Genomic DNA, 285,089 nt, shown 5'->3' with positions numbered 1-285,089 from the left:
TTTAATTTCCTCCAGATTTAATGTTTGGGTGGTTTTATTGTGCTTTTTGTATCTCAGTTGCCACTGAAACATACTCTTTTCAGCACTGTTACTTTTACATCTTGACTCTATTAGGTCAACTGCACACTAAAGCACATTCATTAGACTCACATTACATTGCATCAACATTACAATCGAAGATATATTCTGAAGAAGCAGGAAAACATTCAACTATTTTTTGGCTCACAAATGGCAAAATGACCCCTCGACTCCAAGCAAAACTCCCTGTTGGATTTCTGCACGAGGTAGGTCGCATCATTCCCCCTCATCCTCTATCTCATATTTTCCTCTTGTACTCGGTGTACTTTCACTCCTTACAAAACACTGCTTCAATATCTTCTTTGTCTGTCCATTTTTCCCAGCATTTCTTTCAGCTGGGGTCACAGGAGCATCACATGGGCACATTGACATCTTCCAGCCACCTTTCACGTCTGCAGGATGTGACCACTTCCTATTCAAAACATGAATTTTGGATGGAATATCACTTTAAACTGAGGTTGGCAGACGTATTGGATCCTGCGACACTCCAGCGCTTCAACAGCTCATTAGATGAGCGATCTCTGGCAGCTGTTCACACGCAGTCAGGTTGCAGGATGTGATTTAAAATTTCCACAAGTTCACAAGCAGTCACACAAATGTTAGAATCACATCTTAGTTGTCCTCTTCTTTTTTTATTTGCTGAAACCCTTGAAAATACACGTGCTTGGATGTACCAAATGTTGCCAGAAATTTTAGACTGGAAATCAGCAAAATTATGGTACGACTAGCAGGGAAGCCGTTTAGACTACTTAAGTCCAATACAGTTTCAAGAGTCTAAATGGGGCTCAAGAACAAGGAATTAAACTAGCGTCAATTCAGTACTCTTCATACTATTTTCTTACTGTTGATCATCATGAGAGTCAGCTGTGATAAAACTTCCTTCACTCACTGATTTGGATTTAGAAAAGTCTGAAACAAAAGTAAAACAAACAATTCTTTCAAAAGGTTGCAACAAGCTAACAATGAAGTGTATCTTTCCACATATTTGTGTATTAATCTACGAGTCAGAAAATACAATATTTGGTTGTCACATGGCACACTATGGAAATTAAGGATTACATTACAAATTTTACATGTTTATGGGGGACTGACAAGGGACTGACAATGACAGCAGCCCTCTCCTGTGAAGTTAACCGACTCAGCCAAGACCAAAGACAGCAATAGGTGAGACCAAGAGCCGACCAACAAGACCAAAATAAGTCCACGATAATAGGCTGTCCGACTGGTCTTGAGTACTAGTCTAGTCTAGTGCCAGTGGATTTTTTTTTAATGAACATTCATGCTGCAAAAACACTGTTCCCACTGGTGTTCTCAAGTTGTAAACTAATTTTATGTGCATTTCACGAATGGAGACATTATGCTCCCTGAGACGGCTTGAACATATACCTCAGTCAATGTCAATACACTGTTCATGAACTTTAAATTTCAACTAGAGCAAACAAGTGTCTGCAATAGAAATGCAGTTTTCAACAAGAAAGGTGAAAGGTTGATGAAAGGTTTATAAAGATACAGAAGTGCTCAGATTAGAACTACTACCACTGCAGTTTCCATGTGATGACACAGCAGCGCTGAGGCTATACTTAGTTAATTCTTAGTCTTACTCAATTAGAGAGCGTGGTCCGGATGTAACAGCAGCATTTTGTGTCCTGGCAGAACAGTTTACAGGCCTTGTATTTGTCTGATCTAAGCCTGAGTCTGTCTCTCTTTATTTTCCCAGCAGCCCCTACAATTTCCACAACTACCCCATGTCTGACTCACTTGCTATCTAAAGATCTTTGGATTTCACAATCTCTTCACTTCTGGAGAAACGAGTGTTTTCCATGTGACATCCTGAAAACACTCTGCAGAGAAAGCACTCTCACACAACGCATGCGTTACCTGTCCAGGCCTGTGGCAAGGAGGACATTTCATCATCTTAAAACAAAGCACACCCACACACACACACACACACACACACACACACACACACACACACATTCACAGCCAAGTAAGACATCTGAAAAGTGCCAGGATTAAAGTATCACACATTCTCCTCCCAGATACCAATTGTGTAAGAGTAAAGCAAAGGCATTACAGTCTGTATAAAGTATGTTCTCAGCACTTGAAATGCACTGTAATGTGACAACACGGAGCCACACAGGGTAAAGGCTATTTACTATTGTCTTTCATAGCCAAAAACCAGTCAGATGAGTTTGTCACACCCTGTTTTCTGCTGTCACATTAACACACAGGTAGTGAGCTGTGCTTAAGCACCATTAGCTCAAATAAAATATGTTGCTGGCTCATCAATTGGCTAGAGTAAGTTCATAAAATCACTTTCCTATCATTACCTGTGGAACGGCTCCAGGCTGTACATCAGTCTGACTTCTTGGCTCTTTGGTTTTTCATTTTGCCAAAGAGATGTTAATGCTGATTAATGCTGAGTGGACTACTCTGAGAGCAAACTGGTGATTCAGTTCGCAAATGCCTATTTTTATCGTGCAGCAGAGAGAACAGAAATTAGATTTTTATGATCCACCCTGTCTTCTGCAGACACCACTGATGTCAACCCAACAATTACATCCATATTGAAGCTGCTACGGCCTGATTAACTTGTCAGGAGACCGACTTGAAAAACAGCAAAATATTTTACTGGGACTTTTGGGAAGAATGTGGAAGCATTTTGGGTCCAACCCACTGGAATGTCCTCTTGCGTAGCCAAGTGAAGTGTTAGAGACCTGCCTGGCTTTGGATCGGTACTGAGTGTTTTTGGCATCTGTTAATATGAACCTGAGATGGACAGTTTTATCCAAAGGGCCTTTCAGGACCATCGGATCAGTCACTGTACTGGATACTATGTGGTTGTGGGAATTGAAGTTTAATTCAAATTATTATTTGTATTATTTAATTGGTAAAAGTTAAATTATAAGAAGTATGTGCTGCTCAAGGACACTGACACTGCCTGGGTGAAAGTCCCATTTCCAATGGCTTCAAAGCATGTTTTCACTTGTGACATGTGGTATGGGTGGCATGGCTGCAACTCCAATCTGAAATTCCTACTGGGCAGAAGAAAGCTGCCTGATGTGCTCTTTGCTGATGGGTCTGGGCAGTAAGCTGCATCTGGAACCAGTCAGTCTGAAGTCTAGACCATCCCTCCCCCTTATCAATAAAACAGAAAGGAGGTCAAAAAGACAGGGAGGTGAAGGAGGGCAGACACAGAGACAGGAAGACCAAACCAAAGATAGGAACACATTGATGTAAAAGAAAGTGTGGTTGCTTTACTCCAGTAATTACACAGTGCCATGAGCCAGGAAGTCTATCTGTTTGTTAGTGTGGTAGTTTTATTCACGTTTTGTTTAGCTTGATTTAAGGTCCAGCTTTATTATTATTATTATTATATGTTATATGTATATGTTGTGTTTTCATTAGCGTATAATCACCGGAAAAAAAGATTAGTAACTTCATTATCTTAAAAAGAGCTCCTTGTGTCCACCTTGTGTCCGCCATATGCACCGCCATGTTTCTACAGCAGCCCAGAACGGACAAACTACATCGTGCTTTGAGAGGCGACTTCTGCGTTTTTCGCGTATTTTCGCGGCCACCGTAGGGGAGAGTGCGAGTGCATAGTAAATTGTTGCATTCTTCAATGCCCCCCTAGATGTCTCTAGTCTATACACGGGCCATCCATAACCAATTCATTGGCTTTCTTTCTTTATTAGCAACCATTTTGCAGTAGTTTTGGTGATCCTAACTTTTCATCCAACTCTATCATCAGGTCAAACTTTTACAGCCTCGGCTTACCAAATGGTAGAATGCTAAAAGCACAGCCTTTCAAAGCTACTAGCATGGCTCCACCCCCATGTCTAACAATGTTTACACTCTTTCTTTATAGTCATGTAACTGTGACTGAGTTAGCTAACTCCTCTGCAAATCATTTCTATATGTTTCAGAAATACATCTGTATTGTAGCCCTACTCACACCAGTTTCAAATCTCTCCTCTGTATACTTGTCATCTATAAATAGACTATTAGCTGTCTTGTCAAACACACTACATCTCTGTGTACTGTTGATTTACTAATGGCTTTCAGTCAGGATCAAGAATGAATGTTGAAGAACAGACATGACTTATCATTTCCCCAGGTGTCAGTCTATAACATCTGTTGACATTTTCTGGAGCAAATTTGCTTCACAGATAGCACATCAGCATTTTACAGGAGTTATTATATCAATATACTAAAATATATTGCATGATAAGTTAAAATATTGGGTGATGATTACCTCCGAGGACTTGAAGTGCCAGGATTCCTCTCCCAAACTAAGTCAATGGAGCCAGTTTGAATGTTGGCTTTTGGCCCTGCTGTGACGTTGGCCCCAGCAGCAAGCAGCAGCAGGAGGAGGAGTGATAACCAACCATGTGTGTTCATTTGGCCATCTGTTGCCTTTGTTTCCCTCAGATGCTCGGGGAGGAGGAAGCTGTAATCCTCTGCACCGTGGAGGTCAAGTCCATGTCAGTCAAGTCAGTTCAAGAGTGAGACAACAATCCTGTCTGGTCAACCATGAAAGTGATAGCAACAAAAAAAGTCACAAGTCAAGAACCCCTTTTACTGCGCTATATACAGACTGCATACTTACAAATGACTGGGAAATTTGAAATTTAAAACTTTGAAGCTTGACATGTTTGAAAAAGTCATGTGTGATTTATGTCTGCAGTCAAACTGCTACTGGGCTCCAGAGCTCAGACTGATTTTTCATTAAGGGAAACAAATGAGGACTCTGAGTACATCGTGTCCTCTGAGGTATCCTGCCGAAGGGCTGGAGGTGCAGTTTTCCTCCCCAGACTATGCAGACAAGAAACTGCTCCTTCCCTTCACTCAGCATCTTGTTTTTTTTTTTTCTTTTATAGACATCTGCTGGCACTTTGGGCCGTAACGCTTTTACCATGTGCCCCTGCAGCAGCGCTGCAGACCTGAAAGAGATCCACGCTTTCCCCTTTAGATGAGCCAAGTGAGTTGCTCTGGAAGTTTAGGGCATGAAAATAAGTTAAGAATGTGCTAAGCAATTATGTGTCTTGCAGAATGACACTCAAGCATGACCAGACCAGTAGCAACAGGTACATGACTGTGTGATAACTGACATGCTGCTCTCCAGACATTTTGATGACACAACTTCCACTTAAGCACCGCACTGGAGCCGTTTCAATAACTGTTCCCTTCTCCTGGCAGAGAGGTATTTAACTCATCCAGGCTTCAGCTGTGTCTGATGGAAAATGCCTAAAAGAAGGCAAAGTTGACCGGTTTTCACCCCCCCACCCCACTTCCACACTCCCACAAATTGGGTTGCTGTAAAGAAGGAACTTTTTCCAAGGTGTCGTTTTACTGCCATTGAGGCCTTTTTGCTTCACTAATATTCTGTGGTGTACATCATAGAAGTGTGTGGCAGGCAGGCTTGATTATTCAGAAATACCCTCTAAACTTGCTTTCACCACTCTAATTAGTGTGGAGATTTATGCCTCAAATGTAGATTTCCTTTCCTCTGTCAGTCTCAGGTTTTTGTGTGAACTTGTGATGTCTCCTCTGGCACATATCATGAAGGTGACATCATCCTGTCGCTCCAGTTGCATACCAAAAGCTGAGAGAGCCTGAAACACCAGACCCAGGCATAGAAACATCTGGATTTTCTGAAGTTGATTGCAAGTCTTCAAGTGCATCTGTAACACACAGTCAGGACACGAGAGCATTTGTGATCCTTCAGCATCACGATAAGTCAATGCAAAGGAACTGTTACTATAAAGGTGCAATAGTATTGCTAAAACACCTGTTGTCAGGGTTAAAACAGAAGAGGAAGCTCAATATTCATAAGGTACTAATTCAGTTTAACAACAGAGCTGTTGATTTGTGGCGTCCAAATGAGATGTTTGCTTCCGAAACATCTGGAACGCATTAAAGACATAGGCCTGGGTTTCACTTTAACACATTGAATAAGGCTATAGTTTGCCATTCATCAGCTGTCTCCAAGAATTAACCCAGCAGGAGGGCCTCACTCATATCAGGAAACTTTCACTAAAATGCTCTTATACTAAACGTTTACACCAGGGTGGAGGGTTTTCCTCCAGGTCCATAGCCAAAGCACAGGTCTCATACGTTTAAATAACTATAATTAAACAAGAATAAATATGACACAAGAATACAGCTGTGATGGTGGCTCTGCGAGGGTGCACTGAGCTGCAGAAGTTCGTTTGCTAAAATGTTCAGTGTTTTTGTTAGCATACTAACTTTTGCTAGAACAGCTGAGGGAAATTAGCTTTGGAGATATTTGCAAGTAAATATAAATGTTTGACCAGATCATCTGTTCCAGATCATTGACCTACAGACTGCATTCTCCAGTCTAAGCCTTGAATAAAAAAGTAAAACTGTTCTATTGCAAATTCTGGCAAGATGCTCACATTTTTCTTTGTCTCATTTACTTGGCTGTTATGTCACAGTGACAGTATGTTTACATGTACACAGAAATTTGGAAACCAGCTCCTGGCTGTCCATGTTTTGGTTATATTGAGGACAAACTGTTTGTATGTGTCATCACATCCTGCTCAGATATATGCTGATGTCCTGAGTATGGATAGAAAAACAAGTAAGAATATGACAGCAACGGCGACTGAAAACAAAGGCTCATGGGATAAAGTGAATGCAAGCTCCAGGTTTTCATCAGTGCGTCTCTGGAAGATTGTTTGTGCTTGTTTACACTTGAGATATGGGTCACTGTAAATGCAATATGACTCTCACATGCGCCTAGAATAAAACTTGAATAGTCTAGATTTAATGTATGCATGGAAAAAATCTCACAACGCTGGCTGAATATCACATGGTTCAAATGATTACTGATTGGTATTCCAGTTATACAAATCCACAAAAAGGAGAAAGACAGTAAGAAATCACCATCATTACTTTTATTAAGCTTTTTAGGTCCCCTTCCCTTTAATCAAGTGACAGATTGCTTACTGAAAATCACCATCTGTTATTTCAGGGACTGAAACTAAAGCACAGAGTTCCTGCAGCTCACGAGGTCACACATCCATGTTAAGAAACAGTTACTTGTGTGAAATGTCTGGCATTTAACTTATCATGCAGCTCTGGAACATGAGAGGAGAGTGTCATTAAGAAACCCGATTAGGGCCGCGAGCACTTCTTTGAATGGTTTTTCACTTTTGCACCTTGTGTCTTCCTCTTGCCCAAAAACTGTCTTTGCCTTTGGTGTCCTTTATAGTTTATTTCTGGAATGTTTCTTTACTTTTTCCAAACGCTCTCTTCACATTTTCCTCAAGTAGAAAAGATTACAAAACCAGCAAGCACTTTTCACTACAACCAAACGGAGTAAAAAAGGAAGCCCAGCAGAAAATGTCCGACTTCTTTGGTCTTGGAGAAACTGCAATGCAAATAAAAAAAAGCAGAAGTATGAAAAGCAAAAGGTTTTTTCCAAAATAAACAAACACCACATGTAGACAACAAAGAGTTAAAGCTGCAGATGTGGACTGAACAGTACCAGTAACTGATACAACACCCATATCTGAGTCACACACACACACACACACACACACACACACACACACACACACACACACACACACACACACACACACACACACACACACACACACACACACACACACACACACACACACACAGGGACCATTTGTTTGCACTCTGAATCAGCACTTCTTTGTTATCGGAGAACAATAATAAGACCTAACTTCACATTCTGAAACGCCACGCAGAGACGCCACAGAAACACTTTTCATCCAAACGCACCACTGACAGATCAAACCCTCTTGCGTCAGAGCGGAAAGAGTCACAGCTGACAAATGAACACTGGAGGCTGCGTGAGGAGAGCGGTGTCAAGCTCGAAAAGCATTCCCGACACGTTTTGAGGTAATGCTTATAATTACAACGCAGACGCCACATAAACCTCGAAGGTTAATGCGACGCTGAAGACTTTTTCTCCCGTTAAACAGGATGAGTAATGCTACTGGAACAACTCTTATTTAGTAATAAACACACTCAAACAGTGAAGAATGGGACCTGAATCCTCGTGGTCACTCAAATCTCATTCAGTGGGGAAAAATTTGTTCATTAAATGTGAAAAACAAAATATAAAAGGTGACCCTTCACAGCTGGAATAAGAGAAATACGTATTATTATTATTGAAGGAGTAGTTTGGGGAATATATTCGCTCTCTTGCTGTGAGTTAGATAAGACTGATATCACACTCATGTCTGCAGGATAAATTTAATTTAAATTAAATTTTACCAGCGCTGCCAAAGCTCACTAATTAGCACTTTATACGCTGCTTGTTTAATCCTTATGAAAACCAAAGTGTAAGAATGGTTTTACAGGAGGTCATGGCTGAACTATTTAATGAATGGGTGCAGTGTCATAACACGTAAAATGACAAGCTGATGTTTTTACACTGGTTTTTGTCCAGATTCTAACATTTATTAAATGCTATTTAATAGAACATTTTTAATTAGTGAGAATTAGATGAGCCAGACTACCTTTGCAGACAGACATGAGATGTCATGAGACATGCGACGTGAGCGTGGTATCGATCTTCTCATCCGGCGTATTTCAAAAAATGTCAAACTATTTCTTGAAGTTGGGTACAGTATAGAGATAATCTGATTGCTATAATGTGGTTTTATCTGTGCATTAGATGTTTTAATAATATATGATATGTGATGATATGAGCATCAAATCGTGCTGTTTTTTTGACCCGGGCTACACTAAACACAAAACTCTGGCTTTAGAAAGAATTTGGTATTGCCAACAAAATGATTTAATGTGAATATTGAAATAACAAGTTCATGTTCTGCCAGCTAATCCATTTCACCTGCATGACTTCTTTTCATTCTGGCTGGCTGAATAAACTTGCTGCCACATGCAAAGATACTGTCTAATTTTTTTGGATTTCCACTGTGGGAAAGGGAACTGATCAGCACAGTAGTTGACTCATTTCACTCGCTCACCCACACATAAACACATGCCACACACAATGACCCAATATTATATAAAAACATGTGCAAACTTGTTTTCTAAATACTATTCATTCCTGAAAATGTCCCCTGTAAAACACAAGCCATGCTACAGACAAATGGTCCATTTGTCAAACGCCTCAGATCCTTTAAGGCACTTGCTGCATGAAGACAGTCAGAAAAGGACATTGCTAAACTGAATTACATGATATCAGTGAGTCTTCCACACGGTGCAAAGTTAAGACAGACATTTGTTACTTGTGCTAAGAGACGCCAGAGAAACTCACTAAGACGATGGTGAAATTTCACTTCAGTATGCACTGCACTTATTTGGCCAGATATGCTACTCTTTCATGGTCTGCTGAGAGAAATCGGTGACTTCAATCAAATTCTAAAATGCTGCATTAAAAAACAACTGGAATGTTAATCAGATGGTGAAATTTACATACCGGAAGTCACAATCAGTCCCAGGAGAAGCCAAAGTGCATGATGGAGAGAAGGGGACAGTTTCAAAACCCGTTTCATGGCGTGCGTTACACTATACGATCAACTACAGATCCGCTATGAATTTCAAACCTATATTCTTATTTTAATGTTACAAACATCTTAAATTATGTAAAATAAACAATATGCTGTGACACTGCCTATGTGATGTGTATTTTGGAAATAAAAGGTACAGTAGGTCTTTAAAAACAAACAAATAAAAAGTGACTTTGAATCCATCAAAGCAAAAGACTGACTGGCTTTATACGTCTTTCCAGTAACTACCGCTTCACTAATCTGCAAGTCTTTCATGACTAACATAAAACACCTTCATAAAAAGTCCAGACTTGAATCCTCCTCCGTTTATGTTCTGGGGTTTTTTGGGGGTTTTTTGGCGTCTTGAACTGGGCAGCAGTTCGGCGTCTTTACAGACAGTCGTACATGCGCAGGGTGCGCTCCAGTTGCTGGACAACACGTTGGTAAAAGGCTATCTGCTCCCTGAGGTAGGCCTGCATCATGTCTTTGAAGTCCACCTCTCGCTGCTGATGGAAGTGGCTCATCTCTGCCTGGAGGGCAAACCCAACCGTCCGGCAGCGTTTCCTAATGCCGTCGGCCTCGTCCTGGTCCATCTTGCCTTCATCGCTCATCCGCTGGCTCTCCTTCACCTTGGCAAAGGCACCTGGGTTAACACAAAAGGTTGAATCATTTTAAAAACAGAAGGCTGGTTAGAAAACAAACACAACACCAGGATCAGTAAAGCTTCTTGTTTGCCTCGAGTGGTATGTGGTTATGCACATAACCAGTTTTTGAGATATCCATCTCTGAGGTTTTTGCCTCCACCCGAACACGACAAAAACATATTTAATCACTCACACATAGTCTGTGTGCGCCTTGTCAAAGCCATGCAGATAGTTTTGGTTTTATTTCTCAGGTTTTGGGGATTTCCTCTCTTACGATATCTGCCTCCATCCCAGTTGTTTGTTTGTCTGTGCGACTTACAGCATTGAAAAAACCATCTAAAAACTTAGCAGCAAACATAAAGCACTTCTGGATAATCCACAGAACGCACTCTCCTACTTTATACCAAAATACAGTCACTAAGAAAGGAGGATTACGCCAAGCAACCGGAACACAGATTCTTGCTGCCGATTGCTGTTTAATCTTTTAATGTCTTATTTTTTCTGTGAGCACCACAGACAAATTTCCATGGAGGAGGAATAAGTCTCAAATTGACTTATGTGCAAATGCAGCCATTCATTGGCATCTGAATGTCAGACACAACTGCAGGTAAGTGAGATACTCAGTCAATGTAAAAATCCCGAGGCACTGAAAGGCTGTAAAAAGTGTTTCCAATTAAAGGATAAAAATAAAAACCCAAATGAAAAGTTGTAATAAAGTTAAATATAGTCTAAAAAAAACAGTCTCAGACTTTTATTGTTCTTTGGGTGGGTCTGTATTACTTACTATATGTTGTGATATATCAAAAATCTGCTAGAGTAATGTGGCAATATCTCAGCAGCAAAGACCAACATCGTAACTTTCCCCCCAGAAATTAACTACTGCAAAGCTGCACACTTTATAGGTAAAGCAAGGAACACACCGCACAATTACTTTTTGTTTAACTGCATACCAAACGTCTAGCTTCAGATGACGCGGACAAGTAGCAACCGCATTCACCCAGATTTCCATGGCGTCACTTTCCAAGTGAAAAACATGGCAGCCTAATGGCATGCCGCCACGCTGCATTTCCCATCAGATCAGTGAGCCTGCTCAGTCTGAAAGTGAGCTCGCAACCGGGAAGAAGACTGATCATCATGCAGATAAGCTAGCTAGCAGGACTAGTTTGGACAAGTCAGTTGTTCTGTCTTTAATGTATCCGCTGCAGTGTACAGGTTTTATCCATTAACTCTATCTGTGAGTTCATGCCGCCCTGGATTTTGTGTGGAATTCCTGGCAGAAGTCTGGGAAAGCATGAACAGCACTTCCAGTCTGTTCCAGCGAGGAGGCGTGTGGACTACAGTCTGTGGTGCTGACCTACATTCATGTATTCTGTTTTCCACATGAGAGGAGAATGTGCATCACCAGATATGTCTGTGGGACATAAAGGAGAGGCATGTATGTGTGTGGAGCAGGGAAGAATGGGACGGGTTGAACCAACATTTTTGGATCAGCTAATGCAAAATCTCATCACAAAGAAAGCTCTGATGCCATCTTCCTTGCAGCTAAACGTGCTCTCTGGACTGATGCAAACTATACGAGTACAGCCACAAAACGAAAATGTGACTGAATTAAAAAAAAACGAGGCTGTTTAAGTTTCCACTTTCAACATTGAATCAGCTGATGCACAAAGTTTGATATGTTCTTAATCGCAGCTAAATCTGCAAAGCATGCTGGTTTCTGGAAACCAATCCCTCCTCCCCACTCTTTGCCTTCTGCCTCTTTTTCCCCTGATAACAAACGCTCTGTGATACATGGCCAGCAGTCTGGAAAGTCACCAGATTTCTTTATCTCACCCAACCAGACTGGCTACTGCGTGTTTTACGGCTGTGGCCAAAGAAAGGACTGAACTATTTCACATGTGACAGCTTCATGGGTCTGTGCTGGGCAGATATTAGTACTCTGATGGGGACAAAGAAGGGGTGAGAGGAGAGGACAGAAAAGGAAAGGCACAACACTGTGTGGAGGAGGAAGAACACAAATAAGACAAACCAGCCTTACCAGGGTTTCTGTAGAGTTGATCAAGTTGATTCAATTTAAGCCTTTTTAAGAACACATAAAATGCCATTTAACATACTTTTCATCATTATACCTGAAACTGCAATGAGTTTTAGCCTCAATCAGCATTTCCCCATAATGCCACGATAAGCTTTCTAGCTACTGCAGCTAGCCTTAGCTCCTGTTAGCTACAGGTCTGATATTGCTGACTGAAACGACACAAAAAAGGATTTAACAGCCTCCTGCACAGGCACTCCACTACTGCAATAATCCCACTTTAAGACGACACTGTGAGAGTGTAGCGTCTCCTGATAAGAAAGCTTTTTAAGATTTTTAAGACCTGCAGATACTCAGTCTGGTTTAATAAGACATACAGTATGTGGAATGAGGACGGTCGAGATTGACTCTGACCTCAACCCTCTGGCTGACTGAACTCAGGCATCTGCTAAATTCCCCATTCCCACAGCCTTCCCCGGGCGCGGGGTCACTGCAGGATGGATTCAGGAGGCGCAGCCACTTCGTCTCGGCATCTACATCACTGCGCTATCCGCTCGACAAACACAGGCAATTTGTGAAAGGAAGCCCCCTTTAACATTTTTGTATTTGTTTACAGCATGGGGTGCTTGTGTGCTTGTATTTGGTGATGATATTTCCCAGTTTCCTATGACTGAGCTCCTTTTCAGCAAAGCCAGCATTATTTTTCCCCACAGACGGCAGATTCTTTTAAGATCCGAGCATAAGCACACAGTAGTTTTAAGACAAGTGTGTCTAATTTTAACTCCTTCTCATGCGGAACATGGTTTCCAGTCACAGCTAATTAAATCAATCTTCCTGTTTAATCATAAAGTGGAGGCATCATTAAACTGGAGTGGAGGCTCTTTAGTTGAGGCCACTTTGTATAAGTAAGCTGACCCTTGTAATGTATAATTGGTCAACATAACGGGCTGCTTGGTGGTGTGCTACTATCAACTGTTTGACAAGGGATTTTCCTGTAATGAGCGTCTTTAAGAAGCCATATGTAACATGACACAAAATGTTTTTTCCATATTAAAAAACTACTTGCCAATTATTTTTCTTTCACATTAATTAGCCTTTTAAATTCTTCTGCCGCTAATAATTATACTGCCAAAACGAACTCATTAGGAAACCGTTATTTGGGATGAACTGAAATGACCCCATCATTACAAATCAAGATATGCTCTTTCAAAAGTTGCACATTCCCTTTGAGCGTTCAGTTAAATACAGTCTCCAATTATGAAAAACATTGCTTCACAATCCTCTCAAGCTGTGTGTGTGTGTGTGTGTGTGTGTGTGTGTGTGTGTGTGTGTGTGTGTGTGTGTGTGTGAGAGAGAGAGAGAGGAGTGAAACGGTAATGGGCTAATATGTGAAAGTACAGCCACTAGTATGTGATTACTTCACTGCTGCAATGCAAACCACAAAACACATAACACCCCCATTTTTCCGTTAGGACTTGGAACTGGGCTAAATTTCTCTATTGAAAAGTAAAAGGAAGAAATACTTGGCAGGTAAAGGCATGACGTTTTCAAATCCAAGATAATGGGTTATGGTTTGTTGAGCCAGTGACTGAACCGGCCATTACTCATGTACTTAAAACACAGAATTACACTTCAGTTAAAATACTGTAAGTCTGAAAAGCCTCACACTGTAACTTTAACGTCCAAGTACTGACAAGAAAACGTGGGGTAGTATTCCATTTCGAATTTGCGTAATCAGAGTGACTCAGTGCACTGTAAAATAAACAAATCTGTGAATTCGGTTCAGAAACTTCAAAACAGGAAGGACTAACGTGACTGAGTAAGATTAGGGGATGTTATTCGCATTGAACTGACAAGTAAACAGAAACATTTTTTAACTGGGGACAAATGAGGCTTGTCACCACAAAACACTGACCTTTAGTAAAGGGCTGTGTGTGTGTGTGTGTGTGTGTGTGTGTGTGTGTGTGTGTGTGTGTGTGTGTGTGTGTGTGTGTGTGTGGTGGGGTTGACGTCTGTGTCAAGCACTGCAGTGAACTGATGAGATGGGCCAGTTTGAAAAAAATGCACTCAAAATTTACCCATGAGTCTATGTGAAATAAGCATGGCTGGAGGCTTCTAGAGCTGCAATGGTTAGCTGATATGTTGTGAAAAATTAAATTAACTATTTCGTTAATTGATTAGTTGGTTTGAGTAATTTTTTAAACAAAACTGTCAAAATTCTCTGATTGCAGCTTCTTAAATCTGAGTATTTCCTGGTTTCTTCACTCCTCTTTAACAGTAAACTGAATATCTTTGGGTCGTGGACAAAAGACGCCATTTAAGGACATCACCTTGAGCTTTGGGAATCACTGATTGGTGTTCTTCACCATCATCTGATATCTGAAATCTGATTTGATAGACCAAACAACTAATCAATTAATCAAGAAAATAATCAACAGATTAATTGATAATGAAAATAATTGTTAGTTGTAGCTCTACAGGCTTACAAACAAAGCGGGGAACTGATAGGGTTAATAGTTGGTGAGCAAGTGAGCCAACAGCTAATACCCTAGCCCAACAACATGTTAGCCCTTGCCAGTCACAGTAGCTTTCTGGGCTCTTTTCTACTTTCTCTGTGCGGTGCCACCATTTTCTTCTCATGATTGTAAAAAAAAGTAATTCAATAATAAATTAAAGAAGAGGGGGAAAAGCTTAGCTAGGAGAGCTAGTTAGCTGACGATTAGTTTGCTACCTAGCTAGCTGATTGAATTAACAGTTTGAGCTTACTGTTCCATTAGAGACTGAGCTAACAAGCTTGCTGAGTTAGCAGAGCTTGTTAGCTCAGTCTCTAATGGAAAAATAAGTTCACACAGTTAATTCAAAAGACATATTTGTATCACTGAATCCTGTCTCCTAACTGTCAGTAACTATTCCTCATTTATGGAAGAATTTATAGTCTGACAGATGAAGGTTAAATAAAAGTGGATGTAGAAACACAGCTAATAAGCTAGCTTCCTCCATTTTGGACTCGGTTCTGTTCCCTCAAAAGGTCAGTAATGTCAAGGCTCAAAGTTAACCATACATCTCCCCTGCAAATTTTGCCATTTTAAATGATAGTATGATCGGACATTTAGATGATAATGAGAGAGATTAAGGTAAATACTGATGTTTAATCTTGATGGAGGGGAAGAGAGGCAAGGAGAAAAGGAAAGGATGGAAGAAGATAGGGCAGGAACAACATGTAGGCTACAGAGGAGCTGAAAATAGGGAAGAAAGGGAGGTTTTACAAGAGAAGAAAGACTTAAGACATGACTTCAAGACTGCCTGACAGGGTCAAAAGTACTCTGTCATATCTGCTAGTGTTTGAAGTGGGCCTTAAAAGCCTTGAGGACACACAAACATGAAAAACCCCAGAGCTGAGTAAGCTAACAGTAATAGTGTTTACAGCAGCCAATCAGATGAGACAGACAGAAACAGAAATGTAGTTTATGTCTTGAGCTGGAGACTTATTTCAGCCGTCTTAAATATCCTTTGTCCATTTATCTTCATGGCAGATTTTTACTCTGGAGGGTGCCAATGCTCAAACAAATATTTCCTATTCTTTGATTTTTTAATAACTCAGGGATGAGGAATGTTCAAAACAGAATCACTCTGCAGCCTGCAAGCAACTGCTCCTGCACGTTCAATGTTATTTTCTGTGCATCCGCATGACTGCAACTCTTAAACTTGCAGATATAATATATGGAGCTTGCAATAGCTCCAAAGCTCAAACTGCAGTTCTTAATTCAAACCATGCAAAAAGATGTTCAACAGATGTCCTTTTTGTTTTAGCATGAGACGATCAGATCTGAAATCATTATATACATGACTTTCATACAGATGGTGTTATAAATCTACGCTCGTGTCAGACATGACACGATCAAGATGTACAGTATTTGTTTATTGGGAGGGATATACTCCGCACTGATCTTAAAGGGAAATAATTCATTACCATTGCAAATAACCCCGTGTTTGTCTCACAGGAGTCCTCTGCAAAAGATTTAATTCATCCCTTTTCAGATCAGGTTTCCTTCGTTTGTATGGAAAAAGGGTGTCACAGTGAAATCAAAAGTTGGACTGGATTTGGACAAAAATATTTGGGTTTCCAGCTGCCATTTAGGACCAAAATGACCAGCTTTATGATGACCTTGGCCTCACAAAGTTCAGGCCTTTAAAAACTCTGTTATGTCATCACACTTCAAGTAAAACAAACGACCAGAGTCAATGTTAACTGTGATATCATACTTCCTTCATATAGCTCAGCAGCTTTGTGAGACTAGACTCAAATCCCTCCAGGTCTTAAGGCTTTCTGCTGTGCTTCTAATCATAACATTAATTTAATTTATAACAGTTTGTGCTCCTTTGTTATGGAACAGATGTATTATTTGCTCTGTGCATTTGTTCTGTAGTTTTTGCCTAATGAGAAGTGTTGCAATGCCTTGAGGGAGGCAGCACAAGTAGAAAAATGCAAGACGTCCCTATGATGAAAGACGTCTGCCTGATCAGAACGTTAGTTGTCCTCTAAACAATGCAGATGTCAAACCTCAACTGGCCCATCCTTCCAATTGACAGGATTTTCCAGCATCCTATAGCTTTTATGATGGCATGCTCACACAACAAGATCATGACACGAGAGGAGACCAGAGCACACAAAGCAAACAATGCTCTCCTCTGAGGGATGGCGTCTCCAGGCCAACCACAAGCATCGCGTCAGTGTTGCCATGACTACAGCTACATTGGCAGGCACCCAGTATCAGCGTCATTCAACTTAACACAACTTTAGCGAGACAAAGGCAAAGGAAATGAAGTTCTAGGTTTGGGTTATATTAGCTGAGCCGGAGCTCAACGGACAGAGCCAGAAAAACCATTAATCTGTGAGCTAACTAGTGAACGTGTTGCCAAAGGAGCTGATCAAAACATGAACAAATACAGATGGCAATGACTTCTATTTTCCATTTAATCACGATAATGTTAGCATTTGGAGATTCAACCTCCGAAGCCACTTTTCCTGCTAAGGGTCAATGGGAAGTGAAGTCTATCCCAGCATGCAGTGAGCATGAGGCTGGGTACGCCCTGGACAGGGTGCCAGTCTACCACCACAAGGTTAAACATATAGACAGAGAAACACATTCACATTCACAGACAAGGTTTACAGTTAACCCAAGCTGCATTTCTTTGGGCCACAGAGATCAAGCAAACTCCACACAGAGAGCTGCCAGCTGGTGTGGTCAGCTCCAGCTGTGAGGTCACAGCATGACTAAGCAACCATGTCTGACTTAGCATTCATTTGGGCTGGAAATAGAATTGCACTTGAGCAGCATTAATTATATTTTTGGCCACTAAAATCTGCCAAATATAACCTTATAAAAGCAAACATCTCAGTAGACAGCTGCTGATTCACACATCCAGCAGACACGGAGCATAATTAGCATGCATCTGGAGTCGTGTTTTAGCTCTGTTGTGGTCTCCACCAACTTCTCAGGAATAACATCTGGCTTTTTAACCACTATCCTCACTATTACTTCATTATGCTCTTTATCAAGAGCAGCTGCCTGCCTCACCTGGAAACAGCACTAATGTGAGGAGGGAGCAAGAAACAGTACAGCTGCAGGTCGTGAAACCAAAAACAATGTGCTGAAGGACACTAAAATGCCCCCAGTCCTTCCAGGATTGAACACTTACATGCAGCTTTATGAGTGCCAAATGACGCTGCGTTGTTTGCATGAACACAGCCTTAATAGCTAAAAACCAGTACGCCTGGTTTAACCTTGAGACGTCAGCTAGACTAGCAAGCTATCACTGATGCTACTTGAATTACAGAATCACTGTGAATCTTAATGTTCAGTTCTGTTGACACAGTGTCAGAGAGGTTCAGCTCTGTTGTAACTGAGGTTATAGGTAGAGGTGGTGTTGTATTAGAACGCATCGTACTCTGAGAGGCACAAGGTTGCAGTTATCACAAAAATTACAGGGGGTCTTTTCATTATAAGCTGACTCCTCTCTCACTTAATGCCTTTTTCAGTCAAATGCCACAAAATTTGTGGTCCTTTGAGAGGAAGAGGGAGGCGGCGGTGGTAAAGACTGAGTTCTTGGAGACATCTGTAATCTCCTTCAGTGTGAAACAACAGTGCGCTGGGCCAACACAGACAGGAATGCAGAAGCATGAGGATAGACAGTGTGTGTGAAGACGAGGGCCGAGCCTTTGTCGAGATTTATGAGTAAGCAACCAGGAGAGAGAAAACATTTGCTCTCCATAGTCACCACAGTCAGCAAAGGGGGATGCAGCCAACAGAATAACATGCAATGGACGTTCAAAAGGTTCCCTGACTGGGCCACTGCACGCTCCTGAAACCCAAGCCTGGTTTCACAGATTGAGGTTTGTCTACCTGCTGACAGTGCGGTATTTTCTTGTGTGTTGTAACCAGTGCATGGAATGTTAATCCGTAACATGTTTGTCACGCAATATAAACACGCCATGAGCTCCTGGGCAGCACTTACAAAATTTAAACAATACTGTTCCGACAAAACACACAAGGACACTCATCTCTGCATGCGGGCACAAACCCAAAACCCGAGGTTAGACATTTCCTCAGAACTGGCAACTCAGTATCTTTTCCTTTAAAGTGATAGTGCCTGCATGTGGTTTGTGTAAATGTGTTGCCATATGGAAGACAACTAACCTCTTGTCCAGATTAAAAGTCTGGCTGGAGACGTCCCAGGGGAGCTGGCTGAAGCTGAATAGTGCTTTGCTCTAGTGTGGATCACAGATGGTTTTATCCCACTATCAGCAAGGGTGGCAGACAAACGCTTGCTTTACTATAGAGCAATCTAAACGGCAAATAAGTCACAGTAAAAGGAGATCCGCTTCAGTCTGGTACGTTTTATTTTGAAAAATACCCCAACATTTGTCATGACTTTTGCTTTGGTTTTATGTCAGTTTTAAACTTGTACTTCAGGAATTTAATCTGCAATTATTCCAGTGTGGCCTTCTCTCTCTAAACCCACAACTTGAAGCTCTCAGTTCAATGTAGAAATCCATCATTGTTTTGGTTTATCCACAAGAATTGAACAGAAATTGTTGCCTTACTTTGCACAACATGCCATTGTAGGGACAGTGGTGATGCAGAACCAGAGCTCAGGCAGCGCCTCAGATTTCATCTTACACAACATGTGATCAGATCAGACTGGACAGATACCCACGCAGCGGGTGGGTTGGTTTCACTCTATTGTGCAGCCTTTTGTGTTTTGTCAAAGCTTTAACAGGTGGCTGCATCTCAGATGAGTGCATCAGATGCCGAACACAAAATCTGTAGAACACGATATCCACTTTACTCTCATAAACAGATGAAACAATTACTGCCAATGTTACCTTGCATCTACAGATTACACATTTAACAGAATATGTAAGACCAGATTGATGCCAGACCAGCATTGGCCACTTTATGATTATGTACAATAATTCAAAATAAGCAGTACTCATGCAATAGAAGACAGTACAATGAATTTCAGAGACCAGGATCAACAACAAATAATTGTAGCTGGCAGTGCTCACATCTGCCTTTCACACAGAGGCCACGGGGGTCCTTTATTCTTTAGCAATGCAATGCAATTAACCCTTCAGATCAAGATTTGAAATTGTATTCAAATGAGATCAAGGTCTGACTACGGGATTAGTTTTGGCAGAGGTTCAAAGCCCGGCAGTTAGGAGTCCCAGCTTCTGACCAGACTAAATTTACTTTGTCTATTATTGAAACCAGGCTGCTGCCCAGACAGAAAATCCTGATTTGGGTGTCTTTAGTGGGAAACAGGAGGAAAAAGATGAAAAGAAGAAGAGAGACGTGAAGAGGATAATGGAGGTGAAACTTCTGTGACAGACTGAGCTGCTGATTGAGCAACAGCAGAGACCAAAAGAGCCTCAAAGATCTGTTGAGTAAAAGCCAAAACAGGACAGAGAAAATGGGAGAAAGACATGCATGGAGCACACCCTGACATTTTTCTGACATTACCCAAAACCTTCTCCTCCCTCGATCCATTTTATCAAGGCCACATGCAGTTACTGCCCAACACCACATCTCAGAGACAGTCAACATTCCTGCTGTTCACATGCTCTCCAGGATCACAGCTAAAAAACAGCTCCCATAGACCTCAGCGAAGGGGAAAGTCAGACAGGAAAGACGCAACGAGCAGATGAACAGGGGGAGGATACGCCGGAAAAGGTTGACCTCAGTTCTGTGTGTTCTGAGTGTTGCCACAGCTGTATCTGGTTCAGCAGAACACAAGTCACATCGAGGCGAGTTATCTAGACCGGCAGGGAAGACTCGGCACAGGGAAAAACTCTGCTGCACAACCTCCTCCTCTACACTATTTGTTTTCTCTTGGCTATTAAATTCTATTGTAAACAACTGGATTTTAGTACCGTTATCAAAATTACACCTGGCAAACTGACAATGATAACAGGAAGTGCATGCAGCCCAAAAATAGTCCACCACATAATATTACTAATTCTCATTTTCACATTTTTTTCTATGGTTTAAACAAACAACATGGTATAACGTAGTAATGAGTGAGCTTTCAACGTGCTGTGAGGCAGATTATGTTACTTTTGAACAGAGCCACGTTTCCCCCTGCTTCCAGTCTTTGTGCTAAGCTAAGCTAAGCTAAGCTAACAGCATCCTGGCCCAAGGATCAAAGTTATCATACACATGTGAAAGTGGTATCAATCTTCTCATGTAGCTTTTGAACTATTCATTAAACAAAATCAGAAATGTTCATGAATGAGATCAAGTATCACAGTTTAATTCACATTATTTTTAGTCTCGTTTGCTGTAGTCCATCCTCACTGATGCATCATCTGGTGTTTCTCATGTCGCCATTGACAGGTGACCAAATGAAACGCACCTTGAATAAAATTACAGATTTCTCAGGGTTTTACCATTGTTGGAAACATTTGGGATAAAGTGAGTGCACAAGTCAACTAAATATATAACATGGGTATAGTCATTTTTAGACATTTTAAGGCAGAAATGTTCCGTATTGTGTGCTTAAATGAGGAACATCCACACTATAATTTTCAATCCTCTTTACTAAAGACATGTCAGTCAGAATCAAACACAAAAGTTGGCCTCAGATTCCAACAAAGTATTTGATACACTGTCCTATTGTATGGTCAAAATAGAGAAAAGCTAAGTATCAAAAACAAAAAATGGAGCAAAACCTGAGGCCTGTACCATAAAGCTGGATTACGGCTTAGCGAGATAACTTCAGGCTTAACCCTGGCTTTTCGGTACCATAAAGGTGGCTTACTTTCTATCGGGCTACGTTGCCGTGGTAACCTATGCTGAACACCTAACCTGCTCCGGAGCAGGATAAGTTCAGGATAAGAGCTCAGCAGGTATAAAAGCCCCACCTACTGACCAATCAGTTCTCTTGGAAAATGGCCTGTCCGTTTTATGAGAACCCGGTGGATCTTGGTGCACAGCTTGTGTGCAAGCGCGAGAGAATATTTAGAGATCGCTGTAATCCGTTCGAATTGTCTAATCAATCACTGTACGAAAGGTACAGGTTTTCGGGAGAGGGGTTACAATACATCTGTCAGCTGCTGGAGCCTTACATCAGTAATGTAACGCACGGCAACCACGCGCTGACAGTCCCGCAGACAGTGTGCATTGCACTGAGGTTTTTTGCCACAGGTAATATATTTCTTAGTGATGTTTGTAATTCTTATGATGTCTTTAAATCCCTCGTTGGATGGGTTACAAGCAAGCCACAGATAAAATGCCATTAATCAATTATTTGTTTAAGTAAATCATGGATTGGTTCATTCATTCATAGGTACTTTTATGTATTCTGTTGGCGATGCCGAAAACCTCGGGAAAAGCACAGTATGTAGAGCTATTCATAAAGTCGCGGGGGCCCTGACTGAGCTTGTCGATGCATTCATGGTGTTTCCCGGCCCCCTGCCCACGCAATGCATCAAAGAGGGCTTTTATGACATCGCAGGTAAGCAAGGTTGATGTGTAATTTGCATAATGTAGACTAAGCCCTGGGATGTTTGCCGTTGTATATTGTATTGTATATAGCCTACATATACATATGCTACATGTATAAGATATAGCAAGCGTACTGACCACTTTGAAGTATATTTTTATACTTCTGTTTGATTTGCTCCCATGTTCTCTTTGCTCCACTCGGGTTGCATCTGAAATAATAAGGCTACAATCACATGCCATAACGAAAAATTTCATACACACATACATTTATGGAACACACAAATGTTACGCAGTGCAGTCATAGTGGGGAAGTAATATTATAATGGCACTAACTTACGCATTGACACAGTCGGTGATTTTTTGCCAGCAATCCTTGCGCCGTTTGGCAGCTGCAACTGTGTTGCTTTTTGCCTGGATTACTGATTTGTATTCCTCGTATTTATTAATTATTATTGTTTGCGCCTCCGTAGTGAAATATGCGGCTCGGGCTGATTTTTCCATGTTTGCGATTGGTCGCATGCAGCAAACTCCGCCCTTTTTATGTGAGCGCGCACAGATCTAGATTGGACAAGCCTGAATTGAATTAGTGAGTTGATAGCCGGCTTTATGGTACCGAAAATCTGGAGGGCGGATGTCTCGTTAAGTGAAGCCCGATAAGTAAGAGGAAGCCCGGCTAAGTTAATCCAGCTTTATGGTACAGGCCTCAGATGTGGTAAAATGTATGTTGACAACATTTTCCACAAGAAACCCAAGGTTGTTAAACTTAAGGTCAGTTGTCTTTATTTTGGCTTTAAAGCACACGTTTAGCCTGTACACGAATATATCAAATCATCTTCTGTGATTCTACAAAAATCTAACACATCAATCAAATAAAATCTACTCAAGTCCTAAAAAGTGATTTCATTATTATTTGAAGGCAAAACAAATCACTTTGTGTTGATAAAAACATGACTGCCACAAACACAGCACTGAAGTGTTTCTATACGTTCTCTCTGTTCCTTTGCTCCAGTGTCGATCATGCTGCCTTTAATGACACTGTGTAGGCTTGACTGTATTGACCAGGAGTGTGTGTTATTGCTTCAGAGCTGAACTTTCCATTTGTAAGAGGAATAACATTTTATTTCTTCTTCAAAGTGTTGCTATCAAGGCTCAGTTCCCAAAATTACACAGAGCTGTATTTCCTACTTCCCCCGCGTGGCGCTCCAAGCATTTAAAAATGACGTTTCATGGCCAGAAACTTCAGCGTGACCTGACACCACCAGGGTTCAATAATGGTTTTCATTTCTGGTGATCTAATATCATTCAGATGGCTTTGCTTTTCTCATTTACTCCTGGGTGGAGTGACTAAATGTAACTAGTGGAATTATATCTCGAATGACCTCTGCGATAATGATCACCAGCTGTTTGGGGATAATAACTCACTGGTAGCGGCCCTTTCCTTCCTCCTGAACTAACTCCAATCAACTGTTACAGTTTTTGGTTTAAAGGCTGATTCAGACTACTGGTATGACAGTGTCTTATACCAAAATCTAAGCAAAATTAATATTTCACTGGGGGGGTTATGATAATCAGCCATCACAAACACAAGCCAAGCAGAGTATTCAAATCAGGACGTCACAGGACAATGGCATGCTTTATGATGTTAGGGCCATTCATTTCCAGCTGTGAGCCCTGATAACTGCAAACCAGCTCAACCTCCTCTTGAAAATGAATGTCCTATGATTCTGTTACACCACTTTTATTTGTGAGGTGTGATTCTTAAAAAAGGTTTTCACTTCTGATAATCTTGAAGGATCTACTAGAAGAAGGATAAAGATATCAACAAACTGTTAAAAAGCTGCAGGAATGACTGCTGAGCCTAAGGGTGTCCCCAGAAATAGTCTTTGAAAGGGGATTACCTTTGAGAGGGTTACTACCTTGTTGGCTGTTGTAATATCACACTACAACAAAGCTCTCGTCTATTTGTCTCATCAAACTTTAAACAGAACCCAAAAGGAGGTGAACTACCACAACACAAACACCCCATTTTAAACATAATGGTAATGGTAGTTTCGTTATATCTCTGGCTAGACAGAGAGTTGGACTATTTTCAGTCTTGACAGTTATATTGTACACAAAGTTTATATAATATAATAATATATAATATATAAGAGCTTTGATATTTAAAAAGTGAGCTCCTTCACACATACACAGTTTGAGTTCTATATCCTTAGGAGACATTAAGCTGTGGTATAGTGGAGTATGTATACTGTATATCTTCAATTATTTGAAAAGCAAGCACATTTGAGAAGCGAAACCAGAGAGTGTTTGTCATTTTTGCTGGAAAGATAACAATAAAGGGAATAATCTGAGCAGGATCTCGGGTAAAATGATTTTTGTAATACTCTACCACCTTCTCTTCAACGACCTATCTGCTCAGGTTGTCAAAGTCCATCAGGCTTATCAGAGGAAACCGAGGGAATGTGGTAAGATGTGGGTGTGTGCAGGCAAACACTCTGACCTAATGCTCACAGACTGACACATGAAACATACAAATGCTATGTGGGATCAGATGGGCTGTGTGTGTGTGTGCCTGTGTGTGTGTGTGCGCGCGCGTATGTAGCAAGGGGAGGGGAGATGCTGGAAGCTAAACCTGACCTCATCTGTCATCCATGACGAGATGAATAGCACAGATTGAGAAATAAAACTTGATCACGGGCCATCAGATCATGGGAGTTTGCTCCCATTAGCAGACGCTCTGTGTGTTATTCTTAACTGTTGCGGAAGTGTTTGCAGCACTTTCCCACTGTAGCTGCTGCTGCTGACAAGCTGATACAGAATTTCACAAGTTATTATTGGCGGTTAAGTATTCACCTGCTAGAGGACAACTTCTCAACCTCACACATTAGGTCTTAAGGACTCAGCAGTGTTGGAGTCCCTAAGACCCTGGACTCAGAGACTTATTTCATGCCCAGTGGGATTGCCTGGTGATCCAAGACTTTTGGAAGCAACTCCATGGACACGTTATAGAAATTATGAAGGAGAATTCATATCAAAGCTGTGTGTATGTATGTACTGGGTGACCCTCTACAAGGTGGCCACAGTAGTGCTTGTGATTGGATTTCAGTAAGCATCTTGGTGGATTGACAGGTTTTAATGGGGGGGTGGAAGACACCAGGAAGCCCATGCTATCAGGACTTGGTGAAGTAGCATCTTGTTAGCAAATGTCTTATAGAAGAGGGGGCAAATAAATTGAAAAATAGGATAGATATATCGTAACGCTGAGTTCAGGTAACAGGGACTGACCCCTGCTTGTGGTTTGGAATGTATTACTTTGACATTCTGGTATACTAATATCACAAAAGACCTGTGGCCCCACTTTTTAGTTATTTTGTTCATATAATTTATTTCATTAATTACTTTAAATATATTTCAAATGTATCTTTGTCTTTTTTAAGAGCTTCTTGATGTTTGTTTTTCACATTTTTGTCGATCTTATGTTGAAACATTTGAAAACCTTAATGAAACATAAATCGTGAAAACCATCTGCTGGAACCTTGCAGAGTCTTCTCAGTTCAACACAAACATAATGTTTGAGAAATTCTATCTGTGAAAATCCCAAAATGTGGCCTGATGACTAGAAGAATGTATCTTGTAATTTGAAACAGGGAGCTGCACTTAAACTTTGAGTTAAAAACGTACAAACCTGCAGGAATGCAGGACGGATACATTCAAACATCTGTGTTGATTATGGATGTAATCATCATTAACATTCTTAACTGTTGCTCCATTTGTGATTTCCCTTTAATGGAGTTTGCATGCAGAACAACATCAGAAAAATATCTGACACATTGAAATAATTCATGGATTACCTTTCTGCAGATGAATGATGTCAGGGAAGTTGGCGAGCAGGCCCTGGTAGAGAGACAGCTTGTCCAGCATAAGGAAGAGGTCATACTTTGGTTGCTCTGCAAACATCTCTCCAATGTTCTCATAGGTACGGCCTGTATGGGAGATGGCGTTGTTGAAGGTCTCTGAGCAGTGGGGGGGGTCCAGCATGAACGCCTGGCTGATAGACTGGAAGGCATTTCCCAGTCGCTGGAACTCCTTCCTGAACCCACCCAGGTGCTTACGCACCAGCTCCGAGGCAACATGCGTGAGCTGCATCACGCTGTCATCCATTTTCTTAGCGAAGGCCTTGAAGGAGTCGACCCGCTCCTCTACATCCTGAAGGTCCTGGTGCTCGTTAGGGATCTGGAGGGTCAGCATGAAGTGTGCACCCACCATCTCGTCCTTCTCCGCCCGTCTCTTGCCCAGTTTCCACTGCTTGTCATCAGCACACATCAGAAAGTGCTCGAAGCCTTCATACTGGGAGAGGACTGGGTGACTGGTCATGTGGTTCATCCACAGTATCAGTCGCCTCTTGCGCTTCTCGATGAAGTCTTCCTCAAATCGCCCCGTGGCCTGCTTCTCAGGCAGGTGAGGCACAGAGATCACAGTGAACTTGTGCAGTAAGCGGTTGTACAGCCAGTCAAAGTGTTTGTAGCGCCTGTAGACAGGATGCGCAGTGTGGCTCGGCGTGACCCGGTACGATATGTACGTCTTGATGCCCTTGAACTTTGTTTGTTTAGTGGGGTCTTCAATGGAACAGGAGAAAGGCTGTGGGCTCTCCTTCCACCGGGGCCCTAAGGGACCCATATCGATGGTGTATGACTCAGCTATCTTTGCCATCATGGGTACATCACCCAAAACAAACGCTTCGACCCCCGAGCGGACAAAGCTGGAAAATCTGTTCAAGTTCCTGCCCACCATGCTGCCTTTCCTCGAGCTGGAGATGCTGTCCTGTCTCTCCATGTGTGGTTTGGACCGGTAGTGCACATTGGGGTTGTTGGACAGTGGGCTCTGATGGGCATGTCCATTGGCCCCGGGGCTCCTGGTGTGGTCAGCATCGTCCACCACTGTCGATCTGTCGTCCCAGTCATCCCAGTCATCATCATCGTCGTCGTAGTAACTCTGCTGCAAATGCAGAGGTGTGTTTGGGGTTGAGGGGAAATAGGAGGAGTCGTTTCCTAAAGATCCTGCCGGGCTTATGGAGCAGTCCGTCACGTTGGAGTTTGAGCGGGTGCGAATAATTTCTACATAGGATGCAGGGAAGAGACCCCTCTCCCCTCGGCTGTTCTCCCCCTGAAACCAGCCGTCCACTGAATTCTCATCAAAGATAACCAGTTCCTCATTCTCCTGGATGCTAATCTCCTCTTTGTTTTCACTAAGAAAAGTGTAGAGTGCTTTGGCTTTCACTGACATCTTGAAACTCCAGTGGGTCCTAAAAGCAACAAAGTCTACATGCACATTGTGCCTAGATTATGTTGATGCTGCTGTCTTGATGCATGCTGTGCTGGAAACATCTGACACTAGCTCACTGTAATATTTAAACTCATCTCGAATTACATGGCAGCTGTGGGATCAGGTGTGCGACAGCACAGGATGTAAGTTTAATGATATGACACTTAGTAAACACACAGTTGCGTAAAGCTATTATTTGTATCCGCCTAAAAAAGTCTAAAATATGCCTGCTGTGAGCACTGGTATCCTCAGCCCATTGAGGCGATCGCTCTGTTGTCTTATTATCTATTCTGCCTAAAGGTCTAACAATAACTTCAGGCTATAAGGAATCCATAACACATCAACTCTCTCATTACTGACTGTGGCTCCTTTCACATCACAAACACAACAGGTTGAAAAACAAAGCTGGTTTCACCACAGAGCTCCTCCGAAAGCGCCGACGGTGCTTTTAATCCTCACAAACTGGACTTCAAGCTCGCGTTGTTCACTTATCGGACTTTCAATTCTCATTACGGAGCCTAAAAATGATGCTCGACGGAAGTATTTCCAAGACAAAGTGGCCTGGCGTGAAGAAAAGCAGAGGGATGAGTAATGGTATCCGTGCGCAGTCTGAGCCTGCTCCGCATTCCCTCACACTGAAACTTGCTGCGTTTTCCTTGTAAACAGGTCCCTGCACATCTTCAGTCGATCCTAACAAAAAAAAAAAGCACACTCAGCATCCGAACAGTGTCCTTCTACAGAGCATCAGCGCACCTCACGGCTCAGTGTTTCCTCTCCGGGTTTATTCCTGTGCGCGCTGCAACAAAGTAACTCTTTCCATGACGTGAGGCTCGGACAATTGAAGGCAAGTTCGCCTTTTTTTCATCTGCTCCTTTATAGTCCTGAAAAAGGAGGAACCGACTCAACACCGCCTCCAACAGGAGAAACACAGTATGACCCACAACACGGATGACAACATCCAGAGGACACTTTAAGTAATCAGGCTTCAGATGATGAGGATCAAATAGGTAGAGAGGAAAGTATTATTATTAGCATTTTTTTGTAGTAGTAGTAGTAGTGATGTTAGTAGTAGTGGATTGTAACTACAATTACTCAAGTATTGTACTTAAGTTCAAATTTGAGGTGCCTGCACTTCCATTACTTCGACTCCACTGCATTTCAGGGGTAGATACTTTTTACTGCACTACGTTTATTTGACAGCTTTAGTTTTGCTGCTTTTTCTTTCAGTAATTTAACTTATATTAGACTTTTGGTTGGACAAAACAAGCATTGTAAAGTTGTCATTTTGGGCTCAGGGTAATGGTAGCGGTATTTCTCGCTATTTTCTTCGTGTTAACTAACAAAACAATCGATTGATTAGTCGATTATATTTTTTACTGCACTATATTTATTCAATAATTCCTGGTTAAGTGTTTTACTCACAAAACAAATGAGAAGTTTGTAATCATTGTTATTAATAATAATTGTATGTATTGTTATGGATTAAACTATGCAACACGATATATCGTATATCGTAACGTAGCTCAATTCATCAGAAATAATAATCTAATAGTGTATTAACTTACAGTTGTCATACCGCATAATGAGCAGTTTATTTCTGATACTTCAAGTCTTGAAGTATCTTTAAGTTCAAGATGATTTAGTTGATCATAATTATGTAGGCCTACTTTAAAGGCAGAGTTTATAGTGTGGTATTGCCTCCTTTACTTAATGATCTCAACGCTTCTTCCAGTACTGCAAATATGTATTTAAACACATGCCTACAGATGCAACAAGCGCGCTTAGTTAAAGGAAACTGGTTTTATAGAGATCCAGAGGGTCGAGTGTGCAGCAGGAACACAGTATTTCTATGAAGGGCAAAAGTTTCCTGTGTGAAACTCCGGGATAGTTCGCTGTATTTAACCGGCCAACCAAAAGTCGCCACCGGTGGGAAAGATGACAGCGTGACTTTCGGGCAGCACCCTCTTTTCATGTCCCGGGTATGTATTCAGCTATTGTTATTAAGTATTATCTGACCAAACGCTCTGTTCAGTATTTAGTTTAGACCTGATGTGTGTAGGAAGTAGGAAATTAAAGCGATAACGTTCTGCGCCGCTCGGCCCACATGATGCTAACAGGTTTAGCACGATGCTAGCTGCTAGCCTAACTGACTGGCTAGTCTGTTATACAGGAGTCCCCTGGCTTTTTCATGTCGTGAAATTCAGTTAAAACCCCCACTAGTTGAGGGTTTATCTCCCGCCACAGAAGACGTCTGTCGTCTGGGGTTATTTCATGTGTGAAAATGTCAGTGATGTGGTTAAAACGTCCTGTCAAATACATCAGCGTTACTCTCTGTCCTAACGGTACTAGCTTAATGTGCAGTTTTTGTAGCTTTGAAATTAACTAACCAAGTGAAGCCCTCTGTACTTCTTCTGTGGTGGCTGAACTCTGTTTGGAGAACCTCTGTTTGGGGATTCAGACTGGCACAAATAAGTCACATGAGCACATATTCAGATGTTGACAATGACCGGTGAATTGTGTGTTTACATGGTGACCATGGCTGGGCTGGGACACTGTGTTATGATGGTATTACACTGCAGACTGCCTCAGACACACAGACATCTATTGCTTACAACACGAGCAACATGAAGGTGTCACTTTGAGCTCTTTACCCTGTTTTCTGATCGTTTATAGACTGAACGAATTTGGAAAATCCTTCCAAAATGACATTGTTAGTTACAGCCCTAATCTATACATTAAGGACATGTGTCTAAACATGCACCTACTGTAAAAGGACAAAATTATCTTTCAGTAATCAGTATGCACTTATATTCTGTGTATGCTCTGCATTTTTACAGGTTTTCAGTTTTTCTCAGAGGTTTAAAGACCGTTGACATAAATCCCTTTATGAAGAGTCTGGGCAACACACAATGCACAATGAACATGTCTGCTGTGATGAAGATGTCAGACAGATGTTACCTGGCAGAGGTGAACTGCCAGAATACACAAAATGTCTGCAGTAAATGATGGACACACATTTGCCTCAGAATCACAAAAGATCTGCCCCACTATTATAGTACAAAACCCCACTTGCACAGCATTCGTCTGCGTGTGCAAGTGTTGCAGCAAACAGAAATAGAGTCAATCCTGGATGCTGTTGTACCTGTTGCACTAGTGTTGGCACTGTTTTAATTTTCTGCCTTGCATATGTTCATTATTCATGCATCATTAACCGCATGTCCTTCCAATATAGGCATCTGCAGGAAATGGGATGGTCAATGTCTAAGAGAAAGGACATATATAAAACGTCTATAAACACGGTTGTATTGGTTTAACAGAGTCCCCATGGATGACCTGACCAAAGCCCTCTCGGCCAGCTTCGCTGTGTCCAAGGAGCCCAACAGTACTGCCGCCCCCCACCCTCGTCTGGCGCAGTACAAGAGCAAGTACAGTGTGCTCGAGCAGAGCGAGAGACGCCGGCGCTTCCTTGACCTGCAGAAAAGGTAAATGTCTTCACCCTGGAGTTTTTAACTGAAGAATGGGCATAATGAATCTTATTTTAGCACATAATGGATATCTAGAACAATGGCAGATGACGCTTTTCTGTCCCTTTTACTTCTGTGTTGCAACATGAGCACATTTTCACCAGTGAGGGCTCAGTACGGCTATATGTTGAAAGCTAACCGCTGTATTTACTGAATGCAGCTGCATACTTATAACTGCCATTGTCAGCTACATCCGAAACATGATAATAAGGGTATGCAGATGTTGCTGCACTCAGCTGCACTTCACTAGCAACCCTGCAACTCTGTATTGTGTGTAGAGCAAGGACTGGGAGGCCTGTTTGTCTTTGTATGCCGCCATTTATTGTCTGAACAGGAACACAACATGTACTGATCAGTCATACAGGTGGCTCTCACACAGCACACTACAAAATAAGTTATTTTACCACAGAGGCCAACTAGCTAGCTTAGAAAGTGCAATATGTTGTTACTGGATATTAGCAGTTAAATAGCAACACACTCATAACTCTTCAGTGCACATATATGTTCACAAGGTGTGCATATGGACATTAATACTCAATTCCTCATATGTGTAAAATCGTACTTGGCAATAAAGCTTTTTCTGATTCTGATTCTGATATTTGTACATGGTGCAGTGCTCAGCAACTCACCTCAGACACCTCTCTCAAAGCTGCCAGTGGCATTTACTGCTAGCTCTTTGAGAGGGCGCCCTTGAGCCAGTACATCCATGTACATGTACAGGTACATATATATAATTATGGCAAGTGGGATTCCATATTGGCTGCACGGTGGCGCAGCAGGTAGTGCGTGTGCCTCACAGCAAGAAGGTCGCAGGTTCTCTCCTTCCTCCCACAGACCAAAAACATGCTCATTAGGTTAATTGGTGACTCTAAATTGCCCCTAGGTGTGAGTGTGAATGTTGTGTGTATGTGCCCTGCGATCGGCTGGCGACCGGTCCAGGGTGTACCCCGCCTATCGCCCGTAGACAGCCGGCCCCCCGCGACCCCGAAAGGGATAAGCGGCATAGAAAATGGATGGATGGATGGGATTCCATATTATACAAACACAGATTCACTGATTTCAGTTCAGGCTGCAATTAATGTGCATGTTTTAATGTTCTGAATATCTAATAAGTCTTGTCTTCAGGTAACTTACATGTTTTCGTCTTTTTAAAATAACACCACACTGTCAGTATGTGAATGTGCCTTTTCTCTCCATCACTAATTTCAGTAAAAGGTTAAACTACGTCAACCATGCACGGCGTCTGGCTGATGGGGACTGGACAGGGGCAGACAGCGATGGAGAGGAGGACATGGAGAAACAAGACGAGGGGGAACGGGAGCAAGATGGCAACGCAGAGGAAGAGGGGATGGAGGTGGAGAGGAGGAGGCTGCCAAAACATTATGCAAACCAGGTCAGCACTGGATGTGTTAATACCCAGAGATGTTATTCCTGTTCATGTGTGAAGGGCAGCACATTACGACATGTGCTCCCTTGTTGCAATTGTCATCTTGGCCAGCAGAGGGTGCATGAGTTTCTAGAATGACAGCCCAGCCAGCTTGTTGAATTCCAACAGATTTGACAGTAAAATGTCTGGACTCTTGAACACAGCATTGATGAAGATGAGTGTGCTAACAGAGTTGCTCTTCCTCCTCAGCTCATGCTGTCAGAATGGATGGTGGATGTGCCATCAGAACTGGACACTGATTGGCTGATGGTGGTCTGTCCTGTGGGGAAAAGATCCCTCATTGTCGCCTCCAAGGTAAGAGGCTGTCACTGCTCCTCTGTTGTTTGACTCGATCTGCTGCTGCTGCTGAAGTCAGATCGTTATTTCAAAGCACCGCACTGATAATTCAGCACATAGCAAACTGTCAGTCAAATGCAGTCGAGATTCTGTGAGCTGCTTCTTACCGGCCTTTGAAGTAGTTTCCATCTCTGCTGTTTTTGATGTGTCATCCTCCAGCCCAGATCCAAAGACTTACCATCATCAAACTTTGATTAACATGAACAGCAGCAGTTTGGAGCTTCTCTAATTTGAATGCAGCGTCACAGCTGTACTGAGTCAATAGTTTGACAGGATTATTGTACTTTGCCGTTACTTCTTCTAAATACAAAAGTGCATTCCTGGTAAATCTGAGAATGAGGTGAGATGTGTGAGTAACATAAGCCAACTAGTCTGGGCAACCCTAAACAAAATGAATAATGTGGGTGAACAGTTCGGGAGAATTTTCTTCAACCTGTGACGCAGAAATCAGTAAGCATGGAGTGATTTCATCATGATACTGTAAATATGTTGATTTGTGTGTATAAGGTGCAAAATGAATACCCTATGATTCATAAAATTAGCATAGTGTTGAGTCTTAATGTGAAGCAGATTTATTAACATAAAATATGGAGCTGCATACAGCCACTGCCATATAACTGCTTTAAACACTTAAGCACAGAAGTGTGCTTATGTTTGGCCTTGACACCAAAGAAGTGTTGAGAAAACTGAAGCACCCAGAGCAACTTGTGCCAACACACAGGCTGCACATATTCTCTAATGACTGTACATGTTGTACTGAGCCACGCTGTGTCTCGTCATTCATTCGGAAATAAGAGAAGTTGTCATTGTGCTGATTTAAATGTTAATTATGCCATTAGGTTGTAATACAGGAGCAAAAAGAGATGAGCTGGTTCCCAAACCCAGGGTTGTGGACTGGTACCAGGCCTCAGTGCATTTGCAGCTAGGCCTCGAGGAAACTCTGATTTGGTTTAAAATCTGAATGATGATTTATAAAGTATTTGCTCAATCATTTCTTTAAAGTCTGTCTGTTCTGCAGCTAATTATTTCCTTGATTACTCGACGAAAAGTGGGTCAAGGCCCCCTTATTGTGAATGTTAATAACAAAAGAGATGGAACCTCTTAAATTTACACTTTAAATCTAAGTTTGGGACATGAGTAGGATCCTAGGAATGAGTGTCAGTGCTGAATCATGACCTGTCAAATGAAACAATCCCCTCTAAAAGTAAAAGTAGCCCTCAGCAACTTCTGATGAAAAAATAAAGAACTTTGTCAGAAATTTGGGGTTTTCCAACTGACTTTCTTAGAACATGATGTGAGTTTTTCTCTGGTAGTGTTGAATGTAACACTGGCTCATTTACCTCATGTTGTGTCACTTCTGTGGTGTGTGAGTAGAGAGAAGAGGCTTATCAGCATTGCATGCACATTAGTGGGAACTCTGGTACAGCATGGCTGTCATCTCATTTTGGCTCGAGATGACAGTTTATCTCTGTTGCTCCACACATACTGTTGTATTAGTGTCACTCCACACCCTGTGATGTCACATCATAATGACAGTCATCTGGTTACTCATTCATTATTTCAAACTTTGACGTCACTGACGACCGTGAAACACAGCGGCACAGCACTCTGTACAAAAGGAGAGTTTCTGTTGCTTGAGGAAACCTTGTTTATTTGTGACACTTTAAGCTTTTTATCTCAGTGGGTCTAATGTATGTTGAGACCACCTACACCAGGGGTGGGCAACCTGTTCCACAAAGGGCCGCTGTGGCTGCAGGTATTCTTTCCAACCAAGCAAGAGCTCACAGTTTGACCAATCAGCTGTCTGAAGAGTGAGATCAGTTGATTGAATGAGGCAAGTCTGGTGTGCTGCTGCTTGGTTGGTTGGTTGGCAGCCACAGCGGCCCTTTGTGGAACAGGTTGCCCAACCCTGACCTACACCATCAGTTTCTCTGATCAGTGATCACATTTTAAATCCCCCTTATTCTGCTGACCCCAGCACTGACAAACATCCAGCCGTCTTGTAAATTTAAGTATGTTGCACTTTCCTATTTTAGGTGCATGTCGGGAGCTCCAGATAGAATATGAGCATGAATTATGATGGATTTCAAACAGGGCAGTAATAATTCAGGGGTAATAATCAAGTAATCAACCCATTATCTCAGCTCTGGCGACACCATGATCATATTGTGGTTTTACTTGATTATAGTGTTTAAATAATAATTCTAACTCAACTCGATGAGTTGTTACAGTTTTTTGTTTTATAAGTATGAAGAGTTTGTGATGTATAATAGTGGAAGACTGAACCTCAAGTGAAATTTGCTAATAATCAGCATATTGTAATATATCAGTACATATATCATACATCTACAGATCAGCTCCAGTTTTTTTTTTTTCTTTTGATTCATCAGTATCGTCAGTGGTATTAGTTTTATGTCAGTGCTCTCATGTCTGTCTGTCTGTGGTCACGTTTAGCTAAATTACTACTTGAGGCAGCTTTTAAAAGCATGTGTCACAATGCTGCTTAGACACAGATGCCTTTTCAAGTATGTGGAAATTAAGGCCAGCTTGTGGAAGAAGCCAAATTATTAAACATTATTATTAGTAGTCGTAAACAGCCAGCAGTATAAACAGAAGGAAGTAGACGTCTCGGTCTCAGCTGAAGTTGACATGACAGCGCTCTTGGAGTAGCTGTTGTGGTTCCAGTCGCCTCTTCCCTCATGTTTCATCTCTGTTTTTGACTTTTTCTCCTGAAGGGTTCCACTGCAGCGTACACTAAAAGCGGCTACTGTGTGAACCGTTTCCCGTCCCTGCTGCCCGGTGGGAACCGACACAACTCAGCCATGGGAAAAGGTAGGTGGGCCCGTTGTAGGTGGAGTGCCGTGGTCTATTATAGTGATCCACCAGCATCACCTGAGAGCTTTTTTCCATTTCAGCTTACATAGAAATAATTTCCAACTTTTGAATGTTAAAAAAATGGATGTTAAGGGAGCCAGTTAGAGCAGAGATCCAAAAAAAACACAGTGAAGAGTTGATATTGTTACTGTCGGTATCAGAGTCACTGTCGCTAGCAACCTACAAGCCAAAAATGTAATCAGACAGGCCTGCTTGGTTTTCTCAGGGGATTTTTGTAAAGATTTACAAAGAACATGCACAGATTTATCCACTTTAATGCCGGAACTGACCTTTGTACATGCAAAAGTTCCACCAAACCAGCGTTTTTTACTGTTAGTTTAGCGGTAAAAAGAAGTGTGAAGGTGATCTGGCAGCGCTGGTTGTGGTGTTGGGTGGGGGTTGATTAGAGTTTCTTGAAATCCTTCTGGCTAATTCTTGTTTCAAAGCATCACACAGGACCAAAAAGTGACCACATATATCAAAACTTTTAACTTCTGCTGCCATAAACAAATAGACCTTTCAAACCAAAGTGATTATGGGTAAGTTTTATGCTAATGTATGCTGTATGTGCTCTGTGCAGACTACACTATCCTGGACTGCATTTACAGTGAGGTGGACAGAACATACTACATCCTGGATGTCATGTGCTGGAGAGGCCACCCGGTCTACGACTGCCCGGTAAGACTAGCTTCTAATCCTCCAGCGATCCAGGAATGCTTGTCTAATTGCTCGAGTAGCTGGGCCTGGGCCACAGATGTGCTTTTTTGCCACGTTGCCCATCTCGTTGGCTCAGGATTCAAAAGGGAGTTTTCTTGTTTACAGTGCTTGTTTTCTCATCAACAGACCGAGTTCCGTTTCTACTGGCTCCAGTCCAAAGTCCAGGAGGCGGACGGCCTATCAGAAATCGCCAAACGTAACCCTGTGAGTAGCAGCAGCAGGAATAGAGCGTCTTCACTTCATGTCCCATTTGTCCTTCCTAGTTTTCAGTCCTTGGTGTTGTTATTTGAGACTTTGGAACATGTTTATTCGATCTTTGGTTCGCAGCATTTTGTGTTTGTTGTGATTTATGCCTTGCTGCACCTTATTTCCACATATGGGATAAATAAAGGCCCGAACTTGAACTGAAACCTCCTGAGGGGGAAATGAGACAAAGGAAAAAACTTCATCTTCAATTTTGAGTGTGCTCTAAAATGATTATTCCACACAAATCTTGCAGATTAGAGTGCTTTTTGGAAGTCTCAATGAACTTTGAGCTCAAGTTCCACCTCTAAATCTTCAGTGTTTGTGTGCCGCTGCCCAGTAGGCGCTAAATCAGGCTTAGTCCTTGTAGAGTAAACTCACCATTGGAAAGCAATTTCTCACATTTGACAAGAAGACAAATTGTGTTTGAACTAACAGCGTGGTGCTCTGGTTTTGTTTGGTCCAACAGTTCCGGTTTGTGAGCCTCCAAAGCACTGACTGCACAGCAGAGCTGATTCAGAAAGCCCTGGCAGCTGAGTACAGCTTCAGCGTAAGAAACGCTCTCTTGTCCTTCTGCAAACACATTCCTGCTGCACAGTGATCGAGTCAGAAGGTGTAATGATGCATTTGGGAGATTACTCATTATCTTTTTATGAAACACATTTTTGTAAGTGTCTCATCAGGCTTTGATTAGTTTAATTCTGAATTTCCTGCTGCAGGTGGATGGTCTCCTCTTCTACCACCGCCAGACCCACTACACCCCCGGCAGCACCCCTCTGGTGGGCTGGCTTCGCCCCTACATGGTCACCGACATCCTGGGCATAGAGGTCCCTGTTGGGCCCCTCACCGCCAAGCCCGGGTACGCTAGCCACCAGCTGCAGCAGATCCTGGAACACAAAAAAACATCCAGCGAAGTCCGCCCGGCCAACAGAAGCGGAGGCTATGAGTTAGAGTATCTGTCCACCCCAAGCCCGGACGGTGGGGACACTCTGAACTTTTTGAATCAGAAGCCAATAAGGGAAGCACACATGGAGCTCTGAGGCTTAACGAGATGCAAATTGCTAAGTGTTTCTGAGTGGCGGCGGCCCACATATGGCTCTTTAGAATGCCTGTTGAATGGTGTTGAGGATCTGACCAATTGCGAAGCGTGACTAATTCTAATCCGACACTGCTCATGACACCCTCAGAGTGCAGATTAGTCGAGCTATGCTATACACGTGTTTTTATATGGCTAAAAACTCAAGTCTGCCATTTACATCTTCTCTTTTACCTGCTGCAGAACTCTGAAACGGATTAATTTCCCTGAGAATAGTTGCGTAATGTTTAGCCACTATAATTACCAGTCAGCGTCTCTTATGCAGATCCCTTTCCCAACACCACACGTAGTTGCATACCATCCAAAAAAAAGAGAATGAGGTTTCTTATGTGGGATCTGCTCTTGCACTTGAAAGGGACCTCGCATAAGAAACATCTTAACTGTTGTTTGCAGGGTCGATACAGCTACCACTGATGCTTACTCATCAAAAAACACTGAATGTTTGAGTAGATCAGTGGCTCGAGCAGCAGTTTGTAGGACGCTGTCAGTGTTTTGGACGGTGAGGCGTTGATTGGTCCGACCCTGTGAGTTGTCATGCTGAGCAGCAGCAGCAACAATGACTTTTACAATTTAATGTTAAATTTAAAGTTGTTTTAAAGTGTTTCTAAATAAATGTTTTTTATTGCCCTGCACTGCATTCCCACAGGTTGGATTTTTTTCTACATATACATATTTAACGGTTTCTGATTCAGTTCAATGCTGTGGGAGAGGCATTTAAAGATCCAGTGTGGAAGATTTATGGGGATCTATTGGTAAGTTGGTTGCAATCTGTAACCTCACCAATAGATGTCACTAAATGCTGCACACTGGCTCTCTAATATATAATTGATAACACAATTCTAAGGTTACAAATCATATACTTGAATATTGCTTAAACTGTCTCATGATGATTTAATGCACCAGTTAATGGAGGATGTGTCATGAATTCCTGTTTCCATTAATAAATGGATTAATCGAGTCACTGTGGCTATATCTGATGAGCTGACACTGAATTGATTATTAGTTAACGAATGTGAATTCACACAACATGACGTAGTGCATTAATTGAACATTGTTTTGGGGCTTAGTTTGGCATTTACAATAGATGGCCAAAAGTCAGTGGACATCTGACCATCACACCTATGTGAGCAACCCATTGTGAAACCATTGGCATTAATAAGGAGCAGTTTCAGTTAAAACAGCCGCCACTCTTCTGGGAAGACTTTCCACAAGATTGTGTGTCTGTGGGAGTTTGTGCCCATTCAACCAAAGGAGTATTTGTGAGGTCAGGCACTGATGTCGGACAAAAAGGACTGACTTACAATCTGTGTCCTAATCCCTCCCAGGGGTGTTCAGTGGGGTTAAGGTCAGGGCCAATCAAGTTCCTCCACACCGAGCTCCTCTAACCACGTCTTTATGGACCTGGCTTTGTGCACAGGGGCACAGTCATGGCGGAACCATCAAGGGCCTTCCCCAAACTGTTGCCACAAAGTTGGAGGCGCCCAAATGGCTAAAATGTCTTCATGTCCTCTGTGTGGTCCACCACTTCGTGACTGAGCTGTTGCTCCAGCGCTCACATTTGACCAGGGCAGAAGTTTTGCAAGCTGACTTGTGGCAAAGGTGACGTCCTATGACAGCGCCCCATTTACAGTCCCTGAGCTCATTTGAAATTCTGAATGTTTGATGATGGAGATGTCATGGCTGGATTTTATGCACCTGCCTGCATTGAGTGTGGCTGAAGTACCTGAACTCAGTCAGCGCGTCCACTGACTTCTGGCCATATAGCGTATAGATTGTGTTCAAATTACAGATAACAAGACATTTCAGGATACATTGCTATCAGTGGTTTCACATTTTAAGCTAACAGCAATATTTAGCCCTTAGACCAGTTGTCCTCAGCCTCACTAAAACTGAAGCTAAAAGCCAAAAGACGTGTTGTGTCTTGTTGACAAGTTTGTGCCACTACTTGCTTTTTTCTACAGCAGAAAAAAAAATCGTTTCCTCCTTTTCTTGCTGGTATTGCTATTGCTTGCTCCCGCCACCCCCACGGAACATCGCCAGGTGAAATTAACACGTTCACAACCTCACAACCTTCACTCTGTGGAGATAGTTATGACTCATTCTGGGAAACATGAGATCACAGACCGAAGTGGAAGAAGGTGCACGATGCAGCTGAGGGAAACTCTGTACACCGCAATTACAATATCTCAGCACGCGATGACTCCTGGAAAGCATCAAACATCGCAGATTGACAATCTGTAACAATGAGAGTAGATAACAGTATTTGGTAGCAGCCAGTTCTGATCATTTTTTGGTTTTGAGATTTCAATTCTACCGAAATGTAGACAAGGAAAAATGATGTGTTGATGTGGTTTGTGATAAATCAGATTTAAAGCAGTTGAATTTCCTGTGGATGATACTCCAGAAAACACAAGCTGAGCGATGTTTCCATGTGGTTTCAGATTACATCCCCCATTCTTTTAATTGCATCTGCGGTCAAAACGTGCACATACATTAAGTGTTCGACCCTTCAAGACTTAGAGAACAAGATGTTTGTTCATCAAGTACAGTCAGATGTTTTTTCTCTCACTTTGAGTCACCCCTAAACTGAGAGCCCTGTCAAAGAGAGCAAAGCCAGGCGTGTGGTCGCTGCAAGAATTCAGGTATTAGTCAGCGACACCAATCACTTTCCAGGAACTGAGCACCTGTGAGTCTACAGTTGCACTTTTCTCAGCATCTCCCACACACACGCACAAGTTGGTTGCTTTCAGCCTCTCTGATCTCTATGAAAAACCTGACACTAGACTTCTGAGGAGGGAAGCAGATTTGTGTATCTTCTGCAACTCTCCAGCACCTGTCAGACGTATGATGTTTAGCTTGCGTGGTTGGTAAACTCATCTGGTATTAATGCCTGAAAAAATAAAAATAAAAAGATGTGAGATGCATGCTGAGTTTAGGGTCCACACACGGTTGTAGCTGCTCCATCCTCTGTAGAATTTTGGACTATTCATCCCAGTTTCTGAATCTTTAAACTGTGATTTAATAGTGATTAAAATGACTTTCATGTCTGTGTAGTAAGCTACAGCTAGCAGCCAGTTAGCCGCTTAGCACAAAGATTGCTAGCATAGCAGCTAGCAAAATTGGCCCACCAGCACCTCTGAAGCTCACTAATTAGTATCTTATGCAGACATGAGAGCTGTGTTGATCTTTTCATGTAACTCCAGGTAAACAAGTGCACTTCCTGAAATGTTGACCCATAAACTTAACTGTTCAGTAATATTTTCTGTAAATATTATCTGCCTAAATGTCACTTCAAAGCTTTTTCACACCGCCGCAATATAATCAGAGGGGAGACGTCCTTCGTTTAAAGCAAACTTTGGCATCAACCTTCACCATGAATAATGTAACTGGTAATGCGTAACTGTAGGATGCAAATTCCTCAAAGTCTGTAAATCCCCTAAATTCTCAGACACTGAGGACACTGCTGCCTTGTCCTTAACGATGTGGCTCTGAGGTTACAATGTTGTGCTCAGTGACTCTTAGAAAACCCAGTTAAATTTAATTTTCATGCATTTTTTCATCACTTTAGACATATTATATGGGGCCTGGAGTGAACCATGTTGAACGACAGGTTTCCACACACTGAACACTGGAGATGTTTTTTGGAAACTGTAAATAATTTTATGTCTCTCCAGCTTTCACAATCAGTTATGCACAGCCTTCATCTCTTAAATGTTTGATGCAAGAACTTTTTTTGTCAGGGTCAACATTACGTGGGCAGGGCTACAGCTTCACCAATCACATGTTCCCAAATGACATGATGTCAGCTGGTTTGACAGGAAGTCTATTGTTGCCCACTCCCTTTTCCCTTCGGTTTTCAAGTCAGACGTTCTCACGCCTCATTATTTACAGTTCGCCCATTGTGGGGTCTTGCTTTTTGTGGAAAAAAAATACACACAGCATGTGAATGTACCTTTAATTTCCGACCTTTTCCGACATAAACACTCAAAGAAAGAGGCCAAGTGTGTGAAAGGTATAACAAGATGATATGAAGGTTAACCCAAGCATTGAAAAACGTTACCAATGTCTCAGACACACTCTGCCTGTTTTGCATCAGATTACTTTTATAGCCTCATTTAAAACACATCAAGGTATGAATTAAAGGCCATCAATGGTCTTACAGGAAATGCAATCTCCTGACTGCACTTGAACTAACCTCCCTGCTGAAATCTATCTGCAGCCTGTAATATTCCTGTGGAGACCTGCAGAGTGTCTGCGGGTCATATTACAGTGACTTTATCGTCCTGTCGGGTATTTTCTGTTTCCTGTGATGTCATGCTATTCCTGTAAAGTGTTCTGGATTATAATGTAGCCTGGGGGATGCATGGGTCGAGTGTTTCACTAATTAAATTGCTATTCTTGCAGCCAACTATTACGGTAGACTTGCTCCCATTATTAGTTATTTCCGCTCACTTTATTTCAGGCATTAGTATGTGTATGCTAGTTTGGAGAGGGCTGTTGTTATGTAAGCTTACAGCTAATAAAAAAAAGATGTGCATGAAACAGAATTAAACTATGGACTACAGTGGAAGATGAGTGATGATTAAAGCTGCAGTAGGTAAGATCAAGAAGAGAGCAGACTAAGCCTGAAAATTTGAACCAACACAAGTTCCACGTCACTCCCAGTGGCGTTGCTAGGGTCTCTTGGGGCTCCAAGCAAGAAATCCCTGGGGCCCCCACCCCACCCGTGCACACCACAAAAATTCGGTTTTCGCACACATAAATGCTGAATTTCTGGGACATTTGAGATGAACACTGAAAAAATAGATTAGTGGTTCTCAAAGTGGGGTCCAGGGACCAACAGAGGTCCTTGAAAGCCCAGGCCTTTCAATAATCATTGTTGTAAATAAGTGGCCGGGGCACCCCTAGTGGCCAGGGGCGCCAAGCAACTGCCTGGCTTGCCTGTCCATAAGCCCTGCCCCTGGCCACTCCCCCTCCCTCTCCACTGCACTCATGGCCTGCCTCCAAGCCCCTCCTCCCTGCAGCATCTGCACTGTCGTGACAACCAGTAACGTTAGCCTTAGCATCGGAAACAAGCTAACTCTGCCCAGCCGCTACATCACAGTCACTAACATACCGTACGCGCTGCGGAGAGTTACTGTAACAATCACCGTATTAGCTTTATGGTTATTTGTTGTCTTAGCCGTATATGCTGTTGTTGGCAGCGGCGGTATGGGCAGTTTCTCCTTTGCGGGTGGCTGTTGCTCCCCATAGCTTTCACTAGACTCCTGTTGCTGCTCACAGAGTGAGCAGTGAGTGGAGGGAGGGGGCGGTTCGTAGTGTGTGTGAGTAGTGATTGACAGATGTCAGACACTCCCTCAGACGCTGCTCTGGCTCTGATTGGTTGTTTGGTGTCAGGCTTGCAAATCGCAGTAGGAGCAGTAGGTGGGACCAATGGAGCGTTTTTTTTTTTTCACAGATGACATGTTTCATGTGCTGCTGTCTGGGCATCGGGACAGTCTTTTATACAAGTTACCTACTGCAGCTTTAAAGATCCCTTTCAGAAATGATTGTATGTTTTGTTTTTTAAAGCACTTACAAATTCTTAAAATCATGCCTCACACACCACTCCCTCATTAAAGTACAGAATCCGTGAATATATGTGGAAATACTTCAGTTTGTTTTAATTGCCATTTCCTCACTGGATGCTTCAACTTTCTGCACTGTGTAATTTGCATATTTTGGCTTTGATGTCACAGAATCATGCTTGTAAACAGGGGTGTACACTCAGGGTGTCACTACACGACCTGAACAGTGCATGAGCGCATTGCATCCGCCATCTTGGACAGCCAGGTATGGCAACACCAGGTGGATAAACCACAGGCAGAACTGCAGTAAAAACTTCAATTCGTTAAGTGTCATGGTTCCATTTATTAGCACCAAAGTTAAAATAAACTGAGCCTCAAAGCATTAGCTACACTTTTTTGGAAATATGCCTGCTTTTTAAAGTACGATCAATCTTCTCATCTATGCAGGAGCTACTGTGTAAAAGTCAACACTTGGGAAGAAAGCCAGTAAAGATACTTCTCAAAATGTTAAACTGTTGCTTTAAGCTTTCAATTTAAAAACTGGCCTCTTGAGTCAAACCCTGCACAGTAAAAGACAAAAACCCACATGAAGGACTAACAAAACTCAGCAGATCGCATTCAGTGTGGAAGGAGGCTTCATATTTGCTGTGAGTTCTGCTCTTTTTCACATTCAAACTGCCTCCACCTCATGCAAACTGACACTCAAAATGGTGATTTTCCTGTTTGGTTTCCTCTTTTTATGAATGAAGGCGGGGGTCATGAGCTTTAGTCGTTTTCTGCTCTTAACCACCAGGGGGTAGAGCGACATGCGGAAAGAATAGCCTCCGATCTCTTTACCCGGTCAGGGCTGTGTGTGTGTGAGAGAGAGAGAGTGTGTGTGTGTGTGTGTGTGTGTGTGTGTGTGTGTGTGTGTGTGTGTGTGTGTGTGTGTGTGTGTGTGAGAGAGAGAGAGAGAGAGAGAGAGAGAGAGAGAGAGTGTGTGTGTGTGTGTGTGTGTGTGTGTTCGTGTCCCCTCACAACATAAAGGCGACGTTCAGGGCGAAAAACTTGCGATTCATGGCATGGAGGAGACCGCGGGCGGCCGCAGCCCTCCGATCAGTGTCAGCTTGGGCGGATGAGGAGCAGATGATGGTCTGAACCCGCGTCTCATCGAGCCGAAGCACAGCCTCTTCTCGCGGCTCGAGTGTCCTCTTTTTTCTTCCCTGTCTTCTTTTTCTTGTCCTCGGTGAAATCTGACACAACACCCGCGGGTTTTCTCTCCGGTTCGGATGGCTGATCGAGGCTAACTGTCCCGCTTGCGTAGAGGAGGAACATTCGTCTCTGATGCCTTCAACTTTGGGCGAGAGGGACAATTCCTGAGCCCCGTTTTTACGCGAGGAGACAGACACAGACATCTCCGTCATCTCCCACTTTCATGAGAAGGACTCGGCGCGGCGAAAGGTGATCAGAGAGCAGACGGGGACCATGGCAGCTCCTCTGTCGGCGGAGGAAGAACAGGTAGGCCTGAAGGACTCTCTCTGTGCTACACGGCCCTGAGTGTTCCAGCCTCGGCCTCACCTGGAGCTATTTTGGCTATGCGCGTTGCGTGCGCGCACCGAGGCGAGCGGCGACGCATTTGTTGCGAAACGCTCCGAAAGCAGAGCGGAAACATTGTATCGATCTCTGGCGCTTTATTGCTTTCGTTGCATCACCGTCGGTTCCTTTCCAGCGGCGGAGCTGAAGCGTTGCGAAACAGGCCGAATGCGTCAGTCGCCACGGGGGTAAAACGTCCATGTCCGCCCGTGGGTACGGACCGAAAACGAGCCTGCGGCCAGGGGAGGATTTGGGGGAGAGTTGGTAATGCTGACTGGTTCCACATTTGGCCCATTCAGGAATGTACGCAGTGTAAACTTGGTTCATTCTGTCGTGCTCGTAATGTGGCTCTGAAAAACTGGCTAAACTGTAGCATCAAAGTGCTATGACGAGACATACAGTCAAACATTTAAACTGTTGTCAAGGACAGGATCATTTTACTTCGTTCTGGATGAGTTTCAGCCTACTTCTTATAATGTGAAATATTTCTATGAACCTAAAAAAATGTAAAATTAGTTTGGATAAGTTGATCTTTTGTTACATCACTGCATAGATTATAAAGATTTGGGTATAAAAGCTGAAAACTGGTCAAAATTAAACTTTTCTGTTTAAAAAATAGCCAAGTCATCACCTCACTCATATCATGTGTGTAGATATGGTTTTGCATGATATAGTGAGGAAGTTGATAATCTCTCACAAATCTTTCATCTGCCGATTAGGTTCTCAATTTATTATTGATCTAAAAAATAAAAGTCAATAGTAAAACAAAAAATCTGACTTAACAGCCACAAGTTATTCAGTTCACCTAAACTTAATTTGAGAAAACCAGCAAATATTCACATTTGAGAAAGAGGAACTAGAGATTTATCAGCATTTTTTTCTTTAAAAAAGTGACCAAAATGATTACTGGATTGTTAGAATAGCTGGAAATCGATTGATTTCTGTCCATCGACTGACTGACTAATCGTTTCAGTTGTAGTTTTGCAGTACGTGCCTTTATTTTGAAGGATTTGCTTAGCTTACTTTTTAGATTCAAAGATTCAAATCTGAATCTTTCCAGGTAAACGTGTTTTTTACTGAACTCATATTTATTAGTATTCTCTAAATATACAAAGTGCTAAGTTAATGAAGTCCATGTAGATAAAGTAATGCAGTGTAACACAGCAGTCCTTCAATAAATGCTGTACACTGCAGCCTTCATGAAGGGATAGTCCACTACAGAACATTAGCTTTAGCTATTGGTACCTAATAAACTGGCAACTGAGTGTACATCAGAGCATTTGTCTTTGTTTGCAGGTTAACTGTAACCAGTCAAAGCTATAGTGGCATAAACTGTAACAAACCGAAGGAGAGTCGTTGGAGCTTGTACGCTGTTCATTTTGTGCTCGGTTTGTACAGTTTCTTTCCAGCCTCCCTCTTAAGTGCTGGTCATGCTCGTGCCTTCTCTTCCCTCTGACTCCTCTCATCATCTGGCCAGCAGAAAGCCTTATCTGGCTACTCCATTTCCTGTGTGAGCCAGGGCCCCCGCTAGGGTACCGGACGCCCTCATTACATCCACAGCCTTGTGGGGGGTGTTTGGTGTGTGTGTGTGTGTGTGTGTGTGTGTGTGTGTGTGTGTGTGTGTGTGTGTGTGTGTGTGTGTGTGTGTGTGTGTGTGTGTGTGTGTGTGTGTGTGTGTGTGTGTGTGTGTGTGTGTGTGTGTGTGGCAGGGAGGCTCTCTTGGGAGCATGCACGGGTGTAGTGGAACTTCATTCTAAAGGCAGCTGTTAAAAGCATTTCCACTAGACTCGGGGGAAGGGGGGAGTTTATGAGTTGCAGCGTGTGTGTGTGTGTGTGTGTGTGTGTGTGTGTGTGTGTGTGTGTGTGTGTGTGTGTGTGTGTGTGTGTGTGTGTGTGTGTGTGTGTGTGTGTGTGTGTGTGTGTGTGTGTGTTGAGTCTACTCCCAGGAAGCAGTGCAGTGAGAGAAATTGGGGAATAGGGAGAGTGACGTTATTGACTTCCTGTTTTGGTATCGACTCGTGCCAAATGGAACTTGCTGAAGTGAAGAGAAAGCCGATTGGCAGCAGCGTTCATATATTTGTAAATAGATTAGCATAGCATCTGTAATCAAATAGGCTCTGGAAAGACAATGTCAAGGGCAGCCATGAATCCTCTTAAAACCTGATAATAAAGAGAAGTGTCAGCCCCGTCTGGGGGATCGAGGTGTAATCGTGCTGCTGCCACCGTCTCTCATAACCCTTCAACTGAATTTCTTTCTTTGTCACCATGTACAGTGTGACTCCCTCTGGCTGGTATGTGAATACAACAGACAGCATGTCAATATTGAGACATTAAAGTGTCCAACAGCTGACTTATCTCTGTTGTCTTATATATATCATGATATGGCCCAGCTGTAAATCAAACATTATGATAACTCTTACTTTCAGAATCAGAAACACTTCCTGCAGCACTCAACATACCACTGTGAACAGTGAATTTAAAACTATAGTCATTTTAGCAGTGTGAGGCAACAACAGATAAATCTCATCATTTTCCAGGAGTCTTTGCACCCATACTGTGAGTTGTTTTTACATAAAAAGCCTGAATAGAATATGGTGGGATGTAGCACAGTGTCAAGGCTGTAGGTGGCACAGATCCCAAAATGTACACGGAGGGTCCATATGATGAGAGCAGATAAAGATGACCCTTCGATAAGCCAGAGTGAAAATCTGTGAGCAAGTTATGATTTTAAGGAGTTATGTGTGCTTCACAGAGTGGAAGGCTATGAGAAAACAAAGGCAGCTCCTGCATGTTTACTCCATGACAGAGGATTGATGACAAAATGATGGTGATTGATTAGTGTCTGAAATCTCACTACAAAGTAAAATACTGAATGTCATTCGTACCCTTTAGCAGCAAGTACTCTGGGTAGGGTCAACGTTTTTGGACCGGTGGACTCAGTGTTAGGGCTGTTTGGCCAGGAACCAACCACAACTTCAGCCACTAAGTCACTGCAGAGCAGGTTCCCACCTCAGCGAACCTAATCAATTAGTCATCGACTGTCAACACCACCAATGGACAACCCCTGACAACTAACAGGATTATGTAATGTCAGAAAGCGCTTGCTCAGAATGTCCCACTCAGCATTTCAGAGCAACAAACTGAGGGCATAAAGCCAGCAGAAGCAGTAAAGACTTGTGATCAGATATTGACCAATTCTGTACTTACACCAACCTCTCAGTTTATTAAGGTTAATGTCAGGCAGCGTGAGCCAGAATTAAGTCCTTTAAAATTTGTAATCAAGAACTTCGAGGAAAAAAAATCTCCTCCCGTATCAGAACTGGAGCAAGTCAAGCAAATATTTATGCATCCTCCAGGAACTGAATAAGTCACTCCTCCGCAGCGAGTCTTCCAACGCAGTCTGGTGTGCTATCATGAAAACAAACTGGCTCATCCTCAAATTCCACTCTGGCGGATATGGCCCCTAGTGCAGAAAAACCAAACAAGACTGGCTTCTCCAGGAACAGAGGGTCACTGCCTGGAGTTGGCAGGCTCTCCTTAAAAGGCTAAGAGAGAGAGAGCAGCTGTCAGACCATTGAAATCTTGGAAACCCGAGTGTACCTGACAGCAATCTGACAGGAAGTTGTCTTTGGCCAACACCGAAGGATTAAGGCTTCGCAGTGCAACAACAAAGAGCAGACAGCCCACGTTCAACAGCACTTTTGGGCTTCATGTTAAAAGTACAAAAGTTCTTTGTCTGGTAAAGTCCAAAACATTTCCTGACAGTGATTGGGATGCTGTCTTTGTAGATCCACAGAAAGCATGGAAACAAAATACGCGTTCTTTAACCGGTCTGTTGCACAGAACCATCTGGGAAGATGTCCTTGGAAAGTGTTTGGAGAAGAGCAGGCAAAAAAACACTTGGCATGTGATTGGCTGAACCTTGCACAGGCTAACCAATCGGATCAACGACACATGATGTTGTAGTAGGACTCTCGCTGAAGCCATTCAGGAGACGAGTGAAAACATCTTTTCCTGTTCTTTGTTCTTCCTTCAATGAAGAAATACCCTCCAGTTCTGAGGGAACTGATTCTAGAGCAGCTTCTATGCTACCCTCTTCAGGTGCTGCTGCTGCTGCTGTTGTTGCTGTTGAACGTTAAGTTGCTTCTCTCACAGTTGTAACACCTAAACCACCCCCACAGCTGTCAGTAGTTCCTCATTGGATGGTGATTGGTCCAAAATGACTGCTGCTCATCCACAAACATGTAACCTGAAGCCTGTTAAGATGGATTATTGCAACAAATCCAGCAGCCTCACAGGGTAAAGCATTCTTACCCCCCCTCCCCCCCAAAAAAACCTTGTTAACCTTCTCACCAAATACATTTTGTGAAGCAGCTCCAGATATTATGTTCTGTTAATATCACATATCAGTCTCACTGAGCTTTTACTAACTCATTTCAGTCAGGCAAATGATTCCTCTGCGTGCATACAGAGTCCTCCATCTTTGTCTCGTTTAGTAAGTTGACAGTTTGATTTTGCAGCAGTCCAGTTTGAACCAGCTTGAACCAAACCCACTTTTAAAGGATTGGAGATTTAAGTCAGTAAGTCAGCCATGGTCAGCAATTACCTGAAGCCCTGAGTCTTCACCTTCTCTGTGATTTTCCAACCAGACCAATGGCGCCAACTGATTGCACACCAGCTAAATTCACTGCATAATGGAAGAACAGTAGTGAGCACACCAGTGACCCAAAAACACATGTTGCTTTGCATTTACGTTTGCAGATTTTCTGTAAATTTGGTGAATATTTGCTCTAATGTTAGAAATGCTGCATCAAATAGAGATTTAGGTGTGTTTCCATCAACCTGACCCAAAGGTTCCAATGTTTCAGCTCATATGAGACCATATTATGATGTATGTGTATTATTAAAGTATGAGGCTGATCCTACCGTCATGGCATATAATCAACAGAAAAAGACAATAAAATTGGCATCACAGTTATTTGTATGACAGTTAATTGTCAGCTAAAACGTCATAATCGCAGTAGCCTTATTTAGGAGTGTCATTCAGTTAGTCAGTTTGTTTGAATATAATATATATTTTAGGCCACTATTGTAGAATCTGCCTGAAATGTTCAGAGACCCGTTCCCAAGCTCGGAAAGCAGAATAACACCCCTCCACACTTTTCCCCATGAGAATCGGATATGAAGCCACGTCAGTCCTGTCAGGTGCAATCATCCCTCATCCCTTGCATGTTAAGACATCTGAACAGAGCAGAAGCTGCCGGCCCTCCAGTCTGTGAAAGCGCTGGCTTTCCTGAGGAGAGACAGTGGCATCCTGTCTTTAGGCTCGGGGCTTGTCAGTGATCGTTTTGTATTCCCCAAGAGCCGCGGACTCCCAGAACTTGACTTCCTGTCTCCCATGCTCACCCCACCGCCGCTGCGCCTCACCAGAGAAGCGGAACCCTGTGTTTAAAGTGGGAGCTTTCACTGCCTCCTCTGTCGCCTTTTGACGATTCACCGGGTGCTGACTCGCTAACTCTGCGGGTGCTGAGGGTGGTGGGGGTGGGCTCCTGGGGGAGTGTATAAGAAGAGCAGAGGGGAGGACAGGAAACCCCTGAAAGACTGCTGGCTAAATACATAAGTTGTTCACAAGATGGGTGGAAGGCCTTCATGGTAAACACATTTTCAGAAAGCAGCATGTGATATGAATTTAGATTTGAGCAAGTACCTTACTTGTATTTGATTAAAAAAAGCATTAAAACTAATTACCTTAACTCCGCAGCCGCCCCCCTCAACTCTCAGAGCTTTTTAGTCTTTAAGTTCATTGTTTTGCCTCCACAGGCTGCAGCTTTACTCTTTTTGTTCAGTCTCACTGCTCTCATAGTGTCGATTTTGGCCTCAGGACAGACACAGTTAGCCACTAGCTGGTGAACACTGAGGCACATTTAGTAGCTAAACTGCTAGATTTGTGACTTAGTGGAGATGAAAACAGAGCTAACCAGCTGACCAGAAACTAAATGAATGCTAATGTTTTTCTGTAAATAAGCAACTGTTTGCCTAAACTGATATTTTATCAACTTATCTGCTGCCCCTAAGTGGTCAAAGAATCAGTTGTTGCAGCTTTAATACATATTATACTTGAATACTTGGTGCACGCTTAAAAAAGACCTTTTTTTATTTGTGTTTTACACAACTTTTTTGGAATCAGGGTTGCACTTCAGTTTCACTAAGACTTGATATGAAGCCAGATACTAAAAAACAAGCACTCAGTTCTTTTGCTGTTGAAAAAATGTTATAGGGCTCTAATTAATGCCACGTGATCTCCAGTAATCCATCATAACGCCAGTCTTGTTTTTAGCTCTTTTGCACTTGAGGTTCTTTCCTGTGGCTGCAGCCAGATTTCACAAGAAGCTAATTAGCATCTTCATCCTGAAACACGTAAGATGCACATGTGTGAGCTTTACCATCACAGAGTTTGATGGTCAATTAATCACTTTAATCACCGCACATCGCTTGTTTTGTTCCAGTGAAGAACGGCCCTGTTAGCTGATATCTCAGCATCTGACTGGCTTTACTGCAGAGAACTATAAAAGTCTGAGGATGTTAGTGGCCATTATTGCTGCTTCATGTCATAAACACCAGTGCAGCAGGATTCCATCTTCTTCTCCTCTCATGCTCCAAACTGGATGTTTTCTGTTACTGAACTAAATGTTCCTCTACGTGCTCCTCATGGCTTCCACAAAGTGCCAAAACCTGCCCCAAAATAGCTGTGTGTATGCATTCTTCAGTGAGCGGGGCTCCGATCATCCTTCAGACTATACAACAGCACATGAAACACTATCTTAGACGTCTCACCAGGCCAGAAAATTGTCAAATACTCTGTGAGGCTGTAGATAGCACTTCCTCTGAGGATGTATCAAGTTTAAAGCCAGTTTCACTTCCTTCCTGTTTGACCCTTCGATTATGGGCGTACGAAGTGTGTGACCACATCTGTGTCTGTTTCAGGCTACCAGGCAGTTTCTGGAGGAAATCAACAAGTGGACCAGTCAGCATGGAGTGTCACCGTTGTCCAGGGAATTGGCCGTCAAGTTCCTCATGGCTCGCAAGTTCGACGTCCTGCGAGCCATCGAGCTATTCCACAGCTACAGGGTAAGAAGAGATGAGGCTCATGGAGTCTGAGCATGTTAGTGCTGGATTCAACTGCTAATATTTAGTGTTTAAAGCAATATTTGTTTACACATTTTATACACGTTTTCACTCTTTTGTTATGTAGTAGAATGTGCAGAGCTCCTCAATGCATCGGTGTTAAATAAAGAACATCAGTATTCAGGTCCTTTACTTCAGTAAAAGTACTAATAACACACTGTGAAAACACTCCACTCTGAGTAAAAGTCCTGCATTCAAGACCTTACTTCAACAAAAGTATCTGAGTTTTAGCAGAAATATTTACTCAAAGTTCTAAAAGTGCTCATTGTGTAGTAAAATTGTTCCTGTCAATGTATTATTATTATTATATATAATGTTTTTGCATTAATGAGTATATTACATTGTACTGCTTTAGATGTTTCAGGTATTTTTAGCTGCTTTATATACTCTTTGGCAGTTTAATCTACAGCAATGCATCGTATTCTGTCCCGTGAGAACCACAGATCTCTAAAAAGTTTCATGAGGTCAGAAAAATGGCCTGTTTTCAGCTTTGTGACGATACATTTTCAGGCTTATTTATCTCTCTGGGAGAATTTTCTCAACACATAAAGGAGCACTTAATCCTTCAGTTTATCAGAAAAATTCAAAATCAACAAGTGTGGAAATACGTGGTTTTCACTGGACAGGAAGAGTGTGAAAATTGTAATCTGTAAAGTGACTAAAGCTGTCAGACAAATAGAGTGGAGTAAAAAGTACGATAATAGTCTCTGAGATGTAGTGAACCAGAATTATGAAGCTGCATAAAATGTAATGTAAAGTACAAGCACATCAAAATAGTACTTAAGTACCACTCAAGAAAGTGGTAGAGAGCAGAAAAGTGGGGGAGCGTATGGAGTAAATGTACTTAGCTGCATCCCACCACTGACCAACTCTGTCTCCATACAAGACTCTTAAGTTCAACAGTTTATCTGATCAAAGAGTAAGTAAACAAGCCTGACCATTCAATGTGGACTTTTTTTTAACTTTATTTTCATTGAATTATTTGTTTTACAATAAAACAGAACATTTAAATACCAAAAAATACACAGATGATCAAGTGGAAGCGGGCAAGGGATACATGAGTCACAATTCTAGCAGTTACTGTCTGTAGGGACAAGAGGTAGATCCAGGGTCATTTAGTTCCAGCTCATGTGGACTTTAAATACCCAATATTACAAACACAGTTTGGTTGGGCTCTGCGAGTGTTAAGGTTTGACACTCAGCGCTGTTACACTAAAGTTGTGAGTGCTGCTTGGCCAGAAAAAGAGACACGTTAGCCTTTCTCATCACTCTGTGCAAAGACGTTTACCTTTATCTCGCTCATGAGTGTGTGGAGGGAAACCTCAGTGACAGTGATGCTCATGCCATCTGGTTCAGCCTGAACCCAGAGCTGCTTCCTGTAACATCCAGTTAGAGAGAGGAGGAGGAGGAGGAGGAGGAGGAGGAGGAGGAGGAGGAGGAGGAGGAGGAGGAGGAGGCGAAGGCGAAGGCGAAGGCGGCGAAGGCGGCAACAACAAGTGTCATTAGGTGAACTAACTGTTTTACATGAGCTGACTCATCTCAACCTCTAACTCAGGTTGTTTTGGATGAAAATGGTTTCCAGTTTTCTGTAACCTAAACTTAGAATCATTAGTCATTAGTCTTTCTGTTTCAGTGTTATCGAAATAATCTACACCCACACTGGAACAGTCTTTCTTTTCTTGCTCAATAGACTGCTTATCTGCCGTTATTTCCACTAATTGTATAACATTAGCCTCTTGTTGGGGTGACGATGATGACACAACTGCAAAGTCTGAAACGAGTTGTTTCTGAGACATAACTGCAGTTTACCACCGTGTGGATTACTTCATATGGACAGAAATAACTGGTGACCTATTACAAACGGATAATGAAGAAAATCAGCACGACATATGATGCTACTGCAGCGCCTGGTTCTATCTGGTGCATTTGAAATCTGTCTGCACCAAATGCAAATGTTTGAAAGCATAGGGTGGCAGTGAAACAACAGATGCAGGCTGACCGGGAGGCAGAAAGGTGGAGCATCTGCACCGCACCCACAGCACAGTAACACAAGGCCTGTTTCATTGAACAAACGTTCTCAGAAGCCAAGCGAGAGATCGCCTGAACAGATGCACCAAAAACCTGAGGCCAGACACACACACACACACACACACACACACACACACACACACACACACACACACACACACACACACTCAGGCACACACACATACACAGAATTATACACCAGGGGGATATTTCAAGAAGCAGCATGCAGCCTTATTCAGCTTTCCACTGAATTCAAAGCTTATCACAAAATAAGCGCTCGTTGGTTGTTTCAGCTGAGGTGCTGAGTTATGAGGTCAGAGCAAATGAGGAACATGGTTGTGGGTATGTTGGCCTGCATGCAAACTAACGGCAAACATAATGATAGAGTTATGTCCGATAAGAGGGCTGGGATGCGGATTCTCTGTACATCCGCTCCTTTGTTTCTGGGATCCTTTGCAGCTTTATTGAAGCATTAGGGGCACAACAGCTGTGCATCTGCACTGAACATCGATGATCTTCTCCTTTTCATTTCCTGTTTGTGTGTCACGCTCCTCACCACCTCCCCGAGGAGAGCCGTAAATTGAAACACAAGTTTAAAGCGTGTACAGCAGCATCCTTTATTGGGGCGTCGACAGGCCACCTGACTGTGCGCCACAGCTGAGCACAAGATGAGCAGAGCTGGAGGATTCACTGACGGCAGAATATAATCGAATGTAGCAGAGAGAAGATGTCTGTTCCCCGCGTATCACTGAAATAGCAGTTGGCGACCTTGGTGATATTATTACCATCAAACCGGAAAATGACGATCAAGATGAAACCTGGAGGGCAGGGCCTGCGGATCAGACTGCGGGTCTCATTTACTTTATGACCTCAAAATAACATCGAGATAATAACATAATCAAGACCTTCTCCTCCGAGCCATGTAATAACTACCAGGGAGTTGAGGATAATGTCTCATTTTGTCCCTAAATGGTCTATACAGCTGTAAATAGCATTCTGGCCAAATTTGAACATGCAAAATGGGATTTATCTGCTCAGATCTGCTCCGGTTTATCCACTGCAGCAAACGGAAAGTTCCCAGACGTCTCGCGTAGACTCTAATGACCTGAATAGCTTCAAGACGTGGCAGGATTTTACCACCTACCTTTTAGTAAAGTCGCTTCAATCACCAAGGTGGGTTTTTATTTCTGCAATGAATAGCTGGCCTGCATAAACGCAACTCATTTATGAAAGCCTCGAATGTGACTTTGAGAGGGATTAGTCTCCCCTGCCACGCCACAGTTCATTTAACTCGGTTTAATGCTGCGTCAGCACCAGGAACAGAGGCTGGGTACAAGTAATTTTGTCAGAACAGACCAAGGGGGAAAGTTTCCAGGGAAGTGCTTGTTTGGTGGTGGGGGACGTGCAGACAGGCCAAGCTGGCACTCACACTGAGGTGGTTGGTAATGCGAATAGAGCCTGACATGAAAAATCAGTGTTTTTGTATTGTACCGTGTACTGTTACTGCTGCACGAGTACTTTCAGCTGAGACTTCAGCTGTATTTTAATGAATCACAGCTCTTAGATAAGCCTTCAAGAGCCGCATATACAAAAAAAAGTTGGCGGTCTTACATAAGTATGTGTATATTTATTAAAAAATCACAAATTCACTTCTCTTGAAATCGGCACCATTTTAATCCTCTACAGAACTGATTTCAGACCAAAAAGCTCTTTGAAGAACATAATATAACACGCAAACAGTGAAAAAAGTAATTCTTCCCAAAAAGGGGGAAATATAGGTTTGGCTATTATTTATTTATTATTTCAGTCCAAATTTTGTTTTTCATTTAATCTCAGGGGGAAATGTCATTCATATGTGTGTAATGGATTATCCCGCTATTGTAACGCCACAAAGTTCCATCTTTGAAAGAGTCAAACCACTTTATGGTTCTTTGCTCTGGTGGTTAAGAGCATGCAGGACAAACAGGAAACAAAAAGGAGATCAGCTACCTTCATGTTACTCGCCTGATATACTTAAAGGAGTAGTTTTGGGAAATATGGTTAATTTTTTTTTTTTTTTGTTTGTTTTTTTTGTTTTTTTTGCCAAGAACTAGATGAGAAGATTGAAGCCACTCTTGTTAGCCGCTTAGCTTAGCTTAGCAAATAGACTGGAAACAGCTCACCTGACTCTGACAACCTCAAAAACTCACTGTGTTGGAGATGCTGTTTCAACGTGTTGTATCTGTGTTTTGTTCTATCCATACAAAAGCTTCGTGTAAAAACGACACTGGATTCAATATATCATCATTTTAACCAGTCATCATCAAACATTTGCCTTTGATACAGCGTCATCAGTCATTCTGTACACAGAACGTGTTGCAGTAAAACATAAAGTCTATCTGCAGAGCTCATTGCTTGGATCATGGCTGCCCTCCAGAGTGATAAATCCATTATGTTTTTTTGAACTGCTTATATCCATACATGTTAGTCTTTCTTTCATATTTGTCTTCCACTACCAGTATCACATGATTAATTAAAAAGAGCAAAGAATAGAAGAGCTGCAGTAACTGTGAGATCAGTCGATCAATCTTCCTGATCAAAAAGCCTCCTTGAAACAGGTAGGTTAGGTCATGGTGAATTCTATTTGTATACCGCTTAAACACAGTTAAAGAAAGGAACTGTAAATATAACAGTAAATGGAAATGCTTGGCTCACAGAATGAGTTCAAGAAACTCCCACACAGCCTCCTTGTGGGGGGGGGTGGAAACCTTTCAGAGAGGGATCCTCCTGGCAGGAAAGTCAGGCGTGTAATTCTCTATTGTTCACAGAGAGGAATTCACCTCAGAGTTGACGGCCTGTTATAGTCAACTCCACAGCCTGACTTCACCTGCTGTGATCTGTTTTCTTCAGGAAACACGTCTTAAAGAAGGAATCGTCAGACTTCAGCCTCAGGAAGAACCTCTGCGCTCGGAGCTGCTCAGTGGAAAGTTCACTGTGTTGGTAAGAGTCTCCCAGAAATCTGCTGTACATGTGGCATCCCTTTAATGGAAAAAGCCCAGTCTGACGTCACGTTATAGAACAATTAAAGGATAAGGCAGGCGATATTCTAAAATTTCCTTCTTATAAACAAACCAAAACCGACACTGAAATAATCCTACCGACAGATATTAACGTGTGTATCTAAAGCCTGATATACTGTCCCTTATTCCTCTGTCCCATAGTCCTCCATTGTTGTACAGAAACTATTAACAAACACTTGACGAGTGAGAGAGATTTCATCCCTAACAAACGCTGTTGAGTGGCATGTGCTAAAAACCACAGTGCCCACCTCTTTCAGAAAACTACGTAGCCGTTTTTAAAGCTGAAACTGAACAGGCAGTTATCTGTTTTTACCTCTTCACATCTTCAGCACTTTAAAGATTGTTTGTGTATCAGGATGCGTTACCTTTCATACATTTAGGTCCTTCTGGCCTTGTCAGGGAAGCAGCTTGGTTTGAGGATCAATCGATCAGTATCTGACACTTCAAAGGTCCTGACCTGCTTACGTAATGAGCTCACTTTTCCTTGTCAAGAAGGTTTAGGGCACAAATTCTAAAAGCAAGTTCTCATTGTCAGGAATTCAGGGTCTTTATGGGGTGTGAGGTATTGATTGACTGATGTGCCAAGTGGATATCCTGTGCCAGATAAATTTAGCCTTTTGTCAGCCAAATCACAACCATAAAAGATGCCCCCCCTTCTAGCACACACTCCCCCCCGCCGCGTTTCCCCTCTTCCTTCCCCATTGACGTGCCACAGTGGCATTGATGCTGCACATCCTCTTGTCTGACGTCGGAGTTCTCCAGCCTCAGCAGCGGGCTTCATATCCTGTCTGTGGTATTTTTAGCCCCGTGCCCAAGAACACAGGCTTATTTGCTTACAAAGGACGGTGCTGTAGTATCTTTGGTCGGTGGCTTCATTCAAGTGAAGAGCCTTTGGTTCTTTTGACACCAGCAGCCTGAACGCTGATCAGATTTGACATGAAAAACATGTTCTGTGTCCCTCTCAAGGAGAAAAAAACGAGCTGTAAGACCTGCCGTATCATTATTGACAAGAATTGTTCCTCCTGCTGAATTGTTGACAGCCCTTTTTGGCAGCGTGCCAGTAACCAGCATATGAACTGAAGTGCCCCCCTGTGGTCATTGAGCATCCTTCGTCTTTGCACAGCCTCCATTTGGCTGCCTTGTTGACACACTTTAAACCAGCCCCAGTTAACTCCTTCAGGTGGTTTAAAAGTACTCCATGATTTCTATGAACAGCACATATAGTTGGAAGTGAAATGCTGGTATAACCTGTTGGCTTGGTGTATTTCAGAGTGTACGGGACCCCTCGGGAGCCTCCATTGCCTTGTACACAGCCAAACTTCATCACCCAAACAAGACAGGTAACCATGTGGTGCTTCAGGCCCTCTTCTACCTCCTGGATCGGGCCGTGGAGAGGTGAGGACAGTGGTTTTAGGTGGATAGTCTGAATAGAAAAGAAGCTGTGATTTTTGTTTGAAATCATTGGTGAAAGATTATCTAACCAACACTGAGCATCCAGTTTTTCTTAGAATAATATATCTTGCTTTAGCATTGGGGTCTTGTGCAGCATTTTACTTAAGGTACCTATCATCCTCATTTCATGATTCACAGATCAGAAAAAAAAAAAAAAACACTTTACAGCTTCATTCATGGATTTTTGGTGAAACTGGATGATATTTCATGGAGGAAATAACTTGATGATTTATGGACTTCATTGATGGACAGATAGCTTTATTTGTTGCTTAGCGTGTTAGGCCTTGATTCACTGTGGCATGCAGCTAGTTAGCTCAGTTAGCCATGCAGCTAATTAGATCAGTTGGATTGCAGCTAGCAGTCATGTCAGCTGACTCAGCTTGGACTGGGAGATCTGTCCATCAGGAAAATCACAATCAGGCAGAGCAGCCACAGGACATCAGATGGAAAACCAGGAAATATTTTCTCCATAAAATATGATCCAGATCACAGTCCTGGTTGGAGCTGCTGTAAATCACCTCAGTACAAACAGACTGGCTGAGGGGGTGGACGGGCACGTCCCTGCACTTCTGCTGAAGCACATGACCAGTAAACAAGCTGGCGACAAGCTGATGACAGATCGTGACAAAAACAGAAAAAACTGAGTATTCAGAGCAGTCTGAAGCCTAAGTTATTTGCTCACTGGAATTACTTTCACATACATATACCTTATTATTGTATGATTGTACACATTATACTGTGAATATGAGGGAAAACATTATCGGCCCCCTTTAAACTAGAAACCAAATACATTACCCTGCTGATTTCTGAGTAGGTTAACAAATGTGACTATTAGAGCTTGGACCCTCTTCCATGGCAACTATACTATCATTTCAACATGCGCATTTACCTGCATGAGTTAGTCGTTACCTGACCTATTTGTTAAGATATCTGAAACATTATGGCAGAACTCTGCACTTCTGTTTGCCCCCAGCTTTGAGACCCAGAGGAATGGCTTGGTGTTCATCTACGACATGGCAGGGTCCAACTACACAAACTTTGAGCTGGACCTGAGCAAGAAGATCCTCAACCTGCTCAAGGTTGGAATTACAGCGCTGCATCTTAACATATACGCCTTGAATGTTTTTATACATGTACAGCAAATGCCAAATAAAGGCAAATATCTGAGAAAATGAGGTGCATCCTCCTGAGAATACTATACTTAAAGAGGCAGGCTGAAAACGATTCACTCCTTTCCAGGGTCTGGTTAATACTTAACAGGTGAGTTATGTCCTTCATCCTGTGATGAAGCAGATTGATTAAATCAGGGTTAGTGTCTTCCAGGAATTTAGCCCCCGTCCGCTGGGCAAAATGAATGGCTCACCAGATGGTTTGACAAGCACAAGAATGATTTAATCCATACACCGTCGCTGTGTGATACTCAAGGGTTGTGCTTATTTTGGCAAGTATGCCTACATCTGAGTGATTTGTGCTCTAAGGATCTAACAGTATGTCAGTCTGGAGTAAGTAATACAGACACTTCAGTGGCCACAACAGCTTCAATGGCATGTATTTTATGCCCCCCTCAACAAAAGAGCACATTATGGTCTAAATCAGGACTTTTATAGAAGAATGATGTAAATTCAGTTGAATGTGTGATGTCAGTTGTGGTTTGCTCTACATTGTGCTGTGCTCTGTCCACCAGGGGGCATTCCCCGCCAGGCTGAAGAAGGTGCTGATTGTTGGAGCCCCTGTTTGGTTTCGAGTGCCCTACAATCTGCTCAGCCTGCTTCTCAAGGAGAAACTTAGAGAGAGGGTAAACGGAGAGGCTTTCTATACTTCTTCCATGTTTATGATAACACATTATTAAGAGCTTTGAATATTTCTGTTTAGTTTATCTGGACTGGTATACAACGAGTGAGCAGGCAAAACAGTGTCATTGATTGTTTGAAGTGACCATTTGATTAGGAGGTTCTCTCCAACCACTCATTCAGCCTGCTGCTGCACACGTCCCTGGGATGTTAATGCCTTAGTCAGTGGGTTGATCATCCAACCACATTACTGTCCTCGAAGAATTTCATTTGTATGGATTTCTTAAGAGACTGAAGACAAAGAAACACTGTTGGACATGAAAAAAGGAAAACCACATAAAAATACTAAACAACCAGATGATTCCAGAGCTGACGGAAGTTTTTACCATGTGAACGTATTCACGTCATATTTGATTGTTGCATGCTGAGCACAGATTTGCCCTCACAGAGTCCTGGCCTCCACTTTCTCTTCTAACTCCAGGTTCAGATGGTGAAAATGGCCGAGCTGCGTCAGCACCTCCCCAGAGACTGCCTCCCCCAGCACCTTGGTGGCCTGCTGCCTCTCGACGCCTACAGCTGGAACCAGCAGCTACTGGCGGGCCAGAATGGGCGGGTAGACCCAGTGGACGAGCTGGTGGGCATCCCAGTGGAAGAAGCTTCCATTCACGTCCCCGGACCAGAGTCCATGCGCCCACAGGAGCTGCTGGTGCACCTTGGCCGGCTTCAGCGCTCAGGCATCCATCAAGAGTATGAGGAGCTGCGCAAAGAGCCACCGCCTGGAACCTTTCACTGTGCACAGTGAGTTCACAATGGCAGCAAAATATGTCAGCTAAAGGTTTCAGGGCTAACATTCAGAGCTCTGGGTTTTTATTACTGACATCAGACTCTTATTACTTTCTGTAAAAGGCAATGAATCTGTTTACTTTTTCTCAGGGAACTTTTACACACAATTAGTGAACAATTAGAGACACTCTAGAACTGTCCTTGTTTAGGCTGCTTGTGTTCATTGAGTGAATAATTATTGTGGACCTGAGCTCGCACAGGCAGACTAAATGGTATGAGCTAAAATGATCACTTAATTGATGAATTGATAAACATAAAGTTCATCTAATTTGATGGTTCCAGTAAGTTAAACGTAAGCCTTTCAAGTCTGTCTTTGTTTTTTATGATAGTACATTGAATATATTTGGATTTTGGATTGCTGGCCACATAAAACAAGCAATTTTAATATGCTGCCTTGGCTTGGAAGTATTGGCTTCAGCAGTAAGTTTCATTGGTCATTTTTGGTCTCACCTGTCTACAGAGCAGCCTACAATCAGGAGAAGAATCGCTACGGAGATGTGCTGTGCCTTGATCAAACAAGAGTTCGCTTGAAAGCCAGAAGGAATGAGGTTGGTGTGTTTTAATACGCTACGTGTGTCAGTGTGTCATATCAAAAGGAAAAAACTGCCAGTTCCATTCATGGTCATTCTCAGCTGCCAAGAAATCGTCAGCATTTTGAAAGGCTGCCACGCTGCCAGTGTTCTGCTGTGAGCGAGCTGGTATCTGTCCAGCCTCACAAACCAAAGTATTTTCATCCTGTTATATTTACTCCTCTAAGATCATTTAATAGTCTATCAGCCCCATGTGGGCTTCTTGAGCTAACATATTACTTCAGATTTTGTGAGGGTTACTGCCATCTTTGTAGCAAAGCTTTGTTGTTCCCACAGAGATCAGACTACATCAATGCGAGCTTCATGGACGGCTACAAACAGAGGAGTGCGTACATTGGTACTCAAGGTATGACACCTGTCACATGTTTTTAGTTAATGCTCTCTGGATACTTAAATATTAATTTGTGTTTTTACACGAATGGTTACATGGATCTTTTTGCCAAGAAAATCAGTAATTTTGCAAACAAAATGTCAAGTTCCTGTTGTAACTAGGCCAAAAAGATATATAGGGATGTGGGTTCGGGTGTCTGGACAACTGCTATATCTGCACAACATTTAACCAAGAAAATTGTCAATAGCAGTGGCCCGAGCACCAAACCTTGTGGCTCACCGATGTTAATTTAAAGGAACAGTGTTCAGGATTTAGTGGTATTGAGTGATGAAGTTGAGGATGAAACCAACTGAATACCCTAGTTCACCCTCTCTAAAGCTCTCTAGAGCCAGTGTTTGGTTTGTCTGTCCTGGGCCACTGTAGAAACATGGTGGTTTTGCCCATAGATCCCCCTGAATCCTGCACACTGGACCTTTAAGAGCATTCAGAGTTGATTTGTGGAACCTAGAAAACCATAAATTGTGAGTGTGGTCCTGTAAATGACAGTGTTTTAGGCAAGATGTCAGTTTTGTGGCAAGTACTAATTTTCTTAAGATGTCTTGGGAGAATTTCTCAAATGGACACAATAAGCTGGTGAACCCACAGGTGCTGGATAAACATACAACGTTATACACTGAGGTCAATCTGAGAACAGAGAAGGGTCTCATGTCAAAAAGAAAAGACTTTCTTTGTTCGTGTTTGGTACTAGTTTAGCTCATCAGGCTGCTGTTCCATACAATCTAATGAACATGTCATTTTAATGTGCTTTCAATGTCTATTCAAATGTGCAGGACCACTGGAAAAGACCTACGGTGACTTCTGGAGAATGGTCTGGGAACAAAACGTGCTCATAATCGTCATGACAACCAGGTAATGTTGAGTCAAAAAAAGTGCCGGTTTCTCCCTTTTTTTTAAGGTTAGTCAGAATTCAAGCTGTGACTTAAATGTATTTAATGGAACGTGTCTCTGTGCTGCAGGACAGAAGAGGGCAGTCGGAGGAAGTGTGGACAGTACTGGCCTCTGGAGGAAGGGGGGCAGGAGGTCTATGGCCATATGGCAGTGGTTAACCAAAGGGTTGACCACCACACCCACTACAACCATACCACCCTCGAACTGCACAACACTGAGGTACAGCCATCTACCACTGCAATGAATATGTCCTACAGCAGGACAGAGCGCATCAGGGAGGTTGTTCATGTGGCAACAATATTCAGTTTGTCAATGAACGACTTGGGGAAAATAAAAAACACACACCAGGCACATAAGCAAGCAGAGTAGAATCAAAGATATTTTTCAGTGGAAGTTCTGGCCATCAAATTGCGAGTGAGATCCATTTTCCTCTCGTTATCTGGGTCAGATGGAAGCAGGATAAGTAATGTAGCCCAGACGTCCTTTTCATACCGGAACCCTGCTGGAACTATTTCTTGGCGCGGTGCAGTGACTTCAACATGACTCGTCATCACCGTGACGTTGCCAGTACCAGCAAAGACTCCAGGAAGTCCTGCTTCAGGCCAAGGAGTGGTTCCAACACATAAGCTCCCGTAAAACCACGTTGTTTTTTACATTTCTGTCTGTCTACGGATTGAACAAATGAGATGCATCGTTGAGTGAGTAAAATTTAGAGGTGTTATTTTTTTTTAACTTTGCACTTTCAGATACTTTACTTGAGTAAGAGTAGTAATACCACACTGTGAAAATACTCCACTACAAATAAAAGCCTGCACTAAAAACTTTACTTAAGTAAAAGGTGCAAGTAATGTAAAAAAAAAAAAAAAAGTTTGAAACAATTTTTTTCTTTTATCCATTCAGACATGTGAACAGAGACAAGTGAGTCATTTCCAGTACCTCAGCTGGCCCGACTACGGCGTTCCCACCTCAGCAGTGACTCTCATCGACTTCCTGGGAGCCGTGAAGAGACAACAGAGGAAAATGGTGAAGGCTCTGGGGCCTCAGTGGACGGGCCACCCACAGGGACCCCCGATGGTGGTCCACTGCAGTGCAGGGATTGGGAGAACAGGTGAGATCCTGAGATTGTATCTTTCAGAAGCTTGACGTCTGACTATTAGCGCACCACAAGAGTCAGGCTGCCTAAATTGTCCCCGCAAAGCTCAAGTGGAGATCAGAGTAAGCGCTCTGCAGAAACAAGCATCATCCACGAATGTCTTTTCATGTAAAGTGTAATCGGTATCACCAGTGTTGTCGTGGGTTTTTTAACCAGTGGGAAAATGTCCACATCGTGGAATCCCCAGTGTTAACACTTCAGTAATCCTTCCTTTAAAAGTGTCCCACTAACGAGCCCTGTTGTTGGCAGGTACTTTCTGCGCCCTGGACATCTGTCTGTCCCAGCTACAGGACGTAGGCTCACTAAATGTTTGCCAGACGGTGCGACGCATGAGAACACAGAGGGCCTTCAGCATTCAAACCCCGGACCAGTACTACTTCTGCTACAATGCCATTCTGGAGCACGCCCAAAGGCAGGGCCTCCTCCCAGCCAATCAGTGAGCTTCGGCCCTGACCTCCCAAACCAGTCCATAGTCTGTTAACCCCAAGCCGTGTTGTGTGACCAATTAGTGAGGCCAGGAAAGTTAACTTCCTTGCAGAAGCTGTCTTTTAAACTAGGCCATTCATCATTTGCAAGCCAGAGCGAGACCAGACAGTGACACGAAAAGGCTTGAGCGCTGACGTGACGGCGCTGTAGTGTGATAACACTCTCGCTTCCAACTGTGTGACATTTTGTTTCTTGCTGAACAGATCTGAAAGAATGAGGTAGCGTGAACAAGCTGCTCTCGTGTTATGCAGTCTTGTGGTCTGTGGTCAGGCACGTTGGCCGAAGCGATCGAGATAATGCTCATTAACCTTTTTGTTTATTGATCTGACACTTTAAATCAGTGGTTTAGGGGACCTTAAAGGAGTAGATCACCCCAAAATAAAGATTCAGTCATTATCCGCTCGTCCCATAGCATTTGAAACTCTACTAAAGTTTGGAAGACTGCAAAACTGAATGAATTTCAATGGCATTTCAGTCAAATTCTCCTTAAATCCTAAAGTTAACATGGATATTGTGCACCTTCAACTGCTGTATAAACGTTTTTTGTGGACGCCCCATATGCACAAATACTGTACACAGACGATATCTCAATTAAATGCATGAAGTAAGCACTAAAGTTCATTTTAAAAGAGCTGAGATGGAACCACAGTGGCTAACTTTTATGCTTTTTATTCACAAATTGTGTTTATGGGAGTTTCAAGTGATGTGAGACGAAAGTAACTGACACAACTTTTAATTTTGAGGTGAACTGATCCTTTCACAAAATGTTTTTATTCCATCTTGAAGTCCACTGTTATGCAACAATAATAAGTTTTACTTTTTTCTTAGGTAAGTTTTTACACCTCCTGTGTACAGGTTGCTGTAGTGCATTTTTAGCACATGGTATGCCACCTTGATGGTACGAGCTAGTTCTGCATGGTCTCAGGAGGTGAAACTGCCCGACTCATTGCCAAAAAGAAGCCAAGAAGTTGTTGGGTTGTGTTCCTTTGAGGTTGCATGATGCATTCTCCTCTGCCTCGGTAAAAAACCCCAGACTGCAGTAAAGAGGAGCAAAGCATCCAAAGAGATCAGGCCGTAAACTCCCCCCTGTGATCGCTCATTGAATTGCTGAATTCCTCTTTAGTTTTTTGTTGTTTTTCCAAATGCATCCACTGAAACCTTCCATCTCTCCTGAGTTCTGAGATTTCCTGACTTGCAGCACAGACAGGGACCAGCGTCCAGACCGCCTTTGCTCACTAGCAGTGCCATCATGCTTTAGTGACAGTGGGAATGTATCACCAAGCGCCCGCACACATGCACACGCACGCATTTAGAGTCTGCAGTGATGATGTCATCGAAGCGTACATCTGTGGAATTCATCGGTTAAGACCTCACGAGTAGTGCAATACTTTTTTCTTTTTTACACACAAATCATGTCTTAGCACTTTTAAACAACTATTCCCAATGTGCTCTGAGATTAGTCACCATCGCAATAGAATGGGATGACAAGTAAAACTTAATAGTAAATCCATAAGTCTACATGTGATGCTGGGACAACTTGATTGTTATTAAATTTAGTAACGCTTAAAACATTTAGCGACATTTTGGACTTCACTGTAAACATCTGCATAGAGCTTTATTGGGACAAATCAAGAGGATTTTACAGCGAAAGCAGAAATTAGTGACTGAATGGCTGAGTAAGCATGCACAGATCTGTGCCTACACCCTATAAAGTCCTTCTTGGGTGCTTGAGAGTCAGAACTTTTGTCTGAAGTATATTTTCATTATTAATGTGTTAGTTTAAGTTCTACAGACTGTGGTTGTAATCAGTGCTTTCATCTGGTCCCAGTATCTTGCCATTATTGTAGAGTACATGTACAAAAACTGAGTGTCTGTGTCATATGTTGCATTGTGTTGTTGCCGGGTGGAAAAAAAACAAAATGTGTTCTTTACTACAGAATTCATATTGAATTTGCTTGTAGTGAAGCCTTTTTAAGTCTGCCATCCTCATGCACTCTGATTTTCAAATTATTTTTCCTTTCAATGATGGACGCAAAATGTGCCCTGTTTTATTTTTCTATTGTATTCAACAACTGTTTTCATACGATTACCCAGGATATACAGTTATCTACATTAATTTTATATTTGTTTTATTATAACCTGTTTCTTTATCATTCGTATGACTATTGAATCAAGCTATACTGTATTAAATACAAACTATGTCAACATAAACGTTTGTAAAGGTGTGTGTTTTGTTGCATGCTAAGCTGAATTAGTAGAACCAAATTAGTAGAAAACTTGACTCACTTTTCAGCAAAGCATCAAAAAGAGCATGTAAGCCTGTAAAGAGCAGAAAATCTAAAGAAAAGATGCTCATGAATGGAGAGATAAGACGTTAAGTCAGATCTAATGTCACTAAGAAGAAAGGGGCTCGATGAACAATGTGTGACTTTGCAGTTCCACTAAGTAGCAGCACAGCGTTTTAGAGTCTTTTAGCTGGTTGTTTTGCTGCACTCAGCCTCATTTCCAGTTGCAGCAGGCCACTGCTCTCAGCAAATATTAAACCCACTGAACACTCTCTGCCCAGCTCCAAATGGTGGACAGGCAGTGCTCGTGATTAGCTTGTGAACATTGGGGAGCAATTAGCTTCTAGGAGGCTGCATATTTCACTCAAGAGTTGGTGGAGACCAAAATAGAGCAAAAAGAAGGGTGAATATTGGACTTAAAGCACATCTGTCGAGTATTCAGAGACATGACTTCAGGCAACAGGCAACTCTCTGTGCAGATGTTTGCCACGATGGCCTTATGAAGTGATAATGTGTTAATGCTGAGTTTACAGCTTGTTCCTCTGTTCCTAAGCAGCAAATGAAGTCAGTTAGCACAGGTTTAAAGAATTAGGGATCTTTAAGTCATCCCTGTGTAGTAACCTGAACTGTGATAAATGAAGGGGAGACCAAACAAAAAGAGATGCTTCCGAACAAGAGGAGTCACAGATTAGTGTGAAAATTATGTTATTTAAGTCACATGCTAATCACATGTAATTAAAAGCCTATCAAAACACTAAAGGATGGAATATATGTTGGAGGAATGAACTCTTTTTCCACTCATATTTGTCACTCTTGGTCTCCATAATCCAGAACAGGCTATGTATGCAGTAGATGAGACGATGGATTTGCAGCTTTCAACGCTTCCTACATTGAATCTGACCTAAACCAACAGCTCTCATTACAAGGCTTGGTAACGATTACTAGTCATTTCAGCTGACAGCTGAAGGTCCAAACATCACTTTTATCTTAAAATACAGAGCTGGTGGTTGCAGTACCACTCCTACACTGCTGCGTACTCCCAACAAATGCAGTGAATTGAGTTAGACTGTGGGGTTTACCACCAGCCAAAGTGAGCAGAGCAGGCAACAGTATTGAGAAGGGAATACCCACAAAGTGATGCGTACTCCCAGTATGCTGAAGCACTGCCGCCATGAAGCATGCTGGGAGCTGAGTTCAGCAGAGTGTGGGTACTTCTCTCTCAACAATGCTTATTTTTGGGTGTGGTATGATGTCCTCAGGGCAAATTATTGCTCTCTATAATGCAGCAGCAAAGCCTACTGAGAACAAGATCTCATTGTCTGCATATTTCTTCCATTTTAATATTAGTCTCATTTTCCCCTGAAGCTGAAGCTGAGAGAATGTTTCTTTGACTTGTAAACACTGTTTTCTCTCTTTAGAAACATTCAAGTGTGAAATTGCTATAAACCTTTTTATCAGATAGTTTCCTCTCAGTTGAGGCTATCATCCGTCCCCAGTCGGATAACAGTCTTAATGGAGCTCCTTTAAAAGGACAGCTTTCAAACATATTCGTCGTTAAAGGACTTGCCAATATTCCTGCATTACACGTGTCACTGCGTCAAATCCTACACCTGATGATATGATCACAGACTTAGCGATAACAGAATGATTCATTTGAGATCCATTCCCTCAATCTTCATCTGCATGCATCAAACAAGGATGTTGACATCAAGACAACAAACTTTGAATCAAGAGTTATGAAGAAACTTTACATTTTACAGTATGTAAACAGTAGTTTTTTTTTAACTTTAAAGTCTCATTAATACTTGTGAATTTGTAATAGGACAGAAATATCTCAATTCAAGATGTACAAGACTCCCTCCATAAAGCAGCATCCTCAAAGGATTGTGGGTGAGTTTTCCGGCACTGTGGAGTGTAAATGCTCAAAACGCGTGCTCAAGATCACACAGTGAGCCTCATACATGAATGACGCCGCTCTATCAAGTATGAAATTAGAGTCCTGGGGCTGGATTTAATTATTTTTCATTTAAATTTAAGGTGCATGTCTGGCCAGAGGGGGGAGATGAAAAGAAATAATCCCTCGAGGGTTTCAGATTTTCTCCTCATACCTTTGTTGGCAACAATTTGGGCAAACACAAACACATGGTTGGAGTAACAAGGTGCTTTATTCGACAAGTGTAATAAATGTACAGAAAAGTATCAAATGTAAAAGTAATTATAATACATGTCTAATTTCAAAGTGTTGTATTACCTTGAATCACTAAATATTATATTAAATGTCTATATTCATGCAGGCAAACACTACATGTCATTAATCATATATGTACAGTAAGTCCGGTGTATGCTGTTTACAGTTTATATACTTGACTTTTACCTTGTAATTATGTCTTTAATTGCTCTTGTATTTCTTCTCTTCTTATTTCAGCCTTATATAGCCTGCCTCTTATTATTCATTCCTTACTTTTTCTATTTATCTGCACTTGTTTCTGCCCTTGTGCTGCTGCAACAACCAAATTTCTCCTCTGGGGACCAGTAAAGCCTCGTTTAAGCTGATCTTTTTCTCCTTATCTGCTTGGATTTTTTCAGATCCATTAACATGGATCAGGTGGAGGTGGAGCTAATTGGAAGGTTTAATTATAACAATGCATCACGCTTTATTTGTTAAGCATGGCTATGAGTAACTGGTAACTAAAGCAGTAAAAAAAATGTAGTGGAGTAAAAAGTAGAATAAAGGCCAGAGCTCGAGTAAATGTACTTGATTACTTTCCACCACTCTTCCAAATCACTGTCTTCCACCGTAAAGGGCTTGAGTTTTGCTGATAATCGCGCAGTTTGGATCAAACGGAGACACTGCCGCTGCTCCTCTGATGCCTCCACGGTTTTAGCGGGTCATATTCAAAATAAAATGACGTGGATTGTAGTATGCGCCAATGCCAACGGAGGGGGGCGTCTCCAACTATTTTGTTACAAACACGAATCCGGAGTAAGGAGTCTTTTTCCTGGGTATGTAACAGCTGGTTAAACTAAATTATATTTACAGTATTGCTGCTTTAATGAGTGAACGATGTTTATTTCGAAGCGGAGTGCGTCTGGCGGCCGGTCGCGCCTTTTGCGCGTTTAAATGAATTGACGGGGGGCTTTTTATGGTCGTAAACGGCTCCAGAATCGCCAGAAATCTAACGTGGTGCGCGGCCAGATCTGCAGGACGTCATTTTGTCGGCTAGTAAACAATCTCCCCCGGGCTGTGTGGTGGTAATCTGAGGCATCCCGCTGTCTGGAAGTCGAAACATTTCGTCTGCAGCGTTGTGGGAGCATGTAACGCCAATGGATCTGTAGGGGGAGGGAGTTGTTGTGGTGAGACAGGTTAGACATTTTACTCCCGACTATTGAAGTAAACAAAGAATATGATTTGTTAAGAGCGCGGTCGTCCTCTCTGCAGGGAAAAAATGGGGCTGCTCGGTTGCGTTTTTGTGCTGGGGAGGGGAAGAGGAGGAGGAGGAGGAGGGGGACGCGGAGAATGGCGTGGCTCCGCCGTGCCGATGTTTCCATAAAGCGACGCCGTAGTTCCCGTTTCGTTTGACTTTGGCATTGTTTAGTAAGGGCAACCGGATCCGCTCCTGCCGCCTGGGAAAGGGTGCAGCGTTCGGGCCTACTTTGCCGAACCCCGCCAGCGCTCATGCTGAGCGTCAATCGGCAGATGATGCGTTTTAGTGCCGTGAACCTTTTGTTTGGCGAGCGCAGCCTGCGGATACCCGCGTCGACCGAGGCTGAGTGCACGAGCTGGCTGACCCTGCAGCTCGGTGTGGATGAGCCCCGCCGCCTGCACTGCGTTGTCCTGCATGCTTTTGCACAAATTTGAACAAATAAATATTTGTTACGCTGCAGAAACATTCATATATTGTACGCTTAAGAGCAGTCAAACCAAACGTATTGTTTGTCAAATGTTGGTTTCTGTCTTGAGTAATACTGGTCTGAGCATAGCTTTTGCAAGGCGGCACGCAATTACGTGGGGAAAACCAGTCGGGGTAGTGAGTGCTGTGTGTGTATGTGTGTGTGCTGCAGCCTACGGTCGCTGCTGAATCCTCTGCCCGGGCTGGAAGAAGGAATCCCGGGCTGGTGTAGCAGCTCCGCCTGTCGTGGGCGATGGTTTATTTTGGAAGTTCCACCTTTTTGGGATTTGTAATGACGGTCGCATGCAACGATTGGCTGAGATGTCCACAAAGAGGAGGGACACGAGTGCAAAGGCAGAGTCCCTCCTACCAGGTCACGTGTTTGCAAACTCCAGGAAGTAGATCGCAATGTAGATAGATCCAAATACATCCAGTAGATAGGACACTCAAACTTTAAATAAATCCAGTGGGAATCCGCTGTATCCTGCGTGGTTGGTACGAGTTCAGTCGACGTTGTGTGTCTTCTTGTGTTTGCATGGCAGGGTGCTTTGTTGAGGAGATGAGAGATATACGAGATTCAATACAGTGAATCTCGTATATATACACAGGTATAGAAGGCTGGATTACCAAATGGACAAAGTCAGCAGCTGCTCTCGGGCCCCAAAAAGTCCCAGGTGTGCACTGTGTCTGTCCATAAAATTTTGTGAAATTACACCACTAAAGTGCATTATTACACAATCTTGTGAGGCTTGTTTTGAAGAGAAACCCTGTGTAACATTTAATTCCAGATTTACCTGCATTAGTTGTTATGGTCACAGAGAGCTCTTTTTTTCTGAATGAAATTGTGTTTCATCAAGTTACTTCAAAATAACCGACATACAGAAAACCTGGGGACATGTAATACTAGTATACTACTGTACACTACTTAGTTGTTTTAGGAATCTGCTAAATATTATGAAGCAGCTGTCTGTGGTGAACTGTCTGCACTGTTCTGCATGGAAACTTGAAGGGAATGGGGCCCAACTATATTTTTGTCCAAAGGTCCCCAAATAGGCTAATCAGGCCATGAATATACAGGTGCATACCCAACATAATATACACAAAATCGCTATTGTGGCTATGGTTTTGCAGGCAGACAGTACTTATTCAGTATTCACTACTGAATGAACAGAGATACACATATAATGAAAGTCACAGAATGTACATTCATGTGAACAGTTTGTCTTTATTTAGGGAGATTTGTTTGAAAAAAAAAAAAAAGCCTGTCACAATGATAAGTCGCCTTACTACAATTATTAGCGTTACTATTACTATGGTGAGCGTGTTTGTATTAAAGGAATAGGCACAAAGTGTATTTTTCCAGGCAAGTTTTGAAGTGTGCATTAAATGTACACATTTCACTTTTGCTCATCATACATAATCTAAACTTTCATTATTTTATGTGTCATTTGTGAATGAGTCTTGTAGGAACTGTGCAGGTTTTGTGCACGATAACTGAAAAGTCCTGCCAGGCTCGTTAAAAATGAATGTACGGACAAAGAGAAGTGTCAATTCTTGGACAGTCATAACTTAATAAGTATGGTTTTAAGACATTTACAGCACGATCATACAAATGCCTAAAACGTATCACCGGTCATACATGCAGTTATACAAGCGGGTCTCTTCTCTGCTTGCATTGTCGCGCTTCAAGTCAAAATGGGCGTGCTTGGTTGCTGTGCGATAAATCCTTGATTGATAGTTCAGATTCACAACCCGAGTCCTTCGCCCCGCCCCATCGTGGATCCTCTGAACGAATTGGCCAATAGCGCCAGCCAAGAGGCGGGACTACATCTGAAAACTCCGCCTCCCCCCACAGCTAACCGATCGGAGATTGTTTTCCTCTCTAGGGGAGATTTTCACTTTGCAGCCCACAGCTTGAATTGTTTATTTTAAATCGCACGCCACTGATAAGTTGCTTTTAGCACATACGCCACTTTGGTATCTTTCCAAACCAGAGGTGTAGCGGTTAACCCACAAAAAAACGGATTATCAAAGCATCATTGGGATCTTCAGCTTGCTATTTAGGAGAGGGGTGAGTTCAGCTGAATTCATTCAGCAAGCTAACACAGCTAGCTACAGTTAGCAGACGTTTTAAGTAAACCGCACGGGGAATCGACGTCTCTTTGCTTGTCACTCACTCTTAACTAGACCTGAAATGATTACTCTAATAAATCTATAGCTAATGTTTGCTTCAGAAAGCATGTTTCGGCAACAGCGAACCAATTCGCTAAAATCGTTAGCTGCATGTGCTTCCCTTAACGGAGCTCGGTGTCGGGCTACTCATGTTGTTTACATTAGCTAGCAGCAAACTGGCAGCTCACAGCCCCTGACGACAAAACAAGTTCTCGCGCAGTGAATAGAAAAAAAACGATTTGTTATGCTTTTAAGGTGAATAGGCAGTGAGACGGCGAGCAAGTTAGCTACTTTTCGTGCTTACCTGCTTGAAATGGAGTGTGATTTGGTGCACTCCTGCGCCACGCTCTAAATGGCGGGCGTGGGTAAAGCGTCGTGCTGTAACTCGAGGTCGGTGCTTGTGTTGGCAGGCCATAAAGGGGATGGTGAACCGCTGTTGTCGGCTAACGGCTGTTAGCATGTAGCGGACATAACCGTAGTTGCCTCTGCGTGACTATAACGTCGCTACACCGAGCGAAGTTGAGGTATCTATAAATACTGCAGCCTCGCTTTCTTTGGACGCGGCTGTTGGGGTTTTGTTGCTTAGCTAGCAGCTCGGTACAGCTCCACTGTGGGAGCGTTAGCAGCACTCTAGGCGCTTCAGTTTGACTGTCACTGTGTCACTTTTGCTCCATATTCGGGGTTTTGAAACGTCATTTATTCCCTCCCGTCGAGTTTCAAGCTTTGTTTTTCTACCGCGCCATTCATTCAGACGTTTAGGAGTTGTTGCTGTGTTGAGGAAGTTGTGAATGGCAGACGGACTCCCACATTCCCACAGCACCTGTTTGTTGCATCGGTGACGTAGGCTGTCTGCATTTCATTGGCTACGGAGACCGCGAGCTTTACATTCAGTACATGTTAACATTCAGATGCGTTTAAGATGTGCCTCGCATCACCTAGTAACCTCACTCCCTTAACAGTATAAGAAAGGCATTGCGGGACAATCGTAGCCTTTTCATGTTAGTGCAGCATTGAGCATTCTACTGTCACTCTTCATCTTATATAAACATCAAACTGTTGGTAGGGTATTCACTTACTACAGGTTATGTAGTTTCAGATTGCTGAGATTTGATTAATCTTAAGGCAGAAAACAAGTCTTCAGTGAATTAAACTTTAGAATCAGGAGCGTGAAATGTATGGGAGGTAATAGCCCCATGCTCATTTATCAGAGTTTTCCCCCAAAAAATCACAAAATACAGCAGCAAACGGCAGCAAGTTTAAACTGAACTGTAATAAGACAGTTGAAGTCGGTCTGCAATGATGCGCACTGTGCACAGACTTAACCTTCTTTTGTGGTAACTTTGCTCTGATTCTCCAAAAAAAAGTATAACACAAAGTAAAACTGATATACTGACATGTGCTCACAGGCTAGTAAATCAATACAAGTCTGGACCTCTGTAACCCCTCAGATGCCTTTGTGTTCACTAAAAGCATTGGGTGTTTGATTGGCTGTATGGTCAGACCATGCAATAATTTTCTTCCTACGTCAAAGATCAGAAGTGGCTCGCTGGCACTGTGTGTATCCATAAATTCATAGCTGAAGTAAAAAAAATGATTGCCATATGTTCCTCAGCAAATGATTGAATGAAACCAAGAGGCTCATTTAATGGAGTCTGATAACTTGACAGAGATCTGCCAGTGTGAAATAAGGCCCATATGCTCTTTATTCCCAGGTCTCTCAGCTCTTACGAGTATGAGTTCATAATGAAGCGCCGACTGGAGGATCAGGAAACGGTTTTTGTGCCCCAGCAGCGGCGCCTCGCTGGCAACGCAGAGGCTTTCCAGCATCGTGTCCTGGCCCCTGCTCCAGCCCCAGCTGTGTATGAGGCCGTGTCTGACAACATGCAGCCCACAGCAGGCGTCCAGTACTCCGTCCCCCAGGGATACCAGGTATACTCTGCTGTTCCACTGCAGATTTGTTTTAGAGTTCAAAGTAAGTCAAATATAGCAGTCTTAAGTCACCTGTCACTCATCGCCCAAGCTGTCGTTTTAGCCCCTGTCAATTTGTGGTGCCTGCCGGATTTAAGGACTGAACCTCGTTCTGTAATCCGTCCGCATGTCTCACTTTCTCTGAAGCTAAATTGTTGTGTGGTGATTTCAGTCAGGGGTGAGCGATATCATATCATTCACGATAATATAGCACCATTTTTAATAAAAGACAGTTCATATTATGCTAATGGCAGTATTTTGACTAACCGCAACAACAAGCACAGCTGACAGCAAAAGTAACGCTGCTACTGGTCCCACAGTGGAGGAGTCATTTCCAAAAAGGGAGTGACTTCAGTAGTGTGGAAGTGGTTTGGTTACAAAAGATCAGATGTCCAACAAACTACAAAGTAAAATGCAAGGAGACTGTAACAACTAAAGGGGGCAACACATCAAACTTATTTGACCAACTCAAGCGGAAGCAGCCAGTTGAGTATGAGGAGAGCCCACTGGCGATTCTAAAACCAAAACTAAAGGACAGAGAGATCATTTTTCTTTAGATTTTACTGAGATTTTAAGGCAAACATTTATAGACAAGAATGTCATTGTTGAAGAAATGCCCTGAAGCATGGTGATGTTATTTTAGGGCCATGTCAGCCACCCCAATTTAAATCATTCTTCATTTTACGACAAGGTCACAGTGTTAGCCATCAGATATCATTCCTCTTGAGTTTACTATTTGCCATTTGTCATTGTCTCTGCTTTCTCAGGTTCCCGCCGTGGCCCAGAACAGTGGCGGGCATGGGCACACTCCGAGCCCAGCCGTCCATGGCGGGTCCCACCACCACAGCCCGGCAGTCCAGTCCCATGGGCCCTCAGGGATGTCAGGGCACAGCCATACGGCTGCTCCTCAAGCCTCTGCTCAGGGCCAGCAGCAGTTCCAGAGGCTCAAGGTCAGTCTGCAGGTTTTATTTTGACAGCTCCTCTCTGTGGAAAACAACTCTGAGGTTCTTACTGCTGTCAAATCCCCTCTAAACCCTGCAAATGTCCAAGAGTTTTCATGCCCAAGAAGTTAGTGAAAATAAATATACACACATTATTAGAGGTTTTACTGAATTGTGTGCATTTTTAGCCCACTGGCTGTTTAGTTGTTGGTAGTTTGAGCACATTTTCTGGTTAATTAAATTGCCAGTTCACTCAGATTAAAAAAAAAAAACAAAACAAAACATCAAATTCCCCCTTTTAACCTCAGTTGTATCTAGCCATTGTTCATCGTGGTTCACAGAGACGCATTTGATCAAAAGTATGCTGACGAAGAGAACTTTTAATTAAGATTTTAAGACCTGGGTTAAATTTGATGATGGGGTAAATGGCCGTTGTTAATGTCTAAGTTATTGTTCCTGTTTGGTGTTTGTTGTTGGAATCAGGACAGTGCTGCCAAAAGTGACTGCAGAAGAAAAACAGATTGGCAGATTGATGAAATTGACTTTCCTCTTTTTTGTCCCAAAGGTGGAAGATGCTTTGTCCTACTTGGACCAAGTGAAACTGCAGTTTGGTAACCAGCCTCAGGTCTACAATGACTTTCTGGACATAATGAAAGAGTTTAAGTCTCAAAGGTGAGGCCACTGTTTGTTTTTACGTAAAGATATTTAGTTCAAAATGTACATTGTGTGAGTTCTTTGTCTTTCAGTGATGCGTTGAACTAGTGTCACAGTACAAATAGCACAATGCAGAACAATCTAAATGGGAGGAGCTGCTCTTTGGTAAAACTCTTAATGCCTCACAGTGTTTTCAGCTTTTGAACGCAGTCTGAAGGACCTCCCAGGTGCAGCAGGGTGACGCTGTAGTTACATTTGTCAGGTTGGGGAGATGTACGATGGTGAAATTATGACTAAACTATAGAGATACAACCATGAAGTGTAAATTTATTTATTCTTCAAGTGGAAGCAGAAGTTAGATTGAGCTGATAGTTCAGTTTTACTAAAACACTTCACATTAAAGCACAAGTTGCTCCTCCACTCACAGTTCGTCAGAGCAGTTTTGTTCCTCAGTTATTCAGCAGCTAATAGTATTGTCTTTTTGTGAATGCATTTATCCGTTGTATTGTTTTTCTCAGACAGCATGATCATTAAAAGATGTACACAGGTTTGTACAAGTTTTGAGAATTTCATCCAATTTTTAGTCATCTTCATAGTGATTGCACATTTAAGCAATGAAATCAAGGTTCCATCCATTCACCCGCCTGATTTTATTTTATGTATTCTTTTACTGTGGTCCGCGTCCTATCTGCTAACATGGATGTGGTTGGGTTCGTGACCTATACTGCAGCCAACCACCAGGGGGCGAGTGAGATGTTTTGGCTTGATTTTTGGGAGCTTTTATGTCGTCCATCTTTGCATACAGTCAATAGGTCCCACCATAGCAGACATAGCTGATTTGAGATTTGTCGGGCTGGAAGGTTGGATTCATGGCTCCAGTTGTTTTCCCACTTGTACAATGCAGTAATCAAGTTTGGTGCAGTATGTAAGTGAACAGAATATATATATGGCAGTACTATGACAGTTAACTGTGGGCATGAGTGCACCTTGTTTTATCTTTTAAGTAATGATCCTGACTTGGTTACTGGTGTTCATATAACTACTGTTGTCGTAGTAGTGAGAGGGTTTTCTCAATTGCTTCCTATGTTTTGTTTAATGCAAATTACAGCAGTGATTGACAAGACAACAGCAGGGAGGATTTGAACTGTCTGTTTTTGTTTTGCCAGTATTGACACCCCGGGGGTCATCAGCAGAGTCTCACAGCTCTTCAAAGGTCACCCCGACCTCATCATGGGCTTCAACACCTTCCTGCCACCCGGCTACAAGATCGAAGTCCAGACCAACGACCTGGTCAACGTGACCACACCCGGTCAGATCCACCACATCACCCCGCATGGCATTTCAGTCCAGAACATCCCCATAACTGGAGCAGCTACCCAGCATCCGGCCCAGCTCCCTCCTGCTGCAACCACCACCGCTCCGCCCCTCCTGACACAGCCAACCCCCGCCAAGATGAGCAAGGTGATTAAATCAGAGTGGGAAGTGACCGACTGACACCCACAGAGTTGTACGAACAAAAATAAAGTGTTCTGTGATGCAGCATCTCATTAAAACCTTAAACGTTGTTGGTCCCCAGCCTCTTCAACCCCAGGCGTTGACACCGAGCAGTCAGAGCAATCCGTCCATCCCTGCCTACACCTCTCCTCGCTCCCCGCCCATGCAGCTCCACCCACCACTCAGCGGGACCCCTGCTGGGCCACCCATTCAGAACAACCAGCCTGTGGAGTTCAACCACGCCATCAACTACGTCAACAAAATCAAGAACCGCTTCCAGGGCCAGCCCGACATCTACAAAGCCTTCCTGGAGATCCTCCACACATACCAGGTCAGTGTTGCTTTGCTAATATAGCAGTGCTAACCAGCCTTGACCTCCTAGAGGCTCTGCTGGTGATTGTTTCTGTGGGGGAGTGTTTATCAGTTGTCTTGTTAAGCTCTGAATCCATAGCAGTTCTGGGCACGCCCGTGTTGCGTTTACTGCCACTGAAGAGAACTACAACACGATGACTTGACAGTACACTTGTATTTTCGTCCACTACAGAAGGAGCAGCGTAACGCTAAAGAGGCTGGTGGGAACTATACACCGGCTCTGACAGAGCAGGAGGTGTACGCTCAGGTGGCGAGACTCTTCAAGAACCAAGAGGACCTGCTCTCAGAGTTTGGACAATTTCTCCCTGACGCCAACAGTTCAGTGGTGAGTCGTAATATTGAGTTAATCCTCCTCTTTGCTTGAAGTATGGAGTAAAAGTACTTTCTCAAAGTACTAGCATCACCAGTTAAACAGTCCATGTTGTTCCTAACAGTGACCTGCTGGAATGGTACCTTTGTGTCTGTAGCTCTGGAGGGGTGTGTTCATGTAATCTCGTCTTAATCAGTGTTGTGTCTCCCCCATAGCTGTTAAGTAAGACCACAGCTGAGAAGGCAGAGTCTGTACGGAATGACCACGGCGGCACTGCCAAGAAGCTGCAGCTCAACAACAAACAGAGGCCCAATCAGAACGGCTGCCAGATCCGTCGTCATCCAACTCCAGGGGCCACGCCCCCTGTGAAGGTACACGCACGCACCTGTTTGCTCATCGTGTTTGTTTCACGTCTGTCGTTGTTGTATCATTTTGTAATTGTCGTATCTGTGTCTTCTCATTGTTTGTCGGTAATGCTGCAGAAGAAGCCCAAGTTACTGAATTTGAAAGATTCCTCTGTGGCAGAAGCCAGCAAGCATGGAGTCGGGACAGAATCTCTGTTCTTTGAGAAGGTGAGTTTTTAGTGTGCTACGTTTTATCTTTGTGTTAATGTGAAAAGCAAACAGGCATTAAATGAAAGGATGTGAACACAGAAAACAAAGGAACAGAAGGAATCACTGAGTTTGAACTCAACCTCTGACAGATTTGCTGTTTCAATGTATATATTATTGAGTATATTACAGTACATACGGAAGAAAACCAATCTCTATTTTTAACCTGTAAACTGAAAATACTGAAATAGTGAAACATCTAACTTTCCAATATGATTAAAGATAACTACAACCGAGTTACGCTAAAGTCTTTTGGTCAGTGTAGATTAAAGCTGAATGTGTCACCTGAGCTTAAATGAATAAGAAATTAGAAAGTCTGTCACGCTCAGTTCTAACATTTATTTCTCCCCACAGGTGCGCAAAGCCTTGCGAAGTGCAGAGGCTTATGACAACTTCCTGCGGTGTCTGGTTATCTTTAACCAGGAGGTGATCTCCAGGGCTGAGCTGGTGCAGCTGGTGCTTCCCTTTCTGGGGTGAGTCCTCAGTCGTCTCACCTGGCCAACGATATCAGTGTGTTTCTTAAAGGTACATTGTCAATATCATACGTATTTTGTCGTTTAATTTTGTCGTACAGAAAATTCCCCGAGCTGTTCAATTGGTTTAAAAACTTCCTGGGATATCGGGAAATGTCCCACATCGAAACATACCCAAAGGAACGGGCCACCGAGGGCATCGCCATGGAGATTGATTATGCTTCCTGTAAGAGGTTAGGCTCCAGTTACAGAGCCCTGCCCAAAAGCTACCAGCAGCCCAAGTGCACCGGCAGAACTCCACTTTGTAAAGAGGTGAGAGGGGAAAGGGTTAAGAGGAGAGACCAAAAAGATGTGGAAAATGTCATAAACTGCATCATCGTTTGAGCGTTTTTGTCTTTAAAGTTTCTGATTACTGAAAATCTGAAAGTTACTTCATATATTGTAGATCGGTTACTGTGTGGAAAAATGAGATTTTCAACATCACAACAGACTGATTTTATGCTTTTTAGATCAATAAGTGCTTAAATCTACCAGTCAGTGTCTCATATTGATTGACATCACTAAAACTGTGGACTTAAAGATGACGCAGCGTTTGTTTCTGCGGTGTCCAGGTCTTAAATGACACCTGGGTCTCCTTCCCCTCCTGGTCTGAGGACTCCACGTTTGTCAGCTCCAAGAAGACACAGTACGAGGAGCATATCTACAGATGTGAGGACGAGCGCTTTGAGGTGAGCAGGAACCGTTAACGGCATGTCTGTGGAGGTCACCACCAGGCCAATGTGCCAGGATGAGAAGTTATTTTGTTCAAGTAGATGTTACATTTTTCCTCTTCTAAAACATCTCTGAAGAAAGACCTCTGAATCTGTCGTTCGGTGGTGATCAGTAGAAGATGAGGATACTTCTAAATCATGAAACGCCATGAGCGTTTTAACTGAAAATAAAGGGCATGCACACACAGCAGCTGATATTAAAAACTCTGTGTTTTCTTGCCCACAGCTGGATGTAGTGCTGGAGACCAACCTGGCCACCATCAGAGTCCTGGAGACGGTACAGCGGAAGTTGTCCCGCATGTCTGCGGAGGAGCAGGCTAAGTTCCGTTTGGACAACACGCTGGGCGGCTCCTCAGAGGTCGTACACCGCAAGGCCATCCAGAGGATATATGGAGACAAGGCGCCCGACATCATCGATGGCCTGAAGAAAAACCCTGCTGTCTCTGTCCCCATCGTGTTAAAGAGGTGGGAGTCCAACCCGCTTCTGAATGATGTTATCTGTTTCCTCTCACGTGTTTTCCTTTTTAATCAGTCCATCTCTGTATTTAGAAGTAGAAGCTGTTTTTTAGATAAGAGATTTATCTTTGACTACAGGGTTTCTGGTTTGAAGATGTAGTTTTCTCAGTAAGGTGCATGTAGACTGAAACACAAATGTGTGGCATTCACAGGCTCTCTGTTGACACAGTGCAGTAAGTGTGTTGACACCAGTGTCTTCAGGGCCCAGACTGAAGTTATGAACCACTTCTTATAAACTGTAATCCATACAGGGGAGGAAGAGGTGGACGTGATGGGGGTTGTTTGAGTCTTATGATGATGCAAAGTAACAAAAGTTGTAGTTTAAGTGTGAAAGTTGCAGATTTTAGTTTAAAATGTCATCCTAGAGGTTGTGCGTGTGTGTTCCTGCATTTCTTGACTTTTGCCTTGTTTTATCACCAGGTTAAAGACCAAGGAGGAGGAGTGGCGGGAAGCCCAACGAGGCTTCAACAAGATCTGGAGGGAGCAGAACGAGAAGTATTACCTCAAGTCTCTCGACCATCAAGGCATCAACTTCAAACAGAACGACACCAAAGTGCTTCGATCCAAGTCCCTGCTGAACGAAATTGAAAGCATTTATGATGAGGTACATTTCCTCAACACAAAACACCACGTCCTCCGTGTCTGTGCGCCCAGAATGCTGACATTGAATTGTTCTTGTTTGCAGCGCCAGGAGCAGGCGTCTGAGGAGAATGCCACCCCACCCACAGGCCCCCACCTGACGCTGGCGTACGAGGACAGCCAGATCCTGGAGGACGCAGCGGCGCTCATCATCCACCACGTCAAGCGGCAGACCAGCATCCAGAAGGAGGACAAGTACAAGATCAAGCAGATCATCTACCACTTCATCCCCGACATGTTGTTCTCTCAGCGCGGCGAGCTGTCGGACGTGGAGGAGGAGGAGGAGGAAGAGGAGATGGATCTGGAGGAAGGCGCTTCCAAAAAGCACAACGGCGTTCCCGGCAGCGGGAGCCCCTCCAAGTCCAAGCTGCTGTTCAGCAACACAGCGGCGCAGAAGCTGCGCGGCTGCGACGACGCCTACAACCTCTTCTATGTCAACAACAACTGGTACATCTTCCTGCGGCTGCACCAGACGCTGTGCTCGCGCCTGCTGCGGCTGTACGGGCAGGCGGAGAGGCAGATGGAAGAAGAGGTCCGAGAGCGAGACTGGGAGAGGGAAGTCCTGGGACTGAAGAAGGAGAAGAACGACAACCCCGCCATCCAGCTGAGACTGAAGGAGCCCAGTGAGTAACAGACAGAGACATGTTTCCTGTGTTGTTCGTTAAACCACACTGTGTTGCTTGTTTCTCGCTGTGAACCATAAATCCTGTTTCTGTGACTTTTGTGCCACGTTCCTGCTCTCTGACGCATGATTCGCATTCCTCTTTTTCCTAGAGAGACTCTGAAAAGTTTTTAAAAATGTTTGTAGGCTTGTTGCAGACGATGGCAGAAGAAGAGCTTGAATGTTTTTAAATGCACAGAAACAGACAAAAGACAAAGCGAGTGACAGAAGCTAAAAGTGGATGAAAGTACAAACACTCTGTGTATTGAACCAGGGATTCACTCACTTCACCTTTGGACAACGAACCTGCTGCCAGAATGAGCTCGGCTTGCCAAAGATGATTGATTTGAAACGCGGCCAGCCTTTCTGTCGTGCGCTGATCCGCTCAGCCGTCTGATGTTTGATCTCATTTCTTCTCTCCAGTGGACATCGAGGTGGAGGATTACTACTCCGCCTTCCTGGAGATGGTCAGGAATTTGCTGGATGGAAACATGGAGGCATCTCAGTACGAGGACTCGCTGAGGGAAATGTTCACCATCCACGCTTACATTGCCTTCACGATGGACAAGCTCATCCAAAGCATCGTCCGGCAGGTGAGCGCCTCTTGTTCTCTCACCTGCAGCCTTCTGGCAGCCGCTTTACGAGTAATTCTGACACAACAAACAGTTGTTTTCCGCTTTAACACAGTTCTCTCTCTCCATGCAGCTCCAGCACATCGTCAGTGATGAGATCTGTGTGCAAGTAACGGACCTCTACCTCTCAGAGAGCGCCAGCAGCGCCAGCGGAGGGACCATGTCCACCCAGTCTGCACGGAGCTCTGCAGAGTCCACCTACCAGCGGAAAGCCGAGCAGCTCATGTCTGACGAGAACTGCTTCAAGGTAAATACACGATTTCCTGCACTCAACCCTCAACCCTCCATAACCCTGGAGGTGGTGGATTATGGGAGATGAAATATGGAAGTTTTGAAAGGAGTTCATTGAAGGAGAAGTTCTTAAAATGACTAATTTTCCTGGAGGCTGCAGGAGTGGTTCCTGTAATTAATCCAGATGTGGAAGTTTCTGCAGAGAGGAGCATCCCACCCTTACCAGCTGAGACCAAGATTTCTCATATTGTTTTTTATTTAAATTCTGTTCTCGGGTGTGTTCACAACTAATAAATCTTCCCCACGCTCCTCCACTTTCCAGTGAAGTATGAGTGAAATGCGAGCAAGCGGTGCGTAGTACGGTGTCAGGAAAAAGCTGTGCTCTCCCAGGTTCCTCCTGGGTTTTGTTTGGAGTCAAAGGTGGCAAAGAACGTGCATCACCTGCACAGTTTGAGCCATGAAAAAAATCAGGCTTCGTTTGCAAACACACGTTCATCTGCTTCACGAATGACCGCAGCGCATCGCTTACCTTCATCTTGCAGAAATCGTGCATGTGTCATTCTCCTGCTGCCTCCGCACTCGACTGCCACATGTGACATGACACCAAGCACAACGTGTGCACAAAGTGTAAGCGCATCAAAGCAGGTGCTAATAGAAGGCGCAACGGGTTTGGTGTGAAAAAAAAGAGCGTTCAACAATGATGGCAGCCAGCAAAATGAAAGCATCCTGCCTCTGAGTTTGATAGACAGGAAATCTCTGTCCCGAGTGTCAGATCAAGACGAAATTGAGATGTGAAAGTTTAGACATCAGCCCGTCAGCAGCTTTCAATTTTTCAGTGTGTACCACAGCTCAAGGCCACCTGCCAACCACAGCAGAGCTTCTCTTTGACCTACTTTGAAAGTTACATTTTACAGCTGATTACACGCTCAGTTCACACAAACGTCTCCAGCTTTGTCAAACAAAACACTTTGGAAAAGCAAAGTGAGACCTTTTCACCAGATACAGCTTCCAAAGCTGACATGTCTTTATGTTTTTCTACATGATCTCACAGTGAATTTTCTCACCGCGCTCTGTCGCCCTCTCAGGTGATGTTTCTGAGGAACAGAGGGCAGGTGCAGCTCACAGTGGAGCTGCTCGACACAGAGGAGGAGAACTCGGACGAGCCCATGGAGGCCGAGGTAGGAAACGGTTAAAGTTTGGCCTGTGAGCAAAGAGTGTGGACAAACGCAGGAGAATAAGTTTTGATTCACAGGTCAGCTGGGATTTTTAAAGTGAAGCTCCTGTGATAGTTGGAAGCTGCCAAAGTTAGTCTAAAACTCCCGCACTGACGCTGAGCGGCAGCGGAAATGTTCACTTTCACTTGTTTCTTTGGCTGTATTTGTGCAATAATACAAAAGCCACTGTGTTTTATTATCCATATCTTACTCATGTGCAATCCAAACTTTTCCATGAAACTGTCCCTCACAAGACAATATTATTTCTCTTTTTGTATATAATGTACATGTATATAGTTGACTTTATTTTTTGTATTTTTTATCCTTGTTACTGTCTGTTTCTTCTTCCTTTTTATTCTTATTGTGTGTTTGAACTACATTTCCACAGTGTGGCATCAATAAAGTTGTATTTTCTCTCATATGAAGATGAATAGTTTTGAGTATTATCTTGTTATTATATGAGAGAACTCAGTATTTAAATTACATTTCTTTCAGTAAGAGTCCACTTTTCCAGCTGACCTTTTGTCAGCCTTTTGGAAACGCTGGTGTTTGAAGTAATCTTTATAATCTGTGTGTTAAAATGACTTGTTACCTTGCTTTTTGTTTGCAGCGTTGGTCTGATTATGTTGGACGCTACTTAAACCCAGATTCCACCACACCTGAGCTGAGGGAGCACCTCGCACAGAAGCCAGTTTTTCTTCCCAGGTGAGTCGTCACTTTTGCACATTTTTGAATTGTGAGCGAGTTTCATTTTGTTTTTCTCAGATAGAAATAGTTTGAGCGAGCATCTCGTTCACTGATGTCTTCCTATGAAAGTCAGATAAGTTGTCCTTTGACTGAATGAACTCTAATCGATTCCTGCCGCTGCTCGTCCCTCATCACGCTCGTCTTTGCTCTCGTAACCAGGAATCTGAGACGCATCAGGAAGTACCAGAAAGGCCGAGAGCAGCTTGACAAAGAGGCCTGCGAGGGCGGCAAGAAATCTCTGGAAAAAGAGAAAATGGAGTGCATGTTCAAACTCAACTCTTACAAGATGGTTTATGTCTTTAAGTCTGAGGATTACATGTACCGACGCACTGCCCTGCTGCGAGCTCACCAGGTACCCACTGCTCCCTGCTGTTATTATGACGCCTGTTACCTGCTTCCACAGGGTTTACTCAGTTACTATTACGTAGAAATTTCTTCTTTGCCTTCTTACTCTGTTTAAGGTGTTGGAGGAACAGTTACATCTGAGAGTTTATGTGAAAATTCCAACTCAATTCACAGTTCAAAATGCATTCAGCAAAGCGTTTGAAAGGAGAAAAACTGATGTGTGCAGTATGTAGTTTTTTTTATGCAACGTTAGGCAAAAGTTTTTTGACTTTGAAAGATGGAAACTCAAATATAAATCAAGCATTAAACCTGCATGTCGCAGTGCTTCAGGGGAAGACATTTACTGCAAAATCTTTACAATTTTTTGATTAATAAACGTGAGATGGCTTCGCTGATTAAAATCATTTCCTTCAGTTTGAAGAATTTAAGACTTTTCAGTTCAGTTTCCTGTTCAAGCTGTTTTTTTAAAGGAATTATTTGTGTGCTTTCTTGCTGAGAATCAGATGAGAGGATTGATACAGCTGTCAAATTTATTGGTTGATAATTATGCAGCTGGAGCCAGCTGCTGGTTAGCTTAGCTTAGCATGAAGACTGAAAACAGGGAAAAGGGCCACCTTCAGCTCAGTCCAAACTGTATAGATAAGCAAGTGACATCGATCTTTTCATCTAATTTTTGACAAGAAAGCAGTTTTTCCCAAAAAGTGAGATTATTCCTTGAAATTCAGAACAAACGAGACCTTTAAAAGCAGCGTTTGTTGGGCTGATCAAGCTGTATCGAGGGGCGTAAAGTTTTGTTTATCAGTTGATTGTTGGGGTTTAGTGTCACTGTCACAGAGTCATATTTACTCTCGTGCTTCTCACAGCTCAGTGATCAATGCTGTCGTTTTTTCCTCAGTCACACGAGAGGGTGAGCACACGGCTGCACAAGCGCTTCCAGGCCTGGGTGGACGCGTGGGTGAAGGAGCACGTCACCCGCGACATGAGCGCAGACACCAACAAGTGGCTGATGGGTGAAGGACGTGACGGCCTGTTGCCCTGCAGCACCACCCGCCAGCCAGAGGTCCTTCACTTCATGAACATCAACAAGTACCGAGTCAAATACGGCTCGCCCAGCAAGGCGCCATAGCCGAGGAGAACCGGGAGAGAGACTGATTCTGGGGGTGTTTGGTCTGAAGTCAAACAGGTCAGGAGTAGAGGTAGGGACGAGGGCTTATTAATGGAGTTTTTAAGGCCGACATGGGAGCACAATTAAGCTAGCTACCGTGTGTGTTGCACCCGGGGCGGCAGGATCACTGATTTTACCAGCGTTTTTAGCTGGGCCCATTTTTTCACAGGGCCTCCGGTGCCAAAACTTAGGAATCGTCATGATCCAGTCACAGACCCGAGCTCCCCTCCCCACCCCCTCACCTCGGAGCCACTTCCCAAACAAACTTTCCCGAGCCTTTTCGACGGGGCTCAGCGACAGAAACGGCAAGCCTGTGAGAGATAAGAGTGGTGCTTTTTGTACTTTATCACAGCAGAGCTTCGGTTCAGCTTTTGACCGTTTCGAGTCTGAGCTCCATCGAAAGCAGTCGCACAGGGATTCCTTTATGATAGTGTTACCCTGCAGTATCCATGGAGAACAATACGGAGGACAAGTGCACTTATTTAGCAAAAGGAAATGTCATTTCTAAAGTTTTGTTTCCCCAGATTGAAGGTTTGGAGGGAGCACAAACGACGTCTGAGGGATCTGGTTCAGACATTCCTGCGTTAAGGCCAAATCAAGATCATGTTCCTATCACTAGAAGAGGGTCGCGTTTCCTTTTCCAAAACACATGGCAGCATTATTAGAAACTGTGCCTGAGCCCCAAACAGTATTGTCGGGTTAACATCGAAAAGCACTGTTGCGTTTATGTAAAAAAAAAAGAAAAACAGAAGTAGCCTCACAACACTGTTTGGTCTCAGACTGTAAAATTGTATAGCTTGTGAATGTCAGATACTGACATGAATTCCAGTGTATGTGTTGTGTATATATATTATATATAGTTCTATTAACACAAATGATCCTCGCCGCCCTGGAAGTCAACCTTTTTTAAACTGCCCTCCGCCAATACACCAGCTTCCATCACACACACATACACACACACACACACACACACACACACACACTCACTCACACACATACTCGTCTCATTCTGGGAGGACTGTCCACATGCCGCTCACCTTGTAAATACACTGTATATAGTCTCAGACTTTTTATGACAGATCTGTGTTGTTGTGCTAGTAATACTTTCCAAGCTTACTGTGGACTTTAGTGATAAATGGCTAAAGTTAGTATGTATATGAAAAAGACAAATGCAAGACCATTTATTACAGTTTTTACCAAAGGGAGTTGATTATAAAATTAGCTGTTTTCCCCCCTTTGTGTGTTCCTTTCTGTCTTTTCTTTTTAATTTCTGTAGTAAAACCATGTGGAAAAGTAGAAATGTATCCAGGTCTTTCAGTTTTTATATATGACAAATAACTTTCTTTTTTTTCTGAATGTGACATTTGGTTGGTTAAAAATCACTGCCCCCCCTTTTGACAAGCGACACCGTCCGTGGTGATGGTGGGACTCATTTCAAAGTTTGGTCTTCAGACGAATGGACGCCACAACGGTCTCACCTTGTGATGCACGCTTCCCTCCCTGGATAGATTTCTGCTGCAAACATCACCCCCACACAATATGTATTTTTGATAATGGAAGAAGTCACACGAGCATGTCTTTAGTCCCTTTATTTAGACATTATTTAAAGTAATAATAAAAACATTTGTAGCCTACGGAGCCCTTTGTTGAGTCGTTGAGTCCTTTATTTTTCCCGCACTTTTCATCTGTTAGCTTCAGTCATTCATACACAATAAACACGCAGATTAGTCCTGGTTTTCTCATCAGATACAGTTTTTTAATTGTATTTCATGGTGTTTAAGACTTTCAAGAAGTAAACAGGCCTAAGTCACATCTTTACTGCTGAGGACCACTGAAAAAAAAGTGATTTAATATTAAATCTTATTGTCCCCACTAGTTTTCCATCACACTTTAGTACTTTGGCCCTTTAGGACTATGAAACTAGTACAAAATTGCATCATATCTGGTATTAAATCAAAACTTCTTCAAATTTTTAAATTCTAGTTTTTTGTGTATACACCTCCATAGAAACGCCTCCATGAAATGATCTATTCCCTTCAAATCCTGCAGAGGGCGCTCTCTAACTGTCCACCATCATCAGGAGCTCCATGTGTTCAGCACACCAACATCAAGTTTCCCTGAAGATGAGTGGATGCACTCAAGAACCTGACTCCATTACAGCTTTATGGTGGACTGACACTAATTTCTATTTTCATACTTATTTATTAAAAATGTGAAGCTGTGCGTTACAAATTACACAGAGACCAAGTTAAACTCCACACAGCTCACACTGGCCGACGGTCCAACCACATTCACAGAAAGGCAGAAAATCACCACATTTAAGTGATGATTATTGTCATTTTGTCATTTATTGAAGATTTCCTGCTTAGATTTTGATGAATGACAACAGATGAAATTAGCTTCTGAACAGTTTTTACAAATGCAGTCCAGGACCAGGACTGCAAATATGATGACTGATCAATGATTTCTTATAGAGCCACGTGACTAAAAAATGAGCCCTTTATCCTCTTCTTGCCTGCATCCATAGTTTCACTGGTTAATAAACTGGTAGCACTGGTTAACATCTTAACATTATCCATCTGTCAATAATAAATGAATGAAAAAGGCTCATGTTTCCATTGGCCTGAGCGGTGACACCTGAAGCCGTGTAGTGACTGCTGCTGTGACATCTTTTGACAGATTTGTGAATTTCACAACTGATGGGGGTCAAACACTGTGAATTCCACTGTCCACACTCCACCCGGCCTGTGCCATGTGACAGACTTCACCTGACCGACACTACCTGCAGCATTCAGACCCTGAACACAACACTCCCCCTCACACCCTTCACCCACTTGGCGCTGCAGCGTTGAGGCCCTGACGAGGACCAGGGCCGACACATGCCAGCGGAGCCCTCCACGCCTCCCACTGGCAGCGCTAACAATGAGTTCCTCAAAGGCAGCACCAGCTGAGGGGGAGTTGAGGGCTTTTTCTTTTTGTCTCAAAGCTCTTCTGCGTGATTTCTTCCTTGGAGTGCACACTCCTGAACTTTCAACAGCTTTCAGCTCCCTAATGCCGGCGCTTCCGCAACTTCTGACTCAGAGAGCAGAGCCATTGTCACAGCTACAGAGCTGGCATTGTCCTTCAAGCTTGGAGGCCTTGGCACTCACAATGCAGAGCAATTAACTCACTGAGAGTGACCACGTAGATTTCTGCTCTTTATTCTTGTGTTGGGGGGGGGGGGTTACAGTGTTTGCTTTATGTCAAAATTCAACAGGCACTTTCACTTTTGCAGGCTTTTACCTCTAAGTACTGTACAGACGATCTTGGCAATGAAGTTTACAGCATTTCGGATGACGGCAGGTTTTCACTCTGCATGCACAAAGACATCAAGAGCATCTCTGAATAAGGGCAGATTATCCAAAACTATGATGTATTTTTGGAAAGGGTTATAAGGTTTGAAGACAGAAGCATGAATTGGAGCAGCTATTAATACCACAAAGCACCCGTCAGTTTTTTCACAGCTCGTCTGTCTCACAGCTCCGTGGGTGATTTCTGCATCCAGAGGCCGTTTTCATCAAGTGAGAGGATCTTTCTGTCCGCTGGTGGATGCACAGCCCAGCTGATATGTCTGCTTTACAGGCCGATTACCCTGCAGGCTCCTCTCTTCTATAAAAGGATTAGTGAAGTCTGGCACTCTTACATAACTGCTGCAAGCTCCTGTGCCGAACGATCAAGTTTGCACGCTCAGCTCCAGCAACTTTGATGAGAAAAAAGTCCCTCCACCAGCCGTTTTAACCTTTTAAAGGTCGTTTTACAGCAGAGGTGTGCAACACAAGGTTCACAACACATCTTTACCGAGCTGCAGACCACATGCTGCACTGCTGGAGAATAGAAAACACTACGCAGCTCACACCTGCTGCAGGCATTTTGGTTGTAGCTCTTCAGGTGGCCATGACAGTGTTGGTCCATCACTTTGGTCCAGACTGAAATATCTCAACTGCTGCATGGATTGTCATGGAATTTTGTGCAGACATTCATGAAACCTGATGATGATCCTCTGACATTTTTAGAGCGACCAGAAGCCATTTTCATTCACTTATCCTGTAAAACATCTCTACATCTACCAGATGCACTGGAACAGAATTTTATAGAGACCTTTGTGATTCCCAGACGATGAATCCTCAGGACTTTGGTGATCCTCTGACTTTTCCTCTCGTGCCACCACAAGGTTCACTTTTATGGTTCTGAGTGAAATGTTGGAAGCAGCTTTTGGATGGATATTCATGAAACTTGGTACGTACGTTCCAGCCCGGTCTCACTAAATGACAGATGAATAACACCTTTGTCTTCAGTCATTTTGCATGTTACTCAACACATTTTTAGCTTCTCGTTTGAAATGTTCTGAAAAGTGACATGCTATTTATATGCCATCCCATAATGAGATCATGTTGCACATTCATGGCCATCACAGGAAAACCTGGAACAATTTCTCAAGTTGTACAATGGCTGCAAAACCAAACTAAAAACCATCAGCCTCAGCTGTACTTTATGTTAATGCTAATAGTGGCTGCATGCTAACATGCTAAGATGGTACGCATGGTAAACATACCTGCTGAACTTCAGCATGTTAGCACTGTCTTTTGAGCATGTTAGCATGCTGGAGTTAGCATTTATCTCACCGCTGGGCCAAAGTACAGCCTCACACAGCATGAGCACTTTTAGACTTTTGTTCTTGAATTATTAATTCGACAGCAGAGCGCATTAAAACGCTGCATTCAATACCCCAGAATCGACTGACGTTTATGTCCATCAGAATGGACTAATGGACACTAGCAGCAATCTGGACGTCTCCACTTGCATTCAGACTTTGAGAATTTCAACTGTATTGTTGGTGACTTATGACTCAGCTGTGAGTGTAATTTCGAAATTACTGTCAACTTTATTTTTCCCTCACAGGATGAAAATTTTCTCATCTCATAAACATCACCAACGGGACATGTTTTAAATCACATTAAAACTCTAACTAGTGACTCATGTTTAGATTTATTGACAGAGCTGTTTTTTACTGTGACTCTGCCCAAAACTGTTTATAAAGTTTATCAGAAGACTAACAGCCACACACAGAGCAAATCACTGACATGTAGATCAAAATTGTGTGTTTTCTACAAATAATAATTGTCAACAAGCAACAGCATCTGTTTTTGCGCTGTGTGCTGCTGTGTCTGGTTTAGTGGAAATCAATGATGTTCCAGTTCCTCAAAACAGCAGATAATGAAAACAGTGAAATGCCAGTGGAAAAGCCACTTACACCATGTTTGTCCTGCATGGCTAGAATCCCTTAAAATTCTGGGTGGACGAAACCTTAAAAAATGCAGGCTTATAACATGAAATATTGGCAGTTTGAATGCTGGGTGGACAGAAGATATGTGGTTGGAAAAGTGAGAAAGTTTCAAATAAAGCATTTTGCAGTGTCCTTGAATTCACCACCATGGAAGAACTGTCAAAACAGTCAGTGCCTGCATGCAAAGTAACTCCAGTATGATGCAATGAAATGTGAAAAATTATTATTCAAAGCAAGTGTCTGCAGGTCGGTCGTCATTCCCTGCTGGAATCAGGAATCAGGAGGTAAGCCAGGAAATCGGACTGAAAACCAAGGGAAATGTGGTCCCTGCATTTAGAATATTTGTCACAGAGATGAGAAAGATGATCGGCAGTAATCTGAAGTATGAGAAAATAACAGCGAATGGGCTAAAACATGCACAGCTGCTATTACAGGCTGCTATACACACTGCAAAGTTGCTCTTTGTACAAATATCATCATCATGCTTGTTCCTATCCTTCTTCTTCTTCTTCTTCTTCTTCTTCTTCTTCTTCCTTGGAGTGAACATTCATGGCGAGCTGCGGCTGTCTGAGTGCTCTAAATATGTGCACATTCCCTCCTGAGAAAGCCATTTATTGAGACTTAAGCGTGACTAAATATATCACAAGATGAAAGTCATTGGGGATGTCAAAGGCACAAAGCACGCTGGGTAATTTAATGTGACAGCAACCCCCTTCACACTCACACTCACACTCACTCACTCACACACACACACACACACACACACACACACACACACACACACACACACACACACACACTTGGCTGAACTTGACCTTTTCCATTCTCCCTTGGTGTTCATATCCAGTACATGTAAGTTAATGTGCTGCATGTTGCACCTTCTCCAGGGTTAGTCAGCGCCATCTGCCAGGGTTAAAGAAAAGTGCATTGATTAGCATTTTCTGACACTTTTCAGGCCTGTGCTGATTAACTGCAGCAGCGTCATGACAGTCCACAGTTAGCATCACTGCTCTCTAATAAGGCATCCTTTAAACAAGCGCAAATGCAACCTCATGCTGCAATGCAGATGATGTTCTTCTCTTTATTCTATTGCAGCCAAATGAAAATGGCAGGTTATTATGACTTTGGTCTTATTTTTATTAAACCAAAGTTTTTATTTATTATTATCAATATGAATGGTGGCAAAAAATGAAAAAAATAAAATAAAATTAAAAAAATAAAGGGAAATTAAGTGCCAGGATGCTTGAAACTGGAATTTCCCTTCAGATATTTACTAATTGGTCTTATTGTGCAGGAAAGGTCCCAATGGGCCTTTTCAGCTGTATCCAAACTCCAAAACCCACTCAAGCTTTAGGAGGAGTTTGAGTTGGACACTAAGTGGAGAAGAGGAGGGAAACTTTTGTTTTTCTTTCCTAAGGAAGCAGCGTTGTACTCCACTGTCCTCACAGAGGCTCCACTGTTTGGTGCCCAGAAGAGAGCAGTAAGACAGGCGGAGGGGCCCCTTCCCTACAAAGTGGAGCAAAAACACAACAATCCCTTTATTCAGCTGTTTGGACCTGCCATCTGAACAGCAGCTTGTCATTAAATTAACATCACAGCAGGCGCGCGCCCTGGCCCTTGCTTCCCGGAGCATTGTGGTGCACTGAGGAGGAAACTCATTCTTTCAGGGGATACCAGGTCAAAAAGCAGGGGTGGTATAGACTCGTCCCAGCAGCCTTGGCGTTGAGGAATGGGAACGGTCGCCGTGCCACTGTGTTGGTCCTCGCAAGGCTGAGTGTTGAAAGGACAACCTTTTAATCCCTGGCAGCCGTGAAGGACAGAGACAGATTTGCTTTTTGTTTTTGATGTTGTGCCACTTTCTCGCCATATCCACCCCGAGGACAGGACTGTAGTCCACGCCAAGGCCTCTGACCACTGCTGTGCCCGCTACACTTTTCACTGCAGCGAGGCTGTGTTGGCCCGGATCAGAGATTCATGAGCTGTGCACCTGCTCCGAGGAAGTGTCTCGAATGAGTTCCCCAATGGTTTTCTAATAGAAAGATTTGTATGGTGGTAGTGCACTGCCTGGCTCCTGCACCAAAACAGTGATTTGGCTCCTGAGCAGCACTGAAACACCATTTAAATAAAACAAAAGCTAAATTATTTGATTTCTTAGAAAATGGAATACAATCACTTACCTTCCTCATACTTGAAAATTAATAGACTTGGACTCCAGCCTGTGTGAAAGGGTTCACTGAATTCAGACAATTCTCGTCAACTCATAAAAAAAATGTTCTGACAAAAACAAAACAAACAAAACAGCCCCAGCGCCACAGAGGAAGTAAAGAGAGAATTCCAGCTATAAGCAAATTAAGAGAGTTTAAACACCAGTGACGGATAACAATATTCACATTTATTTTGGAAAAAAGATACGAGTGTGCCTCAGGACTTTGATGCTTGTACTGAAACTCAACATGGTACCATGGACACTAAATTAAATATCCAAAAATGAATCATTTTGAGACATTGCTAGAAATGTTTGTGCTGTTGCTTCAAGTTTCCATTATTCACCCATAATGGAAATGGAGCCATATTAATGGAGCCATATTAATACCCACATTGCTCGAGGCAGCGGCAGAGGAGGTGGAGTTGCAGCCATTTTTGACTCAAGCCTTTTGATCAACCCTAAACCTAAACTCGACTACAACTCATTTGAAAGCCTTGTTCTCACTCTTTCTCATGAGAAATGGAAAACAGTGCAGCCACTTTTATTTGTTGTAGTATACCGCTCTCCTGGTCCTTACTCCGAATTTATAGCTGAGTTCTCAGAGTTTCTATCAAGTTTAGTCCTTGAAGCAGATAAAGTAATTATTGTAGGTGACTTTAGTGTACATGTCGACGTTGATAATGACAGCCTTAGCACTGCGTTTATCTCAGTATTAGACTCAGTTGGCTTCCGCCAGAATGTACATGAACCGACTCACTGTTTTAACCACACCCTCGACCTTGTTCTGACATATGGCATTGAAATCGAAGACTTAATAGTCTCCTCACAGAATCCTCTTTTATCAGACCATCATTTAATAACTTTCGAATTCATATTACCAGACTACCAGCCAGTAGGCAAAAATTCTTATACCAGACTCCTGTCTGATAGTGCTGTAGCTAAATTTAAGGATATGATCCCATCAGCATTTAATTCAATGCCATGTCTCAATACAACAGAGGAGTCTTATGCTAACCTTAGTCCCTCCCAGATTGACTACCTGGTTGATAGTGCTACAGGATCGTTGCGTATGACACTTGACTCTGTTGCTCCTCTAAAAAAGAAGAAAATTAAACAGAGGAGGTTAGCTCCATGGTATACTCCTCAAACCCGCAAATTAAAGCAAACTTCACGGAAAATAGAAAGGAAATGGAGTTCTACCAATTTGGAAGAATTTCGGTCCGCCTGGCAAGACAGTCTTAAAATATACAGGAAAGCCCTCTGCAGTGCCAGGGCAGCCTATTATTCTGCATTAATAGAGGAAAATAAGAACAATCCCAGGTTTCTCTTCAGCACTGTAGCCAGACTGACAGAGAGCCATAATTCTGTTGAACCATGTATTCCTTTAGCTCTGAACAGTAATGACTTCGTGAGCTTCTTTAATGATAAAATTCTAACTATTAGAGACAGAATTCATCGACTCCTGCCGTTAACAGGTACTGTTTTGTCTTCAAACACAGAAACCGTAGAAACTCTTACTCAGTCTGTCGCAGTTTTAGACTGTTTTACTCCTGTTGACCTTCACCAACTAATTTCAGTAATTTCATCATCAAAATCATCTACCTGTATTTTAGATCCTATCCCGACTAAGCTGTTTAAAGAAGTATTACCTCTAATTGACTCTTCAGTATTAGACATGATCAATCTCTCTTTATCAACAGGCTACGTACCACAGTCCTTTAAAGTAGCTGTGATAAAACCGCTACTGAAAAAGCCTACTCTTGATCCAGGGGTTTTAGCCAACTATAGACCGATATCCAACCTTCCCTTTCTCTCAAAAACCCTTGAGAAAGCAGTTGCCAATCAGCTGTGCGACTTTCTAAACAATAATAGTTTATTCGAGGATTTCCAGTCGGGATTTAGAGTACATCATAGCACAGAGACAGCACTGGTTAAAGTTACAAATGACCTTCTAATTGCATCTGATAAAGGATTTGTCTCTGTACTAGTCTTATTGGATCTTAGTGCTGCATTTGACACCATTGACCATGGCATCCTATTGCAGACACTGGAACATTTCATTGGCATTAAGGGAACTGCACTAAGCTGGTTTAAATCCTACTTGTCAGATCGCTCTCAGTTTGTACGGGTTAATGATGACTCCTCTGTGCTCGCTAAAGTCAGCTATGGAGTTCCGCAGGGTTCTGTGCTTGGACCAATTCTATTCACCTTATATATGCTTCCTTTAGGTAAAATTATCAGGAAGCACTCAATAAATTTTCATTGCTATGCAGATGATACCCAGCTATATTTATCAATGAAGCCGGAAGAAACCAGTCAGTTAACTAGACTACAAGCATGTCTTCATGACATAAAGACCTGGATGACCTGCAATTTTCTGATGCTAAACTCGGACAAAACTGAAGTTATAATAGTAGGCCCTAAACATCTTAGAAAGTCACTTTCTGATGACATAGCAGTTATGGATGGCATTGCGCTGGCCTCCAGCACCACTGTAAAGAATCTGGGAGTCATCTTTGACCAAGACATGTCCTTTCACTCCCATGTAAAACAAATTTCAAGGACTGCCTTTTTTCACCTACGTAATATTGCAAAAATCAGGCATATTTTGTCTCAAAATGATGCAGAAAAACTAGTCCATGCATTCGTAACTTCCAGGCTGGATCATTGCAATTCCTTACTATCAGGCTGCCCAAATTCGTTGCTGAATATTCTCCAGTTGCTCCAGAACGCTGCAGCACGTGTTCTGACAAAAACCAGGAAGAGAGATCATATTTCTCCAACACTCGCCACTTTGCACTGGCTCCCTGTAAAGTTTAGAATAGAGTTTAAAATTCTCCTCCTTACTTACAAAGCCATAAATGGCCAGGCACCTTCTTATCTTAAAGAGCTCATAGTACCTTATTGCCCCACTCGAACACTGCGTTCCCAGAATGCATTTCTACTTATGGTTCCTAAAGTCTCAAAAAGCAGAACGGGAGTCAGAGCATTTAGCTATCAAGCTCCTCTCCTGTGGAACCATCTTCCAGTCTTTGTCCGGGAGGCAGACACTGTCTCTACATTTAAGAGTAGGCTTAAAACTTTCCTTTTTGATAAAGCTTATAGTTAGGGCTGGCTCAGGCTTGTCCTGGACCAGCCCCTAGTTATGCTGCTATAGGATTAGACTGTCGGGGGACATCCAAAGATACAGCGAGCTCCTCTGTCCTTCTGTCCCTCTCCATCCGCACGCTCTCATGTCCTACCACGGCGTGTTACTAACTTATCTCCTTCCCCGGAGTCTCTGTGCTTTGTCGTCTTGCAGGTTCCCATGGACAGTGGCTGAATCTGGATTGTGGATTTCAGCTGCATCTCCTGCCTTGGCCCTGCCTGACATCCACTGCAACTGCTACTGCTATTATTACATCCACTGTCACTGTTACTGTGTCTGTCTGTCTGTCTGTCTGTCTGTCTGTCTGTCTGTCTGTCTGTCTGTCTGTCTGTCTGTCTCACTCTCCCTCTCTTGCTCTTCCTCTCTCACCCAACCGGTCGAGGCAGATGGCCGCCCACCCAGAGCCTGGTTCTGCTCGAGGTTTCTGCCTGTTAAAAGGAAGTTTTTCCTTGCCACTGTCGCCAAGTGCTTGCTCATGGGGGAATTGTTGGTTTCTTTGTAGATAAAAGAGCTCGGTCTGTACCAGCTCTATATGGAAAGTGTCCTGAGACAACTTCTGTTGTGATTTGACGCTATACAAATAAAATTGAATTGAATTGAATTGAATTTCTTCTGTTTTACCATCTACGTGTCCACCCACTCGTCCTTCCAGTCCCACAGTCCTCGACGTTTTCCCCAGCAAATACCTGCAGCTCTTCCTGAGATTCCCTCACACTTCCAGGCCAGCTTGCATCGTGAGCCCTGGGTCTTTGCCTTGATCATACCTTCAGATGTGAGGCACAGGTGCTGCATCCTTATCAGGTGCCTGAATCAGTTCAACTGGCTTCATGAGCACCACCTTCACACTGAGATCCTAATTGTTGGCTGAAATCCTGTTATTGTAGCATAAAGTCTGCTTTGCATGAATATCTTGTGTGGAGTCCACCTTAAATGACCAAAAACAGGTGCAAACACAGGTGCTGTGTTTGGTGCTCCATCACGTCCTAAAAATACATTTCAGCTATAGACCCCTATCACGTCATCACCTCCTCGCGTTCCCCACGTTTCATATCGTTCTCTGCAGTCAGCTGTTAAAATAATGTGCCAATGCTTCATCTTCACTGGAGCATCTGAGCTTTCCATTGTACTGTAGAAATCTGTATTAAAGTGATATAATGAGCTCTTATACTTTTTGCAAACAGTCTGCAGATGGAGATCTTTGTGCCTCTGCTGTGTATCATCCCATATTCCTGATAATATCCCAGATATAATAACACTGATACCACATGTGCCATATTTTTTAACACTGTCATGGCCCGTCTCGTCTCTCTCTGACCACCTTGTTGGTAAAACAAGGGGCAGCATAGACCACTGGGCAATCAGGTTAGAAAGGCCAGTGAAGCGAAAGAGGTCAGATAGACGAAGTGACCACAACGCTACTGTGTCTGCTTGTTCCAGTAACGTGGGCTGCACATGACAGACCCTGAAGGGAAAGGCACACGAGGACAACTTTCCTCGTTTCTCTGCTTCTCTTTGAATTCCAAAATACTTCACGCAAAAATAACAAATATCTCCACATGCTCCTCTGAATTTATAAACCCGGTGTGAAGAATGAAAGCTCTTATGTTGTCTGTCACCGTGAATAGACGACTCATGTAAATGTGCAACCGTGGCATTAGTCACACAGCAATGACAGGGCCCTGCTTGGAGGCTTTGACTGTATTTGCTCCCGTCTGTCTGGTCTTATCTTGCCGCCCCACTCTGTCTTTAATCTTGTTGCCTCGGAGCTGCATCAGACACAAAGAAGCGTCTCGCGGGAGTGTCTGGGAAGAAGCAGAGCAAGTGACGAATGGCAGCGAGGAGTGGGAAGCTGGAGCATGACTGGACGTGGGGTTTTCAACTCAAAGCTCTTTCAATGGGCACTTTAGGGTCTTTTAGAAGTGTGTCTGAGTGCATCAGAAGCTCCAAACATGCCTGCACCAGTTGATTTGTCCGCAGGCTTGTTACAGTATGTGAAGGCTGGTGGGAGTCAGAGTGGCTGTAATGTTTGCATAGAGGACACATTCAAAATCATTGTTTTTAACTCGATATATGCCAACTAAATAACTGTTTACAGCCTGATCTGTAACTGAGGACACATCTGTTCCCACAGCAAAACACTTGTGAAGACCTGAGCTGGTGCAACAGAGACAGCCCAAGACGTTTTTGGTCCCAAGCAGAAGTTGACCTTCCACCCACCACCTATATTTAGGCCGATCTATTTGCAGAATATAGAGGAAATGGAATTTAATATTCGAGAGTAGGTTTTCAATAGTGGGAAACCTCACAGTCCACACAAGATTTTGGAAGGACAAACTCACCTTCACCAGCCTTTCAACCAATAGGCTGAAAAGTCTAAGCCTACGTTTACACGTAGCAGGGTATTTTGGAAAACGGATGTTTTCGCCCCTCCGTTTTCAAAAATAACATTTTGCACACAACATCGTTTTCTAAAATGTTGTCGTCTACTTGAACACGGATAAATACGCCATCGAGCGGCATCCTAACTGTGCCACACCTATGGGCGCGAGTGTAAACATAGGTCGCTCACATGGCGTTAAGTGTTTTCAGTCGCATGTTGTGACGTTTCGGAACCTAAAACGTAAAAGTAAAAGTTTTACACGCTGACAAATAACAGCCGTTTTCAGAAATCTCCACTTTGGCCGGAGTTTTTAAAAATGATCGTTTTCCATGAACTCTGTTTGCGTGTAAACTAGAGGCCAAACCACATGAAAACATATGTGTTTTCCCTAAGTGTAAACGTAGCCTTAGTCTGTTGAACGCACCATCACAGGAGGCCGTGGCCAGGTGTGATCTGATTTGTTTCTGATCACACCCAGCTGTGATGTAGTGAGGTACTATAGTGCCACACTGCTTCCCTGCTGCACAGGAGCGAGCCAGGTCATTAGACTGGGTGTGAAAGTGGAAAATCCTTTCTATGACCACTGGAGAAACTGTTTGCTGATGAAGATCATGTGATTTGATGAACAGCTCACACAGCTCAGAGGTGACACTCTTTTGTCAACTCTTGTTTTGAAGGTAAAGACAGACTTTTGAACCTTTATAGATCCTGTGTGGCGTTTTTTGTAGTAATGTGGACCAGTGCTTCAGTGAGCAGGTTATGAGCACTTATTTTTTTTTACAAATTCTTGCTACCTGCAGAAAGCGTGAATGCAAAAGCATAAAGGAGGCAAGCCATGATATTCCACTGAATGATAGCTGGTGGTAGTAATGATTCAAGAAATACAGCAACATACCAACAAAAGGAGGCAAAGAAGAAGACTGGATTTAAACATAAATACGTTTGTTCACACACTTCCTTTAAAAGAAAAAGGCTCTGATACTGTTTGTTCCATTTTTTATTGTTTCCTGTCATTGAACATGAATACTTAATCAATGCAACTGATGAGTAAATCCTACGTTAACAGCCGACACCAGGGTTGCAGATATGGACACTGAGATATCCACCTACTGTACTGCAGATACAATACTCACTACAAATAGTTACAGAGACATTGCTACTGTTTGTGGAGACTATGCAGACCGATGCTGAGAAATTACACTGGATAATTTGCACATGTGTTAGCGTGTTAGTGTGACAGAGTGTTGTTGGGTTTAAACAAGCTGTGGTCCAGTTGGGTTTCTGCCTTGTTCTGATGAAGGTTGCTGAGCTTCATTCCCGCACGTAAATCCGTGTGCACACGACGTCATCTGCCCCAAAAGTCTGCAGGAAACAAAAAGATGATGCGTTTTAGAAAGCTGATAGTGATTGGCCCTTACAGTCAGCTGACCAAAAATATGTTCAATTAGCTTTAAAGCTGTTTGCAGTTTCACACCTGGGACAGTTAGCCTGTTAGGTTTCAGTTTGCTTTGGGATGACAAGAAAACAGTTGAACCAGGCTCAACAGTCATCCAGCAATGTGCTGCACTGGTCAGTCAAATACATGTAAGCATGTGTGGTGAAGTACTTTTTAAAGTAGATGCTGTATTTCTACTCTTAATCTCATGATTGTTGCAATGAAAGATGAAAAAATAGCGACAATGGGATTTTTATTTTCCATTTAAAAACATCGTCGGGAAGGTTTTCCAGCAGGTTGGGAGAAAGTGGCTGAAAGTAGCATCACCGAATGTTTTTGTTCTGTGTTGTGGAGCTAAAAGAAAAACCAGAGCATCTGATCTGAAACCAAAAGCATTTCTGAGAGGGAGTCTGGTGCAAGACCAGATCTGGTGCAACAGGTCTCATAAACTAATAAAAGAAACAGTTCAGGATCGGCGTAATGATCTCTCTCTCTTTTTGGGTACTTCACCAGCTGGGCAGCAGAATTTTCAATGAATTGTCGCTGATTTATTGTGTTTTTGGGTAAACCACAGACGAGCATTACAACAGTCTAGCCTGCTAGTTATAAAAGCGTCAGCCTCTCTGTGCGGCTCAGACAGAGGAATGGCCTCACTTTGGAGACGCACCAAGAACACAATGAATGCCTTCAAGCAGAGGCTGTTCAGTGTGCACCCTCATCCTAATTGTACCAATTATCATTCGAAGACTACAAAGATGCATAAAAAGACTTTTTGGAGAGAGATTAAGGATGCGTGCAGTGTGTGTGTGTGTGTGTGTGTGTGTGTGTGTGTGTGTGTGTGTGTGTGTGTGTGTGTGTGTGTGTGTGTGTGTGTGTGTGTGTGTGTGTGTGGCCATTGATAACAGGTAAAAACACACTAACGGATAAGTCTCTACTGTTGTCTGTTCCTCTCAAAACCCTTTAAAAAGTACTCTTTGCGTTAGCTGTTGAACAAAGCGTGCTTAAAGACTGTTGAGATTGATTAGCACATTGTTTTCAGGATGAGGGAAATAAAATTGGTGGGCCTAAAGCTAAATCTCAAAGTGTCAAGGAATTCCTATTAAACAATGATGCATCACAGCTGAAATGCTGGCCATCAATCTGAGCCGTACTGCAAACTGTTGATGATGAAACCAAAAGAAACTGCTCAACTGACACGTCCTTTGAACTCACAAGCTTGAAGTGATCGAGTCCTGATGTCATTTCTCGATTTTATATCGGGCTGACGTAACTGGAGAAGGTCCACACCACTTTGCCCTTAAAGCGTTTTGAGACTAAACCAATTAAACGGATCATGCAAATTGTATGGAAATGTGCCCCACTTACAGTGTGAACTGCCACAGACAATCAGTCTAATCAGACCACTGCTTTATGATCTCTGGCCCCTTTGAGTCTCCAGCTGAAGCTCTGGTCGTCTGTGCGTCTGGGGGCTTTTTTTGGAAGCAGATAGATATGATTCAGATTCAGATGGTGTTTATTTTGGTTTTTCCAGGTGCTCCTCCCAATAGAAGGAGGCTGCCTGGGTGCAAAAATGACTCATGTCTCTTTTTCTCTTAAGAAGAAGAATCGGAGGGACAATCCCCTCTATTAGTCACACAACAACTACATCACACACACGCCATGCAGATTTTGGTGAAATTTGTCCTCTGCCTTCATCCCATCCTGGTCACCTTCCTCCACGGCAGACCAGGAGCAGTGGGTTGCCATCCGACCGGCACCCCGGGACCCAATCTCTTTCGTCACCATTGGTCAGGTGGTGATCTTCTTGCATGTTTTTAGTGGGGTTATTTTAGGGAGGATACCTCAGGTGAACACAGGGAGAATATGCAAACTCCACACAGAAAGGACCCTTTCCTCAAGCAGCAGGCACCAAAGGCATGGTGGAGGACACGCCCCCCAGCGAGATTCGGACCCAGGACCTTCTAGCTGTGAGGCGACAGCGTTACCACTGCCCCACCGCGCCACTTGAGGTGATCAAAATCTCGCAGGATTTTAGCGATACAGTATTTATTTAATCAGCATCTTTTTGCATTTGCTAACTCTAATAGGCATGCAAGTTTATGAGCAGGTGCTTTTAGCTATGCTTTTGGTTTGAACATCTAGCAGAGGACTTAATATGTGACTCACAGTCAAATATTGCTGAAAAATATTAGATGTGTTGCAGTTTAGATGACAACTCTGCTGCTGCTGTAAAGAGACTCTAAATACTGTGAGACTGGACCAAATCTCACTGTGAAACATGAACAGTCACCTTCTGATTTTGAGAAAACACTCACAGCAAGGTGCAGACTATTTTGGGCTTCAGTGCAAGTCCATCAAAATTAAGCAAGTCACACAGCCCCAATAAACCTTTATTCCCTGAAAGCTTTTTGTTTTCTTGCCTTCATCAGGAGATGCTCTGAATAAAGCCAGAAATGTTATTGCCAAAGAAAACAGGGTTGATAAACATACAAGACAGGGTCACACACTATATTTTGCTATTGTGAAATTGCAGTGTGTACTTGCATAAGGGTTGTTTATAAGTGAGCTTTCAGAGGTATTCTTTTCATATTTAAAGTACAAATATTTAATATATGGTGCTAATATTCAATGTTCCTACAACTAACTTCTTCCAGGCCAAATCATGTTAAGAAATTAATAAACCCAGGAAACTACAAATTGATTGACCTGTCAGTGAGGCCGGCACTGAAGGTTTTATTTATATACAGCACAGGATAACTAGCTTTCAACACTGAGGCTACGTTTACACGTAGCAGGGTATTTTGGAAAACAGATATTTTGACCCCTTCGTTTTCAAAAATAAAATCGTGCACACAACATTGTTTTCAAAAATGTTGTTGTTGACATGAACCTGGATAAATATGCCGTTGAGCGCCATCATAACTATGCCAAACCTACGGGCGCGAGTGTAAACATAGGTCGCTCGCGCAGCTTTTGATAATTATTTTAACCACGATTTAATGTTTATGTGTGTTTGTTAAGGAGGGTTTGTTTTACCAGTGGGAGCTCAGTATACTGAGTATTTGACTGAAATTTCTTCCTATATTTATTTATACATACTATTTTGCAACAGCAAGTATGTACTGCCAGACAGATCACAGTGCCATTAACATAAGGAAGAAAAGTTGTTACCATATCTGATGCAAAAATGTTGACGTTGAACATGACAGTGAAATGTTCACATTTTCAGTTTCATTTTCAGTTTCCTCCAAAATAATAATGGTAGCAGAAACTGCATTATTAAAATATTATATAATATTAATATTATGTGTAGGCACTGGCAGCACTTGGTTCAGGTTAGGGAAAGATCTCAGTCTTGGTTTGGTGACTGAACCAAACCTCATATGGGACTGAGGATGCAAACAATGATGTCAAAGTCCTGCAGCTGGTACACCTTCCATCCATCCTGACCCCCTCCCTGTGACACCGGTGCCCTTAATTCACTCAAAAATAACGTAAAAAACACGTTGCCTCTGAACATAATCCATATTTGCCACCACAGTATAATTTTGAAAACTATTTAGTAATATATAAATATCCTTTTTAGGAGACAGGGTTTCAAACTCTCAGTTCATTTCACTTTCTGTCTGCCCCTTTCTTCATCATTATCATCACTGTCAATCTGCTGTGGCAGCAGAACTAGGGCAGTTGTCTCAGGTGAATGATGACAAGATGTACCTGTTAGTGTTACCATGGTAACAAATCAAAGCTGCACGCACTGAAAACCAGCTTCATACTATTTACTGATGTGTAAAGTCGAAGTCATGGTGGAAGAGAGCTGGTTAGAAAAGGTCAGAAGTAGGACTCTGCACTGTAAACATGGTCTGTCTGCTGCTTGTACGATGGTGTGACGGCAGGGAGGAAAGAGGTGAGAAGAGCAGCAGAGAAGCACAGAATCAATCTCCATTAGTACAACAACGCTGCAGCCTCTCCAGGGCAGCCGAGCCAAAGTGTCACCAGAGTGGCATCTCTGCTTTTATCACCCAAACACTGGAAAAGATTTCACATGTCCTGCCTCGTGCTCAGTCTGAACAATGAGGAGCTTCTCGTGGAACACTGAGATCTCATTTAAGCACTGAAGGCCTGACTGAAGCTGCTCTTCTTCCCACTTCTTGCTGCCATCCCATGATATAAAGCTGCTCAAACATCCTGTGATTACTTTCTCAGCATCTAAACTTTCTATATTGTTGTTTCGAGCTTTTGCCTTTTGGACATTCATCTTAGAAGTACTCGAGGAACAACAAAGCCGAGCGTGGGAGCGCCGAAACAGGAAAGCTGTTGATTCCCTGAGAACTGCTTGTCCGGTCCATTGGTCTTGGACTGCTCCCCTGCACATCGTTGGAGGGGCTTTAGACCCATTGACTTCTGCCCATATTAATCTGGCTAAATACAGGGGTATTACTGCGATGTCAGCGTAGCAGCTCCCCTTGTTCTCCTTTCACATCTCTCCGCGGGGTGGATGAAAGCTCGGCTCCTTGGGAAACGGCCTCTCTCATTTCCTTTACAGATGAATCTCCAGGGTGACTTCATACACTCTCTGCCTGGTTTCATTAAGCACTTCTCAAACACAGTACACTAGCTGCTTGAAAATCCCGTCTCAATTCATCTAAGGGTCTCTATGAGAACAAGCCACGCAGCAGACAAACCATACAGATCAGCTGCCCATCAGATCTGACTCTCTCTACCAAGAATAACATTTTGGAAATAATTTTTTTGCCTTCTCTTTGTTGAGCCAAGCACAGACCTCAGTCTGAAATGAGAGTCCATTCATCTACTGAACTTCAGAGCTTTTGTCTTAGCAAAGAGGGCATTTTTCTCTTTCCTAAGCAGTAATCTATTAAGAGGCTTTCAGTGAGATGATGAGTCACTGCTCACCAGTATGAGCTCATCGCCATTCAGCTCCCGGGTCCAGTAGGTTTTGGGGCCTTCACCATCCACCAGAGTTTGCTGACAATGGATCTTGTTCTCGGATTCCCAGGTGGCGAGGCTCTGCAAGGGAAGGGACAAGGAGGTGGGAAGGTCAGCATGATGGAACAAAATATTAGCAAGATGTACCTTTTAAAGGGTCACTTAATACCAAGCATAACACTTCTCTGCGCCGTCAGAAATGTCACATTCATAACCACACCCACCAGCTTCCATCTATATGGTAATACTAATACTAATAATAGCGGCTGGCCTCACTGCTGGAACAAATATCTGCAGGCAGGACCTGAAATCTGCTGGAAAACCCCTCCAAATGACTGAAGACTGTTTGAGCAGCTTATAAACATGCATAGATGTGTGCAATGTCCACAAACTTTTGGCCATGTATTTCAGAGGCTACTTAAAATCTGTCCAGTGCTTATTCATCCATGGCCAGACCTCAGTGAACAAAGCAGCATCATATTATAAATCAGTGGCATGAGCCCTTTGCAGACTGAGTCAAAAATAATCCACATTGGTCAGTCGGGCTAATTCACTTCAATAATATTTCAAATGACTTCAACAGGATTAGTCAGAGTCTGACTTCAGGCTGTTTCTCCTCCAGTAATTGGCCCAAATTGCCTATCAGAGACTTAAGAATTCATGAAAGATCAGGAGAAAGGTGACCCCGTGGTGCTAATTTGTGTTACAGGAGAGGATTTATCTCTTTGGTCAGCTGAAGGCTCCATTAGCTGCACTCATATTTCATTACCTCGACTGTCCACTGTCACAAAAGCTCTTCTTTTAGGGGTGCAGTTTGACATTTTTGGACATTATTAACTTTCTCACTCAGGATGAGATAAGGAGTTTGATGCTACTCTCATATTGGTCTGATTTAAAGTTGAAGCCAGGAGACTAGTGTAGCATAATCACCAGAAACAGGGTGAATTAGCTTTATCTTGTTTGTTTAATATATGCAAAAACCGAAGTGTTAAAGCAAATTAATTGGGTGCTGGTAGCAGATTTTCTTAACTGGGGACAGAGCAAGGATAGCTGTTTCCTCCTGTTTCCGGTATTTATGCTAAGCTAGGTTAACCAGGCTGCAGCTTCGTATTTAAAGGAAGAATTAGACATTTTGTGAGAAGCACCTATTTGCTTTCTTGCCAAGGGTTAGACGAATAAATCATGTCTGTCCAAATATGAAGATGGACCTAGGGGACAGAAGCTAACTGGACATGAGGAAATAGCTAGCTTGACTCTGCTAGCATTGCACGACTGTCTAAAGCTAATTCAATATCCACCAGCATCTCTAAAGATCACCATTTAACATGTTATATTTTCTTAGTTTAATCTGCGCAAAAAGCGAAGTGTAGAAATGATTTAGTGAGCGTTAATGGTGTACAGACAGGCTAGCTGTTTCCCCCTTTTTCCGATTGTTATGCTAAGCTATCCTAACTCTACTGAATGTAGCTTTAGGCTAATGGACAAATGTGACAGTTCTGCCAATCTTCTCAGCTAAAACTGCGAGAAATTTAATGTGTTTCTCCCCAAATGTACATTATCGTCCATAAATGGCTATTTTAGGGTTAACCTTCTAAAGTCTGTAAAGATTATCTTATTATTCACATGTTCTCATAAGTGTTGGCTTCATGTTGCTATCTGACTCTGATTATATTTTCCCACATTGCTGAATTTTTTTTTTCCTCTCAATGAAGCCAGCTGCATTTTCCTTTTCAACGTTTCAACGTGGCGTCTTAAGCTAATGATCCCACTCCAAAGCCTGGAACCGATCAAAGCAGCCAATGCTTCATCTAACTCCAACAAAATGAAAATCTGGACCGACCAGCACGAACGCCCATGTTTGTTCAATCATGGTAGCATAATTGCAGTGTTGCTCATAGACAATTTGTTTGACAATTTGTACGATTTAGTATCCAAAGCACCGCTGCTCAGTGTTGGACGAGGCAGCAGCCTGGGTTTCTCAGAGGCGAAAGTTAATCACCATATCAAAGGTAAGGAAAGCCATCATGGATCGCTGCGGGCTGCCGTCCACCAACTTTGCCAAGCCGAACAACAGCAGGGCTTTTCTACAGCGACAGCTCTCCCTCTGGTTTTTCTCATCTAATAAAGCCAGAGCCCAGAGAGTCGATTAGCCACGGCTCCATTTTAACATTATCATCAGTCTTAGCCTCTGACTTGGATGGATTTTCTCTCATTCTCTCCATTGCACATTAACTCCCAGACAAATTCTCACACAGTCTCTCTCCTCCAAATGGCAAAGCAGAGCTTCTGCTGACACATTTGAGACCAAGACAAACTCATCCAGCTTTTCCTCTCAGCGTCTTACTTATCACAACATCTGCTGCCTTTGGCTTTGGTTCAGCCTCTCACAGACTTCAGTGTATCCGTCGCTTATCAGACACAAACAGTGTGTCGTGAAGTGGGAGAGCATCTCATTTCCTGTTTGGTTTAAAGTTTTTCACGTTGGATTTTACAACATTTCTCTCAGAGCCTGAAATAACACGCTCGCTCCCTCTACGACTCCTCGCTTCCCACAGTTTGATCACATTATCCCTCTTGTGTCAGTGTTTGCTCATCGCTTTTCCCACTCTCAATAGCTCATTCCTTACTCTTGGGACAAAAATGTGCAGTTTCTCTTTATCAAATCAACTCATGGTTTACCAAGCGACAAAAGCAATGAAGACATGCAGAAGTGCCTTAAGCTGCATTTTCTCCCATAACCAAATGGGAAAATCCAGTATTTTCCTGTGTACTGTGGAGAGGTGTGGGGCTTTGGTTCCTGTATGTCCTTTTTTGGCAGAGGCTGGGCGTGGTTCTCCAGGTGGCTCTAACACAGCTGGGACTCATCACAATCAAGCACAGCATTAGGACTGTGGACTGCAGGGACTCATCATCTCGTTGAGTGTTTCTGCTGCTTAGTGCACTGATTTCCAGCTCCAGCATCTCTGCCACCACACTGCCTCCACCTGCCTCGAGCCTCTAGTCCACAACAATCACCACCTAGTTTCACCTGTGCTTCTACCACCACATGCCTTCAACACTCTGTTCACACCACCTGAGCTCTGTGTGCTCCAGCGTATCTAGTAGTAGTATCTAGTTCCCTGCATACCTGGAGTCTGCCTTCATTATCCATTCAAGAAATTCCTATATTACTCTGTCTGCATGTCTGCTTTTGGGTCCAAATCCTGCCGCAACACAACACTGACCTCTTGAATTATGGATTTCTAAGGAGCTATGGTCCTAATTGGTCATCAATTTCTTATATGTGTGTGAGTAAAAGTATTTTCATGTGATCATAGATTTTAATTTCTAATTATTCTGGTGGTTTTGGTTTGCAGAGAGCCGAGATAATTTCAGTAAAAATTGGTGTAGTCTGTGTTGCTATACGGTCATTCGTGAGTGTAATTATTGAAACTGTCACTTGGAGTTGCCAAAGTCATAAAGTCTCAAGTCTTACAGATGAGGATTTTTATTGTTAAGCTTTTCATAGCGAAACCAATTTTTGATGCACATTTTTTTGGCAATAGCCATTCATTGTGGTTACATTCTGTTATTAAACCTAAACAGTGTCACTGCAGCACTGCTTCACTGCAGGCCTGCTGCTGCCTCTCCATGCTAAATGCCATTGTCAGCCACACAGGGATCTACGTAAGTGTCCTGGAAACACAATCCTACTTTTATCCATTTACCCCAAACCTGTACAAGGCTGCTGAGCTTCACAGATGAGAATCACCTGCATTATCACATCATACGATCGCCTGTCAGGGGTATGTAGTTTGGAAATACATATGTCTGTCCTTCCTTTTATCGCTCTGGCAATCAACTTTTGATCAGACAACATCTTAGCATCTCCATGTAGCCCCATGGCAAGTGACTGATGATAAAAGTCTGTCTCTATAGCAACCAGCTGGGTTAAAAGACTCCATTTGTCCAAGTCTATTTGCCCAGAGGCGACATGCTTTGTTGCACAAAGCGACATGAAGCTAATGTGTTCAGATGAAAATGTTGCTGCACCAAAGAGGCTGCTTTATTTCTCAAAACTCAACTTATGATGCTGCAAAAGTCAACCTCAGCAGCACAGGGCAGGAAAAACTCCTCATTTCATGTTTTCAACACCTCCATCCATCAGAGCAGGTACATCATCACCTCATTATGACCTCCACTCTGCACTAAAGCCCAGCTGGTGTCTCTGAGACTGACAGGAAGCACCTTATCACTTTCTCCACCTGGAAGTGAAAAGATTCAGTCTGATCCCACTGCACTCACGCAGATTAACTGGAGCTTTTTAACCTTGTGGCGGTGTTAATCAGCCCTCTGCTCTTCGCCAGCCACAGATCAGCGTGTAATCCGTTTAACCACAGGGGCAGACGGCCTCAGCCAAAACCCACTTAGGGCTCTGCTGCCAACCACTACCTGAGAGTCCGCCAACACCCGATGCTGCCCCCCTCGCCCCTCGGGCACATGCGCCAGAGTCAGTGGGCGCTGCCTCCCGCAGGTTTAGCTCCACTCTTGCGTATGATTGCCACACAAGATCACAATGTGTTTGTTGCTGAGCCACCTCCCTGATTTCTTCTTGGTACAACAATAGGCTAAATATACTGTACAGTCAAACATTATCAGGCCAGAGATCGTTTTTCTTTTTGTGTTGGTTTGAAATGAAATGATGACTGTGTGACACTCAACTCTGAGCAGTGTAAGAAATGTAGCTTGTTCAACAAAGTCTCCAAATTGTAGGGGTCAAAACATAATTGGATGAATTAACATAAACTTAAAAATTGCACCAACATTTGAGTATATATCACGTGAACAGGGCAGCTAGCAACAAAACCCACAAAAAAAATATCACCCGACTGCAGTTTCTTTTAACGCTACGTAGCATTTTAGCTTCTTTTAGCTTCAGGTTTTGGCTTTCATTCTCACAACTTTTAGTTTCTTGTTTAAAACCCACTATAACTTTTGAAATCAACGTTGAAAAATCGTCACCTTTTAAGTTCATATTGTGAACTTGTTAGCAAACAGTTGCTTCTTCACACATCCAGCAGTTACGGAGCAACATTAGTGTTCATACGGACTCATGTTTGTTGTCAACACCTGGAGAATTAAAGTCCGATCTTCACTTTCTTTAAGCTCTGAATTTGGTCTCCACCAAATCCTGAGGAAAATATCTGACTTTTGTGCTCAGAAAACAGCACAGCAGTGAGAATGAATCATAACAGTAAATTTACAGAGTGGAGAGCTAAGCACTGAGCTTAAAGTCCCTATAAAGCTCTGTAAAGCCAAGTGGAGCCGTAGATTCAAGTAATAATTCTCTTTACATCACTAAATTCAACTGCCTTTAAAGGTTCATTACTCCAACAAACTTGTTGTTTTCTGTTTGTTTTTCATTAATTTCAGCAACTTTGTACTGCATGGACAAACAGTGTGTCTTCATCAGGCCTGTGCATTAATTAGGAGATGCAATCATAACATCTAATCAAAAAGCTATACTGTCCTTAAATTTCATATGAATAAAAATATCCACCTAATATGGATGGAGAGCAGCTAAAAACCACTTTAGCCTCATTCTCATTCTCCAAATGTAAATCCAGTGCACTGCAGTGAAGAGACACAACAATGAAAATCACTTCCTGTCAGTATCGTGACACCTTCTGACTGGGCTGTACCAAAAAAATCCTTTTTTCAGGCTTTGACGCTGATGCTCTAACCCAAACAAGTGGATGTGGCAAATGGTTGATGACAACTCGACCTGTCAGCATCGTAGCAGAGAGGCGTCATGTGGCCAAAAGCCACACTGAGAGCCGTCTAGCCCTGCCCAGTACTCAGCATGCCCCAGGGCACAGACAGAAGGAGCCACGCTGTCTCCTGGGATCTGAAATAGGTCATGTCTGCTCTCCTGACTGCAACACGTAGTTTTTACCATGAAATAAAAGTCAAATCCAAAAATCCATACTTCAGATTTCAGCTGTTAAAGCATCTAGTTTACACAGAGCAAACCCTTAATGAATTCTGTACAGTGCATACCCAGAAGGACACTGTGGTTTCCATAAAATACATATCTCCAATTTCTCAGGCTTTCAGCAAGCAATTATGCATTTTTCCCATTCCATGTGCAATATTACCTCTCCACAAACATGAATATCACTGTTTTCTGTTGCCCAGAATTTTTGGTGGTGGCAGTGAATTTCTGTTTTACATTTGAGAACTTAATCTAAAACTGTTCAGACCTTTTGGAGGAGAAGCCTTGGAAAAATATGAAGTTTATATATTTAAAGAGGAGCAGCCTTGCAACAGAAGAGATAAAATGCTTTCCTTAAGTCATTCCTGACAGGTCAAATTCCTTTAATGATCAGAATTACACTCTCCTGTGATTTCACCTGTGATTTAAACTCTGCTGTTACATATATACATATGCTCATGTATATCACATTTGCAATATATAATCAATGCATTTGCAGATACAGTTTTCAAATGTCAGACCATACTCAGCTGTAAAATAAGGCTTTTGTAAATGGTTAGTGAACGAGTAAAAAAAGGTATTGCAAAATTCAACATCCACATAAATATTTGTTAAATTTTTTCGATGTTTAAGATTTTGGAGTAAAATCATATGACTGTAGGAAGTCGGTACCATCCCCCTTGTTAGCTGAATGACCAAACTGCATCCCCCTTGTTAACCTGCCACCCCCCTGTCCGTCCTCTCGTAGCAGAGTTGAGCCTGACTGAGGTTAGTTGAGGTTGGACTCTATAGCCTCGACCGCGGCTCTGGAATATCAGTAGTCTAACTGTGTATTGATGAATGCATGCTGCTGTCCAGGGTGCTGAAGTAGCAGATTGATTTGTAAGTTTGCCATGTTCTCTCAGTCTCGCCCTAGTTACTTTTGTCATGGATCTACAATATTATATGTATTATATACTATAATACTTAATTCTATATTGTATTGTAGTCGGCTCTATAGAGTAGTGTGACCTTCATGATCAAAGCAGCAACATGTGGTGACAAAAGAGGATCATAGAGACACACTGCTGCCTGTACTATTCCTATAATAGTCCTTTAATATTTCTGTAATCATTCAGTAGTATCTGTGCTAAATACACCTGTAGTTTAAACAGTGGAGTGGAGCAGGGAATGAGGAAATTAAGCTGCGCTGACCACACCATGTTACATAATTTGAGCTAAAGTTTCTACTTACAAAACAGGGTTTTGTGTTCAAAATAAACAAATCACTGACTTATTGTAGAGATCAGTAGTAATGCTGATATGAACATTTAATGCGCATGGATTGCTTTCTTTTCCTTAAAGAGAAGTGGTTTCATAACCTTGACAGATAATAAAACCCCAAATTCATCGTGCAGTTGTTGAAACTTGATGAGCTGCACTGCTACAGCCAGCAGCCTGGTCTTTGTGGAAAGTGAGTGAAAGATGGAGAGCATATTGCAGCACCACACTCACGTATTTCTTTTTTTTTTAAGGGTGTTACCTACACCTGTGAATATTAGGATGACACACTAATGTGAGAGACTGTCCTGCTAATGTGTCCTTTAGCAAGACCCTCAATCCCTTCTAGCTCCAGGATTTTATGTTTACATAATTAAAGTAATTACAGTATAATAACCCAGTCATAATGCTCAGTTTCTTCAAATAGACCTACTGCCTTGAACTTTATTCAGTTTAAGCCGATGATCCATAGTTTGCGTCACAAATTCTCTCTCAATACGCCACACAGTGAGCTTATTCTACGGTAATGGGAGAGCTGTAGCACAGTGCTTAGCACAGTAATTTGTTAATATCGTCTCCTCATCTGTCCATCTGAGAGGATAACGGGATTACACGTTAACGTTGTTTACACACTGTGTCCTCTCAGGTTGCCAGGCAGCGGGTGATAAGCAGATGTCAGCCTCTGGACCATTAATGCCAGATTGTTCTTACTTAAAGCGCCTTCCTGTTTTTGCCATGTCTCTGAATTCTTCAACTTCGGCGCTCTGACCGCTGTCATTGTGTGAGTACAATTCAGCTGCAGGGTGAACTGAGCGCTTGTTCCAATAAACAAAATCAGCAGCACAAATATCACGTGGAAAAGCTCTCTGGAAAAGTTTTGCAATTTATATGCTAAAAATGATTGATTGACACAGATGATGTAAACATCTCATTGTTGAGATCATATCAGTCGTCTCTAAGAAACCAATTTCTTCTTATTACATGTAACGGGACGCGACCTTTACATCAGGGCTTTTTCTTTAGTTTAAAAGCAGAGTGTGCTGTGAGTTCCAGGAACTTAAAGACCTTGATGTTCCTGAAAAATAAAAAATTTAAAGCATATATGTCTCTGGCTGCTTGCCAAACCTGTGTAGGAGCTCTGACAGTGGATGAGGATGTGAGAATCCCCCCTCAGGGACTGAAGAGGTTCAGAGAGAAACTCTCCCAACTCTAGATGCCCTTAATCCGGCTGCACAGACGTGAGGATGATACCAATGGATGAAACTGCAAGGAGGTATTAATTTTTCATACGACCCTCAACAACAATGGCATTCAGATAGCTTTGAAGACCTTCGATACACTCGTAGAGCCACAGAGAATACCCCAAAAATCCAAATGCGATAAAGCTTATCTGTTAGGATTAAAGTGCTGCTCCCTTTGTGAATGCAGAAGCAGATTCAATCACTTTAACATCAACCAAGTGTTCCAGTGAGACAGACGTGTGGCTCCTGGAAAGAAAAGTCTTGAATGATATCACCGTGTTTATATTTCATGATGTCTCTGCTTGACAAAAACCTTTAAAATACGAAGGTTGCAGTGAATCTGAGACGTGTTCACACAGAAATTGGCATGTTTTTGTCTCTTGTGCAGACATCGTATTGATCTGCATCAGTTTCCTGGAAGTCTATCTTAACTTTAGCCATAATAACTGCATCTCATATTCCAATCTCAACCCCAAACATAATCTTGATCTTGATCTTGATCAAAAACCAGTTTTTTGTCACCAGATGTGGGTTGGGTGTGAACATATAATCACTATATTAAGTCATCTTACAGTAAACTATATTGCAACGCAACAATAACTGAACATTGACGATAATGACTGCAGCTTTGATGTTCTCTGTGATGGTTTACAGAGCGCAGACAGTGTATAAAAAATACATAAAAAATACATAGAAAATCTTAAACTGTCAAACTGTGTATTAAAAATTGCCATTAAAATGTTCAGGAAACATGATTTGATGTCAAAGAGCTAAAACACAAAGATCCTTTAAACTGCAAGTTTTACTCCATTTCTACATTAACAGCAACTTCATAGTGTTTCATATTTCAGACATCTGATTTCTGCAGTCCTCCTTTACCTTGCACTTTCGTCCGTCCACCGTCTCCTCGTTGAATTCTTCACCAATGTGGAAGTTGATCTCGGTGGTGCGCACGCTGGTGGATGTCTTGATGTAGAACTGCTCCCCGTCCTGACGGATCTCCACGTGGGGGTTGGAGGCTGCTGCCACGGCCACCTTCCTCAGCATGGTGTTCACTCCTGGACCGGGAAGAACCCAGACCAGATCAACGAGAGGGAGAAACGAGGGTCAGCTTCACCATTTTAACAAGATTCATTTTGTTTTTAAAGGGGCAATTAGACGGAAGTATAAAATATCCTTGTGGAGGTTTTACGGTTGTTGATCATGACCCATGACTCAATAATTACAACATGCTGACTTTTCTGGTGCTTTGCTGCTTTTTTTAAACTGACTCTGAGATTAAAAATGAGCCAAGCAGACATTATCATAATTACAGTAATGTGCATTATAATATTTTCCCATTTTGTCAGAAATGCAGGCTCAAAGCTATTGTAACTGGTTAGTTAACACAGAATATATGATTTTGTGTTCATTAGAGGCCACCATTAACTGAGTTTACTACCCATCAGACAGACAACGAGAGTCAATTCTCACTAAACCCCATGAAATCAACTTTAATCCTGAGAGGCAGATGTAGAAGGTTGATCTCTGCAATGCACTGAAAAGCTGAGGCAAGCAAGAGAAAATGACACAAATCCTCACAAAAAGGACAAAGAGACAGATGAGGCCGCTGCCATTTGTTGACTAAGAGCTGCAATTTGCACCCAAACATCTTCCAGTGTGATCTGTTGTCTTCCTCCTCTGCCTCACCCTCGACCCCACCCAGATTTTAGACCTCTCCTGGCCCTCGTGCCAGCTTCTATCAGACTCTGGACCTTAAATACAGGAGCACACGCTGGCTGCATGTCTCCTCGTATTTCAGTGTCTGCTGGACATCAGCATCTCCTTAAGCTTAAATTTTAACCGACGACGACCAAAATTTTGATGTTTCTGAGTAAAAACACATTAGATGTTCTGACAGAAACCTCAACTATTTCTCGAAACTGAGAGAAATCTGTGGAATTTTGGCACCGAAGTTTGTGTGAGGGCTTATTTGACCGTGCTGAAAGGAAAAAAGTCTTCAGATGTCAGAGACGGCCGGCGCTGGCTGTCCTTTTGTCTGGTCTGTAAGAGTGATCCTGCATGTGGCACCGTCCAGGCTTGTGGCAACACTTTGGCACGCCTGGTTTGACGCTGCAAGGCCATCTGGCTTCATGTGCTGCCAGAGTCCTGGATCTTTTATTTCATTGCCCTCTCCTAGAATAACACAATATATCAAAAGCTAATGTCTTTGCAAATGAGATCAAGTCTTCAATTTTGCAAAGGTTTTGTAGATCTTCCAAAAAAATTCAGTCTTAATTAGTTTTGTGAGAGATCCTCCTCATCCCAAAACCACTGTGGTGTCGCCAGGTCAACACCCAGGCATAAAAACATATTAATTTGACAGCTTACACTCGACCCCACCCATGATCTGAGCGGATCACGCCATGTGTTTTTATAGCATCAAATATGTATGAGCATCAGCGAGCCAAACAGTCTGTGCCTGTTTCTGAAAAAAAAAAAAAAAAAAAAAAAAACATGTCCAGAATTTAGTTTGCTTACATTTTAGATATTAGAGGCATTAATGCATCATGAACAGTCTGTCCAGAGCAGAGGTAAGAGGACACAAAGCTGCAGGTTCTGGACCACCATAATTACAAGGAGCCAGTAGGAAGGAGCACTTAGAGAAGAAGGACGCGGTGGAGAAAGGTCACTAAATGTCCTAATGATCGAGTGTTTTCTACTAATCCCAGTGATCAAATTTCATCAGGTTGTCAATGATTTCGCATTTTTTGACTTGAGTCCACATCAAGTCTTAAAAAAATCCACATTTTGGCTCAACAGTAAAACTGCGTTTTCATCGTCTTTGATCGAATGCAGACACACATGCCTGCTTTCAATTAGCAAACTGTGAGTCTGATCAGTTCATACAGCTCTGTTCGCTCAGCATGTTCCTCTGCGGTCTGCACCCTGCATTTAACAACCTCCTCCGACTGAAGGGAAGCTCAGACTCAACAGATAATTATGAAGATGTTGATGGTGAGTGGCGGCACTGGAATCCACAGTAGCTGCCCATCGCAGCTCTCCATTGACCGAAGCCTTCTGCGAGAGCGAGCGAGTGATCTCCTCCAGCAGATGTGGTGAATGTGTTCATGAATGGATGAAGTGCTAAACAGAGAAAGTGACTGAATTCTCCCAGACTCACAGTCTAGCTGGGGAGATTGTTGCCTTATGGACCATCAAAATAAAAGACAGGAAGGGCTTTTGAAAAGGTGTTGAATCAAAAGTGAATTTAACAGCTTCGAGTTGACTCGTTTTTTCTGGCTTTCAGAGTAAATTTGTTTTAGGGTGGTTTTGGGGAAAACTACAGTTTAAAGGATAAGGTTGATATAAATCTGTATTTTTCATATTGTCAACAAATCCAGTAAAAACACCAAAACAACACTGCGTGGTCTCTGTCTCTCAACACTCTCCAACTTCTGCACTCTGTACTGCTCTGCACTCAAGACCATTCATCCCGACAGAATAAATCTTTAACAACAGGTCACAAATATATCCCTGAATTTTTAAAAAAAATGTTCTGTCATTTACAGTTTTTTTCAGTTTTGTAACTCAAACTGGAGTAAATAGTGCATTTGCTTGGGACTATTTTCAGCTGCGGATTAATACACATTTGGTCTTTACAGCAGCAGGACAGTGTGTCTGGGATTTGATTCATCATAAAGCTCTCATCTAAGCTATAACACATCAGGATACAAAGACAATGCTTTGTATTTTTGTAAATTTGCAGCTGGTTTTGGTTCTTTCATTGGATTTATTGATTGATTTGTTGATCTAGAATATAGCCACTTAAAGTATGAAACTGCAATGCATTTTAGCAGGCATTCAAAGGGAGATTGCAGCCACAAAGAGGAAGCTTTCAGGGTGAAATAAGTGCTCAGATACTCTTTCATGTTCACCATTTAAGTGCTGCACTCATGCACAACCAACTAAACTGTTTCAGCTTTTCAAGGTACCAAACTGTTTCAACCCAACTTTCACACTAAAACAGAGCCATTCATGTCTAAAAAGTTGTAATTGTAATTCAGTTTGGCGTCAGCAGCTCGAGGAGCGTCGTTGCAGCGGCTCGGTGGGACTTCTCCCTAAAGATTTCCACATTATTCTAAAGACGCTCAGCCTTTTGCTGTGTCCTGTCTGTTTCAGTGGCCCCGGCGTGACGAAAACACTGCAACACAATTGAATGACCCAGTTCAACTGCTCCAGATCTAAAGCATCACAATCATCAGTTAAGACTAAGAAGGGTGAAAAAGAATGAAAAAAGATAGGACACAAGAGAATAGCGCTGGGCTCCACAGACCTCCCCTGGCAATGCTAATGCATGCCCTACTTAAATGCTTAACATGAATAATGTTGTGCCCCCCTCCTCTCTTCATGTAACAATACCACGTCTGTTTCGGCTGGAATTCAGCATCCAGTGTTTCATATCTCCTGTAAAGCTGAGGGATTTCCCTCCAGCAGCATCTCCCCGTAGATCTCTGCCTTCTTTTCCCAGGGAGCTCCTCCAAACAATACGATGTTGTTGGAAGTCAGGCGTGCCATTCCCAACGAACAAGAAAAGCCTTTTTCTATATGGACATGATGGATAGTCAACCTCATGCAGGGATGTGGTTCTGGCTGGGGGGGGGGGGGGGGGGGGGCAGGAGAGGGCTTACCCAGGGCTTTGAGAAGTTCATCAAAATTCTCACTCCTCTTCATCTTCCAGGTGCCGGCAAAGTTAGGCATGTCTGCTGAGGCTGAGTGCTGCCGAAAGAACCTGTTCCACGCTCTGATGCCTCTCTCCCTCTCTGTCCTCCTCCCTCTGTCTCTCTTTGACTCTTTCTCACCCTCCTCCTCCTTCCCTGCGCTCCTGCCTCCTCTGCTCTGGGCTCAGCCTCACGTTCACACTGCTACACCCGAGTGTTTCTCCGGGTTTCTTTCCTCTTCACGCTCTCTGGCTTCGTCTGTGTGCTGGCTGCAATCTTGTCTTCAGCTCTTTTATAGCTACTGTCCTTAATGGGAGTCAGAGGAGGTCCCTCCCCCTGGAAGCTCTGTCCCATTAAGACACCACAGCACGGAGTGACGTGTCTGCTTTCTGTGGGAGAAAACCGACTAAATGCATAGAGCACATTTATAATGCTTCAGTTTGTCAAAAACTTGATTATCTCTTAAATGTGGAGGTCAGTTTTCATTATTGTTGATTATCTATAAAAAAAAAACAAAAACAACCAAAACCAACCAAACCATCACGTTACTGTGTTCACAATTAGTAGTTAAGGGAATAAAGTTTGTTCTACTTTGGTAACTGCAAGAAAACATATATTTGTATTCTCCTTCAAGCTAACCAAACTGATATTAGAGGTATTTAATACCCAGCTTCTTCAACTAAACAAATGAAAACTCTGAGTAAATTACCCCAAAACTAATCCTGAACCACAAACACGGATCAAAGAGCTGCTTTATTGCACCAACAGTAATCATCTCCATGTTTCCTTGTAGAATCCCTGTGGACATTAACAGAGAATTGTGTATTTATTACATACGCAGTTGTTTTGTACTGTATTGCACTGTATTAATTATGTATTGTTATGGAAAGTGTGATCCCCCTCTGACCTCGCAGCAAACATCCAACTACGGCGCTCACACTGTTTCTGTTATTGTTCTTGGATCTCTGTGGATTTTCTGGTGTGACTCACTCTGATTTGTTCTGCATTGTTGACTAAATAGTTGCGAGATATTACAGCAAAACTTTGAACAAATTGGCCTCCAACCAATCCTACATCACAAACATGGATCAAAGAGATGGCTCATCGTGTATCCTGCGCCAAGATTTAACCAGGAATTATGTATTTATTTTGCATGGATTGTACTGTATTATATTAATTATGTATTAGTATGCATTTTTATGTAAATTGACTCCAGTTTGATCACTTAAAATGTTTCCTTCTGCTGAGCTTTGGAATAACTTTGCATCGTGCCTGCCTGCCTGTTGGGCTGTAATCTGACACAGCGTCTCTCTGCATAGATTCAAAATAGTACTTCATACTACTGGGACATGGACTTTAGAGTCAATGAAAATTTGCTTTTTTGACTAATTCTGGCTCATTTTAGGGGTTGTTTTTCCCTGTTGATCGAAGAAAAGTGTCCAAATAAAATAAGAACACTGTACATGTAAATGGACATTTTAATGGATTACATTTGGTCGAGACAGTATTAGACTATCCAGAAGTTGCGACATTATCAGTGATGATATAAGATCTTAGATCAGATCTTAACAATTGCAAAGTATTTTGGGACATTGTAATCAATGTGTTGCAGATTATGTATAAATACTGTAAATGTACTTGTTTTTCAGTGCAGATTCGTTGAAAAGCAGATCGCTAAATGAAGACACATATTCTGTCTCTGTGTTTGAATTCATTGTCTCTGTCCTTGATTCATCTTTTTGTCCACATAGGAGCTAAAGATGACTTTGATAGGAGGCCACATATTCTGAACATCAACTCTCAAACACAGATGTTAATGGTCAGACGTTTCAAAGTGCACTCACATGCATTTCACATTCAATCTTTAAGCAGGGTGTTGGATCAAAAATAGCTTCAAAAGGAGGGATTTAAATGTCTCCAGACCTCTTAGAAACGGACACCTCAGCTTAAAAGTTTCTCCTTTTTTTGGATTAGTCACTTTTATTTCCATTGACACACAATCTGCCAAGACCAGATCCCATAATCAGGCTGGAGTGATCATTTAAAAGCCCAAAAGAGGAAGATGGTGATTATATAAGCAGCTGACACTGTTAAAGACCTCTCACTGTCATACTCCATGTTGGTGTCAAGCTGTGCTTAAATGACAGAGTCACAGCAGCTCTTCTGTGCAAGATTATTAGAAAGATGAAACATCTCCCAAAGTTCGTTTGTGTAGGACAAAGCTTTGATCCTGACTCATTTGTCTAATTAGCAGTTGAACTTTATGAGTATTTATTATCTTACTCCACGTTTTCAGTCAAAAAGAAGCATTTAAAGTTTTTTTCTTGAAGCAAAAATAGAAAAATCTGCTCCTCACCTACAAACAGCGTGATTACAAAATTAGATAGATAGATGTTTGGATGTTTTATATCATTCTGCTCTCAAAGCGCTTCATTTTGTCATATCAAAGATAATGACAACAGACGTCCTGCTCTCCTTTCAGCACGCTGCAGCTGATGCCATTGCATGAGGTTCATTACCCACCATTATTATTGCCCTGGAAATACGAATAAATCACTTGGCTGAAAATAGCAGCACTGTGATCGTTACTGCCTGCAGGACCAACAAAAGGAAAAATGCAAGAGCCTGAAGAAGAAATTAAAGGTTCCAGTCCAGACTGGAAGAACAGATCCAGATTTCAGACGTCAAATTCTACATGAAAAGTCCAGACGGGAGAAGATAACCTGATGTTTTCAGTGCTCATGCAGCTAAAAGGTTTTCATGCATGTCTGCAGATCTTCAGGTGGTTCATGTGTTTGTAAATAGGAAGAAGAAAAGACCTCAGTGCACTCATTATAATCAGGAAAATACTCACTCATGTACACACACATGCACAAGCAACAATATACAAATATATCAAGCTTTTTTCTTCTTCTTTTTTTTGTTTTTACCATATATATATGGAAGTTCCTCATGCAACAGCTACTTAAAACCAGCATGTCCAATCAGCAGCTGTTTATTCACCAGTTACAGATGCTTCATGGAAGAATCATTAACGACGACAGTAATAAACACTTAAAAAAATCTCCATACATCAGTTTACAATTACAACATAGTGTATTTTAGTGAACTACTGATTAATTATTAGAATCCAGCATATAAATGAAATAATAGCAATTCAGTGTTTATTGGTGAGGAAGAGGAGGAAATTGTTAAACTGGGGGTCAAAATTTTCATAGTAGTAAGAGTCTCTCCAACAGTACATGAGATTAATTTATTCTTTTCATCTATTACAACTTTGAGTTTGTTCAAGGAAAATCCTTTTTATTGAATTCAGTTTTTGAAAAGATTGTGTATACTTGACACTGATCAGAGGGGATGGGTCAAATGTAAACATGGTACATGCTTATTTTCATGGGGTTCAATGGAGGATTTGGGCATCTTGTGATGCATTTACTGCTATTTTAAACAGTTTCTGATTTTTTTGTGTGAAAATGATTATATTGTGAGGTATTTGTATCAGCAAAAAATACAGTATCTGAGTCAAGGTCTCTCTCTCTCTCTCTCTCTCTCTCTCTCTCTCACACACACACACACACACACACACACACACACACACACACACACACACACACACACACACACACACACACTGTTCTAAAAAGGACAGCTCTCATCTTCCTCACTCAGGCTGTCAGGAGATTCACACTCATGTCCTTTATAACCCAACTGCCCATTTCAGCTTTACTTTAGTGATTTAAAACACAGCGACTGTATCTGCAGCTTTATTTTAACTGCAGTGTTTCGAGTGTGTGGAGCTCAGACTGCTGCTGCAGCAGCTGTCAGAATATAACAGTATTTTTCTGCTCACTCTTCAGGCTCAGGTTTGTCTCAGGGCATCTTAAATGAGGCTACCAAAATGTGTTTTTCTAAAATCTCCTCTCTGCACACAAGCTGTAAGTGTGAACAAAAAATATGTGTGTGTGTGTGTGTGTGTGTGTGTGTGTGTGTGTGTGTGTGTGTGTGTGTGTGTGTGTGTGTGTGTGTGTATAACATTAGTAAGTGAAAGTGAATGCAAACTAGGCTATCAATGAAACACTTCAAAAAACTATTTGTTTTCGTAGGGAAATTGACACCAATTCCACCGAGTACTTATCAATCTTTCCATTCACAAATATATGTTTCTTACAGTTGTTTATTTTTTTTAATTATCTATACTTTTTGACAGGATGTTTCCCTGTCATTAAGTTTTGTCACCATGCCCGTGTCAATTCTAGCTCACTCCCATTTAACTGGCTTATTCTGTATATTTACCTGAATCATTGTTCATCTTTATCCGCTTTATTATTTCAAACGTCTATTAAATGAATGAATCATTTTGCCAGTGTTTTTTTAAGATTACATGAATCGTTTCAAATATATTCTCTCCATTAGTAATCGCTGTAGGAACGCTTTGCCCCCACAGTTCCGCTGGTGGCGATAGTGAGCTTCCGGCCCTATTCGCCACCTGTAATGTAACAAACGAAGAAGACGAAAGCGGAAGTTACGCCGATGTTGTCATGGCTTCTCACATGTAAATCATCGAGTTCCAGAAATTGATTAAAACATCTATTAACGAAATTTGAAGGTACGTGGGCGCATATTATGTCATATAATAACTTATCTATCGTCTACGTAGACATTCTATTAAACAGGGCGACCACCGGACATTCTGGTAACCGTTAAAACAGCAAAGCGCACTTTGTTGCCAACTGGACGCAGCGCTAACCTGCTATGATAACCGCTGCAAGTCACTGCTAGCTTCTGTTAGCCATAGCATTTTACCAGTTTTTAATTTGTGCAGCTGCACAGATGTGTTGCTGCTAAACTTGAGTTTCATTTATTGGTCGTTTTTGTGGTAATCAACTGTGGAAAGTCTCGAAATGTAATCTCTTGTCCATAAGGTATGTTCCTGTTGGCATCCAAAGTGGAGGAAGTAACGTTACTGATATCTTTTAAAAGCACAGTACTAATGCCAAACTGTAACCAAATAAATAAATAAATAAATAAATACTCTGTTACAAGTGAAAGTCCTTCACTGAAAATGCTGCTTAAGCATAATCAGGAAAATGTACTTGAAGTATCAAAAGCACTCAATGTAAATAAATTGCCCCTGTGGCTATTATGATACTATATATGATATAATTGAACTATTATTACTAATTAATGTAAAAGCATTGTTTTACTCTTATAGCTGAATGAATTGGAGCTAATTCTAACTAGTCTGTTAAAGGAATACAACTGTTTTTATTATGGGTTAATATGCTGGTTATTTTCTACATTAACCAGTTGATTGATTAGTTTGTAAAAATCCAATAAATGCTGTCACAGTTATCCAGAGTCCAAAGTGACACTTTCACAAAGCTTATTTTGTGCAGCTAATAGTCCAATCCTAAAAATTCATTAAACACAATTAGTAAAAGGAAAAGCAGAAACGATTATTAAAACACCTCAAATCTGTACTCAAATACAGTGCTTGAGTAAATGTACTTAGTTACATTCCACCACTGTAAACAAGCAAGTGACAGTTACATTTTTGTTTAATGAGCACGTCCTGCTTTGTCAAATCTAACACAGCTTACTGTTGATTTCAGGTTAAAGTCATCTAACTGGCTCTCCGACTCCCAATACTGAAAAATGAGCACACAAGTAAGCAACGAGTCCAAATAACTTAATATTTCCAACATTTCCTCACTTTGTTTTCTGTGTGGAAGATTAACTGTAAGCTTGTGCTTTGATTTCAGTACAGCATTCTATTCAAGCAAGAGCACGGTGAGTCACATGGTGGACAAATGGATCGCCTTTCTTTTTTAATGGAATTGAAATTGAATTGACATTTATTTTAGTCTTCAGTTGTGTATTCTGAAAGTGTGTATTCAAACAGAGAAGTTGTTACTCATATGCACGGTTGAAAACAATACAAAATAGAGATTTCTGTGCTACACACTGAGGGTCAGAAAGTATTCAGACACATTATCATTGACAATAACAATAGATAGAATATTATTAGATTTGATCTTTTAAATGCTTTTCCCATCAGCCCTGTTAGGTTCAGGTGTGAACCGCTGCTTGTACTCACACTGTACTCAGAGTTTTAACCCGTGTTTGTTTCCTCTCAGCACATGATGATGCTATCTGGACGGCAGCGTGGGGGAAAAGTGAGGCGGATGGGACGGAAACTATTGTCACTGGTTCCCTAGATGATATGGTGAAAGTCTGGAAATGGTCAGTGTTTCATTTTAACACTACTCCTCATTTCCACAGTTAATTAAAATCAACAGTGTGACTGACAAAACAAAAACAATAAAACTGATTACAGTGAGACAGTGAATTGATTAAGACCATATATGGAGACGGCAAGAGCATGCTTGTTTATGTCCTCTCTAGCACTTTTATGGCTGTAGAGGACAGATATTGTCTGGGCAGACTGACCAACGTGACTTTAGACACTCGCCTTGAGGCACGTCTGTAACAATCGAGCTGTGCGTCAGATCCGGAAAGTTTAATTCCAGGTTGCAGTCAGGAATACAAGTCTACGGTAGCGATATCATTATTGTTTTTGTTTTCTTTCTTTTCTCTGACCCAGTGTGTCATAAATCTTTGTTGGATGTGCTATGTGAAATGAACTTGAACAAAAACAATTAATCAAATGTTGCCCTCAGTTCCTGTGCTGCACTTTGTTTCACAGTGACGCTCTCCTTTTGTCTTGTGTTATAAATCCAGCGCACCCTTTCCTTTTCAGCTGTAAAAGTAGATAATCCTGATCTCAAACTGACCAAAATAATGATGCTCATGATTTTTGCCACAATAGCATTTTAGAGCTTTTGATGGCTTGATATTCACCAGCAGATGGACTTTGCCCTCTTGTCATGGGATGTTTGAATCTCTTTATTCTGAGAACTTCTCGCCCATGTGGCCTTAAAGGTTGACTTTATTGGACTCGACGTGACGGAATAATCTCTGCGCCACGCTCCTCCTGCAGGTCAGACGAGAAGCTGGAGCTGCAGTGGACTCTGGAGGGACACCAGCTGGGCGTGGTGTCAGTGGACATCAGTCACAACGGAGCGATTGCTGCCTCCAGCTCCCTCGACGCTCACATCCGCCTCTGGGACCTGGAGTCTGGAAAACAGATCAAGTCCATGGACGCCGGTCCAGGTGAGACGGGGCCTCGGACGAGCACTGACTTTATTTCATTGATTGGTTTGCACTGGGATGTTTTGTTGAATAGAGAGATCTCGCTTCCCTTTGCACTTTGACTTACATCCATTAACTTAGCAGATGAATTATTGATCTCTCAAGCTGATCAATGACTGTAACAGCCCCACTTACACACACCGTGTATTTCTTGTCTACTGAACTTTCTGTCTGGAGTTGAAACAATTAGTTCATTAGCTGATGGACAGAATGATTCTAGATTAATAGTTTTCAAGCAAAGATGCAGAATGATTTGATGGTTTCAGCTTCTCACTGTCGGTCGGGCAAAACAGATTATTTAATGACATTTTAAGACTATTTTCTGACTTTTGATGGAAACCTTTTTTATTCTATTATTGAGAAAATAATCATCAGAATAGTTAAAAATGATCATTTCCTGCAGCCTTTGTACTTTTTTATTATTATCAATCATTTCTGAGACTCCAGTACCTGTAAGTAAACTCCTTTTAAATAACCCGCCTAAACATCGTTTATTTGACCTCGTTCATGCGGTTCATTTAGGATTTTTTTTTTTTTTTATACTGTCTGGCAGTGGAATGAGGTCACTGCAAACGAAGTGGTCACCCAGTTTAGGATTAAAACAAACCTGCAGGGGGATGACAGCTTGTCTGCTCTGCCGTGTAGCACAGTGAGCTCGTTTTGTTTTTTCCACTCTCACCTTTCAGAAACCCCACACCCAGAATGTGTGTTGAATCAGACTGTGCTTCATCTAAATGCCATGTCATCTTCCATTAGTGACACTTGCTTTCACTCAGTGGTTGGTCTGGGTCAGTGGATTAAACACCCTTTTTCCCCCCTCTTTGGACATACTGTATTTTGGTGTATTTGGGTTCGTCAGGAGTCCCATTTGTTTTCTTTTTGTGGATTTAGGCCAGAATGTTTAGCTTATAAATAGAGCAGAAAGTAGATTTGATGTCTTGTTCTTGTTCAAATCAGCTCGATGTGGTCATCCTCTGTCTTTCTGCTCTCCTCTCTAGTCGATGCGTGGTCAGTCGCCTTCTCCCCGGACTCTAAGCACATCGCCACAGGAAGCCATCTGGGCAAGGTCAACATCTTCGGTGTGGAAAGCGGCAAGAAGGAATATTCTCTGGACACTCGAGGGAAATTCATCCTGAGTATAGCTTACGTAAGGGACCGTAAATCGTCCGTCTGATTGGCTGGGTGGTGTCGTCTCTGAGGGCTGAGGCCTCGCCGTCATGGCTGTTTTTAAAGGCTTTTAGGACTCGCTATAGCTCACATTTGTCTTAATAAACTGTAGCTTGTTTTTTTTTATTCTCTTTTGCCCCTCAGAGCCCTGATGGGAAATATTTGGCCAGCGGAGCCATCGATGGAATCATCAACATCTTTGACATTGCCACTGGAAAGCTGCTCCACACGCTGGAAGGTGGGTTCAAATATTCATATTCATCAGGGAGGCAATGAGTGAGTGTTTCATTAGAAGTATTCTTTAAGTTGTGTTTTTGATTCATGATTTTGATCATTAAATGTGAGGAAATACTGAAAGATGCTCACTCCATGGTCACAATGGCGTCTTCAGAGCGCTTGTTTTGTTCAACTAACATCTAATTAAATTTAGGATGATGTAAAGCAGAGGAAGCAGCAACAATAAGATGTTTAGCTTTTGCCTGCTAAATTCCCTGAATCACTTCACCTTTCAACAGTTTCATGTATGAAAAATGCTTAAATTTAACAGCTTTTTGAATATGCCTCAGTTCAGATATACTTTCAACATAATCTGGTGTTTAATCTTCACAATCTCACATGTAAACCAAAAATCTTTGGATATTTGAAATGAAACGATCCGATGAAAGGACATATTTGTTTGTTTTCTCCTTGTGTTGATATAGAGGCTTTCTCCAATTTTTTTATTCTTCACAGTTTCATTTATAGTAACAACTTAGATATAATGATAAAGGCTTTTTGGTTTATGTTCCTTGAAAAATGCTTGAACTTTACTGTTAAAAAGCTTCACGAACCCTGTAAACGAATGTCTTCTTTCATTCGACTCATCAGTTCAGTTTTTAGCACGGGGTTGATCTGACAGTTAAAACTTTCAGGGAAGAAGTGACTCCACGTGAGATCAAGACTAAAGTACAAACAGTACAAAATTTCAATTTGCCTCGAGCATGTGCTGGCATGTGAAGAAGTATATTGTTGTAGACTTTAGTCAGTAGAAGAAAATTTTGCACATTTTGAATGATTTTAGTAAATGCATACATCACACATGTCATTTAGACACGTTCATGCACAAAGTGTTTTAGCAGTAGGGATGAAAAAGAGCCAGACTGTTTGAACCTTTGCCCACAGCAGAGCTCACCGTCACCTCAGGACTCAGTGAGGGAGCTAACTGAGCGACTGTGTCCTCTCTCCTCAGGTCACGCCATGCCCATCAGATCCCTCACGTTCTCCCCCGACTCCCAGCTACTCGTCACAGCCTCCGACGATGGCTACATCAAAATCTATGATGTGTGAGTTTTGGCTGTTTCTGTGCCAAAGACACTCAAAACATAATGAAAATGAAAGCGCACAAAAAAAAGGGAAGGGATGGGATGTTACTGCATTACAGATGTTACAAATTACAAGCACAGAAATGAACAGAATAGAAGGAGAAAAGGAGCATTTGTTTGCTCTGATAAAATTTGTTTTACAGGCAACATGCCAACCTGGCCGGCACTCTGAGTGGACATGGATCCTGGGTTCTTAACGTCGCCTTCTCCCCAGACGACACACATTTTGTCTCAAGGTAAAATGAAACTTCAGAACAGCCTCAGGGGTAAAGTCACCTGAAGATGAAGAAGTGTTTTTCAGCTCACAGACGATGACGATTGTTTCTCAGAAGAGCTGTAAAACCTGTCAAATGTTCTCTGTCCTCTGTCCCTCTCAGCTCGTCTGACAAGAGTGTGAAGGTTTGGGACGCCGGCTCCAGAGCGTGTATCAACACTTTCTTCGACCATCAAGACCAGGTGACGCAGATAACCCTGTATCTCCTCAGCCAGTGTCTTATAATCAAATTCAGAGTGAGCAAATATGTCCGCTGTAGGTGCTGACGTGTTGGGAAGTCAATATGACCAACGTCACGGAGCGGACCCTTGCTTGACCCTTCTCTGATGCTGCTGCTCAGGCAAAACCAATAATCCCAGCTGGCATTAGATCCCTGTTTGCAGACGCCTGTGGGGAGGTCCATCTGTGCTCCAGCAAAGCCTCTAATTGAAAGAGCACAGCTCCTCAGAGAGGAGATTGGAGGCGGTCGACTCTGCCACATTGTTTTGTTTGTGTCATTGTGAAATGACTGCAGAGCCAGTAAACCCACAGCGCAGAGCTCAGCTTTGCTTTGTTTTCTGTATTCAGAGCATTCTTTGAGCCCTGGTCTGTCGAGGTCTCTGCTCTGCAAGGTCTCTCATCAGATTAACGTCGTTTGCTTGCATTTTTGACACAGTTACAAGAAGATCAAAGAATAGCATCTGTGACCACTTTGTCACTTTTGTCAGTAAACAGCGTGTTAATAATTGATTGTTTTTAATGTTTTACACAGCGTCCTAACTTCTTTGGCACCAGGGTTGTAATTAAAACATGTAGTGAATCCTGTCTATTCAAAGGGTCCATGGTCGTATGTCAGACAGCTCCACTGCTGTCCGTCTTTTCATTCGTCTGTCTTTTTTTCTAAATTGTGACGATGGCTTATTCGTGTGTTACTCAAATCCCCTGTCCTTTCTGTCCCTGTCGTGTCCAGGTGTGGAGTGTTAAGTACAACAGCACCGGCTCAAAGATCATCTCGGCCGGAGACGACCGAGCCATCCACATCTACGACTGCCCCATGTGATGGACGCCGTCCAGCAGGGGCTACAAGAGGAGGGGACGTCTAGAGCTGTTTACTCAAAGCAGCTGAAGCTGATAACTGTGGGAGTGGGGGGGTGGGGGACAAGCTGTAAATGAAATACTTTTTTTTTTTTGCACTGGCCCACTGTGGTCAAATTAAAGGGTTGCTTTTGTACTTTTGTTTCTGTAGTGTTTTTTGAAGCAGTTATTGATCATTTTTATGCCAATGATCTCATCTGAGAACAGCATTTGTAAACTAAACATCTTTCATCACTAGATAATACTGTTAGTTAAATCATTGAAATTGGGTGTAAAAATAGATATAAAGCTTTATACTTCTTTAATCTTCAGTTGGTTCAACGAGAACGTTTTACTTTATCTCTCATTCACTCATTTAACTTTTCTAGTACTTGGTTTTTACATCCTCACTCCACTGAGGAATTACAGCTTCAGAGGGGTCTTTTCAGCAGCAGCATGCAGATTAAATATGTAGTGCTCCATCCAGTGGCCGAGTGGGTGTACTACAGCCTGAAGACATCCTGATGTTAAAGAGCATTTAAGTGCACAGATCATAAAACTTACTATTTACTGCAGTGATTCAGACTTCTTTATTACTTTCCATCAAAGATCCACAAGTTCTGCATGTTTAAAACACATCAAACTGTACCTTTAACAATTCTTGGATATTACACAAACAGCGGGTAGATGGCAAATATAATAGTAGCACTTCTTCCATATTGGGAAACAGTCCATTAATTTTGCTCATGTACTTGTGTCATTGTGTTGTACAGAGAGGAAGGTGCTGCTTTCCATCAAATACAAAAACATTTCCCAGTTTATAAAAGAAAGAAACCTCACAGATGTTTTCTGGCAGTCAGTCACTTGTAACCATGGCGGCACCTGCATGATCATTTCTAACAGTAATCATGTTGACATACCTAACACATTGAGTGACACCTGAAGGCAACTGTGGAGTTTTAGGTGCGTCTGCTGCTGCTGTCATGTGTGTTAACCAAACAGCAGATTTGGCTTGCAGGTTTGATCCTGTGTCATCCTGAACAGTGTAAATAACACACAGCGCAATTCAGAATTAGTGGTCACTGTGGAAAACGCTGGATTTCCACCCTTTTGACGTGGCCTGTAATGTTACGTTAGCACGTCTCCTGCTGCATCCCCGCTTTTCTCATCTCTGCAGTCAAGCTTCACTTTGTGTACAGTTTGATTACACGAAAAGAAGAAACACCTGCCTGTTTGGCCCAATCAACTCATCTATACGTAGAATTCATCATGACACCTGCACCACTGACTTGACAGGAAAATAAATAACAGGACACATCGACAGAAAGGCTTTAGGTTGAACTACACAAACCTGGGCCAGATTTCAAAAAGACCTCGAGATAAAATATTTCTTGTCCTGTGAGTGAACAGAACATCGAACAGGTTTTAAATACATGACTGGAAGCTTAATCATTACACTGAAGACACACTCATTTCTTCTGTACAGTTTCACAACATTGCTATAATATCAAATCTAATCTCTTCATTTAGACCAAAACACAACGTTTCACACCTCTGCGTGAAGTTTTGGATTCACTGGAATGCATGCAGATGTCAAACTGTTCTGCTCCTTATCTGCTCAGTGGGACAAACGGCATTTGTGTCTCCAGACTTTGGCACATTGAAATCGTTACACTGGCCTCGTCACAAAGTCTCTTAAAATACACAGTTTGCTGCAGAGTAGCTCCTGCTTTTAAAAACTGAACGCAGCCAATGTGACTTCAGAAGGTGTGCAAAGTGTTCACAAGCTTAGGCTCCCTCTGTGGAGTTAGAGCATGACACAGTAAAAAAGCACAACAAAACAAAACCCCTGTACCGCTGCATGTCCAGGCATGGAAAACACACCGCTTCAGTCGTTCCACATTGTTAAAAAATACAGTACAGGCAGTCCTAATCAAAAAGGGACTTGACTGACCTGCTGTCCTTGAGACTTCTCAGTCATTGTCCAGAATTTAAAGATCTGTCATGTTTTCTGTTTTTAAATGGGGGAACTGTAGAACATTATATTCACATATACCTTAATGTTGTACAGTAACAGTTAAACCAAAAAAAGAAAGAAAAAAACAGCAGAAATGGGTCTGAGAAACAGAAAAGGGCTAAGTCGTAACACCTGTAGCTCCCAAATGTACGTCAAGACAAACTTGCACTCTGTTGCATCATACCTGCATTAAAACAACACAGATCTAAAGGCATGTGGAAGCAGCTGAGCAGAGACTGGCCACAGGTTTGGGTCATTATCTCCTTTCCTGCCCGTCTGTGTTGAGGGGAAGTCTGGCCCCTCTGGCCTTTCACCAGTGTCTGGACTCTATCAGATCAGCTCGCAGGCTCAGTCTCTTCAGAGTCTCGTATCCAACCACGATGAGCACCGACGTGGGCAGGGAGGAAATGATGCGGGCCGATAGCCCCTTGGTCAGCCCCCAGACGCCCTCCTCCGCCAGCAGCTGCTTGAAGGTCTCAATAACCGATGATCGTCCCTCCACCTGTAACAGACAGGAGAGGGTTAAATCATCTACAGAACAGCTGCGAAATGGACCTCATGGCGAGATTACTTTGTCAACTTCTGTTTCCAAAAGTCAAAAATGAATTTCTCATCTGAACTTTTACAAAAACATGGACGAAAAGTCTTTATAGTGAACCACAGTGAACATCTGCTGAGGAAGAGCGCGCTATACGATCAAAAGCTCCAGAGCAGCGACTAAACTCTTACATCAACTAATTTTAAGAAATATAGTTTCAAGGCAAGATCTAATTTATGTCAACGTTCAGCTCTGTGGTCTTTGTTATGAAGTACTAGATCAAATGAAGTGATGAAAGGAAGAAAGGGAAACTAATTAAACCTGCAGAGTCTACAAAAACATAAGAGGAACATGCGTGTCCAGCGCGCGCGCACAAGCACACGCGCACACACACACACACACACACACACACACACACACACACACACACACACACACACACACACACACACACACACACACACACACACACACACACACACACACACACACACACACACACACACACACTTCTACCAGCCTGTCCAATCAGCTTAATGCTGCACTGCAACCAAGAGCAAGTTGAGAAACAACCGAGTAATGTTTGGAAACTGGAAGTGTAGCCGCAGAGAAAAGCAGCTGACTCCAGCTGTACTTGGTGTTGACAGATCTCTGCACTGAGGGTCTGATTCTGTGGAAAATCTGTTGCAAGGTGCCAATTCAATATTGAAAGAGAGGTGACATTTATTTAGTGTAATCTGTTGATTTACGGACTAATAGACTGATGCTCTCTACACAAACCAGTAGGTGTGGAGAGCATCTGACATTTATTCAATGTTATCTGCTGATTTATGGACTAACAGACTGACGCTCTTTACACCAACCGTTGTTGGCTTGCACACATGAAGGTTCACCCCAGCTGCTTGACAAGCTTGTGTTCATTCATGCTTTCTCCTCTCTATCAAACCTTTGTGTGAGTTAAGTCAAATGCTCCTGGAAAGTAAATGATGAACATTTACTGGCTTTTTTTTTACTACCTTAACTCTAAATACGAATTAAAGGGCAGCTTAAGTGCGGTGTACAGAGGTGGCTTTCAGTGTTTACCTGTACTCTTGCTCGAACAACATCCATGGGGTTGGTGATGGTGGAGGCGGTTGCTGCTGCCATTGGTCCTGCCAAAGCCTGCAGAATCAGATGGGGGCACTCACTTGGTGCCACCAAGGACAGCTGCTCTGTAAATGCAAAGAATATAAAAAACAGTCAAAGGCCAATAAATTTAATTAAAAATTAAATTATAATATTTAAATTTGAGAGCAATTGCTGAAGTAGAGCTGTGACTAAACTGAACTGCAACAGAAACATACTCTCACAGGCTCTCTACCATGCATGTGACAGCTAAGAACACCTACTATAAACCAGTGTTGTCTTACCTGCATAAAAATGATAAAAAGGCCACCAGAGTGCACTGTTTGGGATGTACGTGAGTAGCGACGCCACGTAGCCCCTGTAAAATCCCCTGAAACCATCGGCTGCAAATATTTGCACCGTTATGTCACGAGTTTGCCCGAAAGTCAGTCTGCGTTTGGTTGCCGCAAGCATCATTTTGGGTTTGGCTTTGAAGCGAGTCAGGTGTTCCCCCTGTCCTTGCATCATCAGCTGCTGAGACACAACGTCTATGGGCACAGTGATGGTCTGGGCCACCAGGGATGCTGCCCCTCCAGCCACCACTGACTTCACAGTGTTACTGGGTGAGTACTGGGACACATACTTTCTCGCCAGTTCATAGGTAGTGATATAAGCTTGTCCTGAGATCAGGGTGAACGTATTGACCAAAAAGCCACGGTAGAGGCCTTGCACGCCCTCAGCTCGCAGGATCTTGCAGAAAGCATCGAAGGTGCCGGAGTAGAGGGCCTTCCCCTTCTGCACCTGGAGTCGAGTGCGAATAAGGCTGGCCGGGTAGACAGTCGCCCTGGTGGTCAAGGTCATGAACACACCCAGGGAGTAGAACTTCCTCTTGTCCAGGTCCTCCCATTCGATAATTTGTATCGCACCTTTCTGCTGCATGATGCTGGCGAGGGAAGTACTGCACCCCTAAAGCCACATATCTGCAGTCGTCAGCCCTCAGACTGCCATTACATCTGTAATTGAGAACATTGAGCTTTAGTAAATCTCTGTGATCAAATGAAAGAACCTGCTTCACCCAAATATTCAGTAATTCCGAATTTGGACTGTTTGATCCCTGGATGACTCCCAACAGAATTACAGACTAAATCATAACTATATGTGTAATAATGTGGGGCTGCATCATAGAGCATCAATACAAGGTGCTCAATTAAAATCTTGAGTAAGAATGCAACTAAAAATAAAAATGCATGTCAAATGCAAAATACAAAAGCTTATGTCTGAAAATTGCTTGTTTGTCTGTGTAGCAGTACAAAATCCAAGACATGACAAAACTGATTAATCAATTGTCAAACTTGTTTGAGTCCACAGTAAGTTTCAAAACGGTTACGTATTGAACCTTGAATTTCGTGAATCATTACAATAACCAGGGTAATTTCTCCTCTTCACAGTCCTTACCTAGGCAGGCTGATCTGCAACTGGCCAGTATTACCTTGAGTTATGCAATTACTATTCATTATGGAAATACATAAAACATGGTATTCAAAAATCAGGAACTTGGTAGCTGAGCAGACCGAAGAGGCACTGCATGAAGTCTTAGTCCATTAAAGCATCCAATAAATATGTGGAGAATGAATGAATTGACCCACTGATGTATTAAATTTGGGTAGTTACTGGTGTGTGTGTGTGTGTGTGTGTGTGTGTGTGTGTGTGTGTGTGTGTGTGTGTGTGTGTGTGTGTAAGTCACGTTAAGAAACAGCTGTTGTAGCAACACTTTAATGGACAAGTCACAACCTGGTTGACCTGACAGACTTGTCACAGCTACTTGTTATCAGCAAAACAAATCTCATCCACAGAGAAGAATGCAGAGGCTGAACTAGCATGCTACATTACAGAATACATATCTAACACGCTACTAGCATGCTAATGAAATGAACCGCACGGGGAAGGAAAACCAGTACAGCTGTTGTCTAAAGCAGTGAATGTCAGCATGATCGACAGCGACACAAACACTTCATTTGTTCTTATCTCCATCTTTGACCACACATTAGCAGTTTTCAAACACCACCATGCTAAAGTCTAATCGGCTAATCTCACATTCGTATTGTTGTCTAACAGCGGCGGTGGAAGCACGTGCAATGTCACGGCGTGTAACTCGCTCGCGCTGTGTGCTGGCTAGCTAACAACAGGAGTGACACTTTAGATGCGTTAAAAAGTCCGAGATTTAGTGTCGACGCACCAAGTAAACTCACCTGTTAGGGGGTCATGTAGCTTGGGTTCACCTCCCACCTCCACAGTCAATGTTGCGAAACGGAGCTGCTTTGTTAAACTCATACGGCCTGCTCTGCTCCGAGGTGGGTCATGTCTTCCGTCCATTACTGCTGCGGGCAAACATTGTCAAAGGTGAAAGGTCAGAGGTTGTGTTTTAGTGCAGCGTGCTGTTTGTGTCATCACAGACTTTCCCGAGACAAATATAGGAGCTCTGAAAATGGTTTTCCCCTCCACATGACCGTTGTAACGGTAATGTTTACTCAGCTAAGGGTTTGTTTAACTAATTTGATGACGCTGTGCGTTCATGGCCTAATACACATGTGAGAGTTTCAAAAACTTGTATAACGAATGAACAAACAAAGCTTGTAAGAAATTCTCAGATCATTTACTGAAGTAAAAGTAGTAAAACCAAGATATAAAAACACTCCATTACTAGTAAAAGCCCTACTTAAGTAAAAGTACAACATACTATCAGCAAATGTGTATCAAAATATCGAAGTACTCACGCAGCAGAATGGTCCTCATCACTATTATATTACCACAGTATTATTTTGTTATTAGTGTTAGTGTTCTATAACCATACATTATATATTATAAACTGATAATAAGTTTTATGTTTTAACCTGCATAGTATCTACAACGGTCAAATAAATGTAGTTTAGTTGCAAATATTTCTCTCTAAAATGTTTGCCACTTGGAAATCGGAGGTGCCCTGAAGGCAGCGCAAGAGTCTCGTCTGCGCTGTCACGTGAGACGTTTGGGACCGCACTTTTAAAGTCACAGTCACACAGACACGTTCAGGCACTTTCACAAATCAACTCGTGCGTGTTTACACACGATGGCAGACGTTTTGATTAATGAATAACTGGGAACTATGACTCCTATTGGTCATTTACAGTATGGCTTTCTTTGTTGACACCCCATCATTTTTTTTATTTATTTCATAAGCATGTCACATGTATTATTTTTTACTATTTTCTGGAGGATGTAAATTCTTATCTGTATAAAAGATGTTTTCAGTCATATTGGTACCAATGGACTGACTCCAATTTTAAGGCTGCAGCAATTTTTTTGCGAAATGCGTTGTATTTGTACATATGTTGTATGTAGAACTGTGCTCTCTCTAAAGAGGAAAAAAATCTCTTCTGTATTCAACCATCCAATATTCAATAAAGAGTCCAACAGCTGTGTAACTATAACCTTTATGCAAAGCAAAACGATCACTAAGATTAATTAATGGCCCTGATTAGTTTTGCGCTGTATTTACTTTTTAAAGTTTCGATTTCATAAAATGCCAGCATCTTTGTTTCAGTGCTAAATGCGTGCGTATTCGTTATCTTAACACCGACCCAATAAACGAGTGAACCCGTTTTATATGTCAAACTACTGTTTCCAGCGTTAGGAATGAACTCTCAGGCACCTGCAGCTCGCAGTAGTGATGGGGGTATGAACTCAACAAAATTCTTGCTCAGCAACACATGAGTTCAAAGTTGTAGAACCACTCTGATTTCCTGTAAGATAAGCTCGTTACAAAACGATCGTACAGGATTGTAAAGGGACTTCAGTTTAAAGATTTACTGTTTTTAGCTGGTTTTAGTCTTATTTGTGAGTGGGCGTGGCCGCAGGACTCTGTGTTCGGATTGGTCGGCTCAGTGTTGCCAGAGCAGTCGTGAGAAAGGGTCGTGTTGATTTCAGAAGTCATCATGGCGCTCACTTCCCCAGTCAAAGGTAAAGCGGTGTCTTCTGCTAACCTTACTAGGAAGCCGACATCCGATCAGCCTTTCACCCTTAAAGACTGGAATCGATTAAGAAATACTCCATTCTCCTGAAAATTACCGTTGTTAGCTTTAATTTAACGTTACATAAAAGTGTACCGGCGTCAAACTGGGGGGAGATATAACAGCTAACATTAGCTAGCTTACCAGCGTTCGCTCTACAACTGAGCAAGAGCTGTTAAATTAGCTAATGCCGCAACCTAAATGTGGCTTTGCTCTGCACTAAATATCACAATTTTTGCCCAGTTTCTAGCTAAACTTATATAGTCGGCTAATTGCTTTGTCTTATCTCCTCAAGACGTTCAGCAGTCGCACGATAAGTAGTTAGTTAGCCAGAGTGTGCTCCCCGATAAGGACCAGTGTTAGCAAGCTGAGCCTTAGCTAGCTTTGGAGCTGTCTTCCATACTTTGTCATCGGGACACATGCAGAGATGGTTTGATCTAAGATGATGTGAACGGACAGTATTGTAGTCGCCACTTTAACAATGTTTGAACCACGTCAGCTTGTCATTACAATGTGTGATTTTGCAGTTGTATTATTCGCAAGGGTCGTGCTCAACAAGACATGGATTGCTCTTTCTTTGAACACCTAATGGGTCTGGTCAAAGTTGGATTATAGGCCACCGTGGAAAGGACGCTATGTGATAAAGGAGACACCCAAATGATGGTGTAGCATAGAGTCAGTTCTGTTACATTTTTCTTTTAAACTGTAAGACTGCCATATAATTACAGACAGGTTCCCATAAGGAGTTATCTCCATAAGATCTCACTAGTGAGCAGCCAGTGTTACATTTCAAGTAGTATGTTAGTAATAGTATGTTATGCATGTTTTCCATTCTGCCTGCTTTGCATTAAGTCAGATAATGGCTTTTGGTTTTTGCATGTAGTTATGTAAAAGCACGCTAGCTGACAAAAGTCATCTCAATGCAACAGAAAAATTTAAGCTTGAGCAAAACGTGGGAGCAATCTGCAAGAAGCTGTTTTTGAATTATCTGACCATAATGATTTTAAGTCCACATACAATGTTAAATGTATCATTTGACATGGTTGGATGCATGAGTGGATACAGTATATGTTTTGAAGATGAACTCATGCACTCATTTTGCTGCTAAATGTGTTGTGGTGGAGTCAAGAGCACAAACACTGTTCTTATGTCAGTATTCAGTGGTGATAAAAGCTTTGTTTCAAAGCTTGTTTATGCCTGCTTAGTTAAATTGAGCTAAATTACAGCACTTTGCTGATGTGTCGCCTTCAGTAGCAGTGATCACGCTCTTGCTGCGGTGCCCCACCGTTAGTGAAACACTGTTTAGAGGAAATACTGCAGATGAAGAAGATACGAACCCCCCAGTGTGTCGTTCATATTGGTTTATTTTAAGATTGTAGGAATTAGACCAAACCAGTTCTGTGACATGTGTGCCTACATCTTTTCAAAGTGTGTGGGTCTTGACTCTCACCTCTGCACGATTGCATGATTGTCCTTCCTTTTTGTTTTTGTTCAATTACATATTTGGGATTTTGCAAGTCAGAACTACAGTGCATGCATTCAAAACAGCAGCACGTAATGATGTCAAAAGCAAGCTAGCTGGGTAAGTCTAGTGTGCTCTGCAGTTTTGGTTATAACAGTCACAGAAATGATGTTTTCAAAGCTAGGAACCTGAGAGCCAACGTTACAGCACGATGTCCTGTTGTGAGACCAGTGAGTTGTGCTGTGCCAAGATTCAAAAGAGGGCTCAGCACTTGTTTAGCTTCATTTTACACCGAGAAGAATATCCCCAACATTAAACAGCTACAGCTTAAATTGACCAGTATTTGTCTATTGGCCCAAACCTGAGTCTATCTCAAACTGAAACTCCCTGACAGTACAGTTTCATTATCCTCAAAGCAAAAGACAGGACAGTTCTTAAGCCAAAGATATTTTGCAGGGCTGCAGCAGTCTTAATTTTATAACATTTTGGTTATGCTAACCACATCCTGCATGAACTCATTTTTCTACACTTAAAAGCCACAGAGGCAGGAGTAGGAGCAGAAAGATCATTTTCATTTCTCCTTTATCTGCATTTTTATTCTGCTAATTGTTACATCATCATAGAAATTTATTTACACTTCAGTCTAATTGAAAATTCAACTTTTCAACGGCTCAGTGGCCAGTAACCACAAAAAGGAACATGGTATGGAATAAGTCATTGTATTGAAAAAAATGGAGGCCTCCTGCCAGTTTCTTAGACATGTTCCTCCTTTGAGGAAATCCCCACTGGATAAATGTTAGAAAGGTTTGGCTGGTAAAATCAAGCTCAAAAAAAAAAAGATTTGAGGAGATTTCATCTGGAAATTTTCTGTACTCATAACACGCTGGCTAAAATGAGGATAAATGTTTGTTTTCCCTCTGCAGAGCACCCATATAGCCATCTAATCGACACTCTGAAAGATGGAAGGATCAAGTTCTTCAACCCACAGAAATTAAATGATCCAAGATATGGTGAGTTCAGCCTTAAAGAAAAAGCACAGTGGTTTTAAACACAGATGTTGTGTTTGCAGGTCGCTTTTATTTAACTCAGATCTGCACAATGTGGAAGTAGTAGGACATTGTACAGTAGAAATCTATCAGCACATTGTGCAGTTCAGGCTACATAATAAGGTTGTGTTTACCAATGGTGTTTCCTAGGATCGCAGCATATGCTTGTGAAAGTTCTTAAAGAGCATGGAGATAGACGTCTTAAAAACATTGAAATGAAGGTCATTTTTGAATTCACATTTTAGAGCCTGCATTTATTTGCATCTTTATGGTCCTAACAAGTCCAGTTGATAATTGTGTATCAAGGACAGTGAATGGTTAATAAATGATTACATTTAATGACACATTGTTTGCTGTGGGAAATTAAACCAACGTTTTTTTGTTTGCTCTGTGTAGACAAGCTGCCTCTGTCCATCCGTGTCTTACTGGAAGCAGCACTTCGTAACTGCGATGGCTTTTACACAAAAGAGGAGGACGTCCAGAACATTCTGGACTGGCAGCAGCAGCAGAACCAAGCCGAGGTGCCGTTCTCTCCAGCGCGAGTCCTTCTCCAGGACTTCACGTGAGTACAACAGATGATCCAGAGGGAGTTTGCATGTGAGACCCTCTGTCATCATGATCTCTCTTTGTGCTGCCTGACACCACCAAGAAAATGAAAATCAACTGTGCCTTGTACAAGCTGAGTATTCCTGCAAAGCCCTGAAGGAAGGTTAGGTTTGATTGTCTCTCCTCTCCTGGTTTCGTTTTACAGTGGTATTCCTGCCATGGTGGACCTGGCAGCCATGAGGGACACTGTGGCCAAACATGGCATGGACCCCGGCCTGGTCAACCCTAAATGCCCCACAGACCTCATCGTAGATTACTCGTTACAGATTGATTATAGCAAATGGTGTGTTTGCATTTATATTTTCCCTTAACGTGTTGACAGTGAGCTAAAGTAAGTGAGAACATAGAGCTCAAAGACGGATGCAGAACTGACTTCTGATCAGTGGATCATTTTATTTCATAGAAAGCTGGATTATTAGAAGTCACTTGTTTTGTTACTGCTCTACTTGATATATTTTGTTATTTAATACTTAGAGCTTTTCTCTCTCTGTCCACAGTGCCATACAGAATACTCCAAACCCAGGTGGAGGGGACGGCCCAAACCAGAGCCAGGGTCCTTCCCGATCCACACCCTCCAGACCTCTGTCCAGAGGGGGCTCACACTGTGGGGGCCAGCGGGGCTCTTGTAGTAAAGCTGCCTGTAGTGACCCTCCAGCCTCACCAGGTCGACCTCCAGCGTCTGTCCAGCAGATTGAGAATACTCCTCTCCTCTGCCCTTTCCACCTGAAGCCTGTGTCTGAGTGAGTTTAACACCTAACTGTTTATATGGCTTCACATAGCAGTGAAAAATCAGTCTGTAACATACATTTCTCATGTCACTAGATTCTATCAAATGATTGAAATGTGAGATGAAAGGATGGAAACTACACTGCTGTTTGTCAAAGTGTCACATTTTATATCTCCAAGCTCTCAATAGAACTTGAAGAATCACATGGAAGCAGTGAAACGTTGCGACCTTGTTTCAGCCCTTTTAAAAGGTTGAATGTGTGGACGTGTTTTCACTGACTGAGTTCCTCTTTAGCATGTTTATTGTTCTTTTTCCGCAGAACTGAAACAGCTCTGAAGAATCAGGAAATGGAACTGATCAGAAACAAAGAAAGACTTCAGTTCTTTAAGGTACAGCAAAGAGCAAATATATGTTTTATCGTATATCAGACAATCAGAGGGAGAGACGTATTAAAAGAAAACTTTGACATTCATGGAAAGTTTGATATAACTTCCATGTCTGTCCCCGAGATAAAGAGCTACCGCCAGCAGCCAGCTCACTTAGCTTAGCATAAAGACTGGAAACAAGGGGAAACAGTTAGCCTGACTGTCCAAAGTAGCAAAATCTGCCTCCCAGCACTTCTGAAGGCCACTAATTAATATATTGTATCTGGTTTGTCTGGTCCTAAGAAAAAGCAAAGCTAGGCTTTAGCTTCATGTTTACTGTACAGGCCTGAGAGTGGTATCGACCTTCAGGTGTAACTCTAAGAAAGAAAGAGAATCAGTATATTTCACAATGTGTCAGAACAAATACTTCATACACAATGTATTGTTTTACACTTTTCTAGCAGGTTTGTAGCTTTTATTTGTCAAAAAAAGTTAAAGTCTACATTTTGGCTTTTTCCCCTTTAGAGACCAGAACAAAGCCAAGTTTGTACCTTTTTCTCACTGTTGCTCTGTTCCTCTCTGCCCATTACACAGTGGTGTTCTAAAGCATTTAAGAACGTGAACGTGGTTCCTCCAGACGTTGGTACAGTCCACCAGGTCAACCTGGAGTATCTGTCCAGAGTGGTCCAGGTCAGCGACGGTCTCATCTACCCTGACAGTGTGGTGGGAACCGATTCACACACCACCATGGTCAATGGCCTGGGCATCCTGGGCTGGGGTAAAGCATTTAAAAACTTTCCTCCCCACTTGTTCGTGTATTTGTTGTAAACTTGGTCAAGTAAGCTCAAGTTGCTCAAGAACTAGAATTTTTAAACATGGACTCTGAAATCTTTGTTCTTTAAAAATGTCTCTAAGATTTGGTCTGTGATGTTTCCCTCCACCAGGTGTTGGGGGGATCGAGTCAGAAGCCGTGATGCTGGGCCAGCCGGTGTCTCTGACCCTTCCTCAGGTGGTGGGCTGTAAACTGGTGGGCTCCATCAACCCCCTGACCACCTCCATAGACATCGTCCTCGGCATCACAAAGGTAACAGTGCTCGGCTGTACTTCATGTGTTATCCGGACTTTATTTCTGCAGTGAGACGCACAGATCACACGTCACGAGTGGAGGACAGTAGAATTTAAAAACAGTCCTTCACATCAGAATACAGTCAGGAATAGTTTGAGTTGTGATGAATCAAAACTGAATGTGCTACAAAAATCTACATTTCCTACATTCACTGTTCCAGGAAGCAGCATGCGGCACTGTTTAAAGGGAAACCACTTAACCTTGCCTTCCAGTGTGTGCTGATGTATTATGTTCATTGATTTTCAAGCACTTACGGCAAGCTGGGATCGCTGGGAAGTTTGTAGAGTTTTTTGGACCCGGTGTCTCCCAGCTGTCAGCTCCCGACCGGACCACCATCGCCAACATGTGCCCAGAGTACAGCGCTACTGTCAGCTTCTTCCCCGTCGACCAGGTCACACTCAAGCACTTTAAAAAGACAAGTGAGTCACCCGAGTGACACTGATTATTAATAACAGCTGCAAAGCGGTTCAGTGGTTTATCCAGTCTGTTGAGTTTTTCTTGGATTTATTCCTGCCTTTCTAATTTGGATGCACAGGGAATTCACTGCTCTGTTATGTGTCCATGTTTAGAGCTTTAGAGCGCTAACACGTCATAATTGTCCTTTCAGATTTTACCCAGGAAAAACTTGAACTGCTGGAGTCTTACATGAAAGCTGTAAAACTTTTCCGAAGCTATGAAGACCCCTCAGAAGACCCCCAGTATTCTGAGGTAATGTGTCAAACCTTGGCGTGAACCATCAGAGGATTAATAATGAATAGATGAATGCTTGGAGGTGCCTCACAGTACCTGTATTTGCAAAAAATTGAGCCACGGGTGCAGCAGAAGAAATGGTTCTCGTAGTAAAGTGAAATTCATCTTTGTGCAGGTGATTGAGATCAACCTGGGCTCCATGGTGCCCTATGTGAGCGGGCCGAAGAGGCCTCAGGACAGAGTGGCAGTCAGCAGCATGAAAGAAGACTTCCAGAGTTGTCTTGATGAGAAGGTAACGTACAAATAAAGCCCGTTAAAACTTTCATGCCAATGTCTGCATCTTTACTCTGCCAGTCCTCAGACTAATAAGTGTGATTCAGTCAGATATTTGGGTTACAGACCAGTTGTTTATTGTCACTGGTTTCCCTGCAGGTTGGCTTCAAAGGCTTCCACATCTCTAAGGAGAAGCAGGACATGCGGGTTCCTTTCCTGCACTGCGGTCAGGAGTATCAGCTGGTCCACGGCTCGGTGGTCATCGCTGCTGTCATCAGCTGCACCAACAACTGCAACCCGGCTGTCATGCTGACTGCAGGTGAAGCACTGAGTCAAAAGAGGATTTTGGCTGAGAATATTCCCAGCTGTCATCTGTGTATGAGCCCGTAGATTTGTTGAAAGCAGAGTCTTTTTGTATTAGCATGTCTGCTTTTCTTCTCTCTGTTAATATTCTGCTTTGTGATGCTCCCGTTCTCTCTGTGGCTGCTTACCACAGACACGTTTGCATAACGCAGCTGCTCTTTGTTATTCACAGGTCTACTGGCTAAGAAGGCTGTGGAGGCCGGGCTCGTTGTCAAACCCTATATTCAGACCAGCCTGGCTCCTGGAAGTGGCATGGTCACTCACTACCTCAATACCAGTGGAGTCCTGCCTTATTTTAGTCAACTGGGGTAAAGGAGTGCACAGCAACCCCACACACATGCACAGACACACAAATTGACCTTGGACAAACCTGCATGTGCAGTTCAAAGACAACCTGACTGAGGGTTACCACAGCTCGAAACGAAGAAGTTTCTAATTTCTAATCTGTAAATCTCCACTCATCAAACACATTCTGAATTCGGCCCCTGAGTCTCAGAAATATCTGAACAGCGTTTTTATTTCAGTGATCAAGGAGTAACCTGTAACAGCACAGCGATCTGATGAAGTGTGACTGACCGTGTGTTAATAATCTTCTGTCATAATTCGGGTTTTCATGTGACAGCTGTGTCAGAATCAGATTTATAAACATAGTGAGAGAAGAGACAAAGAAACAAATACCAGACACAAAGGAGTTCTGAATGATTACATTTCTTTGTCTTCACGTCACAGCTTTGAGGTGATTGGTTACGGCTGTGCCACCTGTGTAGGGAACACGGCTCCTTTACCAGAAGCCGTCGTGGATGCCATCAAACAGGTAAGACCTCCACATCAAGCTGTTTCTGCAGATCTTTAAGAAGCACTGCAGTCAGATCATGATGAGCTGCTGTGTTTTAGGGGGACCTGGTGGCCTGCGGCGTTTTATCTGGAAACAGGCACTTTGAAGGCCGCCTGTGTGACTGCGTGCGTGCCAACTACCTGGCCTCCCCTCCCCTGGTGGTGGCTTACGCTCTGGCGGGCACTGTGGGAATCGACTTTGAGAAAGAACCTCTGGGTAAGGAAGGCGCATGTCAGCTGCTCCTCTAAAACCTGAGGTTCATGAGGGGATTGTAGGAATTTGGCTGATTACAGTGAACGTTGGTTTGGTGTCTTGTGCAGACATGCATCAGCCGCAGAGCAGGTGGCAGAGGAGCAGTGTGAGCAGTCTAAACAACTGTGGTGTCTGATTTTAATATAAAATCAGTTCCGTTTGTATGTCTGAATATATTAAGCTCTCCTGGTTTCTGTTTGTGAAAGAGCAAAATGAAAACATTCTTCAGACTCAGCTGACTTTATGTTGCTACCGTCAATCCTGTCGGTGCAGGTGTGACTTCAGAGGGGAAGGAGGTTTACCTCTGTGACATCTGGCCGTCCAGGGAGGAGATCCGACAGACCGAAGAGGACACAGTCATCTCCTCCATTTTTAAGGATCTCAGGGGAAGGATGGAGGTGAGGACAGCTTTCTTTCTTCCTGTTTGTTTAATGTCTTTTCATTGAACTCCATTGAATTAATGATGATACAAATAAAAATGTTGTTCCCGCTGTGCTCTCTCTCCAGCAAGGGAACGCATTTTGGAAGAACATTGAATGTCCAGACTCGGTGGTTTTCCCCTGGGATCACAAGTCCACATATATCCGTTCACCATCTTTCTTCAGCAAGTTGGTAAGTCGTTGTGCTAATCATTATTTTGCTGTGTCTCCTGACTTGACGTGTTGAAGTAAGTACAACCGCAGCTAAGACAATAAGTGCCTCCTCTGCCTCTGCTTGCCCTTTGTCTCAGAGTAAAGAGGTTCCACCGCCTCAGTCGATAGAGAACGCTCATGTCTTACTGTTCCTTGGAGACAGAGTGACAACAGACCACATCTCACCAGCCGGCAGCATCGCCAGGGTCAGCGCGGCTGCCAAGTACCTGCTGAGCAAACGGTCAGTTTCAGATCAGACGCCAGGAAGAGCAGATTTACTGACTACAGTAATGTCACCACAAGGCCCTTTCACTGAAAGATCACAGCACAGTGATTTGGTGGTGAGAGTCATGATGGACTATGAGAAGCCCAGACTGGAGAATATCAGACTGTGATGGACCAGAGGATCCACATTGTTTTCAGATTACTACATGGTGTGGACACAGTGTCCTCATCACCGTCCTAAATCAAACAAGACTGTTTATTTTGGCTGTTGCCAGGCTACAGACTGTCCTACAAGCTGTAATAGTAAAGTTTATTATTTATTTAAACATTGTGATGAAGCTCTCCGCTGTAAGTGAAGACCTTCAGAGTCGTCACTTCATATACTATGAGTCAGCACAGATGTGGATGTGAACTGTGATTTGATTTGTTGTCGGAGGCGCACTACCACAAGATGGTGTTTTGTCGCAGCACAAATTCAAATTTATTGACCTCTCACTTTGAATGTTTCCCTCAGCCTGACACCGCGGGAGTTTAACTCATATGGTGCTCGCAGAGGGAACGACGCAGTGATGACCAGAGGCACGTTCGCCAGCATCAAGCTCCAGAATCGATTCATCGGCAAACCAGGCCCCAAGACTTTGCACATTCCCTCAGGCCAGACGGTGAGTGCAGAGTTTAGACCAGCAGCTCAGAGGAGGATTCATTAGGAAACTCAAATGCAGTTTTTTCCACTTTTTGACAGATTCTGTGTAGTTCTTTACCTGTCGGCTAACACAAACACCAAGCTGGCTGTTACAGTGTTCAGACTTCTGACCTTCCTGTGTGTCTGATCAGCTGGATGTCTTCGAGGCAGCTGAGCGCTATCAGAGAGACGGCTTTCCCCTCATCATCCTGGCAGGGAAAGACTACGGCTCTGGAAACTCCCGGGACTGGGTAGCCAAAGGACCATACTTGCTGGTAAGCTGTAGCACACACGAACCACACTTTCCTCTGACCAAGCCACATGGCAGGAAACAAGTTACAGTCTCCACTTTCCCTTCATTCAACACGGTGCACTCACATCACATTAGCCGAGCTCGTTTTGTCCGTTCACCTGCTTCTCTGTGGTCGACAGGGGGTACGCGCAGTCATCGCTGAGAGCTTTGAGAAGCTGCACAAGAACCAGCTGGTGGGAATGGGCATCATGCCGCTGCAGTTCCTGCCCGGCCAGAGCGCAGACTCACTGGAGCTCAGCGGGAAAGAGAGGTTCACCATCGCTCTGCCAGACAGCCTGAGTCCGAGGCAGCAGCTCACCGTCAAGGTAGGAAACAGGCAGCCGGCCGTGAGCTGCAGGAACTGTCAGTCAAACAGTCAGAAAGTGATTCTTTCATGTTTTATTGTTTGTTTTGTACCCAGGACTCTCTGGAAAGCAGAGTTGATACTGAGTGGATTATCCTGGGAAAGTAAAATTTATCAAACTGACAATTAAATCAGTCAAATCAGTTCAAGTCAATGAATTCCAAAGAATATTTAACAAATTTAAAGCTACGTTGTTTGATTTTGTTGCCACTAAGGGGCACAGCCTTTACATATTGTGGCCATGATAAAGCTCTTATGAGTAATGTGTTATATCCTAAATCCAGTGCAGCTGCATGTTAATAAAAGCACTTATAAAATGAACTCTTTAGTGAAAGTCATCTCTGTTCTCTTACAGACGAGCCAAGGAAAGTCCTTCTTTGTCACCGCGCTGTTTGACACAGAGATGGACATTATCTTTTTCCGGCACGGAGGGCTCCTTCGATACGTTGCTCGGACTTTTCTCTGAAAGGGCCGGCGTCCCAGTCCCCAGCCGGCCGATCGCGCCCAAGGTTCATGAACAGCAGCCCTCATTTCACTAGATTGTCTTCAGCATTGACAAAAGCCAGCGACATGAAGGCTGATGATTTGTCCGTCTGAGCTGGACGAACGTCTCCAGACTTTTGGGAGTCATGAAACGTCAGTTTTCAGACCTGAACTGCTTCCCCATCCCAACTTGTGGACAGAGGCGGCGGCCTTCACTCAATAAGGGACGACCTTCGGACATCTTTTTGTGATTCATTGTTGCCACAAACAGACGAAGTTGCAGAGTGCTGAGGGGACATTTCTTTCATCAGGACTTGAGCCGAGACGAAATGAATCCTGTCTGCTTCTGTTGTCATTTAGCTAATAAATACAAAACAGTCCTGCCTTTAAAGGCTGACATGGTGCTAGGTACTACAGCATGAATACATACATTATCTGGGTGCAGTATATCCTTTTTCTCCCAACATCCAAGTAAATGGTCTAATTTTGTGAATTGCAGAAATTTGCAGAATTGATGTCAGTTGCCCACATTTCTCTGTGGGGCCAAACGATCTTGTAAAGTTCTGTTAATATTTCTTTCATCAAAATGCCTTTTGCAGAAAGTACAGTTGCCTCCTCACACTTAACTTTTATTATGTGGAAAATGTGAAATCCCTCTTTTCGCTGTTGCTTGTATCACGAAGCTCTCTACATAAACATGTCACCAACAACAACTGACAGTCCTACGCATCACATTAAAGTTAAATTATCAAAGTCTTTCGGCCTCAGGAATCCATTGATATGCAGCTGCTGCTTCCAACAGTCTGATCAATCTTGAGCACCATTTGTCATTTTGATGTAGTTTATTTTAGGTCTGATTTCGTGAGATCACACGTCTGAATGGATTTTATGTACCGTACGAATCTCCAGAGACCCAGTCCAGTTAAATCTCCCTCTGCAGGCTGAGACCTCGACGACCCCCTGCAGGGTTCAACATTATTAGTACGTTGCACCTAATAGTACTGCACAGATTATACACGCTGAAGACTGTTTACAGGCCTTCAGGAGTTCTACTGCATATATTAAACAAAGTTTAAAAAGCCTTTCGTGGCTCCAGACACAGCTGCATGAAATCTGATAAAATACCTCAGGTGATGTCACTTGAGTCAGCGTTGTTTGGGGCTGAAGTTGACGAGTTTGAAGATGAAAGAAAAACCTGATAAAGTTAAGACAGAAGTGAGCTGACCAGACCTCTGCTCCAGACCACGTTAGCCACTATGAGCGTAACACACCTGGCTGAATTGTTGCCCCCTGCATTGCATTGTGGGAAATGTAGGCGCCAGGTTTTGACAAGAGACAAATGCTGCAATGGAAAAGAAGATGGTTCTGCTAAATTGATTTTGACCCTGTTTTTTTTTTTTTAAACTGTCCAGTCAAAGCTATTCAGCTTTTCATTCATAACAGGAAGAATGTGTTATTTCTCCATTGAAAGTAATACTTCAACTTCTCTGACAGTTAAATGAGAAGATCAATACCACTATCAACACCTTAAAGCTCACTAATTAACATAATATAGCTTGATGGTTTAATCAGTGAGCTTTAGAGGTGCTGAATACGTCTTTACATCATCCCTCTTTAGCAACCAGACCAGTTTTTGATATCTGGTCCTGTTTCCTGAAATCGATTTGGCACCATGTGACGTAAAAAATAAAAGAGCATGGAGTGTAACCGTATCCTCATGAAGGTGTGCAACGATGGACGAAGACCAACAGGTGACAGTGACATTAGGAAAGTAAGCCTGTTAAATCCATCCCGGTGAAAAATGACTGATAATCAAAGCATTTGTAATTTGCCAGCTGATCCTGCAGCTTGAACTGAGTGAAGTGAATCTTAAAGGAGCAGACACCGGCCTCACCTGTAGCACAGGTGTTCCTTATAATCCATTACAGACGACGTGCTTCGAGGTGCTGGACCCGCTCTTTTTGTGTCTGCTCTGTATGATTTAACGTTTGTGCGTGTTCAGAACATTTTATTTGGAGAGCCTGATGTTGTGCTGGCTGTGTTTCATAGATGTTATTTATTGATGACAGCTGCCTGGAGCTGTGTCGCTGTTTTTGGTCATTTTCAGAGCAGCAGACGTTGTTTTGCTTTGTCCAATTGCCAAAAACAAGCTGAAGCAAGCAGCAGGCCGTCATGCGATGAGAAGATCTCCCACCGTTTCGACACTGCTTCATGTTACAGGACATGGAGGGACCTGGAGCTCCTCGGTCAGGCCAGTCACAGCTTGCCTTTTGCGTTTGGGCGGTTTGTCAGCAGTGAAGTGAAGCCTGCAGCTAAGAGAAAACTTTGTGGCGTCACCATGTGCAGCAGCCTGGTCCACTGCTGCTGCTGCTGCTGCTGCTGCTGCTCCTTCCCATCATCTCAGTTTGGGAAGCAGAGCATGCAAACACATGCTAGTGCATGGCTGCGCCTGGAAAAGGTGTCTGTAATCATACTGTACATAGTTTTTAATAAATGGTAAAGCAGAGCTCGTGCTGTGGATGAAGTGTCAGGGTGCTGCTCATGGGGAGCACCACTCAGCCTGTGAAAACAGGTGGTGTACTGTCTCCTGGTGGAGTTTGGTCAAGTCTGATAAAATAATCCTACTGGGTTGATGAGAGGGAGTTCGAAAGATGATCATTTACAAAACAGGAAGGGTCTGACCAAAGAAGTTGCATTATGGAAACTGTATCTATATCTACTACTGTATCTATTCATGCTCATCAAACAAACCAGTGGAAGAGGAATCAAACTGTCTTGATGTAATAACCTGACAGATTCTGGACTTTTAAAACAACCACTAGCAAATATTAACGTCATTTGCATCGACAATTATTTTTATAATAATATCTTAAATGTGGTTATTGAAGAATTTGGCCTTGATAGGTACTGAACTTATTTATCTGACATTCTTGTACTTAAATTTCGTAGCAACATACCTATTATAAGTTAGTAAAATTCAGGCTTTTGGTGTAATTTGACTGCAATCTGGACTAAATGAGGTTGATGTAAAACCTTAAATAATGTCTCAGAGGTCAGTCTAAGATGCAAAAACTGCAACAACAGCGTAATCCTACAAGTCCACTTACATAGAGCAGAGTGTGTTTCAGCTAGATGGATCAGCAGTGTGTGCGTGTGTGTGTGTATTTGGCAGTGTTTGGTCTCGTTCACATTAATCAGGCTGCAGATTCCAGCTGACCTGCTAACCTGCACCGCATGCATGTAGAAAGTAAGAGCAGCAGATGGTGCGTTTGCTTCTCAATGGCAACATTTACTAGTTTTTTTTACCTCATTCAGGAGCATGCTCCTGCTTTTAGCCCAAACAGACTGCAGCTCTACAGATGGCGTTAACAGAAGCACCCAATGTGAAGCCAAGAAAACAACTCAAGTGGACAAATAAGACGCTGAAGTCTGAAGTTCTTAATGAAATTTCCAGGTGTAAACAGTGCAACTTTTATTGATTTGTTTAAAAGAAATTTCTTTTACACAGTGCACGTTGCTGACATTGCTCTGCACATTGACTAGTGATGACAGACGGTATGGGGCTGCGCTAATAACCAGTTTGAGTGCTGTCTAACAACAGGGGAGAGTAAGCATGCCTGTCAAAAAAAGACAAAAAACAACAGTGCAAAGAAATATCTGAAAGTTACATGATGACAACAAATGATTCAGAGCAGCTCAACGCAGCACTGCGTCAATGTAAGTGTGTCCGAAGGTGAAATTAAAGCTGTAATCAAAGATGGCTGCCCTGCCACAAACAGCTGTGACACGGGTTTGTTACCTTTTGATGATAAAACTCAACTTGTCAAACTGCAGACTGAGGCTTCAGGAAGCGTCAGGCTCATTGTGACATCAGTACGTTTAGTATTAATCTCATGTGTGTGAGTCTGCACCAACAGCCCAGACCTGCGGCTGTGAGGAGCCTTTTGTTTTAAAGGGCCATTCCAGTGTTTCTGCACCTTGTTGCCCGGTTAATTTAGTGTTGAAATGATTTGCCGATTAAGAGACAATTAATCAAAAACTGTGATAATGAATTTCATTCCTCATGCAAACACAGCCCAACATCCCCACTTTCTTTCTTTGCTGTTTTATATTATAGAATTGTAAATTAAAGGCACCCTGTGGATTTTTTTTATGTAAACAAACAATGTTTACGTTTACTTTTCTCACCAAAGTGCATCATGTATCTTACAGGCCTAACAAATGTGATGAATACATTCACATCCTCATCAAACAATTGCAGAGCTGGTTTTTTTTTTTTTTTTTTTTTTTTTTTCAGAAGAAGTGGAGTCCATATTTACTATAGCAGTGGTCTTCTTCCTTTCTTCTGTTGGCACATTGCAGCCTTTCTTGGCATGTGTGAAACCATCAGCAGGACTGTGTATCATGTCAGCTGTGTGAGATATTAACAAACTTTAAAACATGACTCCATAGTGCTGTAACTGTCAAAAACTCCACAGGGTGCCTTTAATCCTCACAGGATGTCACCTCAGGCTCTGGGAAACACTTTAGAGAATAAACAATTAATTGAAAAAATAACAAAAATGAACAGATAATGGGAATAACTGTTGGTTGCAGGACTCAGAATCCTGCTAACATCCAGGCAGCCTTTGGTTTCCAGGTTTCAATTCATTCCCCTGCAGCATGAACATCTACCTGCAGAAACTTGAAAGTTTACTGCATTTTGCTCAGTCACTGCTGCTTAAAAAGCGTCAGCTGACACTTATTGTCCTGCATCATCACACAACAATGATGCAAACAGACAGGATGTTCGTCTGTTTCTGGACTCTGCAGGTTGATTTTCATTCAGTGGTGAATCCAAAGACAGTCTGAAACGTAAAAAAAACCTCTGCAGCAGGAATATAGATGAAAAAACGTAAACTTGTAGTAAATGGGCTCAAACATGAACACACCGGTATTGTTCTCTAACCTCGGCACTGATACTCGTTCTATATTTGCGGCGTCTGTCGAAGTAACGTGAACGAGCCACAACTGTGCACAACTTTCTCCCAAACTGGATTACACCAAAAACACCATCCTGACTGAAAAGGCACAGACACGTGTAGTTTTAAGAGTAACGTTTGCACTATGATTGAAATCTAAAACATTAAACTCACGAGTTTGACCTACAATGCAACCCTTGACCATAGCTGTAGACCCTGCTAATCTAATGCCTCTCAACACCCTGCACCCCCCCGCCCCCCCTCAGCATCGACACTATAAATCTGAAAGAAAAGAAAAAAAACGCGGCTGGTACTTAAGTGATTTCTCCACCTAGTGGAAGTACTCAGAATTGGTATTCACTGAACTGTTATTTCATCCCTTTGTCATTAAAAAGAAGAAACAGCGTGAGACTCTTGGCCACTTTCTTCATCTGGGTCCCTGGAAAGATTTGATGAGAGCAGCCACGCTGTAAACAAGTAACCGCCGCTGATACAAAGGCGCTCCTGATCACACGAGGGAGGAAACCCTGAGAACAACCGACTCGGTTCATTTCCCTTCTCTTGTGGAAATTAATGGAATCATTCATTCTCTCGTTTTCGTGTGTCCATATCTTTGTATATGCAAACTCTTTTCATCTAATACGAAAATATTTGTGGAAGGTTAAATGAAAATATACAATTATTAATACAATAGAATACAGAGCTATTTGTTAAAGGTGATTAAAAAAAAATGGTTGATTGTATCTCCCTTTACAACGCACGCATTTTCCTTGGTTTAAAGGCAAGAGGTAAAGTGTATAAGAAAAAGGCAGCCTGTCCCGTCCGCTTGTCCAAAGGCTGGTGCTCAACCACTAGGCGATTGCTTTTGCTTCTGGTAAGAATGCCTCCCAGTATTTTATCAGCTGGAGAAAAAAGGAGACAACAGTGTCACTTCATCCACAGCTGACAGACGAGGGGTGGTCAATATTCAGGATTTACAGCAGATGAATGCAATAGTAAGCATGGCACACAGCTGGAAAAGTCTCAACATCACATCTATTTGTAAACGTTCACTGATGTGACAAGAAGAATATTTCCATGTCTGACGGAGAGACACTCACCTGTTGCTGAGACTGAAGCAGACACTCCAAGTACTTAATAATCTGTCTTTTGAAATTCTTGGCCTTTTCTTTCTGTACAATTAAACAAAAACATTTCATCCGTCAGTACATTTCCAGCTGTCCGTTGGCTCCTGTGGACGCATGGAGGAGAAACATGCGTACCTCAAAGCGGATCACTTCCTTGCGCACGGTGGCAGAAACTCGTTCAAAGTCTCTCTCGTACTGCGTCACTTTGGCCTCCCACTGTTAACAAGAAGAGGGGAAGAGTATGAAGACCTGCAGCATGGGAGCCCATTCAGGCCAGGACATCATAAAGAGAAGGAAATGTAAAGAATAATAACAATAAAAACAGTTCAATTAAAAGTCAGTCTGCGAGTGAGAATCAGAGAAGAAAAACCTGAACATTTAATATATGAGCACTTTCTTGCCAGGGCAGCTTACCTTTGCAGTGACTTTTCATTAAAACTGGACTCTTAACTGAGTCCCGACAATAACTAAGAAATAAGCTAACAGAAATAAACTGATGATTAAAATGAAACTGAGCTCCTCATTTCTGATGTGAGGGACAAAATAAAGGCTTTTTAAGTGCCTCATTCATTACTCAAACATTGTTCTCTATCTAAAAAACAAAACACATCAAACTGCAGCACTTCCAGGAATCCCGGCCTCGTCTCAGTTCTTTCACTGTGTTGATTTTGGCCAACGTCGTACCTCTGCAATCTCCTCTTTGGCCAGCTGCAGTTTGTCTGGCTTGTTGGCCCACAGCAGTTTGGCCTCAGTCTCCCTCTTCTTCTGCAGCACAGCCTGAGCATCCTGCCAGCGCTGCCACGCCTTCATCCGGTGATCAAACGACCCCTGCAGGTCACACACACACAGGATCATTTCATGTTTATGTCTGGTTATTTACTTTAGCCACGAAGACGGTAGCTGAGGCTCCTGTTCAGAACAGCTGTCCCAGTTAACCTCCATAAGAGTGAGAGCAGATTCTTTGAACACAGAGCTGCAGCGCTCTGCTGCTGCCTCCCTCTGTGTCCTATATACAGTTAATCATAACATCATTCTGCACCTTAAACCTGGACTTAAATGTATAATTTCAATTCATCTTGTCTCAGGAAGAAGTCTCTCGTGCTTTTATTAAACTATCTCAGAAATGAATATGCAGTATTGTCTTTGACGTCCAGAAATGAGATCTTCTCCGTACCCTCACGGCTCCGAGCAGGCGGATGTAATCGGCGATGACTTCGGCAAAGCTGAAGGTGTCGTTCGCAGCCTGTTCCTGGTGCAACTGCTCCATCTTGTCCTCCACCTCTGCCAGCTGAGAGAGCGCTCGGGATAGAGCGGTGTTGTCCTCCGCGCTGCCCAGCATGGCCGTGCTTTTTGCAAAGCTGGCCGTGTTTATCGAGAGCTCTGAGGGGAAGAAAGAACCAAGTTCATGAAAACAGAAACCGGTTTCTGACTGCGGCTCATCTCGAGGTGAAGGAAATGACGGAGACGCCTGATCTCGTTAATGAATGTCATCATGAGAATCTTCATCCCTTTCTCAAAAAGTGACAGACAAATAACCACAATAGGACATTAATTAAGGGCATATACTTAGCTGGCTGGAAGGATAATACTTTATCTGTTCATTTGGTAACGTGTAGGTATGTAGAGCTTTAAATAGACCTTTATTTTGAAACAATATCAAGTTATTATGTTCCTCTTATTGGTTTTCCCTCTTATGGATATAATGTGAAATAAAAAATACTTAAATGGATCGAAATTTCTTTAGAAGGACTATTCTAATGTCATTTTTGCCCACTTTTGACAACCCAGTGGGAAGAGAGACGACTTACCTTTCCTGTGGACGACCAGAGATTCGACCAGCGCGTGGAGCTTCCTGAACTGCTGGTCTGCAGACTCCACCTCCTGCAGCTTCTCCTCAAACCACTGCAGAAAAACACACAGTCAGTGCAAGTCCAACACTGAGACCCCCAACATTACGCCACAGATTTATGTCTGAGCTAGGCTTCATTGTTGTTGTTGATGTAACATCAATGTGTGTTAAGTTATAAAGTTGCGCTCTGTATGAGCCACGATGAGCCACTTTGGGTCAACTAAGAGATAAAATGTTGAATGAATTGTGTTTGTATGATCATTGGACTTCAATATAAGCATTTACTTGAATAAGTTGAGTGTATGCATGGATGTGGTACTGAGCTCAGATCAAGAGAAGTCAGTTTCTTTATACACTGTCTGTATAAACACCGTCAGCGTGACTGGTTGCTTCACCTTCAGCATTTAGTGAACTCTGGTGCTATCTACTAAATGTACAGTTGGCCAAATGTGAGCTTGCTATAGCAAACAAAAAGATGAAGATCAATTTACAATAGAATGTGTGAGCTGGTAATGTTCTACTTTTTACTAGAAAATGCAGAATTCCTCATTATATAAAAAAACTACATCAGAGCTTCTTGGAAATGAAAACCGTTGTGAATCAGGAGAGTCTGTTTACAGCTGAACTCACCACGTCTGACTCATTCATCTTGATGGTCATTTTACTGACAGCATCTGTTGCTTTGTTGATCATTTTCAGGAAGCCGGCGCCGCTCAGAGCCTGGGTGCTCACTGCTCTGGGCAACTGAAGACACACATGCATATTATGATACAGCTAGCACTTCAGAAATGTAGTAAAATTTCAGGTACACAGAGGGACCAGGTGAGAGTGAATGACAGAGGATTTTGCAGTGTTGCCTCAATTTGAAAGTAGATTTCTAGATGCAATAGAGATCATTTAATCGGCAAATTATCATGTGCACGCAGCCCCAAGGCTCTCCAAACTCAGTGTCAGCTTACTTCTTCTCTCTCCAGGAACTCTCTGACGTCAGGATCCTGGAGAAGCGATGGGTGATTAACCACCCGCTGCAGATACCTGTCAAACAAGACAGCACAAAAGAGCCTCACTTAGCTGCTTTCTGAGCGCCTGGTTACAGCAGCTCAGTGTTAGGCAGAGATTTGAGTATCGCTGACAACACTATGATGCAGCTTTACTTTCACTTCTTCTCTCTTACCTCTCCAGAGCGCCTCTTCTTCTCTCAACAAAGTCTGCAGATGAGGAATCTTCCTTTCCCACCTTCACCTTTGTCATACCTGTAAAACACAGCATCCCGTCTTACAGCTGATGGACATTAGAGTTATAGATGAGAGAAAACAGTAAAGGCCACTCAGCCTACCCAGGATGCTCTTCTCCGGTGGCGGAGGCACGATGAATCCATTTGGTCCGTGTTTTTCAGAGAGCTTCTCGTAGAGGCCGAGGAAGTCGCTGAAGCGTCGCCTCACTGTAAAGGTCTTGTTGCGGAACATGGGCAGCGTGGTCTGAAACAGAGTTCACACAGAGTTCATTACCTTCACGTCGATGCACCTAACAGGCGTAGACGGTGAATTACTGCTATGAAAATCTGACATTATTTATATTTCCCTTTTAAGACCAGCACATGGGCGTTTTTCCTACAATGCAATGACCAGTATTTCCTGTCTTGACACACATCTGATGAGTAAGTGGACTGACTTCCTCTACATCAAAGATGAAGAGCTGCACTGAACACTGATCTAGTTTTTACCTGTGTGGATACTTTGTAGGCCATGTAGGCGTTCATCCCGTCCCCTGAAGAAAGAAAGAGAAAAGAAATATTGATTAAATACTTAACATTAACTTCATATTACTCCCTCTTGGTTCCTTCCTGTCAAGTTTGAAATGATAAAATCATTGATTGAAGCTTTGCTTGTTTGACGTCTGCAGTGCTCAAATCAATCTGCAGTCTTCCTGCAAAGAACTACATAAACCAAAGGTAAATTATTTATTCAAAACAGTAAAAACAACAAGCCTCACCGATTTTTTCGGGGTCTTTGACAGAGACAACAATATCAAATTTGTCTTCCAGCTCTTCTTCCTCTTCTTCCAGCTGAAACAAATATTGAACAGGAAGTGAAAAATTGCCCCTCACATTGATCTACTGTCACAAGCTCTTTACTGAACAGTCAACACAAATCTGGCTGTCAGACGGTGAAACTCCAGCATCACTGACTTTAATGTAGCACCGAGACAAGATGTTTAACTCAAAAAATGCAACCGACTCTTCAAAAACATAGGGATACATGCAACAGCCTGAACCTGAACAGTTTTCAGTCAGAACTTTATTTTGGTTCACTCTGGGATCAGACATGCGTGTACCTCCTCCAGGGCAGAAGACTGTGGCTTGGTCAGGCTGGCAGCTGCTGCCATTGAGGGGGCGGACGTAGACGGTTTGGCTGTCACGTCCTTCTTCCTCTGGTCCCGCGGACTGTCGAGAGAGAGCTCCACTGTGGCTTCTGTGAGAGGAGAAAAGAAAGAAAAAAACGACCAAAGTGGGTTCATTACACGCTGAATGGAAACGTGTAGAGACGTTTACGTTTACTTTACATCCTGTCCGTGTTTTAAGTCTATGTTTGAGTCTAATGTCCTTAAATTGGCTGTCCATGTGGCAGAATAAAATGAATCACACATATAGTTCAATACAGAGGTAGGAGATTTTTGTACATGCCACACATTTTTCTAGCTTGGGATTCAGAGTCTTGCTCAAGGACACAAGTGGACACGAGGAGCTGGGGTTCAAACCACCAACACGACGATTAATAATAAATAAATAATAATAATATTATTATAAATAAACAAACGACTGTGCAGAATCTCATCAGCTGTCTTAGAAGTACATATCAGATGATGAACTTTACTGGATCTAACTTTTCTCTGTATGGTATTCTGAAAGAACAACAAAATGAGGATTTCATCATCAAGGGCAACTTGTTTATATCTGGATGTGATAATAAAGCTTTTGGCCTCGACCTGACAGATAAATATGTAAGCTCACACACAGACATGTAGTCTGAATATCAACAGTTTGTCTTTTTCGCTCTCTGCCTCTAATTTCATACAGCTGAACTACATGCGGACCAGCGCTCAGAAACTGAAGTCACAAGTGCCTCATTTCCTGGACAGTTTAGTGACCTCTCATTCAGGAAACATGGACAAATCTCTGCAGCAAGGGAGAACAGAATAAAAAAAATCCAGTCCAGCATGAGAAATCTATGAACGTGACCTTTATTTCAGCAATAATTATCTGTGGCTTTGCTGCTTAGATTTTAACACGTCTTTTTAAACTGCTTATCATTAATGCCCCAATGTTGTAAAATGGCGATGCTAGAGTCAGTGGAGTATTTAAGGGTTTAAGACGTTGGCTATGAAATGAATCCCTCGGCATGAGTCTGGTTGTGAACCTTTGCTGTATTTTATCCTCCATCTGTCATTTCCTGGTAACCTTCTATTATCCACTATGTAATAACACCAAACATATGTCCAAAAAATAAACACTGGAGAATAAAGAACCCACTGAAATGCTCTGATATGGCCATCTGGTGCTTCTACATTGTAGTTGTTTCAGGTTGTTTTTACTCTGAATGAATTGCTTATTAAAACTAAATAGAAACTGACATTTTGAGCCCAGAGTGCACCAACTCACAGTGCATCACCCTACAGCCGGAGCTTTCCGTGGTCCACAGCGTTCAGACGCATCCTCCACAGATTCTGTGTGTTTGTACAATAAGAATAATAGTGGACCTACCAGCAAATATATCTGTCTCTTCTTCAGAGTGGACTCCATTAGTCTTGGAGTTGGCAGTGCTGGTGTTTCTGACACTGGGCACGGTGGTGATGGCTTCCTCAGTGAATAGATCACCAGGTTCTGCAGGACTACTGTCTTGCAGAGGCCCAACGATGTTGCTACAATCTCCAAGAACTTTGGTTGTGACAGATTTGTCTTTCTGCTCTTTGCTGAAGGTTTTCTTTGAGGTGGCACCCAGCGGCTCGCCGAACAGATCTTCATCAGGTTCACCGAAGAGGCTTTTCTGTGGCTGCTTGGCAGATTTTGTCTGGCGTGGTTCTGTGAACAAGTCGCTTCCCTCATCTTCGAACAGATCGACTGCTGCCTGGCTGGGTTTCTTGGCATCAACAGCAGGTGGAGCAGCACTAAGGAGGTCGACCAAAGGGTCAACAATTTTGTTGCTGCCAAGTGGCTCTTCTGTGTTACTGAGGTCGATAACTGGAGCAGCTGAAGTTTCTTTTGCTTCCTGTTCAGCAGAACTTCCCGTTTTCCCATCACCAGGTGGATCTGTGGCACCACTGGTCACTTCACTTTTATCTGCTGCTGTTTCAACAGTAACATCTGCTATCACAACTTCCTCTCCAAGTGCTTCAGTTTCACTTCCAAATATGTCAACAAAATCATCTGTGGGTTCATCTAAAGGGATTTCAGTTGTGTCTTTTGCTGCGTCTGCAACGGCACTTTCAGCAGCCACTGAGTCATCAGGAGAGTCGGTTATGTTGTTCGTTAGGTCGACAAAATCATCCGAGGGTTCGCTGACAACTTCACTCGCTGGTTTGCTTTCTGTTTGGCTGTTGACAGGCTCGATCAAGGGATCATTCATGATGTCAGTGGGAGGTTTCATTAAAACATCACTGGCTTGGCTGGCAGGTGGCAGTGAGGGATCCATTTCGGTCAGTGAAGCGTTGCTCTGGAGGTGAGGGGAAAAGGAAAAGACTCAATGTTTTTGAGTATTTTGAATAGGGACTGCAACTGTCAATTATGTGCCAGTTATTTTTTTGGATTAATCATCAGGACAATTCATTTCCATGAGCTCAAAATGACACCTCAGAAAATTCTTGTTTTGTCTTACAAACAGTTCAAAACCCAAAGATTTATGTAATATACAGAGAAAAGCTGCAAATCCTCACATTTTAGAAATGGGAACCACTTAATATCTGGAATTTTGCTTGGTAAATGATTCATTATTAAAACAGCTGACAATGAATTCTATGGAAATTGACTAATGGATTAAACAGACAATCCTATTTCCTCTCTGTCTAGTACTGTCATCATTATTGCCTGGAGGGAAGACTTCAAGCCAAACGTCTTTTTAATTTTTAATCACTTACTCACCAAAGACTAACAAACTCTTGTCCTATCGCAAAGAACAGAGCTTCCAAAATTAATAAAAGACATTTCCTCATTCCATAAACAGAAAAAAAAAAAAAAAAAAACAACTTTAAACTGATCCTGTAGCATAATCCAAGTCTCTGGTGTCCAGCTGTACAGTCTTTACATCCCAACTACAAGGATTTTCACTTTAATATTGCTAAAAAACAACAACTGTAATAAGTCAACCACATTCTGATTTGAACAGGGGTTTAATGGGTTTTTCCAGATCTTACCAGCTCATGTTGTTCAACTTGACTCTGAGCTGAACCATCAGATGACGCTAATGAAAGCTCGACTTTCTGTGCACACCACAAAAACAAAATCTTCTTATGTTAATCCAGGCTACTGGGCGTGTAACTGACTACAGAAACATTCCTTTAAAAGCAAAACCAAGTGCCTTGAACCAGAAGAAAAGCAATGTCACACTGAAACATTTTATCACACTTCAGGAATAGCCTTATCAAATTCATGCTCACAAAGAAGATAATGCATGGCTGCCAGTTTAATGGGCACATCTGGCTAAAACTAATGCAGTACAAGACAACAATCCTGCAATAAATCATACTTTCCTAAAGGTTGCAATGTGCAGTTTCTGAGCAAACTTTTTAAAGAGGTGTAAATTCAACTTAACGATCGTTTCGGAGGCTGCAGTCTGTGGTGCTGTTGAACTGTATGGTGTTATACAAAGAGGTGCAATGTCCACCGTCACTGAAGACAACACCTCAGTTAGGTACACCTAATAAACTGCCGACTGAGTGTAAATGCCTTACCTTAGGTCTTGGGTGTACTTGTAAATTATCACGTTGAGTAATGTTATGCAAACAGTTTCTCAACTTCTTAATGTATGAGGAAACTCTGAATCCACAAATGAACACTGCCTGGTCCACCTCCAAGCATGACTTCAGCTACAAGCCCTGTTAAATGTCAAATCCACAACTGCTGAGTAATGTTTTCCATGCAGCAAAGAATCCAACTCTCAAAACTCAAAAGACAGCACTTTCCAATCTGTCCTCTGAACTTTGACTGTGAGAAAACATCCGGGTTCTGACCACGTGACCGATGCTCACTCACATGACAGGGGGCTGCTCCAGCCAGCTTTTTAACCCCCATTCAAAAAGAGACTATTCATTTCAAACCAGTGATTCATATAATTAACAGATTCACGTCCCGATTCGATGTCAGCTTCGACAGACAAAACACACACTCGATTTATCTGCAGTTCGCTGACATTACACAGGTGCTCGCTTTAACTGTAGGGCCTAAAGGTCTGCACACCCAAATAGCTGAAGAGGATGCCTTCAGATTTCAGTGCCAATGAACCAGGAAGAATGGAAGTTTTGGAAATGTCACAGATAATGTGCGCAGAAAACATCCACATGGCATAAACCACATATCAACTGTATTAGATGAGACTGTGCTTTGTGGTTTTGAGTAAATCACAGCTAGATCTCCACGTCGAAACTTTTCCGGAAGAAATCAATAACAGGGCAATCAGCAACAGTGTCAAAGATCGCCACAGGCTTTAAAAAGCCAGCAACAGTGATAGTAGGTGGGCGAGAGTTCCTGCATAAAAACCAAAAAATACAGCTTTTAAATTTAAATTACTGTTCATGCTAGATAATGTTAGATAAGTCTAACATTATCTGACTTGACAGTTGCATATGTCAACAGTGTTTTCTGACTGTTTCCTCTACGCTGAAACAAGCTAATTGTCTGTTAACACCCTCGCAAAACTTTTGCTAAATGCGCCTCATTAGCTTTCTTCGCTGACGTTAGCTTCTTTGACAGTTAACGCCAGTTAGCCGAAGCAGGGGCAGCTTAGCTAGCGGGAAATTAACGTTAACTTCACCGAGACATACCGCGCTCACGAAGAGATCCTCCCCGTCGTCTTCATCACTGTCTCGGCCTCCGACTTCTTCAGAGTCCAGCACATCTTGGTCCTCGGAGTCGGGGAACGGAGGAGGACTGCGCTCCGAGCTGGTCGCCATCTTCAATTCTTTTTTAAAACACACAGGGAGGCAACGTCAACTGCACCCCACTGCTCGCACGGCGCACACGGACAGACCTTTCTCCTTTAGCCGCTAACGTTACCTCCGCTCATGTAAGGCTAAAGCACCACGACACACTGTGGTGGTTCACCCCAAACAACTCAACCCAAACGGACTGACTGACTGGGGGAGACGCTCAGGACGTGAAAACCGCCGCTGACTTTTTACTTCCTGGTCCTCCTTGTCAGGTTAGCTTCAGCGTTAGCTAGTCGTCATGAGATAGATGTAGCGGATGAGGCAGTGATATGGACCCGGACAGGAGTACAGTGGAGTAGCTAGTCTTGCCCACAGCTCAGCGCCCATATTAGAGACGTCTGATTTTGGGGAATGTCTCGTCACGTGCGTACCGGAGACACGGAGGCGCGAGAGCCCCTTCTCACCGGTGATTGCCTCGAGCCGGACGAGCTGGACTCAGATGAAGGTAACAGCCGTGCAGCTCCATCAGTAACTGCTGTTTGAGTCGTGTTTAGTTTGCTAAACACACACACACAGAGAGCTACAAAATACACGCCAGGTGCTTTTACCTCTAAGATATAGTTTATTTTATTCGCTTAAAGGCATGAAAAAGCAGATTTATTCCTGTTATGAGATCCAGGAAGCCACATCTCAAGGCTACCAGGACATGATTTGTAATGCATGACCACACATGCCTCCATGCATCAGTTCCAGGCACTGGTGGGAAGTAATGAAGTACATTTATCAACCACTGTGCTTATGCACAGTTTTGAGGTACTTGTACTTGACTATTTGCACTTTATGGTACTTCTGCATCACTGCATTTCAAAGGGAAATGTTTAGGATGCATTTATCTGACAGCTGCAGTTACTTTTCAATTTCAGGGTTTCCGTAAACACATAATAAGCTTTGAAAATCAATGCATTGCTGAAGATTAAAATAATATTTGTTAACATAAATAAAGTACTTCAAACTAGCTCCTCTCTTCAGTCATATATAATAATGTATCAGTCACAGGAGATTATTTACTACACAATGAGTACTTGTACCTGTGATAAGCACATTTTGCAGATAACACTTGTGTTCTGTTACTAAGAAAGTTTTTGAATGCAGGGCTTCACCTGTAATGAAGTATTTTACATTGTTGTATCTGTATGTTTACTTAAGAAATGAACTGAATACTTGCTCTGAGCTTGTTAGGGGGCCCCGGGGCCAAAAGTGGCAGTTGGTCCCTTGTTCCCTTTCCCATTTTAATCTGTGAATCGAGTTGTACATTGACAGAAGATAACCAGCCACTATTCTGATAATCAGTCAATCGGCTAAATCACTGATCAAGCTTGATGGCTTGATATGTAACAGCCAAATTAAAGTCTGAAGCTTTTAGACCTTAAAACCCTCTGAACCTCAGTTTCTCCTAACCTGTTTGTGGATTTTTGCTGCTTTTCAGCTGAAATAATTTTCGACCGGAGGGCATCAAACATCACACGAGATTCTGGTGTGGGGCCACAGAGAAGACTGACATACGAGGAGGCGGTAGAGCAAGCAGGTACGTTTGATGGTTTGCTGCTTTTGGATGTAATTTTTGTTTATTGGGAAAACAAACTTGTAAATCCTCCAATGTAAAGCTGCACAGAATATTCTACTCATGGTCTTGTAAAAGCTAAAATAGTTGGTTCAGATGAAAAACGCATCATCCACAAGCAAAGAATGTTAAAACTAACCTTTGTAGATACACATCATTTTGACCTGCAGACACATAGAAGACATAAAATATTCAAAATAAAATTTGAGGACATCATTGTGACGGAATTCCACTCAGTTTCCGCCATGTTGGATTTTACAGTATCTTTAAACCTTCTCCATCCTAGCTGTGTGTGTTGACTATTACATTTGAGTATATCCAAAACAGACCAGCAAAGACGTGACTTGATTCTTTAACAGATGATTCTGTCTCTGTTTGTTCTGCTTCTGCTCTCAGGTTTTGGTTTGTTCCACTGGCTGCTGTTGGTGGTGTGTGGTTGGGCCAATGCCAGCGATGCCGTGGAGATTCTCTGCGTGTCGTTTCTCCTGCCAACAGCGCGCTGCGATCTGCTGCTGAGCTCCTTGGACATGGGCCTGCTGACTGCCAGCATTTTCCTCGGTGAATCACAAGTGTTTGACAAATCAGTTATCATACCTGAGCTCTGGCCTGTGGCCTTGAACTGTGAACTTAACACAGAACATGATGGTGCAGTGTAGACGGGCTAAAACTAGAATCTGAATGAAGCTTTAAATGAGTCTGAACTGTCCAGTCCAACATCAGCGCAAAAGGAAAATAACATGACTGAGAGTCTACAGCCCTGCCAGCTAAATGCTAATGTTGCTATGCTAAATGCTAATGTTGCTACGCTAACATACTGAAGTGAAGCTCTTATAATGTTTACCATGAAAGGACAGAGCCTCAGTGTGTTTTTAAAAAACAAATGAGGGTGTTATTGTCTTGTTACCATCATGTTCCTGTTTTCCAGGAATGATGGTGGGCGGCTACCTGTGGGGCTACATGGCCGACCAGAAGGGCCGACGCAGGGTCTTGGTTGTGTCCCTCACAGTCAATGGGGTGTTTGGAGGCCTGGCCAGTGTGGCTCCATGGTTCTGGCTCTTCCTGCTGCTGAGGTTCATCAGCGGCATTGGGTGTGCACATGATTTGCATATTTTTTAAGTTTTTTTATTCTGTGTAGTCAATTAGCCACATGATGAATTAAGTGTGTTTATTCCCACATCACCTAGGTGATATCACTTCAGTTATATCCAAAATACCAGTCAGGCAAATCATCATGGCCTGTTTTGAAAGTTTGACCTTTACTCTCAGTGCCCTTGCTTCACACGCCGGTGATTTCTTCTCCTGAGCAAACAGTCGCAGCAGGGCAAGAATTGAAGCTGTTTCCTTCCTCTTGTGCAGGGTCGGCGGGTCGATTCCTGTTATCTTCTCCTACTTCTCAGAGTTCATGCCCCGCCTAAGGAGAGGGGCGATGATCTGCGCTCTGGCCACCTTCTGGATGGCAGGAAACATCCTGGCTGCAGGTGGGAAGAGGCATGACTCCCATAATTACAACATTATCAGTGATGCAGGATAAAAACACAAGCGCTGCCACTCCTGGTGTGTGAAAGACACATTCAGTGTGTTACTGTGCATGTTAGAGCTAGCTAGCATAAAGTTTGCCTGCTAACATGTAGCTTGCTGGTGTAATCAATCAACCTTATAATAATTTTGTGTTTAATTTGCATTCTGTCTGAACTGATGGTGATAGTGGAGATACAGGCAGGAAGTACAGGCTGTGGTATACATATAAACCACCAGGCCGGTTAAATCCACATTTTTCTCCTCACAGTCATATCTAGTGATTGGCATTCAGTGTCTGTCACTGAAAAATGATAATCATCTGTTGGAAAATCCCTGAATTGCAAAGATGTAGATTTACAACCTCTGAGGCGAAAGCATGAACTTCCTTTGTAGACCCTATCAAAATAAGACCGAGAGCACAGAATTCTGGAACAGAAGATGCATCCTCATGAGTTCACTTGTGAGGACGGTGTGTGTGTTCCTGTCTGCAGGTCTGGCCTGGTTGGTGATTCCTCGAACGTGGGCACATTTTTCTCTGGGATGGCTGGACTTTCAGACCTGGAGACTGTTTGTGGTGCTCTGCTCTGTTCCCAGCCTCACGTCGGCCCTCCTCTTCAGGCTGCTCATGCCCGAAAGCCCCAAGTTCCTCATGGAGGTATTTAAAGACCAGACGAGCGCTTGTGTTTGCAGGCTGCATTTTCCTTCTGAGCTACTTTGACACTTTTGTCCCGTGTTTCCCAGGCTGCCCGGGAGAGAGAGGCCATCCACGTATTCCGAGTGATGTTCGAGCTGAACACTTGGGGAAAAGGAAAGGATTTCCCGGTACGAACTAACACTGAATAGTTTAAAGCTTCACTCAAAATATTCACATTAGAAATCTTAATCAATATTCGATAGATCAGAAGATTCAGCTTCTTCTTCTTTACCATCAAAACACACACACCTTATATGACAGACATTTGAAGCTTCATTCAGAAACCACAATAGAAGCTTTGAATGAAAAACAAAACTAAAAATAAGATATTTGGAACAGCCTCAGTACAGATTTAACATGTTTGATTAGACAGTGATGTAACACAGGAGTGCAGTGGTGAAAACGATGAAGTCCACAGATGTGGCGTACAATAAATATATAAATACAACAACAAATAAACAGTTATTGTACTCAGGAAACACAAAAGAGCCAATCAGCTGCAACGACACACCTGACATGATAAAGGCCATGAAGAAGACAGAGAGTGCAGCAGGTGAAATTAGGGCTGGGCGATATGGCTGAAAACTCTATTGCAATATAAGTGTTTTATATTGGTCAATATCGATAATTATTGATATTTTTATGACCTATTTAAAATAAGGACCAGGAGAAAAATACATTCAATTTAAACATTTTTATTTTAAATTGAACCTTCCTCTGATTATAATCCCCTCAGCTATCAAGGCAGAAAGGAAAGGAAATGTCAACACAACCATGGAAAACACTCAAATAATGAAAGTAAAAAAAGTGTAAAAATGTAAACAGAGAGAAACCTGAGAACTTTTTTCTGCAGGTTTAGTGCAGAAAGTTCACAAGCTGATTCACCTGCTGAATAAAATGTTTTCAAATATGTGCAGTGTTTTGGAAACATAGCAGAAACTGAGGTAGACTTGACATCAGTAACATACAAACAAACAAACAAACATGATAGACAGCACAGTAACACTGACTGAACTATAAAACCAGCTTAGACATATGAACAACTTTAGTCACTCTTCTTACTCTAAACATACACGAACTATTCAATTCTATTTTTATTGCAAGTGTGTTTAAAAAAAAAAGAAAAAGCATGTGTAAGAGATGTTTATAACCTGGCTTCTCCACAGTGCTCAGTGAAGCATGTCTTTAGCTGTATGATATGCCGCTGCCTCCATTACGTCTTCGTGCCTTTTAGATGATTTGTCATCAGGCACTGAAGCTGATACCTCTGCATGGTGGTCTGCTGCTTGTGTGGTGGTGCTGCGGTTGGCGGACGTTGGCGAATACAGCTGCGCTCCAAAGAGTGAGCGCGGCTAAGGTGGTTAAACAAGTTTGTGGTATTACCGGTCTTGGTGGGGACGACAGTCTTGCATAAGTTACAGACAGGGGCGGCGCCAGAGAAATTTGATTGCAGGTGCTAGGGGTGTGCTCCAACATTGACTGGGGGTGCTCCTAGAAATACAGTATGTGCACAAGCACACACACAAACAGTAGTAACTACACAACGTTAATATAGTTTTGCAAGTATTCCAGAACTGCATTATTATGCCGCTGTCTGACATTCACTTCATTCAAAAGCCAAAGGTTATGCACAGATCGAGAAACAATGGGATTTCAATGACATTATTTTTTTATTGAAGTGCAATCTCTCGTGTGTCTCCCCTGGTGTCTCCTTCCGGTGTCACACCTAAACAGGCCTGTGTGACACGATTACTATTGACACACTGATTAGGTAACTGTCTCAAATCAGAACTGCATGAAAGTGGAAACATCCATATCAAATAATGTTTAAAACCATCGTGCCATGAGAGACAAAACATCACAATGCAAACACAATAGATAACATACTTGCAAAGAGCATATCAAAACAGCAACCCATCACCATGGGAAATTAAAAAAACACTTCCCATCTGACATACAGTATCACAGGAGGACTATGCGATGGTTGTTATGGCTGAGGGCGAATGCTTCGATGATCTTGTCAACGTTCAGGGCTCGTGCTCGTTTAATGGTATATTGAATTGAATTGAATTGAATTGAATTCCATCCATCCATTGTCTTCCGCTTATCCGGGGCCGGGTTGCGGGGGGAGCAGTCTGAGCAGGGACGCCCAGACTTCCCTCTCCCCGGACACTTCCTCCAGCTCTACCGGGGCGCTCCCAGGCCAGCCGAGTGACATAGTCACCCCAGCGTGTCCTGGGTCTTCCCCGGGGCCTCCTCCCGGTGGGACATGCCTGGAACACCTCCCTAGGGAGGCGTCCAGGGGGCATCCGATAGAGATGCCCGAGCCACCTCAGCTGACTCCTCTCGATGCGGAGGAGCAGCGACTCTACTCCGAGCTCCTCCCGGGTAACAGAGCTCCTCACCCTATCTCTAAGGGAGCGCCCCGCCACCCTGCGGAGGAAACTCATTTCAGCCGCTTGTATCCGGGACCTCGTTCTTTCGGTCATGACCCAAAGTTCATGACCATAGGTGAGGGTAGGAACGTAGATTGACCGGTAAATTAAGAGCTTCGCCTTTCGGCTCAGCTCCTTCTTTACCACGACAGACCGATACAGCGACCGCATTACTGCAGCCGCTGCACCGATCCGCCTGTCAATCTCACGTTCCATCCTTCCCTCACTCGTGAACAGGATCCCAAGATACTTAAACTCCTCCACTTGAGGCAGGAACTCTCCCCCAACCTGAAGGGAGCAAGCCACCTTTTTCCGGTCGAGAACCATGGCCTCGGACTTGGAGGTGCTGACTCTCATCCCAGCTGCTTCACACTCGGCTGAATTGAATTGAATTGAATATTGATAGCCAAAAGTCCAAGGTTACTGCTACGAGCATCTCTGCTACTGCCCCTCAGATAGGTTTTCAAACGGCGGAGACAGGAGAAAGATCGTTCACAGGAAGAAGATGTAATGTCAGGGATACAGAGGAGTTTGTACAAGTCCATAAACGCGTCCTTGTATGTTGCCATGAGTGTTCAAAGTTCCAAAGTTGTGTTAACGGAGTGTCCCTGTTGTGATTTTCTTTCGAGAAGACGTCGGACTTGATGCAACTCTGCATTTAAGTTATCCTCAGTGATGTCATAATTCTGTGCCATAGTCAATAAAAAAGATCTGTGCTTTGGGTTTAGAGCTGAGACCCCTGACAGCACATGATAAAAAAGCACATGAGATAAAATGTCATAAAAATCTACTTTGTTTAATGATTTTTTATTGGATTTCATGGGGGTGCTATGGGGGTGCTATGGGGGTGCTATGTTACCACTAGGGGGAGCTGAAGCACCGGCAAGCCCCTCCTTGGCGCCGCCTATGGATGCTGGTGAAGAGTTTGATCATTACTGTCACTTTTAATGAATGAAGTATTTCATTTTTTAGTGCTGTGTTTGGAAGATAACGTGCACTAGTGCGCGTGCGCATGTGCGTGACGTCACGGAGCACCAAAGCGTGACTTTAGACTGTGGAGACATCAAAGCCACTCAGCCTATAAGAGTCAGGATCAGGTCTCACAGCACAGAGCGCTGAACGATCGAGACCAGTACGAATCAAAGGCAACGTTAGAAGCACAAACTCGTGAGGTATCTGAACACAATCCACCACAGACACTACAAAACATGGAGAACATTTCTGAGGACAGAACATTTTCTGAGGTCACCATAGTCGAGCCTTCTAGATCCACGTCTCCTGAGCGCCCTCCAGCCTCTGCTGGGGGCTCCGCACCTGAGGAGGGACGGGAGCTCCAGCCCCCCGCCACCCCTCCACCCCCCGCCGGAGAGGCCACACCCGCCACCCCCCCATCCTCCGCCAGAGAGACCACATCCGAGGAGAAGGGACAGAAGCTCAGTCTCAGCTTCGTCGTCACCCTGCTGACGGTCAGAGTGTTGTGCAAGTGCGGCGCCTTGGAGGGACTCAGCGATGAGGAGAAGACCACGCACATCAAGAGACTCCGAGACAAAACGATGGAGGGTCTGTCCGACATCAGCTTCGTCTGTCGTCTGTCGGATCTCAAGACCAGCGAGAAGCTGTGCAAGACTGTGATCAAAGAGCTGAAGAAGAAGTTCGGCAGCGGGCGGCAGCTGGGGGCTCTTATCAAATCAGTGGATCCAGCTGCGGACGCGACCGTCGTCCGGATTCTGCAGGACTGCATCCGGGATTTCACTGCGAGGCAAGCGAAGAAGAGAAGCGCCAGCGGTTCCTGCAAAGCTGCACTGAAGTATCTGCTCATGGGCATCGTCTTTCTTCTGGGATGGTTTGCCGTTTCCGTCCTGTTTGCCGTTTCAATTCTTATTCTCTAAGGCTTTGCTGGGGGGTGGGGGTGTTCTGACAGGGGATGACACGCAGCACAGGTCCGGGCTGGAGTCCAGCTTGGGCCGGCAAAGCTGCTGCAGAGGTCCCTGTCAGAAGAAGATGGGAGCGCACAGAGACGCAGTGATCAACACTGTGTCCTCTCAAGAGTCACTGCGACAAGACTCTTGAGGCTGTGCGCGCCTCCCGCTGTCATACGGGTTTTCTCCGGGTGCTCCGGTTTCTCCCACACTATAATTTACACAATAAATTTGTAAATTGTATTTTTCATGTTTCAGGAACTTCTTCCAGTCCTAATACTTACAACTGGTCAATGTTTACACATGTTATATTCAACTTATCTGACCCAGCAAGGTATAAACATACGAATGCAGAATTGACCAAAAAGTAAGAAATGCTGAGCTGGCTTACAGGACTGGGTCCTTCATCCCAGCAGCTGTCACACCAGCATGTCACTAGGAGCTTTTCTCCTAACAATACTGGCAATAGTGCTTTTTATGGGCAGTAGTATTTTTATAATCTGTACATATAGTTGTTTTTCAGTTTTGTATCCTGCGCACTTTTTTATCTGGACCCTTTTGTGCAACTGTTTTTGCTTTTTGTAACACTTGCTGGCTGTAAAGATTTAACTTTCCCACCGTGGGATCAATAAAGTCTGATCTTAGAGGAGTGAAAAGTTCAACATTTGCCTCTGAGATGTAGTGGAGTAGAAGGATAAAATAGCATAAAATGGAAATTTTAAACAAAGTATATCCACTTGTGCTGCTTTATGCTTCTACTCCACCATGTGCCACTATTGAACTTTTACTCCACTACATTCATTTCGCAACTGTTGAAACTTTCCCATAGTTTACCAGAAAACTCAAAGATTAGAGAAATAAAAAACAACTTACCCCATTAATCATCTCCCGATGTAGTTTTATGTATATAATATACACTAAAACTAGTCATATACAATATAATGATATACCAGTACTGTTATTTTGATACCATGAGCACATTTTACAGACAGGGACGGCGCCAGAGAAATTTGATTGCAGGTGCTAGGGGTGTGCTCCAACATTGACTGGGGGTGCTCCTAGAAATACAGTATGTGCACAAGCACACACACAAACAGTAGTAACTACACAACGTTAATATAGTTTTGCAAGTATTCCAGAGCTGCATTATTATGCCGCTGTCTGACATTCACTTCATTCAAAAGCCAAAGGTTATGCACAGATCGAGAAACAATGGGATTTCAATGACATTATTTTTTTATTGAAGTGCAATCTCTCGTGTGTCTCCCCTGGTGTCTCCTTCCGGTGTCACACCTAAACAGGTCTGTGTGACACGATTACTATTGACACACTAATTAGGTAACTGTCTCAAATCAGAACTGCATGAAAGTGGAAACCTCCATATCAAATAATGTTTAAAACCATCGTGCCATGAGAGACAAAACATCAAAATGCAAACACAATAGATAACATACTTGCAAAGAGCATATCAAAACAGCAACCCATCACCATGGGAAATTAAAAAAACACTTCCCATCTGACATACAGTATCACAGGAGGACTATGCGATGGTTGTTATGGCTGAGGGCGAATGCTTCGATGATCTTGTCGACGTTCAGGGCTCGTGCTCGTTTAATGGTATATTGAATTGAATTGAATTGAATTAATATTGATAGCCAAAAGTCCAAGGTTACTGCTACGAGCATCTCTGCTACTGCCCCTCAGATAGGTTTTCAAACGGCGGAGACAGGAGAAAGATCGTTCACAGGAAGAAGATGTAATGTCAGGGATACAGAGGAGTTTGTACAAGTCCATAAACGCGTCCTTGTATGGTGCCATGAGTGTTCAAAGTTCCAAAGTTGTGTTAACGGAGTGTCCCTGTTGTGATTTGCTTTCGAGAAGACGTCGGGCTTGATGCAACTCTGCATTTAAGTTATCCTCAGTGATGTCATAATTCTGTGCCATAGTCAATAAAAAAGATCTGTGCTTTGGGTTTAGAGCTGAGACCCCTGACAGCACATGATAAAAAAAGCACATGAGATAAAATGTCATAAAAATCTACTTTGTTTAATGATTTTTTATTGGATTTCATGGGGGTGCTATGGGGGTGCTATGTTACCACTAGGGGGAGCTGAAGCACCGACAAGCCCCTCCTTGGCGCCGCCTATGGTTACAGACCACATTGGTCTGACTACGGTCCGACTTATAAAATCCAAAAAACTCCATACTGGCGAGCTGACTCCCTGTTTTATTGACGATTTCTTCGCTCGCTGCAGCGCTCACTTTCTATTTCTTCATCTCACTCCTCGCGAAGCATCAAACACGAGACAACGAGATGGCGCAACCGGACTTGATCATGTAACATGATTGGCGTGTTAGCGTGTCTCTCTCACTGCTTAGCGATTACTCCCTACGTTGCTTAGTTACCTGAGAGCGAGTGGCTTTGTTCATGCAACCAACCTCGCTTCGCAACTTCAGGTTTCTTCTAACGAAGAAAAAAAAATCATGAATGTTTTATCAAACACATTTTTTATTGATATTGATAACATGTCTATCGCGAGACATATCGTTATCGTTTTATCGCCCAGCCCTAGGTGAAATAAAAAGGGAAGTGATATTTGTAATGAATGTGTATTTTATTTGCATGTGGTTTCAAGTTCTCTAAACACTTCCTTCACTCTGCTGTATATTAATCTGGCAGTGTAACAACACTCATTTTGAATTCCTTTGAAGGAATTTAGGTTGTGTGTCAGCTCCCAGCAAAGAGACGATCTGCAGGAGAGCAGAACTAGGGGATCTCGCAGAGGGAGACTTGTCCGTATCCTGAAAAAGGTAACAGTCACAAACCTTGATTGCACATCAACAGGGAGGAGTCAGACACATTTTTCAGATTCTGCTGTGTGTATTGAAGCTGCCTGACTTCACCTCCATAGACTCAAAGGGTCCTTCACTGTTCAGTATGTGTCCTTGGGTTCACACAAGCTTTCTGCTGGGCTTCTGTTAAACCTGTTTCTCAGTGCTGTAATACCACCTGGACCTGGTTTAGGGCTTCAGCTGCTTTATTTACATTAGCTTTTCATTCTGTAAAATGTCAGTAAATGGTAAAATTTGTTCATTATAGTGTTGAATCAAAGTCTTCAAATGTATTCTAAGAACCAAAGGAAAGAGAAGCAAATTGTCACATCTAACTCATGTCTGTGGTTTGGTTTGCAGGCCATGGTGCCCATTAAACAGATGTTTAAAGGTCCGCTCAGGTCCAGGAGCTTCATCCTGCTCATCATCTTCTACTGCATCTCCTTCGGGTGAGAAATCCCATCACACACACACACTTAATGCTTCGTTGTCGGATTCGTGTACGAGCTCAGGGCTCGTGTTTGATGTGACTCGGCTGGTCTGTAGCCTTCATTTTAATCCACTGAAGTCTGTGTGCAGGTACTACGGCCTGTGGATGTGGTTCCCAGAGCTGTTTAAGAGGATGGAGGAAGGTGGCTCGCCCTGTGCCAACGTATCCCTCCCGTCTCTGCTCCACAACCAGAGCTGCTACCCCGTCAAGACAGCAGGTGTGTATCCGGGTCGACAGAGATCTTATGCCGCCATCAGCTTTTTTCTTCCTCCCGTCAGCGAACGCAAAACTGGACCTGAGCCGCGAAGTTCAAGAGCATGACACTTTTAACTTGCCTCAGAAACATGATGCTCAGGTGAACTGGAGGCTGCTGGGATACGCTCCAGCCCTCCTGTGACCCAGCACAGGATAAGCTGGTACAGAAAACGGCTGGTGTGGATGTTTTCTCGTACTGTCCTCACTTAAGCTTCCTGTGTCTGTCTCTCACCTCACAGTCTATATGGAGGGCTTCATCATCGCTGCATCAAACCTACCAGGAAACTTCTTCACCATCCTGATGATGGACAGCACCGGAGGGAAAGCTCTGCTCTGTGAGTCTGACCTCTAGGAAACTGTTTTACTTTCTGTCTGAAGTCTGCTCCTCCAGCTCAATATAAACCTGCCTCCCTCTGTTGAAGCTGAAGTTCTTAACTCCTTTATTTCCAGGCTGATTTTCTCCACACATGTATTTAAAAGAATATTAAGATATTGTGACTGTAGAAAATAATAATTATCCTTTTTAGTTTATGATCTTTCTGTCTTACACCTTCAGTCCCGCTGTGATGTCTCACCTCTTTGTTGTGTCTCCAGCCTTCAGCCTGCTGCTGTCCAGTCTGAGCATCTTCCTCATCTACGTGGTCCAGACCAAAGTCCAGAGCCTGATCCTGTCGTGTGTCTTCAGCGGCGTGTCGGTGATCACCTGGAACGCCCTGGACGTGGTGGGGACGGAGCTCTACCCAACACAGCTGCGGTAATGTTTCTGAAAGCTCAGCTAAAGTTCAGCAAAGTTTAAAACATGGCAGCTTAGAGTTCTGTCAGTCTGGATTTTTAACAGGAGACGCGACCTAACAGTAAGTAGGCAGGCACATGTAGAAGGTTTATATGATTCATTTTTATCAGTGGGCAGATGCTCTGTTTTCATCCCTCAGCTGCTCACGTGTCCGGTGTTTCCCTTCTTCTTTCAGGTCCTCTGCGCTCGGTTTCTTCACCGGTGTGGGCCGAGTGGCGGCGATCATGGCAAACGTTGTCTTCGGGAAGTTGGTGGACACAAACTGCGCCGTGCCGGTCCTGCTGGTCTCGGCTCTGCTGCTGACCGGAGGACTGGTGGCTCCTCTGCTTCCACAAACCAGGCAGACTGAGCTCACCTGAATGCTCAGACGCTGTTTTAAAGCAGACATCCTCCCGACGTCCTCCTGGAGGCAGACTGGAGGATCGCTGCCTTCACATCTCCTGTTTCTGCTCCCGGAGGAGTTTTCATTCCAGTGCCTTCTGTCGTCTCTCTGTGCCTTCTCATGGTGCCTCATTTAAATGCCAACAATGAGAAAACGCAGAGGGCTATCTGCACCTCCAAAGGAATTATTATTCAGGAAAGTGAGCAAGAAGAAAAAGAAATGCCTTTGTACCAAACCTTCAAGGACACCTTTAAAAAGTTTGTCAGTCTCTAAACACGCCAAAAATCTTATCTTCCAAGTCAAAAAACGTGTTCCATGATAATGAGTTTCTTGATTACGATCAGCTGCTTTGGGCATCATTTATGAAAATGTGCCTGTTTATGTCACCTTGAACACAAAAAGCTCTTGAAGGAGGTTTCAGAGCTTTTCCGTCTGATTGTGTGATTCAGAGTTTTGGGTCCTCTCAGTCAAAGACACATTCCACGTCGTTCCCTCAGCATGTTTACTGTCATTTCACTCTGCTTTTCAGACTCACTGACCTGCGCTGCTTTGAATATACTCATGAATGTCTGCTCTCAAAAAGGAAAATCATTAGTGGCCTTTTTTTAAACTCTAAGTCGTGTGTACATTTATGCAACTCTGGATCATTTTCACTGTGAAAGTGTGTCAATCTGTACCCAAACTGTTATTTCCTGCACTAACTGGACCACAGCAGTTCCTTTCATTCCTGTGGAAGACCAAATATTGTTCATTTCAGATGACAATCATTGTCAAAGGACCAGATCAGGTACTGACCATCTCTGAAAACCTTTTGGGACTACATTGTTTTTTTTTTAATAAACACTGCTTTTGTTAGCTCTCAGCTGTGTGTTTTGGTGTGGTATCACCTGCGATCTCACACAGCTGAGTTCCTTTAGTACAAGTACCGATGCAACAGTACAGAAATACTTCACCACGAGTAAAAGTCCTGCATTCGAAAATGTACCTAAATGAAAGCAAATTAAGCAAAACAATCAGCAAAATGAAACTAAAAGTCAGGAATAAAAGTCCTTATTTATAAACTTAAAACTATTTATGACATTATTAGACGAGTAAACTGAGTAAACAGCTGAACTATTTTATTTGAGTTAGAAAACACCGGTTTAATGTATTTCATGAGCTTCTTATATGTTTTTGTAAAATCTGAATCTGTCAAATGTAGTAAAAAGTACAATATTTCCCTCTGAAATGTAGTTAAGTTGAAAAATAAAAAATGGAAATACTGTGAAGTTCCTCAGAAGTACTTGAGTAAATGTACTTTATTTTCCGCCACTGTCAAACATACCAGAAAATGAGGACGTCCCCGAAATGTTGTGACATTTTCAAGGAAGCGTTCAGGAAAATCTTCCATATTTTACAGAGGCCACATTGTGGTGGAACAGACGGGTTTTATGATTTGAGGAAATCCAGCAGGCTGTTTCTAACTTCCTCTTTTCTCCTTCATTGTTCAAACAGTCTTTTGAGCTTTGCTCAATAATTACTGACAGTTAGAGACTGAACAGCAGCTCTTTTACTGTTTGTCAGGCCACAATAGACAACACAACAATGTAGTTGTAGTTTTTATTTGTATAATAAATAAACTTGTAATACTTCAGGATCACATTTCACAACCACACACAGAGTTTGATAAACCGTACTTTGGATATTTGAAAGCAGATGCAGATAAAACAAATTGCCAGACGTGAATTATGATTCAGAGCAACTGCTTATGTGAAAGAAACCTTTTTTTACGTTAAATGTAGAATTTCTCACTCTTTACATTCTCCATCATGACTGCTGCAGCGACTGGAAATTTCAGGTGTGAGTGGTTCAACAGTAAACAACGCAACAGGTACAAAAAGGCCAAAATGAAACCGTCCACTGCTGCTCGGTTTTCTACGACGAGGAAGAAAAAGAAGTCTGGCTGTACTCCTTTGGTAAAACACAGCAAAGAAAACATAAATAAATAAATACATTGATAAAATGTTTAAGATAAGAAACGTGCAGCTGCAGAGAGGCCACATGACCTCTGACCTGAAATCAAAATAAAAGGCATGAAAGCAGCATCGCCTGACAAAAAAAGATGAAGGTAACACTGACCTGTTTGACATTATCAGAAGCACTATTTCACTTCTAATCTACACGTATTATTCTCATAAATTAGAGTGAACAGTGAGTTTAGCAGTGAATGTTAGCGGTAAGCATGTCTACGGTGGGTGTTTTAGCATTGAAAGCTGCATTTTAATCCTAAATGAAGAGTTAAGACTTTCTGGGGTAATACACGTGTTTGCTGTCTTGCTGTATGTTAACAGAGAAGATCGATACCACTCATGAGTTAGTGTTGTGAATATGCAAATTAGCTAAATTAGCATGCCGTTATCTTAACACAGAGACTAGAAACAGGGAACAGCTAGCCTGGTCCTGTTCAAAAGTAACTAAATCTGCCTACTAGCACTAAAGCTAGCACTACAGCTCACCAATTAACACCTGATGTCTTGTTTGTTTAATCTGTACAATAAACAAAGTGTAAAAACAACAAATTGTGTTCTCTTGTTACCATGGACAGAACCAGGCTAGCTAAGCTAAGCTGACCCTCTCATGATGGTAGTTTACATACAAACATGAGTAGTATCAGTCTTCTCACAGAGATAATAAGCTAATAAACTAACCAGAATGTTGAATTATTTATTTAAAGTCCATTAAAGGTTGTTGTTAGGGCAAAGTTTACATCATGAATTTGGTTAAACGATTCGTCGATCAATGGAAAATTAATCAGCATTTATTCTGATTAACAGTTTTTCACACGAAAAATCTTAATAGTTGCTGGTTTTCTTAATTTTCTATGTTTTTAAATAAAGAAATCTCTGGGTTTTAAAGAAGAAACTGATAAAAACTGATATTTTCTGCCATTTTATGGACCAAGAATAATGATTTCTTACTCATTGATCATAATGTGCTTCATGATGATTTCAAATCGAGTGTCATTTGAAAACAGCTGATGTTTGCCAGATCAATATTCACAGTCCTCACACACACACACACACACACACACACACACACACACACACACACACACACACACACACACACACACACACACACACACACACACACACACACACTCAAACACACCATAACTTATACTGTATTACATGTTGCAATACGTACAATAACATTTATACATCTTCAGTTTTTTAGAAATGCCCCACTTATTGTAATGAACATGTGCACTGACAGCTAGGCAAACGCTAAAATCGCAGAATTCGAGATGAGAATCCTTCTTTATTATATAGAGCTGAGTTATTGATTGATTATTGTGCCAAAACGGAATGATTCAGTTGTAGGTAGTTGTTGTCTCAGTCGAGCCTTCGTGCTACATTCAAGTCATGAACAATGTCTAAATAACTGGGCGAGAGTTGATTTGACTGATCTGTTTTAAGCGGTGACAGCTTTTGGGGGAGTTCATACCTACAGTACATTATCTATTACTTATATTATCTACATCTTATAATAGTCTAAGAGCTAATAACTAACACGCAAATAATTAAAAGATTTGTGCGTCCACTCATCAAAAAATAAGGATTACCTAATTGGACACCTTAGTCCAGAAGAAAAATACTACATTTTCTGAGTGAAACGGGATCGTTTTAGATTTATTTTCTCATGACAGTGTTAGAGAAAGAACTCATTTTGTTTTGATGAAAAACTTCCCAACATCCGCTTCACTGACTGTGTTTTGGAAACGTTCAGCCATCAGGCGTCTCGTGGCTGATTCTCCGTTTCCAGTGATCATCTCTGGAAAATAAACAGCCTTCAGTTTTTATGCGCCACACATCTGGAGCAAAACTCTCAGCTCTTCATTTCTATCTTTTGACTGTGGCTGCACTGTTAATTCCCCTGTTTTGTCATATTTGGCTATTTTTATCTTTTCAGTCCTAGTTATGTGTCTTTTTATATTTTCTTATGTTTCTGTCATATCTTGTCTTTTGCCTTTTTATATCTTATGTAAAGCACTTTGCCTCAATGAAAGGCCACGAGATGTAGCTGAAAGCCTTGAAAACAGTAAGTGGAAGAAAATTCAAGGTTTTGAGATGCACAAATCCGTTTTTTAGTTGACTCAGCAATTGGCGTCTTATGAATCCAATTGGCTCCTCAAGGAAGGAAACGATGTTACAAAATAAGTAAAGATGTATGAAACTTTAAAAGAGGGGGAGGGATTTCATATCAGGTTCAACATCAGTCAGGTCTGATTGTCAAAAATATCACAAACAGCTGTGACATTTGGGGGATTTGGGAGTAATTTCTAACAGTAGAGGGCTCTTGAACCACACAACAAACTGGAATTAAACATCCTGGAAACTTCCTCACTGTTTGCAGGAGAACGGAGTAGATGCTACACATGTGATGTGTCTTGGACAATATGTGCGAGGTGTGTCGGTGTGAGGGGGCAAGAAGGCCGAGCGCCGGCACACGTCACTGCGTCAGCGCCAGCAGGATGTCCTTCACCAGCATGGTGCCGATCACCATCTTCTCACAGTTGACCGTCAGCTGGGCGGCTCCTTCCTCTTTGGTCGAAACGGTGACCAACACCAAGCTGCTGCTGGTCACCGTCCTGCCTGCAAACCTGTGGACAGGGTGATCAGGAGGAGGGACAGGAGGACTGAGGTCAAAGTAGCAAAGATCAGAAGTAAAGATGAAGCCGCAGAAATAAAGGAGGGATAAACAGACGTCAGTCAGCAGGTATGATGACCTGACCGGGGGTCCTTTGAATCCCCCCCACACAATGCTGGAAAGAAATCAGCATCAGTGTTCACACTTAAATACTGCAGCACATGCACTGCAGTATACACAGAGTATATATTCCTTTATTCTGCTACTGTCTACAAGCTTTTAAACCATCACAGTATACAGTATGTATTTATGTGCATCACCTGTGTACCCTATAAGATTATCCTCTTATCCCTCCTTCCCTTCATCCCTCCTTCCCTTCACCCATCCCTACATCCTGCCTTCCCTCTGTCCCTCGACCCTCATCCCTCCATTACTTCTTCCCTCAGTCCTCGTCCTTGTGTTCAGAACATGTTATTTGATGTTAATTGATGTCGCCTTAATGACATTTCAAAACGATACCACTGGTGAACTTTCAGCAAAACATACAAAGATGATACATTTTGCCTTTGTGTGTTTTGCGTTTTCTGAAGCCATTGCAGAGATTAGCCAGATGGGGGCACTATAATTACAGGTCAAGTGAGTTATAAGTGGTGGTATGTTTCATGCTCCCCCACCCATTAAAATACATACCAGCTTCACTGACTGAAGCTTTGACCTGATGGTGTGAGTACAAACAGGGTCAAATTTGGCCAAACTTGAATGGACAAAGCATCTATTTCCTCACCAACAGCATTCAGGACACTTTCATCATTAAGTTAAGATGTGAGTGCTGATATCTACTCTCGTCCCCTCACCTGCACTCTTTATCTGAACCACAGGGGACTCTGCTGAGGTTGGCGGCGGCAGTCACCCTCTGGACGATGGCGTGTTCGTTCCGGCACTTCACGTCCAGGGTTAGCTTCTCCGTGATCTCGTTCATGCCCATCAGCTGACCTGCGGAGGAGTGAGCGGAGCACTGGTCAGACTGGGAAGCTCTACAGTTAGCTGTTCCTCTCTCCCAGTAGCATCCAATGAAAAGCAGTTATTAATAACTCATGAATACATACCAGGCTGCAGCTTGCACAGCATCAGTGTGCTGTTTCATATATGAAGTAAAAATCTATTATTTTTCAGGATATCTACCAGCTACAGACACACACAGTATTATATACAGATACTGTAAACACGGCTAACACTATTGATGCCACTGAAACCTAAACTGGAATGCACTGATGCTTCCCACTGAACACAGCAGAGGAGTCAGATCTTTGGCTCAATTCAACTTCATTGTAGTTTGAAATTGAGAAATTTTGGACCAGAGCAGTTTTTCTCTTTAATAATTCGCACTCATTTGAAATGCTGCTAACAATTCATTTTGGAGATTTGCAGGTGAACAGATGTTAAGATGTTTTCACACGTCTTCTGTTGCTTCAGAGACGCACCCACCTGCCCTGCAGTTTTCTTGCCTTTCTCCACCCACCTGCCCACCTGTTCCCACTTCCCCTCATCAGCCCTGCAGTATATATGGCAGCCAGTTTCCACTCATTCCTCACCAGACTGTTTGTATTTTAACTTTCCAAACTTTTGTTTGACCTGTCTGACCATTAGACTTCTCCGTCCTTCTATGTTTGCCTGCTTTAATCTGCCTGTTTGTGAACTTTTACCTAATCTGTCATGCATCTGGGTTCAAACCTGGTTATTTACTGCGCCTTTACTGAATGACTATATTTTGTGAAGCAAGCAGGGTGAAAACAATTAGTCACTTGACACAAACTTCATCAACAGTAATTTGATTCACTGACTAGTCATTTACGTCCTACATAAAGCAAAAATGTCAAACATTTACTGGTTCAAGTTTCTTGAATCTGAGAATTTGATGCTTGATATCATGATCACAATGCTCTCACGTCTCATAGAGTAAACCAGTGGTTTCTAGCTTAGGGGGGTCTGGACCCTTCACATGATAAATCTGAGGGGTCAGGAAATGATTGACTCTATGACTTAACAGTGAATGTGGGCTTTTTGCTAGTGAATTACTGTATAAATGTACACATACAGGCTCAAATAAAGTTTATTTCAAGTCAAGCCAGTTTTCTTTGTATAGCACAGCATCACAAATGAGAAATTTACCTCAATTGTCTTTATTTGGACTTGATTTGTAGAAGGAAAAGCTCTAAATAAACCCTTTAACGGGACAGGAAAGTATGCAACCTGTGACAACTGGCTACAATCAGACGGAGCAACAAAGGCTGGACTAAATGAAAAATCAGTGAATCAAAACATAATCAGCAGTGGAATTGCTGATGAAAATGACTGTTAGTTTCACGCTGAAATATAGTCATTGGAAAAAGCTCCCACTCATCCACACATCTCTTGACCTGCAAATCACAAAACAATCAGCTTATCAGGTTCGAATGTGCGACAAACTGTTCAGAAAACAAATACAGTGTGAAGCTGCAACACCTCAGATTCCCGACATGGTCAGTGGTTATCAGCAGTGTGACAGCTGTGCTAACAGAAACATGAGCAATGGTGCACGTGATCGAGGGCGGCTCCGAGCCGGATGTTCAAACGCTCTGTTCACACGGTGCTCTGAGAGTGAATCGGGATCAGTGGATGAGCATTTCCAGTCATTCCTGGCGTAGCAGAGTGTGAGCGGCCTTTATAAGATGCAGGTTAGTACAGGTGAGTCTGTCTGCAGCTACAGACCCCGGAGGTGCAGTTAAGTGTTGATTACCAAGGCAGGAGGGGAGGAGGGGGAGTCAGCAGGAGGCATAGGAGGAGGGCAGTGGAGGGGTTTGTGTGAGGCTGGCTAAAAGGCAGGTGGGCACACAGATGGCTGGGAGAAACAAATCTATCAAAGCCAACTTACCTAGATTCTGTAATAGCTTCTCTACGGGGGACAGTATGAAGAGGGAGGAACCGTGGATATGACACATGTTGAAAGAGTCACTCTGGGTTTGCTAGAGCTTAAAACTCTCTCAGTGTTAGTCAGGATGGGAGATGAACACCAAACAACACAAACATGCTGCTAACTGCCGTCTGTAGCTGCTCTACCAAACTCTGGCTGGTTTATGTTGGTGTAATTAAAATGGCCACAGATGATCCGTCCTAATACCCGCACCTGCAGCCTCGAGCACTTCAGTACACGTTCACGCATTGCCAGGTATTAGACAAGTCCCAAAATACACCAACACGATTCCCTTAAGCTACACACTGAGGATGGACTCAGCCTGAAGGTTATTTATGTCCAAACCGTTTACACAGACCCTCCACAGATGTCAGCACCTCATATAAAAACATGTCTTGATAGTAGTGATGAGGCTTACATTGTATATCTCACATCATTACTGTCAATGGAAACCTGAGATATGAGCAACTTATGATCCTTACTTGTTTATACTGTTGGCACTGTGTATATTATGGATATTTGTTATTGATATTTTCATACTTGCACCTTATTGATATTTTATATTTGTACTCTTTGTGCTGCTGCAACATTTTCCCTCGGGATGAATAAAGGTCCATCTTATCTTGATGTCAAAGACTTTGAAAAACATGCGTTATCAGATATAAAAATCTCTTTCACGTACCGTCGAGCTACATGCTTTTGGATAACTCAATTATATCACATTACTCCTCTGAGCTCATTGTGTGTTTTTTGTAACCATAATACTGCATATTTCATCTTACACACTTGTTCATTAAATGGAAATAAAATGAAAGCTCCAATGAACCACAAGGAGAGCCTGAATATCACTGATGAAGCGTGTTCCATACTTAAAACACCTGAGGTCTCAACAGGCGGTCCAGCACTGCACTGACTACTGGAAATATCTCACATTAGTCACCAGTGGACGACTCGTGAATACTGGAAGCGCTGGTATTGAGACGGACCTTTAGTTCCTGCACTGATGAAAAGATTGTGCAGCAAACAGACTGAAAGGTGATCAAAGCCTCCCATTGAAAGAAGCATCATGCAACACTGTGATTACTCATGTGACTACGTACTGTAACTGTCTACGAGTGGACACTGATGACAGAACACAAATCAAACAATACTTCAAAAATGAACTGTGAGTGATGTCACTGTCTAATTACAGGAGTTGCATTTATTTCAAGGTAACATAAAATGGACATAAAATGCGTCCACAGCTTTTATCATTTAAACAAAATCTTAAAATAAATGCTGATGAAGAGAAAAGATGAAAGTGGTGCTGACTGTTCTCTCCTGCTGTGAATGAAATGTACATTTTTGAGCACAGTTTTGAAGACTGCAATCATTTAATCAATGGGCCTGATTTATATTCAGTTCCTGAATGTGCACATCAGAGTGTCTTTAATCAGTAAAGGTGCAGCACGTTTTTTTTTTTCTCTCTCTGGAATGACTGTTCAAAGCTGACAAAAGTCTGATTTACTGGAACAAACCATGACACAAGAACTTTTATTTACAGGATCCAACACTGATGCTATTAGTTAATATGAAAACATCCAGAGAGACAGCACATGACAGCAGATGTACACCTGCAATACGATCTCAGAATAATCATGTGTGAAGAGATTTCTAAAGGAATAATGAAAATGTGGCTCTTTTACAAAATAGTGAGAAATATGAGAAATGACTTGTGCATCCGCCTCCACACAGCGCACACACAGGCGTAGCTAACTCCCCTTTCCCGGTTTTATAGACTTGTTTTAAGGTTATGGCATTTTTATATTCTATGTTCCTTCACAGAATTACTGAATTTCCTTTTGGCACGTACCTTGCTCCTTTTTAAACTCATTCTCTGTCAGGAAGACCGGCCTCATCAGCTCGCCAACCGGCGGCTGAATTGACACGAAGAATTTCCTGGTGTGAGTGCTGAAATGGAGAGACATTAAAAAACTGTTTTAGAAGTTATTATCACTTTTCTAAAATGACTTTCTGGATTTATGTGATCTAAACCTTGCAGTTAAATATTGCTTCATGAAATATCCCGAGGAGTGAGTTTAAAACAATGTTTCGCTCGGCCTGCAGACACATGCAGAAAAAAGTGAGCGTAATCCCAAACCTCAGCAGAGTTATGGTTCATTACAGCATTGGTTCTGTTTCTGTTTCCACACTCATTCTACGAAAAGACTGCAGGGTGTCAAACACAGAATCCAACTCACCACAGCTGGAAGTTTGCCGCCTGTGTCGAGTCGCAGAAGTCGATGCCCATAACAGCTGTGGCCGTCTCACCTGCAGGCAGCAGCTCTGTCAACACACCAGAACAAAAAGAACTCTTTGATCTGAGTTTGCTTCACGTGTGGTGCCTTTCGTCTGATTCGCTGAAAAATCTACATACATAGGTGCTGTGAGATTGTTCTGAATATGTGCTGTGAGAGAAAGTCCACTCTAAAAAGTGAGTACGAATTCTAAAAGCTTCACATTAACCAAAGAAGTCTGAGCTGCAAAAAGCTGAAATCAGTCATGAATGTTTGGAAAACAACAGCCATCATTCACAAGCATGACAAAAAATAAATATCATAAGAAAGACATTTTTCTTTCTGCTTTTTTCATTTTAAAGCTGCATGTTTGACACTGACACACCTTTTGCATTATTTCCTACTACATCAAATCAGAAACACACATAAACATTAGTTATACTGTGAGGACTGATGGACTGCACAAACTGCAGACATTAGCATGTAGATGGGAACCGGGACACAACATTAGGAAGCCCCCATCAGTTCTCAGCAGCCTGTCACTCACCAATCTCAGGAAACTCTTTGACCCTCATCCCAGACTGGAGCTTCACGTCCTCCATGTGCAGGTTCTTGGTGTCGGAGGTGGCGTTGTTGGTGAACTGCATCTGCACCGCCACCATGTTGGCATCGGGGCTGAACGGCTGCCGGCTGAAGCAGTACTCCACCGAAAGACCCTCCCCTGTGATCCGGTGCAGCAGCTCGTAGTTCTTCAGAGCGCTGGAGGGAGCGATAGTCTGCAGACAGAGGACCTGATGCATTAACCGGCCTGTTTCTGTCACTTATTACCAGAAAGAGTCTGAGTGAGTGGAGTTATTCACCACTTTTTACCACTACAGTGAACTGGAAAAGGGGGGGGGGGGGGGGGGTAATTTGGACAACGCCAGTCTTATTTCACGTGTACAGCACAGTGATTGACGGACAGGACATAGAAATTGTAGAGTCCTATAAATATTTGGTAACCATACTAGACAATAAGCTGACCTTTGAGAGCAATACTGACAAGATCTACAAGAAAAGCCAGCAGCGCCTTTTTTGTCTTAGGAAACTTTCCAAATTTCAAGTTGACTCAACCCTGTTGACCATGTTTTACTGTTGTTTTATCGAGTCCATGTTTGTATCCGTGTTTTTCCTTTATTTGCTGGTTTCAATCACTTAAGCTAAAGCAGAGGAATGTACTTATCAAGGTGGTTAGTGTCTGCACTGAAATAACTGGCACTGCTCTACAGGACCTTTACAATGAACAGCTGCGTAAGAACGCAGAATCCATCCTGCTAGATCACTCTCATCCTCTCTATCAATACTTTCAGTTTCTTCCTTCTGGTTCACTTCTCAGACTTCCATATGCCAAAACTAACAGATATAAACATTCATTTGTACCCTCAGCTATCACCCTACTAAACTCCAGGAGGAAAAGATGGTTTAGCCCCCCCCCGTGCTTAATATCTGCACTTGTATTTCTTATTTTACTATTTTATCCATACCGATTGAGCATTCTTATTCTATCTATGTATTTATGATTATGAGTGATTGATGTGTACTTATGTGTTGCTCCCGGTGTTACACAGCAATTGCCCCATTGATGACAAATAAAGGTTTGATTGATTGATTGACTGATTGATTGACTGATTGATTGATTGATTGATTGATTGATTGATTGATTGATTGATTGATTGATTGATTGATTGATTGATTGATTGATTGATTGATTGATAAAACTGGAAGACTCCCGGATGAATACTGGAATACATTCTTTTCTTTTCCATCCTTTGAACTATGTGGTCGATCCAGATGAGACGAGCATCTCGTCCTACTGCCACCTTTAATATGTATTTTATCTGTCTGCTCACATCTCACATCAACGTTTCAACCATTTACTGCAGCAATTTTGCACTTTATTTTGATAGTGGGACTCAAGATCACACATGGAGAAACATTTAACCAACATTACATACAGGAGGAGGCCTGTGGAGGTGGGGGGAGGCAGTGCAGCAGCGAGGATGCAGAACTCACTGCTGTAGCTGCAAACCTTTCTGAGAATTTGACTAATAGGGTGACGATACAAGACAGGCAGACGAGAGACGTGAAGTACTTACAGCCGGAGAGAGAACAGCGTCAGACAAAGACAGTCCCTCGAGGTCGGTCACGAGGCTGTTGGACAGGAAGGTGTTGACGGGTGTGACTTGAGGAGAAGGAGCAGGTTCAACTGGGAGAAACAGGCGAGAGTGTGAGAAGCATTCGTCAGAGATTCAGGTTTGTTTTACAGCTCCCTGATTAGCAGGAGAGCTGGTGACTGTGATTTTTAGCAATAATCACACGGTTTGCAAACGTCCTTGTCCACTGACTGCTTGACTGAGGTGAGAGTCATTACTTTCATGTTCTCTCTCAAAGCAGAAAGCTCACAGAGACAAAAATACTCACAGTCGTCGAGGTCGAGCAGAGACATTTCTTTCTTCTCTTTCTTGTTCTCTTTCTTGACAGGCTTAGAAAGAGGTTTAGATTCAGCTGCCTGGAGGGAGATGACGGAAAACCGATATGATCAGATGCAGATTCTTCTGTTACTGTGTGCAGGTAGGCCAGTCTGAATACAGGCATGTTTGGTCCATTAGCCAATGATAAGAACAGAGGTTAAGATTTAGCTTTAATGCCTTTTTATGGTGCAGAGAGGGTCTTCACCTGTTTTTAATACACTGCAGAAAATCAGCTCTCAAAAACAAGAGGAAAAAACAGTAAAATGGGGGAAATATTATATAAAATAAGCAAAATTATCTACCACGAGTCCAGAAAAATTTCACTTATCAAGCTTTTAAAAACAAGTAAGAATTATGAAGAACCCACAGTGATGTTAAAAGTCATGCATCCAGAAAAGTACGTTTATCTGGATACAAAGAAATTCTGTCTTTGTGTTGCGTTTATCAAACAGTTTTATATTTCTGGAAATTCATTAGCATTCACAAGCATTAAGTTACTCAGATACGGTAATAAAATCTCAGTATGAAGTTAGAATATCTTAACACAAAAACTGCCTGGAAAGAAGATAAAACAAGCATATATTGGCTTGACAGAATAAATTTTAGCTGACTCAGATGTCACTTGTTGCAGTGTATTTTAGGTATTTTAAGTCATTACCTTCTTTTTCTTTTTGACCTCTGCCTCCGACTCGGACTCCTCTTCAGACTCTGACTGGCTGCTTTCAGACTCGCTCTCCTCCTCCTCATCAGATTCAGACTCTGAGTCGCTCTTACGTTGTTTACTCTTCCTCTCGTGCTTCCGCTCTTCTTCTTCTTCACTGCTCTGCTCGCTGGAAAGGAAAGTTCAGATGTCCCATCAGGATCCCAGAGTTATTATGATGAGGGATGAGGCAAACTGCTGCTTAACAGTAATACAGAGCAAACTATACTGGATCTGTGGAATGGGCTGCATGAGGGCACCCAGAGGAGAGTAAAGTGACCACAGTATGAAATGCACCAAATGGGACACCATAAATTTATTAACAGAGCATGTGTTACCTTTCACTTTCTTGCACCGGCTTCTTTAATTCTTTCTTTTTCTTCTTCTTCTCCTTTTCCTCCTCATCCTCCTCTTCTTCCTCGGACTCAGAGCCTTCCTCGCTTTCCTCGCTCTCAGATGCCGACCCGCTCTCCTCGCTGCCACTGACGCTTTCTGAATGGCTGGCAGAGTCCGACTCTGAAGAGGAGAAGGTTCAGAGGGTGAGCGGCTCGTAGGAGGTCACATAGGACGACACATATCCAGTGACATGTAGTACATACATACTGTACACGTGTACTCACAAACATGAGAGCTGGGACCAAGTCAATTCTACACAAACCGTGAGACAATTAAGCTTTACATAGAATACAAGTTTCAGACGTAAAGTACTTTTCCGACAGTCATCAATGAAGAAGATCAGATTTGTATTATCTCTTTTTTTCAGGGGCACGTTAGAATAAAAAAGATTAATCAGCAGCACTGCTATTCCCAGATTTCTGTCTCTCAGGTTGCGCCTGAGGCACAAACACAAACAAAAAAGACTAAAAACAGATTAGAAAGACAAGTTTGTGCTACAGCTGCACTGACGGCGCTGCACTTTTTCACAATATTTGGATTTTGTTATTGACATTGAAAGTCAGTAAAGAAGGTCTGAATATGCAAACTTCTGGTCTCTTATAGTATTTGTTGGCAATAAAAGCAACACTGAATAATGGCGGCCTCATCCTTAAATGTGTCTTGGTTGTGTCTCATCAGACACGGCCAGCAGCCCCCTGAAGTTACCGCTGTCGGCCGACTCCGTTGGCCCAGACTCGCCCTCTGAGTCAGAGTAGAACGGCTTCTCCACCTTCTTCTCCTTCCTCTTCTCCCGGCTGCTGCACTTGGTCCATTCGGGCACCTGGCAGAGGAGGCAAAGTTCAAACAGCGAGCCATCAGCTGTGCTTCAGCGACAGAACCCTCAGACAGAAGCAGAGACGTGGGCAGATTACAGTAGCATGGCCATGAATGCCTCTGCCCGGGCGCGATGCAGCCACATGAAGCCAGCCATCAGATCTGCTTTTAGATCTGACAGTCAGAGGAGATAAATCAGTACAGACACTAATGCTCGTATGGAGGTTTTCTTTGTTTTTTGTTTTTTGCACGGATAGATAATAGCACCAGGTGATGCCTTCATGACCAGTTGCAGAAATGGTTTTCTTTTAATACAGGGAGCAGTTCCATTAAGAGAAGTGATGTCTTTGAGGAGTGGTGTCTATCCTCCCACACTTTCATTTGTCTCGCTCCTTCTGTGACCAAACTCATTAACTAGAGGCATCAGCTAATGAGTGCGGACATCTCTGAACCCCTTTTAAAACCCACAAGGCTGCTAATGCATCTCGACGTGTCAGAGGACAGCACGTCCCGCTAAAAGAATCACTTCTTTAATGGCAGAGACCGAGGAAGAGGGTGCCGTGTTTCAGGTAGCTTTGGCTGAGCTAAGCACAGGACAGCAACTACATTAGCCGGGGGTGTCAAAAAGCATTTGGGTTTTGCTGCTATATGGATTTTGAGGCTCAAGGAGGTGGGCTCTTTGCCGCTAACTGACTCACACTCGTTAATGTTGTGACTCTTTCAAGCAGCGTAAAAACCTGGCAAATGTAGAAAAGAAAAAAAAGATTGGGATGGAGGTGAGATAAGGAAGGAAAAGGTTTTAGAAAAAAGTCAGGAAAGCAAGAGAAACAGGCACAGGAAGGTTTCCGAGTCTAACAAGAAGACGTGTGAGAACAGTTTCTCACATCACAGAGACAAAAATTTACCTGAAATTTCATCACAGTGTACTTATTTACCACAATATCTGGAAATTAGCTGGCTACTAAAAATTCAAGGGAATCAAAACACTCCAATATAACTTAGAACTTAACTTAAATTATATTAAATATACTTAAAATACACTTAATAAAAAGTCAACATTAACATTCACTACTTACTGACACGTCAAGCAAGTACATGACAATGCATTCAGTAGAAATGTCTTCATCAGTGACGAAGAAGGATGTTGAACGAGCATGAGTCACAATGAGGAGAGGGAAGTCATGTCACTCACACAGCAACATTTGTGACACACTCACAAACCGCGTCACAAATTTCACGACAGACCAGTGAGGTGTGGAAGAGGAGACGGCGGCCCACTAACAACGTCCACTCAAGGTCCGCTTACTCGCTCGTTCTGGGGCTTTCGACCATGACGCGTTTCTACCACAGTCTGCCTCTCATTCAACTGTTCGCACGCTGATGGCGGAAAGCTGCCATCCATGCTGACCTGCCAGTGACTCGTGGATGCCCCCCACATGCTCTTCATCTTCTTCATCAACAGATGAAGTCTGTTTAAGATATTAAATCTTGTCCTTGTTGGCTTAAAAGTGAGAATAACACGAGAAGTCCTAAAAAGTGCTCCGACAGTGTAATTATGGAACAAAATGCAAAGTTTGAACCTGTTCCTTGACAGCTGAGTAAATTTCATGAGATGATGAAGAACATGGGATATGTCAAAAGCCCTGGGACAGGCAAGTAAGTGGACCTTGAGTTGAGACTTTAAATGCTGCGTCTAAGGTGAAGAACAAGCTCTCAAGCTCACTTCTCTAACCCTCCTGACTCGAATCAGCTTCGTCTTTACGATGTTGCATCAGCTCTTCTGCTACAGCTTCAATTGTACATCATTTTTGAAAGAGGATAAAGAATTATCTCTTTCCACTTCTGACAAAGACGGCTGCCACATTTATCCTCCGTTAATCTGCACTGATTCTGGGATTCAGCACCAAGGAGGAAAATCTCATTTCTCTTATCTCGTCAACTTGACCATCACCAGTTACTGGCAACCAGAGAGAGATTACAGGAGGAAAGAGAGAGCAGTCATCAAAACAAACACCACTGCACTCCCAAACTGAGGGGGGGGGGGGGGGGGGGCACCTCTCGCCAGTCTCCCAGCAAGCCGAGCCGCCCCTCGCTGGTGGTTATGACTTCCTCTATCTGTGGAGATGCAGAATGTGCAGAGAGGTCAGGCTTCAGAGGATCCACAGAGGATCCACAGACCCCAACATGAGCGGGACACTCAGGTTTCTGAGGCGCTGAGCTGCGACTTCAAGGTGTTTCTTGCTTATTTTTGCTCTTTAAATACAAATCATGTGCATTATATATGACTGCAGACCATTTTTCAAAGTATACTGTAGATCTGCAGACTGATATCCTCCAAGCTCTCCATTGTTTCTCATTGAGTTTAATACACTTTGAATGACAACTATTTTTTCAAGCTGCCTCTCCTGACACCCAAATCCAGCATCTATTTAAACTAAATGCTATCATGTTAAAATGCAACATGATTTTGCAGTTGCATGGCCCAAGATTTTTTCATTTGGGAGGATTTTTTTAGAGGATACGCTTCTTCCAGTTGAAACAACTATAAGCAAAGACAAAAACACAGCGAAGTCGTCTGGTCACATCTAGAAAGGGTTCATGCTGATGTCAATTATCAGCTGCATGACCCTAAAATGACATCATAAGCTAATGTAATTTGATCTCTGCCAGACTCTAATAAGAGGAGTAAAATTGGGGTATGGCATTGCAAACCTAGTTACAGTAATGAACTACAATAAGTTGTCAAGAAATCGATCAGATGTCGGAGCTTCTGAATGCAGCTGCAGGGAACAAACAGTGTCTGCTCACCACTGCAAAGTCGCTCAGATAACAAAATAAACCGTGGTGCATCAGCTCTCTTTCAACGCTTTGTAAAAGAAACAATCCTCTGGCTGGGGGCAGAAATTAGAAGTGAATTAAATGCTTTGGGAAACAGCTGGCAGTTAAGTGACTTATTGACTTATTTAACAAGCTAAAACGTACTACAGTCCTGGCTTGGTCTCTTACTAGTCTGTGCAGCACCAGTCAAATCAAAAGGAAACTCAATGCACCTGTGGCCTCATCTTGAAATCTGCATCACAAGTAAATGACAAGTTAACCGTGGGTATGGAACATTGAGCTGTGAGTAAAAAACATGACATCAACAATACTTAACGAATATGATGACAAAATCAAGCCTTGAGGTCACTCCTGAAATTTAAAATCAAGTGCTTTTATGAGTTAAGACTTGATTTTGACAGAGAAGTGACGCACTCAAGTTTTGATTTCATGTCTGTTTAGATCACATTGTTGGCTACGAACCGATGGCACATGGAGTGATGGGATGGAGAAGAAGAGGAGGGAATCTGGTGAAGGGGGACAGAAGGACCGTCAGTGTGCTCTTAAAACACTCATAGTGAATGGCAGCTTGTTCAGCTATAGTCCACTAGAGTTTAACTTGTATGTCACATTGAAAATTTGAGTAATAATTAGGTTAAAATCACAAGTAATGCATGATGAAATGCATAATATCAACTTGTGGCTGCATCTGTACCCCCTTAGGTCAACCCCTTGCAGTCTACTTGTGGTTTACTGCTACTGATTTGTAGAGAAAATTTAGGCTGTAGCTGCCAAATCTGTTCCCTTCTGTATCACATGTGCTATTGGCTCAAACATTGGTGAGAAATCACCTGGATGGGGCGAGTGAGCTGCTGCCCAACAGAAGCAAGTGCAGCAGAGAGGGCGAGGAGTTTCATAGTGAATCAGAAGTTTATAAAAAGCGACTATAATCCTCTTTTCTCCTTTGTGACTCACTCTCCTCCGTGGAGGGGGGAGTAGTTCGCAGCATCCATTTGGAAATAGATGGACGTCAAAAAGGATGCATGTTACAGATGAGCTGTTAATGCTAATGAGCTGCAAGTGAATGAAAGATGGCTAGTGAGAGAGGAATCAATGTTATATTGGAGTTAATGTTATATTGGGATGTGAGGCTCCGGTGACTCTGTCTAGCCCCTCTGAGGCACCGCTCTGGGGCAGGAGCAACCCTCACTCCCCTCCAACTTTTGGGGCCCAGGGAGGCCCCGGAGTCTCTGTATGTTACTGTTCCCACTGCACGCACAGACTCCTTCACCTCCACGTTGCGCACGGAGGGGTCAGGGGCAGCTTCAGGCCAGTCGGGCAACTCCTGGTAGCCGCCGGCCTTGGCATTCAGCAAGTGGGACAATGAACCCAACTGGAAGTGGTCTCGATCTGCAAAACAAAAACAACGTTCTTTTACTAAGCGGATAAGCGCGCTCTAAATTTTGGAACTGCAATTCTCATTTAGGGGCTTTGTGTGTTGCAAATAGGAAGTTAAGCATTGCCATGGATTCAGCTAGCTAGCTGTCAGCTACATTTTGGCCAGCTGCCACCAGTAGAAGCACGCTGAATTAGCTGTAACCAGTTCCTATTTGCAATGTACAAATGAATGTACAGAAAATGACAATCACTGCTTACTTTGATACTGAAGAAAACCTAAAAACATGATGATTCTGAGCAAACTGTGTCCCATCTGTGTTCAGATTTGACTGAGTTATGACTCTGAGACGGAGCACAGAGTTTGACCTAAGCTGCAGCATTCAGGCGCCTGAAGTGCCTGATTGGAGCTTTGAGTCACAGCCACAGCTAAGTGGGACACATAAGTGGGACGAGCTAGAATAACTAACTTCCTGTTGTTTTCAGAACACCTGTATCTCTGCCCTCCCTGTCCTCCATGCGACTCTGCAGCGCCCCCCTAAGGAAGGACTCCTTACAGTAAAGCCTGTGCACTACAGCAATGCTGGTGGTGAAATAATCTTACTCTGGAAACAGGAAAATTAACACTTAATTAAGAGTAATCAGTTAGTAGTGAATGTCGTAAATGGGCCAAGCACCAAATGTAATTAAACCCTTGCTCATTTTATTTAAATTTTCTTCACTCCAGAAGTTTTCAGAAAACCAAAAATAAAATATTACAAACTAGACAAGAACATATATTTGTTTCAGTTTTCTTGGTCGTCTTAAGAATGAAAGTGGGACTATATTAGCTTTCCTTTGTCTCCAAGCTGTGAGGACTTTAAAAAGGCTCAGGTACCTTTAAATGGAGACTCGAGGACTGGAGCAGGTTTGAGGGCGAGGAACAGTTTCTTAGCGTACTTGCTGAGTGCTCCACTCTTCTCAGTGGGCACGATCAGCTGGCGAATGAAGCGCGCCCGATCGCGGATGTCGTAGTTCTGGTCGTATTTAGCCAAGTTGAGAACGTACTGCGTCAACAGTTTGGTCTGCAAGAAAAAGGAATACAATTCATTATACCTTTATTTGTCCCACAAGGGGAAATTCCAATCGCAAGGGGAAATTCCAATATATGAAGGACATGTGGGATGAAGACATTACAAACAAGAATACCTGCACTCTGATGTGTCTGTGCATGTATACGTACAGGTGCTGCTAGGTAGTTATTAGGAAGTATTAATGGGTTGCTAGATGCTAGTTACACATCTAGTCAGAGGTAAGAATTGACAGTGGTGGAAAGCAACTAAATACATTGACTAAAGTACTGCATTTAAGTACAGCTTTGAGATACTTACTGACGCCTAGTCTTTTTTCAATGCTAGTGGTAGAAAAAAATGCCATTCACACCTGTTTGGAGTTGGTGAGATAGAGCTTGGCGGCCAAATTGATGATTTGTAGCTTGACAATGTCCTCCTCGTTAGTGAATGACTTGGCCATTTTCCTTAGGACATCCGGTGCGATCTTAGGCACATGCTCACAGTATTCTCCAATCAGCCACAGGATGCTGGCCCTTGCCATCGGCACCTGAAAACAGTTAAAATTAGATGAACTGGTTGTGTGTCTACACCTTCAGCTGGTGCTGGAGAGGGATGTAACTCACTGATGGCAGTGTGTGATCAAGACTCTCACCTGAATGTTGTCCGTTAGTTTGGCCATGTGCTTTATGATGTCGCTGTGCTTCTCCGGTTGCATCTGCAGCAGCTTCTTAATAACCACCACAGACTCAGCCACGACCAGCTCTGTTCCACAGGAGGAAGAGTCACTCATTGAAATCATTAACGAACATTGATTAATTTGTTCCTCCTCTCACTCATAATTTAAGTGTTTTTATATGTTTCTTTATCGTGTCTGATGTCTAATCTTCTGCTTCTACTTTTCACTTTTATAATTTTCAAATGCAAAAGAATTGATTATATTATCCTATTGATCCAATACAGCTCGACACAACAGTGTATTCTTCTTCTTCTTCTGTACATACTTTATCACTTAAAGAGCCTCTAGAGGACCAACACACTCACCGTCTCGGTTGGACAGCAGCTGCACCAGCCCGTTCAGACACGTGTCCCTCACCTCCCCGATGTTGGTAGCACAGCGGCCAATGGCTTGGATTGTGGCAGCCACAAAGTCTTTATCCATGCTTTTAATGTATGTCTGCAGGAACAAAGATAATCAGTGCAGCGAATCCTTGCTGCAGCTCTAAGTGAAGACAACATTCACTCTTCATGTCCTGCTCTGTACCTGAAACTCTCTGAGAATGGTGGAGATGTTCGTCTCATTGGCCAGATTGGTGAGGACCTCCAGCTACAAAAGACAAAAAAGAAAAAGACCGTTTTTAATTCTAAAAAATGGGATCCTTTACCATAATTACTGTACAGCTTTTTTCCTGCAGCATTGATTCCTTACCGAGACCGGTGTCAGATTTATTTTCACTTTAAAAATTGTACTTTTTGACATTGATGACATCTTTGAAACTGTTATATTCTGCTTCACGGGATTTGATTCTGCACAGCACGATAACAACATCCTTGTTCGACTTAATTATTTTACCTTTTTTTTCACGATATCTTTCTAAAAGATCTTGACATTATGTCTTTGCTTCACTTGCTCTAAGGAGATAACTCACAGTAAGTTGGTTTAAAAATGATTGAAGACAGGCACAAGATGCTGCTGATACAGCGTACAAGATACTGCCAGAGTTCAGAGAATTAATAGTCTCTCGTTGGTTCAGCATTCAGATTAAAGAGGGAAGGATCGAACAGAACAGAACAGAACAGAACAGAACAGAACAGAACAGAACAGAACAGAACAGAACAGAACAGAACAGAGAAGAACCTTAAGGACTTTTATCTGGGTTGGGTCTGTGGAGCGGATGTAGAAACTCTTCAGGTACGGTTCAAACATCCCCTGTGAAACACAAAGACAGAAAACCTCAGTGGGTCTGCAGCTCCATGTTTTTCAAGCTCCACGCACACAAAGAGCCTGCAGGTGTAACTCACCCGTCTCTTAATCGTCATTGTTGCCACATTCTGAAGAACAACGTACTGGACTTCACTGGAGGAGGAGACAGAGAGGACAGACTGATGAAGAAACAGATGGATTCAGTGAAGTGTCAATCCCCTGTCCTGTCCTTTCCTTTCCTGTCCTACTTCTACTCACACTGGAGGTCACAGCTCTTAGGAAATTAGGAAAAGATTTTTTCCTAAACCATTTTATATTTCTAATTTCATTCTTTATGAGTATTTTTATTAGTCATAATTTTGTCTGCTTATGTAATTCTGCCTGCCTGTAAATTCACAGTGATGCATTTTTCTTATTCTGCAGAAATTGCATGAATGCAGCATAAAAACCATGGCAACAGAGTGTCCTGAGTCAAAAACAGCAAAAGACTTTTTCCAGCTTGTTCACTCTAATAAAACATACCTTTAAATTATAGTAACATCTCTGTACATCTGCATTTGTTTGTAGATGATCTAGCACATAAGAGAGACCAATAAAAAACTTGAGAAGCTCTCTTGTGAAACAGCTAGGCATTATTCTTAAAGCTCGTCATCCAATGTGGTTGTAATGAGAGCTGAAACTTCACCGAGTCCATACAAATAATAAAGTCTAATGAAACACATCGTACAGCACGGTGGACTTCTGACAAACGTCCAGAGAGAGGGATGCTGCTGTTGGGTCGCTGCTGAGTGATGATCCCATTACAGCACACCCGAGCTACAAGAGCACTTGTTCAATAAGAAGCTGACAGACTGCAGGACTTACAGCCAAGAGGCCACCTATGTGCCATCATCACTCCTCATGGTTTATGCTTTCATGTTTACCTCGCTTTCTCTGAGCTCCCTGTTTAATTTCACTTCCTGCTTCAGGGCTATAGAGATTTATTTTACTACCCTCACTTGTCTTTTTTTTTGGCCATACTGAGCTTCATGGTCATTATGGCTTTCTCCTCTCACATTCAGCTGCGTGTTTTCATTTTTTATTTTTTTTGGCACCTCGACTTGTTTCTTCCTGTATCAAGTGAGACTCATTAGTTCTCATTATTCTCCATTCTCAGCCACAATAACGCTGTGAGATGGATCATGCAACTGGCTTTACACTGCGATTCATGTTTGGACTACGCTGCTGCCAAAATCTACGGTACAGCAATTTGAAAAGACAATTTATTTCAATTTATAGACTGTAAAGTTCACCTGTGGCTCCTCAGGAGACGGACCAGGGCTTTGGCAATCACCCCCACCTCTGCTTTTGGAGCAAGATGGAAATACAGCTGAGCCACAGCCATCACCACCTGGAATGAGAAAACAGAGGGTGGGGCAAATCAGCATCAGTGATGCAATCTCATAATGTAAAATACAGTAAAAGACAGTTTAATGGACTGTATTGTCCCTCTGGGTATTGTTTTCAACACTTCGTTCTCCACTGAAAACATATTCATTTCCAAAGCAGCAGCCCGTTTCCAATGCACCGCTGCCTTCCACTGCTGTGTGTAGATATGCAATGTGGTGGATTTATTGCCCACTGCCTGTGTGTTGAATATGCATGAAGGAACTAAAGCGAACACTGTTTTGCTCTCTTTTTACAGGTAAAAGTGAGAAGATCAAAATTTATTCCAAGAAATAATTTGGCAATGAGTCATTTGTTTTTAGGGTCTTTTAAGCAACTCACTGCATCAACTGATGTTTTTTGGCTGCACAATAATCATGTTTCTGGCCAAACGATGTAAATCCAGCATTCAGCGAGCTTTTAGCTCTGTTATTGGTCTCCACCCACCCCTGAGGGATATATCTGACTCTTACCTGCTAAATGCTACAGTATGTTCACGATGTTCACCGGGTAGTTGCTAAGCTAGCTGCTAAATTCATCTGTCTTCTGTTTGGTGCAGAGCAGGTGCAGCAGTGCACACTGGGTTTTTAGAGCTGCCTGCTGCGACTCTCTGAGACTGAACCAAAACAGTAACACTGTGACCACGTTCATCATCTTACTTTTGCATCTTACTGTAGCGACAAAGTGCCAGATTGCATCATAACCGAATGAATGGGTATGTGTAGTGGTAGATTTTTACTTCCATTCCAACTCTTAAGAAGTGCTTTGTGTCATTTTTAACACAGGCATTCATTAGAGTACAATGGGCCAAATAAGAGCTTCGAAAGGGCCCACAACAATTGAGCTATTTAAAGACACCAGAGCAAAAGGGAGACATTTATTAATTACTTCATAGGGGTAAAACAATTAGCAGCATGAACTACATGCGAGATAAGGAGGCACATCCATCGCCAGAGGAACAGGGTTAATCTTGAACCAGTTTGATTACAGCAGTACAAAGCAGAATAATGTGTGACGAGGGAATTTTGTAACATCTAACAGGCCTTCCAAGGTGACCACAGCAGCGCTAATGTAGGGTGATGATTTATTAATTTCCTTCATGAAGTTATCACTTGTCCTCACTTCAGAGGTCAGCTCTGATTAAGGGTCTTGCTCAGGGACACTTCAGGTGGACGGACACTTATTAACAAGACTTCAACAAATCACACCGCCAACCTGCTGCTCGGTGTGGAATAATGATTGTGCTCTCTACCATGGCAACTGACTCAAAACCTGACTTAATTGGCTGTGCTGTGTTATACTGATGTGTGTGCTATTCAGCAGTGCAGGGGTCTCACAGCTGCGTTGCGGCTCTGCAGGAGCGGCTTGGTGTTCCTCAGCAGCAGCCGGTGGTCTGGATCCATCACGTACGGCTTCCTCTTGGCCATGGCAGGAGCCTCGGCCTTCTTTTCTTTCTCCTCATCGTCCTCGTCCTCGTCTCCATCTGAACCGTAGAAGGTCTTGTCAGCGCCTCCCTCCTCCAGCAGAGACTCCTGCAGAGACGGAAGGGATTAAATAGTGCATCGAGGGACCAACACACCAAGCAAGAAATCTCTCTTGCATGCAAAACCCTTACTGGCTGCTTAAAAAGCCTCTAGAAGTCACCAGATGGCAATTTGCTCTTGAATATATTTGTTAAAAAGCAGGAACACTGTGTATGAGAAGCATTATCATTAGACCTCCTCGTGTTAGACAGATAGGTGGTGCAAAATGGCCGTAGCAATTTGTCACCACATGCATTGCAAATTACCACAATAGCAATGTCCAACGCAGCAAGAAAAATAGCTCAATTTGCTGCGAGTCACTTAGGAGAAAATAAGTCGACAGGTGGGTCTGGAGAACTCATTAAAAAAATGACCAAGTTGGCAACGTTGAAAGAGGAAAATAATGACTGGATGTTTCTCCAATTTGTAGAGTTTTATTAGTTTTCATGGACTTCTGGAACATAAATAATGAATGAAACAATTGCTCTTTATGGTCTTTTATGTTGTAAAAGTCTCTGTATACCAGACACTGTAAGAAACATCTGGAGTAATACTGTGGGAAAGATATAGTAAACATAGCTGTCCAAGTAGTGGCCAATTGCAAAGTACGTGTTAAAACTACAGTTGCTTGTGTTGCTGGAATGATTCGCTGATTAATTCATTAATGACTGAATCTTCACAAAAAGCAGCAACAATTTTGATGATCCAATTAAAAAAGTATTTGTTCCATCTTCTGAAATGAGAGGATTTTCTGGTTGTCTGTGTTATTTTTTCACAGTGAATTAAATATTTTAAGTTTCTGGATTGTTGGTCGGACAGATAAAGCAAACATCACATTGCACTCGAAGAGGTTGTGATGAGCATTTTTCATCACTTTCTGTCATGTTATCTCTCTGGTTTCTTACTCACATTGATGTTTGGGTTGAGGAACTGGGTCCGGGCGTAGCGGGTCAGCATGTTGATGATGACGACCTGCCCCCATTCCTCCACGTCAATCAGGAGGTTACACAACTTCCTGTAGTTCTTGTGGATCAGGTCGATGCGCTCTGGACACACCTCCTCAAAAGCCATGACGACGCTTCCTGCAACCAACTGCAGCACATTTTCATTCACAGCAGGTGTTCGGATACTGTTCTGTATTATGTCTAAACTGAACAAGAAGCCTGTAAATAATGACTGGGTTCTACAGCCTGTTTCTGCTTTTCTATACTTTGGTTAGAAATTACAACAGCTTATGCAAAAACTGCAAGGTGAAGAGGGAGACCGGTTAAACAAATAATGAGCTTGAAGCAATCTGATGCTTGCACAGACGCTGATTCTGATGTTTTGCACACTGTGCTTTTTTAAGCTTGTATTTGCATTCGTTGAAATCTGGTGCAAAAACCCACCGTAGTTTTGTCAGCGAGGAGTTTCTCTATGACTTCAATCAGCTGGTCCTTCTGTTCTGGATCCAAACTGCGCACAGAGACGAATAAATCATGAAACAAGAAATGTTGAAGACAGAGTTAGCAAGCACTTGTTCTTAAAAAATTCCACTCTGGAGTATAAAACAAATGGATTTTCCTGCAGAGTGGCAATGGATTTCCTTTTACTGCCATGAAGGGCTTTCATTTCACTATGACGGTAACTCATAATAACATTTGATCTTAGGCTGGTGGTTCACACAGCAGGGATCAGGACTCCCTGATAGGCTGAAAATTGAATGATAAGTTCTCAAAAACAGATTTCTAGCTTATGAATGAATTATTTATGCCTCCTTAAATCAATGTTATAGAGGCCTCTGGTCAAGGAGTAATATATGCGACTCAAAGGCCTTTTCCAATAAGTAGGAAAAGAAGTAAGAGAAAGAGCACTGGAAAGTCTCAGGAGGTCACCTGTAGAGTTTAGGAATTGCATGAGCAGCTGTCTTCCTGACGTATGGAGACATATCAGAAGCAGCCTCTTTGATGGCCAGCATCATTATGGGGACGATGATTGTGACTCGGATGCTGGAGAGGACTCGCAGAGCGCTGGCTCTGATCAGCTGGTTCGGATCCTGCAAAGGTACAGAGCAAGAGCCTCATAAGCAACATTTCTGCTTCTCGGTCGACAAGGTTCAGACAGCTGCCTGACATTCAGAAATGTGAGTGTACGGCAATGTGAGGCTGTATTTAGGCACAACTAATGTCAGCACGCTAACATCCTCACAGTAACAACATGCTGCTGTTAAGTAGGTGTAGGTGGCACGGTGGGACAAGTGGTAACACTGTCGCCTCACAGCTAGAAGGTTCAAATCCCGCTGTGGGATTAAAATAAAATGCTAACATTTGCTAATTAGCAAAATCTGAAAAGGTCCAAAGTGGTGGACTGACACCCAAATCTGGTCTTTTGCATTCATATAAAGAATCTGTAAATGTAGAGCCAAGCTGCTCTCATGGCTAAAATCATACAGTAAACATAACATCAGCGCATTAGAGAAATGTGTTTCTTTCTGTTATCAAAAATCTGAAGGAATTGTCACTTCTGAAAACTGCTGTACCTTCAACCCTCGCTGAAAGGTGGAAATGGAGAGCAGAGCAAGATCCTGTTGCTCCTCGGCATAACGCACCAAGTAAACATAGACCAGCTTTTTCACCTGCAGGGAGCAGCAGTGAGAGGGAAACAGAGAGAGATTTAATCCAAATTATGTAAATTAGTTCAATTATTTTCACTGAGATAAATCTGAAGTGAAGAGATAAAGCACAGTGATAAAAACCTTAAAAAGAGCGGAGGAAAACTGCAATTTTATTCAGGTGAGATAAAGGCAACCCCCCCCCTGGGGCTTTTAAATGTGATAAGATCATGCATAAGTTACAAGCAAGTAAAACACCAAAACCTTCACGCAGAAAACAACTTTTTTCAGCACATACAACTACATAAACTGAAGAAAATAGCCGGTATTACAGTGGGTTCACTACAAACCTCAATGTTTTTACAGGCCACATTTTTCACCACAGCGGGGAAGAGATCTGATGCGTTTTTACCTCGGGCAATCATCTGCAGAATAAACACACACACATAAATCAGCAATGAGACTTTCACAAGGTGACAGGTTTGAAGAGATTCAATCACTTGTGAGAGAAGGTGCAGCTTTAGAAAGTTTTATTCCAGCTCCTCTTCTTGCTTTTCCCTCGCTTTCATCTTCTCTGTCCTGCAGGGATGACGAATGAAGAGACGGGCGCGGAGCTTCGGAGGAAAGAATCTGACACAGATTGTGAATATTTAACAGCTGACTGTGCTGTTTGCATCTCTCACGCTGTAGATATATCATCTCAAACTGCTGATTAAGTCTATTACAGTTTCAGTTCGTATGTGATGGCATCAACTCAAGGCAGTGTTTTTTTTCTTAACATCAAAATCACAAAATCAATTTCAATACAGAGATCCAACTTTGGGTACTTAGAGGCAGCAGGCATTTGGGGGGGGGGTTCCACCCCCTTGTTTGCAAGTTTCCAAATTGCATCCATGCATGAGAGTGCAGAGGCAGAGGGGCTGTTTAGCTGAATATGTTAGTCTGGTCTGCCTGACTCACTGATCCATTATCTGACTGAGGTTTGTGCAAGTTAAATAAAATCTATGGCCCCGACTCTGAAATATCAGTAGCTGAACGGCTGTATATTGATGAACCCCTGCCGCTGTCCGTGGTGCTGAAGTTGCAGACGTTCTCATCTTGGATCTATAATATTCTCTAACTACACTATGTTGCAGCCTATATACTCTATAGAGTAGTATTTCCTTCATGATCAACGAGACAAGACGCAACACGTAGTCACTGAAGAGCGAGAGGATAATGGAGACACACTACTGCCTGTAATATCCCGATAATATTCTTAAAATATCTTAGGAATACCATACATGACTACTTAGAGCTTTTAACCCTGTCTACTGTTTGCAGCTGTCTGGATCAACTGAAAATGATGCATGTTGCGGTGTACATCTGACAGCTTGTCTCACAAACTCTCCACGCCTTCGTCCTTCACTTGCTGTGCGGCCGTACCTGCTGTCCAGTCACATCCCAAAGTAAACATTATTTCCACTCACAGCCACGATCCGCTTCATTGCCTCCAGCTTCAGGGAGTCTTTGTTGCTGTCCAGCATCTCCTTCAAGTCGTCATGTCTGAGGGAGGAAAACAGTGAAAATTATCTCACAGCAGGGCAGATTTTTTTTTCTTTGCTTCTTTTTTAGCACTGAGATTAGTGAGGCCTCAGACAAGAAATCCAGCCCGTTATTAGAATTCCCATTCAAGGTTCAAACTTTATCAAAGTCTGCAAGTGTGACCCAGAAATTATTCTCTTTGAAGTAGAAAATCCAGTTTCCAAAATATGGAGCCCTTTGAAACTGCAGCTCATGAAAGTGGAGTTACTAGAAAGTGGCATAATCCCCAAAAACATGTTGACATCTCAGGGAAATTATAGATATTTTAGCAGGAATGAGGGAAGCAACATTTGCACAGAGAAATGTTGCTTGAACTGTGAATCAGCCTGTAGGTCAGTCACTGTCACACAAACTCACTTCTTTATTGATCAGGTAACAAAGATCTAAACAACAGAGCTAAACGCTAATGTCACACATAGCACATTTAATAGTTATCATGTTCAACATCTTAATTTAGCATGTTAGCATGCTAACATTTAGTAACTAGCCATAAATACAAAGGGTTACAGGAATGTTGTTAGTTTTGCAGTTAGTTATAAACCAAAGTATTTAACAAATTTTGACCTGCTGTTGGCATTAGATGACATGTCAGGGGACACTTCAGTTACTAGGAGTCATCCTCTGGTCCAATAGTTGGAGAAATATTCCAGTCTGGACCAAAAATGTGGTCACTGCTAATGTGGCTAAACAGGTTTAGTTCCCAAAGTAAAGAATCAGAAAAAGTATTGTTTTGGTATGACAACTGAAATGACACCCAGGCCTAATGAGCATGCAGTACATCCCTACAAAGATATCACCCACAATCTGAGTTTTTGTTGTTGCACAGTGAGGATAACAGCTGTCTTTTCTGTCCACACACAGGCTACTGTCGCCCAGTTAACATGTAAGTCTGCTGTTCAACCATCCTCCCTGTCAGAGACCAGCGCACTCGCACAGGCAAAGCAGGATCCTCGTCTGAGTGGATGTATGCTGACATCTCCACCCTGCTGCAACACAAACAAGCACAAACAACACCGCCAGTTTCTACCAAACCTGCCAGGAGGTGCCTGCAGCAGCAAGTCAGCGCACAGACAGGATCGCTGCTCCAGCTGTCAGGATAAAGACGCCAGTCTAACTGAATGCTGAAAAACTGATCGATGACATTTTCCAACAGCTGAAAACTGTTTAGCTGCTGAAGACAATAATTACTTCAACATCTTCATGGAAATGAGTTTCATGTAAATGAAAGAGCAACACAATAAGTCCTTCTTCTCTCGAGCAGTTTGTGGATGGAAGAGCATTTTCTACTAACCAGCAACAGCATTTTAACAGATTAAGAGTCAAACATCTTCAACATCTTTATGTCGGTTTGTCATAACAGTTTCCCGTGAAAGGTCTGCGTTGGTGTCAGTTTTTCACCAACACTCAGAAACAAAAACTTAAAACTACCAAACAGGAAGAAGTCGCTTACTGACAGAGGCAAAGACTGAAGTCGTCATGTGGAGGTGTGGGAATAAGGGTGGGGTTTGGTTGGTGGTGGGCAGGGTGATTAAATAACTGCAGAGCTGCACATTTCCCCCAACTAGTTTCCAAGGCAACAAAGGATGCAAGAGAAAATGAAGTTAAGTGATTTCCTGCCTTCCTGCAGTGCCTTTGTTGCATCTGACTGTTTTACCACGGGGGACTGAAGGTCTGTGGAAACAGACATCCCCTCCAGGGACTCCAGGGGCCTGATTCATGCCACTCACACCGCTGCACAACAGGTGTGACAGCCGCTCAGATGCGCTCATATAAATGTAAATTCTCAAATTAGCTCTGCCCAAGGGGTTTTGTTTGTAGTCCTGCTTGTTTGCAGGATATCTCAAAAACTAGTAAAATAATTTCAGTAGTGCAAAGATCAAAGAAGAGTAACAGCAGAGAGCGCCACCATGTGACCATTCATAGAGCTCTTTTCATTCTAATCTGAAAATGTGAGGTGTAGAAGTAAACAGACTGTCCGGCATATTAAATTTTTGACCCTCATCCAATCATTATCGAATAAGGTGCAGAGAATACTTGGACGAGCCTGAAAAGTTGAATTTGCTGTTTAATGTGCGTCACTTACATCACGGTCACATTTAAATGAACATAAGTCTGGAATCATGAGTCTGAAGTTTGGCAGAATTCATCCTTGTGTTCATTCCTGGACAGATTTGGGGTATTCTTAAAAAATCATTCCTGTCAGCAGCCTTGAACGCAACCTTATCAGATGTTTGTTTTGAAGCTGACTCATATCCAGATGCAGATTTATAAAAAAAATCCACACTTTAAAACAGTAAAATAACAATTGTAGTGTACTGTGCTGCTACTGATGGTACTGATCTTCACAGTTTACTCAAATGTAACTAAACAACCCATTCTGATTTAAACTTTTTACCTTTGCTGTGCCGCATGCAGTGATACCACACACACACCTCAAACACAGTGAAACCAACACAACAAATGACTTTGCAAAATATTTAATCTGACTGTGGTCACAAGTTTTGCATCTCTCCTCTGTATGAGTGGGAGACTGTTGCAGTATACTATATATTTCATCTGTTGTGGTTGTGTGACAGCAGTGAATGGAGGCCTTGCAGTGTGTGAGGAGGTGGCCGCTGCAGAACACAGCTGATTTATCACGACTCTGCCTCCACTTTGACATGCATGTGTGTGTGTGTGTGTGTGTGTGTGTGTGTGTGTGTGTGTGTGTGTGTGTGTGTGTGTGTGAGCGTGAGCGTGAGCGAGCGAGCAAGCGAGGACGTTCATGTGCGCTAAGAAAGATTTCTGCCCTGGCCTGCATCAAGCATCAAAGTGTTAACAATTTCATTGCATGAATAATACGGTTCACACACTGTCACACACTTCAAAACCTAAATTCATCAAAGAGTACCACATTAAAACCTGACAGTATCTACAAAACGCGGGGTATTTTTGGACGTGAGCTGTGGACTGAAGCTGGTTTCTTGGTTACAAATATGTGGCTGTGTCCCAAAACAAATTAAGAAATAAACTCTGAGAAAATGCAAAGATAAATTGCCTAAAGCACCGAAAGCCCAGACAGGAGGATGAGTAACACTAATGCTGATTTCCAGCAGAAAATGATCGTCCCACTGGTTCATTTCTCCCCGCGAAATCGTGATGATAGGTCACGGCCTCTGGCCAAGACTCCTGAAATATGAACATTTCTATCAGCTAGTCACTTTATTGCAGTCTGAACATTTCTCCATCCACCGCCTTTGATGTTAACTTCTAAAGCTGAAGTGTTATTGTCTCTTAAAAGGACAAATAAAAACAAAATATTTAGAGAAAAGTCTAACACCTTCACAAGCAGCTAGTGGTAATCTTATATTTCTATGGCGGATTTCTTATTTGATTGTGTTTGTTTCTTATTCCTTGGAATAACTGGACAAATGTAGATAATGTAATACTGATACAGTAGCCTACAGCCATGTGACAGCCTGCATATACAGTCAGCACAGCAGTGCTTTGAGCTAAATGCTAAAACACGCTAATGTTCAGCAAGCAATGTTTGCTATGCTCACAATCTTATTTTAACATGCTAACATTTGCTAATGAGCACTAAACACAAAGTACACTTCAGGCTGAGAAGGTCATTAGTAGATTACTTGGTCACAAATCAAAACTAAAGTGAAAATGCTGCTCAATGAAAATGTTTGCCGAAGTTGTTGCAGTTCATCCTGAGGGGAGACATGAATGTCTGAACCAAATTTCACGACGGTAAGTCAAATAACGGTTTAAATATTTCACACAAAACCAAAAATGTCAACAAAATGTGACCCAAGAGGAAAAGTCAGAGGGTCACCAAGTCATTCAGGCTCATCCTCTGGGCACCATGAATGTCTGAACCAATTCTCATGACAATCCCTCTGATACTGTTAATCAGTTTCAGTCTGGACCAAAGAGGCAGAATGACTGACAGACAACACTGCAGTAAAAATCTTCAGTAAATCACCATCAGGTGAAGGCATCACAGTTTGGCTTGAATCTGATGTAAAGAGGCAGACTTCTCATCTTGCACGGCCTCGTTGAACCACTGCAGCGTGATGCTGTTCTGACCTTGTTCTGAATATGCTCTCACTCTCCTTCCCCACATCTGCAACGTACATCTGAATGCAAAGAGCTCGCATCATTTCTCTGGATATTATCAAAAGGCATTCAGGGAAGCAGAAAATGACTGAATCAATATTTACAGGCCAGGTACGTTTCAAAATGTACCAGCACTTCCAGTGTTCTGACCTGCCAAAGTGTAATGATAGAGAAGCTTGCCAACCAAACACTGCATCTGCACAGCTTTGGTCTATTTACCACTTCGATTGGCCTCACTAATTAATAATGTGACAAGGATTTGTGTGGCTGGTTTGATGACAAACAGGCCTTTTGAACATCTAATTTAAACTGGACCTGAAAACCCTGATTACATTTGCTGTGGCGGTGGCCAAACATTAAACCCGTCAAAGCAAAAATCAGCAATTTGCAACCACAGACCAGCTACACGTGCCTCGTTAGTCGGTGTTAGCAGTAGTGGCACATATGGCTGCTCAAAAACACTGCAATGCCGTTCCAATTTAAGGAAAAGATGGGGAAGAAAACAGACTTATACAAGCTTAAGGAAGAAAAACATCTTCTTCACTGTTATATACTTCAATCTTATACTAAAACTCTTCCTTCAGTAAAACACTCCAAATCAGTTTTAGGAACAAAAAGGTGGCGGCCCTGTTTTCTTCACAGTCTATCTGCTCAGCTGTGATGTATTTTAACAAACTATAAATGCCACCTCAGTGAATTATCTTAGAAATAAAGCCTCATTTTGAGCACCAACAGGAAAAAAGACCCTCTGACTGGGTCTATACTTCAGCTCATGCCCAAAGGGCAAACAGTAATTCTACACCAACACCGGTTCTCTCATTTCTCTGGATTTTGTCCCGTCCTGCTGAACAACAGCTGAATTTACAAACAGCTCTGAATTATTTAACCCGCTGTGGTCCAACAGAGCACATCGGCGGTCAGGTTACCTGGCACCAAAGCCAAGAGATCAGCAGGACTCTCTAGCTGGAAAGTCTCCATGGAAGTAGGCCCACTGTTCAGTGGTATAACTTCAGATGCAATGTCACTTTGGTGACCAAGAACAGAGCAAGGCTGCAATAACATTAAAGGAGTAGATATGAAAATGTATTTGCATGAATCAGAGGAAAGAGGACTGAAGAGTTGCAGTGTGCATTTATAAGCAGCTGCTGAGGCTGTTTTACATAAGCCGACTCTTTCAGCAGAGACTTTGAAAGTTTCTTGTTTTTTTCTTGGTGACAGATGTAAAATATGCCTGCTTAAAGCAACCAGAAATGTGCTTCAGTAAGGCTCTCATCCGGTGAAAGAAGAATAATAATGCAGTTTATAGGTACAAAAGTCTAATAATGTAATTATATCTCTCTGCAAGCAAATGTGTTTCCAAGCAGCACCACTGTTGATGTTCATCGTAATGGTTTGCATTCCAATTAATGAAAGAGTCCAGCAGCTCCTGTGGCCTTTGCATGGTATCATAGGTCTGATTCATAAAACAGTATGCACATATATTTGTCTTATGGGCAGAGCTGAGCAGAAAAGCTATGGATCTTTGTAACAAAGCTAAATATACAGTATTTCTACGTGTAGGTAACCTGCTTTCTATCTTCCCTCCAATCATTTTTTATCATCTTTTATCATCACTCTTACAGCTTCTCAAGGCTTCGTCAGAGCTCTTTCACCAGTAGCTCACATCCTATTTTTCCACTGAAAAAAAAATGAAGCAATGTCTGCTTTAAAGTCCATTTTGCATGTTGCATCTGAATTCTGAGCAGTTCAACTGAAGAACGATGTTTCCTCGTTGATTAGAGCTGAAGCAATTAGTTACTTACATAATTAGAAATGATGAGAAATCTTCAAGTATTTTGCTAATCAATTAATCGTTTGAGTGATTTGCTAAGCATTTCTTGGTTCCAGCTTGTCTAATGTGAAGATTTTGTCTGTTTTGTATCATTGTAAAATGAATGTCTTTGGTTTTTGGACTGTTGGTTGGACAAAAGGCATTTCAACATGTGACCTTGGACCCTTCGATTTCAGTGCAATTTCAGTTTTTCTGACATGTTATAGAGCAAACTGCTAGTCACATATAACAAGTAGTTCATAAGTAAGAAATTAGTTGCAGCCCTAAGGTCTTTACATTGTATATACTTAAGTCTGTATACTGTATATACTGTACTCTATAGACTTTTTGTCTGTGGATGATGTGGTTTTATGCTGGTGGTCTCAACACTTTAAAGTGAAGCACGATCTCCTCACCAACCCATCATCATCATTTGCTGCATAGGTCTGTAAGTCAAGAGCAGTCCAACTACAGAACAATGTTTTATTCTAATAGTTTGATGACCCTGAAGAGGTGAAACAATGGAGAAAAGCCCAACAACGACCATTAAGACTTATCTGCTAAACTTCCACTTGCACTGTAATCTGTAATCTGCTCTGCAAAGGAAGCAGCTAAATGCCCTTTAACAAAACTGGTTGCACATGTCTGGATCCTCCTGGATTATCCTACCGCAAAGGTTGAGTTTGGAAACTGCCGCCACCTCCACCACCTTCCTCCGGTGGTCCTCGTTCGTCCTGGTCACCGCCACCACCGCTACCACCACCACCACCTCCTCCAGATCGGAGGTGGCGCAGCTCATCGGGCTGCAGGGCGCTGTACCAGGCCTGCTGCCCACTATCAGGAGTCAGCACGGGGCTCTTATCTTCCTCCTGGCCCTGGACCTGACTCTGCACCGTCTTCACAATGTTCACAGCGTTCACCGGCAACTGCAGCAGCTTCTGCATGGTAGTCATGTTTGAAACTTGGTCTGAACCAAAAGCTTGAGAGCAACCTGTAGAATCCCAGGTAGACAACGTGGGAAGGCAGTTTTCTTACTCCTCTGTGCTAATTGGCCAGATGAGGTCTGAAATTCTCCAGATCCTCCTCAGGTAGTTTTCACGCAGCAACCAGCACCGTTAGCTGAATTCTGCCTTTTAAATACTCCTTCCCTCCAAGGTTAAGGAACATTTCCTGCACGAATGATGCGACAAACCTCTTCAGAAATGCTCCAGTGCCTGCAGAAAGACTTCCCCACGGTGGCGAGATTGATACACTTTGCTGCCCGGGTGCTGTAATCCAATCCACAATAGCTCCAGTGCACCGTAGTTTTTTTTTTTCTTCTGTTACTGCTGAGTCTGTATGCATCCAACGAAGCAGCAGACATCAGCTGCTGTAAATGGATGCTCGGCAGAGAGGGGCGTGGAGTTTTATTTGTCTCTCCTCTCGCGACTCCTCCCGCTGCTCATGTGGTTCCTGCTGCTGCACCAGCCTCCCTCTGCCTCCCCATGTGGATCCAATATGTCCACATATCTGAGCTCTCTAACAATGACACAGCCTCTCCCATCTTTTGCCACGTTATCACTGCCCCCCCCCCACCCCAACCCCTCCGTGCTTGTCGTCTTTGCTCCGCCTCTTCACGTTAACGGCTGGAAATCTCGCTTCCCTCATTCATGCTCACCCTCACTCCATCACAGCTTTCTTTATCTGCCATCGTCTGAGCTCCCACAAGGCTACAGACCTTCTCTGATGCTCAACAGACGCTTTGAAATATTACTCACTCCTCTTGCTCATTATGTTTAAAAATTTCCCTGTCTTATTCATTTTTAACATCCTGTGAGGTGCCTTTTTTCCCCCTCATCTTACATGACTCAGCTTTCTTGGCAGTGTCGTGATGAGGACAGCTCTCTCTCTCCCACTCATTTCTTTTTGGCTTCAACGAAAATAACTGCCTTGAAGCGCAATTCACATATGCTCTGCCTGTGATCTGTGACAGCTCAGTCAGGATTTGTTAAAATTTTGCTAAAGACTAATAAGATTTTTAACCTGTGATGTCACCAAGAAATCCCCCCCCAGTGCAGCAGCATTTACAGTGACTTACACTCATTGTGACAATACTAGTTTGAGGGTTTAAAAAATGATGCAATGTTGGATATAAAAAAATACTACCTTCCTGTAGTATTTTTGATGGTTTCACAAACTACAATCTCTGACTTCTCAATTGAGGAAAAACACGTTTTTAAAAACGAAATCTCGTCTAAGTAATCGGCCCAAAAAAGAAAAGCACCACAGTCATTTTTAAAGCCTCCTAAGAAGTTCTGCAAATCTCTTATCATTCTGCCTGCAGAAGACTTCAGCTGCCGACTGTTATTTTAAAGCCTTTTTTAGATTTTCTCCTCTCCTTGTCAAAACTTTTATGTCTGATTCTGGGCGCGGCGCAGCAGTATCATATTCTCTAAATGAAGGAGGCTTACAGTAACGGGGCATCTCAAAAAAAAATATATGAATTCTGTCATGAAATAATAAAATCTGGCATGTATGTAAGTCTGGATAATTCATATTCATCCCCGGCTGGGACCAAAATAAGCCTCTTAGCTTTATTGTGTTATTTCCAATGGTCCTGACACGTCTTTTTTCTAAGGAATAGTTTGTCACTTTGTAAAATGCATTTATATGCTTTCATGGTGAGAAACAGATGAGCAGACTGACTTTTATGTCTCTGTGCTGATTTAAAGGCTTCATCCTGTAGATGGTTAAATTGGCTAAGCATAAATGCAAGAAACAGGGTGCCATGCCATTGTTTTGATAGCCCATTATTACACTGTTTTTCCCACCTGTATTCACCAAAAACCCGCCCCTACTCTGCCTCTGATTGGCTCATTTGTTTCTAACCCTAACCATCCAAGGAACAAACAGCAGCCAATCAGAGGGACATTGGGTATGTTTTTCAACATTTTTCAGACTTATGAGGTTTCGGAATAATGTGCCGTCAGAGCAGCCGTGTGGCTCTGTTTAAAAGGAAGCTAAATCTGCCAAACAACAGCTGTGAAGCTCACTGATTAACAGTTTCATCTTGTTTGTTTAATCCCAATAAAATCCTAACAATGCATGCAGTTTTGGGCATTATGTGCTCAACCACATCTTGGCCGGGTGCAGTGACTTCCTGCAGTTTCTGCTGTTTTCCTGGCAACCTCACAGTGACAACAATAGTTTGGCATTTTGGAAAATACAGAGATACTATAGAGTATCTATAGAGTATAGAGTAGAGTATAGAGTATCTACAGCCAACAGCTGGTTAGCTTAGCTTAGCATAACGACTGGAAACAGGAGGGAGCAGCTAGCCTTGCTCAGTCTTTCATAATTTTTTTCTTTGGTTTTTGTATGTAAACAAGATAAAACATGCTGTGTTAACTTAATCAACTTTTCTGATGAGCCACACACTACACGCATGGTCTTTTACGTGACTAATGGTTTGATGCAACTGACAGAACTTTAAAAATCAAATGTTTCACAACAGAACAAGGATCTAAATCAGCCATGAAAAATCAGACTGAATCATCAGCCAAGGGCAACCATCACATGTAAAATACAGAATGATGTTACTCTGACATTTGATTTTATGGCTTGAATGTGTTTCCCACAACAAACAAACAAACCCTAATGAAATCTCAGGACCTGGTCAAGAAAGAAGCATCTCTAATAAACTTACAATAGTCATTCCATGCTGACAGACAGTAAACACCTTTTAAAAGAGGAAAGGTGTTTTTTTGCTCAAAGTAATAACACACAGAGACTGACACAGACTGATGCAACACTTCACATGTGCCGCGTTTCCAAGGAGACTACAGTGAAGGTCGGTTTCTCTGTCATGTTTACAGTCAAACCGGCTGATCTACCTTCACTGATGAGGCGTGGACTTCTGCAAACACAGACCTTCGTGACAACAATGCCCAGCCTCCACTTATATCAATTAATGAAGGCAGAATCTAATCACAGGTAGTTTAAAATGAATGACTAATGTTTGCCAAACGGCCTCATGGCCAAATCTGCTCCTCCACATCCAAAGGTCACAGATCACACGCCATCTATCATCTGAGAACAATGAGCTCCCTCTGCTGGTGAGAGGTGGTGAAGCAGTGGTCTTTGAAGCCGGTGAAGGTTGTGTTTGATCTGCACAGGCTCATAACCAGGTTCAATGGTGCAACAGTGCTGGAAATAACCATTAGACATGTTCCCAAACTGAGACATATGTACAGTGAAAAGGTGTAAAACCACAGAGGAAAGAGGAAAGCAAGTTTACAGAAACCCTGAGAAATCATAGATATCATTGTGATATGAAAGTGATAATTGTCAACAACAGATCATTGAGGAATGAGGCTGAGATCAGTGTACCGTATATCCAGAAGAGGATGGCACATCTAAAGGCGTACAGTGGTGTATAACTCACAATACATGGTCACTGATGAGTCATTTGAATGCATTTAGTAGTATTAGTCAGCATAGCTACACACTGACACACTGAACAATAAAGGTTCTGGGATATTCTTTAGGTGAAATCAAACAACTGAACTATCCAAAAGTAAAAAGCAAGAATTAAACTGCTGCATTCAATGAACACGATGGATAGAATCCGAATCAGTGCAATCACCTGTGTGTGCAGGGCCTTAAACATGCGTCAGTGACACATGAGCTGCTGCTTGTCAACAAAGTGAGCTGTATGACATAAATGTACTAAACCTTAAAAATACTACTATATTACTAAAATTGACCATTTCCACATAGCATGCTGACAAAGCTTGCACACAGCACCAAATGATTGAAGACAGAAGACATTTTGACGTGTCACAGAAGAAACAGCACAGGTGCAAACGATCAATGATGGCAACATTGACAAGACAAGTCAAAATGTCTGCTGTGAAAAAAGGGCCATGCTGTAACCAAAATGCACCGAAGAATAGTATAGTGACTCCAAACAAAAGGTGGAGTCACTGAGAGGCTAAGTGAGGGAGCATTGCACTGCCGACTCACTACACAGACGACAAAGCCATTTCCATATTTTCCAAGTGTGTCCGTATTTATTTCCAACACCGAACAAACAGGCAAAGCAAGGCAAAGCCAGGTGTTTGCGGTTAGATAAAGCGGTCAACAAAAAATACAACTCACCCCCTCGAGAGGCGGGGTACACCCTGAACCGGTCGCTAGCCGATTGCAGGGCAACATGCAAAGACGAACAACCATTCACACTCACACTCACACCTAGGGGCAATTTAGAGTCAATGCCCAATCATTCAATCACTCAATCACTGCTCCTTAACCACACCCCCCGTGACATGCGTGACAGGTGTCAAGCTGGCAGCTGATGCCAACACAAACATAAACATCAGTATCTCAGCACATAGCACCTACAAATAGCCTAACTGTGGACGTTTGTCAATTAATGTTTGTCTACAAAAGCTGCTCAAGTAAAAGGTTCGGCTTGGAGTGACTTTGACCCTCAGCCTAAGTATTGTCTCAGATGTCATCCCTAATGTCATTCCATGGCAATAAAATCAAAAATCAAGTATGTTTTCAGCAAAACACTCATTTACACATTTATCCTGTCTATCCATGATTAGTTTACATCTTAGTTTGCATCTTAAATTATGTTCTAGCTGCAGAGTAAATTATAAATAACCTCTAATCTACCAATGAAAAGATGCTCAAAGGGACCTAAGTCAGCTCTATGTTCTACAAACTACAGCGCATGCTGTCCATCACAGTTCTCCACTGCAACAGCATAGTCACATTTACAGCAAATGACTATTCATGGTCCACTGAAGAAGCCAGAAGATAACCAGACTAGATAGAGACTTAGATCAAATGTGCTGGAACAAATCCTCATGTCCATCAACACTTTTCTGAATCTCACTCGCTCACTGTAAACCACTCCAAGCTGTCAGCTGGTCAGGCCGAAAACACTCCTGTGTGCGAAAAGAAACATTATTCCAGGAGGAACAAATTGTTATGTGGCAGGACTCCTGACTGACAAGCCATCCATCCATCCATCCATTTTCTATACCGACTATCCCTTTCAGGGCTTGGGGGGGGGCTGGAGCCTGTCCCAGCTGTCAACGGGCGAGAGGCGGGGTACACCCTGAACTGGTCGCCAGTCGATTGCAGGGCAACATACAAAGACAGACAACCATTCACGCTCACACTCGCACCTAAGGACAATTTTAGAGTCACCAATTAACCTAATGAGCATGTTTTTGGTCTGTGGGAGGAAGCCGGAGTGCCCGGAGAGAACCCACGCATGCACGGGAAGAACATGCAAACTTCACACAGAAAGGCCCCGTCCGACCTGGGGATCGAACCAGAGACCTTCTTGCTGTGAGGCATGCACACTTAACTGACAAGCTTTCCTCCAAAATGAGAAATCGGTGGAGGCAGTTTGTTTGTGTTCGGCAGCTTTATATTTGACGCTGTTCCTCCTGCTCTAATGAATAATTCAGTAGTTTTCCAGCAGTGCTGCTGCAGTTGGGACGATGAGGATTTGGCCTCTGGTCTATCTGTTAGCTGTCTTGTGTTGCTTTAAAAGCTCACAAATCAGTGTGTAAATTAGAGTCATGTCCTCAGAAACCGATACATCTTGAAATGTACATATGAGCATGTAAAGGCTTTAAAGGGTTTAACAGATGTTAATGAGGGTTTCAGGGTGAGATAATTTAAATATCAGTTTTATATTTGCCATGTCACTCAAGTGCTCACCTCCGATTATAATTACTAGTAAGTTATGAGAACTACTAATCAACTTTTTATATAGAAAAAATTCCAAACATTTGCTATTCCCTGCCTCTCAAATATAATGACTTCCTGTTTGTTTGTTTTTTTTCTTCTATTGTAGTAAATTGAATGTATTTGAGGTTAAGAACAGAGTTGGACCAATCAATTGGCCAGACCACAGAAAAATGTCCCCTTCAGATGAAAGGGTGCCGTGTCAAAGGAGTAGCTTGTTTTTTTAGAAGTGGGGTTGACTGATGCACTTATCCATCGTCAGTGTATCACCTACAGTACATAGCAGTTGGCATGAATCCAGTTTGGAGAAGCAAACAGGAATACCTGCAAAGAAGCTGAGCAAGGCGCTGCTGTGGACAGGGTCAGCAGAAAAATGTATTTTAGCTCCCTGAAAAAGGGCCCAACTACAATAATCAATATCAGTTTAAGTGTACGCTCTATTATGAATATTTCAAGTGCTTTAACTTGCCGTCAGAGAGCCCTTTCCTTTGGCACTATATGTTCTCAGCTGTAAACAACACTCCACACACTGGTCCAGACCAAACAGCCAGTCAAGAAATGCTGTTTCCTCTCTCTCTCTCTCTCTCTCTCTCTCTCTCTCTCTCTCTCTCTCAGTCCATTCATTCTCTGTTTAAAGGTATAAAGGTTTCCTCTGGTCTCCACAGTGAACAACATTTTATCTTTGCTGTCATAATCGCTCATTTTGATTTCCTCATGTTTGTCGTCTCTTCCATAGACTGCTGATCTCTGACCCAAACAGCTGATCTGCAGCATAATACAGTGCACAGCAGGTGTAGGAATACGGAAGTTCTACGGTTGAGAACATATAGTGCTAAAAATTCAGCATTGTTTGGGCTACAGTTAAGAACATGCTGTTCAGACTAAACAACACAACAGTTAAAGACCAAACAATTAATCAATGAATTGATAATGAATCATTTAGATGATAAGAAATCATTATTTAAAGCTGGTATTTTTGCTACTATTAATGTCCTTGTCTAGCCACTGCACTGTACAGCTGAAAAGGTTAAAAAGGACACACCTGGGACAAGAACAAGAAAGTGAATGTGTCTCTGTAGTGGTGGTTTGTAACTAAGCACATTTACTGTCCTTAAGTACATACTTCAGGTACTTGTAAAGCCTTTTCTTCTCATGCCACTTTTTATTTCTACTCCACTTGTTCTTTTTCCTCCACAATTTTTACCTGACAGCTTTAGTTACTTGATACTGTACCTACTAAATCATAGCGTTTCTAATTTATGATACTCTGTTATAAATTCGACAGGCAGGCACAGCTGAAAAGATTAGCTGATTAACCAATTAATGGACTGACAAATATTTTGCAACCTTATTCATAATTGATGAGGTTGTTTTTCATGGAAATACATGTCATGGTTCCAGCTTCTCAAATGTGGGGATTTTCATTTTAATTACTGATATATTGATATTGATATATGTTTAATTGAAGTTGGGAGCATTGATTGGACAAAACAATGACAATAAGAGCAGTAATAGTTCAAAATTAGCTCCATCTCAATTAATTACGATGGAATCCTGGTTTAAATGAATGCATTATTAATAACAATCCGATGATATAATGGGATAACAGTCAAAAGAGCCATTTTTCTGCTTTGAGTACTTTTACTTTTAGTATTTTAACTTGTATTACATTTTGCTGATTAAATTTAGTATTTTAACTTGTATTACATTTTGCTGATTAGATTTAGATACTTTTCCTTTAGTACCATTTTCAGTGCAGGACTTATCCTTGTAACAGAGTATTTTTACAGTGTGTATTAGTACTTAAAGTACATGAATACTTGCTCCAGTAGTGTGTCTGTGTAGCTCTGCCGCTGTCCAGCAGGGGTGGTGCTGAAAAGCTCGGCGCTGAGGCCTGGCATCACCTCTGACGGGCCTTTCACATCTCACCTCCCAAACATGTCGATATAAACACCCTGAACCCCGCTGCTCTGAACACACACACCGGTGGACGCACATATATCAAAGGTCAGGCCTCCACCATCGTTTCGCCATCGTTGCGCCGCTTTAGGGACCAAATCACGGCGAGACATTCACGAAAGACACCGCTTTCAATCACGGCCTTAAGAGCAAACAAAGTTCGCTTTGGGGTGTTTCTATGCTGCATTCCGTCTACGGACATTAAAAAGCACTTTCAATGCGTTTTAACATACAGGAGACCACATCCACAGTGCACCTCCATCGCCATTAACTGCCCCTGTGTACCCCCCACAGTATGACAAATAACATCGGCGTCAGGCGGCACCGAGGCAGGTGGCTCCGTACCTTTTGTAGTCGGAGGAGAAAATCCCTCCGCTCGCCGGGTCGTGACCATACTCAGGCTCCCCGACGCTGGACGAGCCCCCCTTCTCATCGTTGAAAGCAGAGCTGGCGGACATTGCTGTGGCTTTCTGTTTTTCTCCCCCTCACACAGCAGCGATGGAGATTTAACGCAGAGGGCAGCGGGATTCGCGGCTCTTAAAGGCGCAGACACACGGCCGTTAGCTGTAGAATGCTCGTGATGGGTGCAAGAGCGGAAGGGACGGATGACGCTCTGGTCACGTGACTGTTTTCCCCCGCTGATTGTAGTCCCAAAACCCGGAAGTGTTTGACACAGTAGTGACTCTGGCTCCATCATTTGACTGTGTTGAGCATAACCAACTGGCTCTTTGGGCTCCTAATTTAGTAGCCCTCCACTTATGGCTTTTTCAACTGCCGTATTTAGCTTTGCTTTGACTTGTGATTGCTATATCTGTACATACATCACCTAAATTTGTACATTTAATTATGCTGAACCTTATAATTTCCAGAATAACATAATTTTACATTGTTTGGTTAAATAGCCTGATGCAGAAACATCAAACACTTATAGACATGTATTGCACATTTTATTTATATTGAACTATGCTTTTGTATGTGGGCACCTGAAGTTTCACCGTGCTACTCTTACTGTAATTACCAAAGTTATATGTTTCTGGATGGATCGTATTTAACAAATAAGTTATGGGATCATTTATACTACTATTTACACTATTATTCTATCTCTATTATTAATTCACAAAAAATAAAGATGGAACTAATTAGGATAACTTTATGTACTGCTGGGTATCTTACTCCTAATATTATATTTTGTATTAACAATCTAAATCTGTAAACAACTAGTAAATAAGGCTATGAAATAAATGGAGTGAAAAAAGGATGCCATCCATGCAGCAGCAACAGCAAAGAAGCAAAGAGTGCATGAAGAAGCATGCCCTCAGTCCTAGAATGTGATCTACAGTAAGTGAGACTGACTGCTTTTTTGTCTTTGTTTTGTATCAATCTATTGATGCTTGTATCAACACTTGAAACAATAATTTGTATTAGTAGTACTTAAACATTCTTGCTATCTGTGGTAGCACTTTATAGATATGAAGGAATGTGTTATTTATGCATTGACATAGACCTTCGAGACCTTTACACATATTTGACTGTATCCATGTATACATGCTGTGCCGAGAAACTCTCTGATGTCAGATTTGTGTTGCAATAAACATATATATTCAACTAATGCTCATTGAGTTCTTCTTTTATTCATGAAAGTGAGGATTCAAACTGTTGGTTTGGTGAAAATGTCACCTAAATGAAAGTGTCATGCCAGTGTTGTGGGAGTCTGATAAATAACAGACTTTGTAGGAATTTTAGGAAAATTTCATTCATTCATTGTAAATGATTTGGACTGTTCATTATACTGTTTAACAATGGGATAATCCTCTTAAAAAATATATAGTACTAAAAGACTGTTTTGCTAATGCTATTGAGGTTATTGTAAGTTTCATGACAAAATAAAGTGTTTTAGTAGGTAGTAGTACTAGTTTTATAAGTAGGAAAAGATGTAAATAGTATCTGAAACACAAGCAGCAGTTGTTGCCGTTGTTGGTATATCTAGAAGCAATAGTAAGAGTAGTAGTAGTGGTAATGAGCTATAATAATCCATAATAAGGTGAAGCATCGCTTTCATTTACTGCCACCTAGTGGAGAAATAGGCTACATACGTATCCGCTTCAGCCATGATCCATGCAGACCTCCCGTCACTAATGCATAAAATGCAGCAACAGGCATTTTCATATCTCATATTAATGGTAACTATATTTTAACACGGGCACTGACTTGGTAGCCGTTTGTTAAAACAGGCATTGGACACTTTTCTCCCCTGAGATCAGAGTCAGAGGGTCAGGATGTAGCACATACTAAGAAAACTATCTTCACAAAACATGGCTACAAGAGGCCAAAGTCAGTTTCAGAATTGTAGAGACGTTGCTTTAAAGCAGAAAATCCAACCTGTATGAAACCAACTTCAACCTCCAGATGAGAGGAATTGACAGGTTGCGAGGGGCGTCAGGTTACTATGGCAAAGGGGAGCATGTCTTTGAGCAGTTGGAGAGGTCCTTCCTGTTAAAATCAGATATATTAGCTAATAAGAGACACAGACGTGTGTTTTATTCACTTTAAGGAGGACATACAGAACACAAACATGTCTACCTATGTGGAAAAAAATAAGAAAACGACTCTGGCGCTTAATAATTCGTAAGTTTAAAGTTTTTCAACATACCTAACGTTAAGGATACCTGCTAGCTAACACTTAGCTAACGTTAAATGTTCGCTAACAGTTAGCTGACAGTTTCCCCTGGGAAAAACATTGGTTATCTTACCTAAGCTAGTGATACCAGCCTAACTGTTCTGTTGACATATATTTTCCTTTCTCTCAGATCTTCTCGAGCAACGAAAAATTCTGTTCCAGGAATTCATCACATCAGTCAAAGTTCAAGGTGGAGCTTCAGGGGTTTGCAAAGCCCTATAACATCCATCTCGATCAAAGACTGCAGCCATAGAAAAGTCAACAGTCAGAATGGGCGCGCAGTTAAGGTATAAGGCTAAGTATGTAACGTAAATAGGCTAAATGCAGTGAGGGAACAAGTATCCAAAATGTATTTGACGGAGTGAAAGAAGCAGTACTACAGCACAAGAATACTCTGTTACAAGTAAAAGACCTGCATTCAGAATTTTACTTGAGTAAAAGGAATGTTACTGAAGGATTAGCATCAAAATATACTGAAGTATATAATGAAATATACTGAAAGTACTAAAAGTAAAAATACTGTTTCAGAATGAGTCATGTCAGAATAACACAGTAAATGATATAATATTGTAATAAAATTATTGATGCATTCATGTGTGAGCATCACTTTAATGTTGGGTAGTTTGATCTATGATAATACATCAAGATTGTCAATTGTATAAATAATAAGAAACTTCAAAGTAAGTTGTGATGAAAGCTGTCATATAAATGTAATGGCATAAAAACTGCATTATTTGCCTCTCAAATGTAGTGGAGTAGAAGTATAAAGTATCATAAAATTGAAATACTTAAAGTGAAGTACGTATACCTCAAAATTACTTAAGTAAATGTTGTCAGTTTCTTTCCATCACTGGCTAGATGTACTCTATTGTTTGTTTAATGATATTAACAAAGAGACATCCCGGGGCAATCCTGAAGTAAATGCTTAACTGATTCTGGCTGTGGTTTTCATCTTTGCAGGTGCTCCCAAACACTGGCAAAGATGTCACTCCTCTGTCCCTGTCTGACGCAGAGCCAGGACTTATGCAGTCCAAACCAGCCAGATTGTTTCTGGATGAAGTCTTTTCCAACTCAGGATCAGACCACTCAAAATCCACTTCCAGCTTCAATGTGCCTTCTTCCAGGTACCAGGTGGTAACATCAACAATGCACCATGGATAGGAATAAAACAAATTTACCTTACCATCAGCTCTGTTATATCTGAACAATTCCACTCACCAGATTTATTGATAAAGAGGATAGTGATGGTGGCAATGGAAATAAATTCAATATAAAACTATGATTTCTAGTTATCAGAAATGTATATCTGAAATGGTCAGAGATGTATATACATATTGTACATTTCTGATCAAAAATCTACTCTAACCCAGTAATAACATTGTTTTGCAGCTCATCTGTGGGTAGCAGCCTACCTTCCAGCCTGTTGTCCAAAGCATCACCGACTAAGGAGACTGAGGATAGTGATCCTAAACTGGACATACCAATAAACCCCCCATCTCCATGTGGTTACTATTCTTTTAATTTTTTTAAATATATTCTTGTCGTCGTCTATCATGTTCTCCATTATTTTAAACTTAGTCTTTAATATGTATACTATGATAATTTATTGACAATACATTGTACGCAATAAAATATTGACATATGCAGCAGTATACAATTAAATCTACATCATCCCATTATTACTGTTATTATAATGAAATGATATTTATGCAGTAGGTAGTCTTGTGGTATTTTATACGTGTATTATCAGTATTTATATATTATTTTTTTGTCCGCTGACAGAGGTGCAGAGGAAAAGAGACAACATGGAACAACATGTGACAGAGGAGATGTTGGATGAGGTAGTAGACATCTGCCTCTCTGAGACAGAATCCATTTCACTGCTGGAAATACCCAACACATTTGTGTCAGAAGACTCTGATGATGCAGAAGCTATGAGGTGAGTTAAGTCCTCTGCTTGTTGGTTTTCTTAATATAAGGGAAAATCTGAAATGCACAAAAGGTATTTAGACAACTGGAATTGTCACTTTATTTCTTTGACAGGACAGGGGACTGCCTGTCACATGTTACATTACAGTATGAGTAAAGATGCGTGTCAGTTTATGTACTGCGAAAACATGCTCGCCAGTGATATGGAGTACTCTTCTTTTCTTACAGAGAAAGTAACATTTGTTATGCTGAGCTTTGCAAGAACAGAATCGGCAATGATAAGTATGTAGTACGATCAATGCAGACATTTGATGGAGCACGGAAAGACAAACAGACCCAGACAGACAAGATTCTCATGCTGGATGAAGGTCAGGCTTAACTATCGTCTTTGCATAATATTTTTGGTCTTCTTTATTTCTTAAATAATAGACTTGTTCAAAGTCATCAATTGGAAGAGTGGACATTTTTTTGTTTTTGTTTACTCAAAACTTAATTTTGCTATCTAGCTCAAACCTGGCTGTAATGAAATAAACCTGAGTGTAATGAAATGAAAAAAGACACTTATTTCAAAGTCCAAACTTCTAAAAAGTCCAAATCCCCCAAAGACAGCAGCTTAGTTTGCTGACTGATATTGATCACTTTAGTGGAAGGAAATGCCTCAAATGTGACAATCCGTTGTTATCAATTCAGATTTGTTGTAGTTGGCTCTCCAAACTCAGACGGTTACATCGCAGTCCATCGTGGTTTTGTTACAGTGTCTAGATGGGACTGATAGTTTGGTGCAGGATTAGAAGTGTTATTCAAAGTGGACAGTTACTTGAAATTCTCTCTTGTCAACAGGCACAATTTCTACAATCTGGGACATATGTGACTCTTTCAGTGACCAAAATGAAACCCCAGAAAGTGAGAAGGATCACCATCTAGGGAGCACTGTGAACGACAGGAAAGGCCAAGAGACGAGAGGAGGGGAGAGCAGCAGCATGAGCAGCACAGTTAGCACAGGTAATATTACCTGGGAGAATACTGACTGTTGTCACTGGAAAGACCTAAGAATTTACAATCATGTCTGTTCTCAAGCCATTCATAGTACTATACTCTATATATATTCTGTCAGACTTAACAATATTTGGTGTTCAGGATTGTTTTATAATACCAGGCATGTATTGTTTTGTCAGATTTCATTTCCTCAGGCAGCAGCACAGGTTCACTGTTCGAAATGGAAATGTGTGGAGACAGTTTCAATGCTGAGCCCGATCCACAGCTGATCATGTGGTCAGAGTCATTCCAGCAAAGCTTATTAATAATGGAGAGGATCATCATAGCAAACATCTTTCAACCCAAGCTGGCTGCTTATAGACAGCTGCCCATACTAGAAGGTAACCTCAGGTTATCACTGCTTTCTCACATTGTTGGAACAGGTGCATCAGCATGTGGACTTAAACTGACAGTTATAAAATGTAAGTGTATTTCAATAAATGCTGTATACAGTGTAGTAATGTTGACTGTGAAAGACCCCGACAGCACAGTGAAACCTGGGACTGAGGAACAGAGCAAGGAGGGTTGGGGGAGCTCTTCATTTCCAACTTTGGAACATCTCTGGGCTTTCAGTTGCGAGCTCACCAGAGGATGCAACATTACCAGCATGGTCTGGAACAAGGAGAACCCGGTAACACAGACCAGAAACCAAAGGCCAGAACACCTAAACCAGCTGCTGTCATTTCAGAGCAGAGCAATTTCTGCACACCAGCATTTTAAAAATACTAATATATCTACTGTTTGCGCTTTACCAGCATGCCTAGACTGAAACACAAGACGAATTCATGGTTATCAAAATGGCAGGAGTCACCTCTCAGAATTACAATGGGCAAACGTTTACTCTTTAGTGGTTCATCTAGTGTTTAAAAAGTTGAATGGATGTTTCTTGTGCTGTGTAGGTCAAATGTCTCACACCTCTCTGTGCTCTGCACTCTCTGTAAGGATATCCTGGCAGTGGGTTATGGTGACTTTGACTGCAGCAACAGGAAACCAGGTCTGATCTGCTGCTGGTCCCTCAAAAACCCTTTGGTATATTTATACATTTTTTTGCCCTTTATTTCCATTCAGACATCATCTTCCAGCACCCTCTCTTAGCTCAGCCTCTCTCAGTATAATATAACGATCGGTCAGTGTATTCCATGGAAGCTTACAGCTATCCGTGTGTGCGGGTGAATGAGAAGCAAATTGTATAGCACTATAAAAATGCAGGCCATTTACCAAGTTAGTTATTTTGGGAGTGACAGTGATTCCTAAATGTGTCCACTGTGCAGTGGCCAGAGCGTGTCTTCCGCTGTCAGAATTGTGTGACATCCCTGGATTTCTCAGCCAACAACCCGGGCCAGCTGGCTGTGGGGATGTGCGATGGCACTGTAGCCATCTACAATGTCCAGAGTCAGAACACGGCATGTATCGCCAGCAGCAGGTGAGGGCTGTGTGTGTTTTGTGTGGACTGTGGAGCCTGGAAATAAACTTCACATGACCAATTAAAAAGAAAAGAGTTACTGCTGGGCTAAGCCACTTTTTCTTTTTGCTTTTCTAATGTTTTTGTTTGGTAGTAAGTCTTCCGAAAAGCTCATGGGTCCAGTGTGGCAGGTCAACTGGACCAAAGAAGAGAGGGGATTATCAGGGGAGGACGAGCTGGAGACTCTTATCTCCGTGTCGGCAGATGGCAGGATTGCCAGGTGGCTCCTCTACAGTGATGGGCTCAACTACATAGGTATTGTAGTCCGACGATGGCATCAACAGTGTGATTATAGGATAACACGTATGATGATAAAAGCTCTTTAAGTAGATGATAAATGTGGTAGATTAAGAAGTGAACAGTGACATTGTCACAAAATTAATGCAGCTGTTCAGGAAAGATTTTAGTCACAATAGCATTTAGAATTTTCTTTCAGTTGATTTAGTAGCAAAATGTGCTCAAGAGCACATTGAGCTCTGAGTTTAAAAGACAGGAAAACCACAAAGCTCAGTATCAGTCGCTGGATCCGACTTCATATCATAACCTGTCCCATGAATTTTACAAAGATAATATTGGTTAATTACTTTTACCATTTTGTAATGTTAAAGGCAGTTGGCAAGACAAAATACCAATAAATTTAGTTGTGTTTTAGCAATTATTATACACACAGTTTGCTGTGAGAATGCTGCCATGTAAATTATTTACAGGTTAGCCCTGTATAGCAGTGCTCTGTACACAATAATCAGAATATCGGTGTCTAATATCATGTGTTCTTAGACCTGATGGAGTTATCAAAAGCTCAAAATCGTGAGAAGAAGGCTAAAAGAAGAAAGATTAGAATAAGCATTGTGCCAGTGGTGTCTCCTGCTTGTTGGATTGACTTCCATCCAACGGTAAGTTGACCACAGAAATCAAATAGATCCTAGGCTGGTTTTAACTGAGCATAGTCCTCAGGTGAAAAATTAATCTCACTGTGAAGCTGTTCCTTTATCTGAGCAGCCAGTATAATTAGGGACAATTTTACATTTTAAGATGAAGTGCTCAGGTTGTATGTTTCTCTGACTATGACATATTTCTTCTGGGTGCTCTCATCCTGTAGAATTCTGGTATCTATCTCACTGGCACGTGGGAAGGCTTCATCCACAAGTGCTCCTACTCCAACAGTCGTTATTTTCTGGACACTTACAAGAAACACTTTGTAAGTCTTTGCAGATAAAAGCTTTGATCCAATGAAAATCTGAGGATGCACTCATAGCAGATGACAGTGTATTCCATTACCTCTATGACAAGAGTGGTTTTCAGTGTAATGTGTGTGAGAAAAAGCCTGGAGGAATAGTGAGATATCTGGCTAACTTTGGGCTTAATCCAGACTTTTCAGTGTTATGGATGATGCCATGATCTCAAACCTAAACAAAACTTTGTGTTGATTTCAGTGTTGCAGCTACCCATTTACTACAATCTGATCTATTACTGAAATTGGAAAAAAGTGAAAATACACAGGCTGGATATTACTATATATTCACTCCATATCACATCCTGCTCTCTTCCAGTGCCCTGTGAGCCACATTGAATGGTCTCCATTCAGCTCTGATGTGTTCCTGAGCTGCTCCTCTGACTGGACCATCCAGCTGTGGAAGCAGGACCGCTCTACCCCTGTGCTGAGCTTCACATCCACCCAGAGCGCTGTAGATGCCGTCAGCTGGTCCCCAAACTGGTCTACAATATTTGCAGCCATTAAAGGACAACAGGTGGAGATCTGGGACCTGAATTCAAGCACGTGAGTCAGATTAACACCTGTGTGTCTCGGCCTCTGTGTCCGATTTGAAACATGAGCCAGAGGTGCCCACTAAATGCAAACCTCTCCTTTTAGCATTTATCCAACCATTGTGTACCACACTGCACCTGGTGTGAAGGTGACGTCCCTGCTGTTTGCCAGAGGGACGGATTGTGTCTTGTTAGGGGACAGTGATGGACAAGTGACTGTCTACCAGCTCAGGAATCTCAGGGTGGGAGAAGGCAAGCAGGTAAAACTGAGGTGGCTTGAGATATTCTACATGCAGCCTATTGCAAAACACTTCCACATTCAAACAGACAAACAAACAAACAGCAAACAAAACACTTACAGTCATGATATGGGACAGTTATTGAGAACAAGTTTGATGTTACAGAGAATGATTCCCCTTGCTTTTTTTTTTCAGGTGGACAGTTTGGATGACATCATTCACTCTGCAGTTTCCAGTCAGCTTTAGACTTGAAAAACTGTAATGTAAAAGTTTCAATCCATTTTAAAAATGTGCACTCAAACAGTGTACTCATAATGCTGGCCTCTTGTTTGAAAGCCACTTTGGGTTTGCTTTATAGTGCTTAATCCTATTTAAGTGATTTGGTTATTGCCAGTCACTGAGGATTCTGGAAATTGAAGCAGCGTCTATAAAAGTATCCAGAGGTGTGAAATAAGCATTAAAAATGTTTAATTTGATATTCATACAGTGTAGTTTATGTATTTATTAACAAAACAACACAACAGATAAAACAGGCAAACAAATGCGAGAGGATAGGACGACCACAGCATGTGAAGTTTATTATACATTTAGAAAATTTCAATTTTCACTTCACAACAAATAATTTAGGAATTCAGTCACACTGAACATCAACATCAAAAGTCGATTGAGATCTAAAGATCTTGACATTGCAACGACCAGATGCTGGACACCTGGATCTTATTTTCAAGATTTAGGGAGACCCCTACTGGCTGTTCACGTTTATGGATCTTTAAACAAGCGAGTGAAGCTGAAAAGTATTACTTCATGCCTCACCAGGTTCAAAGCCATGACTGGAATGGTTGCACTGTTGTCCTGAAATCTGTTAGACCAGAGAGTCCATGCAGGGTAATGGGTACATGAAACAAAACATAACAGAACGTAATTTAGCTTCAGATAATGTCAACTAATATCACCAGCTGATCGTGTTGTCGGATCATGTTGTTTCTCTGTATGAGGAGTTGTTTATGTGGATGAACGACGGAGTGGCCAGTCAGTAGCAGTAAACATCACGGTCGAACTCTGTGCTGAACTCAAGAATGCGTCAGCTAACACAGTTATTCTGGATGACAGTGCTTCCTTTCATTCACACACTGGCTCCGACAAATTGCATCACGCTCCCCGGACCGGCTGGTATGTCTATAAATGACAAACTCCAGTATGTGAAGTTGTGTCGACTTGCTTTCACGTTTCCCTGAACAGAGTTTCAGAGGAGAGAGTTCAAATGCCAAAAAACATCCATAGTAGTGAAACTCTCGTCCTTCTCATGCATCACAAGAGTAAATTTCACCTTCAATTCATGTTCCTATCAGCCAAAAAGAATGAGTTAAAGTTATTGAATTTTCCTGTGAAAAACTGAACATTTAACATCATATGTAGAAATTATAAAATGACTTTGAGTGTAAGGAATGGGAACTTGGGTCATTGTCCCATCATGATTAACAAGATAGGAAAGCAAAAAAAGAACAAAAGAGGATTTTTTCTACATAAATGATGTTTATTTTTTTCAAACTTTACTGTATAAATGTACTGCTTCAGTCCAGAAGGTCACAAGTCTGCACTGCTTTATTTTAAGGAGTCACAAGGTAAAAAGGCTGGGAGCCACTGTCCTAAATATGTGATGTTGTGCAGCTCATATTCTCCACTTGAAAACAATTATCCAAGATGATAGTATCCATAGTATCCGAAACCAAACTTGCCAAATTTAAGGTTTGGAGTAGTTCAATTTAAACTAAAATTTTGGTCAACTGACATGCAAAGTCTATAAAAGCTCAGCTCTGCAGACAATGGACTGGATACTCAACTCAGGCAAACTGGTTGAATTAAATGAGGTTTACTGGTTCAGCATCAGGTTGAAATACAAACAGGAACACAAAGCAAGACAGGGAGTAAAAAGGTCCAAAAAGGCAGAAAAATGATCACAACAGACAAGACATATTTTTGATGAGACCAGTGCATTTAAGTCCAGTCCAGCATGGAAAATGATTTGTTAACATGTTCAGGGTAGAAACTGGTGAGACTTAAGTTGTCAGACGAGTGCGATGTCACAGCTACAAAACAAGACAAGACTAACTTCCTTTTTGTTCATGTGTCTGGCGCTTACTGTATCTGCTGACGCTGTGACTCCAGACACAATGAGAGCTCACCAGCAGGGCAAGGATTCACGTGAGCTGTCGTAAAATGTGGCGATGATGCAAAATCGCTGTTATATTTTTACCCCGCTGTGATCTATGACTGTGCAAGGTCACGTTTCCCCACACAGAGCTGCTTGAGCTCCTCTGTCTGCTTAAATGAAAACACAGTAAGCAAGTGAGGAAGATATCAATCCCATGACGGCAGGTCACAGGCAGAGCATGTGATTCTGGTTGAGATCAACACATGGAAAATGAGCTGCACATAGCATTTAACAGGTGAAAGAGGAAAAACGGCTTCAAAGTCTGCCCTGAATTTCAGGCCTGAGAGGATGTGAGTGTTATTTGGTCTGGGTTTACATCCCTTTTTATACCCAGGCTGGTTTTTGTTTTGCTTTGTGTTTCAGGCACAGTAGGAAGTGAACCTGGATTTGAAAGTGTGGCATTTTCTGACCACGGGCCTTGAGTTTACTCACCCTTTAACTGTCATTACATGACAACTGGCAAAAACTAGTAAGCAGACCTTTAGTTCAGCTTATTTTATCCATTTTTATTTCTTCTTTTCACCAGTTTACTCTCTTCATTATTCATTTCTGTGTCAGTAGATTGTGTTAGAAGAGGAATATTTAGGCCATTCAGGTGTGTGTCAGGTGAACTTGTATTTTATTAGCAGCTGGACGCAGTTTAGCACCTTAAGAACCTCATATTTTACACAGGAGTCGGTGGAGACCCAAACGGAGTAAAAAGGAGACCCTCCCCAGCTAAAAATACTCTACTTAAATTGTAGTTTTTGAAGAATCTAGTAGTGCACTTTGCTGTTTTTGGTGCCTTCACGTACACCCAAGTGCACTCAAATAATCCTTGAGTATACTTGAAGTGTAAATAGCTGCTAAATTGCCACAACATTTTACAAACTTAGTACAGTACAGTACACTTTCAGAGTACATTTTTTAAAAGTATATGGCAAACACTGAATTAAGTGCAAAGAGTGAAAGTGTATCTGTAATAACTTTCCTGTACTTATTATGTATAGAAATGTTTTGGATGTGTATTATGTTAGTAATACACTAAAGTGTAGTACTTTTTGACCTGGATCATGTTGAGAAGTTGGCTAACACAGAAAATAGAAAAGTTCAATCTAAATGAGTGAAATGTTATTGCTGTTTTAGGGACTGACGGACTCAGCATTTGTTCAAATCCTGCTTCTGGTCCTGAACATGAGTAAAGTTTAAAAACATTCTTACATGTGATTGCACATAGAGCTGTGAAGCTTCAGTGCACGTGCATGTGGACAGTCATGTCCGCCCCCTGACCGTCACAACCCCACGCAGCAAACTCCAGATGTTTCCAACAGCTGTGCGTTGTTGTGTTGTTGGGTAGACTAGAATGTCGGACTGCACCTTTAATGCGCCTCACTGCTGGGTTTGTCCAATTAGCATGGAGGTGGAGCACAGAGGGAAGCCAGCCGGAGACAGACAGCAGGCGGACGGACTCGGGTTTTATTAGTTCCTGGACGCGGAGAAAACCGAGAGGAGTTGGCTTTCAGTGTGGAACCAGCTGTTCAAAGCGAATCTCAGGCAGTTCGATGGTGTTGGAGGAGGATTTCCCCATGATTGAAGTGTCGATACCGTCGATGGAGAGGGAAGTGGATGAGTCTGGAAAGTCCAAAAAGGTGAGAACGTGTTACCAGTTTTCAGGTGAAATTCTTTTTTTTTTCTTTTTGTTTTTTACATGTGTCGGCACCGTGAGCACGATTTAACTTCTTATTCCTCCGTTATCAGTTTGTCTCTTTTATTACACCGCGTGTTTACAGCTTGGTAGTACAGGTGAGCAGCGGCGCCAGGTGAGCCAGGTAACCTGCAGGAAGAGTGAAAGTGATTTCACCCCAGGCTTTCTCCTGTTTCTGTCCAGAGCTGCAACAACATACTCAAAACCCTTAAAACTATCAATAAAGCAATGGACTCTGGCATTTGGTTATATCTGTGGCTAAAATAATGGAGGAAGAAATATTCAGATGATTTAAGAAGGAAAAACAGCAGCAATACTATATAAATACTCCATTATGAGTACAAATCCTGCATTCAGAATGGACTTAAAGGTGCAGAAGCATCGTACTTCACACATCATAAGAAAAGTATTCAGCAGAATGGATCCTGTCATTATTATATGACTGCGTCTTCATATTGATGCATTAACAGGAAAGCAAGACCTCAATCATTTTGTCTTTAAAATCTTAAAAAGTAATCAAGTATTTGAGAAGTGTAATATTTTCCTCTGAAACGTAATGGAGAACAAGTACTTCAAAAAAAATAATACTTTCTTCCACAGAAAAGTAATATACTTAATCTTAGATATGTTTGTTCTTGCATGACCTCAGTTCTTCTCACACACATCCAGGTGTGTGTTTGTCTTTTACCAAAGGAAAAGTAACAGTACAGCAGCTTATCAGTTACAAGTGAAAGTCCTGCATTCAAAGTCAAATAAAACTAAAAAAAACAAAAGTATTAGTAGCAAAATGTACTTAAAGAATCAGCAGTAAGAGTATTTGTTGCATCCCTGGCTGTTACCGTTACATATTATTGTATATTACATTCATGCTGCATGGGAATAAATCTGTAAAGTCTTAAATACCTGTATTTCAGTACACATTTTATTCAGGGAGACATGTCTGACAGGTTTTCTGTAGTTTGTGCTGTTGTTCCTTTTTCATACCTTGATTAGAGCAGAAAGCACTGATTAGTGACGCTGTACATGTCCCCCTCCCTCTGAATTCACACTCTGACACACAGTACCACCCGGTGGGAACCTCAGACATGGTTGTGTCCTGTGTACAGGCTGATTAAGGCGAGGAAAAGGGTAAAATGAACACATGTGGTGTCTCAGTTTGAAGCTTTGTGTATGTGACTTCACTGTCCTGCCCTTTTAAGCAGGAGACTGAAGTCACACTGCTCAGACACCCAGAGAGCACAGAGCAGTCATCTAGGTGTGAAGCTGCAATAAATTCTATTCACACATACATTTTAAAATGGACAATAGCCTGAGGAATGTGCTCCAGCTTACCGTCGATGTAGAGGACAGGCTGCTGACAGGCTGCCGTGTGCTGGACTGACCTCAGTCAGTTTGTTTGGTTATCATCTGAAACTCAGACCACAAGACGTTAGACTCCTGTTATCTTTTTTTTTAACATTATGATAGTGTTGTAGGGTGTAACTGTATGAGGAGGACATCCTGCAGCATTCAGTCTCTCCACACAAGCTGTTTTTTTTTTTTTTTTTTACATCTATTTGAAAGGGCAGCGTTAAATCTGATCTGATGTTCTCACCACTGTGTGACATTAATGCCGCAGTAATATAAATCCACAAACATCAGATACAATAATAAAACACTCACAGGGACAATTGGATCCTTTTCTGTTGATCCTTTAAATACATTTTGCTGAAAATACTTACATACTTTTACTTAAGAAAGATGTTGAATGCAGGACTTTCTTCAGTGCTTTTAGTTAAGTAAATGATTTGAATAGTTCCAGCAGGTTTTAGCTCAGTTAGCTGAAAATCCCCAACGTTGTAAAAGTGTATTAAAGTGGGATCTGTTTATGGCAACCACAGCAAAGCATCAGTGTTACCACTAGTATCTCTGTGACTCATTTTAAAATGAAATCAGACAGGATCATTTGAACCCGCAGACATGAGAAACTGTAGTTTCTCTATCTCTATGTGTTTTCAAGTTTCAGTGGTGAGGTGAGATTACAGGAACATAAATGCGACCGTGTCTTTCCTGTGTGTGTTACTGCTCATGTAGTCAGACACATTTCCTGAGAATGAAAGCTGAAGCTCTGTGACGCTTCTTGGTGGAGAAACGAGAACGTTGAGATTAAAATGACTCTCAGAATTATATAATATGTTTTTAAGAATCTCAAGACACACATCTGGACTTTAAACATCCAGCCTGACCAACATTCACTTAATGACAGACTGTGAGTTCATCCTCTGTGTGTCTCCTGTTTTCTGTTTGCAGCTTTTCAGAGTTGAAGTCTTGTTTAACGGGAGGAAGCATTTTGAATTCCAGACTCTCCACAGAAAAGTATGTACTCGGAACCTGTGCATATTGTGTGCAGCTCTGCATATTCTGCTGATAGATGAATATTTTCTTTTCAGCATAAAATAAGACGGTTTTACATCACAAGGAAGCTTCACTTTGATGGTCTGTTCAATACTTATGGATGGATGTTAGACGACATTGTCTGTTTCCTTCAGGTCCAAAAACAAGTTGCTTTCCTTCCTCATGAAATATTTGGTTCAAGGCTGAGCTTTATTGACATTATGCAATAGAGGGTGAAGTGCAGTCTTGGACTCTTCCCTGTTACACACAGAAAAGGGTATTAATGTATATTGAAATATTTTAAATTAGAACAGCATAAAACTGTGAGTTAGGCTAGTGGCACTGAAGGAAGAAATGAAAAAGGAAAACTAGACTCTGTTTACAGGGAAGATAAACAGTGAAGTAAATACAAGCATGTACACACACTGCACTCAAAGATATGTACAATATTTGCAGTATCTGTGTAAAATGTAAGCTATTGTACAAAAACTTAAGGTAACAGTGTGCAAGGAGCCTCTTTGCAAAATCAGATGTGTTGAATTGTGCTTTGTTTCTGTAAATGTCTGCTGCCTCACAGTCGTCATCGTCTTCTTCTTCTTCTTCTTCCTTCCTTTTATTGCTGCATTTCTTCATACATCACTGCCACCAACTTACAATTAGTGCAGTTATGTGAAACCAACAGCAAGATGTGAGTTCTCACATGTGCAAAGCAGATGGTCTAAAACATAGTGTGGCTGGTGGTCGAAAACTCTTTGATGGCTCATGTTGTGTGTTTTGACACTTGCAGCTCAGGAAGATCATCCAGACTCCAGATTTCCCGAGCAAAAGGAACCCCCATCTGAGGACCAAGCCTCTGGAGCAGAGGAGGCAGGAGCTGGAAGACTACGTCCAGGTAACACATCCAGGTGTTCACCCGCTGAGGTGGCAGCTCCTTCAGGCTCTCACAGCTAGGATTCAGCAGATGTCGTTTAACAGAAAGCATCCTTTCACTTTGTACAACACAGATCCTCCTGGAACCATTTTAGAGAGAGTGATCCTGTGTAGCTGACAGGGACTTTTGACCAAGTGAGGCGCAAAAAAAGCCTGCCTAGACCTGATCAGCACATGACTCATCAGAGCTCGTCAGCTTCATGTCAGGTGGCTGAACTCTAGTCAGAGGGCACAACAACCTGATCCTGACCGTGTAATGTGCATCAAAAGTGTACGTTTTAATTCATTCTATGAGTCACAAGGAAGTGAAACTGGTGTAATGTGTGATCCACGTTTAGTTTTTCTTAAAAGCTGCAGGAGATTTGAAAAACACGTCAAAGCAGCCGAGGCGTGATGCAGCTAAAAACATCTCTTTCTAAAACTCTGAGTGAAGGACGGGTCGGAATTTTGCAACAGCTGAACAAAGCTCAGATCAGAAGTAATTTGGAAAGCAGTATGAAGGTCAAACATCATCATCATCGTTATCATCAACAATATCAAAATCAAAGCGACCACTAAGTATTTTAATGAGCCACATGGTTTACACAGTTTTACAAGTTCAACTCTCCTCTGCTGTCCAGGAGATCATCTATCAAAATGAAGACGTGCCGCAGGTGCTGCTGGACTTCCTCCATCTCAAACACTTTCACACAGGGAACAAGATCAGCAGCATGGAGTAAGTCCTTCAGCCCGGACTCCTCTGACTGCACCCAGAGATGTCGGACATGTTGCTATACTTAGGTCCTCTATTTTTGGATTGGGGGCAATGCAGCAACATAATAAAACTTTGAACACATTTCTCACAGTGGTGTGGAGCAGCAGCACTGGCTCTAACCTGCAATACAGCTAATGATGAAAATGTACAGAGATGTGACGGATCAGCCCAGGCTGCTTGGTTTTTGTCTGCACTTTAACACTAAAACTAATAGCGTCCTGTCGTACGGTGGTGTGCTGTGTGTGGGCGAGTTGGATTGAAACTTCTAGAAAAGAAAGTGACTTCCTGTATCATAGAGTAGCCTTTCGTTTTTAGATTTGTAAACACACACTGTATATTAACCTTTATTTTGACAGTGCCCTTGCGGGAAATGTGTAATATTTATGTGCCCTAATTTCAGATCTCTTGATGAATTGGACAGTGAGGATTACAGGTAAGATCTTTATTTCACATGTGCAGTTCAGTGTATGTACTGTGAAATTACTCCTGACTGCCTGCACTTTCTTTTCTCTCTGCTGCAAGTTGTAGCGACTAGAGAGGTAAAGTTGACCAAATGAAACGCACCGTCACCTGGAATGAAATTAGATTTTTCTGGGTTTTAACATCACTGGAAACGTTAGGGATAACGTAAGAACACAACTCAACAAATTGTATATCATAGTAGCTCTACTTGTTTTCATCATTTGAAGGCAGAAATGTTCCATAGTAAACCTTTCGAGGCCGCCCCTCAGCTCAGGGTCCTGACTGACTGACGCCCCCCTAAAGGACGGGTTTGGATCTGTGTCAGCTCTCAGCCTCCTTATCATGTTTGTGACACATTCAAACTAAACTAACTGAACGATTCAGTGCACTACTGCAGTTATAATTCTGGGCTCATGGCATGAGACTAATCAGTCACATTTCACTTTTGTTTCCTCAGTTATCAGTTTCCACATCAGCGAGTGTTGGGTTTTTTTCAGGATCCTTATGTCTCTGACTGCAACACAGGTAGGAAAGAACTAACTGCTTCTGTTTTTGCTCATATCTGTCCTTGACAGCGTTTCGACGCTCAGAAACAGCTGCTGACTTTGGCATGGCAGCGTTGTTCACACAGTAAAGCCTGAGCTCTGTGTTGCAGACCTCCCAGATGTTGTTGTGGACGGAGTTCTTCAGGGTTTTTACCCCCGGGATGTCCGGGTCAGCTTCACCGCCGCCACTTTCACCGAGCCTGACCCTGCTACGTCTATAGAGGACTGAAATTATAGTTTGCAGATTTCGAAAATGCAGCAGTCAGATGGACCGTGACGGCAAGAGGGACACATGAAAGCGTGATGCAGAAGAAAAACAGCCTGAAGTGGGTCACTTGGAGGATGCTTTTGGTCAATATCAGCAGACCCAGTGGGATTTAAACCCGACACCCAGGCTTTGTTGTTCCCAGACTCCTCCTGTGGTGCTCAGCCTTATTACAGCCCTTTGAGGATCTCATATCGAGGCCAAACACTCGAAAGTCAACTTGAAACTTAGATGTGTTTGCAGAGCGGGTCACTCAGCATACATGTTAGCAGCTGTTGGTTTAAGTAGCGTACAAACAGTTTTAATGTGGATGTGTCTTTTATTCATTTTAGCCATACTGTAGATTAGTCTATTTTTAGAATAAAGAAGGCGTGTGGGAGTGTAGAAGATGACATGAAATCCAGGGAGATGGGCTTTAGTTTGTCAAAGATATTTCTGTCTACATTGTTGTGACAGTTGCTACACACTGGATGGAAGTGGGACAAAACAACACGGAAGTTACATTTTCTTACATACGTTAATAGGAATTCAGATGAGGTCAAACACGGTGCGAATGCTGTGGTGTGTGGAAGATGTTTAGTGTAAACAAACGTTTTTAAAGTTGACATGCATGTACTTTTGTATCATCCTGTTTGTATTGAAATTATAATAAAGAATCAAACATGAATCATCCTGTGAGAATTCTCTATTTAAAGCTGAGCTGTCCAGCAGGATGATCGACATTCTTCTCTTTGAGAGTAAAGGCCTGAGGCGTCTGGACACAGCGGTGTTCAGACAGCTTTGTCATGTGTTAAATAAACTACGCTAAAGCTGCTGACAAGCCAGTTTTAAATCTGGGCTTCAACAGTCAAAAACAGCTGATCCGCTTCATCAGGACTGCATAAGTGTGGGTTGATCAGATTTGATTGACAGTGACCAAACAACATCACCTGTTAGAAAGACATCATGTAAAATGATCAAAATTGTTCAAGCTTTGGCAGAAAACTGCATGTTCATGCATCATCCTGTTACTCATCGAAAGAAGCTGATTGAGAAAATAGTTTTTCAGTGCCTTTAAACTGAGAACACACACAGAGCGAGACACATTCAAACACGTCTTCTACTTAGAAAAAGGAGTCAATTCGGAGGTTTTATTCCCAAAACGTGTTGCTCTAATTGCTCAAAATGTACTGAAACATACTGAAAATCCTCCAGTGTGTAAATCTTGCAGATAATCATAATAAAGAGATTAAAAAAGCAGAAGAAGATCATTGCAATTTGTCAAAAAGAAAAGAAGTGAGTTTTATTCTGACCGTCTGAAAACACTGAACAGCATCAATTCAGTGACACAGAAAACGCTCTTGGCTTCCCTAGAAAAGTCTTTTTTCCCCCCATCATTTTGAATATTGAGCGATGTTTCAGTACGTGACGTTTCAGATTTATCTCTACATACAGTGTGCAGCTGTCGAAGGTGTCAGTTTTCTCTCCAGCCGCCACGCCTCACCTCGGCCTGCAGCCAAATAGTTTACAAGCAGCAACAAGCAGAACATTCATGCATATTTGCCTGAGGGACAAATAATGGCAGGAAGGCAGCAGATGAGTCTTTAACTTTGTGACCTGGTTATGGTTTATTGCTGATCTAAGTGGCTTCCTGTTAATTTCAAGACCTGGTTGGATGTGTTCACCCTGAGTAACAAAACAACATGAAACCTGAAAGGAACATTTTCTGGATGCTGTGTGAGGAAGCTGGAAGCAGCTGGAAGGCACTTATTTCAGAATTAAAGGTCAAACAGTTAAAATAAGCTATTAGTGATCAGAGCTGCAACGATTAAATGATTAGTCAATCAAAATAAAATGAATCCACAACTCTTTTGATAATCATCATTTTAGTCACTTGTCAAGCAAAAATGTCAAACTTTTGTTTCAGCTTTTTCAATGTCAGGATTTTCTTTGTCTTTTATGGCTGCAAAATAAGAGTCTTTGGATTGTTGGTTGGACAAAAGAAGCAAACTGAAGAGGTCACTTTGGGTTTGAGGAAATCACGATGACGTTTTTCACAATTCTTTGATATTTAATGGGCTGAAATAACCCCAAAATAATGCTGATGACACTTCTCAGACTTCAGAAAGATCCCTCCAGAGCTACAGATGAGATTATACAATAAACCCAAAATAAAACAGTTTTACCAGGATGAGAGGCACTCTGATTTGGTTGAAATCAGTGAGAGCCCCTTTAAGGAAGCAGTTCAACATTTTGGCAAATAATACCAATATCATGTTTTCTACATTCTACATTTCATACATTCCCACCATCTGAGGTTTGACTGGCACTCTCTTCTTCTGCAGTGGTATAATAATGAACTAACTCTTAATATTTTCTTTGCAGATTTTCTGGAAATTCTGTTCTGAATTTGTGTTAAATTTGGATGGAGACCTGGCTCAGGCTACATCCAAATATCTTTTGCTAAAAAAGTCTATAGGAGTCCAACATTTTACCCCAGGCTCCCCCAGACCCCCCCAGACTATGAATCCAGCTGTGTGTTGAGTAGTTTAGAAGTATACTATAACTATAAAAATAGCAATAAACTAAAATTACAAATTGCTTTGCCTGGTTAAACCAGGAAACACAGGATTGCAATTAAACAAATAAAACAATTAAAATGATACAGAATCAAAACAGAATAAAGCAGTAAACATTAAAAAAATGCATATTAAAAATAAAAGGGCATGCTATCATCAATAAAAAGCTTCTTTTGAGATATTTTTCCAGAAGTGACTGAAAAGATGCTGCTGATTCTGCAGCCTTCAAGTAACAGTCTCTAAAAATACACGCACGTTACGTTTTTTCTTGATTTCAGGACTTACTGCCATGTGTTGACCCTCTGCTGTGTTCCTCACAGTCTGTACCGTGAATGTTCCCTCAGGCTGCGCATGCGCAGATCGCTGTACGGAAGCCGTCGCTGCCGCTGTACGCTGGCGGTCTCTGGCTGCTGTCTCTCCCAGTCAATCCTCCCTCAGTGACTTGTACCGACTCTGACTTCCTCAGTCACTTCTTCCACCGGCAGTAATCGACAAGCTAAATGCTCTTTATGTGATTCACCAGGAAACAGGATCCTTCTTCCTGACTCTCAAACTTGAAGCCTTCACATTATCGGTACGTGCCGCTAACAACTGTGAAGATTTGGCTACTTCTGATTTAGCAAAAGCTACTAATTAGATGTATACAGAAAGTCTTTGGCTGCCAGACTCTCCTCTAAATTCCATTGCTTGCTAAGCCGAGGTAGAAGCTAGTTGCTAACTTGTTGTCAGATTAAGGTTAGCTTTGACAGACTAGCCAAACATACACCCCGTGTGCTGTTGCTAGCATGTTAGCTAACACATGATGTGCCTCCACGTTAGCAGTAACTTAACGCCTGTGTGCTGAACCATAAAGTGCACAGCATAGTTGCATCTTAAAGGGCAATGCCACTTCTTGTGGTTTTGCCAGCACTGCGAAGGAAATCTGTCATCCAGGTGTAAATGTCGAGCTCATCAAGCCTGGTGAAATATCTGCAAGGAGGCTTCATGTACAAGTATAGAGGACTTCAGTAGTCAGATATCACCAATGCATCCTCTCCACTTCATTCATTCATTCATTTGGGAGGATTATTTACACTATCAGATCACTTCACAGTGTGATATGTGCACATATCACATAGAGCTCTAACAGCTGTTATTAAGTGAAAGCATTAAGATGTATTATTCAGTAAGTTGTTTGAAGGAAAACATCCATTTCATTTAATAATTGATGGATCATTTAAGTCATTTTTCAAGCCAGGATGGCAAATATTTGATGGCTCCAGGTTCTCAAATGTAGGAGTTTGGGCTGATTTTCTTGCTCTGACATAGTAAATTCAATATTTTGGGGGACAAAAACATGTCTTCTGATGTCTCCCAAGGACACCGTGTTGGCAAATCAAGACAGTAAATGTCCTGTTTGCATCAGGATCTGGGCGGCTTAACACTTCTGATTCAAACTTAGGCTGCAACTAATCATTAGTTTCATGATCAATTAATCTGTCAACTGTGATATGAAGAGAAGAAAGTGGCACATTTTCACATGTGAGCACCTGGAACCATGAAATATTCATCATTTTGCTTAAAAGATACTTTGTCAAAATAGTTGCTGATTCATTTTCTTTCGATTGATTATCAGCTCATTGTGTTCAGCTCTAATACAGAAAATCAATTTTCAGCCAAATCATCTGATAATAAAGTGATCATGTTATTATTCTACACATTTCCATTGTCCAAGTTAATTATTCCAAGTGAGCTCTTATTAAAGACTCAACAGGAACATATGGTGACCACTGAACATCAGCATGCAGCTTTAATCATAAGTCAATCAGTCGATCACTTTCGGATGCCGATGGTCGACATGAGAGGCAGAACTGACTGATTTCCTTTGCTGCAGGAGTGTGTGGGAGCATCATGTGGAGGAAGGCTTCAGCAGCGGCCCTGCTGGCGTTAGCTGTTGGCTATTTCTACCATGGCAGCCCAGAGCTGCCAGAGCAGATCCTGCAGTATATCAGCTTGCCAAACTTTCAGTTGTCATCTCAGAGCGAGAACAGCCAGAACAGCCTGGAGCAGGTGATCGCCGCCGCCTGGGAGACGCTGATAACTCTGCCGAGCCGCCAGTGGGGCAAAGTGGCCGTCGGGTGAGTTGAACATCGATTCCTCACTGTGGCTGTGAGGAATCGATGCATGTCCTTCTGTCACCTGGAGTTGATATTTATCAGTGCGTCTGTGCTCCTGCAGTTGCTCCGCCGTCCACTGACTTGTCGAGAGGTTGTTCAGATCTGCTGCTGAGACGGAATGTGTCCGTCCCAGCTCAGATATCTGCATCCAAGATGGTCGTGTCACAGTGAATTAAGTTACCTTCTGTCCTAGCCTTTAGCCTTTAGGCTGCTTTAGAAAAACGACACACTGGATTAGTGTTTGTAAAGCACTTAGAAGTTTTACAAGGGTGGAAGGTGATGATTGGCTGAACCTGAAGGACGGCCTACCAGAGGGATGGACAGGTTGTTTCTACCAAGGCAAGAAGTTAAAGGGGAAAAACTAGTTTGGTTAATGGTTTATGCTCATTTTTAAAGTCACAGTGGAAAGGCTATTTGGACGTCTTTATTGTCCTTTGACTGTTCTCATGCCACAAGAACAGTTTGTCCTCGTCTGCAGCTGGCCTCATCAATAAGGCTGGGACCCCACCCAACCCTGTCCACGTCACATTAACATAAAGTCTGCACTCCTGAATCACTGTGTTACATTAACATGCAGCTTTTGGACTCTATCTCACACATTGCAAATGTTCTGTAAACTTAATTCTATGAACTTTTGCACCTTTCTGCACAACATTATACAGCTCCTCCATTTAAATAACAGTCACAGTGAACATATTGTTTTTATAAAATATTGGCATATTTATTTATTTAACTTGCAAAACTTGCTTTATTGATATGCACCAGTGTACTGAGGCAAATCCCTTGTACGTGAAAACCTACTGTATACGCTGATTATGGATAAGTATTTAAAAAAACTGATATATACTGACACCAGATAAGCTCAAGGCATTTAACTGCTGCTGATATCTCCAATAAGAAGTTAACACATCCTCAGGATTAATTGTAATTAAAGTCTGAATTAGTCTCCATCACTGTCTTGATCTGCTCTCTGGTTCAGGGTGAACGCCTGCGTCGACGTGGTCGTCTCAGGAGTGGGGCTGCTGCAGGCGCTGGCTGTGGATCCTGGCGCCGGCCTGAATCACGAAGTGCTGCACTCCAAAGAGGACTTGAAGGAAGCCTTCATCCATTACATGGAGCGCGGAGCAGCCGCCGAGCGCTTCTTCAGCGACAAGGAGGCCTTTCACAGGATTGCTCGTGCAGCAGCGGAGTACCCCGGTGCGAAGGCAAGGCCGCCTTCCTCCCCAAACTCTCTCTGAGGACGCCTGCTTCTTGTCGTATTTAGTCACGTCCTAAATGATCTTCCTTCTGGTAAACTTGATTTCGTCTTCTTCCAGCTTTACGTGGGAGGGAATGCTGCCCTCATTGGCCAGAAACTCGCCACATACCCTGATCTGATGGTACGGGCGCGTGTTAATATTTCTGTTTAAAACTCCTTACTTACCCTACATGAATGACATGGATCATTTAAATAAACATTAAAGTTTTAAGCTGGTCACTCAAACTTATTCAACACTTAAAGTTAATGCATAGAAATCTATAGAAAACGGGAGTAAAGAAATAATAATCATGAGAAACATATTCTTGACGTTTCAGTGCATTTTTTATGATGTGTTTTTTCAGCCCTCTAAACACAGTATTGTCGTGTAATTGAAAATCTCTGGCTCTCAGTTATAACTCTGTCATTTATTGTCATAAATCCAGTGATATACAGTAAAGAAAAATGCAATTATTCTACCACTCCACAGCCTGTTTTTGAAGAGAATTATTCAGGATGAGGCGCTCGTGTTTGACTGTTAATACATTTTTTATCCTGCAGGTCTTGTTATGTGGGCCAGTTGGTCCTAAACTTCACGAGATGCTGGACGAGCAGATAGTCGTCCCCCCTGAGTCTCTGCAGCAGATGGACGAATTCCACCTCATCCTGGAGTATAAAGCAGGTGAAGAGAAGAAGAAGCCACAGCTCACAGTGCCACACGATCCCTTCAGTGTGTAACACGACCGTTTGTGTTTGGGCTCCTCCTGCCTCCAGGTGAACAGTGGGGTTCCACCCAGGCGCCTCAAGCCAACCGCTTCATCTTCTCTCACGATGTGTCGAACGGGGAGATGAGCTCGCTGGAGACGTTCGTGGCGAGTCTGGATGAATTTCAGCCTGACCTGGTCGTCCTGTCGGGGCTCCACATGATGGAGGGTCAGGGCAGGGAGCTGTGGGAGGAGCGCCTGAAAGAGGTCACCTGTTTGCTTTAATCGACAAGTACTTTATAACAGCTGATTCTTCAGTTAAAAAACGGCTGTTCTTCATCATAAACATGTTTTATCATTATTTGCAGTATGTATGCATGATCACGTGGCAGTGCCTCAAACTATGTACATTTTGGGGTCGTATATCTAATATCTTATACGTTCTTTCTTGCTGCAGGCTGTGTCTGCCATATCCGACATTCCTAAAGACATTCCCATCCACCTGGAGCTGGCAAGCATGACCGACAAAGACTACATGAACAGCATCATGCACGAGGTACATGCTGAGAGCAGATTGTGTCTAAGAGAGTGTTTAATGTAGTGAACTTCACAAAGTCTTTTACAGTGAAAAGATGAGTGTGCTCAAAACCCACAAATCCCTGAAGAGTTCTGTGTATTTAATTACATTTTTTTTTTCCTGTCTTTCTTTCCTGTTAGCAGGTTATGCCCATTGTCAGCTCCATCGGGCTGAACGAGCAGGAGCTGCTCTTCCTCTCTCAGGCTGGCGATGGGCCTCATGCAGACTTGGCCTCATGGAAAGGCATCCCAGACACGGGCCGGGTCAGCGACATCCTCCTGTGGATCCTGGAGCAGCATGGCCGCAGCGACCCCTCATCAGAAGCGGACCTGACTCGCATTCACTTCCACACACTGGCCTACCACATACTGGTCACGGTGGATGGGTACTGGGGGAACCAGGCGGCAGCTGTGATGGCTGGAGCGCGAGTGGCCAGCAGTCAGTCGTGTGGCCTCCAGACTGTTGACGTCAGCAAAGTGGAGCTCAAAGCTCCACTAGAGTTCCACAGCTCACACTCTGAGCCCCGAGAGAAGCTGTCCCTGAACCCAGCACAGCCTGTTACAGTGTGGCGCAGAGGAAACGTCACCTTCCACCTGACACCGGTGCTGGTCTGCAAACAGCCGCTTCGGACAGTCGGGCTCGGGGATGCCATCTCAGCAGAGGGACTAGTTTACTCTGAGTTAAAGACCCAGCAGCCTTTCTAAAGGTTTGTTTGAATCTGACACTCGCTGGAAACCGTTGATGGGAAGGTGAAGTTTCACCCGCAGCTGTTGTTTGGTTGGAGTCCTGTTTCTAAACTTGTCCAGACCTCCACGTCCTGAACCAGCTTCTGTGTCTTCCTTCCCGAAGCTCCTTTGAGTTTAAGAATGTGATCGAAGGCGATAGTTTTAAATCCTGCCTGACGACTCCTCCAGCCTGCTCTGGGCTCCTCTGTTCTCCCTCCTCTAACCCTGCAGCAGACACAGAAACTGAGGCAGAGCTTCACAGTGTGGATCTGACCGGGCTGTGCCGTGGCCTGAATCTATGCACTGGGCGCAGCTCAAAGCCATCGTCACAAACTCCAAAGAGTTTAGTCGGCTCACCTAATTTCCTTTGACCCGCATACCTTCAGTATGCCGTGCCTTGAGAGAATAAGAATTATCGTTAAATATTTCATTCACATTCAGAGCCAAACAAACTAAACGTTAAGCAGCACATCAGTTACCTTTCCGACACACACACACACACACACACACACACACACACACACACACACACACACACACACACACACACACAAACACCTGTGTTTGGAAACTGATGAGCGTCTTACTACATTGTAGAATTGAACTGCTATTCTTGCTGTTCTTTGTTTCCTCAACCGCATTCATGTCAAATAGTCACTAGATCACTTGAAAGCTCATTCAGACGCCCACGTGTGTCTGACGTCTTTATGTGTAATAACTGTTACCTAGATATACTTGACATATTTGTTATTCGTCCTGTGAGGATAAAAACTTTAGACTTGACAAAACTTTTGTTTTGTCAGTTTTTGGCCTGAACACTCGAGAAAGATGAAACGCTGCAGAGTGCAAACAGTAATTAGTATCGAGTTCTTATAATCTCTGTTGCTTGCACTGCGTTGTAAATTCCTGATGCAGCATGAAATGTTACTTAGAGATGCAAAGTCAAACATGGTTGTGAAGGGGATCCTTCGTCATGCAGTGAGGCTCAGTTTACAGTCAGATTTCAGCGAGTTAACCTGAAGGTTGTGTTGGACATTAAAGGAAAATAGAATAAAAATGAGCTGTAGGTCATATGTTATCAGGGTTACTGTACTTGTTTGTTCACTGTTTTGTTTGTGCCACTTTTCAGTTATTGCTTTCCCTCACTTATAAAATGTGATTATGTAACACGATTGGCTGGAAAACCTTACTACCTGACCAGCGTAACAACCTGAGAGAAATTTCTAGGGTATAGATTTATTATGCTTGTTCATGGGTTGTCTGTTTTCTGCTTACATGGGAACGCCTGCATCATGTTAGATGTACAGTATGTAACTGTCAGAACAGTGTATTTGTATACCTCACATGGCCACTGAAGGCATGCAATAATGGAGTCTTAATGCAAACATACAGCAGAAAGGTGTATGGCATTTTGTTTAGCAGAATTAATTCTTTGCACTAGTAGGAAGCGGCAGGTGTGCCTGCAAAGGTGAATGTAACCATAACTCCAAACCCCACCCCCTTTATTTTTAGCAAGTACAATCTATTCAACTTTGCTCCTTTCATAGTTTGTGTCTCATGTTTTTATCATTTGTAACTGTCAACAAGGTCCATTTACATGTAGTCTGTCATTAAAATATGAATGGAGAGTAGTGCTTGGCTTGCGTGTGGTGATGGAGATTATTGTGAGTGCTGAAAGAATTTCAAATTATTGTTGAGAAATGTACCTTCAGCTGCAATTTAAGAATCGTCTGTACTGAAAAAAATGGCGTCTATTCTCTGGTCCCAGTGTCTTCAATACAAGTATCTGCTGATTTTCAGTTTTATATCGTCATCAAGTTACTGTTTTAGACATTTTAAGATTTCATCTTGTGCTCTGAATAATACTAATGGGTACTTTTTTTTTATTATTTTCTGGCATTATGTTGAATGAAATGATAGTAAAAATAATCACCAGTTAAACTGAATTAAATGGTTCTTGGATAGAAACTCTTCTGAACATCTTCTTTGATGCTGAATAGATGTAAAACATGTTCAAAGTAAAAGCAGCTAAGTGGATCAAAATTAGAGTATATGATCAAATATACAGAACATATTTGTGCTGTAAAATAGTTGGCTCCCAATGTTTACTGGGTTATTAAAGGTTTATTAATATTATTGAAGCTAAAGATGATAAAAAATAGGCGTGTTTCTCTGCTCTCTGCTTCAGTGATTTCTTGGGCAAAAGGCAGGATTGCTAACTTTGCAAAGCAGACAGCTGCTCCAGTGCACCAGACCCTCAGCATCCACCAAACAACCAGGTTCAGTGTGTGTTCTGTAGTAATTTGACTTATTGAAATTTTGTTTGTGCATCAATAAATGCATAAATACATTATAGATTTCAGCTGAAATTGAAATGATAAGGTCCTTTCACTGATCCTTGCATCAACCATGAGGCACTGGGGATGGATTCACAAAAGCAGCTTGTGAGCACTGCGTTCACACAGATCACAAATGACCATCAGGGCTGCCACATGCTCAGCCATGGCTGCATATAGTGTTGATATAAGATCAAATTTTGCAGCTTCCATGTTGCAAATTTGGACTAAATATATTGTGCTGACATGATGTATATTGCTAAATAAATGTTTAATTAGTTTACTTGAAGGTGACAGTGTCAGTTGGGGCCCACAACCTTTTTTTATTCCCCATGTTGTAAGATGAGTAGTTTTAACAGCACTATCTCATAGATTGGAAAGTAGGACAACTGCATAAACAGTTACATACTGTATATACACAGTCTGGTGGTATTGCCAGTCCTGCACAATCATTTACAACAACAAGCATTTAAAAGAACATTTCTGACATGCATTTTTAGTGTAGTTTAAATCACATTCCCGTCTATTGGGCGTGAATACATGGGAACAGAGTGTATGTTCTTCCTTCCTACATGGGAACACACTGTGTGCTCTGTAATTCTACCGTTTTAGCAGATAGGAAACGGTGTAACGCGTCTGCGTCTGATTGGTTAAACTTCTGCGGTACGTGAACCAATCAGATCCCCGTGCGTCTGTGCGCAGTGTTGAAGCCCGGCCCCTGCGTCGTGGAGACGTCGCAGCCTGGAGTGTGTAGCGGTTGCTGCTGCAGTCTCCACCCCGGATACTACACTCCTATCCCGGTTTATATAAAGGTAGCACGATTTACAGGCCGTCCCGGGCTGCCCATTTTTCTCGTTGATGGTTAGACTCTGCGAGAGAAGGATGAAGTTCCTTGTAGCTGTCACAGTCATTGTGGGATCACTGATTTTTCTCGCGTTCCCAAATGGCTCATCTGCTGACGAGAAGAAGAAGGGGCCCAAAGTAACTGCGAAGGTAGGCGGTAGCTCGCAAGCTAAGTTGCTAGTGTGTCCCGTTTAAAAATCCGTCCTGGATGCTAACCGCTAGCTGCGGATTGTAAAGCCACGTCACACGCAAGTTAGTCTCTGTCCGGTCATCCTGACCGGTTGGCTTGGAAGCTAACCTTAGCTAGCAGACGGCTAATGTGAGGTGTCGTGGCTGAAATAGTCAGCAGTGTAGTGATTGAGGACGTTCACAGTCCCATTAACCGGTTCACATAGAGGGATTCACCACTTTTTCCAGTGCAGGGCAGCAAACTTAATGAAAAGGCTTGTGCTAATCTCCGCGGAGCTAGCATAGCTAATGTAGCCAATGTGTAGGCCTTAACGGTCGGTATTCTCAAATGTACCAGTTATCAACTGCTGCACATCCATGTAAGCCTGAAATGATTTGAGGCGCTTTCTGCAGTTAACCCACTCGGCTGCAGCCCAGCAGATGTTTTCATGTCTGGCCTTGTTATGTCTGGATGCTGCAGGTTTGTCCACGTCTACAGTTACACGGAAGCTGACCCCGCAGGGTCCTTGTTTCTGATGCTCCTTAGTGTAAAACTGGAAATGATGCTTCTTCACTTTCAGCACATCTAGTTTTAGAGACTGACGCCCATATCAAATCTCTGTCTTGCACCACAAATTCTTTATATTAAATGTGTCTAGTATTTTTTTGTCCTGCAAGTTTTGAGTCAGAATCATCAATTGAATAAAAAAAAGAAAAAACATGCCTGTAAGTTACACTGAAAAATCATTTCTGTTGGCTGTAATTTTGTCATGTTGGCAAATAACCCTAACTGCAGAGAAAAGAGAGATAAGACAATATAATTTAATTGCTGTTATGTCACATTACCACTGGGCTAAATCCTGAATAAGACAAACGTCACGTGGAAATGGCTGCAGGCAAACTCCTCAACAAAGGAAGACTTGATTGCAATTGTGGACAAATGAAACTGTATTGATTATCTAAGCTTTACATTATGTACATTACTATATGAGCAGTAAGTAAAACAGTGGAAAGAATGCATTATATATTTACCTGTGAGCTTATTCAAGGATCCTGTGCCTCTACAGTTATGTCAATCCTTCCACTTTGATTCAAAAAATCAGTAAAATATCGATGGATAAAAATGTTTTTGCCTCGTATTGGGATGTAAAATGACTTCTTCTTTTCCAGGTGTTCTTTGACTTGAGAATTGGAGATGAAGATGTTGGAAGAGTTGTCATTGGCTTGTTCGGGAAAACTGTTCCCAAAACAGTTGAGAACTTTGTGGCTTTGGCGACCGGAGAGGTGAGACCGTCAGAGCCTCGTTTTCAGTTGGTGTACTGAGTGTACGACAGTCTGAGAAAGCACAAGATTTACGCCTGCAAGCTATAGGTAGCAGACATAACTTAAATCATCTGTTTGTTTTTACTGTCCTAGGATACAGAGAAGTCACAGTTCAGTGGGTGTAGAAGCTGATTCAGCTGATGTCCCTTTCAGATTTTTCAAAAGTTTACTTTGGTCTCATTAAACAGAAAGGATTCGGTTACAAAGGCAGCAAATTTCACAGAGTCATCAAGGACTTCATGATCCAGGGTGGAGACTTCACCAGAGGAGATGGCACCGGAGGTAAGACGGCCACTGACACCTGCAGAATGGCATTCACATCTCATGTCTGTCTGCATCAGTGCAGCTCTGAGCAGTAATGACTGAGGGCTGTCTCAGGCTTGGGCTCTTTAGGGTTTTACCAGGCAGTTCAGCTGTGCAAACTGTCTGAGACAATGTCTAAATTCCACTTTTTCTGCTTGTTTTCCATAAGATTTACAACAATCTCATAAAGCATAAAACACTAAAAAGTGTTTTATGCTTTTATGACTTGAAGATTCCTCCTATGGTTTTAAAAAATGTATCACCCAAGGCACTGGGAGTTATCTGAGACTTTGTGCCTGGAGCGTTTCCCAGTCAGAATGACGCACAGTGCTGTGCAGCAGAATCTGCCGTCTGATTAAGTGAAGATAAACATTTGGCGATTGAGATGCAAAGGCTGCTCTAGAGAGGGAACGTTTGCGGAAATAACACGACACCAAACATCTGCTAATTGTCCCTGTGCAGATTTAAATGGTACAAATAATAATTTTTTCTTTAAATGAAGGCAAGAGCATCTTTGGAGACCGTTTCCCTGATGAGAACTTCAAGCTGAAGCACTACGGCCCCGGCTGGCTCAGCATGGCCAATGCTGGCAAAGACACCAACGGCTCTCAGTTCTTCATCACCACCGTTCAGACCCCATGGTTGGATGGCAAGCACGTCGTCTTTGGAAAAGTTCTAGAGGGGATGGTGAGTGTCAGCGTTATGTCTTATGTCTGATTTGCCACCAGCAGAGACGTGTAGGATCTGTCGAAGTGCCAAAAATAGCAGGTGAATTTCAGATGAAAATAGACTGGTTTCCTGCTCTGTACCCTCCTCTGGTGCACTGCGAACAGATCAAACAAAGGAAGTTAGACAAACACGCTTCACAGAGCTGCATAAACTGGCAAATGTCTCATTTCCATTGTCTTCACTTAGAAGCTTCAATGAACATTTTACAGCTTTCCCACTTTTCTGAATGCGTGTGCACAGATCAACAGCCGGCTGTCGCTTTGACGTCAGTGACAAACAGGCGAAATGACTCAGAAATGAATCATGAATATGAATGTCATCCAAATGCTGAGGCTGAGGAGCATGCAGAGGAGGGGCTCTAATACAAATGAGCCAGTAAAACACACCAGTGTTTGAAATCAATGAAATAATGTACTTAAATACAATTTTGAAGTACTTAAGTATCTCCGTTGTATACTGTCAGAGATGTCATTTGTTGTATAAAGATGTTATAATTCCTAACTTTTTCAATGAGGTTGTGACAGTGCAGAATCACTCATCTTTTTTTTTTTTACCTTCTAGGATGTGGTGAGGAAGGTCGAGGGCACAAAGACAGATGGCCGTGATAAGCCTCTCAAAGACGTCATGATCCACGATTGTGGCACAATCGAGGTGGAGAAGGCGTTCGCAGTGGCCAAGGAGTAGAGTGCTGCCAGAGGAGAACAGGGCAAACTGGACTGGGGGTGGGGGTGTTGGGGGAGTCGCAGAGGCCACCTTGTTTTATCACGAACAGCCCTGTGGTCCTGGAGAAGGGGCTTTGGGTCATTCAGTGTCGGTGGCTGCCGTCTTAAAGCATCAAAAGCGCGCTAACATCGAGCAATCACAACGACACTCGGGGTCCATTTACCAACGAGCATTCCAAGGTGCACTTAACTGTTCGTTGTTGTTTTTTTGTAAAAAATGAAATCTGAAATAAAGGTTTCAAGTTTTGTTAACTTGCTGAGTGAATTTCATTGGTGTCACTCGCACCATACGAACTCTTTACTGCTCATCACTGTGGAAGAGTTTCAACTGTTTGCTCATGTTTGATATATTCAGAACGGATTTGTGCATTTTTAGGTGAAATGCACTGTGAAAACACCATCCTTACACTTATTTATATCCATACTGTCAATTTATGGCAATTCTTCTTGTGGCCACTAGGGGCGTTTTCTCATGTTATTGTCTGACTGACTGATTACACACAGTCTGAAAACTGCTCTCAACACACACAACAACCTGCCAACTGTCTCCAGATGAAGCTGAAAGTTGTCAAATTTGAAATCTCACCACGCTGAAGACTTTGTGTTTTATTTAACTGATTGGTTGTTATCATCAGTCATGCGCATCGTGGTTATTGATCTCAAACAAGTCACAGCAAGGTTGCATAAAGGGTCAGTTCACCCCTTTTACAGTCTGCACTGATCAATACAGATGACAACACATCAGCTGATGTGAACATTTTTGACAAAGATCCTAAAATTTCTGTAGTGCAGTTAATTTAATTACCACTTAGCTATCACTCAGCTGACATACCAATGTATATCGATATATACAGAATATGTAGGCAGATGTATCCTGGATTGACACCACTTGAGGTAAAATGCAACAAAAATATTTGATACATGCTTAAAACTAATGTTGGAACATAAAATACTGCATTAACTCCGCTGCTGTGTAGTATTTCCATTTTATGCAACTTTTTTCTTCCACCACCTACAATTCAGAGGTAAATAATATACTTTTTACTTCACTACATTTATGTTAAAGCTTAGTTACTTTGTAGATTCAGACACAATGTTTCAAAATGTAATCAAAAATAAATGATGTATCAATACAGACTAAACTATGCAGCAGGCTAGAAAGTAGTTCTGCAATATTAAAGTGATGAACATTAATGCATTAGTAATTATAATCAAGATTTTGAGTGCAGGACTGCTTCTTTAAGTAAAAGATCTGAGTACTTGTTCCACAGCTGCTCAAAGCTCTGAGTAAAACCTTTTAAACCTCAGACTTGAAGTAAGTTTGGACAGACAGACTTTTCTGTATTATGTGAAAGTGTGCGTCTGGACTGCAGAGGGCTCCCTCTCACCACACAGCAGAGCTCAGGCAGTCCATGTTTGTGGTTTCACATGTGATATTACTGCAATAAAAATGAGGAATTGGGCCTTTTTGTGTTACTCTGTCTATTCATGATTGTTGTGGACGTGAAATGGCTCTGCTGGCTTTCTGCTGTGTTTGTTCCACTTCTATCACACATTACCTCCCCATGGAAAGAAAGTTGTTTACAGAAGATTAATTAGTTTGCTTTTGTCCTCTTCTATGGTAAATGGTGGATTTTCCTGCACCAGGACACTGTGGTTAATGTCCTCAGATACAGAGAAGAAAATGGACGTTGGAGACACCTTCCTGTGATTGTCTGATCTTCCTGATGCTCATGTGGCAAAACCACTCCCATTGGGAGCTTCGAGCAAACAAACAAACACACAGTTTGCAGACAGCTTCAGGTCGAACGTGCTATCATGTCTGTACAGTGTGTTCTACTTGACTGGGTGTTGCCTTAGAGTCATAATTAGCTGCAGATTGTGGATTACAGTGACTACTCAGCCATTTTGCATCCATACAACCAGACAAAACAGTGATTTCCAGATCAGGTTTGTCTGCTTTTTCACACTGAATCAGCAACAAGATACATGAAAGACAAAGTGAAGCGCACAAATAATGAGCTCATTATCGTGCAAGTAGTGCATGAGATGCCTCTGTGGAGCATCGTGGCCACGTGGGAATAAATAGCAGCCTCTTATGATCAGGGGCATGACTCTAAATTTGGGGCTAACACTGGGGGTTCACATAGTCACTGTGTTGCACTACAACACTTGTGTTTTCACATTTCATCAACTTTCCATCACATGCATGCAGTATCTTGTGCAATATTACAGATTTTCTTTAATTTTGCATATTTATCTTTTTCTATTGAGACATGTTTTCTTTTTATACACTCTTACATATCTTTTTATCTAATGTGCAATAGTGAAAACTCTGTACTTTAACCATGTGCAATTTAAATTTTCAAATTAGCAAAATTATTTTTCAATGCACTCCCCCTTTTTGTACACACACACACACACACACACACACACACACACACACACACACACACACACACACACACACACACATCCTTTTATATTCCTGATACTGTTGTTGCTGCCTGTTACACCCTTATTATTAATAAAGTATTATCTTATCTCTTGTCTTATCTTAAATAGGAGCTAAAGACTATAACATTTACAATATGTAGCAGCTACCTACTTCAGCTTTGGGCGGCCCACAATGATGCCTCTGATAATAACTGATGTTCTTACAGTATAATGGAATCTATTCCCATGTAGCCATTTTTAAAGCGGCATCTGGAAACATGTGGAGGCCATGGGAACGGTGCAGTGGGAGGGAATGGTATTCCCAAACACAACTGACCTCCTCTGCTTTTGTCAACTCGCAATTTGTTCCCAAGCTGGAAAAGTTCATCACTCATCTGTTTGTTTGCTTGTTTGTTTAACATTTTGTTTGCTGAATCAGCACAGAGTGTAGAAATGACATGTTAGCTGAGCGGCTGCTGGCTGTAGCTTCATACTGAGAATATAGAGACGTGAGAGTGGTGTCAATACTCTCATCTAACTCTAAAATGTCAAACTATTCCTTTAAAAAACAACTTTCTGGCATTTTCAGTTTCGAGTCAGGTACTAGCACAATCAGTCAGCCATCAGAAACAAAAGTAAAATCCATAAACATCCACAGTCTTCTGACTCATCCTGAAACAAGATTTTGTTTCCATGCTATGATCCCGTAGTACTGCAGGTACACACCCTGACTGAAAACACTTCCCACCACAGGGGAAGTCCATCTTTATTTTCAGACGTGGTTTAGTTGCATAATTACAGAGCAGAGTGTAAGCGCTGTGATCAGAGTATCATTTGGAGAGATTATCCCACCAGAACATCAAATCATATCTCCATGTTTGCTTTGATGAGCTGTGAATTAAGTTTGAAATGAGTTTAAAGTTGTAAAAATGGATGTTGTGCCTCAAGCCTTTAAATTCCTCATTGCTTTTCTTTGTAATCCATCTTTTTTATATATATAAATGACTGAGGGGCAATATGCTTAAGTATTGCTAAACAGCAATACAGCCAAGACAAACTATTTCTGATGGGACTCACAGAGAGGATCTGTGCCCTGCAGTCCGTGTTTTGCCCAGATTCACTCAGGCATCCAGTGACTCACCAGAAGGAAAATATGGAAAGAATTCCCTGGAGTCGGCACAACCGTGGTCTTGGTTAAACCCTCTGTTGTTCGGTTTGGCCTTGTTTGTGGCGATTGGGGATTGTCCAGTGAAACAGTGTTATTCTTCACTTACTGGCTTTACTGGAAAAGCTGTGACGGGCCGGACATATCTGGCATAGCTTCCTGCAAGAGGCTTTGTCAACGAGATTAAAAGAACACTGGAGAGAATCACAACAGCGAGCGCTGGAGGTTTTCTGTCACACCGGACGATCGAACGTCCACATCCTGCCCTCCTGTCAGGGACCAGTGGGGCATGTTTTTCTGTTTGTCTCCTCACTCTGAAAGCTTGAATGTACATCTGCTGCAATTTAGTAACTGGAAACCCTCAAGAATCTAATCAGATTACTAAATCGGAAGATGGATTCTTGCAAAGTCAAGAGTAGGCCTTTTTCATATGAAGTTTCAGGAAGTAGTCAGACCCCTTCATTTGGTTTTCTGTTACATTAAAGCTGCACAAATCAATGTTTTTATATTAACAATGGTTCAAATGACAATATGTATGTGAAAGGTGTCGCTTGTAGGAACAAACTCATAGAGAATTATCACCTGATGGCCGTTTCCTCTTGGCTTTACAAAGCGTTGGAGCGTCTGAGCTCATCGTTTTGGTTTGTTTTGGTTTTAAAAGAGTAAGCCAATGATTAAGCTCTGATAATACGATCAAACTCACAATAGAGAAATTGAAGAAATCCAGAACTATCATCTTTCTGACTTCACACGTTCTTCTTCCACAGTCGGACATCTACCCACAATGCAATCCTACTGCAGAGAGTTCGAATAGAACCATGGGTGCATTATGCTAATAATGGCTAATATAGCCAGGTCAATATGTACTTAAAGTATCAAAAATAAGTTCTCATAATACAGAGTGTCTACTGTCAGTGTTAATATTTTTATTGTTGTATTAATGTGAGCAGTATTTTAAAGTCATTGTTGGTCAAGGTGGAGCTTATTCTAACTAGTTTTTAATCACTTACTTATTAACTGAAGTACAAGTACCATGCTAAAAGTACAGTATTTGTGTAAATGTACTTAGTAACTTTCCAACACTGTCTCTAAGCACCGCAGGCAGCTGTTTTCAGTGAAACACTCTAAAAACCACACAGACGGACAAAGTTAGGAACCTGCTGGTGAACATATTGGAGCGTTTAAAAGCTAACTTGGTGGAAACCAAAACAGAGCTATAAGAAGAGTGTGTGGGAGGCTGCAAACACTACTCTAACCTAATGCTCTCTTTGCTCCATGTCTGCTGGATGTGTAAACAGCTAAGTAGTTGTTTGCTAACAACTTTATGAGGCTTTAGCATGTGTATGATTTTCAGATAGTCGTGGAGTCCTGCCTGGAAGAGGCCAAAAAGAACGAACGCTGCTTTTTGAATCGTTTTTTTTTAAATGTCTGTAGTTTCATATGTATTTGTATTAAGGTATTTTTTCTTTTCTTCTTCATTTCTTCGTTCTGCAGAATTTCCTCCATGCTCTGTCAGACTCGATCAGCATCATATGTTGCATGAACTGCAGCAGATGTCTGGTCACAGGGTTCAACTCGAACATTGGCTGGGGTTCATCGGGACACTGAGAGACATGTCCCTAAGCTCCAGCGCTGTCTTTCTTTGTGTTCTGCATCATTGTGGTGCTGAAATTTGAATCTTCCCCCCAGTTTGAGCTCATGTGTACTGTGGTTCTGTTTCAACTCTCTCAGTGTCTCTATAGCAAAGACCTGAATGGTGGAGTGCTACACAGATTGTCCTTCTTTCAGGTTCTCCAGCCTCTGGAGTCCTCACTTTACTTGTCAGGGCTCCTCTTGTTCACTTACTGTTTGGCAGGATTTCAAGCTCTGGAGTTGTGGTGGTTTCATATTCCTGAAGGGGCTCACTATGCTGCTGTGGGCCTTTTCAGAGCTTCAATCAGAGCCAAACACAATTCTATCTCAGATGTGTGTGGAGAGTTGCTTGGACTTCTTGTGTTGGATTTTATGTCTCAGGTTTGTTCTGGTTAAGGTCCAGAGTAAAAACAATAATAAGTGACAAGTGTCAATCCAAATGCAGTTCAGAGTAATGGAGAAACTGAGAAAAATGTCTCCAAAAAATATAGTAAATGTGGCAAAATCAAAATAGCTGAATACTATCCAATGCTGCAGTACACACTGTATTTCCAAAACTCAGCACAAAGTTAGCTGGCAGCAGAAAAGTGATGAGCTCAAATGAAAAGTTTAGGTTTTTAACAATCCATACCTGCAATGTGTTTCTCCTGATGAGAGTCTCCAGTGAATGGAGAATATGAATGTTCTTCTCATCTTTAAAGTCTGGCTTTATTGCTCATTTTTAATTTTGTCAACTATTCCCATGAAGTTGCATCGGCAAGTGTGAACAATCACGTTCACAACGTGAATGCTTGGTTACAAAGCAAATAGAACTCTAAAACCGTGATCCCACCCAAAGTACCCAGAACTTAGAGTCTCAGGAATTACTTTTCAAAGAACTACAAAGTTCCTTCATCCTGTTCTTGTCTGCATTTTCAGTGTGGTGTAAACACCTGGAAAGATTGGGCATATAGGTATATGTGTGAAAAAACTATGGCTTTTTATGTATGTTTATGTAATTTTTCCACACGACTGTACAATGAGCATCATCTTCCTTCCTACCACAAAAAACAAACTCATTTATGGATGCAGATTTTTAAAAGTTGTGGCTAAAGTGAAGTGCTGCAAGTGTTCGACCAGTCAGATATGTTCAGTGCTACAGGCCCCACCCCCAAAGTCCCTCACTTTTGCCAAGCACTGCCCCTGAGCAGGGACATTTTGGGTGTATAATAATGTCCCCAAGACTTAATTTAGTTCCTGAGGAAAGTTTCTTACAATAGACATGTTGCTGAAGAAACCAATGACTTAATATACAGCATGTTTGTAGGTTGAAAGGCCTGAACGGGAGCCTGGATCAAGTTCAAAACGACAGCCAAAGCACGTCCACAAAGATAAGGAAGCACAAACATGCAGTGTACAAGTCAGAGGGGAAACAGTTTGACAAGAGAAGTATAAATATACAACATCAGCAGCGGCGTGGGAAAGGTCACCGTGGGAACTGGGCCTTGTTTTTTGTCAATGAGTTTTAGAAAGCCAAGCGCTGACTCCAGTACAACAGACTTTTGGGTTCCCACCCAGACCTATAGTCGAGCAGTGGTGTCACATCCATTCCTTCATTGTTCTCCAGTTTCCTTTGCTGCTTGCAGAGTTTGTCACGTTGTTCTCTTGATGGAGCTTTCTTCAGGCCGCGGCCGAGGCTGCGGTGACACGCCGGGTTCCCACGATCTCCTGCCCTTCCTCCAGAGTTACTGCTTGCTCACTGCTCTGAACAGGAAGACGGTGCAACAAGGCCACTGAGAGTGTGGGCTAATTTAGGCCGGCTCTGTCAGGTTTCCATTGTCTAGTATGGGATTTACGTGAAAGACCGTGTGCCTGTGTCTTCTCTGAAGCTCATCACTACAGTTACGTGCGCATGCATGATGTGAACTTAGCAACATAAATGCACTTCTAAGGGTAGAAAGAGGAATATCTTCATAACCAGTGAGAACATTTTCCAGTGAGGGGTGAGGTCAAGCTTGGAGGTCAGAGAGCAGCAGTGCTTCCTCTAATTTTATGCCATAAGAGAGTATTTTCTAACCTGGGGGTCGGGAATGCTGGTCATTTGGCCGTTCACTGCTTTGGTCCAGACTGAAATATCTCAACAGCTATTTGATAGATTGTCATTTAATTTTGTTGAGATATTCATGGTGCCCAGAGGATGAAGCCTACTGACTTCAGTGATCCTCTGACTTCTTATCTAGCAAATGTTAGCTTACTTACAAGCTAAATTAAGATGGTGAGCAAATGTTATACCTGCTAAAATTTGCATGTTAGCATCATCACCGGTGGCACAAGAGAAGTTCTGTGTGGAGTTTGCATGTTCTCCCCGTGTTCACCTGGGAGATCCTCCATAAAAATACCTCCACTAAAAACATGCAAGAAGATCACCACCTGACCAATGGTGACGAAAGGAACTGGGTCCCCAGGCACCGCTGTCAGCTGGCAGGTCTCCTGGTCTGCAGCGGAGGAACGACATTCCAGGATGGGTTAAAAGCAGAGAAAGAATTTCACTTGCATGGCGTGTGCAGTTCCCTGTAACTCCCTGCTGTGAGAAATAAAGGGATTTCTTCTTCTTCTTCTTCTTCTTCTTCTTCTTCTTCTTCTTCTTCTTCTTCTTCTTCTTCGATTATCATGTAGTCAGAGCAGAAAGTTGTCTGTCAGCCTCTGAACAGCTGTAGATTCTTGTTGTTGATAATTTTACCTTAACATGGACTGTGACAAGGGAAAATCTCTTCCAAGTCTTTGTTTGAGTGCATGAGACATATACAAAGGGCCACAAGCAGCCATTCATTTAGTTTAAATGGAGACAGTCCAGAAATGCTGGTAGGCATTACCCAACTTTCCCAAACCAGTCATTGTACATAATTAGCTCTTGCGTGTGCTTGCATGCATTTGATCTACAGCTTAATGTCTCATATATTGTTGGGCCATGAAACTATAAAGTCAAACTTTACTCATACTATATTCCCCTCCATGTTTCACTTTTAATAAATTGTCCTGAAACTTTAAAATCCATTTTTACCTCATCTTCTCTCCATCATCTCCTTCTCTGCCTCTGGATTAAAATATAATTAATAAGTAAAATCTCAGGGGATAACAGCTTTCCACCTGCTCTGTACAGACCAGGTGGCCTTAATGCTCTGTATGCTCTGTGTAGAGTACTTGGCTAATTAAAGTCACTCCCCCCAGCCTGGATGCATATTTTTGGGGATGTGATAAAACACTGTGGCGTGGGGACACTCTTAAGTGCTGTGCTAGAGACAATAAAAGTGCTGCTGCACTCCTGCTGGTCTCACGTAGCCGGGTAATGCCAGTAGCACTGGGTTATGCTGACTAGCTAATTGAGGGGGTTGTGTAAGAGTATGAAATATTCATCATACTGTAGTTCCTCAGGCTATGGACCACTGTGCCAGACAGTCAAGTTATTTTGAAATGTGTTTTGAGAGAAATATGGAGAAGAAAGCCTGTAGGTGTGTGTGTGTGTGTGTGTGTGTGTGTGTGTGTGTGTGTGTGTGTGTGTGTGTGTGTGTGTGTGTGTGTGTGTGTGTGTGTGTGTTTTAATCCAATATTTATGGGCCTGCATGCTGCAGGCAGGAGCTGTAACTTGTGATTTTTACACTAAAAGTCTCCTCCGCGTGGTGCACGTCATATGGTGGATGGAAATGGGACAGCAGGACTTATGTAATAAAGTGCGGAGCTGAGGGGCAAGACGAGCTTCTTTTAGAAAGAGCAGCTCTGTTGGCCACTGAGACATCGACATATCTCAGTCAGATACGAGGCCCGCTGAGAGATTACCCACTAGTTCCTGCAGACTGCCTCGCCCCCCTGAGAGGACCATAGTCCAACAGTCCACCGCTACTGTTCTATGAGGAAAAACTACGTGCAACATCTAACTTCTATGCTCACAATAAGACTTATGATTGGGTGCCCGAAGCGGCTCTTATAATACATGAAATATTACAGTGTTTAACCCTATTGATTAAATTGTGCTCAAATTTGACTGTTTTCTCGGTCTTTCCATACTTTTCATACTGCATATTGCTGCAGACTGTCATTAATTGATGTGCAGAGACTGGGATTATGTGTCTGAAGATCCAGTCAGCTGCAGGGCACACTCTCAGGACACTGAGACTCTCCTGCAGGGTTGCATCACAGACAGACAATCAGCTTAGAAAGGTGCTGAGTATGAACATGAGGACTCTCTGACGTGAACTCAGCACGCGTGAGTTTTATCACCTGAGGGCAGCTTCCTGAGACAAAGAAGGTGACACACGTGCAAGAGACTTGACCAACAGTGCCAATGTGTGACCAACAGTCTGCAACTGTTAGTCAGCTCCAGTTCGACAGTTTCCCTCTCAACAGAAAGACTTTAACCTACAAAAGCATTTCTTTACTAATGCAGCTTTTAAAGTTTTGTTTTTTTTTTTTTCATTTCTGACTGAGAGAAATATGAAAATAAACTAGAGATTATTTTAAGATTATTTTCCCATTTGTGACAAATTCATATGTTGCACAGACAGCATGTTTCTCACTGGACTTTATTCAGTGGAATGTATTTCTTGACAAAAATACTCTTTGATTAAACTGCTTCAGAGTCTTCACTACATGTGCTATCTGGACAGACATGGATGTAAATGCAACTTGAGTGTTTGGTGGAGGCATGCAACCACGAGGCACTGTAACCAGTCAGCTTTGCTGCTCATGCATGGCATCAGGTTAAACTTGATGAGAAAAGTATTTCCACTCACACCAAATGTAGTTTTGCCAAAGTGTGATGATTTTTCCTCTCCGTTTTTCCGCAATCAGTCTAAGTATCTGGACATATTTTACAATGATGATCTGCATTATTATTTGAGTATTTGGGGTAGCAGTTGGAGTGGAAAGCCACACAGCATCTACAAACCCTCATCCACAGCCTGTTAATCAGCCCCCAGACAACATGCTCTGTAGAACAGCATCCGCCATGCGACTTCTAAAAGTACATGTAAACAATCTGAAAACATTTGAAGAACAAAAGCGGACAATTTGTCCTTCCCGTCGACGCCCACACGCCCGGCTCCATTGTTGACGAGGACCTCACCCACAACAATCACTGTCATCATCATAACTTCCGCTGAAGTTTTGGCAAAGATGGGCTGCTTGTATCCCAACTCTTCTCTGCACAGAGCCCAATTACCACAGTTATTTATGCCAGTGGACATGAAAACACAAAGTGGGGAAATATGGGAATCCTGGACATGAATTCCAGTGCATCCCTGTTGTTGTTGTGATTAGCTGCACGTGTAAATCAACCTTTCACCACACAGAATGTGGGAGGCGACACACAAAACTACACAAGCACTTCTTCAGTGTTCCTCTTTTCTTTCTGGCACTTTGTAATGGAGATACTTTAGCTGCAAGCATGAAACCTGAAGAAAGGTATATTCAGAAGTTGCTGCCCCAGTTCTGATGTTTTCCCCCTGTGTTACACGCATGTTTTTTACACACAATGTATACAAGGAAATAAGATATTTCTATTTGTCAGCAGGGATAAGATGTTTTCTAAAATCTGATCTGTGCACCTGCAGGCTGTACTGTGAGATCACTGTCACTTAAACAGAGTTCATTTCAGAGACCTGCCTCTATTTGAATTAAGACCACAGCAGACATCAGCATCCAATATGTGACACATTTCCAAGAAATGGACGAGCTGTGGCCATAAAAAATGTGAACTGTAGAGTTAAGAAATGGTTGTAGCCAGGACTTGTTTGTACCAGCTATCAATAAATACAGGAACACAGACTGTGCTTCTGGAAAAAACCAAAACAAAAACAACAGACTTGTGTATATATATTTATCTTGTTATATTTTTACTTTTTTAATTGCTTATTTTTAGTAGATGTGTCATGCACCAACCTCACCAAAACAAATTCCTCGTATGTGTAAAATCGTACTTGGCAAAGCTTTTTCTGATTCTGATTCTGATTCTGATTCTGACTCTGATGAGTATGTTTGAAATTATGCTGCATTCATATACTCCTCAGATGGTCTCGTTCGGGAAGTCATTCTTCTGAATTTGGTGTGTTCATGAGCTTTTTAAATCACAACGTGGAAACAACACCAATGCCACAGAGACAATGTGTGATAAATACCTTTTCTAACTAATCTAGATCCCTGTGTGTGGACAGCAACTAACGGTTACCATACCACAAATTACATCCATCCATCCATCCATTATCTATACCGCCTATCCCTTTCGGGGTTGCGGGGGGCTGGAGCCTATCCCAGCTACAATGGGCGAGAGGCGGGGTACACCCTGAACCGGTCGCCAGCCGATTGCAGGGCCACATGACAAACAAACATTCACACTCACACTCACACTCACACCTACGGACAATTTAGAGTCATCAATTAACCTAATGAGCATGTTTTTGGTCTGTGGGAGGAAGCCGGAGTGCCCAGAGAGAACCCACGCATGCACGGGAAGAACATGCAAACTTCACCCAGAGAGGCCCCGCCTGACCCGGGGATCAAACTGACAACCTTCTTGCTGTGAGGCACGCGCACTACCTGCTGCGCCACCGTGCAGCCCCCACAAATTACATGTGAACAGAAATTGATATGCACTACATTAATTGATAAAAAGTTTCTTACCATCAACCAAACCCTTACTTTCGTAAATGTGTCTGCATATATGATGTCAAAGTAAGCAAGTCATGGAACAAAGTTTTTGCTGATTTGAGAGGATGTTCACGTGAATTTTCCCAGTCTGGAACAAATTTTTCCTATTATTCCATGGCATTCACATGGCAAAGCAGGAAGCTCTGTCCTAAGTTTGCTAGCTAATAAGTGAATAAAGACTTTAGGAATGTGTAATTTGCTTGCAAGGAAACAATTAAAGCACCATCCAATCAAGGGCAATCAACTATGTAAAGAGGAAGCCAATGTGGCTTCACAAGGAAGCAAAACTTCCAGTAAATTACGTTTTTTTTTAGACACAAGAGATTCAAAACATTGGCAGAAAATAGTCATATATCCAAGCACTTTAAGTAGTTTAATGTCAAATAACATTTGAGCAAAAAAAAAAAGCACTACGGCCTGCAGTGTGAATGTAGTTTTATTGTTGAGTGCACTTCACATATTTACTGAGACTATTATGCTTTATTTAAATGACACATAACTCGACTCATCCTCTCTCTTACACGACTGATAACACCTCCGATTAGACCCATTTCTATCCTCACACATCAACATCTGGCATCAACAAAAGGGCGCTCTTCAGGCAACAGTTTTTCAGACTCATTGTCCACCGAGCTCCTGCTGAATATTTCATCCTCAAAGCAGAGATAGAGTGTCCCGTGCCATTCACGCGATCTGTCTTTTGTCTTCAGTGCGAGGATATCGACAGACAAAACGAAATACCAGGTCAGCGGTGTTGGTCTCAAACAGCATCAAGGCGACAGGTTGAAACTCGAGAGATGTTTTGTTTTTCAGCCAGCATCTCATCTGGACTCTCTGACGCTGTGCTGGAGTTCATAAAGGGCAGCCGAGGGACAGTTTGTCCTGAAACTATGATGCTCAGTGTTCACCTGAGCTTCAGTCCGGGTTCAGATTGCTGCTTTCTGCTGCTGCCGCACATCTGCTGCAATCACAAAGGGCTGAAATATCTCAACAACCATTGGATGGATTGTCAGGAAGTTTTGTTCAGACATTCATGGTCCACAGAAGATGATGCCCTCTGACTTTGGTGATCCTCTGACTTTACCTTAAGCGCCACCATGAGGCTGATATTTGAGGTTTGAAAGTCTTGAGTCTATCGCATGGATTGCCATGAAATTTGGTATATATTTCAATGCCTCCCTCAGGATAAATTGTAATAAGTCTCTTGATTCCTAACCCATCTAGCGCCATCATCAGGTTCAAATTTTAATTCATGTAATACTTTATGATTGCTGATGACAAATAGCTGTACTAATGGCACTTCATGGGCATCTGCTGCGCTTCGTGTTAAGTGCTCATTAGCACAGTTAGCATGCTAACATGCTAATTTAGGAATGTCACCATGGCAAACTTTCCACCAGCTAAATGTCAGCGTGTTAGCACTGACACTGTGAACACTGACTTTAGCATTTCGCTCAAAACCTGCTAGCAAGTACAGCCTCATAGAGCTGCTCCCCTGGCTTCAGACTCTGTCTTGTTCTGGAATATTCTGAATATTATTTGGTAAAACTGAAGTGAAAACCAATTTGTGCTTAAAACATTTAAGAGTTATGCACTGGAACATTGTAAACTGTTATAATATAAGGTCAAAACATACAGTATACAAACTGCTCAAGCTCTGCTGGATCCTGCCATTTTCTGCTAATATGTGCTAATCCACTAATCAGTCTAATCGTCCTTTACTGCACTGTTTATTTGTTTCCATTAGAAATGTTTGTTGTCACCAATAATAACTTAAGTACTAATCTAAAGAATCTGATTGTAACAAATGTGAATGAAATTAAACTGAAGTCTCATTGTTTTTAAGATTGTCATGTGGGAACAGCAGCAGTCCACCAGAGTTTGAGACGGAAAACAACACATATAGGTCAGCAAGGAAACAATGTCTCAGCACATTTCTTTGCATTACAAATAATGAGGCCAAGAATTTGACCTTGTTCTCAGTATTTCTTGGCAGTCTCAGTGTGACTGCACTGAAAATGCTCTGACTCTCCTGCAGAAGAAAAAACCATCAATCTACCACTCCCATGCAAGTGTGAGCTTGTTAGTACTATGCACTCAAATTATTAGTCAGTCATGTTTTGTAAGAACATGTTTTCCTCATATCGTATTCGTCTGTATTGCAGATACTGTAATGATATAAAACAAGTAAAGGGCTGAGAAAGACCTTCATAACTGTGCCACTTAGTATGTTTTTTAAGTTTATATTCTATGTTATTGTGTTTTATTTTAGTTTTATCTTAGTGGAGGATAAGACAGAGCGTTAACTGTCAGCAGGCATTAATGTACAAAATTAATGTCAAAACCTTAAACTAATACGGCAGTTTTCACTTCACGTGTTCTTCGCTGAAAAGAAATGCGCTCACAGCACCCTCTGTTCAAAGTTATGATCATTTCTGTTGAACATAAAGAGTCTTCTTCCAGTGGCACAATGTCTGTCAGAGGTTAAACGCTTGCTCAAGGGCAGTCGTTTACCTAAATGGCTGCTCTGACTGTTTGCCCCCGATTTCCTCTCCTCCTCCAAATCCAATCTTTACATCCCTTTGTGTCTCATCTGTTCTTTTGTTAGGTCCTCATCCTTGCATGAATGTTTGGGACACTGTCTCGTCTCATGACGTGCACTGAGGAGGTAAATCCTGGAAATAATCTTTAACCTTAATTATCGACAGTAAGTCTCTATCACTCACAGAGGAGGAGATGTAGCCCAAGAGATGAAAACAAATTATGGAGGATCTTCTACCTCTGAGTTATCTGACATGTTCTGCAAAGTAAAGGCTTAGCACTGATATTCATGTCCAGTATGCATTACCAGAGAAAAAATGGTGGACTAGAAATGAATCTTGTTCTGCTGTTAAACTTGCTGTAAGCCACTCTTCACACTGCTGTTATTTACACGACACAGGCTCCCTTGGAGGATTTCACTCCCTGTTACATCATGAGGGTGCTGTTCCATGGTGGCTGGCGGGTGGCAATGACCCCTGTCCCCTGCTTACCCAGGCAAGCTGGACCGGCAACATTTATGCTGTGATGTGCCAGGATCAAGTAGCAGGCCTGCTATCTTGTTACTAATCTGATAATCTGTTGGGCACAGGAGATCTTTTCCATTACTCCTTATGTAACAGGGTCTATGTTCAGATTCAAGATGACAGTCTGGGCCAAAAGCTGAGCTGAGGGACAGTCGGACTGTTTTAGAGGAAGAACAGGACTCTGTGGTCACTGCAAGGAGGTGTATCAAACTGTTTTTCCCCAATTGTTCTCCCTCGTTCACATTGACTCCTACATATTTTTTCCTTCACAGAGGTCAAAGGTCAAGGTCAACCATAGTGCAGGGTCCCTGGGGCTGTTTTAAGGGTCCTGACCCCCAAAAGTGCCTCATGTCCCTGAATTAATATCAGTGCATGTGTTTCCTTTACTGTATTTATCTTGGAGGATAAATTTCTCTTCTTTTCCCTGATTATCACCAGACATTTTAAGTGGTCACATCACAAAAACACCAGCGACAGTAACAGTAGTGGGAATTTGATTAAGTAACGACAGTGTTACCATGGCAGCTGCAATGTAAATCAGATACAAGAAATCACTCTGTATTCCTACTTCTTTATCTCAGGCATCTATTTGACATGTTTCTTGCAAAACTTAACAGTGCACCGCTTATGTAGAAAAACCCCCCAACATTTTAACATATTATCCAGTGAGGCATTCATTATATGAGAGTATTAAAGATATCATTTTCAAGTGATAAAAACAATTTTGAAGCATGGATGACAATTAAGCTGCAAGAGAAGCAGGAATATACGGCCCAAGGGAAGCAGAAAGTACCCTATTAGCTGAAAAAAGCTTTGTTTGGGGCCTCAGGCACTGAGGGCCAGACTAAGGAGTGTTATGTGTAAAATTTGTTTTGAGAGTGGTTTGGCTGTACTTATATTGCCTGTTGGCAACATCATTGACAAAATAAAGAGGGTCTTTCTGCAGAACACCCAAGTCAGCTAATCCTGGAGAGCGCTGATTTAGAGAGAAACAATCTAGAAAAGTAGGTCAGTGCCTCAGGTCGAAGAACTAATACATCCATAGCATACCTGACAACACTATCACTGGAAATAATGCAGAGTATTCTGAACTAAAATACTCAACAGCGAGGCCAAGGAATGTTTATTGACTGAAAAAGTATTCAAAACATTTGCTTAAATGAAGGTAGAAATACCACAAATACAATATCTGTACATGCTTCCTCTTTTTAACTGTACACAACATAGATATACTAATTCTGTCACACACTTTATCTATTGGTTCTGTTCATGCTTTGTAGAACAACGAAATCCTATATTTCCTATATTTCCTATAACTGAAAGTAGCACAAAGATCATATCAGGTGTTGATATGATTTTACTGTTTTTTGAAAATTATATCCTCATTTAGAATTTGATGCCAGCAATGTGTTTCAAAAAAGTTGAGACAGTAGGAACACAAGGCTGGAAAAGTTGTGAATGCTGAAAGAAAACACCTGAGGCCTGTACCATAAAGCTGGATTAACTTAGCCAGGCTTCCTCTTACTTATCTGGCTTTACTTAACGAGACATCCGCCCTCCGGATTTTCAGTACCATAAAGCCGGCTATCAACTCACTAATTCAATTCAGGCTTGTCCAATCTAGATCTGTGCGCGCTCACATAAAAAGGGCGGAGTTTGCTGCATGCGACCAATCGCAAACATGGAAAAATCAGCCCGAGCCGCATATTTCACTACGGAGGAGCAAACAATAATAATTAATAAATACGGAATACAAATCAGGCCCTGCAATTGGCTGGCGACCGGTTCAGGGTGTACCCCGCCTCTCGCCCATTGTAGCTGGGATAGGCTCCAGCCCCCCGCAACCCCGAAAGGGATAGGCGGTATAGATAATGGATGGATGGATGGAATACAAATCAATGATCCAGGCAAAAAGCAACACAGTTGCAGCTGCCAAACGGCGCAAGGATTGCTGGCAAAAAATCGCCGACTGTGTCAATGCGTAAGTTAGTGCCATTATAATATTACTTCCCCACTATGACTGCACTTGTATATCTGACTACAATAACATTTGTGTGTTCCATAAATGTATGTGTATATGAAATTTTTCGTTATGGCATGTGATTGTAGCCTTATTATTTCAGATGCAACCCGAGTGGAGCAAAGAGAACATGGGAGCAAATCAAACATAAGTATAAAAATATACTTCAAAGTGGTCAGTACGCTTGCTATATCTTATACATGTAGCATATGTATATGTAGGCCTACATGTTGGAGGCTATATACAATACAATATACAACGGCAAACATCCCAGGGCTTAGTCTACATTATGCAAATTACACATCAACCTTGCTTACCTGCGATGTCATAAAAGCCCTCTTTGATGCACTGCGTGGGCAGGTGGCCGGGAAACACCATGAATGCATCGACAAGCTCAGTCAGGGCCCCCGCGACTTTATGAATAACTCTACATACTGTGCTTTTCCCGAGGTTTTCGGCATCGCCAACAGAATACATAGAAGTACCTATGAATGAATGAACCAATCCATGATTTACTTAAACAAATAATTGATTAATGGCATTTTATCTGTGGCTTGCTTGTAACCCATCCAACGAGGGATTTAAAGACATCATAATAATTACAAACATCACTAAGAAATATATTACCTGTGGCAAAAAACCTCAGTGCAATGCACACTGTCTGCGGGACTGTCAGCGCGTGGTTGCGGTGCGTTACATTACTGATGTAAGGCTCCAGCAGCTGACAGATGTATTGTAACCCCTCTCCCGAAAACCTGTACCTTTCGTACAGTGATTGATCAAACAATTCGAACGGATTACAGCGATCTCTAAATATTCTCTCGCGCCTGAGTGCTCTTCGCACAAGCTGTGCACCAAGATCCACCGGGGTCTCATAAAACGGACAGGCCATTTTCCAAGAGAACTGATTGGTCAGTAGGTGGGGCTTTTATACCTGCTGAGCTCTTATCCTGAACTTATCCTGCTCCGGAGCAGGTTAGGTGTTCAGCATAGGTTACCACGGCAACGTAGCCCGATAGAAAGTAAGCCACCTTTATGGTACCAAAAAGCCAGGGTTAAGCCTGAAGTTATCTCGCTAAGCCGTAATCCAGCTTTATGGTACAGGCCTCTGGTGGAACATCTCACAGTTAATTAGGTTGACTGGCAGCAGGTGAGTAACATGATTGGCTATAAAGTCTCCCAGACAGGCTTAGTCTATGTTTACACGTAGCAGGGTATTTTGGAAAACAGATATTTTCGCCCCTCCATTTTCAAAAATAACATCGTGCACACAACATCGTTTTCAAAAATGTTGTCGTTTACATGAACCCGGCTAAATCCGCCGTCGAGCGCCATCATAACTATGCCAAACCTATGGGCGCGAGTGTAAACATAGGTCGCTCACATATTTTCAGTCGCATGTTATCACGTTTTGGAACATAAAACGCCGTTTAACCCAGTTTACATGTCAACACATAACCGGTGTTTTCAGAAATCTCCACTTTGACCAGAGTTTTTAAAAATGATCATTTTCCATGGAAAAAAAACAACAACAAAAAACTCTGTTTGCCTGGCCATTCTGTTTGTATTTACATTTTACACAGTGTACCAACATTTTTTGGAAATGGGGTTGTATATAAATTGTAACATTAAGAGAGGCTACCACCAAACAAGCACATACTGGAAACAGGTTTCCAGTGTAAATTACTTTCTTCCCTTTTAAAACGTAGGCTTGAAAATCGACCAAGAAAGTGTCACAAAAAAATTAAAACAACTATTTAGTGTGATTAAATGAAGGTACTCTTAACATATAATATCAAATAAATGTTGTTGTGATTGCTTCCATGTGAGTTTTAACCAGTTTGTTTACTTTATGGGCGGTTGTAAAAAACAGTCTCACTTCCTGGTGTGTGTTACCCATGATGCCTTGTTGCAGCTATAAAGCCTCCTGCGTGCCGCCGTACACCGCAGTTAAAGCTGGCAGACGATGTGTTGAAAACAGGCTCATCTCTCCCACGAACAGTCCCTCTAAAGACTTTTACTGCAAAAGCGTTCAGCTTAATTTACGAATGGTGAACTTTCCTTTTGAGGTTTTATTGAATAGTAATTGTTTAAGCTGTCAAAAAGGACCTAAAGACCCGTGTTTCCTCGAAGCTATCATGCTGAACACCGAGGAAAGGTAGGAGGATGCTTATATTCTTCTAGAAACATCAACAAAACAGACGTTAACGGCTGCCGCGGATGTCAGTTGTCCGTATTAGTGAAGTCTCAGTTTGAAGTAAAGTTAGATAGTCGGGCTTGTTGAGATAGTTTCATTTTATTTCAGTTAGTTCGCAAAACAGCAGGAAAACAACTGCTAAATAAAACTAAGCAGGCTGTCCTACACGCAGAGTTAGATGCGTTCAGGCAGCAGCTGCCAAGTTAAACATCCAGCAGACACGATTTCATTTTTTCCGAGTGAACGCCAGAAAAAAGAAGCATTGAACGCATCATGGCTGTGCAAAGTTGACGCAAAATAAACTTTTGCTCATTTTAGAGGTGTTGAAAGGCTGCTGAACGTCTCCAGCTCACCTGTTTTCACCTTTTTTCCCTTTACAACGCCTTGTTAAAATCCCAAGTAGGAAACTTTCCTAAGTACCAATGTGTCTTCGGGAAGCTGCAAGTTGTTTCTTGTTGGTTCGAATACTGTAAGTAATGGGGTCTCAACCAAGTATTATTGTGATTATTTTCACTATCGATTATTTATCGAAACAGAAAAGTTGCAGATCCTTATATTTGAGAAGCTGAAATAGGCAAACTGTAGACGTTTTCGCTTGATAAATAGCTTTAGTGATTTATTGATTAGCAAAATACTTGGCAACAGCACTACAGAAATTAATTCAAGGACCACTGGAGCTCAGAAATAATGAATCAATTAATGGATTAGTTGAGGGACAGAGGATCAATTGGCATGAATTTTGATAATTGGCTAATTAAGTCATTTATCAAGCAAAAAATGTAAATATGTGCTAATTGCAGCTTCATAACTGTGAGGAATAAGCTATTTTGTTCTGTTTTTATCATGGGAAATTAATTACCTTTGAGTTTTGATCTATTGGTTGGAGGAAAAAAGGCTTTTTTTGACTGATATCAATATTTGAAAGTTTTAAAGTCATGTCTGATACCATATATTTATGATGAGGACTGGAAGACAAACTACACATCAAACGCACATTTGGCATTTCTGCACTGTAATTTCTTGGAACTTACCAACCACCATATACTCTTATACTGATGTGTCTCTGATGACCTAAAATCATCCGACGTGGGAAATTGACCCATTTCTGACATACTCTAAAGTGAGCCATTAATCAAAAAAAAATAATGGGCAGACTGATCGATAATAAATGTTAAAATTAATCGCAGCCTTGCTTACAGTTTTGCTAAGTGTAGGGTTTTTTTTTCCCCCCATAGTACATACTGTACTGAACAAGGCTGCATTTTATTGCCTTGGCTTTTCCAATTTCTGACCTTTACTGCATGCATGTGCAATCCAGTAGTGGCTTTGTAGTAATCTTAAGCTACTGTATTTGATTTTGTACTGGGTGTTTGTCCTATTGCATCACTATAGAGGTCCTATAGGGATTTGGTGTTGCTGTGATGGTGTTATGTCTGTTTATTATGCGTTGCTTCTTTCCTACTTAAGAACTGGCCGTGAGATAATCCCACAATACATCATTTTATGAGCAATTACATGGATAAATTGTGGCCTGTCTGTTTTTTTTTCCTCTGTACACAATCAGAGGCATAAGCCTTGCTGTTGTCCGCTTCGTGTTTACCATCTGACGATGAGCGAGAGAGGGAGAGCTCCATTGATGCAGAGAGCCAGAGCAGTGACTGTATTAGCTCTCTGACTGTTATAGCCCTGTCAGCTGAAGGCATCAAATGGCCTACATCAGCCTGGTTGCATAACCCCCCCCCCCCCCCACCCCCCACCCCCCTTCACTGGTTCACTTCTCATGCGTCAATGGAATGTGTGTGTGTGTGTGTGTGTGTGTGCGCATGCGTGCATGCATGCATGTGTATTATGTAGTAAAAAATGGCTGGATTATTTAACTTGAGCTACCTGAGTGTAAGTAAGTGCCCCTGTAAGTGACCTGGAGACTGATCTCCTTGCTGGAAGAGTTTGCATCAGACCCATGTAAAGTTTTCTGGAAGGTAACCAAAACATTAACTGCCAACCAGTGTCAGCTGGCATCTGGAAATGGCATCGACAGCTCATATAGTTGACTGCAGGCGAGACAGTGGTACAAACCTTTAGCGTGCGCCTACAAGTGAGCTGCAGGCAGACTTGAAATTAACACATTCCACTGGGGAAAACACCCACAAACAGGCTCTTCACAAGTGGAGATTATCTTTTTAGTAATTCAATTTTGAACTTGTGTTTGTTTAATGGTTCCATAGAAATTCAGCCAAAGTTGACGTAGAAATCAGTTAAAGCAAAACCTGCTTACAACCTCTGAAGTGAGAGGCTTTGCTGTTTTTGTTTTGGCCCACGATATTTAGTTTAATATCACAGATGACTGAGGAAAGAGGTGCTAATCAATTTCTTATCTATTCAGAAAGTGACCTTTTACTGTCAGTGTGTGGGCACTGTTTTCCAGTGTGATGAGACGATGTATGCCAGCTACACGGACTTGTTGCTACCTTTTTCTTTGCTTTTTCTGGAATGAACACAAGCAGATGTCATTGTTTTCATTTTCCCTCCAAGTGTTTTTGATTATAGCTCACCAAACTGTGCCTGTACTTACAAAGCCTCTCTTGAATTGCACTTTGCACATGTTGGATTCCACAAACTACAGTGAGCCAGTGTTTGGGTGGGTGTCTCTGTAAGGGGTGATTTTAAAATTGCCATGCACTCCACATTAGTGCTGCCTTTTTGCACAGTCTGGTGGGTTTATTCTTTGCTTCTTTACTGAACAAATCTGTCTGTTTTTGTAGTTTGGACGTACAGTTTTGCGATGCCTGTTTATTTGGATTTTCCCTGTCTGTCTTTTTCTCGAGTGAGGTTGACATTTTTAGTATTTAATGGAAATCTCGACAGTTATGAGGTGATTGCTGTGACATTTGGTGCACATGTTCATGTTCCCCTCATGATGAACTGTAAGAGCTTAGGTTATCCATTAGCTGTTCATCTAGCACAATCATAAGGGAACTGAATTTGTCTAAATGTATTACCTGCAGTAATGATCCCTGCAAAACTGATGAGGTTGCCGTCATCCTTACTTGTACTTTGTGTTTGGTGCTAATTATTGTTAGCATTCTATCAGGCTAAACTAAGATGATGCTCGTGGTAAACAGGTCTGCCATTCACCGGCTCATTAGCATGCTGACCTTGGCATTTAGTTCAAAGAGCTGTTGTGCCCAAGTGCAGTGTGTGCCTGACCAGCCGTGAACAGTCACTGTTTGGCTGCAGAGGTCAGAGCAGTGGCTTTTGACAGAGATATGTCCAACCACACTCAGGTTTCAGAGCACGTGTGTCTTTCCTGTTTCTGTCTCGACATCTATTCCGACACGCTGTTCTGCCAAACATCCAGGGGTCAGAGGAGGTCTGAGGACCCTCTGTTTACTTTCCTGCATACAGCAATGTGCTGTTTATGTCTCCAACCTAAATCATCTTTGCCACAGGTTTTAAGGGGGGCCAATAAGTTTGTTTATGTTGATTATCTGGGTTTGTGTTGAGTCTTTTTCCATTTCTAAGCTGGTAATTACAGTGTTAGAAGTTGGTTGCGCTTTGGTCTTCTTGGAGGACCTACCAGAGCACTTCCTGTTTTGGTTGAATTGTGCCTTTCTTGGCTGACAGCCAAACTTCAGCTGCTCAGAAACTGGCCAACTCAGGTCGTTCATGCCCTGAAACAATTTACCTGAATCAGTTCTCAAAACAACTCGCAGCTCAGGAAGAGCAAACTGGAAGTGGAAGCGTTCATCTTGCATACACACATGCTTTCTCCCATACTGGGAGAATCAGACGATGACGCACTTGGCATCTTTGAATCTCTCTGCAACACACAGATGATTAAATCCTCACCGGCATACTAACACAGTCCAGGCTTGTGAGTGTACTCGGCCTTCACATTGCTGCACAGAGTCTGTGTCACCCATCAAGCCAACCTCCTTTAAAAACATAACCCATATTCTGTTTTTAGGGTGACCTCACAACCTATCGGGGGGGCTAAAGGCTGCTCCAGCTAGAGTGGCATCGTGGTACGGGAGGGTGGGGAGAGCTGCTTGGAGTGTGGCTGAAATGTCAGAGGACGAAAGTGTTGTCTTTCACAACAAGCTGGCATTTCAATCAAGGACAGGTTCTTGTGTCCATCTCTGAAAGGGAAGATGGAAAAAGAGGAGCTTGACATCTTGGCAAGTGTGCTTATCTGTTCCTCCATCCGCGTCCTACCTGTTGTTCCTGATACAGTCTGTAATGGTTTTGTTTCTGAGGACTAAATGAAGAGGAAATCTTGGCTGTCAAGATTTAGTTTTATTGATGTACTGCCAACATTCACCTCATTCTGAACTGCACTGTTTACATTACTCAAGTACTGTACATAAGTACAATTTAGATACACTAAGTATTTCTGTTTTTGTTACCTCTAATCCATATTTCAGTATTGAAATATTGTAATATTGTACACACCTATGATGATCATATAGAATCAGATGTATTGTTATAGATTAAACTACCTAAACTACTTATTGAAGTAGTTAGCATTAGTTCATACTTGACTACTGCTTCCACATTCATGCATCATTGTAATATCATTGTGACACAGACAGGAGCTGCTCTGGTGCATAATGAGTACTTCTGCTTTGATTTTACATTAGATTTTAAATGCAGGATTTTAACTTGTAATTGAGCATTTTTCTACCATGGTTGCAACTTCTTAGGGCTATAGCTAAAGATTATTATTGATTAATCTGCAGATTATTCTCTTGATTAAGCAGCTAATCATTTTAATTGTTACAACTCGTTGACTCGAATAAAGCATCACCAGAATTTAAAGAAGCAGACAGTCCACTACAGTAACATGGAGAACAGGACAGTTCACGTGTTGTCTCTGCATAGTTAACAACCAGGGGCATGATGAGACAGGGAACGGGTGCGTGCTGTCGCAGCTGTGGAGTGAATTGGCCGGTCATGATGAGCTCTGTTTTCCATTGCACACTTTGGTTCGTAGCTATGCAGATGAGGTCGTCCAGGTTACCTGTCTAGTCTGCAGGGAGGCTGTGACACAGATCCTCCCTCTGACACACCAGATACATGCAGCTGATGTTTTCCTGTGGCACGTGACTCGTATCCCAGTATTCACCCACAAACAGGTCAGTCTAGCTGGTACAGTTTCAGATATATGAATGTCAGGTTTCAGTGAAGGTGCTAGAATGCCTTGGGGACAAAGTTGGTGCATGTTTGTGTATTTCCTCATCTACAGGGCCAGACTGAGAATCCCCAGCCCTCATGTTCAGGCCCATCTGGCAGCATCGGCCGGCTGCCATCATGTCTGGTTTGAGACGCACGGCCGTAACTCAAAACGCCCAAGATGTGTGTTCCCGAAAGCCTCCCGAGCTATTTGCAGAGGTGTTTACAGATCATGTGCTTGTTTGTGATACATGCCTTCCACCGCATGCACAACCCGTCAAGAACTCTGTGCATGCTGTGGGAAATCAAAGGCTTTTATTTTGTCTGTGGTCGACTCGTCATAAACTTTTTTCTTCAGGAATCAAAGGACTGAAAGGTCCTAGAAGTAATTCAATAATTTTTAGTGTTGCTGATGTCCATATCACATGCCCATTGGTTTTGTTCTGTTATGTACAGGGTTGGATGAATGCCACAAATCTATGTATAACCAACCAGACCCGACTGACTGGAGCACTGAGTCTTAAGGTTTAAGGTGATCGGTGTCCTACTTTCACTTTTTAGAAACTCCACTGGCAGATTCTTCAGCCTGAGGCAAACATTATCATATTGCTCACAGGGCTAAAGTCACATAGGAGGAGTTTGTGTACTTTGTCCCAGGTTACACTTTAATCAGTGGCTGGCTAAACTGCTGGAAACCTGCTAATTACATAAAGGGATCCTACAAATGAGTAAACAGTATAATCATGTTACATCCCAGTCTATACTGTAGAGGTGGAGCATGCTGCCACAGGTGCTTGAGTTTGCTCATTATGGGAACGTCTTTAATGAAGTTAAAATAAAACTGTGTGAGTGAGGCAACAAGCCCAGAGGTTTGCATCAGTAGCAGAGCAGGATTCGTCACCACGTGTTTCAGTTTCATTTCTGTCTGTTCCAGTTAAAGTTGGAGTTGTCGTGTAAGCACTCAAAAGTTCGGTTTAGATTCAGTGTTTCACACCAAAATGCAATCCTTGAGGTCTAACAAACGTGTGGAGTGCATCTCCTTCCTCATTAACCATTTGTATCGTCTACATCCAGGTTACTTCTCTTATCTTCTTTTGCTCTTTTTTCCCTGCCTTGGTTTGGTGCATTGCTGTGTGTCATTGATGCCAAACGACGATCATCAGAATAAAGTGAAACTAACGGTATGATGTGAAAAACATTGCTGCATTGCGCAACAAGCGGTTAAAAACACCACAGGGTAGCTTTAAATGTCCTGATGCAGCTGAAACAGAGGCTCGTGCCTTGAATCATTTCCTTTAAATTGGCCTGGACAGATCAACTCACAGACTCCGACCTGGATTTGAACACTGGATGGACTCTAAACAGCTCTGGAAGCAGCCAACACTAACAGTGTCCATACAGTTTAGTTTGGCAGGCTCGCAGCTGGTAGTTATCTGTCACATTGAGTACAGCTCTTCATTCAAGCTAGTCACTGTGAACCAGAACCTAGAGAGGCCTGCTTACTTTATAAAACATGAATTTATCTTACTTTTAGTTTTTTACTTTTTTTGCCAGTATAGCTGTTTTTATTTTAGAGGAAGTAGAGGACAGATTCAGCGAGACACTGAAACACTGCTTCATCTTTTTCCTTTCAGTTCCTGGTTAGCGGGGTCTCGGCTGCCCAGCTCCATCCCTCAGTCTCCGGGGCCTCTGTGGTGTTCCTGATGCCCCTCACCCACAACTGAAGATCCCGGGTGGGCGAGGGACTGTCAGGGATCACTCTCTCTACGTGCTACTACACAAGGTGACGGTCCTCGACTTCATACAGAGCTGTAGTTCAACATTTGTAAAGCTTCCCGGTGATGTCTGCACAAACTGCTGCTCACCTTAAAACAGTAGGAAAGTGCGAAAGTTAAACTGTAAAACTTTAAACTGGGACTGCAAGTGTTGTTAAAAGAGAGTTGGACGAGATAAGTCTTTGTCCCAGATTGGTATTGTAAAAAGACTTTTTATTTTGAGATAGATGATGAAACAAAGTGGCCATGTGTTGCTCTTATTCGCTCTAAGCACTTTAGGTAATAACTGTTAAGCGCTTCGTCCCTTAGCGACCACTCAGACTCATTAAACACACTAAACTCTGAGTTTTAGCCTCATTTTGCTAAGTTCCCCCTTTTTTTTCTTTTTTTTAAAGCTTAAAAATCCTTTAATCTGTGTCCCACCGATCATCTTCCTTCATTCACCTCGTTTCCTCCTTATAATATGAGTCAGAACTTATTAACTTATTAACATTTTCTTTTGAATTTCTGTGTTTTGTAAACATCATCACACAAACTCCTGCGTGCTCTTGTCTGTGTGCACGTGTGTCATGTTGTACCCCAGACATGTGACTGTCCCTGGGGATTAGAGATTTAGGATCAGCCAGATCAGTCATAACTGCCATATTAACATCCTCATCTGTCCTCAGTGAGCCAAAAAAACCCTGTAACGTTACGGCTTTATCAGATTTGGTCACCGAATACAAACTCTTGCTTACTTTCAATTCAAGAAATTTTTATTGTCCCCAGAGGGAGAAACATTGTGTACAAGAAGCATACTGTACATTCACTTTTATTTTCTTTTAGACAAGGAAGTTTAACTTGATTTACACATCTGCTTTTCAGTATTTATGCATTTTTACACAACTGTTGCATTTATGACACATCAGATCCAGTACATACAAGTAAAATAAGAATAAAATAATGTACCAACTAAACAACATTTAAATTTATACATCACAGCTTTCAGACAGAGCTCACATTAAGCAGCCGCATGCTGTCAGTACAAAAACATACGCCTGACAAAATGAGACCGAGAGCTCAGTAAGATAATAAGGGTCCATGTGGTTTGTCAAACCACACATCATTCACAGTTCAAGACTTCAGACCCTGCTGCACACATGATAGTGCTTCATCAAGAAAGTGGCATGACTACAACCACTTCCTTACTTCGCATCAGTGCCGCTCTCAGATGCAGAAGGCTTTTTTGTTTTGTGCTTTTAAAGTTTAAAGTGACATCGTCTTTTAACACAGTAGACAAGACTGAAAAGGGCAAAATGCCAAGCTTTCTTTCAGAAGTCAAACTTTTCCCATATGTATGTGAGTGTAGCTCCAATTTATGGACCGGGCCTTTAGTGGACACAGTTTTAAAATCAATCTTAACGCCAAATATATGATAAACTGAACAATTTTTTCTTTTTCTGTCGCACCCATTCTAATCCAGGATGAGAAGTTAACGGTGACACAGGCCACTCCAGTGAGCAAGAACCCCTCTCTTCTGCGCTTCCAGTACCAGCTGAGTGAGCGCCGCTCGGCCTCCTGGGACACAGCTCTATCAGAAGACAGCCTCTTCCTGGAGATCCCTGCCGGGCCGCTGGTGGAGGGGAGCAAGGAGGGGTAAGTATCTGTTGATTTACAGTGATCTCTCAACAGGGGACCTTTTTCTAAATGAAAAGTCCTCCAGAAATCCGTCTTTATATCAAATTCTCCCCTTATTTAGGTTTGAAAAGTTGCTCACCAAAGTTTGTTAGCTGCTTCGCTAATAGATCGCTAAATACGCCAGCTCAGGGCTATGAGGAGGCTAAGTAAATTTATGGTACATCCAGTGTCACCGCTGTGAATTTCACTGCAGAGAGCTTCAGAACTGCCTTTGAGCCCTCAGGGAGATTAGATACTTGGAAGAGAGATTTCATTTTATTAAATTCTCTCATTTAGTCCTGGCTCGAGTATGAGGCATGTTTGACAGAAATCAGCCGTTGCTTATGTCAAGATTAATTGTTTTCCCACAGTATCAAATAAACTGTGTTGAAATAGAAATAATCCCATCATGTCCTGTCTAACAGCATTTAGTGTAAACTATACGGGTCTAACTTGTACATGAGAGGCTGTTATCATGTTTAAAGGCCATCAGTGCGCCCTAAATTAAAATGGATGCTATTAAGTTTCTGTTTTCATCGTCTGTCTTTGGCTGTAATCGATGCTGGGACAGAGTAACCTTGCCTGCTGTGGGCACAGAGCCAGTCGCCTGGGCAGCCAGCTGCGCAGCTGCTATTGCATTATTATGTAAACTTGCAGCTCTTATATAAAGAGAAAAAAATAAATGTGCGTCATCAGCTCTCCCCTTGTTCACCGGCCCTCTCTCTGTGTTCGTGTCGCCAGGCTAACCGCTCTGCTCGAGTTTGCAGAAGAGAAGCTCAAAGTTAACTTCGTGTTCCTGTGGTTCCATAAAGGCAGAGATGATCGATGTAAGTGCACTTCTAATGTTCATATACTCTTCTTTTGTTTTGGTTTCTCACAGCTTTTGTGCATTGACTTTAAAATATGAAGACCTTTTAACCGGGTCCCCAGTCAATAGTAACGATTTTTGCTCAGTGTAGTGTGTGGACATGGTTGGGTTAACGAGTTCTGAGGCCTGCGGCAAAACTTTGTTGTCTGTTGGTGGAGCCAGCCTCTGCAGCGTTAAGCGTTAACAGCTCTCTCAGAAGCTGAAAAATTCACCTTCAAGCTTCAGTACTTAACTTCAGTACGCATTGTATCTTGTTTGTCTGGTATGTGCAGAAATAGAGATATTAAAATAATGATTTGTGGTTTTAGGGGGAGTTTGTCCATGGTTCTGTACAGGCACAGATATATGTAACCTGACTGTGACAGCAAGACTCTGGAGGCGGCACACAGTTCAATGCCAGCAGCCTTTAAGACACAACATATTATGTTACAAATTACCACCAAATTGACACCAGGAGCACCTCTGACTGTCCTCGTGTCTCCTCAGTGTCCATCATCAAGACGTTCCACTACATGGGCTTTGAGATGGTGAAGCCGGGAAACCCCATGGTACCAGCCCGGCCCGATCTGGCCTTCATGGTTTACTCTCTGGACAACAGCAGCTCAGACGAGGAGTGACTGCCACACCAGCTCCTTACACCTCCCTCTCCCACCCTGACCCACCTCCCTTCCCTCCCTACCTCCCTCACGCCTTCTGCCTGTTTTCCTCACGTCTCGCTCTGACACAAACCCCTTCTCTTCCTTAGACATCCCTCATCACTGACTGGGAGGTGTCACTTTTTTTTTTTTTTTTTTAAAGACTTGTGGTTTCTCCCTTGCCTGAGGATAACTGCAGATTGGAGCAGCATAGCTTGAACTAAGTCATCACGAGCATCGTGGGATTTCTTTTTTATTTCCCTGCTTAGTGGTTCCTCCTTTGGCCACATTATTTTTTTTGTGCTGCCATCAACAAGACAAACAACCATTGACATTCAGGAGAAGGTGGTGTTTTACATTAAAATTCAGCATATCTCTCCTCTGACGGCTTCAACCTTTTCTAAGGAAAGACTTTGGTTTGTCTTTGTGTGCTGTATACCATGCAAACGGTGATTGTAGGGCTAAAAGAGGGAATTATGGGTTTGGTATAGTCAAAAAAAAGTGTTGTTTTGCCTCATAATATAGATGGGTTAAAGCCTGATGTGTTACATTTAACATTAAAGCACATGTAAACATTTCTTTACACTTCTTCCTGATGTATTTAGGCATCATTCCAGCACGTCACGCGCTCTGGGTTTCTTTTCACTCTCTCATCTGCCCAAAACCGCCTCGCCACAAATGTGGAAATATCCTGTCTGTCTCTCCAGACTTAGGAAGCCGCCTGCATGTTGAATGTCAGAACAGGGAAGCTTCCGGCTCACAGAGGCAAATACCTTTGCTCCTTGTCCTGCTCTGAGCAGTAATCAGCCGTCAGGCTGACAGTGGGGGTTATTAGCGAGCTGGTGAGGACGGGGTTTGCTTCACATGTCACTCTGAAACAAACATGTGCTTTGTCCTAAGCTGAATAGCTGCTGGTGGAAGATGGTCAGGTTTAAAAAGAAGCTCCACTTTGCATTAAAATGTACACACCATGTCTGAATCGAGCGAAGCTTTAGCCCCAGCTTGTGCCTCTCAAGCTCAAGTCAAGCTAAACATCTGTTAAAAATAAATATCTGGCAATCACTGAAAACCCTCAAAGGTTGTTTGACAACATTTATCATCCTGAAACTGAATCCTCTTCTGACTGGATAAAGGTCTGTTTGTCAATAAGACACAAACCTTTAATCTGTCACTTGAGGCTAAATTTTCTATCTGGTAATGATTGTTGGTCTATGATGACATTAAAGATCAGTGCAGACAAACTGATACTGATACAGATCTTTTTTTATTCTATGTAATATCCAGCTGCCATCTTTATTTAAATGAGGAAAACGAAGTGCAACTTTTCATACAGCAAACAGTGTTTTTAGTTTTTATTTTTTGTCCTGGAAATATCTGTGGAGCAGTGTTAAGTTTTGTTAAACAACCTTCTGGGTATTTCAAAGATCACAGAAATATCCTGTGACTTACAAACTGGGGCCAGCGAAGCTTAGTTCAGCCCTGAACAGTTCTCAGTAGTACTACTGTCCCTCACCAGCTGAAAGCTCGACGGCAACGAGGCTTTTTGTGCCTAAAGGAGAGTGCAATGTCAATATTTTTTACTCTTGAGTCTTATTGAGGAATGTGTCCATGTTCATTATTCAGTCCTGTGCAGATCCAGACCCACGCTGTGTGAGGAAGCGAGCTCACTGTGGAGGTACAGGTGATTACCGTATATGCAATGATAGTAAAGACACACCTGTGCAGGTTTTTTTTAGTTTTGTGGTTTTTAGTACTCTGAACAAAACGCCAAAGAATCCACTCTGTCTGTGACAAGCTGTCCATTCAAATCGTCTTGCTCTCAAACTTCAGCTCTTTTTAACCTGATGTGTAAAGCAGCAGTGATCTACATTCCCCATGTCAGCCATACTACCTGTAACACCTCAGAGAAAGGTGACGTCTGTTCCAGAGTGGTGTCGGGGGGGGGGGGGGGGGCTTTCTCTTCTGCATGTGTTCAGATCATGAGTCTTCGTTGCTACTGATTGAGCCCTGACTATAAGCTGTTTGGAAATGTCATATGAATTTTCTCAGAGGTATATTTTTATGTATGTGTATTTCTCTAATGTTTACTGTGATAGTTTAGGGATTTATTTTTTGTTCTCTGTGACATGCAGTACTTAGCAACCATTCAACGACAATCCACACTTATATACTCTGGAATTTTTTGTCTTTGGGGAAAAACAATAAAAGTTGTTATCTAAATGAGTGCTTTCTGTTGTTTTTTTCTTCATGGATTTGCTCGTAGGGCATGCGTGCATGTGCATGGTCGTCACATGGTTTTGTGCTGCGGGGTGTAGTTAAACTTGTTTTGTCTTTTTCAAGATGGCAACTTTGAGTTTGTTTTTTAAGTGAGAGGCGTCGGACTACAGAGGGAACAGCACAGGAAGCAGGCCAAGTTCAGAAAACTGAGAAACCATATTTACTACAATTATACAAATTAAGACTGATAAAGAGATTTGCAGAAATGAAAGTGTTTCTTGTTTTGTAGGAAGCAGTTTCACCCGATCACTGACTCACAGGCGCTAATCTCCACCAGCTCAGCTCACAGCACATTACAGCTCACCGCTGGCCTCCCGCCAAAGACTGCAACGTCCCAAGTCAGTTGATCTACAGATCTATTTTCAGTGACCGGGCCAGAACGGACTCAGCTGTGCTATATCGGCGCCTCTAATGCAGCAGCAACCTGCTTTAAAACCTCTGTTGTTCCTCCTGAAGGGGAAAAGCCATTCAGTCTGCAGTATGGAGGCCCTGAGGTGCCAAAAACAACAACAGTGGGCGAAACACGTCAACAAAAATAGAAAAGAGCGTCACAGAGAAGACTTTAAAGGTGCCCTGAAGTTTTCTTGTGAACAAACAAAAGTTTTGTTTTCATTGTTTCTTATAGAATCACAATTTGCACAACTTTGAGGTCAAACAAACCCTTTGAATGCATCTTCTTCCAAATAAATCATTTAAACTCAAACATTGCTTACTTGCGAGCAGTCCTCTTCTTCACTGCCTCTGCTGGTGCTCTGCTCTGCATGTTTGCTCATAGTGCCACCACTGTGCTTCCACGGAATAATGAGAAACCAGCAGCAGGAATGTGTGCCACCAGTA

At 42.3% G+C, this 285,089-nt stretch overlaps 16 protein-coding genes across 32 annotated transcripts; 11 read left to right on the top strand and 5 right to left on the bottom strand.

Moving 5' to 3' along the window:
• Positions 1-6,982: 6,982 nt before the first annotated feature.
• Positions 6,983-28,412, bottom strand: snx33 (sorting nexin 33). The gene is made up of 2 exons (XM_070971891.1): positions 26,134-28,412; positions 6,983-10,242 (listed from the first exon to the last, which is right to left on the bottom strand). Exons 1-2 carry the CDS (start codon positions 27,563-27,565, stop codon positions 9,989-9,991), a joined length of 1,686 nt encoding a protein of 561 aa, XP_070827992.1. The 5' UTR covers positions 27,566-28,412; the 3' UTR covers positions 6,983-9,988.
• A 41-nt stretch (positions 28,413-28,453) lies between these two features.
• snupn (snurportin 1) lies at positions 28,454-38,801 on the top strand. Of its 2 annotated transcripts, none has more exons than XM_070971893.1 (9): positions 28,454-28,534; positions 30,922-31,086; positions 32,338-32,521; positions 32,765-32,869; positions 35,647-35,743; positions 36,366-36,463; positions 36,629-36,706; positions 37,215-37,295; positions 37,465-38,801. In XM_070971893.1, exons 2-9 carry the CDS (start codon positions 30,929-30,931, stop codon positions 37,783-37,785), a joined length of 1,122 nt encoding a protein of 373 aa, XP_070827994.1. In that variant the 5' UTR covers positions 28,454-28,534; positions 30,922-30,928; the 3' UTR covers positions 37,786-38,801. The 2 variants fall into 2 exon arrangements, with proteins under 2 accessions (XP_070827994.1, XP_070827993.1); XM_070971892.1 differs by lacking the exon at positions 28,454-28,534 and adding an exon at positions 29,516-29,583.
• A 5,490-nt stretch (positions 38,802-44,291) lies between these two features.
• ptpn9a (protein tyrosine phosphatase non-receptor type 9a) lies at positions 44,292-66,932 on the top strand. Its single transcript, XM_070971973.1, has 13 exons — positions 44,292-44,905; positions 51,965-52,108; positions 57,083-57,172; positions 58,523-58,647; positions 59,678-59,783; positions 60,389-60,499; positions 60,976-61,292; positions 61,798-61,885; positions 62,204-62,273; positions 63,089-63,167; positions 63,275-63,425; positions 64,107-64,314; positions 64,609-66,932. Exons 1-13 carry the CDS (start codon positions 44,873-44,875, stop codon positions 64,797-64,799), a joined length of 1,713 nt encoding a protein of 570 aa, XP_070828074.1. The 5' UTR covers positions 44,292-44,872; the 3' UTR covers positions 64,800-66,932.
• A 3,155-nt stretch (positions 66,933-70,087) lies between these two features.
• On the top strand, positions 70,088-87,686 carry sin3aa (SIN3 transcription regulator family member Aa). 3 transcript variants are annotated; one of them, XM_070971979.1, is made up of 21 exons: positions 70,088-70,133; positions 74,905-75,121; positions 75,928-76,110; positions 76,667-76,773; positions 77,922-78,216; positions 78,332-78,580; positions 78,794-78,946; positions 79,147-79,302; positions 79,414-79,503; positions 79,897-80,015; positions 80,117-80,327; positions 80,627-80,743; positions 81,012-81,250; positions 81,722-81,905; positions 81,987-82,563; positions 83,025-83,194; positions 83,307-83,480; positions 84,550-84,642; positions 85,289-85,383; positions 85,585-85,777; positions 86,666-87,686. In XM_070971979.1, the coding sequence occupies exons 2-21, from the start codon at positions 74,936-74,938 to the stop codon at positions 86,894-86,896; spliced, it is 3,822 nt and encodes a 1,273-aa protein (XP_070828080.1). In that variant the 5' UTR covers positions 70,088-70,133; positions 74,905-74,935; the 3' UTR covers positions 86,897-87,686. The 3 variants fall into 3 exon arrangements, with proteins under 3 accessions (XP_070828080.1, XP_070828079.1, XP_070828081.1); XM_070971978.1 differs by lacking the exon at positions 70,088-70,133 and adding an exon at positions 72,893-73,091; XM_070971980.1 differs by lacking the exon at positions 70,088-70,133 and adding an exon at positions 73,002-73,091 and having other exon boundaries at positions 79,417-79,503.
• Positions 87,687-100,971: 13,285 nt separating this feature from the next.
• On the bottom strand, positions 100,972-119,879 carry crabp1a (cellular retinoic acid binding protein 1a). The gene is made up of 4 exons (XM_070972176.1): positions 119,520-119,879; positions 115,729-115,907; positions 106,342-106,455; positions 100,972-101,354 (listed from the first exon to the last, which is right to left on the bottom strand). Exons 1-4 carry the CDS (start codon positions 119,587-119,589, stop codon positions 101,304-101,306), a joined length of 414 nt encoding a protein of 137 aa, XP_070828277.1. The 5' UTR covers positions 119,590-119,879; the 3' UTR covers positions 100,972-101,303.
• A 4,175-nt stretch (positions 119,880-124,054) lies between these two features.
• On the top strand, positions 124,055-131,194 carry skic8 (SKI8 subunit of superkiller complex). The gene is made up of 11 exons (XM_070972892.1): positions 124,055-124,155; positions 125,162-125,216; positions 125,312-125,339; positions 125,687-125,792; positions 126,550-126,722; positions 127,760-127,908; positions 128,073-128,166; positions 129,157-129,250; positions 129,433-129,525; positions 129,667-129,745; positions 130,513-131,194. The coding sequence occupies exons 2-11, from the start codon at positions 125,205-125,207 to the stop codon at positions 130,600-130,602; spliced, it is 918 nt and encodes a 305-aa protein (XP_070828993.1). The 5' UTR covers positions 124,055-124,155; positions 125,162-125,204; the 3' UTR covers positions 130,603-131,194.
• On the bottom strand, positions 131,187-136,854 carry slc25a44a (solute carrier family 25 member 44a). The gene is made up of 4 exons (XM_070972891.1): positions 136,525-136,854; positions 134,581-135,288; positions 134,255-134,382; positions 131,187-133,135 (listed from the first exon to the last, which is right to left on the bottom strand). Exons 2-4 carry the CDS (start codon positions 135,212-135,214, stop codon positions 132,944-132,946), a joined length of 954 nt encoding a protein of 317 aa, XP_070828992.1. The 5' UTR covers positions 135,215-135,288; positions 136,525-136,854; the 3' UTR covers positions 131,187-132,943.
• A 1,372-nt stretch (positions 136,855-138,226) lies between these two features.
• On the top strand, positions 138,227-149,500 carry ireb2 (iron-responsive element binding protein 2). The gene is made up of 22 exons (XM_070972423.1): positions 138,227-138,271; positions 140,707-140,793; positions 141,226-141,391; positions 141,581-141,718; positions 141,933-142,175; positions 142,482-142,551; positions 143,122-143,305; positions 143,472-143,611; positions 143,901-144,072; positions 144,261-144,361; positions 144,519-144,635; positions 144,776-144,935; positions 145,152-145,287; positions 145,709-145,793; positions 145,874-146,030; positions 146,340-146,464; positions 146,574-146,678; positions 146,797-146,939; positions 147,438-147,585; positions 147,758-147,880; positions 148,038-148,223; positions 148,617-149,500. Exons 1-22 carry the CDS (start codon positions 138,247-138,249, stop codon positions 148,725-148,727), a joined length of 2,922 nt encoding a protein of 973 aa, XP_070828524.1. The 5' UTR covers positions 138,227-138,246; the 3' UTR covers positions 148,728-149,500.
• Positions 149,501-152,888: 3,388 nt separating this feature from the next.
• Positions 152,889-163,842, bottom strand: snx1a (sorting nexin 1a). The gene is made up of 15 exons (XM_070972696.1): positions 163,714-163,842; positions 160,442-161,390; positions 159,016-159,152; positions 158,674-158,746; positions 158,405-158,448; positions 158,018-158,159; positions 157,856-157,934; positions 157,641-157,716; positions 157,312-157,425; positions 156,641-156,734; positions 156,007-156,212; positions 155,517-155,660; positions 154,968-155,048; positions 154,806-154,877; positions 152,889-154,607 (listed from the first exon to the last, which is right to left on the bottom strand). The coding sequence occupies exons 1-15, from the start codon at positions 163,840-163,842 to the stop codon at positions 154,557-154,559; spliced, it is 2,391 nt and encodes a 796-aa protein (XP_070828797.1). The 3' UTR covers positions 152,889-154,556.
• A 49-nt stretch (positions 163,843-163,891) lies between these two features.
• Positions 163,892-178,037, top strand: sv2 (synaptic vesicle glycoprotein 2). The gene is made up of 13 exons (XM_070972697.1): positions 163,892-164,323; positions 165,305-165,403; positions 165,836-165,997; positions 166,365-166,527; positions 166,796-166,917; positions 167,449-167,612; positions 167,699-167,779; positions 174,718-174,816; positions 175,198-175,286; positions 175,417-175,544; positions 175,822-175,917; positions 176,177-176,336; positions 176,551-178,037. Exons 1-13 carry the CDS (start codon positions 164,230-164,232, stop codon positions 176,732-176,734), a joined length of 1,641 nt encoding a protein of 546 aa, XP_070828798.1. The 5' UTR covers positions 163,892-164,229; the 3' UTR covers positions 176,735-178,037.
• Positions 178,038-178,342: 305 nt separating this feature from the next.
• LOC139337873 (AP-3 complex subunit beta-2) lies at positions 178,343-220,587 on the bottom strand. 13 transcript variants are annotated; one of them, XM_070972689.1, is made up of 29 exons: positions 220,310-220,587; positions 205,224-205,299; positions 204,105-204,179; positions 203,683-203,778; positions 203,039-203,199; positions 202,553-202,619; positions 202,074-202,256; positions 200,979-201,173; positions 199,509-199,606; positions 198,315-198,369; positions 198,151-198,222; positions 197,557-197,619; positions 197,337-197,469; positions 196,948-197,057; positions 196,666-196,842; positions 196,121-196,307; positions 195,128-195,258; positions 191,730-191,768; positions 190,924-191,038; positions 190,161-190,338; positions 189,781-189,952; positions 189,073-189,160; positions 188,748-188,857; positions 187,160-187,388; positions 186,577-186,661; positions 186,189-186,286; positions 184,298-184,318; positions 182,241-182,379; positions 178,343-181,399 (listed from the first exon to the last, which is right to left on the bottom strand). In XM_070972689.1, exons 1-29 carry the CDS (start codon positions 220,420-220,422, stop codon positions 181,249-181,251), a joined length of 3,417 nt encoding a protein of 1,138 aa, XP_070828790.1. In that variant the 5' UTR covers positions 220,423-220,587; the 3' UTR covers positions 178,343-181,248. The 13 variants fall into 13 exon arrangements, with proteins under 13 accessions (XP_070828790.1, XP_070828792.1, XP_070828783.1 ...); XM_070972691.1 differs by having other exon boundaries at positions 195,140-195,258; XM_070972682.1 differs by lacking the exon at positions 220,310-220,587 and adding an exon at positions 211,925-212,622.
• A 1,783-nt stretch (positions 220,588-222,370) lies between these two features.
• LOC139337325 (dynein axonemal intermediate chain 4-like) lies at positions 222,371-229,401 on the top strand. Its single transcript, XM_070971870.1, has 17 exons — positions 222,371-222,447; positions 222,772-222,928; positions 223,602-223,765; positions 224,031-224,146; positions 224,424-224,580; positions 224,799-224,938; positions 225,411-225,572; positions 225,761-225,946; positions 226,082-226,236; positions 226,548-226,634; positions 226,877-227,028; positions 227,162-227,322; positions 227,845-227,960; positions 228,167-228,265; positions 228,618-228,844; positions 228,938-229,091; positions 229,266-229,401. Exons 1-17 carry the CDS (start codon positions 222,371-222,373, stop codon positions 229,314-229,316), a joined length of 2,361 nt encoding a protein of 786 aa, XP_070827971.1. The 3' UTR covers positions 229,317-229,401.
• A 3,297-nt stretch (positions 229,402-232,698) lies between these two features.
• snx22 (sorting nexin 22) lies at positions 232,699-238,960 on the top strand. Its single transcript, XM_070972507.1, has 7 exons — positions 232,699-232,910; positions 235,256-235,321; positions 236,127-236,231; positions 236,890-236,984; positions 237,424-237,456; positions 237,943-238,010; positions 238,141-238,960. Exons 1-7 carry the CDS (start codon positions 232,824-232,826, stop codon positions 238,257-238,259), a joined length of 573 nt encoding a protein of 190 aa, XP_070828608.1. The 5' UTR covers positions 232,699-232,823; the 3' UTR covers positions 238,260-238,960.
• A 2,260-nt stretch (positions 238,961-241,220) lies between these two features.
• On the top strand, positions 241,221-248,421 carry adpgk (ADP-dependent glucokinase). Of its 2 annotated transcripts, none has more exons than XM_070973135.1 (8): positions 241,221-241,427; positions 242,727-242,970; positions 243,989-244,214; positions 244,326-244,388; positions 244,808-244,928; positions 245,021-245,217; positions 245,408-245,506; positions 245,671-248,217. In XM_070973135.1, the coding sequence occupies exons 2-8, from the start codon at positions 242,744-242,746 to the stop codon at positions 246,229-246,231; spliced, it is 1,494 nt and encodes a 497-aa protein (XP_070829236.1). In that variant the 5' UTR covers positions 241,221-241,427; positions 242,727-242,743; the 3' UTR covers positions 246,232-248,217. The 2 variants fall into 2 exon arrangements, with proteins under 2 accessions (XP_070829236.1, XP_070829235.1); XM_070973134.1 differs by having other exon boundaries at positions 241,236-241,427; positions 245,668-248,421.
• A 903-nt stretch (positions 248,422-249,324) lies between these two features.
• Positions 249,325-252,928, top strand: ppib (peptidylprolyl isomerase B (cyclophilin B)). The gene is made up of 5 exons (XM_070972622.1): positions 249,325-249,581; positions 250,770-250,883; positions 251,111-251,204; positions 251,728-251,912; positions 252,516-252,928. Exons 1-5 carry the CDS (start codon positions 249,447-249,449, stop codon positions 252,636-252,638), a joined length of 651 nt encoding a protein of 216 aa, XP_070828723.1. The 5' UTR covers positions 249,325-249,446; the 3' UTR covers positions 252,639-252,928.
• Positions 252,929-271,634: 18,706 nt separating this feature from the next.
• oaz2a (ornithine decarboxylase antizyme 2a) lies at positions 271,635-284,198 on the top strand. The gene is given in 6 exon segments (XM_070972747.1): positions 271,635-271,830; positions 278,676-278,742; positions 278,744-278,824; positions 280,279-280,451; positions 281,214-281,299; positions 281,827-284,198. Coding segments are annotated over 6 exon segments (648 nt in total). The 5' UTR covers positions 271,635-271,720; the 3' UTR covers positions 281,958-284,198.
• The last annotated feature ends 891 nt before the right edge of the window (positions 284,199-285,089 follow it).

This window comes from Chaetodon trifascialis, chromosome 10 (genome assembly GCF_039877785.1).
Source record: "Chaetodon trifascialis isolate fChaTrf1 chromosome 10, fChaTrf1.hap1, whole genome shotgun sequence".
NCBI classification, from domain to species: domain Eukaryota; kingdom Metazoa; phylum Chordata; class Actinopteri; order Chaetodontiformes; family Chaetodontidae; genus Chaetodon; species Chaetodon trifascialis.
Note: the sequence above shows the minus strand (reverse complement) of the source record. Positions and strands in the feature narration are given on the sequence as shown.

What these genes read in the sequence shown, in the direction of transcription:
- sin3aa (XM_070971979.1), top strand. Translation starts at nt 74,936, where the DNA reads ATGAAGCGCCGACTGGAGGATCAGGAAACGGTTTTTGTGCCCCAGCAG. An exon ending in CCGTCCCCCAGGGATACCAG is followed by an intron (nt 75,122 to 75,927) that starts GTATACTCTGCT and finishes CTGCTTTCTCAG; the next exon opens with GTTCCCGCCGTGGCCCAGAA. An exon ending in AAGCCAGTTTTTCTTCCCAG is followed by an intron (nt 85,384 to 85,584) that starts GTGAGTCGTCAC and finishes TCTCGTAACCAG; the next exon opens with GAATCTGAGACGCATCAGGA.
- adpgk (XM_070973134.1), top strand. Translation starts at nt 242,744, where the DNA reads ATGTGGAGGAAGGCTTCAGCAGCGGCCCTGCTGGCGTTAGCTGTTGGC. An exon ending in CGGAGTACCCCGGTGCGAAG is followed by an intron (nt 244,215 to 244,325) that starts GCAAGGCCGCCT and finishes GTCTTCTTCCAG; the next exon opens with CTTTACGTGGGAGGGAATGC. An exon ending in CCACATACCCTGATCTGATG is followed by an intron (nt 244,389 to 244,807) that starts GTACGGGCGCGT and finishes TTTATCCTGCAG; the next exon opens with GTCTTGTTATGTGGGCCAGT.
- snx33 (XM_070971891.1), bottom strand. Translation starts at nt 27,565, where the DNA reads ATGTCAGTGAAAGCCAAAGCACTCTACACTTTTCTTAGTGAAAACAAA. An exon ending in CATCATTCATCTGCAGAAAG is followed by an intron (nt 10,243 to 26,133) that starts GTAATCCATGAA and finishes GTGTTAACCCAG; the next exon opens with GTGCCTTTGCCAAGGTGAAG.
- LOC139337873 (XM_070972682.1), bottom strand. Translation starts at nt 212,208, where the DNA reads ATGACTACCATGCAGAAGCTGCTGCAGTTGCCGGTGAACGCTGTGAAC. An exon ending in TCTGCTCGACCTCGACGACT is followed by an intron (nt 188,858 to 189,072) that starts GTGAGTATTTTT and finishes TGTTTCTCCCAG; the next exon opens with TTGAACCTGCTCCTTCTCCT. An exon ending in ACGCTGTTCTCTCTCCGGCT is followed by an intron (nt 187,389 to 188,747) that starts GTAAGTACTTCA and finishes CTCTGTCTGCAG; the next exon opens with ACTATCGCTCCCTCCAGCGC.
- snx22 (XM_070972507.1), top strand. Translation starts at nt 232,824, where the DNA reads ATGGTGTTGGAGGAGGATTTCCCCATGATTGAAGTGTCGATACCGTCG. An exon ending in AGTCTGGAAAGTCCAAAAAG is followed by an intron (nt 232,911 to 235,255) that starts GTGAGAACGTGT and finishes TTCTGTTTGCAG; the next exon opens with CTTTTCAGAGTTGAAGTCTT. An exon ending in AACAAGATCAGCAGCATGGA is followed by an intron (nt 236,985 to 237,423) that starts GTAAGTCCTTCA and finishes CCCTAATTTCAG; the next exon opens with ATCTCTTGATGAATTGGACA.
- ppib (XM_070972622.1), top strand. Translation starts at nt 249,447, where the DNA reads ATGGTTAGACTCTGCGAGAGAAGGATGAAGTTCCTTGTAGCTGTCACA. An exon ending in GGCCCAAAGTAACTGCGAAG is followed by an intron (nt 249,582 to 250,769) that starts GTAGGCGGTAGC and finishes CTTCTTTTCCAG; the next exon opens with GTGTTCTTTGACTTGAGAAT. An exon ending in CAGAGGAGATGGCACCGGAG is followed by an intron (nt 251,205 to 251,727) that starts GTAAGACGGCCA and finishes CTTTAAATGAAG; the next exon opens with GCAAGAGCATCTTTGGAGAC.
- LOC139337325 (XM_070971870.1), top strand. Translation starts at nt 222,371, where the DNA reads ATGAGAGGAATTGACAGGTTGCGAGGGGCGTCAGGTTACTATGGCAAA. An exon ending in GTCTTTGAGCAGTTGGAGAG is followed by an intron (nt 222,448 to 222,771) that starts GTCCTTCCTGTT and finishes CCTTTCTCTCAG; the next exon opens with ATCTTCTCGAGCAACGAAAA. An exon ending in TGGGACCTGAATTCAAGCAC is followed by an intron (nt 228,845 to 228,937) that starts GTGAGTCAGATT and finishes CTCTCCTTTTAG; the next exon opens with CATTTATCCAACCATTGTGT.
- snx1a (XM_070972696.1), bottom strand. Translation starts at nt 163,842, where the DNA reads ATGGCGACCAGCTCGGAGCGCAGTCCTCCTCCGTTCCCCGACTCCGAG. An exon ending in AGTTCCTGGAGAGAGAAGAA is followed by an intron (nt 157,426 to 157,640) that starts GTAAGCTGACAC and finishes GTGTGTCTTCAG; the next exon opens with TTGCCCAGAGCAGTGAGCAC. An exon ending in AGGAAGTGATCCGCTTTGAG is followed by an intron (nt 154,878 to 154,967) that starts GTACGCATGTTT and finishes TTAATTGTACAG; the next exon opens with AAAGAAAAGGCCAAGAATTT.
- skic8 (XM_070972892.1), top strand. An exon ending in TCTATTCAAGCAAGAGCACG is followed by an intron (nt 125,340 to 125,686) that starts GTGAGTCACATG and finishes GTTTCCTCTCAG; the next exon opens with CACATGATGATGCTATCTGG. An exon ending in TCATCCTGAGTATAGCTTAC is followed by an intron (nt 127,909 to 128,072) that starts GTAAGGGACCGT and finishes TTTGCCCCTCAG; the next exon opens with AGCCCTGATGGGAAATATTT.
- sv2 (XM_070972697.1), top strand. Translation starts at nt 164,230, where the DNA reads ATGTCTCGTCACGTGCGTACCGGAGACACGGAGGCGCGAGAGCCCCTT. An exon ending in CGAGCTGGACTCAGATGAAG is followed by an intron (nt 164,324 to 165,304) that starts GTAACAGCCGTG and finishes GCTGCTTTTCAG; the next exon opens with CTGAAATAATTTTCGACCGG. An exon ending in AGGTTCATCAGCGGCATTGG is followed by an intron (nt 166,528 to 166,795) that starts GTGTGCACATGA and finishes CCTCTTGTGCAG; the next exon opens with GGTCGGCGGGTCGATTCCTG.
- crabp1a (XM_070972176.1), bottom strand. Translation starts at nt 119,589, where the DNA reads ATGCCTAACTTTGCCGGCACCTGGAAGATGAAGAGGAGTGAGAATTTT. An exon ending in TGAACTTCTCAAAGCCCTGG is followed by an intron (nt 115,908 to 119,519) that starts GTAAGCCCTCTC and finishes TTCCCGGTCCAG; the next exon opens with GAGTGAACACCATGCTGAGG. An exon ending in ATGGCGATGAGCTCATACTG is followed by an intron (nt 101,355 to 106,341) that starts GTGAGCAGTGAC and finishes TGTTTCCTGCAG; the next exon opens with ACTTTTGGGGCAGATGACGT.
- snupn (XM_070971893.1), top strand. Translation starts at nt 30,929, where the DNA reads ATGGATGACCTGACCAAAGCCCTCTCGGCCAGCTTCGCTGTGTCCAAG. An exon ending in TTCCTTGACCTGCAGAAAAG is followed by an intron (nt 31,087 to 32,337) that starts GTAAATGTCTTC and finishes CACTAATTTCAG; the next exon opens with TAAAAGGTTAAACTACGTCA. An exon ending in CAAAACATTATGCAAACCAG is followed by an intron (nt 32,522 to 32,764) that starts GTCAGCACTGGA and finishes CTTCCTCCTCAG; the next exon opens with CTCATGCTGTCAGAATGGAT.
- ireb2 (XM_070972423.1), top strand. Translation starts at nt 138,247, where the DNA reads ATGGCGCTCACTTCCCCAGTCAAAG. An exon ending in GTCCTTCTCCAGGACTTCAC is followed by an intron (nt 141,392 to 141,580) that starts GTGAGTACAACA and finishes TTCGTTTTACAG; the next exon opens with TGGTATTCCTGCCATGGTGG. An exon ending in TCGTGGATGCCATCAAACAG is followed by an intron (nt 145,794 to 145,873) that starts GTAAGACCTCCA and finishes GCTGTGTTTTAG; the next exon opens with GGGGACCTGGTGGCCTGCGG.
- ptpn9a (XM_070971973.1), top strand. Translation starts at nt 44,873, where the DNA reads ATGGCAGCTCCTCTGTCGGCGGAGGAAGAACAG. An exon ending in AGGAGAAACTTAGAGAGAGG is followed by an intron (nt 60,500 to 60,975) that starts GTAAACGGAGAG and finishes TTCTAACTCCAG; the next exon opens with GTTCAGATGGTGAAAATGGC. An exon ending in GGAACCTTTCACTGTGCACA is followed by an intron (nt 61,293 to 61,797) that starts GTGAGTTCACAA and finishes ACCTGTCTACAG; the next exon opens with AGCAGCCTACAATCAGGAGA.
- slc25a44a (XM_070972891.1), bottom strand. Translation starts at nt 135,214, where the DNA reads ATGCAGCAGAAAGGTGCGATACAAATTATCGAATGGGAGGACCTGGAC. An exon ending in TTTTTATCATTTTTATGCAG is followed by an intron (nt 134,383 to 134,580) that starts GTAAGACAACAC and finishes TTGCATTTACAG; the next exon opens with AGCAGCTGTCCTTGGTGGCA. An exon ending in TTGTTCGAGCAAGAGTACAG is followed by an intron (nt 133,136 to 134,254) that starts GTAAACACTGAA and finishes TGTCTGTTACAG; the next exon opens with GTGGAGGGACGATCATCGGT.